Source organism: Aotus nancymaae, unplaced genomic scaffold (assembly GCF_030222135.1).
Source record: "Aotus nancymaae isolate 86718 unplaced genomic scaffold, 86718_ANA_hifiasm-v0.15.2.pri h1tg000072l, whole genome shotgun sequence".
NCBI lineage: Eukaryota > Metazoa > Chordata > Mammalia > Primates > Aotidae > Aotus > Aotus nancymaae.
In genome coordinates this window covers 17,153,285-17,392,945 of record NW_026988487.1, presented here as the reverse complement: position 1 = coordinate 17,392,945, position 239,661 = coordinate 17,153,285, and the positions used below count along the sequence as shown (strand labels likewise).

The following is a 239,661-nucleotide window of genomic DNA, read 5'->3' as shown; positions in this document are numbered from 1 at the left end:
GCAACCAATTTTTTTCTTTAATAAAAAAGGCTGGGTGCAGTGACTTACACCTGTAATCCCAGCACTTTGGGAGGCCGAGATGGGCAGATCACGAGGTCAAGAGTTCAAGACTAGCCTGGCCAACATGGTGAAACCCCATCTCTACTAAAAATATAAAAAATTGGCAGGGCGCGGTGGCTCACACCTATAATCCCAGCACTTTGGGAGGCCGAGGCGGGTGGATCATGAGGTCAAGAGATCGAGACCATACTGGTCAACATGGTGAAACCCTGTCTCTATTAAAAACACAAAAATTAGCTGGGCATGGTGGCACACACCTGTAGTCCCAGCTACTCGGGAGGCTGAGGCAGAAGAATGGCTTGAACCCAGGAGGCGGAGGTTGCGGTGAGCCAAGATCGCACCATTGCACTCCAGCCTAGGTAACAAGAGCGAAACTCCGTCTCAAAAAAAAAAAATATATATATATATATATATACACACACACACACACACACACACGTATATATGTATACACGTATATACATATATATACGTATATATACGTGTATACATATATATACGTGTATATATGTGTGTGTGTGTGTGTGTGTGTGTGTATAAAATTGGCCGGACGCAGTGGCTCACACCTGTGATCCCAGCACTTTGGGAGGCCAAGGTGGGCGGATCACAAGGGCAAGAGATCGAGACCATCCTGGCCAACATGGTGAAATCCCGTCTCTACTAAAATGCAAAAATTAGCTGGGCATGGTGGCACGTGCCTGTAGTCCCAGCCACTTTGGGAGGCTGAGGCAGGAGAATAGCTTGAACCTGGGAGGCAGAGGTTGCAGTGAGCCAAGATAACGCCACTGCACTCCAGCCTGGCGCCTGCGACACAGCAAGAGTGTCTCAAAAAAAAATAAAAAATAAAAAATATATATATATATACACACACACACACATATATATAAAATTAGCTTGGTGTGGTGGTGGGCACCTGTAATCCCAGCTACTCAGGAGGCTGAGGCAGGCGAATCGCTTGAAACCAGAAGGCAGAGGTTGCAGTGAGCCAAGATCGCGCCACTGCACTCCAGCCTGGGCAACAAGAGCGAAATCTATCTCAAAGAATAAAAAAAACACTTTTGATTTGGAATTTGTGATGTGAAAGGACTAACAGTTAATATTTAGACTTGTAAAGAAAAATAAGCACAGTAATTATAGCTACAAAGCAGAATGTAAATATGTTACAATTCATAAAGCCACAATAAACTTTCATACAACATTAATGTAATATTATTTAATATTTCAACAAAAAAGTAACCATAAATAAAATAAAAAGACACCCTACTATTTAACTCACCAGAAAATGGGGGGAAATACTAATGATGCATAGAGAAATGTGTGCAAGAACTCACGTCAATGGCTGGGTACGGTGTTTCAGGCCTGTAGTCCCAGCACTTTGGGAGGCTGAGGAGGGTGGATCATGAGGTAAGGAGTTCGAGACTAGCCTGGCCATCATGGTGAAACCCCAGCTCTACTAAAAATACAAAAATTAGCTGGGTGTGGTGGCACATGCCTGTAATCCCAGCTACTTGGGAGGCTGAGGCAGGATTGCTTGAACCCAGGAGGTGGAGGTTGCAGTGAGCTCAATCATACCACTGCACTCCAGCCTGGGCAACAGAGCAAGACCCCCATCTTGGAAACAACAACAACAACAAACTCGCATCAAAATGTTAACTTGGTTATCTCTGGATGGTTGGATCAAGGGTGAGTTCTGCTTTCTATTATATATATATTTTTTCCTCTGAGATGGGATCTTGCTATGTTGCCCAGACTGGTCTTGACTCCTGGGCTTAAGTGATCCTCCCACCTTGGCCTCCCAAGTAACTGGGATTACAGGCATGCTCCACTGCCTTGCTTTCTTCTTATTCCTTAATTTTCACCAGAGTATGTTCCCCACCTCATGAAATTTAGAATTCCTGCTCCTACTGACTAAATAAAACACTTGTCCCTTGCCTCCTTCACATGGCTGGCTACTTCTTTTTTTCTTTTTTTTTTTTTTTTTTTGAGACGGAGTTTCGCTCTTGTTACCCAAGCTGGAGTGCAATGGTGCGATCTCGGCTCACCACAACATCCGCCTACTGGGTTCAAGCAATTCTCCTGCCTCAGCCTCCCGAGTAGCTGGGACTATAGGCACACGCCACCATGCCCAGCTAATTTTTGTATTTTTAGTAGAGACGGGGTTTCACCTTGTTGACCAGGATGGTCTCGATCTCTTGACCTCGTGATCCACCCGTCTTGGCCTCCCAAAGTGCTGGGATTATAGGCGTGAGCCTTGGCTGGCTACTTCTGATCACTTAGATACAGCTCACACACAATTCAATTCCTCAGAAAGACCTTCCTTGATCATCTAACCTAAAGGAGCCCCAACTCCACTAATTACTAATATTTCACCCTGTTTTATTGTCTTCATGGCACTTTATCAGTATCTGAAATTAAAAGTTATCTTCTTTAATGTTGAATCTTGAATCTCCCAAACTAGAATGGAAGCTCTATGAGGGGAAGGTCATTTTGTTTACCTAATGAATTTCCCTAGGACCTTAAAACATGTTATACCTCATGATATTGGTTGAAAATGAATATATTTGTGCTAATTTTGTAATCAGAACAACCAAAAAAACTACTTTTTTCTTGAGACAGGGTCTGGATGTGTTGCTCAGGCTGGAGTGCAGTGGTACGATCTTGGCTCACAGCAACCCTGACCTTTTGGACTGAAGCCATCCTCCCACCTTAGTCTCCCCCATAGCTAGGACTACAGGCATGAACTACCATGCTCGGCTTTTTTTGTATTTTTTAATAGAGATGGGTTTTCCCCATGTTGCCCTGGCTGGTCTTGAACTTTTGAGCTAAAGTGATCCGCCCATCTGAGTCTCCCAAAGTGCTAAGATTACAGGCGTGACCACCACACCCAGCCCAAATTCTTTTCTTTTTTCTTTTTCATTTCATCTATCTAAGTCTAAATCTAAACCAAATTATTTTCAATAAAGAAAGCAAGCAGAAAGGCTTAGAAAAAAAAAAAGAGAAAGATTAAACCATATGATACATTTTACTGGCAAATAAATGTAAAAATGTGAGAAACCTAAATGTTGAAGAAGGTATGGATCAATGAGAACTCTCTATACATTGCTGGTGGGGTATACATTGATTCAACTACTTTGGAAAACAATTTGACACCTTCTTGTTTATCATTTACATATTATCCAGCAATTCAACTCCTAGAAAAACCCTTTCACACATGCATCAGGAGACACAGACAATAATGTTTACAGCAAGCAGCACTTTTCTTTCTTTTCTTTTTTTTTTTTTTGAGACAGTTTCGCTCTTGTTGCCCAGGCTGGAGCCGGAGTGCAGTGGCGCTTGGCTCACTGCAACCTCCGCCTCCTGGGTTCAAGCAATTCTTCTGCCTCAGCCTCCAGAGTAGCTGGGACTACAGGTGAGTGCCACCACGCCCAGCTAATTTTTGTATTTTTAGTAGAGACAGGGTTTCACCATGTTGGTCAAGATGTTCTCAATCTCCTGACCTTGTGATCCTCCCGCCTCGGCCTCCCAGAGTGCTGGGATTACAGGCGTGAGCCACCACGCCTAGCCAGCAGCACTTTTCATAAAGCAAAAGACTACAAATCCAAATGTCCATCAAAGAGAGTGGGTAAATTCTGGTGCATCAGACAATGAAATATTATACAGTGGAAATAAATGCACTGCAGTCACAAAAAATAACATGAATGAATCTTAGTATGATTTTGCATTATTCTGTTTTGTTTTGTTTTTTTCTTCAGACAGTCTCACTCTGTCCCCCAGGCTGAAGTGCAGTGGTGTGATCCTGGCTTACTGAAACCTCGGTCCAGCAATTCTCCTGCCTCAGCCTCCAGAGTAGCTGGGATTACATGGGCCCACAACCACACCCAGCTAATTTTTTTATTTTTAGTAAAGACAACATGGGGTATCACCATGTTAGCTAGGCTGGTCCCAAACTCCTGACCTCAGGTAATCCATCAGCCTCTGCCTCCCAAAGTGTTGGGATTACAGGCGTCAGCCACCTCACCTGGCCGCAATGCAGCTGCAATTTTTTTTTTTTTTTTTTTTTTTTTTTTTGAGATAGAATCTTGCTCTGTCACCCAGGCTTGGAGTACAGTGGCATGATCTCGGCTCACTGCAAGCTCTGCCTCCCAGGTTCAAGCAATTCTCAGGCTCCCGAATAGCTGGGATTACAAGTGTGCACCACCACACCCAGCTATTTTTTTTTTTTTTAGTAGAGGCGGGGTTTTGCCACAGTGTTGGCCAGGCTGGCCTTGAACTCCTGACCTTAGGTGATCTGCCCCCTCAGCCTCCCAAAGTGCTGGGATTACAGGTGTTCCACTGGAACAATTAAACTTATATGAACACAATCTTCAATACAATTTAAACTTTTGAAGTTATGTGTATCATTTTTTTCTTCCACATATTTAGTCTGTCAATAAAATTAAGGCAAATATATCAGCTGGGTTCACTTAAATTTTTTAAATGGTATCTCTTAATTAACTAATGAAGGAAACATGTAAAAAGTACACTAGTTGTGCTAGAGAGAAGGAAATTACAAGCAAGAAATTGGGTTAAACCAAACAACTTATTAGTAAATGAATTGAAGATATAAAGTATAATATATAGGCAAATAAGAGTTTTCAGGAGGACAGTACATTCTTGAGAAAACCCTAATGCACAAAAATATAAGCAAAATTTCTAAGATGAAATGGGATTAATAATTGTCTTTGATGATTAAAATATTTAGAAATCTGAATTACAAATCCCCAGTATAAAGATGAAAAATGTCCCTTCAGTAAAAAGAAATAAAAGTTGATTTATGTACTGGAGTAAAAAATAAATAAAAAGAAAAGAAAAATGTCCTAACACCTTAGGAAGCCTCTCTCCTACCCACCATTTTTTTCCTGTTTTGGCTGTCTCACTCTTCATCCAGGCTGAAGTTCAGTGGTGTGATCTCAGCTCACTGCAGCCTCGATTTCCTAGGCTCAAGTGATCCTCTCATCCCAGCCTCCCAAGTAGCTGGAACTACAGGTGCACGCCATCATGCCCAGCTAATTTTTTTTTTTTTTTTTTTTTTTGTAGAGACAGGGTTTCACCAGGTTGCCCAGGCTGGTTTCAAACTCCTGAACTTAAGCAATCCATCCGCCTCCGCCTCCCAATCTCCTCAACTTCTAAAAAGATTTTGAAGTAAACCAGACCAAAAAGTGAGAAACATATATATCTAAGTTTACAAATCAAGGAGAAAAGAAAAAGTCCTATTGTTAAAGAAATAGTAGCCTGGGTCAGGCATGGTGATCGGGCACTTTGGGAGGCCGAGGCAGGTGATCACCTAAGGTCAGGAGTTCGAGACCAGCCTGGCCAACATGGTGAAACCCCGCCTCCACTAAAAATACAAAAATCAGCTGGGCATGGTGGCAGGTGCCTGTAATCCCAGCTACTTGGGAGGCTGAGGCAGGAGAATTGCTTGAACCTGGGAGTTGGAGGTTGCAGTGAGCCAAGACTGTACCATTGCACTCTAGCCTGGGCAACAGAGCAAGACTCTGTCTAAAACAAACAAACAAAAACCAAAAACCAAAAAACAGTAGCCTAAAATGTTATATTTACAAAGAACTAAGCATTTTGCTACTTTGAGTTACATATTTTTGTTTGAGACAGAGTCTTACTCTGATGCCCAGGCTGGAGTGCAGTGGTCTGAACAAAGGTCACTGTAGCCTCTATCTCCTTGGGGTTAAGATGATCCTCCCAACTCAGCCTCTCAAGTACCTGGGACTACAGGTGCATATACCATGCCTGGCTAAGTTTTAAATTTTTTTTCAGAGATCGGATTTTGCCACATCGGCCAGGGTGGTCTCAAACTGTCTTGGCCTCCCAAAGTGCTGGGATCACAGGCATAGCCACTGTGGCCAGGGTTACATGTTCTAATCTGCTATATCCTGCAGATATTTCAAGCAAATAATCTGTCTACAAAACGAGATTAGACTGACTAGACCTTAATTTAAGACAACTTCTCGTACTAATTTCTTACAGTTTTACAAAGACAGTAATTTTAAGTCTTAAAAAAATAGACTCTTAGGCCCAGGTGCATGGCTCACACCTGTAATCCCAACACTCTAGGAGGCTGAGGGAGGAGGACTGCTTGATTCCAGGAGGTCGAGGCTACAGTGAGTATGATCTCATCACTGCACTCCAGCCTGGGTGAGAGAGCAAGACCCTGCCTAAAAATAAAATTTCAGTCTTCAAACCAGAGGCAATCATTATGATCCTAATGTAAAACTTGTGTTTTTTGTTTTTGGACAAGCTATTGTAGAACGGATGAGTCTACCTAATGTAAAACTTTCAACCCATAAACCAAAATACAAGCTAAAAGTGTCTCCCTGTCTTGAGAGGGAGTTGGGAAGAACCAACTCAGGTGTCTCAGGTTTCCAGGACTAGGATCTTTTCACTACTAGGGTAGGGAACAGGGATGTTTCTTACCAGTACCTCATTCGAGAGAGAGAATATAACAAAGTGAGTCAGAGAAAGTCTCGTGCAAAGAGGCATTGCAAAATCAGCAATCTGGATAAAGATAGAACTAAACTTCCTGTAATCCCAGCTGCTCAGGAGGCTGAGGCAGGAGAATCACTTGAACCTCGGAGGCAGAGGTTAGTCAGCCAAGATCAAGCCACTGCACTCCAGCCTGGGCAACAGAGGGAGACTCCATCTCAAAACACAAACAAAACAAAACAAAACCAAGGCTGCCTAGATGAGGTCAAGAAAAAAGTGTCTGTACAGTAGTTCTCCTTTATCTGAGATTTTGCTTTCCATGATTTCAGTTACCATGGTCAGCTGTGGTCTGAAAATAGATGAGTACAGTACCATATTTTGAGAGAGGAAGAGAGACCACATTCACATAACTTTTATTAGAGTATGTTGTTATAACTGTTCTATTAATTATTAGTTGTTGGCATAAATTACATTTTATCAGGCCAGGTGCAGTGGTTCATACCTGTAGTCCCAGCACTTTGGGAGGCCGAGGGAGGTGGATTGGCTTGAGCCCAGGAGTTTGAAACCAGCCTGGGCAACATGGCAAAGCACCCTCTCTACAAAAAATACAAAAATTAGCTGAGCATGGTGGTATGTACCTGTAGTCCCAGCTCCACATGAGGTTGAGTCAGGAGAATTGCTTGAGCCCAGGAGGTCGAGGTTGCAGTGAGCTGTGATTGAGCCACTGCACTCCAGCCTGGGTGACAGAGCCAGACTCTATCTCAAAATAATAATAATAATAATAATAGGCAGACAACCAAATAAAAATAAAAGTGGGATTCCAGAAGTCTTAACACTGTACTTGAAAAATTGGAATAACTAAAATACATAATAAAAGTAGCCAAAGTGCAGTGGGTGCGGTGGCTCATGTCTGTTAACTCAGGCAATTTAGGGGGCTGAGGCAGGAGTTCAAGACTAACCTGGCCGACATGTCAAAGCCCCCGTCTCTACTAAAAATACAAAAATTAGCCGGGTATGGTGGTGTGCACATTTAGTCCCAGCTACTCGGGAGGCTGAGGCTGCCATGAGCCAACATCATGCCACTTCACTCCTGCCTGGGTGACAGAGCAAGACCCTGTCCCAAAAAGAAAAAGAAGTAGTCAAAGTGTGAGAGAGAGAGAGAGAGACAGAGTGAGAGCCAGAGAGACACCAAGACAGACACTGACTGACTCCAAGAAAAACAAGGAGCTTTCCTAGAAATAAAATGTTTTCACCTTACACTTCCTGGCCTTTTGAATAATACTTACAATCATAAGAAGTCTCTGTTGATTTCCAATTTTACAAATCCATTTAAACATATAATTACATTTACAGGAAAAAATGTAACTGTGCCAGCCTCGACACTGCAAAAAGTATAAATGTTCAAGTAGGAAGTGAATAGTGAAAAAGAGCAAAATGGTTAAGGGACAATATCAAAGTCGAGATACTTTAATTAATGGAACAAGGAATAAAGATTTAACTCACAGAGGAAACAGGAAAATAAAAGTAAGATAAAGAGGAATGGTGTGGTTGAGATAAAATAAGCAAGCTAAATGTGTACCAAAGATGGTGGAAGTTAGTAGATGCTAATATAAGTCAATAACAAAAGTGTGTTATTTAAATATACCAAGGTAAAGCCAAAACTAATAGTTAAAAGTACAGGCCGGGCGCGGTGGCTCATGCTGTAATCCCAACACTTAGGGAGGCCAAGGCAGGCGGATCACGAGGTCAAGAGATCAAGACCATCCAGGCCAACACAATGAAACCTTGTCACTACTAAAAATACAAAAAAATAGCTGGGTGTGGCAGCGTGTGAGTAGTCCCTGCTACTCTGGACGCTGAGGCAGGAGAATCCCTTGAGCCTGGGGGGCAAAGGTTGCAGTGAGCCTAGATCATGCCACTGCACTCCAGTCTGGCAACAGAGCGAGACTCCGTCTCAAAAAAAAAATGTAGTGGACCCTCCATATCCATCCATGGGTTCTACATCCGGGATTCAACCAACCACGACTGAAAATATTTGAAAAAATCGCACTTAGCCTGATAATGACATGCACAGACACTGTCATTATTCCCCAAATAATACAGTGTAACTATTTTCATTGTATTTTATTTATATTTATTTTTTTGAGACGGAGTTTTGCTCTTGTTACCCAGGCTGGAGTGCAATGGCGCGATCTCGGCTCACCGCAACCTCTGCCTCCTGGGTTCAGGCAATTCTCCTGCCTCAGCTTCCTGAGTAGCTGGGACTACAGGCGCGCGCCACCATGCTCAGCTAATTTTTGTATTTTTAGTAGAGACGGGGTTTCACCTTGTTGACCAGGATGGTCTTGATCTCTTGACCTCGTGATCCACCCGCCTCGGCCTCCCAAAGTGCTGGGATTATAGGCGTGAGCCACCGCACCCGGCCTAATTTTTTTTTTTTTTTTTTGAGATGAAGTCTCGCTCTTTTCTCCCAAGCTGGAGTGCAATGGTGCAATCTTGGCTCACTGCAACCTCCGCCTCTGGGTTCAAGCGGTTCTCCTGCCTCAGCCTCCCGAGTAGCTGAGATTATGGGTGCTTGCCACCATGCTTGACTAATTTTTGTATTGTTAGTAGAAATGGGGTTTCACCATGTTGGCCAGGCTGGTCTTGAACTCTTGACCTCAGGCACCCGCCTGCCTCAGCTTCCCAAAGTGCTGGGATTACAGGCGTGAGCCACCACAGCCTATATATTGTATTATTATTATTATTATTTTTAAAGATGGGGTTTCACTATGTTGGTGAGGCTGGTCTTGAACTCTCGACCTCAGGTGATCCGCCCACCTTGGCCTCCAAAGTGCTTGGATTACGGCATGAGCTACCGCGCCCGGCCATATTGTATTATTTATTTATTTATTTTTGAGATGGAGTCTCACTCTGTTGCTCAGGCGGACTGCAGTGGCGCGATCTCAGCTCACTGCAACCTCTGCCTCCCAGGTTCAAGCGATTCCCCTGACTCAGCCTCCCAAGTAGGTAGGACTACAGACGCGTGCCACCATACCCAGCTAAATTTTTTTTTTGTATTTTAGTAAAGACGGGTTTCACCATCTTGGCCAGGCTGGTCTTGAACTGCTGACCTCGTGATCCACCGTCCTCGGCCTCCCAGAGTGCTAGGATTACAGGCGTGAGCCACTGCACCCGGCCTACATTGTATTATTTTTCAAAAAGTATTATAGGGCTGGATGTGGTGGCTCACGCCTGTAATCCCATCACTTTGGGAGGCCGAGGCCAGTAGATCACTTAAGCCCAGGAGTTCAAGACCAGTGTGGGGACCATGGTGAAATCTCATCTTTACTAAAAATACAAAATATTAGCCAGGCATGGTGGTGTGTTCCTGTAATCTCAGCTTCTCAGGAGGTGGATCATCTGAGCCAGGGAAGTCAAGGCTGCAGTGAATTGTGAATAGGCCACTGCACTCTAGCCTGAGCCTGGATGGTGGGAGTTGAGACCCTGTTTCAAAAAAAAAAAAAAAATTTAGATAATCTAGAGACGATTTAAAGTATATGAGAGGATGTGCATAGGTAATATGCACATACTACATCATTTTCCTATCAGGGACTTGAGAATCTGCAGATTTTAGTATCCAAGGGAAGTCCTGGATCCAGTCTTCAGATACCAAGGGACAAATATAGTTCTACAATTTCTTTTGTTTAATCCACATTAGATTTTTATTTATTTACTTATTTGTTTTGAGACAGAGTCTCACTCTGTCGCCCAGGCTAGAGGGTAATGGTGCAATCTCAGCTCAAAGCAATTCTCCCACCTCAGCCTCCCCAGTAGCTGGGACAACAGGCACGTGCCACCATGCCCGGCTAATTTTTGTATTTTTTTTTGTAAAGACGGGGTTTCACCATGTTGGTCAGGCTGGTCTCAGACTCCTGATCTCAAGTCATCTGCCCACCTTGGCCTCCCAAAGTGCTGGGATTACAGGAATGAGCCACCATGCCTGGCCTTAGATTTTTTAAAGTAACACGCAATACTTTAAAGAAAATGTACTTTTTAGAAAAGGAACAGTATGAACTTTGTACAAATTTCCAGGAAACAGGCAAAAGATTATATACTTTTGCTAATTATGAATTTCTGGAGTTAAATATTTTGCCTTTTTGTCTCACCACTATTTACTGAGAAACTGAGCACTCTGACAGCTATCATAGCTTTCTTTGAGGATGGAATCACAGAGATGAACCTACTCAATGTAACAAACACTTACTGCCCACTAGGTGCCAAGCACTATGAATCAGAGGTAGAATAACCTCTTCCAAACCCCACAGTAATAAACTTAGTCACCTATTATAACTATATCCAAGATAGGTCCCTCCCCATCCAAAAATGTTGATTGTTCTGAAACTTTACTTTTGTGATCTCAGTCCCCTTTGGATACGGCATTTCCCAAAAGCCCATCTGGGAACTAAAATATTGATGCTGAACACTAATTCCTTTATTTACACCTACAACCTGCAACTTGATCACAGTAGCCTATTACTGGTTCAACTGCACCAGTCTATTCAGTGGCTTATTCTCCAACATCATACTCCATCATCTACCTCTTGTCCATCATTATACCTTCCTCTCTGGGATTAACTGGCTTTCTTCCTGTTGATATAAATTTACACAAACATCAGCTTTCATCAAAGAAATCCCACACTGGTGATCTACAAAAAACCTGTCCTGCAGGTGTGGTTAGCCCATAGCGTTTAGTCTTAATTCTCTTTATGAGATCTAACTTTTTTTTTTTTTTTTTTTGAGACGGAGTTTCGCTGTTGTTACCCAGGCTGGAGTGCAATGGTGCGATCTCGGCTCACTGCAACCTCCGCCTCCTGGGTTCAAGCAATTCTCCTGCCTCAGCCTCCCGAGTGGCTGGGATTACAGGCACTCGCCACCATGCTCAGCTAATTTTTTAATATTTTTAGTAGAGACGGGGTTTCACCTTGCTGACCAGGATGGTCTCGATCTCTTGACCTCGTGATCCACCCGCCTCGGCCTCCCAAAGTGCTGGGATTATAGGCGTTAGCCACCGCGCCCGGCGAGATCTAACTTCTCTAGAAAAAAACTGAAAGCTGGCAACCGTGGCCAAGCAATGCACACAGCATAAGCCTCATTTGTAAGGGTCATGAGTTCCCCACTCCCAATTGGCTTGTTTTACTCGTTTCTATTACCTATCTGGTTCTAGTAGGTGTTTCAGTTTGCAATCATTGGTGTAGCCTACCTGTATTCCAAATTAAAGCTATTCTTTCACCATAAATAAAATGAAAACCTTTTATTCTGGCAGACAAGCTACAGGAAGAGTTCCTTTTCAAAAATCCTTCTAATCTTCAACAAACACAGATTTCACTGTTTTGTCACAACAGCTCTCTGTCCAAGAGACCTTTGCTACTGTCGGGTTATTCTTTAGCCAATCACTAAATGCCTGTTCTAAAGATCCTGCTCAAAAGGACAGCATGATAGGTTTAAATTGCACAATATTCAAATAAAGGCACATCTCTCTAAACCTCTAGTCTGTTTTAATGAAACAAATCAACCTATTACCTGCAACTGTTTAACCCGGTAATTATTAAGGGCCTTAATATATTACTTAATATTATGATTTTTTTTGAGATGGAGTTTCGCTCTTGTTGCCCAGGGTGGAGTGCAACGGCTTGATCTCAGCTCACTGCAATCTCTGACTCCCAGGTTCAAGCGATTCTCCCACCTCAGCCTCCTGAGTAGCTGGGATTACCGGCGCCCACCATCACACCTGGCTAACTTTTGTATTTTTAATAGAGACAGAGTTTCACCACGTTGGCCAGGCTGGTCTCCAACTCCTGACCTCGTGATCCACCTGCATCGGCCTCCAAAAATGCTAGGATTACAAGGGTGAGCCACCACACCAGGCCTTAAGTGCCTCTTTTTAAGTGTCGTGCAGTGTGCTAGGTTTTAGGAATGCAATGAACAAAACACAGTCCTGCCTTCGAGGTTGCAGTCCAATATAAACACGCAACATTGACGGTAACTACATAATGCAATGAAAGCACATACGAAAGTCATCACAGAGGCTCAGGGATTTGTAAGAGGGAATTAACTCTAAATTAGAATTTGGCAGATGTGGAAATTACCCAAGTCAAAGTACTAAGGGGTAGAGGAGGTGTTGAGACCTTAAGCCAAGTACCAAGGGAGAATGGCAATAAATTATGTTGCAAAGATAAGCAGGAGCCAGACTGTGAAAGGTCTTTGAGCCAAGAGTTTTTAGAGGTAAAACCTGAGTCTCATTCTCGACTCCTTTGTCTTATGTCACTTCTAATCCAAATTGTATCCTAGGAAAAAGGAGTCATTAAAACAATGAGAAGCAGGATAGGAAGCTGAAGAAACACAAAAGGGGACAAAGAGATCATCACTAAGATGCAGAAGTTGATGGGATTCCAGAGCATAGTAAAAGAGGAAAGCTGTAAATAGATACCTAGTCCAATGTGACAAAAAGGATACAAATACAGATTTCATAGATATGGTAGGTATCTTCAAGTTCAGGGCCTTGGCTTTTACCATCTTTGTGAATAAGAAAAACCATGAAATATGTTTATCAAATCAAGGGATAAATTGGAAAAGCAGAGATGTGAAATGGCCAGTGGATAAGTGAAAATGGTGACTATCAATTGCTTCACAGCATCATAAGCCTAGCAAATATTGAAATATATGATTATACACTGCACACTTCCATTAGTACATGGTTATAAATATATCCACAATGTATGACTATACACTGGTAGACACTAATTTGCAGGACTGTGATCGACTTTAGTACAGCACTATCACTATTCTTCCGAGAAATAATTCATTCACTCAAAACATTCATTGAACACCTACTAGATGATTCTAAAATTTCAATGAAGGGGAAATTTCAGTAATCCGAAAAGCAGTGAGGTGGGGTCAGGAAGGCAAATAGGGTATGTTTATGTATTTATAAATAATCACCCATTGTGAGGGAAGGCAGGGCAGATCACCTGAGGTCAAGGAGTTCAAGACCAGCCTGGCCAACATGGTGAAACCCCACCTCTACTAAAAATACAAAACAGCTGGGTGTGATGGCAGATGCCTGTAATCCCAGCTACTCTGGAGGCTGAGGTGGTAGAATCGCTTGATGAGAGGCGGAGGTTGTAATGAGCCGAGATATTGCACCACTGCACTCCAACCTAAGGGACAGCCCAAGACTGTCTCAAAAATAATTGCCCAATTTGTCTTAGGTAATGAGCTTACTGGTCCTAACTCCATGAACAAATAATCCAGAATGAGTAACACACTCAATTCATACAACTGTTACAAACTATACCCTCTGTGGAGAATCAGCTTTCAGGAAAGTTCCACGAAGAATTCAGAGGAGTGTTCAGTTACTACAAAATACAAGTTATGTGGTGACTACAAAGGTTTTTGAATAGAATAGCAATGTCCTACAATTGCGAGAAACAGGAGTTTGGAAAGTGACCAAGAAAAATAATGGCCTCAGGTCTACAAGGCTTTCAAGCATTTTAAGCTGGCTTTAATGAACCTAAGAGATAGTTCTAGTTTCAATTCACCAAGTCAATAGCTGTCAGGCCCAATTACGGTTTCTAAATTTTATTATTCTGTCACCCAGATGGTAGTGATACAGAAATATCCTGGTAGTGCCAGGTAGTGGCAGCCTCTGGTGATACACTCTGGGTGCTTCTGAAGAGACATAAGGTCCAAAACCACAGCCACTGCTCTAGTCAGTTATTTTTATGCCAAGAATCCCAACACCCCAACTTTTAGAGGAAATATATATCCCTTATCTGGTATTCAAGGACCTTTACACTTTAAGACTCAAATGACTTTATCTCATTTATAACTTTCCTTCACATGGGTTTCCCCGTTTTTTTTTTCTCAATTTGTCCAAATCCTAACAATCCAAGACCTACTTCACCACCATTCCTGAGATCACAGAGATGAAATACGCTTTCTCCAAATTTTACTTCGAGGGCATTTTCACTTTCTTGTTACCAATTTATCCTCTTTAGACTCTTGAAGAGACTTATTTTTTGCCTCTCAGTGTCTTACTTGATCTCCAACAAACATTTCCTAAATAAGTCTTCACAGATTAGGTGGAGACTAAATGATGTCCAAAAAGAAAAAAAAAAAAAAACCTAACCCACTGTATTTCCAATCTTTTCCTTGAGTTGGGGGTCTCACTGTTGCCCAGGCTGGATGGAGTGCAGTGGCACCATCACGGTTCACTGTAGCTTTGAACTCCTGGCCTGAAGCAATCCTCCCACCTCAGCGTCAGTTGCTGGGTTTACAGGTATGAGCCACTGCACCCGGCCATCACTTTTTTTTTGCTTTTTGCCTTTTCCTGTGTTTCTCACATTCAAGAGGGCTAGCATCTTCTAACTTCTCCAATGATTGTCAAGTCACAGTAAGTCACTACGTCAGTTATTCTTGAGATGTCTGGTGCCAGGTTCTTCTTGCCTTCTAACTGATCCTCATACTGCCCACCATCCCACCCTGCCCCACTGCCAAACAACTTAGGATAACCTGTTAATCAGAAACCACATATTACTCACCAGCTCCAAGTTCTTCAGGCTTCATTAGAATGACACTCAAACCACGGTCCATTGTGTGACTTGCCATCTTTCTCTACAATCCCCACTCACCTTACATAAACACACACCCATCCCATACACCATTCAGGCCTCATTTTTTGTTCAAGATGTTATGCTTTCTGCACATCTACTGCCTGAAATACTGTTACCCAATGAGACTTTGTGCCAAGGCTGGCTTCTTAAATCCTTAGTTCCAAAGTCTTTATTCAGATGTATTTCTTCTCTACTATATGCAAAGGATAATATCCAGGCACACTGTGGGCATTCATATGTATTTGCTAAATAAAATTTTTTGGTTCTCAGTAACTGCCTGCTCCCACCATTTCCCATGGTCTGACAAGGTTAGCCCAAATGTATAGTGTGTTAGTTGTTTCAAGTAAACATACAGAAAATACTGAACACTTACAAAGTGCCAGGCCAAATTCTTCTCATATATTAACTTGTTTCTCACAAACCTAGGAAACTTATGACTACCACTGGAGCAGTAACTTGTTCCAAGACATGTAACTAATAAATGATAGAAAAGCAAAGATTTGGTTGCAAGCTCTAGTCTTATGCTTACTCTAAACCAGTTTCTTCTGGCTCATCTACCTATCCAACCTCAACACTATATCACATACAAAATGTCCACACTAAGTGTGTTCTTTTACCCCTTACTTTTCCCCCTAGACATTCTGTATTTAATAAAAATAATTCTTCCTTACAGTTCCCAGGATACAAAGAAAACTTCTCGGGACAACTGATACATATCATTATTCCTTCTCAATATAAATTGTTCTGGATAAAAATTTAAAAAATGGGCTCAGACAAGTATCATAAATAATAAATTAAAGATTTTATTCATCTTTGTAGATAACAAGCACTCAAAGGTTTGTTAATGAGTCAAGGAGGTAACTAACCATCTCCTCCAAACAAAGAGGCTCTTAACACAGAAGCAAAAATCTATCCACTTTTAGATGAAGACAAACTAAAAAATAAGACTTCAGATATGGAAATAAAGCACCATTTTTCAAATGGTAGACCTGGCTTACTTAAAGTAAACAACCCCAGACCATCTGAAAAAGAAAAACATTTCAAGGCCCCTTGTGAGTTCTAATACAATTACATGGCTACATATAAGGAACATGTCTCTCTCTGAACCACTAATAGATAAAAATTATACAGATATACATGTAAATGTAGTCTTCCATTTCATTTTTCATTTGCACAAGCTTCCAGCTATTTAACCAGATGACAGATCAAAGTGACAGAAGGCACTAGTATTATTCGTGTAAGAACTTTAGTGAGCTCATTTACTTACATTAAAAATTATGCAGGCTGGGTGCAGTGGCTCACACCTGTAATCCCAGCATTTAGGAGGCCAAGATGGGCAGATCACAAGGTCAAGAGTTCGAGACCAGCCTGGCCAAAATGGTGAAACTCCGTCTCTACTAAAAATACAAAAATTAGTGGGCCTGGTGGTGGATGCCTGTAATCCCAGCTATTCAAGAGGCTGAGGCAGGAGAATCGTTTGAACCCAGGAGGCGGAGGTTGCAGTGAGCCAAGATTGTGTCACTGCAGTCCAGCCTGGGCGATGGCGAGACTCTGTCTCAAAAAAAAAAAAAGTTTTTAAAATGCTATCAGTCATGATTTTTCTTTAGCTAAATCATTTAATGATATATATAAAATAACATTTATTATGCCTTGTTCAGGACCGCCTTACAATCATATATCCCTCCTCTGACTTATTCTTCACATAATCCCTTGTCAGTAAAAGTGAAGCCTAGAGATTGACCTGAGAGGTCTCTTTACTAACGTTTGGGATCTTGTACTACTTCATAAAATAATGCTTACTCTAAACCACTATAGACTATTTTGGAAATAAATGGGCTTTTTCCTCATAAATAATCAATTACTTCCTGGGGTAGCAATTAAACACTTCACTTTAACCTTCATTTATTATCACTTTATTATTAATATAACATCCCAGGGAGCAGACTCCCAAATTTCATCACCTCTTCTCTCTTAATTTAAAAACTGCTTCCATGCAAATCAAGCATTGGCTTAAAATCACTTTATTATTATTAACTGATTCCTCTAATATTCCAGAAAGAGCACAAGATTTTTTCCATTTTTGATAGCGGCCTATTGTCAGTTTTAACTGGAGCTGAAAAACAGAAGACTTAAGTAAACTGAAAGCCATCGTCAAGTTTTAAAAAGGGACATTAAAATAATTCTTCTTGAAGATATTTTCTTTAACAGCCATTTATTTCTACCCTGCAAAAAGCTTGAAATATAAAATTAGTATTTAAAGCATCATACCAAAAAAAAAAAACCCAACCCAAACGAGTAAGGTACGTTCCAATTTAATCTTTATGCACACAAGTTTGTAAAAAATGTTAGACACATATACATTAAGTCGCAAAAATAATTATTGCTCACTTTTAAACATTATCTTAACACTATGGAAATTTGGCTACTTACTCTCATCGCTATTACATGCACTTAAAGTTACATACTTACCAAATTTTCACTGTCTGTTTATTCCTGCTAGGAAAGGACACAGTTCCTTAGAAATTTACTTCATTTTAAATCTTAAAGACACAAATTGAGGGTCCATACGTTGTTTAGTGCTTATCTAGAAGAATGCATTGCCACATCACATACTCAGATATCAATTTTCAGATTTTAGAAAACTATCATTGTTCATACTAAAAAGCATTTAGTTGAGTTTATTAGTTTACAAGGATCACAGCAAGAAATAAAATGTAAAAACACTCTTAGCATATGCTGATTTTATCTAGGATGTAGCTAAAAACTAGAAGGAAAAAAATAACCCATGTGTTACATATACCAAGGCTAAATAAACCAGGGCATAAAGTAGTTAGAAATAGAAGCTAATTTTCACTGGTATATGTGGTCTCGGAAATCAGTATTTCTAACTCCAATTTTTCATGCAGGGTTAGAGTGGCTTAAAAACTTTTGAAATTTTTAAGCCTCTCAAAGAAACCCTGTAAGTAACTGGTCTGCAGGAAGAATTTTGGTAAACTCTTTTCCCACCCGAACTCCAGCTGTTCATGAATCACTGCAACAGCTTCAACAAGAACAGAATGAAGTTTTGGTATTTTAATTTTACACCAATGCAATGTCTCCAAAGCACTGAGAAAAATCCTTTGGCTGCCAACTAAAAAGAAAATGTTTAAGAACTTTCTTGAGGCCGGGCGCGGTGGCTCACGCCTGTAATCCCAGCACTTTGGGAGGCCGAGGCGGTGGATCACGAGGTCAAGAGATCGAGACCATCCTGGTCAACATGGTGAAACCCCGTCTCTACTAAAAATACAGAAAATTAGCTGGGCGTGGTGGCACGTGCCTGTAATCCCAGCTACTCAGGAGGCTGAGGCAGGAGAATTGCCTGAACCCAGGAGGCGGAGGTTGCAGTGAGCAGAGATCGCGCCATTGCACTCCAGCCTGGGTAACGAGCAAAACTCCCTATCAAAAAAAAAAGAACTTTCTTAAATACTAGTTTTAAATAAAAACATTTATTCCTTCTCACCAAAATGAAGTAATTTATGTGTTACAAGTTTTTGTATTTAGAGTCTGTTAAGTGAAGATCAGAAAAAAGTGAACTAGGATTAATAGGGAAATGCCAGGTGGTAAAATAATCATTTTCTAATATTCTTGATTCAAGCAATATCCAAAGACATGTACAAATTCAGATTGCTCACCTCTTTAATCAAAGTGTTCTGTTTCAGTTAATTTTAGTAGGTAAACTTATGATACATAAAAGTATAAAACAGTACTCACCAGAAAGGCAGCTTTAAAGAGATGGTTTTAAGGAAAACCATTTCCACTGTTATCTACGCCATTTCATATACAGATTAAACTGTGAAAGGCAATGAAACTTAAACCCTTGTGCAATTTTACATTAAAAAACAAGTGGATATCTTGTAAGATATATTTTATTATCAGTTGATAAATCCACGTTTTAAAATTTCAACAATATGCACAATTTCCATATAAAGATTATCTGTTTTCACAATGGCTAATCACCATCTAGCTCAAGAGGAGTGCAAGATGGACTAGTTTTATGGCTAGATCGTCTCAAATCAGACATCACACAAGGTGAAAAGGAAGAAGCCATATATCCTACTATCGGATTAGGATGGTTCAAGCTTACAAAAATTAGAAATTAACTTGTATGCTTTATACCTCCCTCCTCAGTGCTTTACGTTTGTGTCAACCTAAAAGCACAATATTTAAAGATTAAAGGAAATCTTTCAAGGATGGTTCAAACAATGAACTTGGGTAGAATAAAAAACTAAAAATGTTGAAAATACCTTCCACAACCCATTGTGTTACCAATGCCCCTCAAAAGTGTTACATGAAGAATCTAGCTACGTTTCTTGATGGATAGTCAGCTTTCATTTGAATATTAAAAAGGTATCTTATTCTTAGTTCAAAGTAAAATGAACTCACACAGGTACACCAACAGGATACGTTATAATTTACCAAAAAAAAGAACAAAAAAATGAGTACTTGTATTTACAAGTGTTGCTAAAAGTATTTAAGAACAAAGCATTATAAAAACATATTCTAGCTTATGATTGTACACCACTTATCATTTCTAGATGTGAGGAAACTTGCCTTTTTTCTTAGGTTGATTCATACGGTAAAAAGTTAAAAGGTGAATGAGAGAACTCCATGAAATAGCTTAAGTAAAAGACCCCGGATTCAAAGCCCTGAACTCCATATCATTCATCAACAAGGGCATAGCCAACTTTAACTCACTGTCTTTTCCTTTTATGGACAATGTGTCTACTTAGGTTGAACCACAAAGAGACAACAAAGGAGCAGTATTACACCTTTATTACAACTGGGGTTAGCAAACCTAGATCTACTTTGGCCCAATATTGAGTGTTGTTAAGTGTCCAATGGATCTATTATTAGTTATACTCACATTTAAGTAACTGCACAGCTTTCTTCCTTGTGTGAGTTATATGGATATGTTTGAAAAAAATAGGAACATCAGGTACTTACAGATTAAACTAACCTGTACTGGCAGGGCTGTGGGATTTTTCTTCTCTACCAGTAAGTAGCAAATGCTGAAATTCTGCTGCTAGTTAACAAAAACACAAATTGTATTAAACTGAGGAGTTCAATCCATAGTTTAAAAAGTCAATGTGCATTAAATTTCCTCAGAGCCTGCTATACATTTAAAACTTTTCCCTAATTTTTTTTTTTTTGTACAAAAGTTACCTTACATTGGTTATTTAGAATGAGCTAATGACACTGAAAATCTCTTGGACACATCTCAATCTTATAAACTATGTTTTCCAGTATGTGAATTGTGACGGAAATTTTGATTACTCCAAAAAGGGGATGAGCATGTATCTTAAACATGTAATAGTTTCTAAATTTAAATGACTATGTAGACACATCCCCAAAGACAAGCAATTTTTAAAAGCTTGTAATTCAACTTTCACAAAAATTGTCACATCAGAAACTATCAATTTTTAAAACATGTACCGAGAAGCAAATCCTATTGTTTCTCCTTGAAGTACCTAATAAGCTAATAGGTAAAAGGGGGCTTTGCTCAATAACTAGATGTTCCATATCTTTTCTAACTCAGACTTACAGTAACTGTAATTACTCTTCCCTTGCTCCACTTGGTTAAGCAGCCTCATTTTATTGGTAAAGACTGGGAGATGATGTTGCAAATCTTTTTTTTGACCTCTGTGATTGCTGAACTATTTATGAATAAAATTTTAATTAGAAGCTACATTAATATAAATGATATGGTGAGACCTCAGTAACAAATGCAAACCATGATCAAGAATGCTGTTACTTTTCAATACATTTAAGGTTCTTAAGTCAAACAACACCTCCCAAATAATCACTATTGACCTATGTGTAGTATACTGGGATAACATTCTTCATTTTTATCCAAGTTGTCCATCAATGAACTTCACTGTCAGTTCCTCAGACTTAACCAGTCGTGAAGGAATACAGATTCAACCATAATGGTAAAATGCAAACCAACCAACCCAGACACTAAGAATGTCAGAGGGCTTAGAAAATGCCAATGAAGGACTTAACCTTTTTACAAACAGCACACATTACTGAGGCTGTGCCGTATCACTACCTTACAGAATAGGTGGGGTCCAAGTAATCAACCATTAAGACACAGTTTACTCACACATACCTCCTCTAAGGTTATTTTGATCAAAATTAAAACATATACACAAACATTTTCATAACCGATTGTATGCCTCCTAAAGAACCTAACCATCAAAGTTTCCATCTAATGAGCCAGTCTGGATTTATAATAGTGTCCAATTTGCTTCATATAGGAATAATTCAAATTGGCTTCAGTGAAGACCTATCTCCTTCAGACTACAAATTTCTGCCTTAATATGACTACTACATTCTGCTTAGTAAAATAAAGACATTTTCTCCTGAGAATACATGAGACTAATTGAAAAGATTTTTAAAGAGAGATGATTCAGATTTTTCAAACTAATTTAGGTCCAAACTATTACTTTCCAGAGTTAGGAAGAAAATGAAAAGCTCTTCCTTTTGAGATTAAAATATCCAAAAATGTACAGAGCCAAAAGCAAGAAAAAAAATAGTACTTGTTTAAAGCAATTATTTTCTGAGCCTTACTGAAGAAATGTTTTTTCAAATGTTCCTTTAAAAGTTCATCTATTTTTTAACAAAAAATGCCAGGTAAAAAAAATAAAAAAGATAAATGTTTTTTTGAGATAAACATTTGGAAAAGTTGGATATATTTAGTTACTGGGAAGCTCAAACTGAAGTTCTACTTTCTCCATTTCCTACATATTGGTTTGAATTAGATCCATAACAGGGTGTCTAAGAACTTAAGATATTAGTTTTGAAAATTCAGCACTAATCACAAAATTATGAATACCCATTGTGTACATGACCCTATATACAACATCATTAAGTGCTTCTTATTTTGTCAAGAAACATCACACAGAAAAGTCAGATGATTTCTTTGAAATAAAAACAAAAGGTTATTATTTAAACAATTCAATGAAATTAAAATACTGAGAAAGGGTTAAAAAAAGAAGTAAACTTCACTGTCATGAGATAGTTAGCAGAAGTGGGGGAATGTTTACTTATAAAACTCTGCCCTATAGCCAGTAGCCTTACAACTAAATCCCCTTTTCAAAGGACTTTTCCATAAAAGTTACAATGAAGAGCAAGTAAATTTCATTTTGGAGTAACACAGAAAGATTACTCAGTATTAGGTCAATAACTACAGCATTTAAGAAAAGACATACATGTCTGTATAAATTTTAGGATATCTACTTCTAGGGTGCATGTCAACTTTCATCAGCTTACTCAAACAAAATTTTGGCTCAGTTAAAGCAGTGACTTCAATATTTTCTTTTGTTTGCCAAGTTTTACCAGTGGATGTTACAGATACCTAAAAACTACGTAATTATCAAAATCTTATTTGTCTGAGTCACAGAAGTACCACACACACACACACAAAAAAAATCAAAGGAACTCTCTCTTATTTATCTATATATATTACCTTCAACTAATTATGCCATTGCTAAATTCCTCCCACCCCCAGTACTCAAGCAGATAAATCGAGCCTGTTATTTCCAGCACATTTTTTCATTGTCACCATCAGAATTAAGACAAACAACTTCTAAAGATTTCAGCATATTAGGGGATGGTAGGTATGAGAGAAAACAGATCTCTAATTAAGGGCTCTTACATGTTGATTGCTGAAGTTATAAAATAGTCCAATGGAATATTTTGTAATGGAAGCAACAAAATTCTTTCTTTAAATATTAAAATCCTTTTATATCATTTAGTTACAGTGAAAAACATGTTATTATTAAGCAGGTCAAAATCTGAAATTCATTTAATGTATATTTTTTCTTTAGGCTTCCAAGAATGAAAACCATGTATAAACAATTCCAGGTTTGCTAAATGTTATACTGTTTGTTCACTGTTACTGCTCAGAGTAAACTGCTATCTGGATGGAATGGTGGCTCAAACAAAAGAAACAAAAATAATTCAGGTTTGCTTTTGGCCTCTCTTCCAGTTCTGTAATTATCTCCTACAACACACACACACACACACACACACACACACACACACACACACACAACTTTTCTCACCAAATAAAAGCAAATTTTAGTTGGAAACTAATGTGGATACTTTTCACATGTGCATAAAACACAGTTCAGTAAGGCTGAAAATGAACCTCAAAATAATCACTCCAAAACCATAGTTTAACATACTTTACCACATCATCAGGTATCAAATTTCAGTTTGGAGACCTGAAAATCAGTAATCTATCCATACTAAAAGGTCTATAACACCCAAATTCTCTTGTTGTATCAACTGTATGGTCTATACCCCCACATACACAAGCACACACATAGACACCACCTTCCCACCTTTACAGGGCTCTACATTAACATTTGCTCTAATGTGGTGAGGCTTGAAAATATCTTTAAAAATCAAGCATTTCCAGATGACCTTTAGCCTTAACATTCAATGCTAAGTCTGTGATTAAGAATGCAGATTTTGAATAGGCGAGGTGGCTCACGCCGATAATCCCATCACTTTGGGAGGCCGAGACAGGCAGATCACCTGAGGTCAGGAGTTCGAGACCAGCCTGGCCAACAGGGCGAAACCCCGTCTCTACTAAAAAATACAATAACATTAGCCAAGTGTGGCTGTAAGCGCCTGTAATCCCAGCTGCTTGGGAGGCTGAGGCAAGAGAATCACTTAAACCCAGGAGGCGGAGGTTGCAGTGAGCCAAGATCACTGCACTCCAGCTGTGGCATTTCCAATGATTAAACTTATCCTTGAGGTTAAATTTAATAGTTTACAGAGAAAATAAAACCAGTAAGATTTTCCTAGACGTGTAAGCAGAAAATCTGAAACATTTCATGCCTCCAAATCAAAAATATCAAATTTCATCAATTTACTAAAGTTCAATATAGTAACCCAAGCTTTACTGAAGCTGTTTATTATGTAACACAAAGCAAATTACATAAAATTGCATATGAAATACTTAATGTTTATTAACACCACAGTCAAACGTGAATATTAATATAGAGCCTTCTCTGCCAAAAGAGTATAAAAATCCTAAGTTTAATTAAATTTAGGGGCCTTCACCAAACTTGCTGCAAGTTTGGGGACATAAATATCCAACAGCCATAAAGCTGTGAAAGCCCCTATAAGGAATAAAATAAATCCCACTTGCCTCAGACTGAACAGGGCAACACTGAGACTCAGCCTCAGCCTGTCCTATGGCAGGGCTATAGGAAGAAGAAAATTTTAATTTTAGAAAAACAGTTCCCAATTAATTTAAAAGACATGCATTAATTTTATTTTTTTAAATCCCAATGATCAAGCAAGCAAAAGGAGCAGCTTTGTTTTTAACTACTGTTCACTACAATTCCATTCTGAGTCCGTACTTATTTTTGTTGGGGAATCCCCCTCCCCAATTAACTAAGTTTAATTAAGGTGAGTCTAAGTTGAAAATATATAACTTAGTGGAACAAAGTACAGTAGGAATATTTTATTCATACCTAATGGCAAATATGTGAGAGACTACTAAAATACTGAGTATTCAAATCAAATAATTCCAGCAGCCACTCAGTTAATCCTCACCTGCTGTGGTCTTGTTACTGCTACACAGTATGAAAATTTATACAATAGAAACTAGTGCCAGACAAAATGTTCTCTTGTTTTTCTAAAAGGGGTGGATGTAAGTAAGGTAGAGCCAAAGCTGCCAGCCCTACTAACCTTACAACTTCCTTAATTATGGCAATCACAATGCCTGCCTGAATTATCAAGTCCCAAAAGTCGTCTTCAGTGAGGGCAGTTGGCATTCACTTTGACTCAACTTCATCTATTACTAAAGGAAGGTTGAGTTAGAGTTAATTATATGAATGTAATTTGCTCTACTCATGATTCAACCACACTATGGACCCCAGAAGCATTGAGATAAAAGCTTTCTAGAAGCTTAATTATGCTTGGATGCATGCAAAAATTACACCTCAAATATATTAAATGGGTACACCACCTATGAGTCTATAGCTACAAACGCAGGAACTCATGAGCTTAAGTTTTATGTGCTAAAGCCTAACACTTTCGATTAATTTTTAATTAGAATTCTATCCCATATTTAAAAGTTCTATTTTTGCCCATCAGACCTATACAGAGAGCAAAAAACATTGCTATAAAGTTATCAGCCTTCTTTGCATAAAATGCAAATAAAGCTTCACATAATTTCTGAAACAGCTCTACTAACCCTTTTGCAGTTTGTCCACAACCCTGTACATGAAATTCTTGAGAATTTGGGAGAGCATCCCTTACTTAATCACACCATTTTTATCTTAAAGATTTTCAACAGAATTTTTCTTTGGCAGTATATTAAGTGTGCTGCCAAATAAAGAAGTGTGTACTAACTTTGAAACCATTTAGGTAGGCAGAGGTTCAGAAGGGAAAGTGGTTTAGGACTTGGCAACTGGCAGAAGGAAGAAATAGATTCTTGGTGAAACATGGACATTTTATTTTAAAGCTATGAAAAATTTTGTACTGCTATGGTACCACAAAGCACAGGAGCTGTAAAATCATTGAAGCCAAATAATCAGATATTTTATTTTTTGACAGAGTCTCGCTCTGTTGCCCAGGCTGGAGTAAACACAGCTCACTGCAGCCTCGACCTCCTGTGCTCAAGTGATGCTCGCCTCCCTCAGCCTTTCAACTAGCCAGGACCACAGACCCACAGTAACATGCCTGGCTAATTTTTAAATGTTTTGTAGAGTTTTGCCATGTTGATCAGGCTGTACTTGCAATCCTCCTACCTCAGCCTTCCAGAGGGCTGGGATTAGAGGTATGAGCCACCACTCCCAGCCAATATGAGGTAAAACAGCATTAGCTTTATAATATTTGCAATGTCTCGCTTAAATGTATGACTTTTACCTGTCACATAAATATGAACTCTTCTGTGATGGCTAAATCACTTTTCAATATATTTTCCTTCAAAGCTAAAGCCCTTTTTTCTTACAACTTCAGAGTTCATGTCTTTTATCTATACCTTCACAGGAAAGTTACAAAGAAATGTTACCATTTTCTTAGCAACCTTAGCTTTATAATGAGAAAAACTCAACTTGAGTTCATTATATTAATATTTTGCATAGGTTATTTGATACCTAAATAGTCATAAAACTACCCTGCAAAAGTAAAGATCAGAAAAACAGATCCCAAAAAGGTCAACAAGAGCTAGTTCCAACACCAAACATTGAAAAGTAGTCATCTCTACAGAAAAGCTCTCTGTAAGAACACAACATTCAAAATTTCCAAGGATAAAAAGTTGCACTTATAAGGCCATCTAGGCTTAATAACAGAAGGTACTCGAACGAATAATGTAATCTTCCAGGATCATAATAAAGTTAAAAACTGCCAATCCATCTGTTAACCATCCCAACAGAGACACATTCAGATTCTTAGCATTATACTTAGAATAATTTATACCAACCCATTAGCAGCACAAGAAGCTATTACTGCATGCACCTAAGCTTCTAGAATTTTGCACCTGAAAAGCTTCTGAGGTCCATGCAGTATTGAAGTCTCAAAAATAATCAAAAGAAAATGAATGGGTCTGGCACTAGGCTCTAAATATCTTAGCAGGAAGGAAAAAGTGTTAACATTTACATTTTAAGTATCTATCACACCTGATGTGTACTGACACCAAAGAGGGTGGAAAGGTGATTAAAGATTTTCATATCCATTATGTAATGACTCATATATCTGAGTTTTTCTGTTAACTGAAGCATTAACATACAACTCTACATACACTATTCAGTTTAAACATGCAGCTAAGAAATAACCTACAACTCAAAGACAGAATCCAATGATATATCAAAACTGCATTGGTAACTATGTATTTTATTATGTGGACATCTACTGTGGCATGCATCTGTACAAACCTTTCAGGCAGTGGTCCACAGCTGGGTTATGAATAAAAAGGCATAAATTTTTCTCTCATTTTATTACAATGAAGTTTAACAATACAGAAAAGTCACATGACCTTGGTGGGTCAGATTTCTTAAACCCTGCAACATGAGGAACTCTAAATACATTAAATATTGTTACACATTCAGACTTCCAATGTACAAGTACTTGGAAACAGTTACAGCCCTCACCAAGCTAGGTTGGGGACATGAAGTCCAACAGCATCTGAAATGCTGTGAAGGCATAACTTTACAAATAGCAATGTAAGCTTACAGAACTTGCCTTTAATAAGGTGGTATGTTCATGTAATTCCAGCGCCTTCACAATTTAACGAACCAAATTTACTATACTTCACTTCTAAAAACCTAGATGAAACATGAAAAAGAAGCCATACAGTATAAATTGCAACTTCAGGAAAAGTTCCTGCTTTATTATTCCAAATAATTTTTCCCATGTAAAATAAATGTCCAATAGTTCCTGGTATGTGGTAAGATAATGTTTGTTAAAGTCACAATGAAGCCTTATTGACGGAAGCTTGGCTATATAAACAGCACAAGTTGGGAAAACGTTTAATCTCCAAACCTATTAGACTGGATGAAGTAAGATCAGTAACGGCCACCTTGCGACATTACAGGAGGTCTCATTCCCATCGGAGGTCGAGGAGGCCCACCCTGGTAAGGGGGCACCATCGGCGGTCCCTGCCCATATGGGGGCATAGCACCAGGAAGGTATCCTGGCATGCCTTGATGATGACCACCATACTGACCTAAAAAACAACAATTTCAAACAAAAAAATTGATTGTTATGCGCTGTACTTTTTAAATGCAATGTATATTACAAATGAATTTAATATTTTATGCATTAACTGAGAAAATCTACTAAATATGATAAACATAAAAAGAGGAATACCATGAGGTGGCATTGGGGGTCTCATTCCTTGTTGCTGTGGGATGCCTGGCTGTGGTGGCATCATACCTCCAATTGGTCCAACTGGTGGATTACCGATGGGGGCCTGTCCTGGCCGAGGAAGATTACGTTGATATTTAGGTAACTGTGCCCTTCTCTCTTCCTGGGAATAAAAATAAGCACAAGGTTCAATACCTGAATGCAGAGTTGCATCAAACTTAAAGGAATGCATCTAAAATCTTGTAACGTTAAGAGTAATTTTCAAACATTTACCCTTACTCCCCAACTATTTAGTTTTCCCAAACCAACCAATCCAACTGCTTAAACTCTATATACCTTAAAACTTCACCTATTTGTAAACTTGAAGCCTGACTAACAACTTTCCAGGAATTACAAATTGCTTCAACAAGAAACTATCTAATGAAGTATTGTTATTAACATTCCTTTTTTTTCTCCCCCGAGACAGTCTTGCTCTGTTGTTCATTCTAGAGCGCAACGGTGCAATCCTGGCTCACTGTAACCTCCGCCTCCCAGGTTCAAGTGATTTTCCTGCCTCAGCCTCCCTAGTAGCTGGGATTACAGGCGCCTGCCACCATACCTGGCTAATTTTTGTATTTTTAGTAGAGATGGGGTTTTACCATGTTGGCCAGACTGGTCTTGAACTCCTGACCTCAAGTGATCCACCTGTCTTGGCCTCCCCAAAGTGCTAAGATTATACGTATGAGCCACTGTGCCTGGCCATTATCAACATTCTAAATATTGACTTTATATTAAAATTAATTCCTTTATATGGGACTTAGGAGATCTACAGATTCTACTTCACACTTAACAGTTCTTCAATTAATATATGCAAATTTGTGTTTAACTAAAATAATTTTTAAGAGAGTTAAGAACCTGACTTACTGTCTTCTTTTAGGAACAGTCTGGAGGAAGGGGAGAGAAAACATCTAAGACCAAAACGTGCAATATCCATCCACTTTAAGTACTTTGTGATTTCTTAAGAATTAGAATGGCAAAAACCACTTAGTAAGCATTAAACCAGATCACAGACCATGTGAGTACAAAGTAACACTTTTCAAAGGGACAAATTGCTATAATGGCTTTAAATCAAATGCTGCTAGTAGAAAACTGAAAAGAACTTACCAGGGATATATCCTCATCTGGATGGATCAACTTACTGGTTGCACTGGTTGTTGTAAGTGTAGCAGGCTTACTTGTTATTGAAGCTGCTGGTTTAGCTGCAGTACTATTTGTTGTACTAGTGGTTGAAGCTGTAGACTGTGTATAAGCAGGGAATGTAGGCTTTGGGGGTTCTGTAGTTGTTGCAGGGGTACTATTTAAGGGTTTGAAATCTGTACCAACAGGTCCCTGGACAGCTGCCTGAGCCTGTAAAATACAATACTTCATCAACAAAACTTCACAACCCAAAATTAAGTATATCTACAAACAGTTTAACTTAAGGCATCAACATTAAATAAAGGACCAAACTTTAAATGAAATTAAAACAAAGTTAACATGTGACAAACACTCCACAAAATTCAAGATAACCCATTAACAGTATCAAAAGATGCTGTGTTAAAGTCACATCCAGAACACAGCAGTGGAAATAAAACTGTATATTTAACTTGTTAGATGTCTTCTACCTCCTCACCAAAAATTAAATTTACAATGCTTTGTATTTATTCCAGACTACTGAAATACAGTATAACAGAATAACATGTGTTCTATTTTTACTGTTCTATTAATAGCTTAGTTGTTAATCTATCAAACAGCTAAAAAAAACCAAAACACTACAGAATATGAATTTAAACTCCAGTTACTAAGTATAACATGAATGACTATAAATGGTGACACATTAAAGATATGTCCTTTAGCAGTATTCTTTATATATTTATATAATCCCCTCCAAATTAACAATGGCTGGATAATTACCATAGACAAAAGGGTTAATTCAGTAGGATCTTTTAAAGTAACAAGTTATCAGTAACAAATGTGTTACTTTTCATAATACCACACATCTAAAACATGTAGACTAGGCCAACTTTTAGGATCAAAGCAGAGTATTAAATTTTCTTACATTAAATATGATGCATTAAACAGCATAAATCAAAATAGCTTAATCATGCATCAGGCTAACCATTGGCCACTATAATGCATTTACTGCTTACATGCTTTTAACCCTTTAGAACCACAAGAGTTTGGGGTACTTTTTTTAAGTACGAATTCAAATTTTCAAATACCATTTGACTTATATAGCATTAATTTTACTTTAAAAAATTAAACACAGTATATTTTTGGAAAAATATTCAGTTTTTAAGTAGGTCCAAAGGGTTAACTTATAAAGCCATTTTAACAATTTTAAACTGCAACTTCCTGCGTACTTGTGCTGTGCTAGGAAACAGAGCTTTAGAAGATGCAGACAGACTTTCTGAATTGGATGAAGCTGTACTTGAGCTTGTGACAGGTGTCCCCATCTGTAGCATAAAAGAAAGGAAACAATGAAAAGTCTCCAAACAAATGGGTCAAAATAAGCCATGTGGTAGACTTTTTAGATTGCATTTTTGTAAATGCAAAATTGAATGCAATCAAATGTCACTTATTTCAAAAGGCAGGAAGTTAATGCATTTACAATAAACAATATTAAAATATGAGCTTCAAAAAATTTTAATTCTATACCAATAAAACCTAGTTAACTAGTTTATTTTCTAAAACTACTGTGTTTTGCATTATTTCAAGAATACCTGAAACTGAGAATAGTGATGTATAAATACTGACACTTCAATCCAATTCTGTATCAATGATTCTCTACAAAAGACTTTTGTCCAAAGTTTTACATCTCTCAATACATAAAATTCCCACCCACCATAAAAGCTAGATTAATGTGCTTAATAAAAGGCACTTAAAGAAAATGCTTTTAATTTAGCACTCACAAACAGAAAACAATTTTTTAAAAATCTAACGGATAATCTAAAAAATAAAATGAGTAAACATACATCCTGATCTAAACTCTAAATAAATTAAATCTGAATCTGCTTATTTCTCAATGAAACAAGGAAAAAAGCCAAGGTTTTCACCATTATGTGCACACCATAGTAACAGAAGCGTCTTTCACTTATGCTTTGGAAAAAGTTTTAAAAGCTTTGAAAAAAGACCAATAAGAAATACAAGTGTGACTAGGTCAAAAGCCATTAAATGACACCATTTTAGCACAAGTGTAGCACTGTAGCTCATCACTGTTCCATACTAGAGGCAGAGCCTGACATGATTTGCTATAGTCTTAATTAAGGATGTTCATCTTTGGCTTTGATCTCATTCCATTCATCATTCAGTCAGTAAAGGAAGACCTCTAAACACCCCAGATATTAAACTTTCATTAGTTTAAAAAAAAACAAAAAAAGCTAAGAATATATACGGTTCACAAATACGAAAAAGTAACATACTAACTTTGGCTTCATTCATCCTTTTATGAGTAGAGGAAATCAGTGTATAAACATGGAAGTGGATAAGCTACCTTTTAGTATATTTAGTAAATTATATTAAAAATATTATAGCCAAAAAAAAATTGACCTTTGAGAATTTCAAAGCATTCTGTAAACAACTGCACTTTATCTTTAAAATATAAGTGCACTCCTTTTTAGGATTTTCACCTTACCTGTCCAGCACTGGGGAAAAGAGGCTTAGTAACTGGAGGCTGTGGAGCAGGTACAGTTGCTGTTGGTGCAGGTGGTCTATTAAGAATACCTGGAGCTGAAACAGCCTGCGCTTGGGTCATTGGAGGAATTCCAGGACGTGGAACAGGCGGGGGCATACCTGCAGAGAAGAAATGTTTGGGGAGACTAAGTCACTGAAAAATTTAGTGTAGGAAAAAACACTTAATTCTACACTACAAAGTTATTAATAATTAACTGCTCAACACCTCAATTAAGTCCAAGGAACTTAGGCATTTGCCCCATGCAACATTCTTGCCTCAAATTTTCCCTCTGTACTGCTTCAGAATTTTACAAAGTGGAAGATAACACTAGACCCTAATGCATGGGCAAAACATTTGGCAATTATGCTTACTGGTCCTACTGATTTAGCCAACTTCTTGTAATATATAAAATAATGATTTCAATCAACTACCAGGTCAGGAGTTCAAGACCAGCCTGGACAACATGGTGAAATCTCATCTCTACTAAAAATACAAAAATTAGCTGGGGGTGGTGGTGGGCATCTGTACTCCCAGCTACTCAGGAGGTTGAGGCAGGAGAATCACTTGATCCCAGGAGGCAGATTGGATGAGCTGAGATTGTGCCACTGTGCTCCAGCCTGGGCAACAGAGCGAGACTCCATATCAAAAAAAAAAAAAAAAAAAAAAAAAAAAAAGTGCAAGGCCAGGCACAGTGGCTCATGCCTATAATCTAAGCACTTTGGGAGGCCGAGGCAGGTGAATTAAGAGCTCAAGAAATCAAGACCATCCTGGCCATGGTGAAACCCCGTCTCTACCAAAAATACAAAAATTAGCTGGGCGTAGTGGCACGCGCCTGTGGTCCCAGCTACTCAGGAGACTGAGGTGGAAGAACTGCTTGAACCCAGGAGGCAGAGGTTGCAGTGAGCCGCGATGGCGCCACTGCACTCCAGCATGGCAACAGAGCAAAAAAAAAACAAAAAAAAAAAACAAGTGTGTGTGTGTGTGTACATATATATAAATATTATAATTTTTGTTTGTTTCTTTTCATTGACTGAGACAATAAATGGCTACACTATTTAATATAGTTTGTTTGGGGCAGGGCGCAGTGTCTCATGGCTGAAATCCTGTAGCACCGTGGGAGGCTGAGGCAGGTGGATCACCTAAGGTTGGAAGTTCGAGACCAGCCTGACCAACATCAAAAAACCCCGTCTCCACTAAAAATACAAAAATTGAGCCAGGCATGGTGGCACATGCCTGCAAACTCAGCTACTGAGGAGGCTGAGGTAGAATTGCTTGAACCCAGGAGGCAGAGGTTGCAGTGAGTAGAGATTGTGCCATTGTACTCTAGCCTGGACAAGAGTAAAACTCCTTAAAAAAAAAAAATCTTAACAAATACTAGTGTTCTTAAGTATATGAGATTCAGCATATAGGCCATGACTCACTTTGGCTGCTTTGAAACCTATCATCTATTTCAAACTTCAAAAAAGGGCCATGGTCGGGCTGGGCGCGGTGGCTCACGCCTGTAATCCCAGCATTTTGGGAGGCCAAGGCGGGTGGATCACGAAGTCAAGAGATCGAGACCATCCTGGTCAACACGGTGAAACCTCGTCTCTACTAAAAATACAAAAAATTAGCTGAGCATGGTGGCATGTGCCTGTAATCCCAGCTACTCAGGAAGCTGAGGCAGGAGAATTGCCTGAACCCAGGAGGCGGAGGTTGCGGTGAGCCGAGATCGCGCCATTGCACTCCAGCCTGGGTAACAAGAGCGAAACTCTGTCTCGGGGGAAAAAAAAAAGGTCCATATAACACTTAACACTTTGCAACTTAGGGAAATTTTTAAATTTCATTATACCAATGCCCACAAATGTCTAAAAAACTTAGAAGTAAAGTTTATATAAAACCTGTAAGAGGAAACTATCTAACATATCGTACCTGGTGGCATTCCAGGCATCAGAGGTGGTATTCCTGGTCCAGGTGGCATCATTCCACCCATTGGCATCATTCTATTAGAAAGCAAATTTCAAGAAATACTAAGTTAATGAACAGCATAAAGCATTAAAAAATATTCTGGCTAAAAGATTTGAATTTGACCGCTAATATTGAAATGAATCAAGCTGAAAGAACACAATACACTATAACAATCCTATCAAAATAAATACTCTAAAACCCAGCAAACTCTTTGGTTTACCAATAAAAGGAAAAAAAAAGTTGATAAAACATTTAAAGTCATTGAGAACAAATACACTCTCAATACGTACAAGAGGCCTCATCTAAAGTATGTGTAATTGGAAAGCAAAATCATGATTTTTTTCCACTTGGAAAATATCAACAGAGTATTAAATAAAAAGAAGAAATCTCTATTTTAGAGTTGTGTTGCATTTTGCAAAGATTGAATGTACCGTGTGAAATGAGAGTTTTTATTTGGCTAGGTGTGGCAACTCATGCCTGGAATTCCAGCACTTTGAGAGGCCAAGGCTCAAGGACTGCTTGAACCCAGGAGTTCAAGACCAGCCCGGGCAAAAAGTGAGACCTTATCTAGTAAAAAAAAAAAAAAAAAAAGTAAAAATTTTAAACACTAGCTGGGTGTAGTAGTGTGCACCTGTAGTCCCAGATACTCAGGGGGCTGACGTGGGAGGATCACTTGAGCCCAGAAGTCGAGGCTGCAGCAAGCTGTGATTGTGCCACTGCAATGTAGCCTGGGCGACAAGAGTGAGAGACCCTGTCTTTATACATATATATACATATATTTTAAGAGAAAGGAAATACAACTACCAAATTTAGAGACACTCAAAAGTAAATCCAGATGGCCTACTATTTACCATAGCTACCTAACACTAAACCATGACTTAAAAACACGACCCATTTATTTTTTTCCCCTAAAAGAGCTCACCTTCAAATCAGTGTCCAATTCACTTAAAAAAATGACAAAGGGGTCGATTTTCTTTTTAAATTTTTGTGAGTAAATTCAATTCCTGATTTAGAATTTTTATTAGAAGATTAGTTTCTATTGATAGATTTTATTAGGAAATTCCATTACAGGCCAGGCAAGGTGGCTCATGCCTGTAATCCCTGCACTTTGGGAAGCCGAGGCAGGTGGATCACCTGAGGTCAGGAGTTCAAGACCAGGCTGGCCAACATGATGAAACCCCATCTCTACTAAAAATATAAAAAATTAGCTGGGCGTGGTGGCGCATGCCTGTAATCCCAGCTACCCAGGAAGCTGAGGCAGGAGCATCGCTTGAACCGAGGCGGCAGAGGTTGCAGTGAGCTGAAATTGCACCACTACACTCCAGCCTGGGCAACAAGAGCAAGTCTTCGTCTCAAAAAACAAAAAACAAAAAGAAAAGAAAAGAAAAGAAAATTCCATTACATCCTATAATAATAAAGTATGTGATTTCACGAACATCTAGTCTTTCTTTCTTAAATACTAACCCTTATTATCAGGTCCCACTACTTTCAATACTTTAGAGAAAATCGCTACCCATTTGAAGTATGTTTAAATGGGTCTATTACTATTTCCTAAAAAGATGTTTTATTTTCCTCCTTTAAGAGACCTGTGCTAATCAGCTTGCAAGTTTTAGTGAGGAAGGTTAGAAAAGTTCTGAAGTCAACTGAATAGATACCATTAAACACACACATTAAAAAATGACATTATGATTATACCTCCTGAATTACATTATGAATGAGATGCTTACATGTTTTCACCGCAAAATGACTGGGTGTATTTTCTCTGATGATGCAATCTGTGAAAATGTATGACAAAATCAAAATCTAACTGTGATTTTCAAAATACAGTGGGAAAGTGTATTGTATACCTCTCACATCCAACAATATTTAAGTAAAAGTGATGGGCACAAGCACCTCATACTCATTTTTAGTTTTGATGCTTTGACAAATAAATCATTTACAGAGTTTGTCTGCTTCTTGTCGCAACTACAAAGTGTCACAGGTAGTTCTGAATCTAAGAAACTCAAATCTATACATAACCAACTACTTTAATCACAGCAAATGCAGTTGAAGTAGATGGTTGCTTACATATACCCTAAAACCCAAAAATCTATTCTTCAGAAGCAAATTCATATTCCTTAAATTTACTGGTTGATCCCTTTATTAGACAAGATTTATAGAGCCCATACCTTCTAGAAACAAAAAACCGAAAATAACATTTCATTCATATAACACCCAAACTGAAAAAGATCATTACTAGGCACAAGCCCACAAGACAATTAAAAGAATTTTCTTACCCAGGTGGCATCCCTGGCATAACTGGTGGCATTCCTGGCATCAGAGGAGGAACACCTGGCATTAATGGAGGTATGCCTACAAGCAAGAATTTCAATCAAAATAACAACAAATGTTAAAGAGTCAGAGTGAAGAAGGTATACTCTGATACAGTATAAATAAAGTCCTAAGAATGTCAGATTTTAAGCAATCTTATGTGCTACCTGGAGGCATTCCTGGTGCTCCTGGTACTGGTGGCAGTCCTGGCTGTGCCATGGGGGGAATATAACCTTGTTGAGGTTGAACAGGTTGTGGTTGAAATGAAGTTGAGGCTGCAGAGTCATCATCATCATATTCATCAGAATCATCTTGTTGCTTCTTTTTTTGACTTTCTGTTAAAAAAAAATTAATTCTTTCCATAGAGTAAAAACTAAAGTTGATTTACAACATTCAATATTTTAAAAATATGTATTTCGGTACAATTAGTTCATGAGATTTTTCTTCCCCCAAAATTCAATTAGTACTGTTCTATGTTCTTCAAATGTGTTTTGACCTTATGTTAAACAAGGTTAACATTCTTTCTGTCCCATAAAAGGTAAAATGATTATCCTAAATCAGTATTTTTTCTTTTAAATTTTTAGTAGACAGGGTCTTGCTCTGTGAACCAGGTTGGAGTGCAGTAGCACGAATGCAGCTCACTATACTCTCAAACTCCTAGGCTGAAGTGATCCTCCTGCCTCAATCTCCCAAGTAGCTAGGACTGCAGGTACATGCCAACCAGCCCTGTTTTGTTTTGGGTAAAGATGGGATCTCAAACTTTTGGCCCCAAGTAATCCTCCAGTCTCAGCAACCCAAAGCACTGAAATTATAGGGGTCTAGCATTTTCATATGCCTTAACACTTGCTAATTCTATGTGGAATTCAATTGTGAATAATAATATAACAGAATGATCCAAATGGTACAACTTAAGTACATATCTTCAAAAACAACTCAAATTTAAAATTCCGAATAAATCTATCATCTACCATTAAATTTTATCTATCTTATAACAAGCAATCAATCGATTCATCTAGACAGGGTCTCAATTTTGTTGCCCAGGCTGCAACTGGAGCATTCACAGCTCACTGAAGCCTCAACGCCCTGGGCTCAAGAGATCTTCCCACCTCAGCTGACACTACAGGCATGTGCCACCACGCCTGGCTAATTTTTCTATTTTTTTTTGTAAAGAGAGGGTGTCACTCTATGTTGCCTAGGTGGGTCTCCAATTTCTGGGCTCAAGCAATCTTCTTGTACTGCCCGCCCACAGTGCTGAGATTACAGGTGTGAGGCACTGCAACTACCTTACCACTAAATTTATAATTGAAAACAGTAACTCTGGGCTAAAGTGAGGCTGAAAAAAGAATATTATCACAAGGGGAGAGGCATGGTGGCTCACACCTACAATCCCAGCACTTTGGGAGGCCTTGGCAGATGGATTGCTTGAGGTCAAGAGTTTGAGACCAGCCTGATCAACATGGTGAAACCCCATTTCTACTAAAAACTAGGCCAGCTGTGATGACTCACATCTGTAATCCCAGCACTTTGGGAGGCTGAAGCAAGTGGATCACTTGAGGCCAGGAGATTGAGACCAGCCTAGGCAACATGGTAAAACGCCGTTTCTACTAAAAATACAACAAAAAAAATAGCTGGGCATAGTGGTGCACGCCCGAAATCCCAGCTGAGTAGCGGAGGCATGAGAATTGCTTAAGCCTGGGAAGCAGAGGTTGCAGTGAACAGAAATTGTGTCACTGCACTCCAGCCTGGCCGACAGAGCTGACCTCTGTCTCAAAAGAAATACAAAAATAAATAAAAACAAAATACAAAAATTAGCTGGGTGTGGTGGCACACACCTGTAGTCCCAGCTAGTCAGATGGCTGAAGCACAAGAATCACTTAAGGCTGGGCATGACAGCTCACGCCTGTAATCCCAGCACTTTGGGAGGCGGAGGCAGGTAGATCACCACTTGAAGTCTGCAGATCGAGACCAGCCTGGCCAACATGGTGAAACCCTGTGCCTACTAAAAACACAAAAATTAGCCAGGTATGGTGGTGCATGCCTGTAGCCCAACTCAGGAAGCCGAGGCAGGAATTGCTTGAACCTGGAAGGCAGAGGTTGCAGTGCACTGAGCCAAGATCATGCCCCTGGGTGACAGAGCGAGACAGACTCCATTTCAGAACAAACAAAAAAAACAAGGATCACTTTAAACCCCGGAGCCAGAAGATACAGAGAGCCAGGATCCCACAACTGTACTCCACCCAAGTAAGGTTCTGTCTCAAATGAAAAAAAAAAAAATGAAAAAAACCAATTTATTTCAATATTTACCTTGTGTTTTCTGTTCAAGAAGTCGTCGTCTTTCATCCATATCTTTTTCTGGAATACCCTCCATACCATATATTTCCAATTCTATGTCTGTTCTCCCAGGTATTGCATTTGGTACGGCATCTATTGTTTCTTTATGTACCTAACAACAACAATTTCCATTAGATAGAAGTCTTTTTTAAGAGTAATTCCAAATTAATCAAAGACCACTTGGTATGTTAAAAAAAAAAATCAATGTTCAGCTAGGTGTGGTGGCTCACGTCTGTAATCCTAGCACTTTGGGAGGCCAAGGCAGGGGATCACAAGATCAGGAGTTCGAGACCGGCCTGGCCAACATGATGAAACTGCGTCTCTACTAAAAATACAAAAATTAGCCAGGCATGGTGGTGCACCCCTGTAATCCCAGGTACTCTGGATGCTGATGCAGGGGAATCACTTGAACCTGTAAGGAGGAGGCTGCAGTGAGCCGAGATGGCACCACTGCACTCCAGCCTGGGCAACAGTGAAGTCTCCATCTCAAAAAAAAAAAAAAAAAACACACTTGGCTAGATGTCTAACATACAGTAAGCATTGAATAAACATTTCTTCAAGTTTACCAAATAATCTTGATTACTTGAATTATTAGCAATAACTAGTAGTCCTATCCAAATCAGAAATGTTTCAAGCGTGAATTAAGTAAAGATTAGGAAACAGCCTCACAATAAGAATTAGAATATAGCCAGGTTTGGTGGCACACGCCTATAGTCCCAGTTACTCAGAGGCTGAGGCAGGAGGAATGACTTGAACCCAGGAGGCAAAGGTTGCAGTAAGCTGAGATCACACCACTACACTCCAGCCTAGGAGACAGAGCAAGACTCCATCTCAAAAAAAAAAAAAAAAAAATTAGCTGGGGCCAAGCACAGTGGCTCGCTCATAGCTATAATCCCAGCACTTGGGAGGCCGAGGTGGGCGGATTACCTGAGGTCAGGAGTTTGACACCAGCCTGGCCAACATGGCGTAACTGTCTCTACTAAAAATACAAAAATTAGCCAGGCATGGTGGCGGGTGCCTGTAATCCCAGCTACTCCGGAGGCTGAAGAGGGAGAATCGCTTGAACCCGGGAGGGGGAGGCTGCAGTGGGCAGAGATCACACCACTTCATTCCAGCCTGGTCAACAGAGGGAGACTTTATTTAAAAAAAAAAGAGGCCAGGCTCAGTGGCTCAGGCCTGTAATCCCAGCACTTCGGGAGGGCAAGGCGGGCGATCACCTGAGGTCAGGAGTTCAAGACCAGCCTGACCAACATGGAGAAATGCCATCTCTACTAAACATACAAAATTATCCAGGCATGGTGGCACATTAGCTACTCAGGAGGCTGACGGAGAAGAATTGCTTGACCCTGGGAGGCGGAGGTTATGGTAAGCTGACATCGAGCCACTGCACTACAGCCTGGGCAACAAGAGCAAAACTCCATCGCCCCCCCCACCCCCACCAAAAAAAAAATTAGCTGGGTATGGTAATGCACACTTGTAATCTCAGCCACTTGGTAGGCTGAGGCATGAGAATCACTTTAACCTGGGAGGCAAGGTTGCAATGAGCACTCCAGCTGGGTGACAACGAGACTTTCTCAAAAAAAAAAAAAAAAAAAAAGATTTAGGGCTTGGCGAAGTATCTCACACCTGTAATCCCAGCACGCACTTTGGGAGGCCAAGGCAGGTGGATCACCTGAAGTCAGGAGTTCGAGACCAGCCTGGCCAATGAAGCAAAACCGTCTCTACTAAAAAGACGAAAATTAGCCAGATGTGGTGGTGCGCGCCTGTACTCCCAGCTACTAAGAAGGCTGAGGCAGGAGAACTGCTCGAACCTGGGAGATGGAGGTTGCGCTGAGCCAAGATCGTACCATTGCACTCCAGCCTGGGCAACAAGAGCAAAACTCTGTCTCAAAAAAAAAAGAAGATTTGAAACTGGGGCAAGCAAATCAAACTCAGAAATCATCTTCATGTCTGTTAAAAGCTATTCCTTATATTGCAATTAAAATACTTATGGATAAAGCTACTCAACAAGTGACTTAATCATCCTGTTTCCTAAGGTTTTTTGGAGTATTTTGCTATTCTTGATAAACAGATGAAGCTACAAGCATTCTATGAACAATTACATTCACATACACATTAATCTTCACTACATTTATGAGAAGGGCAACAATTTATTAATTTAAAGGTGTATCTATTATGGTATAGCCAGAAATTAGATTTCTTGGGACCCTGCCAAACAAAGTCATAGGATTTTGGTTGAAAGACAGGAGCAAGTATTGATGAGAAACTGCAAGGAAACACCTAACTTAACTAATAATGTCTTAGGGTTTATCATCTATAAAATTAGCATGATTTAACTGCCAGGCCTATCTCACAGGTTGCTGTGAAAATAAAACTACATAAATAAAAACACTTACAATTAATAATGTTACTGTTTCTCAACTAACCTCCTTGCAGCTTCCACTCCACTTCTCTGCTCTTCGTATAGTGCAACTCCCTAAGTGCCTCCGCTTCCTCTCCCTTTGTCTCTTCAAAGCACCAAAATTACACTTCAACACCTTCACCACTCTTGGCAATCGCTCTTTGTCAAGTCACCAATGACCTTATTAACCCAATCTCAGTCATCTTACTAAACCACCCACAAGCATTTGACTCAGTTAAATAATTCACTCCTTGAAACATGTCATTGACTTCCAGGACACTACTCTTAGTTTTCCTACCTTTCAGTTTCCCTGTATGATTCCTTAATCTCCTGACCTTTAAATGTTGGAAGTGGCCGAGAGCACAGAGTACCTAATTTCCAGCCACACTATACTCCCTTGAAAGGGTATCTAGTAGCACGGCTTAAACTAGCCACCCTTACATAGTATCCTTCCAAATTTCTATCTCCAATTTTAACTTCTATGAACTCCAGACTTCTACATCAAATCACTTAGGTAACCATTCCATCTGTATAATAGTAGACCTCAAACATACCCTCACTCAAAAAATTAACACAGGACTCCCTTACTCTCATTCTTTTTTTTTTTTTTTTTTGAGACGGAGTACTGGAGTGCAATGGTGCGATCTTAGCTCACTGCAACCTCCGCCTCCCGGGTTCAAGCGATTCTCCTGTCTCAGCCTTCTAAGTAGCTGGGATTACAGGTATGCACCACCATGCCCGGCTAATTTTGTATTTTTAGTAGAGACAGGGTTTCACCACATTGGCCAGGCTGGTGTCGAACTCCTGACCTCAGGTGATCCACCTGCCTCTGCCTCCCAAAGTGCTGGGATTACAGGTCTAAGCCACCTCACCCGGCCCCTTATTCTCATTCTTAAGCCGTAGCTTTCCACATCTTCAGTATATGCTAACTCATTTTCACAATGCTCAGATATAACTTTTTTGAGAAGGGTCTCTTGTAACCCAGGTTGGAGTTCAGTAGTGCTAACATGGCTCATTGCAGCCTCGACCTCCCTAGTTCAAGTCATTCTCCTGCTTCAGCCTCATGAGTAGCTGGGACACAGGCACATGCTACCATGCCCAGCTAATTTTTGTGTTTTTCGTAGAGACAAGGTCATGTTATATTGCCCAGGCTGGTCTCAAACTATTAGGCTCAAGTGATTAGTCCATCTCAGCCTCCCAAAGTGCCAATTACAAGCGTGAGCCACTGAACCTAGCCAGACCAAACATCTTGAGATCATCCTCAACTCCTTTTTCTCATACCCCATACCTAACCTATCAAACTCTCGTCTCTGTCACCATCTCCTCTACTCTGGAATATTCCAAGTCTTCTAAACTGGTCTCGCTGTACTCTGCAGTCTATTTTCAACCCTACAGTCAGAAAAATCCTTTCAAAAAGTCTAACAGGGCTGGGCACCGTGGCCCACTTAAGGTCAGGAGATCAAGACCAGCCTGGCCAACATGGTAAAACCCCGTCTCAGCAGGACAGCGGGCCATGGAAGTCAGAATCCACTAAGGAATGTGTAACAACTCACCAGCCGAAATAAATTTTTAAAAATAAAATAAAGTAATAGAAAAAAAATAAAATCCCATCTCTACTAAAAATACAAAAATTAGCCAGGCATGGTGGTAAGCTACTCAGGAGGTAGAGATAGGAGAATCCCTTCAACCCAGAAGGTGGAGGCTGTAGTGAGCCAGGATCGTACTACCATACTCTAGCCTGGGAGACGAGCAAAACTGCCTCTTCCCCCAGAAAAATAAAAGTCTAACAGATGCCAGATGCAGTGATAATCCTGTAATCCCATACTTTGGGAGGCCAAAACAGCTGGATCACTTGAGGCTAGGAGTGAGTCTGAGATCAGCCCAGCCAATGTGGCAAAACCCCATCTCTACTAAAAATACAAAAAAAAACTCAGGTGGGTGCAGTGGTGCATGCCTGTAATCCTAGCTACTCCAGAGGCTGAAGCACGAGAATCACTTGAACCCAGGAGGCAAAGGTTGCAGTGAGCCGAGATCGCACCACTGCACTCCAGCCTGCCCAAAACTCTGTCTCGAAAAAAAAAAGAAATAAAGGTAACAGCATACACCTCTATTTAAACCCCCATTTAATTCAGAATTAAAGAAAACGGCGAGGTGTGGTGGCTTACACTTGTAATCCCAGCACTTTGGGATCCCAGGCTGGCAGATCACAAGGTCAGGAGATCAAGACCATCCTGGCCAACATGGTAAAACCCCGTCTCTACTAAAAAAAAAAAAAATTAGCTGGGCATGGTGGCACACGCCTATAGTCCCAGCTACTCAGGAGGCTGAGGTAGGAGAACTGCTTAAACCCAGGAGGCAGAGGTTGCAGTGAGCTGAGATCACACCACAGTATACCATCCTGGCAACAGAGCAAGATTCTGTCCCCCCCCAAAAAAAACCCCAGAAAATGGCTGGGCACAGTGGCTCACAACTGTAATCCCAGAACTTTGGGAGGCTAAGGTGGGAGAATTGCTTGATCCCAGGAGTTGGGAGACCAGCCTGGGCCACATAGTGAGACCCTGTCTCTATAAAAATAAAATTATTTTAAAAGCCAGGTATGGTGGCACACACCTGTGGTCCCAGGTACTCGGGAGGCTGAGGTAGGAGATCATATGAGTAAGGGAGTTCAAAGTCGCAGTGAGCTATGATCTGTACTCCAGCCTGGGCAATAGATGAGACCCTGTCAATCAATCAAAAGAAAATGTTCTTATCTGTATTATCCAATATAATAATTATCCACCCAGCCACATGTGGTTACAGAGCACTGGAAAGGTAGCTAAGTAACAGAGAAACTGAGTAATTTTTTTATGATTTTAATTTTAAATAGCCACATGTAACAAGTGGCTACAACAGTGAACAGCTGTGGGTCTAGCATGTAGCAGGTTCTCTAACCTTTTTTTAAAAGAAGGAGCCTCACTGTGTCACCCAGGCTGGACTGTAGTGGCACAATCTCAGCTCACTGCAACCTCTACTTCCCAGGTTTTCAAGCAATTCTCCTGTTCAGCCCCCCAAGTATCCAGGACTACAGGTGTCCGCCACTATGCCCAGATAGTTTTTGTATTTTTGGTAGAGGCATGATTTCACCATGTTGGCCAGGATAGTCTCCATCTCTTGACCTTGTGATCTGCCCACCTTGGCCTTCCAAAGTGCTGGGATTACAGGCGTGAGCCACCGCACCTGGTCAACATTTTAAAATGAATATTAAATTGTTGTTAAAGTATCTGGAGTGAAAAGGATCTAAATAAATTTAACTTTAGGGCCGGGCGCGGTGGCTCACGCCTGTAATCCCAGCACTTTGGGAGGCCGAGGCGGGTGGATCACGAGGTCAAGAGATCGAGACCATCCTGGTCAACATGGTGAAACCCCGTCTCTACTAAAAATACAAAAAATTAGCTGGGCATGGTGGCGCGTGCCTGTAATCCCAGCTACTCAGGAAGCTGAGGCAGGAGAATTGCCTGAACCCAGGAGGTGGAGGTTGCGGTGAGCCGAGATCGCGCCATTGCACTCCAGCCTGGGTAACGAGAGCGAAACTCCGTCTCCAAAAAAAAAAATAATAAATAAATAAATAAATTTAACTTTAAACCTGGAGAAACCATGTCTCCCTACCTCCCACCAATAGTAGTTTCCAATGATTGGGTATTTGCTCAACTCATATTTCTCCATGGTCTAATTAAGCAAAACTATAGACAGCTCTAAGACTCACAAAAGTAGAATAATATTGAATCAAGACATGAAGGTACTTACTAGATCTTAAAAATATAAATTACAACACTCTCACTATTTACTGGTGAAAGAACTCAAGAAACCTAGAAATTATTAAATGAAATACAATGCTGGGCTGGCACAGTGGCTCATGCCTGTAACCTCAGAGCTTTGGGAGAATGAGGCAGGAAGATGGCTAGAGCGCAGGAGTTTGAGGCTGCAGTGGGCCACAATCATGTCACTGCAAACCAACCTGGGCCACAGAGCAAGGCCATCTCTTAAAAATAAAAGCAAAAGGCTGGGTATGGTGGCTCACTCCTGTAATCCCAGCACTTTGGGAGGCCAAGGTGGGCAGATCACAAGGTCAAGAGATGGAGACTATCCTGGCCAACATAGTGAAACCCCATCTCTACTAAAAATATAAAAATTAGCTGGGTGTGATGGCACATGCCTGTAATCCCAGCTACTCGGGAGGCTGAGGCAGGAGAATCGCTTGAACCAGGGAGTTGGGAGGTTGCAGTGAGCTTTGATCGCGCCACTGCACTCCAGCCGGGCAACGGAGTAAGACTCTGTCTCAAAAAAAAAAAAAGGCAAAAAATACAATGCTACCATTCCAAAAGAAGTCCAATAAATAAACTGTTGAAATAAACCCAGCCCCAAGCTACAGATAGTAACAAATCCTCCAATGGTAGTGAGTAATGACAGCTGATTAAGTATTAATTCTTATGGCCAGACAACCAACAAAAATAAAATTGCTGATCCCTGTTCTCTGCCAAGTACTCCGGAAATACTCTGTGATCCCAATCTGTTACCACTCTAACCTAGAAAAGTACTATCAGGCTAAATACAAATATAAAGTCTCTTTAAACATAAAAAGCCAGTTTTGTTTATCTTCTTGATGGCTACTGAACAAATCTGTTTTTAAGGCTGACTGGCTACCTTATCTTTTACAGTAGGTAAATGAACAAAAAAAAATTAGTCATCGGCCAGGTGCGGTGGCTCACACCTGTAATCCCAGCACTTTGGGAGGCCAAGGTGGATGGATCACCTGAGGTCAGGAGTTCAAGACCAACCTGGCCAATATGGAGAAACCCGGTCTTTCCTAAAAATACAAAAATTAGGCCAGGCAAGGTGGCTCATGCCTGTAATCCCAGCACTTTGGGAGGCAGAGGCGGTTGGTTCACCTGAGGTCGGGAGTTCAAGACCAGCCTGACCAACACTAAGAAACTCCATCTCTACTAAAAAAATACAAAATTAACCAGGCGTGGTAGCGCATGCCTGTAATCCTGGAGGCTGAGGCAGGAGAATCGCTTGAACCTGGGAGGTGGAAGTTGCGGTGAGCCGAGATCATGCCACTGCACTCCAACCTGGGCAATAAGAGGGAAATTCTGTCTCAGGAGTTGGAGCGGGGGTCTAGCCAGGCATGGTGGTGGTGGGTTCCTGCAATCCCAGCTACTCGGGAAGCTAAGGAGAAGTGCTTGAAGCTGGGAGACGGAGGTTGCAGTAAGCCCAGATTGTGCCACTGCACTCCAGCCTGGGTGACAGAGCGAGACTCGGTCTCCAAAAAAAAAAAAAATTACATTTGTCAGAGAAATAAAAGATTATTCTTTCAAGTTGTTTCCAAATCACAAGGGGACAATAAATCCTTACCTGCATGCAATGAATAGCTAAGCCAGGTCCTGTATACAATTTCTTGTGACATATATGGCATTTAAAATGCTTTGCTTTTTGGTGCTGTATAAGGATCTTCTCATCATCAAAATCTCTATTACAATACCTAATCAATACTGTTAAGGCACAAAAACAGCATAATGATGACACTGCCTATAATAAAATGAGAATTTTATTACAGGGAACAGCTAAATTACAATATGGGAACATTACAATATGGGAACAGCTAAAACCAAAATGGTACTGTATAGAAACTTTGCTTTTGATATTTATTACACAATTAGGGACAACATTTGGCATGTAATTTCAGTATTTTCAATTTCCTGGAAGGCCATCTCTCTTCACTACCACAATAAACACATCTCAGTAATCAGCAATATACTTTATCAAATTCCTGTTTAACAGAGATCTTTGTGACATTAACTTTTGTTATAAATATTTCAACATTTACAAATGCACACTGAGGACAAGAAAGAGTTTAGAAATCTCCAAGTTTCTATCAGAACAATTACTTCACTAGCTATGTAAACGATAACAATAACCAGAATAGGAATTAGGCAATATTTAGAATCTAAGATTAACTATACGATTAACAATAATCACATAATTTCCAATGAACAATCCATAAAGTTGTTTCCAATTCCGTATAAATTTATGTTGCCAAGAACTGTATTTAAACTAACAGATACCCCAAATCAATAAAACAGAATTCTTACCTCACAACTCAGATTTTCCCAAAATCACATTACAAAATTCGTAACCGTATTTAAGCTATTTTTTAAACTGTTACATAAACGCAGAACTGGCGGGGCCCGGTGGCTCACACCTGTAATCCCAGCACTTTGGGAGGCCGAGGTGGGTAGATCACGAGGTCAAGAGATCGAGACCATCCTGGCCAACATGGTGAAACCCTGTCTCTACTAAAAATACAAAAATTAGCTGGGCGTGATGGCAGGCACCTGTAGTCACAGCTACTCGGGAGACTGAGGCAGGAGAATTGCTTGAATACGTGAGGCGGAGGTTGCAGTGAGCCGAGATGGCGCCAGTGCACTCCAGCCTGGCGCCTGGCGACTGAGCAAGACTCTGTCTCAGAAACTAAACGAAAATAAAAAATAAACGCAGAACTGTAAAAGGTCGCCCTTACGTACAAGACAGTAAACAAAATCATTTTTTTTTTTTTTTAGGCGACAGAGTCTTGCTCTGTCGCCCAGTCTGGAATGCAGTGGCACAATCTCAGCTCACTGCAACCTCCCTCTCTGGTTCAAGCGATTCTCCTGCCTCAGCCTCCCAAGTGGCTAGGACTACAGGCACGCACCACCACGCCCAGCCAATTTTTGTATTTTTAGTAGAGACGGGGTTTCACCATGTTGGCCAGGATGGTCTCGATCTCTTGACCTAGTGATCCGCCCGCCTCGGCCTTGCAAAGTGCTGGGATTACAGGAGTGGGCCTGGTCAACATCAATTTTAACGTAAAGAATATCAACGACTCCGGAAATGGCATTAAATAACGTCACACTTAAGAGTTTTCCTTTCTAATAAGAGGCATTTTTCGTCCTACAAAGTTGGGTAACAGAAACTCCACCCTGTGAGAACGCTTCCTGAAGATTAAGGCGCCTCTGGGTGAGAGACGGAAGCTAGTTCTCCCTTATTCCCGAAAAGAAAAAAAGGGTGAACTAACTTGAGCCTTTACTAAATCGCCAATTCGAAGATACAAACACAAAAAAACACACACATAAAATAAATAAATAAAAACAGAAAAAGTGGGTGACAGACTGGAAAGCTCTTCTCCAACCCTCCCTGGAATTAATAAGCCTTTCGAAGAAAAAGTCCCTTTGTTGAATCGTCACCAAAACAACAGTGTGTGTCTGAATGTCCCTAGGGGTCACGGTCCTTGGCGGAGGGGTCCAGGCCGCCTCCCACTGAGTCCAAAATTCGCACCAAACAAGATCCTCCTGAGTCACATAGTCACACGACACACAACTGCAAGAACCCTCTCGACCTCGGAACTCCATTTTCCCAGAAGCCTTCCCAGCCACCAGGCCGCCCACGCCGAGGCCTAGATACAAACCCTCCACGGCATAGGCCAAACCCAGGCCTCCCAGTCCCAGGCCCCACCAACCGGCACCCCAGCGCGACCTCGACTTCAAACCGACAAAGGATACCAGCACCACGGCTTCAGCTGCTTCTTTTTCTTGCGACCCATAACTGCGCTCCACCGATAAAGTAAAACGGAGGAAAAAAGAAATAGGAGAAACAAGGCGAAATATCGCCCACTTTCCCGACCCAACGGCTACCACGGCGTCCCACAGGAAGCAGACACAAAATGGCCGACGGCCTCGTTCGCCGCTCCGCCTCCCGTCAGGCACTGCGGTGGAAGGCGGACCCAGGAAGGGGAAGGTCACATGACTCAGACCTCCTCCCTGAGTGGGTGGGACTAAGAGGCGCGAGAGGTGGCCGCCATCTTGTCCGTTTGAGAGTGTTTCGCACTCGCTGAGTGTGCTTGCGTTCTTCGGGTTTCTTTTGTAAAGGAGCGGGAGAGCTAGGTACGCATGCGAATGGAAAACAAAAAACGGGAAAGACTGCCAGTGCAATTAGGGCCGATTACAAATAAAGATTGAGACAGCGCCCAGTTTTAGTTTTGTTTCAATTAAACAGTAAATGTTGATTATGTGCCTATACGTGCTAAACCTAAGAAGTTGGTCTCTGCCTTGTAACTCGCAGATTGATGACAGACTAGTACACAACGCAGAGTCCTCAGTGAGGCGCTAGGGGAAATGCGAAGTGCTGCAGGACCTCAGAGAGCGGGAGCCTAAGGCGGCCTTAGGGGCAGTGGTCACTGGGTTGTCAAGAAAGGTTTTGTTTTTGTTTGTTTTCAGAGACGAAGTCTCACTCTGTCGCCGAGGCTGGAGTGCAGCGGCGCGATCTCGGCCCACAGCAGTCTGCGCCTCCCCGGTTCAGCGCCGCTCACTGCTACCTCCGCTTCCTGGCTTCAAGCAAGTCTCCTGCCTCAGCCTCCCCAGTAGCTGGAATTACAGTAGCGCGCCACCAAGCCCGGCTGATTTTTGTATTTTTAGTACAGATAGGGTTTCACCGTGTTGGCCAGGCTGGTCTCGAACTCTGGGTTCAAGTCATCCGCCCGCGTCGGCCTCCCAAAGTGTTGGAATTGCAGGCATGAGCCACTGCGCCCCACCCAAGAAGGGTTGCTTGAAGAGTCAACGGGAGCAAGCAAGGTGAAAGAAAGCGTGTCTCAGTAAGGGAGAAAAGAGTTTGTCTTTGAGGCTGGGCACCTGAAAAAACTAGTCGTTGTAAGACTGGAGCTGAAGCCGGGCGCGGTGGCTAACGCCTGGAATCCCAGCACTGGAGGCCGAGTCGGGCAGATCACGAGGTCAAGAGATCGGGGCCAATCTGGCCGACATGGTGAAACCCCGTCTCTACTAAAATATAAAAACTAGCCAGCCGCGGTTACTTACATCTATAATCCCAGCACTTTAGGAGGTCGAGGCAGGCAGATCACGAGGTCAGGGGATCAAGACCATCCTGGCTAACATGGTGAAACCCCACCTCTACTAAAAATACAAAAAATTAGCAGGGTGTGGTAGCAAGCACCTGTAATCCCAGCTACTCGGGAGGCTGAGGCAGGAGAATCGCTTGAACCCAGGATGCAGAGGTTGCAGTGAGCCGAGATTGCACCACTGCACTCCAGCCTGGCCACCAGAGCGAGACTCAGTCTGAAAAAATAGCTATTTCGGCCGAGTGCAGTGGCTCATTCCTGTAATCCCAGCACTTTGGGAGGCTGAGGTGGGAGAATCACTTGAAGCCAGAAGTTTAAGGCCAGCCTGGGCAACAAAGCAATATCCTGTCTCTATGAAAAAATTAAAAATTAGCTGGATTTCTGTGGCCCAGGCTAGTAGAGTGCAGTGGTGCAATCGTAGCACACTACAGCCTCAATCTCCTGGGCTCAAAGGATCCCCCCACCTCAGGCCGCCCAGTAGCAGGGACTACAGGGCCATGCCACAATGCTTGCTAATTTTTTTTTTTTTTTTGTAGAGATGAGGTCTCACTTCGTTGCCCAGGCTGGTCTTGAACTCCTGGGCTCAAGTGATCCTCCTGCTTTGGCTTCTCAAAATGTTGAGATTACAGGCGTGAGCCTCTCACTGTTCTAGTGGGTTTATAGATAAGCAAGGGGAGGAGGCTAGAATGATCCATCTGGCCATAGATTAGCGTTGGAAACACCAGTATGAACTCTTGTTTATTTTTAAATAGATACATAGATAAATATTATGGATCTGTCTATATACTTGTTAGTATAAATACATAAATTTAATTGTCTTATCAGCTGAGAGGGCCTAGAAGCAGTAATACCCCATACCAAGCATACTTTGCACCCAGATCTTGTTTTGTAATACCATTCTCCAGTAAAATCAACCTAGGCTCCTTGGAGAAATGGCTGATTCTAGGACTGGGGCAGAAAATACACAAAATGAGCCTAGAGAATGGTGTAGTGTCAGAAAGAGGAAGTGCTCAAAAAACAAACACCTACATTGATGAGTGTATACCAGAGGGACCCAGAAGCCAACTGAAAGAGCTCTTAATGGTCAAGGCTGGGACAATTTGAGCAATAAATAAGTTGTATTATAACCCAAGATAGCCTGGTATAACCCAATATAATCAGTGTAACCCTGATAAAAATAATTGATTAAATAAATAAAAGGAAGAGAAGAGACAATTGTCCCTTGCAGAAAGTCCACATCATTATGTAAATACTCTTGGGGTGGGGTGCACAAATCCTACTCCTTAACTGTGGTTATACACACAATCAACAGAATAGTGAATTCTTTCCAAAGAGAACAGTATGGAAAGGGAGAGGAAAATAACTTTACAGTAAAGAAACCTAGCAAATACTACCTCAGCCAGGTGAGCAAGGTCAGTATCAACAGGAATAAATCATACTTAGTGGTGCATGCCTGTAGTGCCAGCTACTCTAGATCCTGATGAGGGAAGATTGCTTGAGCCCAGCAGTTAGAGGTTGCAGTGAGCTGTGATCATGCCACTGCACTCCAGCCTGGGTGACAGAATTAGATTCTGTGGCTAAAAAAAGAATTTAAAAGCTGGGTGCGGTGGCTCACCCCTGTAATCCCAGCACTTTGGGAGGCCAAAGTGGGTGGATCACCTGAAGTTAGGAGTTCAAGACCAGTCTGACCAACATGGAGAAACCTCATCTCTACTAAAAATATAAAATTAGCCAGGCATGGTGGTGCGTGCCTGTAATCCCAGCTACTCAGGAGGCTGAGGCAGAAGAATTGCTTGAACCCAGGAGGTGGAGGTTATGGTCAGCCAAGATCGCGCCATTGCACTCCAGCCTGGGCAACAAGAGCAAAACTTGGTCTCAAAATAAATAAATAAATAAAATAAAAATTAAATTAAATTTAAAAAGTAAAATAATAATGTATTAATAATAGTTCATTAATTATAACAAATGAAATGTAATGTGAGATGCTGATAATAGGGGAAACTGGGTAGATGATATACAGGAATTCTTTTTACTCTTAATTTTTCTGTAACTGAAACTGCTGTAAAAATTAAAGTCAATCTTTTTTTTAAAAAAAGAGTGTTCTAGGCAGAGGAAAACTCTTCAAAATCTTCGGGGAATTCTTTTCTTTTTTTTTTTTTTTGAGTCGGAGTTTCGCTCTTGTTACCTAGGCTGGAGTGCAATGGCGCAATCTCAGCTCACCGCAACCTCCGCCTCTTGGGTTCAGGCAATTCTCCTGCCTCAGCCTCCTGAGTAGCTGGGATTACAGGCACGTGCCATCATGCCCAGCTAATTTTTTGTATTTTTAGTAGAGATGGGGTTTCACCATGTTGACCAGGATGGTCTTGATCTCTTGCCCTCGTGATCCACCCACCTCTGCCTCCCAAAGTGCTGGGATTACAGGCGTGAGGCACCGCACCCGGCGGGGAATTCTTTTCAACCTAGAATTCAATGTCCAATAATTTCAACCTAAAATTCAATTTCTTTTTTTTTTTTTTCAAGAGATGGAGTCTCACTCTGTTGCCCAGGCTGGAGATCAGTGGTACGATCTTGGCTCACTGCAATTCTCCTGCCTCAGCCTCTTGAGTAGCTGGGATTACAGGCATGAACCACTATGCCTGGCTAAATTTTGTATTTTTTGTAGAGATGGCGTTTCACCATGTTGGCCAGGCTGGTCTTAAACTCCTGACCTTGTGATCTGCCTGCCTAGGCCTCCCAAAGTGCTGGGATTACAGGCATGAGCCACTGTGCCCAGCCCTATATATACACTTTCTTGGATAATATTGGAGGCAGTACTTGAGCAAATCAAGAGAATAAACCGTAATCTAGAAAAGATATGGGCTCAACAGGGAACAATGTGAAGAAATCCAGATTGAAATAGAAGAAAGGGTTGTTGGGGGGACTCCATATTAGTTTCTTTCTTTTTTTTTTTTTTTAAGACGGGGTTTCACCATGTTCGTCAGGCTGGCCTTGAACCCCCAACCTCAGGTGATCCGCCCGCCTTGGCCTCCAAAGTGCTTGGATTACAGGCGTGAGTCACCATGCCTGGCATCTTTCTTTCTTTTTTTTGAGACGGAGTTTCACTCTTGTTGCCCAGGCTTCAGTGCAATGGCGTGATCTCGGCTCACCCGGCTCACTGCAACCTCCGCCTCCCAAGTTCAAGTGATTCTTCTGCCTCAGCCTCCCGAGTAGCTGAGATTATAGGCATGCACCACCATGCCCAGCTAATTTTGTATTTTTAATGGAGTCGAGGTTTCTCCATGTTGGTCAGGCTGGTCTCGAGCTCCTGACCTCAGGTGATCCACCTGCCCTGGGCTCCCAGGGTGCTGGGATTACAGGTTTGAGCCACTGCACCGGGCTCTGTATTAGTTTCTTATGGCTGCTATAACACATACCGGCTGGGCGCAGTGGCTCACCTGTAATCCCAGCACTTTGGGAGGATGAGGCAGAAGGATCACTTGAGCCCAGGAGTTCAAGACCAGCCTAGGTAACAAAGTGATACCCTGTCTCTATAAAAATAAAAATATACACAAAACACACACACACACACACACACACACACACACACACAGTAGCTTAAAACAGTGGAAATGTATTTCACAGTTCTGGAGGTTAGAAGTTGACATGGAGGTGCTGGTGGGACATACCTCTTGAAGCCTCTAGGGGAGAATCTGTTCCATGTTCTCTCTTAGCTTCTGGTGATGGCCATCAAACCTTGACATTCCTCAGTTTGTAGACACATCACTCCAGTTTGCCTCCTCCTTCACATGGTGCTATGATTCCAGTGTTTGTCCCCTCCCAAATTCATGTTGAAATTTAATTGCCATTGTAACACTGTTAAGAAGTGGGACCTTTAAGAGGTGATTATAAATTGCCCAGTCTTTGGTATCCTTTTATAAAGGATGAAATGGACTGAGTCAGAAAACTGGTACCAGAGAATGGGGTGTTGCAGAAAGAAACACCTGAAAATGTGAATTGGTGTTAGAACTGGTAATGGGCAGAGACTGCAAGGGTAGCTGGGACTATAGGTGTAAACCACCACGCCTGGCTAATTTTTTTGTAGTTTTGGTAGAGATGGAGTTTCACCATGTTTTCCAGGCTGGTATCGAACACCTGACCTCAAGTGATCCACCTGCCTCGGTCTCCCAAAGCACAGGGATTGCAGGCATGAGCCACTGTGCCTGGCCTTTTAGTTTTTATATAGTTAGAGTTTAAAAATGTTTTCCTGTTTGACTTCTAAGTGTTTTGTTATGTTTAGAAAGATCTTCTTAACTTCAAGAATTAACAAAATTATCCCATATTTTCACTTAAAAATTTATTTTAAATTCTTAACTTTTTGATCAAACAGGTGTGTGTAGTGCTGGCACGTGCGCAAGGAGGCAAACGAGTAGCCTTATTCTTTTCCCTGTGGCTAGGTAGTCGTGCCACCTTTATCACATGGTAAGTTTCCCAGACGTCTCAAACGAAAATAAGTTAAAAGGAAATGGTAAAAGCTTTTCAGTGAAGGCGAACTCAGTGCGCCCGTCAGTCCCTGCGGGGAGAAGAGCCTCCCTTTCCAGGCCTGAGAACCCGGGGAAACCAGCGGAACGCAGGTGTGCGAGGGCCGGGAGCCGGACGAGCCCAGATACCGACGGCCGCACGGCAGCGGGGAGCGGTTTGGTGGAGACACAGGGCTGCTCTGAGGCTGCCGCGATGCTCCCTTCCTTGCAGGAATCGCTGGATGGGGATGAAAAAGAGCTAGAGAGCAGCGAAGAGGGCGGGTCAGCCGAGGAGCGGAGACTCGAGCCGCCGTCCAGTAGCCACTACTGTCTCTACAGCTACCGCGGAAGCAGGTGCCGGCGCCCGGCTCGGCCTGCCCGTCCGCCTACCCCTGCGGCCCCGCCCCTGCCCGCCGCCCGGCCTTGCACCGCACCCCCGGCCCTGCGGCCCGGCCGCTCCTAAAGGCCATCTTCTCCTCTCCCAACCAATGTCTCTGGTGTGAAGGGCCCTCCCCGCCTCACGCGGCTCTTCCCGCCCCGATTCTGGACTTGTATGCGTGGCCCGACCATGCCTCTGCCCTTCATCTGCCCCATATCATCCCAGCCCCTTACTCTCGCGGCTGCCCTTTGTTTAGCGCAATGCCCTGCACGCTCAATAATTTCAGTTCCTGTCCCCTGTCCTTTCTGTCACTACCTCCCCACTTTCTCCCATTTCCGTCACACACACCCCTGCTTCCTCTTTTCCCTCCTCCTGACTGACTTTCCTGGGGCCTTCTTGGCCCTGTCAGGTTTGTTTTTTAAAGGAGTTTCCTTGAATCTTTTAGGTAGCCTTTCCTCCACCCTTTAGGTGGACTAGAGAGAGAAGGGGCTCTTGTCAGTACTGCTGTAGGGTTTTCGTTGTCATGAGGATAGGCAGTGCACTTCCGCCTTGCAGCATTTTTAGTTGACTCCTTGCCTTACCCTGCTTGCAAGGCCGCCATACTCCTCTTGGTTTAGAGCCCATAACTGATAGCACTATTGCTTTTGTGGCTTGCAGATTGGCACAGCAACGAGGGGACAGTGATGATGGAAGCCCAAGTGGCACAAATGCAGAAACTCCCTCTGGTGATGATTTCAGGTAAAAAGAGCTTCACCATAATTCATGCATGTGCTTTTATCTTCCCTGCATCTCTGGCCTGTACATGTCAGTGGGTACTCCATTTCCACTGAGTCTTCCCTGAGTCAAACCATCAATTCCTCCTATCCCCTAGGAACCTCATCCTGATTTCCTCATTGCCTGGTTCATTCAAGGCTGGGGCAAACAAATCCACATACTGATAATGTGCTTGGTGATTAGCCAGAAATAAATCCTTTTTTTCTCTTTTTAATTGAGACAGGGTCTTGCTCTGTCACCCAGGCTGGAGTGCAGTGGCATGATCTTGACTTGCTGTAGCGTCAACCTCCCCGGCCTCAGGTGATCCTCTCACCTCAGCCTCCCCAGTAGCTGGGACTACTGACCACCATGCTTGGCTAATTTTTGTATTTCTGGTAGAGATGGGGTTTCGCCATGTTGCCCAGGCTGGTCTTGAACTCCAGAACCCAAGTGATCTGCCCACCTCTGCCTCCCAAAGTGTTGGGATTACAGGCATGAGCCACCTTGCCCAGCCTTGAAGTTTTTAAATAATCAATTATACCTCAATAAAGTTGAAAGAAAGATAAAAAAAGAGTGTGTGCAGGGGTGTGATTATTATGACTGATCATGGAATTAAGGCTGAATAAGGAGGGAGGTGAGATGAGAAACTTGAGAGGCTGAAAAAGAGGTAGTCAGTGGATTGGGGATTCCTGTGGAGTCACAATACTGGAGAGAATGAGCTGGAAAGATAGGAATATTTTAAGCTATTTGATGAAGTAGATCATACTTAGTGATATACATTCCTAGAAACCTCACCAATAGGGGTCATAAAGACAGCTTTCCCCAGTCCTTAAAAGAGCCCCTGGCATTGGTACCATTCCGTCTGACTTAATGGGTGTGAATACACTGGTCCACTGGTAAAGAATGTATGTCTTTCATTTGTCAAGCCTCTCCTTGGTGGATAGTAATCTACCATCCGAAGTGGAGCCAGAGCTGCGCAGTTTCATTGCTAAGCGTCTTTCAAAAGGTGCAGTCTTTGAAGGGCTGGGTAATGTTGCATCTGTGGAGCTGAGGTAAGTGCAAAATGTGCTGTGTCCTGAGTTTTTATTTCTGAACTAAATATGAGAAGTGATAGAAACTCCAAAAGATCAGCTCCTACTAGACCTACAGAATTTCATTGTTCTCTGGCAGCCCAAGCACTGGGCCTCACACATAAACATTTGTGGAATGAAATTAATTGAATGGCAGAGACCCTGGCAACCAAATGTACTTTACTGAATTAGTTTTATTTTTTTGAGACAGGGTCTTGCTTTGTTGCCCAGGCTAGCGTGCAGTGGTATGATTACAGCTCACTGCAGCCTTGACCTCCAGGGCTTAAGCAGTCCTCTCAACTCAGCCTCCCAAGTAGCTGGAACTGCAGGCAGCTAACACCATGCCCAGCTAATTTTTAAAATTTTTGTTTGTTTGTTTGTAGAATTGGGGTCCCACCATATTGCCCAGGCTAATACGTTTTGTACTTAGAAGAAGAAAAGAGTTGATTATTAAAACTGAAAGTGTATATAATTTGTAAAGTGTTTTCACAAACTTTGATGCAGTTCTCCTTACAAAGGGGAAATACAGCAGATACTCTTATTTCCATTTTCAGATGAGGAAATAAACTCAGAGAAGTTTATGTAAATTTTCTGGTCAAATTGATGGAATTCAGGCTTAAACGTGAGCATTCTCAGTCCAATTCCAACTGTCTTTCCATTACACCTCTTTATTATAGTTCAATTCAGACGGTGAAGTTAGCATACAGGTCCCCTCAGGAGTATGAGGCCACGTCCCAAGGATGAGGCCACCTGGCACATCTGCCTGAAGCATTAATTTGTGAAGGTTTGGGAGAGGGGAGAACATGCTTTTATTAATATAAACATGGGTATGAACTAGAGTGAAATTTGTGTGACTTTTTCACATAAGACAGGATAATTCAAAGAAATTTCATGTATGTTAGGGGCTGCTTTAACTAAAGCCCACCAGGGTATACATTTGTTTTTCTTTGCTGCTACAAGTAAACCAACGAGAAGTCTGGGAAGCTCTGAATTAGTGGGCAGTTTAATGATGTTGCCAGATCAAGATGACTGGAATTCAGAGCAGTCCACAAAATTATAGATGCATGAGTAACCACAATAATACATTTTACCTTTTTCTTTCTTTTCTAGAATTCCAGGTTACCGAGTTGGTTGTTATTACTGCCTTTTCCAAAATGAAAAACTGCTTCCTGAAACAGTAACAATGGACTCTGAACATAACCCTTCAGAATATGTGGTCTGTTTTTTAGGAGGTTCTGAAAAAGGACTTGAGCTATATCCTTTCTTTGGTTTTTCAGGACATCAAGAAGAAAAACATGGGAAGGCAGGTGGAAGAATATTACTACCAACCTCCAGAAAGCTCCTCGTGTGTTTAATTGAATTTCATACCTTCATATGGCCATTTTGCCTTGGCTTGTTTTCATTTACAGCTTACATTATTTGAGAGCTTTTATATTTCTCATTGAGAGACAAAATACTATCTTCATTATTCATCCTTTATTTTTGCTTCCTTAAGAACATACTTTCAGGCTTGAATTGGACAAGTACATTCAAGGCCTGAAAAATAACATGAACTGTGAGGTAAGGTGACAGTGGTTTTTAAAGACTGAAATGATTAACATATTGTGATTGCTATACTTGTCAAATCATATAGGTAGACACAAAGACATCTATATTCTAGAAACTTGTCACCTTGAGAGCTAGTAGAGAGGTGACTTTTTTTTTTTAAATGACAAGGTCTTGCTTTGTTGCCCAGGCTGGAGGGCAGCGGTGTGATCAGGCTCACTGCAGCCTCAGCCTCGGGCTCAAGCGATCTTTTCACCTCAGCCTCCCAAGTAGCTGGGACTACAGGCACATACCACCACGCCTGCCTAACTTTTGGTATTTTTTATCAAGATGGGGTCTCATTTTGTTGCCCAGACTGATCTAGGATTCCTGGCCTCAAGCAATCCTCCTGCCTCAGCCACCCAAAGTGCTGGGATTACAGGTGTGAGCCATTGTGCCCGGCTTACAGGTGGTTTCTTTTTTTTCTTTTTCTTTTATTTTTTGAGACAGGGTCTCACTCTGTCACCCAGGCTGGAGTGCAGTGGTGCAATCATGGCTCAACTGCAGCTTTTCTGGGCTCCAGTGATCCTCCCACCTCAGCCTCCCAAGTAGCTGGTACCACAGGCATGCACCACCATGCCCTCCTAATTTTTGTATTTTTGGTAGAGATGGGGTTTTGCCATATTGCCCAGGCTTGTCTTGAACTCCTGAGCTCAAGTAATCCACCCACCTCGGCCTCCCAAAGTGCTGGGATTACAGGTGTGAGCCACCACGCCAAGCCTACAGGTGATTTTAAAGGGATATAGGGTAGTCCCATAAGTGCTGAAAGTTTCATAGGACTACTTCTGATGTTTTGTATCTGTGGAAAATTCTATCTATTCAATGGCATGTAGTAACATGCCTGGTGAGGAAGAGGATGTCCTTTACCTGATTTCTAGGCATATAAGATTTATATTATGGTCAGAAGTAGTGGTCCATGCAGCCTGTGGCACCAAAGACATGCTATGCTATGCAATAGTATGATTGTTCTTGAACTCAACATAGAAGATTCTTAGAAACACTCTATTTTCATTAATTGATCTTTTATGAATTAGGCATATCCATATTAACTAATTTATTCAATCCTTTTAAAAATTGGCTGTGTGTGGTGGCTCACACCTGCAATCTCAGCACTTTGAGAGGCTGAAGCAGGCAGATCACTTGAGCCCAGGAGTTCAAGACCAGCCTGGGCAACAAGATGAAACCCCATCTCTACAAAAAATGCAAAAATTATCCAGGGATGGTGGCACCCACCTGTAGTCCCAGCTACTTGGGAGGCTTGAGGTGGGAGGATCGCTCGAGCCTGTAAAGTTGAGACTGCAGTGAGCTGTGATTGCACCACTGAACTCCAGCCTGGATGACAGAGCGAGACCCTGTCTCAAAAAAGCAAACAAAAACAATACTTTCAGCTTGCAGCAGTTGTTAGTCATGACTCTCACAAATTTACTACCCATTACCTATATAGTAGTAGTTTTACTTTTCACATACTTAGAAGATACTACAGGAGAGAGGAAAGGATAGTACAGGAGTGAGCAAGGGATGCAAGTCTAGGGGAGCTGTTCTCCGAGACTAGAGCTCTTGTTGTGTGACACTAGTCTTCAGAGAGCAGCATAGCCTAGAAAGCTAGATGTGCTTATGGCAGCCTGTCTGACATCTGGAGTGGGCTGGAGTGCTTTCATGAGTTACTTATATCAGTCCCTATTCACATTCTGAATACGAATGAATTCTCTATCTACATTCGTTTAGTCATTCAATAGATACTTAATAAGCTCATACTAGGCATGTTTTAGATACTGTACCACAGGTGCCAGGGAAATGAGGCTTATTCAATGAGTATCTCCATTGAGTGCATGGTATAGTGGGAGGAGAGGGACACATAAAGGCCCAGCTCTTCCCGGTGAAGAAATAATATAGAACCCTATTAATTCAGTCTCTTCATTTTATACATTCAGTACAGAATTAATCCTTACCCTACCCAAGAAGCCAGGAAAAGTATATCGCAATTTTTGTTTTGAATTGGTGGTTTTAGCTTTAAAAAAGGAAGTGTCTATCCTGGTCTTTTTCACCACCAAGGATATGATGAAGAAAATATTAAGTCCACTAAATGGAAGGCTTATATTAAAGCAAATGACATTCTTTCTTGATTTAGGAAAGGGGCCGGGAGAGTCCTATAAAGTCCTATCTGAGCAGCTGGTATGAGGATGTTGTATGCCCAATCCAAAGGGTAGTTCTTCTGTTTCAGGAAAAGCTTACCTTTCTGCTACATGCTGTAAGTACTACCCAAATGACAACATTTCCTTAACTGAGATCACTTTAGCTCATTTAGAAAAATACTCATTTTCTCTGAACATGACTCCACATGCCTTCCCAAAATACTCACTTAAACTATGCTTGCTATCCAGATAGACCACACTTTATTTTCTGAGATCTAGAAAGTTATATTACTAAGGTAGAGTTGAATTGCAAATGCTGACTGAGTCTTCCTAATAGGATAAAACATTTTAAAATAATTCCTTTTCAAAGTGATCTGGGAAAGGTATAGTTTCCAAAACAATTTGAAAAGGAAAACAAAAGTCCAAAGCAATTCTGATTCTATAAAAATGTTAATGAGCAGTGGCTGAACAAGACTGGAGAGCTTATGACTAGTGCCCATCAATTGTCAAGTATGGTGAGGACTTTTGGAGACATTTAGTTATGAGTAGCTGCTCAAGAAAAACTGGAATATATGTATTGATCAGGCTTTATTTTTCTCTCATAGGCTTTGAGTTATACTCCTGTTGAAGTTAAAGAATCAGATGAAAAAACAAAGAGAGACATTAACAGGTAAAGAACACAGTTTTTTCACAGAGAAAAGCTTTTCTACAGCAAGAATGACATCTGTTTGTAAGCCGGCCCCACATCCCTTCCCCACCAGCCCAGTGTAAAATAAATTTGTTTTCACCCTTCTGTCCTGCAATATTGTTTGTGGAAATTGGCTTGTGTGTGTGGCAGGTTTCTGAGTGTGGCCAGTCTTCAAGGACTTATTCATGAAGGCACCGTGACTTCTTTGTGCATGGCCATGACAGAGGAGCAGCATAAGTCTGTGGTCATCGATTGCAGTGGCTCCCAGCCTCAGTTCCACAATGCAGGTGAGCTGCAACCTCTGAGCAATCTTCCTAGATCTCTTGTGAGTCGCCATCTTTGCAGTGAGAGCATATGATACTTTCTTCTTCCTGCCTTGTGCAGTTTTACATGGTTATCTTAAACCATGAGAAACCACTTGCTGAAAACAATATAATTCTAGAAACATGGAAATCATGCCATGCCTAGCAATTCCACGCCTAGGTACATAAAGAAATTCTTGTATGTGTACACAAGGAGACGAATTTTTTTTTTTTTTTTTTTTGAGATGGAGTTTTGCTCATTACTCAGGCTGGAGTGCAATGGTGCGATCTCAGCTCACCACAACCTTGCCTCCTGGGTTCAAGCAATTCTCCTGCCTCAGCCTCCTGAGTCGCTGGAACTACAGGCGCGCGCCACCATGCCCAGCTAATTTTTGTATTTTTAGTAGAGACGGGGTTTCACCATGTTGAGCAGGATGGTCTCAATCTCTTGACCTCATGATCCACCTGCCTCGGCCTCCCAAAGTGCTGGGATTATAGGCGTGAGCCACCGCACCCGGCCAAAGAGACAAATTTTAAAATGTCCATAAAGGCTTTATTTGAAAAAACAAGGAATTGGAAGCAACTTAAGTGTTTATCAAGAAAACTGATAAACTGCTATATTCATGCAATGGAATATAACAGAGCAGTGAAAATGAATGAACTAGAGCTACATGTGTCAATATAGCTCTCAAACATACTGTTTAGTGAAATAGCCATAAAAGAAACAATACATAAAAGTTTTAACATATGCAGAATAATGCAGATAAGGCTTACAGATGCAAAGGTATATGGCAGAAGTTTAAAAACGTCTGTCGGAATGATCATCCTTTCTGATGGGAAAGGAAGGGGGATGTGATTGGGAAGGGGCATATAGAGGGCTTCAGCCATTTTGGTATTCCTCAGCCATGTGGTGAGCACACTGTTTTTTTAGGCCATTATACAAGTCTTAAATAATTAATTATAGATGTTTTTATAAAAAAATATATGAATCATGCTTTGTAAAATTTCATTTTATTTAGTCTCTCTGAAATATTTTATAGGAAGTAACCGGTTTTGTGAGGATTGGATGCAAGCTTTTTTAAATGGTGCTGAAGGAGGTAACCCTTTTCTTTTCCGACAAGTACTGGAGAACTTTAAATTAAAGGTAATTAATTGGCTGTGTGCCAATCACTACATGAAATTTTTGTCTGCATTTTAATTAGTACCAGTGACAAAGTAACAAATCTGCTTTATAGCTGTGATGTCTGTTAATTAGGATGTTCTCAACACTGGAATTATCAGAAGGCATTTACTTATTTTAATTTTTTGGTAGCTTCTGTATACATATCATTTCTAATAAATTGGGTTGAATGCTTGCTTTCAACCCAATTTATTTAAGGAACATCAGTCTTAGAATTTGTGACTTATCTTAGTTGCAAAGCACAAAAAAAGTAGTTCAGTGCCTAAGTTTTCAAAATTCTAGTGGGGGCTAGGCGCAGTGGCTCGCACCTCTAATCCCAGCACTTTGGGAGACCATGGCAAGTGGATTGCTTGAGGCCAGGAGTTCAAGACCAGCCTGGCCAACATGGCGAAACCCTGTCTCTACTAAAATTAGAAAAATTAGCTGGGCATGGTGGTGCATGCCTGTAATCCCAGCTATGTTGGGAGGCTGGGGCACAAAAATTGCTTGAACCCAGGAGACAGAGGTTGCAATGAGGCCAGATTGTGCCACTGCACTCCAGCCTGGGTGACAGAGTGAGACTCTAAAAAAAAATTCTGGTGGGGACAGAATTTCTGATATCACCTTATTTAGGAGTTGTTTTTTTTGTTTGTTTTTATAACCTATTCTTTTTTCGAGGTAAATTTTACTTTATTTTATTATTTATTTATGAGACAGAGTTCCCTCTGTCACCCAGGCTGGAGTGCAATGGCATGATCTCGGCTCACTGCAACATCCCCACCTCCCGGGTTCAAGTGATTCTCCTGCCTCAGTCCCCCTGGTACCTGGGATTACAGGCGTGGGCCACCATGCCCAGCTAATTTTTATATTTTCAGTAGAACGGGGTTTCACCATGTTGGCTAGACTGGTCTTGAACTCCTGTCCTCAGGTGATCTGCCCGCCTTTGCCTCCCAAAGTGCTGGGATTACAGGCGTGAGCCACTGTGCCTGGCCCATTTGTTTTAAAAGACAGAATCTTACTCTGTCACTCAGGCTAGAGTGCAATGGTGCAATCATGGCTCATTGTAGCCTTAACCTGCTGGGTTCAGGCCATCTTCCTGAGTAGCTGGAACTACAGGTATGTACCACACTTGGCTAATTATTTTTATTTTTTGTAGAGATGGGGTCTTGCTACATTGACCTAGTCTCAAACTACCAGCCCATAAGCAGTCCTTTTGCCTGGGGCTCCCAAAGTGTTGGGATTACAGACGTGAGCCACCATGCTGGGCAGGAGATTTTTAAAGTATTTTTATTTTGTATAAGAGATTTTCAGCCAGGCCCAGTGGTTCAGGCCTGTAATCCCAGCACTTTGGGAGGCCAAGGCGGGTGGATCACTTGAGGTCAGGAGTTGGAGACCTGCCTGACCAACATGGTGAAACCTCATCTCTACTGAAAATACGAAATTAGCTGGGTGTGGTGGCGCACACCTGTAGTCCCAGCTACTTGAGAGGCTGAGGCAGGAAAATCACTTGAACCCGGGAAATAGAGGTTGCAGTGAGCTGAGATTGTGCCATTGCACTCCAGCCTGGGCAATAAGAGTGAAACTCTGTCTCAAAAAAAAAGAGAGATTTTCTTCTACCAAGGGCAAAGCATACTACAATTTAAATTTTGGAAATATTTAATATGAAAAGCAAACAATTCAGCAACATATGTTGAGTTCTTACTGAACGGGAGGTATTTTTTGAGCTTCATTAGTATTTCACTTAACGCATTTTTAACTGGGTAATCGTTTTATCTGTTTCTAGGCCATACAAGACACAAACAATTTGAAGAGATTTATCCGACAGGCAGAAATGAATCATTATGCTTTGTTTAAATGTTACATGTTCCTTAAGAACTGTGGTAGTGGAGATATACTTTTGAAGATTGTTAAAGTAGAACATGAAGAAATGCCTGAAGCCAAAAATGTGGTAGCTGTCCTTGAAGAATTCATGAAAGAAGCCCTTGACCAAAGTTTTTGATCTTATGTTTTGAGATAATTGTATGATCAAGTTTATATATTTGAGCCTTAGTGTTTGAGATTGCAGTTATAATTGTTCGAAGCCAAAAATGTGGTAGCTGTCCTTGAAGAATTCATGAAAGAAGCCCTTGACCAAAGTTTTTGATCTTATGTTTTGAGATAATTGTATGATCAAGTTTATATATTTGAGCCTTAGTGTTTGAGATTGCAGTTATAATTGTTCATAGGATTGCTTAAGATTATTTGAAACTCAAATCCAGATTGTTTTTCTTTTTGTATTTTAACAATTTAACTTAAAAATCTGAGGAGCATCTTCGCTGAGTCTTAGATAGATATGTGTGTGAGAGTTGTGGAATTTTAGTGTCTCCCTGGCCTTGTAAATTCCAGGCCTCAGGAAGTTGTTGCTTAAAAAATTTCAGAGGGGGCCGGGTGCAGTGGCTCATTCCTGTAATCCCAGCACTTTGGGAGGCCGAGGCAGGTGGATCACAAGGTCAAGAGATCGAGACCATCCTGGTCAACATGGTGAAACCCCGTCTCTACTAAAAATACAAAAAATTAGCTGGGCATGGTGGCGCGTGCCTGTAATCCCAGCTACTCAGGAGGCTGAGGCAGGAGAATTGCCTGAACCCAGGAGGCGGAGGTTGCGGTGAGCCGAGATCGCGCCATTGCACTCCAGCCTGGGTAACAAGAGCGAAACTCCGTCTCAAAAAAAAAAAAATTTTTTTTCAGAGATGATTTTGTTTGTAGCTTTTCTCAGGAGTTTGCTGCAGGATTTAGCAGCTTTTCTTCTCAGAAAAATCATAATACTTCTTTCTCAATGGAGTATAGCTTCTTAAAAAAAATGTAATCTTAGTCTTAGAACAGATTAATACCACCACACCATTGCAAAGACAGGTCTGTGCATCCTGTGGCTGTTTGATGCATTTTTTTTGTCTAGTTGATAATGGCATGGATGATAAAGTCAGATTTAAGTCGATATGCAAATCCTGAGTATATAAGAAATTAAATGAGCTTTAAAAATAGATATACTAGCTTTAGGATAAAACATTATCTTTGAGAGAAAGCTACTGCAGAAGTCGCCCCCAGTCACCACTTTTTTCATTCATTTGTTCACAGGCATTTATCAAGAGCCTATGTTTTCTTTTAGGTGAAAATGCTGGCGTTTTAAAACAGTGTTGAGAAAAGAAAGTACATACAGTTTATAAGCAAACTGTAACATAAGGAATGCAAACAGAGGTTCTTCATATGCGAGTTAAACTCATTGATTGTAGGGTTGTTTTTTTTTTTTTTTTTAAGCTAGAGTCTTGGTCTGTTGCCCAGGTTGGAGAATAGTGGCATGATCTCGGCTCACTGCAACCTCCACCACCCAAGTTCAAGCAGTTCTTTCCCTCGGCCTCCAAGTAGCTGGGATTACAGGCACCCACTACCATGCCCGGCTAATTTATTTTTATTTTTGTTTTTAAGTAGAGATGGAGTTTCACCATCTTGGCCAGGCTGGTCTTGAACTCTTGACCTCGTGATTCACCTGCCTTGGCCTCCAAAGTACTGGGATTACATGCGTGAGCCACTGTGCCTGGCCTAATTTTAGTTTTTTGTACATTTGTTACAAGCCTCAGATTGTTGTACTCTGAATCAATTGAAAGTGCCCTCAGCTAGCCATTTACAATTGCCATGGAAGCCTATGTAGCTACACACATATGATTGCAATTGCTTGGCATAGCGCTTTAATAAATTCATTTGATAATGATTTTTGCATAGAAGAGCAGAAGCCTTGTGTTCTCACTTCCCTCAGGATGCTCAGAGAAGCACAAACCCATAAAACTGAGGAATCCTTTCTTAAATGGATCTAAATTCACATTAAGTGCTGAGTTTTAACTTTCAAAATGACTGACAATGGCCTTCTGCCTTCTCTACATAAGCCTTGGGACATGACTCACCAAGCATTTCTTTTCCTTTAATGAGAAATACAATTCAGGATCTTCATAAATGCTTTCATATGGTTTTAAACTTTAATAACTTGGATTGTAGGTGGTATAGAAAAAAATCTAAGTAGCATTTTTCATAGTATTAAAGTCAAGGTGGCTGGGGAGGTGGTGCACACTGAATCTCAGCACTTTGGGAGGGTGAGGTGGGTGGATCACCTGAGGTCAGGAGTTTGAGACCAGCCTGACCAATATGGTAAAACCTCATCTCTACTAAAGTTAAAGAAATTAGCCGGGCATGGTGGCGTGTGCCTGTAGTCCCAGCTATTCAGGAAGCTGAGGCAGGAGAATAGCTTGAAGAACAGGTCTTGTGTTCTCACTTCACTTCCCTCAGAGAAGCATAAACCCATAAAACTGAAGCTGCAATGAGCTGAGATTGTGCCACTGCACTCTAGCCTGGGCGACAGAGTGGGACTCCAACTCAAAATAAATAAATACAGTCAGAGTGACTAAGGAAAACCAGCAATTATTTTATGACACTATCATTGAATCTGACTCTCTTTTCCCAATGTAGTTGGTTGCCCACTTGGAAATCATTTTTTTTTTTTTTTTTTTTGAGACAGAGTTTCGCTCGTTACCCAGACTGGAGTGCAATGGCGCGATCTCGGCTCACCGCAACCTCTGCCTCCCGGATTCAGGCAATTCTCCTGCCTCAGCCTCCTGAGTAGCTGGGATTACAGGCACACGCCACCATGCCCAGCTAATTTTTTTGTATTTTTAGTAGAGACGGGGTTTCACCATGTTGACCAGGATGGTCTCGATCTCTTGACCTCGTGATCCACCCGCCCCAGCCTCCCAAAGTGCTGGGATTACAGGCGTGAGCCACCGCACCTGGCTGAAAATCATTTTTTTAAGTAAGCAACATTAACACATCACCATTTTAAGTCTGAAAAAATACTTCATTTTCAAATTCATGTCATTCAAGAGTCTGTGTTGTAAATGTCATTTAAAAGCGAAAGTGTTATCTGCTTCAAATCATTTATGGACATATGCAAGGTGTACTTATATATTCTCTGTGTGTTCGTACATGTTTTTGTAATGTAGGCTTACTACATTACACAGCTCTATATGATAGTTTTATTTTATATATATACTTTTTTTTTTTGAGACAGAGTTCTGTTGCCCAGGCTGGAGTGCCGTAGCGTCATCTCAGCTCACTGCAACCTCTGCCTCCTGGGTTCAAGGGATTCTCCTGCCTCAGCCTCCAGAGTACCTGGGACTACAGGTGCGTGCCACCATGCCCAGCTAATTTTTGTATTTTTAGTAGAGACAGGGTTTCACCATGTTGGCCAGGATGTTCTCAATCTCTTGACCCCGTGATCCACCCGCCTTGGCCTCCAAAGTGCTGGGATTACAGGCATGAGCCACTGCACTTGGCTACATTTTTTTTAAAATGAAATGAGGTCTCACTATGTTGCTCAGACTGGTCTTAAACTCGGGCTCAGGGCCGGGCGCGGTGGCTCACGCCTATAATCCCAGCACTTTGGGAGGGCGAGGCGGGTGGATCACGAGGTCAAGAGATTGAGACCATCCTGGTCAACATGGTGAAACCCCATCTCTACTAAAAATACAAAAATTAGCTGGGCATGGTGGTGAGTGCCTGTAGTCCCAGCTACTCAGGAGGCTGAGGCAGGAGAATTGCCTGAACCCAGGAGGCAGAGGTTGTGGTAAGCCAAGATCGTGCCATTGCACTCCAGCCTGGGTAACAAGAGCGAAACTCCATCTCAGAAAAAGAAAAAAAAAAAAAAAAAACTCATGGGCTCAAGCAGTCTTCCCACCTCAGCCTCCCAAAGTGAGCCACTGTGCCCAGCCTCTGGTAGTCTTATTTAAAAAAAAAATAATAAGTGTGACAAATTTTTTTCTTGAAGTATGTCACTACTAAAGATAAGGAAAATGGGGTCATGGAACTGAATATCTTGGTCATGAGAAGAAACCACAGAGGTCATGACTAGAAACATGTACTGTATTCAAATTTTAATAAGCTATCTTGGCTTTGAAAGTTTTCTTGTTTTTCTTTTTGAGATGGAGTTTTGCTCTTGTTGCCCAGCCTGGAGTGCAATTGTGTGATCTCAGTTCACCACAACCTCCACCTCCCAGGTTCAAGCGATTCTCCTGCCTCAGCCTCCTGAGTAACTGGGATTACAGGCATGTGCCACCATGCCTGGCTAATTTTTTGTATTTTTAGAAGAGACAGGGTTTCTCCATGTTGGTCAGGCTAGTCTTGAACTCCCAACCTAAGGTGATCCACCTGCCTTGGCCTCCCAAAGTGCTGGGATTAATAGGCATGAGCCACTGTGCCTGGCCATGGCTTTTAAAGTTTTAAAAAGGATTTGTTCAGACATGGAATACATTTATGTATATTACTTGTGAGCCATACACACAGAGGAAATGTATGTTTGTCATGTATGAAAAATGGCTTCAGTTCATCTGTAATTAATTTGTAATTATAATAATAAAACTTAGCTTCTCACCAAGACAGTTATTTTTATGTAATGAGCTCAATCCTCAGGCCTGACATTTGTATTCCCAACAAGTTTGTGAGGAAATTATACTTGTTATACTAAAGCATTTGTTGAAGAAAATCAAATCACTTGCTGGGATATACCCTTCTGCTTCTTGCAGGAGGAGGCATCAGGCAGAATCTAAGAGCAATTTTCCTCACAATGTTTTTTTCATTGTCTAGTACAGTTATACCTGTAGAACTTAATAACCCAAGTCACTTTCTTTCACTCTCATTCATTATTCACCATGACAGAATGCCTGTCCTCTACCAGAGGATCCCTCCGACTAGGTGCCCGGAAAGCCTGTGGGCTTCTTGGAAATAAGAGGCAGTTACTAGGACCACACTTTCTAACCGTGTGTCTTCTCAGTTAATGGAAACCCTGCTGGCTTCAATGAAGTTTTTCCACTTGGAGGTCTGAGACAGCAACCCAGTTCTCTTAAATGCTAAAGTTCTTAAATGTGGCTGGGTATGGTGGCTCAGGCCTGTCATCCCAGCACTTTGAGAGGCCAAGGCAGGAGGATTGCATGAGCCTAGGAGTTCGAGACCAGCCTGGGCACCACAGTTAAACCCCATCTCTACAAAAAATAAAATTAGGAGGATCTGGTGGTATGTGTTTTCCCAGCTACTCAGGAGGCTCAGGCTGGAAGATCGCTTGAGCCCAGGAGCTCAAAGTAACTGAGCTATGATTATATCACTGCACTCCAACCTGGGCAACAGAGTGAAACTCTGTCTCAAATATAAAGAAATAGGCCAGGTGTGGTGGCTCACGCCTTTAATCCCAGCACTTTGGAGGATTGAGGAGGGTTGATAACCTGAGGTCAGGAGCTCAAGACCAGCCTGACCAACATGGAGAAATCCTGTCTCTATTAAAAATATAAAATTAGCTGGGTGTGGTGGCACATGCCTGTAATCTCAGCTACTCAGGAGGCTGAGGCAGGAGAGTTGCTTGAACCCAGGAGGCGGAGGTGGTGGTGAGCTGAGATCACGCCATTGCACTCCAGCCTGGGTAATGAGCAAAACTACATCTCACACACACACAAATTACGTATATATATATGTAAAAACAAAGTGCCTAAATGTGTTTTTTGTTGTTTTGAGACAGGAGGCTTACTCTGTTGCCAGACTGGAGTGTAGTGGCACGATTTCAGCTCACTGCAACCTCCACCTCTCAGGTTCAAGTGATTCTCCTGCCTCAGCCTCCCAAGCAGCTGGGACTATAGGCATGCACCATCATGCTTGGCTAATTTTGTATTCTTAGTAGAGATGGGGTTTCTCCATGTTGGCAAAGCTGGTCTCGAACTCCTGACCTAAGGTGATCCACCGCCTTGGCCTCCGAAAGTGCTGGTATTACAGGTGTGAACCACTGCATCCGGCCCTTCATTTCTTAATTACCTTATTATTGGGAAGTGCCTTATTAATTTATTGAAGAATGAGAATCTAGTATTAACAGAAGGGAAGAACCAGGAAAGTAAAAAAGGAAGTGAGAGGAGGCAAAGGCAAAGAGAATTCAACAGCTTCTGGCTCTCCAAGGAGCTTGCCTTTATTATTATTTTTTTATTTTTATTATTTATTTTTTGAGACAGGATCTCATTCTGTCACCCAGAGTGGGGTGCAGTGGCAGGATCTCAGCTCACTGCAACCTCTGCCTCCCAGGCTCAAGCAATTCTCCTGCCTTAGCCTCCCGAGTAGCTGGGACAACAGGCATGCACCACTACCGCCTGGCTAATTTTTGTATTTTTAGTGGAGACAGCATTTCACCATGTTGGCCAGGCTGGTCTCGAACTCCTGACCTCAAGTGATCCACCTGCCTCGGCCTTCCAAAGTGCTGGGATTACAGGTAATAGCCACCATACTGGGCCCATACATACACTTTTTTTTTTTTTTTTTTTGAGACAGAGTCTTACTCTGTCACCAGGCCAGTGTACAGTGGCGTGATCTCGGCATTGCCTCCTGGGTTCAATCAATTCTCCTGCCTCAGCCTTTTTTTTTTTTTTTTGAGACGGGGATTCGCTCTTGTTACCCAGGCTGGAGTGCAATGGCGCGATCTCGGCTCACTGCAACCTCCGCCTCCTGGGTTCAGGCAATTCTCTTGCCTCAGCCTCCTGAGTAGCTGGGATTACAGGCACGTGCCACCATGCCTAGCTAATTTTTTGTATCTTTAGTAGAGATGGGGTTTCACGATGTTGACAAGGATGGTCTCCATCTCTTGATCCACCCGCCTCGGCCTCCCAAAGTGCTGGTATTACAGGTGTGAGACACCGTGCCCAGCCCTTTGCCTCAGCCTTTTGAGTAACTAAGACTACAGGCATGCGCCACCACACCTAGCTCAGTTTTGTATTTTTAGTAGAGGCGGGGATTTCACCATGATGGCCAGGATGGTCTTGATCTCTTGACCTCATGATCTGCCCTCCTCAGCATCCCAAAGTGCTGAGATTAGAGGCGTGAGCCACTGCACCCAGTCAGTACATATGCGTTTTTATGGGAAGAGAAATCATAGCTTTTATCAACCACCCAAAATAGTTCAGTGATTTGGGAAAAGTAAGACTCACAGAGCTACAGACTGGTGCCAAGCACTGATACCCCAATCTGTATTTTATAGAAATCCTACATCCACCACTGCTGCTGTTCATCCTCTCCCACCCACCCTGACCCAGACCCAGATGAAACAGGCCCTAATACCAGCCCTTCAGGTCACTTCCTGAATAACCAATGGCTTGGAAAAAAAAATCTTTAATGGAATCTGTGCTCAAATAATAGGTTACAACAAAAATATACACAATGTACACAATACAAAAATACTTAGAAACAAACATTGCAGTTTGTGTTTTGTTTTTTCCACTTACTCAAGTCCTCGGAGGGGCAGTTCACTGAGGGGCACCGTTTTTAAGGCAGAGGAGAACGGTGCTTTCCAGCCAGCACCGGAAGCAACGTGAGTGATGCCAGGAAAGGGCTTTCAGGGCGCGCAGGGAATCTGCATTACATATTTGCAAATTAAATTGGACACTGGGGGAAGTCATCGGCTTGGTGAGCAATGGCTCCCCTAATCCTCTGGGCAAGAATGGTTCTCATCGAAATCGAGATCCTATTAGCTGGCAAACGAGCCTCATTAGGGAGCTTTTCCTAATTAAAAAATGAATGATGAATGGTGTCATTAAAGCAAAATTTCTCCTTTGAAGGTTTGTTTTCCCTTCCCCAGTTTCCGTGATTCCTCTCCCGTTTAATGAGCGAGCCAGTGAGTCTACGGCTGCTGTTTGGGGATTCCCCAGCTTTTAGTTTCTGTATGCTGTGGATCAAAGGCCGACCTACCTCTACCAGCCTGAAAATATATACACCACCCTCCAGGCAGCAGCCACCTGGGATAAGGAAGGAGGCAGGGAGGACATAGCCAGCCTTGGCCAGGGGAAGTGCTGCAGGGAGGGTGGTGGGACCTGCTGAGGAGAAAGCCAGATGCCACCAAGTGAACCCCTCTGACCAGACAGCTGCCTCCTGACCTGGGGAGAGGCCTGGGTCCAGTGAAGTGACCCTATGACTCCAGACTGTGGCTCTGCTTAGAAGTCATGGTTGGAAGAGGTAGTGGAGGTGGGTGCGCTGACAGGAACGGCTGGGCTGCTGGTCTAAGGTGTAGATGAGGGTCCCTGGTAGCAGAGGACACACTTAACGTGGTGGGAGACACGATTCTGCCTCCGCTGTCCTTCTGGTAACAAGTTTTCCTGGGAGGTCCCGAGGGAACTCAGTGCTTCTTTGAGGGCTTTCTAGAGTCTTCTAGTTCATTGCCTTCTTGCCCCTGAGAAAGGAAGCCCCCTCTTCAGGTCATACCAGACAGAGGTGGCACTCTGCTCATTCCACCGACACCCCAGAAGCCCCAGAGGCCAGGACAGGAATCTGGAGGGGATTCTCCACCCTCCAGGAAGGGGCCACATGGCTCTTAGGCTTACTGTGGCTGCCGCCCAGGGCAGAGGCAGCAACGTCCTGGCTCCTTCTGCATCCTCCCCTGATCTTCCCTGAGCCCAGCTCCACAGCCTCAGAGCCTCCTTCTCTGAAGTGCTGACTCTTCCATCTACACCTTTCTATCACTAGGGCAAAGAAGAGCAGGCAGGGCACACACGAGACAGCCCAGGCTGACGGCACTCCACCCAAGACATGACCCCATAGTGTCTCAGACTGCCACCCGCAGCACCACACTGGCCGGGGAAGCTATACATGAGGCCAGGGCGAGCTAGTTAGCGTTGGGCCAAGATGGGGAAAGGCTGGGCCTAGCCTGCCAGTGCATGAGTGAGCCCTTTTACATGTACTCACTGGGATAGGAAGCCACCATTCCCCAAGACCCCAAATGTCTGGCCCGAGTAACCCTGGACCCCGCAACCCTCAAGGGCTGGGATGGGCATGAGGCTGGGGGAAGACAGTCCCCATGCTCCTGACCCTGTTTCTGGATGCGCCCAGCCCCTCTGCCTCCTCCCAGGCCTGGTGTTCTTTGTTCTTTTGGGTTGTCGGTGGTTGAGAATTCCAAGAGCCCAATAAAGGGTGTATCATTTTTTTGTCAAAGATCATCCTCATGCCCTCCATTCGGGGCCTGCACCAGCTCCTTTTAGGAGGGTCATTCCTGCAATCTCGTTTTCTCACCTGTGAAATGGGGTGGGGTGGATGTGATAACCGCCATGTTCTCTCCTGCAGCCAAGTCTCTGAGCTTACCGGCTGCCCTCCCACTCAGGCTCAACCACGCACCCAGCAATTCTCCCGAGGCAAAGTTTTCCACCTAAATTGGAATTCCTCTTCCTATAGCCTCCTGTCCCAACTCAAATGGACACATGGCCTCAACAGTCCTACCCCAGCCTCTCTTGAGCCCCCAAAGCTCTTTCTCTCCTAAGGGAGACAGGATGGAAACCTTTTGGATACAAAGGCCATCCCAGAGGGAAACAAGAGCTGAACCTGGCAAACTCAGCATCTGGGGATCCCAGAGGGGCTGGGCTCTCCCTCCAGCAGGGCTGTTCTGCTGCCGGTCAGTGATGCTCAGGGGCAGGTGTGGAAGGGACAGGAGATGGGAAAGAAGGGGACAGGCTTTGTCAGGCAAGGGCAGTCAGCAACCACAGCACACCATGGTCTCCCGCCTCGCACCAACGCCCACATGGCCCCCCTGCATCTGCTGTGCCTTCTCTGCAGGCGCTGACTTGCCTCAATTGCCTTTCCCATCATTCATGCATGCACGCATGCACGCACACACATATCAAAACACTGTCTCCATAACCAAAGAGAGGCACAAAGTAGGGTCAGGGCAGCAAAAGGAAAGAAAAAGACCCTAAAACAAGGCTGGGCACAGAGGATGGGGCACCAGTGTGAGATGCCAACATTCTGGAAGAAAGGGAGGGAGAAGTCTAAAGCTGGTCCTGGGTCTGTCTTCTCCAGGGTGGAACTTGTGATAACGTTTATTCTCCCTGCTTGGGTCCCTCTCACTGGGTACCCCCAGGGCAAGAGGGGGCCTGGAGCCTACAGCCTCCCTGCTCTGCCCAGTCCTGGCACAATAGACCATGCCCCAGTGCCCACTGACCAGCCCAGGAGGGCACCCTGGTTTCAGCTAGGTCACAGCTGACATGTCCAGTAGGTCCTCTTTTTATCAGAGCTCCAGACCCAGCAGCTGTGGAGGGCACACCACATGGCCTGCAATTATCTCTGAGCTAGAGAGAGGCCATGCCTGGCCACAACAACCCTCGGGTCTTCCCACGTCTCTCAGCGTCTCTGAGGGTGGAGGATGAGGAAGACGCTGCTGCACTGAGGGGCACCCCTGGCCCTGTGGAACAAGCCCAGCCCAGGGGAGGGAGGGCCAGTCTCCTCCCACCCCAGACCTTCACCCTGGCCCCATGTCATTAGAGCAGCCTAGAAAAACGACAGTAGCCACATCACCTCCTCCACCAGGTGCCTTTCAGAAAAAGGTCTCCACTGTCCAAATCTAAACACAAACAATTCAGTGGCCCAGAGTCTTCTGTCCTCGCCTGCCCGGCCTCGCTGAGCTGGTAATGAGAAAAAAACTCGCAGGCGCTCCCTGTGGGTGCTGCTTTTCCCTCCCCTCCCCTACCTCGGGCCTCCAGCCCTCAGGGAGGAGGCGGCAGCTTCAGGTCCAGCAGGGTGTAGGCAAAGATGTTCCAGAAGATGGCGAACAGCACGAAGACAGTGTACATGGCCACAAAAATCCACCACAGTGACTGGTCCTGCAGCCTCTGCTCGTAGTTCCTCAGGACCACCACGCCCAGGGTGATGCCCACAGCCACGCCACCCAAGTGCGCCACAAAGCTTGGGTGAGGGCAGGGGGGATAGGCCGATGGGTGGAAGCGGAGCCACACGGCCCGCCCAAACTCCATGCTCACTGAAAGGGGAGGAGGCAAAGAGAGGTCACTGGAGGGCCATGAGCCGGGGGCTGAGGGAGGGGCCTTCACGTCATCACCTGCCCATGAATTCATTCCCTATTAGGCCAAGCACCATTCTCTGCACTGGGGACACAGTTAATGACAGAGACAGGCAAACCTCTGTTCTCCCAGAGCTTACAGGGTCTGGCAATAAACCAGTAAGCAATGACGTACATAAGATAATTTCAGGAAGAGACACATCTATCGGGGGAAACAGGTGATGTAAAAGCAATGCCTGGCTTAAGGAGGGGAATTCTTCAGCTTGGGGAGTTATACAAGACCTCTCTAAAGAGGTGACATTTGGCCAGGCACGGTGGCTCACGCCTGTAATTCCAGCACTTTGGGAGGCCGAGGCAGGTGGATCACCTGAGGTAAGGAGTTTGAGACCAGCCTGGCCAACATGGAGAAACCCTGTCTCTACTAAAAATACAAAAATTAGCTGGGTATTGTGGTGGGCTCCTGTAATCCCAGCTACTTGGGAGGCTAAGGCAGGAGAATTGCTTGAACCCAGGAGGTGGAGGTTGCAGTGAGCTGAGATTGTGCCACTGCACTCCAGCCTGGGCAACAGAGCAAGACTCTGTCTTAAAAAAAAAAAAGAAAAGAAAACCCAGACCCAAACAAATTGCAGAATTCATCCCTTAACAGATTCTTTTTGTTGTTCTTGTTGACACAGGTCTCACTCTAGGCTGGAGTACAGTGGCACCATCATAGTTCACTGTAGCCTCAACCTCCTGGGCTCAGGTGATCCTCCCACCTCAGCCTCCCAAGTAGCTGGGACTACAGGCACCCACCACCACATCTGGGTAATTTGAAAAAAATTTTCTGTAGAGGTGAAGTCTTACTATGTTGCCCAGGCCTGAACTCCTGGACTCAAGTGAGTCTCCTGCCTCAACCTCCCAAATTGCTAGTATTACAGGCATGGGCCACCACACCCAGACCCTTAACAGATTCTAAGATGCCTTCATCCTGATCTCCAATCCATGCTTCTTGCGTGAACTTCTTGGGTCAGCCAGTCAAGTGGGGATGAGACTCTTGAAAGGAAGGGCACAAGGAAACTGCCATCCCATTATCAACTACCAAAAGAACAATGAGGGTAGGTATTCTTATTCCCATTTTACAGATCAGAAAACCAAAGCAAATCTGACATTGAAAAAAAGCCCTTTGAGGGAAATTTTGTACCTGTTTAGCTACCAGTTTATCAGCCAGGCCACTTCTCCCCACCCTAACCACTGCAGGGGTGCCAGAACCTCCAGGGAGCTTCATTCCCCTTGGGGTTGCCCAGCCTTCTGGGCTGAGCTCTGCAACTCCAAGGTTGGCCAATAGATGGCAGAAAAGGTGCGTCCAGGGATGGACTCTCCGCCCTCCTCTCTCCCATCCCTGTCCTGGGACAGCCTTCCAGCCTTGGCTCCCCAGGTCCAGGATTTGATAAAGGAGGTTTGAAAGATGATGGTTTCCAACTCTGAAACAGCATTTTAGTTTTTATGATGCTTACAGTGGATTTTTAAAAAACCAAAAACAAACAAACAAACAAGACTCATGCTTCTCTTTTCTTCCTCAAAAATGAACAAACTCAGGCCGGGTGCAGTGGCTCATGCCTGTAATCCCAGCACTTTGGGAGGCCAAGGTGGGTGGATCACAAGGTCAGGGGTTCAAGACCGGCCTGGCCAAGATGGTGAAACCCCATCTCTACTAAAAATACAAAAATTAGCTGGGTGTGGTGGCACACGCCTGTAATCCCGGCTACTTGGGAGGCTGAGGCAGAGAATTGCTTGAACCCAGGAGGTGGAGGTTGCAATGAGCCAAGATCCTGCCATTGCACTCCAGCCTAAGTGACAGAGTGAGACTCCATCTCAAAAAAAAAAAAAAAGAACAAACTCAGAGCCCAAGCAGATGCGGAAGCTATGCCACGCCCATTGCCACCCCACTGCACCCTACTGCCCCAACTCAAGGAGTCCTTGGGTTTTAAGGCTGGAAGGTCCTTGCTGGAATGAGAAATCCTCCAGCCCCATCCAGGAAACTGAGATCCAGAGGGCCTCACAGAGGATCAGGGGCAGACCCGATTTCCTGAAAGCCCTGGGGTAAGAGGCAAGAAAGGTGGATGTGAATCGAAGTGGAGCCCTCACAAGCCTGACCCTCTGCTCCAGGTTTGTTCGGACTCAGTCTTCCTCTTACCTACATAGCAGGTGGCTGACCCAGGTGGGGAAAGCCCAGGTGCTCACTGCCCAGCTTGGCTAACACGTGGGGCATTTGAAATGGCACAGGCTGGCTCTGAATTGTGGCTTTATCACTTCTTAGCTGGGTGACCATGGGCAAGGAACCTAATTCTCAGAGCCTTGAGTTTCTATGTATAAATTAAGCTAATAATAATACCCGTTTTAGGTGGGTCTGGAGGACTGGATGAAAATGTGTTCACTCCCTCTTCTACCCTCATTGCTGCTTTTTTTTTTTTTTTTTTTGAGACAGAGTCTCACTCTGTCACCCAGGCTGGAGTGCAGTGGCACAATGTTGGCTCACTGCAACCTCCACCTCCCAGGTTTAAGCAATTCTCCTGCCCCAGCTTCCCGAGTAGCTGGGAACACAGGTGTGCGCAACCACACCTAGCTAAATTTTTGTACTTTTTGTAGAAATGGGGTTTCACCATATTGGCCAGGAGGTCTTGAACTCCTGATCTCATGATCTGCCCGCCTCGGCCTCCCAAAGTGCTGGGATTACAGGCATGAGCCACCATGCCAGGTCTTTTTTTTTTTTTAAGGCAGGGTCTCGCTCTGTCACTCAGGCTGAAGTGCAGTCGCATGATCATAGCTCACTGCTGCCTCAAGCTCCTGGGCTAGGCCTATAGGCACAAGCCACCATGCCTGGCTGGTTTTTAATTTCTTTCCTTTTTTTTTTTTTTTTTTTTCGTAGAGACAGGGTCTTGCTATGTTGCCAAGACTGGTCTTGAACTCCTGGGCTCAAGAGATCATCTCACCTCAGCCTCCCAAAGTGCTGGGATTACAGGCGTGAGCCACAGTGCATGGCTCCTACCTTTATTGCTTCTGCTCAGACTCATCTCTTTTGATCTCAGAAAGAGCCCTTTGGCCTCTGGTCTTATCCCTCTTGTTCCCACAATCTATTTTCCACACTGCAGCCTGACTGGTTTTTCTAAAATTCTGGTTATCCATCAATAACTCTCTTGTTGAAAGCCCTCCATGGCCACCCAGGGCATGCAGGGTGAAGTGCTTTTTCTTTTCTTAGCATTTAAAGCTCTTAATAATCAGACTCCTACTATTTCACTAACTTCATCTCTGATCAAAATCATACACAGTCCCAAAACCAATTCCTTGGTTTCACGAACCCTTCACTCATCTATGTGTTAGTTCAGGCTGCAGCTTTGCCTGAAATGTCCTCTTGCACCGTGTTTATTTGGTGAACACCTGTCTGCCTAACACTCAGAATGACCTCTGCAGGTAGAACTCAGCTCTCCCAACTAGGGCCCTGAAGACATCCTGTTCCTAGAGGTTCTTGGACTAGTTACAGTTTGTGAACCTGCTAAAACTGCAGATTTTGATATGCGTGTGTGTGCACATGAGTACACATATATTTATTTTTCTGATGATGGGGTCTTGGACTTTCAACAAGGGATCTCAAAGGATCAGTTCCATGACCAAAAAGGTTAGGATGTTATTTGTCTTGATCTGAATACTCGTCCTTAAGCACTTTTCTGTTTGCATATTATATGTCAATAAAAAGAGGAAAAAATAGGTTGGACCCAGGCACGGTGGCTCGCGCCTGTAATCTCAGCACTTTGGGAGGCCGAAGCGGGCAGATCACCTGAGGTCAGGAGTTTGAGACCAGCCTGGCCAACATGGTGAAACCCCATCTCTACAAAAAATACAAAAAGGTAGATGGGCACGGTGGCATGCACCTGTAATCCCAGCTGCTTGGGGGGTTGAGACACGAGAATCACTTGAACCCGGGAGGCGGAGGTTGTGGTGAGACGAAATCGTGCCACTGCACTCCAGCCAGGGCAACAGAGTGAGACTCTGTCTCAAAAAAATAGGCTGGGCATGGTGACTCCCATCTGTAATCTCAGCAACTTGAGAGGCCAAGGCAGGAGGATTGCTTGAGTCCAGGAGTGCAACACCAGCCTGGGCAACATGGCAAGACCCCTATCTCTGCAAAAAATTTTAAATAGCCAGGCATGGTGCCACACATGTATAGTCCTGGCTACTTGGGAGTCTGAGGAGGGAGGATCACTTGAGCCTAGGCAGGAGTTTAATGCTGCAGTCAGCTATTATTGTGCCACTGCATTACAGCCTGGATGATAGAGGGAGACACCCTGTTTCAAAAAAATATATATATTTATATATTTTTCTTTTTTGTTTTTTCTAAGATGGAGTTTCACCATGATGGCCAGGCTGATCTTGAACTCCTGACCTCAGGTGATCCACTCACCTCAGCCTCCCAAAGTGCTAGGATTACAGGCGTGAGCCACCGCGCCCAGCCATATATATATAAATTTTTTAAAAATAGATAAATAAGGCCAGGCAAGGTGGCTCATGCCTGTAATCCCAGCACTTTGGGAGGCTGAGGTGGGCAGATCACGAAGTCAAGAGATCGAGACCACCCTGGCCAACATGGTGAAACTCCGTCTCTACTAAAAAAATATAAAAAATTAGCTAGGCATGGTGGTGAGCACCTGTAGTCCCAGCTGCTCGGGAGGCTGAGGCAGGAGAACTGCTTGAACCCAGGAGGCAGAGGTTGCAGTGAGCCAAGATCGCACCACTGTACTCCAGCCTTGCGATAGAGCAAGACTCCGTCTCAAAAAAAAAAAAAAAGATAAATAAATAAAAGATGAATGTTATGAAGCAGCACAGCAGGACAGACAGCTCTCACAACAGCCTTATTATTATTATTATTATTTGCATATTATTGACATGTCCCACTTTTTTTTTCTTGACCACAAGCCCATGAAGGGCAGGGACTGTGCCATCTTTGAACCCCACAGCCTAGCGCCAGGCTTTCATCTCCTAGCTGCCCCATCAGTACTTACTACAGATCAGGGCCACAGCCATCCGCAGCAGCTTGAACTGACACTTCATGCCTGACCAGTTCTAGGGAAAAAGGAGAGAGTTCAGTCAGTTCCAGATTAGACCACTCCTCTGCCAGTGTGTCCTGCTTAAGAAAATCTGACATTAAAATAATGGTGTCTATGAGGTCCTGAATGAGAGGGTTGTGGCTTAGTAGCAGAACACACCACATGGCTGAGATTTTAGGCACCAGCAAGTTTACTCCAGTCATAAAAGCTCCCGAGCTGGACTAACAGAGGAAAGGACTCCAGATCTAGGAAGAGGAGAGGCCGTCTAATCCAAATGGACAAAGAACATCTGAGAGCTGCATTCATTGCTGGGCTCCATGGTTGCAAAGGAAGCAGGACAGCCAACCAAGCAAAGTCAAAGCAGAACCACCAGGATGATAAAAGAGCCCCAAATCCCACAAATGAGGAATGAATGGGGAAGCCAGGATCTTTTAGCTCAAAGAAGAAAAGACTCAGGGGTCAAGTTCATTGTTGTTAAATATCAAATGAGTCAACACAAGGAAAGGGCACATTCGATTCAGGGTAACCTGCAAGCAGAAGACACAATGCATGAAAACTTCAGAGAGAGACTTTTTAGCTCAGAGTAAGTTTCCATTTCTAATAAGCAGAGCTCTCCAGAGATAGAATCTTGCAGGGGTTGTGAGTTTCCCACCATCGGGGATTTCACATCACTGGAGAGGATGCTCCAGAGAACTGGGTGCTACAGAGGGAGTGGGCCAGGTGGCCTTCAAACAACTCCCTCTCTCCCCTAAGAATCTCAGAGAACTCAGAACCTCCAAAGCAGATAAACAGTACAATTATTCACCTTACAAAAGGACTTTTCACTTTACAAAAGACTTCGCCACAGGGTTCCTTTGAGAGGCACTCCTGCAGTGCATTCAAAGCACTATTCCGTTTATACAAAGGTGTCCATGCACAGAAATGAGCCCAGAATCTTCCTGGAACACATCAGCCCCAGGGAAGGAGGGCACAGCCAGGGGACTTTGGTTCCCTCCCACCCACCCAATCTGCCTTTGCTGCCTGGCCCAGGCCCAGCTCAGGGGGCACGTCTGGCACTTCTTTGAGGTTGCAGGAACGTCTGTGAAACTTTACAGAGGCCCTGAACGCTGGCACAGACAATAACATCTATGAAAGCTTCAGTCAGGCAAGCAGGACACAGAGCAGATGACAAAGAGGGGGAAATTCTCACAGCCTTCAGTTCTTGCCCACCTCCCCGCTTTTCCCCATCCTTCCTCACTGACCAGCAACCCCTTCATCACAGAAAGTGAGGTGTGGGCCACCCGCAGCCCTGCTTTAGGTGGAAAGTCCATCTTCTCTTGCTGACATGTTCTGTGCTAGGAAGCAGATAATAGGATGTTTTTGTCATCTGCTGGTGTCTGCCCACAGAGGAGCCTTGCCAGGAGACAAGGAACAAAACAGGAGTCGGTGCCCTCCCCTGGACCTAGTGACCCAGTCCGAGCTGGCTCAGTTAGCTGATGGTGGGCACCACAGCCCCTCTCCAAGTTGAAACCCTAGGATGGGCAGAAACTTGGGAATCACCCAATGGGACATCTCTTCCCAAAGGCGGACACCCGCTGCCAAAGAGCCAACAAGATGGCCCTCCAGCCCCCAAGACAGGGTACTTCCTGCCTCCTGAGGAGCCCTGGGAAGGGCTCTCACCCCTGAACAGTTCTTCCTGCTGTTGTTTGCCAGGTTTTCCTTCCCTATAACGTCCCCTCCATGGGTTTCAATTCTCCCTTAAAAGTGATACACGGCTGGGCATGGTGGCTCACACCTATAACCCCACCACTTTGGGAGGCCGACGTGGGTGGATCACTTGAGCCAGACTCAGTCTCAAAAAAAAAAAAAAAAGTGATACCTATGTTCACAGCAGCATTATTCATCATAGGCAAGAGGTGGAAGCCACCCCAGTGTCCATGGATGGATGGATGGATGGCTAAATGAAATATACATATATATGTCTGTATATTTGGTTTCTTGTCCACCTCCTCTCTTCCTCCAACTCTTCCTCACTGACCAGCAACCCCTTCTTCACAGAAGGTGAGGTGAGCCACCGCCTTCCCTTTGCAGGTGGAAAGCCTAATTTCACTTGCTGATATATTCCAAGCTAAGAAGCAGATGGCAGGATAATGTCACCTGCTGATACATACATACAATGGAATACAATTCAGCCTTAAAAAGGGAGGGAATTCTGACCCATGTTACAACATGAATAAACCTGGAGGACCTTATGCTAAGTGAAATAAGGCAATCACAAAAAGCTAAATATTGTGTGATCCCACTTACATGAGGTACCTAGAGTAATTAAACTCATGGAGACAGAAAGTAGAATCGTGGTTGCTAGGGGCTGGAGGGAGGAGGGGGTGGGGAGTCATTATTTAGTGGGTACAGAGTTTCAGTTTTGCAAGATGAAAAGAGTTCTGGAGACAGATGGCTATGGTTGTACAACAATATGAATGTATGAATGTGCTTAATGCCATTGAACTGTACATTTAAAATGTAACTGTATACTTTAAGATGCTACATTTTATGTTATGTACATTTATCACAATTAAAAGCAAAGTACAGAAGACTTTTTTTTCTTTTTAAGAGACAGGGCTTCAGAATGCAACATGCAATCATAGCTCACTGCAGCCTCAAACTCCTGGGCTCAAGTTATCCTCCTGCCCCAGCTTCCCAAGGAGCTAGGATTATGGGCATGTGCTACCACATCTGGCTAAATTTTTTATTTTTTAGATATGGAACTTCACTATGTTGCCCAGGCTGGTCTCGAACTCCTGGCTTCAAGTGGTCCTCCAGCCTTGGCCTCCCAAAGTGCTGGAATTACAAGCCAGGTGCTCGTGCCTGTAATCCCAGCACTTTGAGAGGCCAAGGTAGGAGGATTGCTTGAGCCTGGGAGCTCGAGACCAGCCTGGGCAACATGGTGAAACCCTGCATCTATAAAAAGGCCGGCACAGTCGTGTGCACCTGTAGTCTCAGCTACTTGAGAGGCTGAGGTAGGATGATTGCTTGAGCCCAGGAGGTAGAGGTTGCAGTGAGCTGAGATTGCATCAGTGCACTCCAGCCTGGGCAACAGAGTGAGACCCTTTCTCAAAAACAGTAATAGGCCGGGAGTGGTGGCTCTGGCCTATAATCCCAGCACTTTTGGAGGCCGAGGCGGGTGGATCACGAGGTCAACATTGAGACAATCCCGGCCAACATAGTGAAACCATGTCTCTACTAAAACTACAAAAATTGGCTGGGCGTGGGGGTGCACATCTATAGTCCTGGCTACTCGGGAGGCTGAGGCAATAAAATAGCTTGAACTCAGGAGGCGAAGGTTGCAGTGAGCCAAGATCACACCACTGCCTTCCAGCCTGGGCGACAGAGTGAGACTCCACCTCAAAAAAACAAAAACAAAACACAAAGTGCTGGGATTACAGGCATGAGCCATTGTGTTCGGCCCCCTCTGAGTAAATATCCTATTTTTATTTTTATTTTTTGAGACAGGGTCTCACTCTATTGCCCACCCTGAAGTGAAGTGGCATGATCACAGCTCACTGCAGCCTTCACCTTCTGGGTGGTCCTCCCAACTAGCTGGGACTATAGGCGCACTCTAACACACCTAGCTAATTTAAAATTTTTTTGTAGAGATGGGGTCTCCCTATGTTGCCCAGCCTGGTCCAGAACTCCTGGACTCAAGCAATTCACCTGCCTCGGCCTCCCAAAGTGCTGGGATCGTAGGCATGAATGACTGAGGTTGGCCTGAGTGAATACCTTATCTGAGGACAGTGTCTCTTTCACTGTGTCCTGAGTGGTAATACCAGGCAAAGTAAGTTAGAATGTGTGGATGGCTCTCTCCTTTAGCTGAGGTCTCTTGCCTCCATGTCCCTCCTGGGCCTTATCTAGGATAAATATTAAACGCACCATCTTTAATCGTGGCCTGGTCGGCCATCCGTGGGGTGGCTCAGAATTCCTTTTTCTCTATTGTTCTCATTTGTGAATTTGAGATAACACCACCACCTTCTCTCAGTTACCCACCTCACCAGGTGGCTGTGAGAATAAAATGAATTAATACATGTAAAGCACTAAGACCACTGCCTGGCACACAGTAGGCATCATCTAGGTGTGTGACAGTATCTTGACCTGAGACAAAGATGCTGAGTTTGCCCTGCAGAGGGGCTTGAAAAAGTCTGAATCTGGGCCGGGCACGGTGGCTCATGCCTATAATGCCAGCACTTTGGGAGGCCGGGGCAGGTGGATCACTTGAGGTCAGGAGTTTGAGACCAGCCTGACTAACATGGTGAAACCCTGCCTCTACTAAAAAAATCCAAAATTAGCCAGGCGTGATCGTGCACACCTATAATCCCAGCTACTTGGGAGGCTGAGGCAGGAGAATGACTTGAACCCGGGAGGTGGAGCTTGCAGTGAGCCAAGATCGCACCATTGCACTCCAGTCTGAGCAACAAGAGTGAAACTCTGTCTCGAAAAGAAAAAAAAAAGAAAGAAAAGAAAAATTCTGAATCCAAATGACTCCAGTTCTGCCACAGCACCTCCCAGGCCCGTTTCATGGGTTTACAACATCTGCCTTGGTCTGAAAGCCCTGGAGCTTGCCAGGCTGATCCTGTCCATCCCTTTGCCCATACTTTAGGGAAGAAGAAACTGAGGATTAAGGTGGGCTGGTTCAAGGTCACAGTGAGTGAATGGCAAGCTGACTGGGCTCCCGGTCCAGGGCTCTGTCCACCCACACTTCTGAGGTCACATTCCATGTGCCTGTGCCGTCTGTCCCAGCTGCCCACAAACGGAGTGAAGGAACACCAGTAAATATGACCTGCCTCCCTCCCAGCAGCCGAGGGGTTAAACTAGAGAGTCCCCTTCCAACCAGCTGCCTTACTTTCCCAATCCAGTATTCCCGCCAGTAAAATTAGTGCACCGAAACAACAGCAGAGAAGAAAAAAATCTCAAGCAGCCAGCACTGCTGCTGTAAATGTTGAAAAGCCCGCAGATCCTTGGGGAATACAAACCTTCTGCAGGCCCTTTAATTTCATTCTCTCCCAGAGCCTCTAAGAGTGAGATAGTAACTCACCCACAGCGAACAAGCTGGTAACCAGTCCCTCAGCGTCTTGCTCACCCAACCGGGTAAGAGTGCAGAGGCTGAAAGCCAGGCAGGGAGCTTCCACTCCAATACAGCTTTCTGCATCTATCCCTGGTTCAAACGGTTTCTTGTGAAATGACTTCAAGAAAACCCAACACAGGGAATGTGAAAGCATGACACAGATAAATTAGGGAGTGATTCTTTGTCCTACAAAAGGATTTTTCCTTAACAAAGTAAACCTTGTAACAAAAATCTTTAGTGTCTTTTAGACAACCGTCTTTCCTTGTGCTTTGACAATATGGTTCAGTTTGTGAAAATTCAGATCTCAAACATTTTGGGAAAACATCGATCATACAGAGCAAAGTGTAAGTAAATATCTTGTAGATTAAAAAATGGAACTCTGGCCAGCAGGAGGCAATTAATAAATTATTCAATTAGGTGTACCTGTATATCTCTAGTGTTTAAAATAAAAAGTTGGCCAGCCGTGGAGCTCACGCCTATAATCCCAGCACTTTGGGAGGCCGAGGTGGGCAGATCTAGAGGTCAGGAGATCGAGACCATCCTGGCCAACGTGGTGAAACTCATCTCTACTAAAAATACAAACATTAGCTGGGTGTGGAGACATGCACCTGCAGTCCCAGCTACTCGGGAGGCTGAGGCACGAGAATCACTTGAACCCGGGAGGTGGGTTTTGCAGTGAGCCGAGATTGTGCCACTGCACTCCAGCCCAGCAACAGAGCGAGACTCCATCTTAAAATAAGAAGTCTTGGCAGGGTGAAGTGGCTCACGCCTGTAATCCCAGCACTTTGGGAGGCTGAGACGGGTGGATCACTTGAATTCAGGAGTTTGAGACCAGCCTGGGCAACATGGTGAAACCCCACCTCTACAAAAAAAATAATAATAATACAAAAAATTAGCCAGGCATGGTGGCATAAGCCCATGGTCCCAGCTACTCAGGGGGCTGAGGCAGGAGGATCGCTTGAGCCCAGGAGGTTGTGGTTGCAGTGAGTCAAGATAGTGCCACTGCACTCTAGCCTGGGTGACAGAGCAAAACCCTGTCTCAAAAAAAAAAAAATTATTAATTATAGGGCTTTTTGCATTCCAGATCTTTTGTTGAAATATTTTGTCCATTTTCTCATCTCCCAAACAACTCCTCTATGAAGATAGGATTACAGATGAGACAACTGAGTCTCCGATAAGCTGAGTGATAGACTCATAGCTATTAAGATGCTGACAATGGTACTCAAGTGCGGATTTTCTGTTAAGTCCATGCTTTTTCTGCATTTTGTTCTGATGAGGTAGTTTACTGTGTATAACACACACTCCAAATCTTCATTTTGAAGCTGAAAACAATAGTGTATCTATAAGGTGGAACCATATGAAATTGCCAATATTCTAATGCTGATGGCCCATGGAAAGGGCAGTTTCATACGGTTGACCCAACGCATCTCTGTTTTTTTCTGAGACGGAGTCTTGCTCTGTTGCCCAGGCTGGAGTGCAGTGGCATGATCTAGGCTCATTGCAACCTCCACCTCCCAGGTTTAGGCAATCTTCTGCCTCAGCCTCTGGAGTAGCTGGAATTACAGATGCGTGCCATCACGCCTGGCTAATTTTTCTTTTTTTCTTTTTTTTTTTTTTTTTTAGTAGAGATGGGGTTTCACCATCTTGGCCAGGCTGGTCTTCAATTCCTGACTTCGTGATCCACCCGCCTTGGCCTCCCAAAGTGCTGGGATTACCGGCGTGAGTCACTGCACCCAGCCTAGAAACCAACCTTTTAAATGAGACAATGAGTTTTCTTTCACCATCAATAGACAGCACATAACTTTCTTTTTCTTTCTTTTGAGACAGGGTTTCACTCTGTTGCCCTGGGTGGGATGCAGTGACGCAATCTTAGCTCACTCACTCACTGCCTTTCTGGCTCAGGTGATCCTCTCACCTCAGCCTCCAGAGTAGCTGGAACCACAGGTGCATGACACCACACACCAGGATAATTTTTTGTGTATTTGGTAGAGATGGGTAGAGATGTTGCCCAGGCTGGTCTTGAACTCCTAGGCTCAAGGCATCTGCCTGTGTGGGCCTCCCAAAGTGCTGGGATTACAGGTGTGAGCCACTGCGCCCGGCCTACACAACTTTCTAGAGAAGGGCTCCCCACGTGTCATACTCTGGAGACTGCACAGCTCCCATTTGGCCAGAAAAAGCCGTTTGCTTCTGGAAGGCACTGGTCTCAGATGGGGCTGCTCATCTCCACAGCTGCAGGCCATGAGCTACTCGCCAGAGAGAAGCGTCAACTGGAACAAAACTGCTCTCACACCTCTGTCAACCCCCATGCCCTACCCCATGGTCCTTGGGTGGTCTGCCTTCACCGTGGGAACTTCTGGGCCATCAGGGCTGTTCCCCATGAGGTGGGGAAGAAGGTGGGAACAGGGCGTTGTTATGAACTCCAGCCTGTTTCTTCCTCCCCATGTTCTCTTTCAGTTGAGCTTGTTCATCACCCCTACACACATACAAGTCTTGGGCGGAATGGGAGGGAGGAGGTTAGCATTTCCTTCCCCTACTGAAAGGAATTGGGGCAGGGGGAGGGGGGAGTGGAGGAGGCAGATTTCAGAGGAAAAGCTGTGTCTGGGGAAAGATGTGGCACTGATACAGAATGACCCATTTAAAAGGGCCATGGGAGGCAGCCCATGCACTAGGGTTTTCAACAAACTGAGCTGTGTGCGTGAGCAAACACACCTACACACACACACTGAGACGCTCACTGCTCCACGTTTCCCAGCACCCGCAGCCTCTCTCAGAGCACTCACCTGAAGGTGTCAAAATTCGGGCCAGTAGCAAGTGTAGGCAGGCACTCAGTGTCTGTCTGTCTCTCCTCCTCTTTTCCTTTCCTTCCCCCCGCCTCTTGTGATCTCTCTTTGCTCACTCAATGTACAAAGGGCATTTTGGTGAGAACAAAAGGGACGAGGTTGGGAGCAGGGTGGGTGACAGTGAGATTGATAAGGAAGAAAAACATGGGAGAATTCAGGAACTCCAAGCCCTGCGCACTGCAATCACTGAGCATTCAAACATCTGCCATGTGGGCGAAGACACTGATGGGGGAGTGGGTGAGAACAGGAGGACCCCAAAGAGAAGCTATGCCTTTTTCTGGACATTGTTCATTTCCATCTTCATTCACTAAAATCGAGCAGGCACCATCTACCACGCACCCAGCTGTATGCCAGGTACTGGGGAAACAGACAAGTAAGACCTGAAGGCTCGCTGGCCAGAGAAGGATCGGGCAGGGTTAGCCACTGACTCCTCCATCACCTTCAGACTTCAGACTGCCTCCAAAAAAAAGGACTTTGACATCCTCCAAGACCATAAGATGCATCCCAATTTCTGGCCTTCAAGGCTTTGTCTAGTCTGAGCCCATCCTGGCCTCTTTGGTCAGGAGAACGGAATTAAGTTTATATGGGTGGTTATTTGCACTTTATCTCATTTACTGCATGTCATTCCATTTCTTTTCTTCTTTTTTTTTTTTTTTTTTTTTTTTGAGACAGAGTCTCTTTCTGTCACCCAGGCCAGAGTGCGGTGGTGTAATCTCGGCTCACTGCAACCTCTGCCTCCCAGGTTCAAGCGATTCTCCTGCCTCAGTCTCCCAAGTAGCTGGGACTACAGGCATATGCTGCCATGCCTGGCTAATTTTTGTATTTTTAGTAGAGACGGGCTTTCACCATGTTGGCCAGGCTGGTCTCAAATTCCTGATCCTGTGATCCACCCACCTCGGCCTCCCAAAGTGCTGGGATCACAGGCGTGAGCCACTGTGCCCCGACTTCTTTTTTTTTTAATTGAGACAGGGCCTCACTCTGTTGCCCAGGCTGGTGTGCAGTGGTTCAATCTCCGCTTACTGTAACTTCTGCTTCTCTGGCTCAAGTGATTCTCCAGCCACAGCCTCTGGAGTAGCTGGGACTATAGGCACATGCCACTTTGCCATGCTAATTTTTTTTTTTTTTTGAGAGAGAGTCTCGCTGTCACCCAGGCTAGAGTGCAGTGGTGTGATCTCAGCTCACCACAGCCTCTACCTCCACGGTTCAAGCGATTCTCCTGCCTCAGCCTCCCTAGTAGCTGGGATTACAGGCACCTACCAGCATGCTCGGCTAATATTTGTATTTTTAGTAGAGACACGGTTTCACAGTGTTGGCCAGTCTGGTCTTGAACCCCTGAACTCATGATCTCCTTGCCTTAGCCTACCAAAGTGCTGTGATTATAAGCATGAGCCACCGAGCCTGGCCAATTTTTGTATTTTTAATAGAGATGTTGCCTAGGCTGGTCTTCAACTCCTGAGCTCAAGGCGATCTGTCTACCTAAGGCTCTCAAGGTGCTGGGATTATAGGCCTGGGCCACCATGACCAGCTCCCATTCCATTTCACAGATGATGAAAGTGAGGTGCAAAGCAGTTAAGCAATTTGCCCAGGTTGTAGCAGGGATTTAGACCTAGGCTGACTGGCTCCATAGCCCATGCTCTTCGCCATCACACTGTATTGCCTTTCAGGAAAATGCAGAGGGTGAGAAATGGAGTGGGTCCTGCTCCGATGACAGGCTGGGATGGGGAACAACTCTTGAATGGTTGTCAGGAGATACGGGTTCAAGACTTCACTTTGCCACAAACTTGACTGTGACTTTGGATAAGTCACTTCAACTCTCACAGCCTCCTTTCCTATTTGAGAATTTTGATGAGATAACCTCTAAGCTCTTTTACTTTTAACAATCTATGATAAATAAGCAATTCCAATGGCTATGAATGCTAGCAGTCAAATGTTAACTCTTTAACATCAGTGAATGGGAAAAAGGCAGAAGAGGGAGATGGGCATGGTCCCAGGCCAAGCCACAACTGGAAAAAATAAGAATTGCATCTGGAAGGCACCCATTTGAAATGGGCCTGCAGGGGGTGAGGAGTGCTCGAGAACTCTGCTCCAGGTTAGGTCTACCTGGCGTTTGTTGGGCCTGGGCTGAGTCAGCTCCAGTGGATTAATACTCAGTCCCAGTGATGGCAGAGAACAGGGCCAGAAAGACACGCTGAGAACGGGAGGTGCTCACCATGACGATGTTGGCCAGATGAGCAGAGACGAGAGCATACACCCCTCCAGAAGAGCCCACGACTGGGGCGGTCATGTCAGCCACAGACACTGCCAAGGACCCTAGTACAGAAAGACAGCGAGAATTTTCAGGAATGCGGTACTCGGCTTGCCCACCACAGCCCCAGGCCTTGGATTCTGCTGGCTCGGAGCTAAGACTCCAGAGCAAGAGGCTCCATCTCTTCCTCCTGTGAGTCCATGTTGCCTGAGAGCTTCCTACGCATTTCTGTTTGTTGTTGATTTTTTTTTCTTTTTTTTTTTTGAGACGGGGTCTAACTGTCACCCAGGCTGGAATGCAGTGGCATGATCGGCTGACTACAGCCTTCACCTCCGGGCTCAAGTGATCCTCCTGCCTCAGCTTCCCAAGTACCTGGAACTACAGGCGTGCACCACCATGCCCAGCTAATTTTTGTATTTTTCTTTGTGGAGACAGAGTCTCCCTATGTTGCCTAAGCTGGTCTCAAATTCCTGGACTCAAGCAATCCTCTTGTCTCAGCCTCCCAAAGTTCTGGTATTATAGGTGTGAGCCACAGCGCCCTGCCTCCTAGGCATTTCTTAGAGGATTAATTTCTGGCTGAAAGAACCATTTGATTCTTTGACTCAAAGAGGGAAGTATCTTGCCCAAAGTAAAACTCAGACTCCTACTTGGATTATCTGCCTCTCAGACAAGGGGCTACGTCAGGGTTCTGGAACCATAACAAAAACAGTAGCAGTAGTTATCGCAGAAACAGCTGCCACTTAGGTGGCATGGATACCAGGCAAATATTTTACAGACTTTCTTCCCTTCAGCCCTCAAGACAGCCCTCTGAGGCAGGCAGCAGTAGCCTCATTGCAGAGAGGAGGAGACTGAGCCCAGAGTCTCCTGGTAGGAAGTGCTGGAACCAGGATTTGCTTCTGGGTCTGCCTGATGCAAAACCTGTGTTCTTGACCAAAACTGTGCTCTTGGCCTCTCTAGCAGCCATGCCCCAACCTGGCCCAGAGGTTGTTCACCTCCACCCTCTACCATTGCTCCCTCTGATCAACAGCATCTAGAAAACTGCTTAGGGTTACTTCCACCCTTCCTCCAGACTGGCTAAATCGCAAAAGGCCAATGGCATCTCTTGAGTGGGGCTCCTTTGGAGGAAACATGTCCTTGAAGAGTCACAGGGAAGAGAAGAGATGATGTCATACCCTTTGGGGGAAAGGAAGGGTATGCGAGGCTTGGTCTGGTGGATGACAAACTTTTGCCCTGCGAGGGAAGCTGGGCAAAGAGAAGATGGGAAATTTATTGTTCTGGTCTCATTTAAGTGTGATCAATGCTTTGGCTTCCAGGGAAGGACATGGGAGACTAAAAATAACTAGGAGGTAGAGCCCAGGGCTCAGAGGATGAGAGGTGGCTGGCCTGGGTGAGTGTGCAGAAATTACCACTGGAAAATGCCCGAGGGCTCAAGAGCCAATTAGCTGCTGGAGAGAGGAGGGACAGGCAGAAAGCCAAATTCTGCAGACTCTATGGGGTGCAAGATCCACGACTTAGGAGAAGGCTGGGCCCAGCCCCACAACCAGAGCACCAAGCACCAGGCAGCAGAGAGGCCCTGATAAACTCCTCCACCTCCCCTGCTCCCACCTCTATCAAGGCCTCCCCACTCACTGGGATCCTTCAAGAAAGAGATTCCCCACAACCAATTCTTGGTCTCAAGGGGGATATAATCTCTCAGGGGAAAAAAAAAAAAAAAAAACCTGTCATGAACTGAGGACTCCCAAGTCCTCCTCCCCTCCCAGGACAACTATAAATCTTTCATGCCTTCCCTCTGGCTTTAATTAGGTATTGATCTATTGTCAGATAACTTTCTTTTGCTTTTGCTTTTTTTACTGCCTAGCCACAGGGTCAGCCATATATAACAGGAAAGAAAAATCCCAGGGTGGCAAACAAACAGGCAGCAGGATCTGCATGACAAAGGTTTCCCACGCTCTCCTGGCGGGGCAGTCTGCGGAGGCTGCATTGCGGGGCTGCGAGGAGGGCTGGCTGCCCAAGCTGTTCCTCATTAATTACCCTTTGGACAGAGGAAGCCCTGGCCTCCCTAGGCTGGCCTCTCATCTCAGAGCAGATCTGTACAAACCGGCCCAGAGTCTACTCCCTCACCCTTGCCCCAGCACAGTCCACCAAGGCAGAGCGGCCTTAGGGCAGCCCCTGGGCAGGGAAGGGCCCCTGCCAGAGTCAAGCCAGCACACACTGACCTTTCCCTCACCCTATCCACAGCTCAGAGTCCTGACCCTAGGGGGAGGGGTCAGCTTGGGATTGTGGCAGGAGTATGGAAAGGGCCTGGCCGGCTAGCTGTGTGACCTTGGGCACAGTCCCTGAATTCTTTGGGCTTCAGTTTTCTTTCATGTCTGTAAAATGAGCTCTAAGGCTTTCCAACTTTTGAGCAGCAAAACTCTTTTCTTTTTTTTTTTTTTTCGAGATGGAGTCTCACTCTGTCGCCAGGCTGAAGTGCAATGGCGTGATCTCGGCTCACCGCAACCTCCGCCTCCCATGTTCAAGCAATTCTCCTGCCTCATCCTCTTGAGTAGCTGAGATTACAAGCATGTGCCACTACACCCAGCTAATTTTTGTATTTTTAGTAGAGACAGGGTTTCACCATATTAGTCAGGCTGGTCTCGAACTCCTGACCTCAGGTGATCTGCCCACCTCGGCCTCCCAAAGTGCTGGCATTACAGGCGTGAGCCACCGTGCCCGGCCCAAAACTTTCTTTTCAAAGGAAACTTTTCCAGGACGCCCTAACCCATGGAGCAGAACACAAGCAGCAGCTCTGACTAAGCAGGGATGGTGCCTGGGGAATGGTTTGCCACCGCTGGAGGGGATCTCCCTGGTTCCTTCCAGATCATAAATTCAGTGACCTGAGTCTTGGCTTGAGACCCAGGGTCTGAGGCTTGGATCTCGGTTCTGGAACCTTGAAGGTAACAGCCTGAACCCATCTGTCCTCCATTGGTGATATAAAGACTTTCAGGCCACGTGTGGTGGCTCACCCCTGTAATCCCAGCACTTTGGGAGGCTGAGGGAGGTGAATCACCTGAGGTCAGGAGTTTGAGACCAACCTGGCCAACATGGTGAAACCCCATCTCTACTAAAAAAATACAAAAATTAGTTGGATATGGTGGTGCACGCATGTAGCCCCAGCTACTGGAAAGGATGAAGCACGAGAATCCCTTGAACCTGGGAGGTGGAGGTTGCAGTAAGCCAAGATCATGCCACTGCACTCTAACCTGGGTGACAGAGTGAGACTTTGTCTCAAAAAAACCCTAAAACCCAAAAAAGAGCAAAGACTTTCTTCAAGTGATTGCAGGTGATCCCTGGACTAGAGCAACTGAGAGAGACCATAGACAAACTTGGGGCTGTGTACACACAAGCACGGTAACAAAGGCCCTCCCTGGGCAGGAAGTGTGGGCCAGGGGGAATCCTCTCACAAGCTCTTAACTATCCTAACAGGTACAGGCAGATAAAGCCAGTATGAATTCCACAGAGGTCACTGGGGGCAAAGGACCAGGAGAGAATGGCAAACTGGAGTGACACATCATACCTCTGCACAGAGGCAAATCATGGGACTTAGTTCTCATCAGGATAATGAATTCTGTATCCACCACCACAAAATTTCAAGTCCATGCCAGCACACAGATAAATTGGCAACTTTGCCATAATGCACGGCTATGATAATTTTAGCCCAGAATTTTTTTTTTTTTTTTGAGACAGTCTTGCTCTATCACCCAGGCTACAGTACAGTGATGTGATCTCAGCTCACTGCAACTTCCACCTCCCAGGTTCAAGCGATTCTCCTGCCTCAGCCTCCTGAGCAGCTGGAACTACCGGCGTGCGCCACCACACCCTGCTAATTTTTGTATTTTTGGTAGATATAAGGTTTCACCATATTGGCCAGGCTGGTCTTGAGCTCCTGACCTTGTGATTGCCCGCCTCAGCCTCCCAAAGTGCTGAGATTAAAGGCGTGAGCTACTGCGCCTGGCCATTTTTTTTTTTTAGTAGAGATGAGGTTTCACCACGTTGGCCAGGCTGGTCTCAAACTCCTGACCTCAGGTGATCCACCCACCTCAGCCTCCCAAAGTGCTGGGATTATAGGCATGAGCCACCGTGCCCGGCTATAGCCCAGAAAATTTTAAAGCAGGTGTTCTTCAATATCTCCTTTGGCCTTAAAAAGAAATCCAAATAAAAATTGGCAGAACATTTATCTTTAAGCAATGTGACTTTATTTACATATTCCTTCCTTTATTCTTTATTTATTTATTTTAATTCATTATCCAGTAATGGCTATAAGCAACTTTCTCTATTTTTTTTGATCTGGGGTTTCGCTCTTGTTGCCCAGGCTGGACTGCAATAATGCAATCTCAGCTCACTGCAACGTCACCTCCTGGGTTCAAGCAATTCTCCTGGCTCAGCTTCCCGAGTAGCTGGGATTACAAGCATCCACCACCACGTCTGGCTAATTTTTGTATTTTTAGTAGAGACAGGGTTTCACCATGTTGGCCAGGCTGGTCTCAAACTCCTGACCTCACATGATCTGCCCACCTTGGCCTCCCAAAGTGCTGGGATTATAGGTGTGAGCCACCGCGCCCGGCCGCTTTCCTTTTTTCTATAAATATTTATTGCCTAACATGTGCTAAGCCCTGAGCTAGGCTCTGGGGGATACATACATGGTTAATAATCTATATAATCTTTATTTAATTTTTTTTGAGACAGAGTCTCTCTCTGACACCAGGCCGGAGTGCAGTGGCACAGTCTCTGCTCACTGCAACCTCCACCTCCCAGTTCAAGTGATTCTTCCATCTCAGCCTCCTGAGTAGCTGGGACCACAGGCACATGCCACCACACCTGGCTAATTTTTTGTATTTATTTTTTGTAGAGACAGGATTTCACCATGTTGGCCAGGATGGTCTTGATCTCTTGACCTCGTGATCTGTCCACCTCGGCCTACCAAAGTGCTGGGATTACAGGCGTGAGCCACTTTGCCCAGCCCAAGATACTGGTTTTTAAAATACCTACATTGTGTGCCATACAATTGCTAGCCATAAGTGATTTGCACATTGGCCTCAAGCATTGGTTAGAAGCCCAGGGCTTGGGAAGGGCTCCACCCCAGTCCTAGTACTTCTCAGGTGAGCAAATCTGCAAGTCATTTCACCTCTCTGAGCTGCCTGTAAAATGGGGATGACAGTACCCACCACATAGGACAGTTGTGATGAGTATAGCATCCACAAACATCCACAAACCCTTTATCATATGCCTGGAGCATGTATATGCTCCATAAAAGTTAGCTATCCTGGTTACAAAGTTTGGGTTTGGAATGCTTTCATTGGGCAGGAATTAGAGAGTAAGGCTGCCAGACATCTATTAAGGTCTCCTTTGGCTTTTTGTTTTTTTTTTTTTTGAGACAGGGTCTTGCTTTGTCACCCAGGCTGGAGTGCAGTGGTGTTATCACAGCTCACTGCAGCCTTGAATTTCTGGGCTCAAGCGATCCTCCTGCATCAGCCTCCCAAGTAGCTGGGACTACAGGCCCATGCCAACATGCCTGGCTAATTTAAAAAAAATTTTTTTGTAGCGACAGAGTCTCCCTATGTTGCCCAGGCTGATCTCGAACTCCTGGGCTCAAGCAATCCTCCTGCCTTGACCTCCCAAAGTGTTAGAATTACAGGTATGAGCCACTGCACCTGGTCTGCCTTAGTTTCTGACAGTAAATTATCGGCAAAAAGGACAAGGCCCACCTTTTGGTTCTCATCACACTATTGTAGTGGCTGAGAGTACAGCCTTGGGGGTCAAACAGCCTGGGTGTGCGCACAGCTCTACCACTTTCTAGCTGTGTCTTCTTGGGCGAGTCACTTAGCCCTCTAAGCCTTGGTTTCCGTATTTGTGCTGGGGGACAGCAACAGTGCCCACCTTGTGGCGGTGCTGTGTGGATAAAATATGGCCTGCATATGGCAGGCACTGATAACTGCCACCGGTCCAGTCCAGGGCGGGCTGGCTGTAAACCGGCACTTCTCTCAGAGGAGAGCTTGGGAGGGGAGGAAAGGGCAAACAGCAGAGGTAGATCAATCAACTCAGTCATGGAGATCAATGACATATGTGGTGACCAGAGTGCCCTCTGGTCTTAATCAATGACTCAGAGAGAACAGTGCATGCCATGTGCTCAATGACACAGCTCTACATGCTCACATTCAGCAGATGAGCTCTGCTTCTGTCTGAATCTTCCCACTCTGCACTGGTGTCACTGGGGAGTTGACACCTACACTGTCTCCCCACTGTATGTCACCTGGTTTGGGTGAGGTCCGAGTCCTTTTGAATCTCATTTTTGTCTTCTAGGTTATTGGCACTCCCATCTAATTGAATACTAACTGCAAATGTTATGAGTGTCTTCCCTGCTCCTCATCATTTAACATCTGGGTCTCTGGGTATTGAGGTATGGAAAATGGGGCTATAAATCCCCAGATGTCAGGATTAGGGGGTGTGTGGGTGGCTGAACAAGTCTGGCACTTAGAGATGCTCATTAGCCCTTTGTTCAAGGACATGGTGAGCATTGGATTCTGGGAGGGGCTTGCATGGGCGCTGTCCAAGGTGGCCAATGTTTTTAACCTCAGCGCATACAGGAGGGAAGGAGATGGTGCTGGGTGAGTCTACCAGGCCAAGGGTTCATGAACTAGCAGACCAGCCTCATGTGGGTGGGGTGCGAGCCTTCCTCTTTGATTTCTGAAACCACTTCAGTTACTCCCAGCGTCCCCGCCTGCCTGTTGTTTACAAGGCTGACGCTGCCCAGCTCTCCTGATGACAACTTTAATGCCACTCAGAAAGGATTAAGATCTTACTTAAACATACACACAAAGCTCCCTTGGGCACAGCTGTCAAGTTGAAGAGATGAGGCGGCAAACCTTGTTAAAAAAAAAAAAAAAAACTGCTGGCAATAAAGTTGGAGACATCACGAGGGAGATCCTCATGTTCAGAGGCCTGGCTGGCAGACTCTTCCTGCAGAAATCCAGGCTCTCCCCAGCTCACTTCACCCGCCTCACCTCCCACTAGGGAGAGGGCAGAAGGTGGAAAGCTCACTCTGGCCACTATCCATGAGGGATGATCACCTGCCACATCCACATGTATGCCGAGTCAGCTAGAGGCCCAGATGCCTTCAGATGGAGTGAGGGCTCACTGTCTCTTAGGCCAGACTCCCAGTCAGCAGTGGGTCAGGCAAGGGGACTGGGGTTGGTCTGGGTAGCAGCCAGCTCTCCTTTTGGGGATAGGTGCTATGTGGCCAGGGCAGTGCCTGGCTCCACTCACCCCTTTGGTTCCCCTGTGGGGATCTCACTGTGTCCTTCCAGTTTTTGGAGCACTGTTGTTCATTTGTTGCCTCACTCACTCCACCCTCCCAGCAACCCTACAGGCAGATCTCATTAGTTCCCTCTTAAAGCTTAACATGGCCAAAAGAGATTAGGAAATTTCCCCAAGCTCACAGAGCTACTGCATGGTGGTGTGAGACTGACAGTCGGTTGGCCAGCCTGTCCCAAATCCAGTGCTCTCCTCCTCCGTCCTGCTACACACCTCCCTCTCTGGGTAACAGTCCCCTCTTCAGCCTCCTGGGGAGGTGGGTGTGCCTGGAGGACAGCCCGGTAAGTCAGGAGCCTTGGAGATGAGGATCTTCTGTGTGTCCTGGAAGCCTGGGGCTTGCCCTGCCCCACAGGGTCTCCCAGCCCACCCTGGGGTAGTGTGCCTCTGTGGACACGGGGCCTACCTGCCACAACGCCAGCCACATAGACAAGCCCAATTCGGGTGGCTCCATGCACCATCTCCAGGGGCACCCCCACGAGCAGCTGCAGCACCACATTGAGTCCCAGGTGTTCTATCCTGTGACAGAAAGACCACACTCATTCATCTATCCATTTATTCATTCATTCAACAAACACCTGCATCCCCCAAGATGCCAGGGATCCAGCAGTGAGCAAGACCATCTCTGCCTCTGAGGAGCTCATGGTCTGGGGGAAGGAATGACAATTTAGACAGACCATCTTGGAAAGAGCATTCCTTCCAGCTGGGACAGAAACACATGTGCAGGGCCTGGGCGGTGACTGGCAGCATTTCACTTGGCACTGTGAGAGACTAATCATAGTCAAGATCCAGCAACTAGGCTAGGCACAGTGGCCCATGCCTGTAAGTCCAACACTTTGAGAGGTGGGAGGATCGCTTGAACCCAGGAGTTCAAGATCAGCCTGGGCAACACAGTGAGACCCCCTCTCTTAAAAAAAAAAAAAAAAAAAAAAGATCCAGCAACTCCATCAGTTAACACATGAAAAACTAAGGCTCACAGATAGCCAGTGACCAGCCACAGTTAGTGGCTATGCTGGGACCACAGCCCAGGTCTCTAATCCGACTGATCTGCTCCATTCACTGGGCCATGTGGTCATTCTAGCTCTGTTTGTTTTTTTGTCTTTTTGTTTTTGAGACGGAGTCTTCCTCTGTCAATCAGGCTGAAATGCAGTGGGGAGTGATATCGGCTCACTGCAACCTCCACCTCCCGGGTTCAAGCAATTCTCCTGTCTCAGCCTCCCAAGTAGTTGGGATTACAGGCATGGGCCACCACACTGAGCTAATTTTTGTATATTTAGTAGAGATGGGGTTTCACCATGTTGGCCAGGCTGGTCTTGAACTCCTGACCTCAAGTGATACACCTGCCTCAGATTACAGGATTACAGTTGGGATTACAGGTGTGAGCCATTGCACCCGGCCATATTCTGGCTCTATTTGTAAGAGCTATGGATGTTTAAAGAAAAATATGTTCTTGGCTGGGCGTGGTGGCTCACGCCTGTAATCCAAGCACTTTGGAGGCCAAGGCAGGCAGATCACCTGAAGTTGGGAGTTCAAGACCAGCCTGACCAACATGATGAAATCCCAACTTAAAAAAACAAAAAAAAAAAAAGAAAAATATGTTCTTAAAACAAGTGCAGGAATTAAAGATACATCTTGTAACTTAATAATTCAATGTTTTCCCTTTAAGTCTCATAAGGGAGGTTTCTCTTTCTTGCTGTAAGAAGAGACCTTGGCTGGGCATGGTGGTTCACGCCTGTAATCCCAGCACTTTGGGAGGCCGAGGTGGGCAGATCACAAGGTCAGGAGTTCAACACCAGCCTGGCCTTGAACTACTAAAATTACAAAATACAAAAATTAGCCGGGCATCTACTAAAAATACAAAAATTGCTGGGCACGGTGGCTCACGCCTGTAATCCCAGCACTTTGGGAGGCTGAGGCGGATGGATCACGAGGTCAAGAGATCGAGACCATCCTGGTCAACATGGTGAAACCCCGTCTCTACTAAAAATACAAAAAATTAGCTGGGCATGGTGGTGTGTGCCTGTAATCCCAGCTACTCAGGAGGCTGAGGCAGGAGAATTGCCTGAACCCAGGAGGCGGAGGTTGCGGTGAGCCGAGATCGTGCCATTGCACTCCAGCCTGGGTAACAAGAGCGAAACTCTGTCTCAAAAAAAAAAAAAAATTAGCCGGGCATTGTGGTGTGCGCCTGTAGTCCCAGCCACTTGGGAGGTTGATGCAGGAGAAACGCTTGAACCTGGGAGGCGGAGGCTGCAGTGAGCCGAGATTGCACAACTGCACTCCAGCCTGGATGACAGAGTGAGATTCTATCTCAAAGAAAAGAAAAAAGAAGAGAAGGACCTATTCTGCTCCAAAACCCTCAGGACTGGGACATGGGACCCCAGGTTTTCTGACACTGTGAATGCCTTTTTCCCTATACTACCTGTGACTAGATCTTGCTGCTAAAATTGTGGGGTGTCTAGCTGTGTGCATGTTACCAGAAAAGATTGTAACATGACTATTAGTAAGTCAATCTGGTGCTTTCAACTTTACAAAGCACTTTAACACCCACTGTCTCATTTACATTGAGCTGACAGCCCCTGGGCAGCTCTTGGGGGATGCTGTCTGTCAGGAAGTAACACAGCCTGTACCAGAGAGGCTGGGCCCTGCCTGGGTCTCCGTCTTGCTGCTTGGTCAGCAGAGCCCTGCCTGGAGGCCCAGCTGTGCTGCACAGAGAAACCATGGGCACCTGCTTACTCAGGAGTGTGCCTGCAAGGTAGTGCAGACATGTTAGGCTGTGTCCTGGATTCTACTATGCTAGAATCTTCTACCCACCACTGATTGCCAGCTAAAGGATTTTAGGGAGATTAGAGGTGTCAGGAAAAGTCACTGGAAAGGGAGCTGGTGACAACATCAGATTCACAGGCGGAGGGGCCTTACAGGTTTTTCCAGCACCATGCCCTGTTTTACAGTCTCAGAGGGAGGAACTCAAGGCTCCTGCCTCCTTCTGAGCTCTTCTTTACCACACTGGCTTCTGGATTCCCAGGCCTACAGTATGTCTCTGAGTAACAGGTCACTTTTTTTTCAGGTCTTTTTTTTTTTGAGACAGGGTTTCACTCTGTTTCCCAGGCTGGAGTGCAGCAGCGCAATCTTGGCTCACTGTAGCCTTGACCTCCTGGGCTCAAGTGATCCTCCCACCTCAGCCCCCAGAGTAGCTGAGACTACAGCCAAGCACCACCCGACTTGGCTAATTTTTTATTTTTTGTAGAGAGAGGATCTCACTATGTTGCCCATGCAGATCTCAAACTCTTGGCCTCAAGTGATCCTCCTACCTTGGCCTCCCAAAATGCTGGGATTACAGGTGTGAGCCAATACGCCCGGCCAACAGGTCACTTTGCTGCAACCTCCCTAGACACTGGCCAGCTTTCCCTGTCTCCTGTCTACTGCTGTGTCTATCTCTGTTGCACCAGGCAAGAGCCCCCTGCTCAAAATCCACAGACCTGGAGACTCCTCCGAGGACTCTTCCTGGAAGGCGTTGCCCCATCAAAGCAACTACTGGAGAAAGGCCCAGGCCAGCCCTCTAGGCCTCAGCTGAGGGCATCTGAGCCCTGTCCACTGTGAGCACACTGCTTTCGGCTCCAGGAGGCAGAGGATGGAGCAAGGAGGCTTTGGTTATTCTCCTTCCTCACCCTGAGGCACCAAGAGAGGTCAGGGGGCAGTCCTGGAAAGAAGGCAGACAGTCCGAACCCATGTGCAGCCACTGGCTTGGGCTGCCTGGGCAGGGCAGCCCCGTGTCTGTTGTCACCCCTGGCTCGAGTGGATGTGAGTGAAGCACGACAACCCTCCCGATGCTCGTTAGCCCTGTGAGATCGAAACCTGGGGCAAACCAGACAAGGGAAGCAGCCTGTACCAACGATCCTCTTCAGCCTGAGCAGAGGTGTCCATTCAGGTCTCTTCACCTGAAAGCACCCTCCCCGACAGGTGCAGCCAATTCGGGATTAGCTCTTGAACCTGCTTTAGAGGCTCAGGGGAAGGGAGGCTCATGGGACAACTCCCTCTTGGCCATTGTGGGTCTTTCTGCTGAGCAATGGGAATGATGGTGTCACTGGGGCCAGAGTAACCCCCTTCCCAGTTCCCCACCCCCAGGGCCAGGCACCCCCAGGGTTTTTTCCCAGGCTAACAGTGAGCTCCTTCACTTCTCTGGAGAGGCTGCAGAAGACACCACAGAGGCCTGGTGTCTGGGGTCTCTCCTCTCCCATCACAGTGCTTCCACGACATAAAAGCCTCCAGACTGCTGTTTTTCAGAGGATGTGGACCTGGGTGGTCACCTGGCCAGCTGGTAGTTCCTTATCATGAAGTGGGAGGCACCAATGAGAACTGACTGTGCTCCAGCCCCCAAAGAGGCTACAGGGCTCTATAAATGGAAACTCTAATAATCACCAGAGTTCCTCAAAAAGACCCTCCATATATATGGAGACCACACTGGGAGGAATTCACACACAATTATGGACAATGAATCTGGTGGCTTGATGTCTCTTTTTGCTTTGGCCACTAGGAAGCTGAGAACAAATTTTCAAGACACCTCTAGCAAATACATAGAATCACACGCTGTGTATGTGTGTGCTCTCTCACTGCTGGCTTTTAGCATTTTCCTTCTTATATATTTTTCCCTTTCTCATTCACTCTCAATAATGTACCTGTATATTTTGGTATTAAATGAGTCTCAAGCAGCCATCTCAAATCCTGTGTCCAAGCAGATAAAAATAATCCAAAAACTGTATTTCAATCCAGGCTATCTTTTTTTTTTTTTTTTTTTTGAGACGGAGTTTCGCTGTTGTTACCCAAGCTGGAGTGCAATGGCGCGATCTCGGCTCACCGCAACCTCCGCCTCCTGGGTTCTGGCAATTCTCCTGCCTCAGCCTCCTGAGTAGCTGGGATTACAGGCACGCACCACCGTGCCCAGCTAACTTTTTGTATTTTTAGTAGAGACGGGGTTTCACCATGTTGACCGGGATGGTCTCGATCTCTTGACCTCGTAATCCACCCGCCTCGGCCTCCCAAAGTGCTGGGATTACAGGCGTGAGCCACCGCGCCTGGCCCAAGGCTATCTTGACCACTTATTTTTCTGTAGGGTCTTTTGACAGAGCAAAAGACGACAAGTACTCACCCTGCATGCATGAAGATGTATGTCAGGTAGCGCCAAGCCTGTGCTCGCAGCTGTGGGTGGTAAACCAGCGAGTTCTTCAAGTAACGTGGATGAGTTACCTGCAGTACAAACTGACCTAGCGACACCCCATTGTAGAGGAAAAAGGCAACCTGGATGACAGCACAGAATGGAGAGAGCCTGTTACTAGGTGCCCACCACCCAGGAAACTTCCTGTTGCTCTGACTAGCACGGGGACCCCCTACAGGAAGTTATCATCTTTCTTTCTCAGAGAAAGAGGGATGCCCCATAGCCAGTGCCCAACAGAGCTTTTAGCCACCCCTCACCCACTTCTGTTTGCTTATTTTGTGTTAAATGGCCACAACATGGTCCCGGGGTCTCTTCGTCCACACTTCCTCAGTGCTAAGCAGGAAGGATTTGGAGGATTTGGAACTTTAATTCCAGTAATAACTCATTCACCCACTTAGGAGATGACAAATTCCACACAGCTTGATTTTTTAAAAAACTGTAGTGAAATACACATAAAATTTACCATCTTTTTATTTATTTTTTATTTACTGTTTTTTTTGAGACAGAGTCTCACTCTGTTGCCCAGGCTGGAGTGCAGTGGCATAATCTTGGCTCACTGCAATCTCTGCCACCCGGGTTCAAGGAATTCTCCTGCCTCAGCCTCCCAAGTAGCTGGGATTACAGGTGCCTGCCACCACACCCGGCTAACTTTTGTATTTTTAGTAGAGATAGGGTTTCACCATCTTAGCTAGGCTGGTCTTGAACACTCGACCTCATGATCCACCTGCGTTGGACTCCCAAAGTGCTGGGATTGCAGGCATGAGCCACCACACCCAGCCAAAATTTACCATCTTAATCAGTTTTTTGGGTTTTTATTTTTGAGGTAGGGTCTCACTCTGTCACCCAGGCTGAAGTGCAATGATGCGATCTTGGCTCACTGCAACCTCTGCCTCCTGGGTTCAGTGATTCTCCTGCCTCAGCCTTCCAAACATCTGGGATTACTGGAATGAACCACCACAGCCGGCTGATTTTTGTATCTTTAGTAAAGGTGGGGTTTCACCACGTTGGCCAGGCTGGTCTAGAACTCCTGACCTCAAGTGACCTGCCCACCTCAACCTCCCAAAGTGCTGGGATTATAGGCGTGAGCCACTGTGCCTGGCCTTAATCAGTTCAGTGGCACTAAATGACATTCATGTTGCTGTGCTACCATCACTATCTATCCATAGAACTCCTAATTCGCAAAACTGAAGCTCTGTACCCACTGAACAATGACTCCCCATTCCCTGCTCCCTGCAGACCCTGGCAACCATCATTCTACTTTCCGTCTCCATGAATTTGACTACTCTAAGTACCTCATATAAGTGGAACCATACAGAATTTGTCTTTTTGTGTCTGGCTTATTTCACTTGGTATAATATGGTCAAGATTTATCCATGTTGTAGCATGTGTCAGAATGCTCCCCCTCCTTTTTTTTTTGAGACAGGATCTCACTCTGTTGCCCAGGCTGTAGTGCAGTGGGGCAATCTCAGCTTGCAACTTCTACCTCCCAGGCTCAAATGATTCCACCTCAGTCTCCTGAGTAGCTAGGACTACAGGCACGTGCCACCATGCTTGGCTAATTTTTGTACTTTTTGTGGAGATGGAGTCTCCCTATATTACCCAGGCTGGTCTTGAACTCCTGGGCTCAAGTGATCCTCCTACCTCCCCAAGTGCTGAAATTATAGGTGTGAGCCACTGCACCCAGCCTTCCCTTCCTTTGTTTTTTTCCTTTGAGATGGAGTCTCGCTCCTTCACTCAGGCTGGAGTGCAGTGGCACGCTCTCACCTCACTGCAACCTCCACCCTTGCCTCAGCCTCTCGAGTAGCTGGGATTACAGATGCACATCACTACACCCAGCTAATTTTTGTATTTTCAGTAGAGACAGGGTTTCAACATGTTGGCCAGGCTGGTCTCAAACTCCCAACCTCAGGTGATCTACCCGCCTTGGCCTCCCAAAGTGCTGGGATTACAGGCGTGAGCCACCACGCCCGGCCTCCACTATAACATAGACCACATCATGTTTATTCATTCATCTACTGATGGACACTTGGGTTGCTTCTACCTTTTGACTATTGTGAATAGTATTATGAATATGAGTGTATCAATATCTCTTCCAGTCCCTTTCAATTCTTTTGGGATATATTCAGAAGTGGAATTGCTGGATCATATGGCAGTTCTATGTTTAATCTTTTGAGGCAATGGCAGACTATTTTCCATAGCAGCTGCACCATTTCACTTTCCCACCAACAGTGTACAAGGGTTCCAATTTCTCTACATATCAGCGACATTCCATAGTTGACTTTGCACAGGTGACAGAAGCATACTTGTTTAATCTCTAAAAGGATATTTATCTTCACTCTTTTTTTTCTGGGACTCCTTCTAAAATGTATCATTTACGTCCCTGTGTTCTTAATCAGGGCATATGCATAACTGTTTAAGAACATCTCAGGTATTGATCTGGGCTATAAGAGTGATATTTTCTCCAGCAATCCCAGGAGGATAGCATTTTTTGTTTGTTTTTGTTTTGTTTTGAGACAGAGTCTTGCTCTGTCACCCAGAGTGGAATGCAGTGGCATGATCTCGGCTCACCACAACCTCTGCCTCCCAGGTTCAAGGAAGTCTCATACCTCAGCCTTCCGAGTCGCATGGATTACAGGCACCTGCCACCACCCATGGCTAATTTTTGTATTTTTAGTAGAGACGGGGTTTCTACTAAATTCATGTTGGCCAGGCTGCTCTTGAACTCTTAACCTCAATGATTCGCCTGCCTCAGCCTCCCAAAGTGCTGGAATTACAAGCGTGACCCACTGCGCCCGGTCAGGATAATGTTTTTGCTTGTACACTCAAGGCCCCAAACTCTTTTTTTTTTCTTTTTTGAGACAGAGTCTTGCTCTGTGGCCCAGGATGGAGTACAGTGGCACGACCTTGGTTCACTGCAACCTCCTCCTCCCAGGTTCAAGCGATTCTCCTGCCTCAGCCTCCTGAGTAGCTGGGATTACAGGTGTCCACCACCACACCCAGCTACTTTTTGTATTTTTAGTAGAGATGGGGCTTCAGCATCTTGGCCAGGCTGGTCTTCAACTCCTGACCTCAAGTGATGCGCCCACCTTCGCCTCCCAAAGTGCTGGGATTACAGGCATGAGCCACCGCGTCTGGCCAAGGCCCCAAATTCTTGTATTCCTTTTTCTTTTCTCTTCTTTTTTTTTTTCCTTTTTGGCAGGGTCTTGCTCTGTCACTCAGGCTGGAGTGCTATGGCACGGACACAGCTCACTGCAGCCTCAACCTCCTGGGCTGAAGCGACCCTCCGGCCTCAACCTCCCATGTAGTTGGGACCACAGGCATGCACCACCATACCTGGCTAATTTTTTGATTTTTTTGTAGAGACAGAGTCTCACTTTGTTGTCCAGACTCTTGGGCTCAAGAGATCCTCCCGCCTTGACCTCTCAAAGTGCTGGCATTACAGGTGTGAGCCACCACGCTCAGCCAATTCTTGTATTTCTTTAAGATTCAGGTCTGCTTTAAACTTTTCTTTCATCGCTTCCTTCACTGCCAGGCTGCCGGCTACTACTTCTTATTGCTTGCTGGTAGTGGACCCCTTCATTGCTTCCTACCATGTCCCTCCTATTTTCCATTCATTATGGAATCCGAAAGCCAGGTTACCAGAACTGCATAGAAGACAAAAGCCTTGGGTTTTATAGCACAAGGATTTTGAGGCAGTTACTTCAGCTATTTGAGCACTTCCCAGTTTCTTCTAGATTGGTGGTTTGAGTTTACATAGCTGAGGTTCACCTGAACCAGTCTGGACACAAAATCCACTCCTTTTGATCAACTTGGGCAAACTGAATTCTCTGGCCCTCAGTTTCTTTATCTGGAAAGGGTACCAATGCCTAGACTTTCAGAGTGGCATGAGGTTTAAAAGTGATAAACTACACAAAAAGCTAGTTCCCTGCCCGGCACACACTTAGAGAAGGAAACTAGCATTAGTGGACTCAGCCTGGGAATGGCTTAGGCCCCTGGCAACTGTATTCTCCTGGGCTCTCTGAAGAGCTGTTCTGTCCACCTAGCACCATGCAGGTGGCCTGGCAGCAAATCCTGCTTCCAAGGCATCTCGTTATTATGGGGCCTCAAATAGAAGTTAATAAATAGACCAACACAGTTAGTGCTTGAAGAACGAGTCCAAGAATATCTCAGAAAAATCGCAACTTCAACATGTGCTTGGATGAAGCCATAACAACAGACAGGGAACGCTGGCCTGCAGACCAGATATTCTGATTTAGAAAAAAAGAAGGATGCCGCCAAGCTTAACGATCCTGCCGTTTGATTAGGCAAGAACTTTGCAAGAACATATGCAGAGGCGGTAATTAGGCCCGTGGCTTTGGAAGGGAAACAGCGGAGATCATAAAATCCCAAAGTGAAGCCAAGCATCGTTCAGGAGCTGGAGGTGGGGTGGGCTGCACAGGGTCCTGAGAGGAGGAGCCAAAAGAATTGAGTTTCATCATACATGGGCACTAACACAGCAAGTGGTACCTTTGGATGATGCTGCATAAGCAGTGGAATTTAGCACAACAATAGGCACAGAGGATTCCCTAAGGGGAGAATGTTTTTTAAAGATGTTAAGCCCGGCCGGCCGGGGCACGGTGGCTCACGCCTATAATCCAAGCACTTTGGGAGGCCGAGGCGGGTGGATTACGAGGTCAAGAGATCGAGACCATCCTGGTCAACATGGTGAAACCCCGTCTCTACTAAAAATACAAGAATTAGCTGGGCATGGGGGCGCATGCCTGTAGTCCCAGCTACTTGGGAGGCTGAGGCAGGAGAATTGCCTGAACCCAGGAGGCGGAGGTTGCGGTGAGCCGAGATCGCGCCATTGCACTCCAGCCTGGGTAACAAGAGCGAAACTCCGTCTCAAAAAAAAAAAAAAAAATTTTAAGCCCATATTTACCTGTCCCTCCCAGATGTGTGTGCCTGATGCTTTTGTGTTCAGAAAGCACCAACAGCCATTCTCTCACTTTAAATAGAGGTGTCCCGGGAGAGGGAGGGCAGGTCTGCTTATTTCCAGTTTTCAGGTGGGAAAATGGAGCAAATGCCTGGTCCACATTACCCACCTGAGGAGGAACTAAATAAACTGGCTTTAATGACTCAGCCCGGCTAAAGCCCCCAAGTCAATGGAATTATGACATTGTTTTCGTTGCTGTTGTTCTGGGGCGGGTGGGGGGCAGTGGTCCTATGGGGATTTGGCTGCAATCAGTATTGTTTGAGGTAATAAACTTTGGAACATCTCTTTGCAGTCCAGGGTTATAACACTGGCATCTACTGCAACCAAGTCTGTCTTGCAATACAACTCTTATTTTTATTTATTTATTTATTTATTTATTTTGAGATGGAGTTTCGCTCATTGCCCAGGCTGCAGTGCGATGGTGTGATCTTGGCTCACTGCAACCTCTGCCTCCTGGGATCAAGCAATTCTCCTGCCTCAGCCTCCCCTGTAGCTGAGATTACAGGCATGAGCCACCACACCCGGCTAATTTTGTATTTTTAGTAGAGATGGGTTTCTTCATGTTGGTCAGCCTGGTCTTGAACTCCCAACCTCATGTGTTCCGCCTGCCTCAGCCTCCCAAAGTGCTGGGATTACAGGCATGAGCCACCTACCATGCCCGGCCTACAACTGTTATTTGATCCTTCATCCATTCTTCAATGGAGAAGAATGTCCCTCTTCCCCCATGATCTGTGTCATCCTCTCGGCTCTTCTCCCCATACCCGCCACTCCCCAAGGCAGAGCAACCCCCTCCCCAACCTCGTGCTTGCCTCCAGCAGTGTGACTGTGATCATGAACCAGGGTGGGGGGCAGCAGGTGTAGCTGTCATAGTACCACTTGCGGTCAATCTCCCGGGGCAGGGTCTCATAGGCCACATGGCGGATGAGTCGCTGCGAGAGGCTCAGCCCCTTCTCCTCCAGCAGGGCCTTGCTGCTTAGCCTGCGGTTGCCCTGCAGGATGGCTTGGCGGAAGCTGTTGGAACGTTTGTTGCTCATCTGTGCAGGAAAGGAGTTGGGAGAGGGTCAGAGCTGGGACCCAGCAGAGCCCCCATCCCCTTCCCAGCCAGCATGTTCCTCACACCAGGCCTGACCCCGCATTTCCCTTTCTCCCATAATAGTTAATAAGAAGCAACATTCACCAAGCTCTTGTTAGGTGTCAGGGGTTAGTCTCAGCCCTTCATGTCTTTTGGCTTATTTGATGATCACCAGTCTTCCCATTAGATAAGGACTATAAACATCCCCATTCTACTGGATTAGTAAACCGAGGCACAGAGAGCTTTAGAATCCATCAAGTTCACACTCAGTAAGGCACCAGAGCCCGTATTTGTGTTCACAATACTTTCCTTCATCCATTCATTCATCACCCGTCCATCACAATTTACTGAGCAACTACTAAGTGTCAGGCTCATTACCAGACACAGGGAGGGACATGGTGGTGCTCAAGACAGATAAGTAACCAGCAACCACAGTTCAGAGTGATAGCCGCTGTGGGAGTACACAAGAGGGAGCCCAATCCAGTCCCAAGGGGGGTCAAGGAAGGCTTCCTGGAGGAGGTGAAGTCTGAGTGAGAATCAATGGATGAGCAGGAGGTAGCACCCTCAGACATACTATCTTGGAAAGAGGCAGGCAGCCCTTGGTTAGATGGGTTTGCAGAAAGGCCCCCAGAGCCAAAACCCAAGCTGTGCCTGGGGAAGGTCACCACTCCTGAGGGCCTTCACAAGACCTGTAGTGCCCAGCAAGCCCAAGGACTGGTTGCAAAGCTCCGCCTGGGGACCGGCTCTACCCTCAGTGGCCTGAGGCTGCCCTGACACATCCTGGGTAGAGCTGTGGCAGCCTTGCTCAGCAGTCAGCCTGACTCCGAGACTGGAGGTAGCCCTGCTGACTCCTGGCCTCCTAAGGCCTCTGCTACCTCCTACCTGCCCTCCACGGCCAACTCTAGACCCTTCTTATGGAGAGAAATCCTAGAGACATGGCTCTCCCCACCCCACATCTCAGCTGTCCCATAGTTGCTGGTGTGGGGATTATCAATGTATTTCTGGGACTCCGGGCCCAGCAGTGGACATCAGGCTAACCCTGAAGGCAGGAACCCAATGGGCTGGTGAGGTGAACCAGGCCAGACCATGGCACAGGGGTTGGAGGCCCTGTCAGAGGGCAGGTGGCTGGGGAGGATCTAGGTTCAGACCAGGCCAGGTAGTATGAACATCCATCGGCATGGTTCCCAACCCTTGCATTCCTGAGCTCTGCTGTCTCTCACTGTCAAAATCTAGCTGAAAGCTCGCCCCCTCCAGCAGGCCTTCCCAGATGAACCCTTTCCAACCATTCCCTATCCCCATCCTCTCCATGCTTACAAAGCTTGGATCTGGTTCTTCTCAAAGGCCCAGGAGCTCTGTAAATGTAAGCCAGGGTTAGGGTCCTTGTGCACATTGTGAGCCCAAGACAGAATCACGTTGTCAGATTATTTTGTGGCCACTCTTACCTGTCCCTCTCCCAGTCCCTGAGGATGCACATGCACAGGGGCGTGCAGAGCACACAACTCACACTCACACACACACAGGGCCCAGAAGCCCTGAAGACCTGTGGTGGGAGCTGGTTTAGCAGGAGTACACACTCACCATCCACCTGCATCCTTCACATGCCCAGCGCTGTGCTGGGCACAGTCGTGACCACGCTCTCGGTCTCATGGAGCTTACGAGGGGAGACAGAAGTGTAAACACAGCAAGAGAGGGTGCCATCGTGGTTATTTGGCGCCCCATACTATTCCGACATTACAAATATGGGAACTGAAGCTTGGAGAGGGTGAGTAATTTCCCCGAGGACTCCTACTTAGTAAACCACAAAGTCAGGACTCAAATCCAGACTGCCTGACTCCAGAGTCCATGCTAGCCCATGTGGAGCTGTTGTGCCAATTAGATAAAGGAGTCTCTTCTGGATGGGTGCACCCATGCCAGGCCTTGGTGGGCAAAGTCCAGGCCAGATTTCAGTCTCCATCATCCCTCAGCCAGGCACCCTCGTTCGGTATACAACCTGCACACCCATACAGGACTACCTGGGCTGCTCAGCTGTAACGCAGTGTGGTGGTCTGTACTGCGAGAGAAGCCTGGGCAAGGCACTGCGGGGGCTCTGCCTGGATTGGCAGGTAAAGGTTCATAAAGGATGCAGAGGAGTTTACCTGGTGGAAGACCATTAAGAGACATCAAAAACATTCAAATACTTTATTTGATCCTTGCAACAGCCCTAAAGAGGGGATCCTTTGGCTTCATTTTACAAATGGGAAAAGCCAGGTTCAGAGGCTCTTTCCCAGTGAGTGGCAAAGGCAGAGCCAGACCAGGACCCGGGTTTGCTAGACTCCAGGTCCTCAGCTCTCTGCCCTACTGAGAGCTTCCCCTGGTGAGTTCCTTCTTCTTTGTCTGCTCTCCACGGCAGTCCTGCTCATACAGATCCAGTGCAGAATTTGAATACAGAAATCCCAGCAGTAACAAGTAACTTGCTGTCCTGAGCTCAGAGAGGCTCCACTGACCCCTGGCTGGAGAGAAGCCACTCAGGGGCGCTGCATGCCCTACTGTGCCCTATGACCAAGCAGAGCCTCTTGCAGCAAACACACAGGCGCTGGGGCTATGGATGGGCCTGGGCAGGCTCAAACCCTTGGTCTGGCCTTTGGTGGTCGTACTGGGCTCCAAGTCACAGGACTCACCCCCACCGCCCATCCTATGAATCCTGACTGTGCCCCTCCCTGCTCAGCTCACTTCTGTCCCTTGCCCTCCATGAGGTCTACTCCCTGGCACCACTCTGAACAGCAGCAGATTCCTCCACTCCCAAAAGCCCCACAGCAGCTCCCTATAATTACATGCCAATCCCCGGGCCAAGGCTGGCCCTCAGCTAAGAGGCTGTTGACACCTCTCTCCTGCCTGAGCATCCACATCAGAGAATTCGTGAGGCCCAATGACAGGCTTGAGTGATGGCAGCTCCCCCATCACTGGTGCCTTTGAATTCCAGGAACCTGGGGCGCTTCCCACAAGTCATTTCACTCTTGCTCCCTCCATGGGTGGTGACATGAAGAGAGGTAACCAGCTCCATCTCACCAATAGGGAAACCCAGTGAAAAACTATGGGTTTTGTATTCATCCTGCTTGTTCACACAGCTTCTACTGATGTCATCTGCATCTCATGGTGGGTAAAATACTGTCTGTTTAACCCCACTGAACCCCAGTCCACAGTAGACACTGAAATAGCACAGCATTAACCCTCAGTGAGGGGGGAGTCTCTGCTCTGAGATAACCAGGCCGCTGGACAGGATTCATGGCCTCCCTTCTCCAGCCCCTTTGGCAGCCCAGGGCATCTGCTGAGCAGATCTGCTGAGCTCTGGCTCTACCACGTGCTGCACTGACCCTCCTGGCCCCCACTCCCCAGCCCCTTCTTCTGCCACCAAGACCCTATCTACTCCCAGCCCTTCATTTTGGTGGAATTGACCCTACTCTCAGCTCCAGGGTTGGGGCAATGATTGGTTTAAGTCAATCTACCCATCCTACTGCCCAATCCAGGCCAACTGGGGGGAGAAAAATCCCAGGTCTTGTGCAAGAGCTACCACAAGAAGAATCCATTTCAATCAGTCTCTGTCTCTCTCTCTCGTGTGTGTGTGTGTGTGTGTATTTGTGTGTGTGTGTCCCCTTTCCTCTGCAAGGTGCAGCCTGAGGGTATGAGAGCTGCAACAGCTGCAGACACTTTGCTGCCACAATGGGAGGGTCTGAAATTGCCAGGCGCTGCTTTGAGGATGGGCTGGCACTGCAGAGGGCAGAGCCTAGAGACAAAGAGAAAACGAGTCCTGGGTGGTGTCCTTTCACCTGCAGAAGCCTGCACATTTTCAATGCTGCAGGCCAACAGATCCTTTTAATTGCCTAAATCCTTTAAATACGTGGAAGCCACAACCTTCGAATAGGTCCCTTCCAGTAGCGAGGGCCCCAGAGTACTCACCAAGTTGACAAAATCCTGGTAGCAGATCTGCCCGTCCGCATGGCTGTCAGCAAGGGCCAGGAGCACCTCCCTTTTGTGCGGGTCCAGCTTGGAGCTGTGGCTCTCCAGAAGGCTCCGGAACTTGCCCGTGCTGATGTAGCCCGTGTTCTCAGGGTCACACTGAGGGAAAAGCAGACAGCAGCGGGGTCAGCAGGGCACCAACTCCTCTTCACACTGATGTAGGTGCCCCGATCTCCACCACCATTCACACTGGCCTCAGTCCCCATCCCCTGGCCAACAGAGGCCCAGGCAGTGTCTGGGAGGTTTCCAAGGACCCCCCACCCCAACCCCGGAAACATCTACATAGGCATGACAATCACTTAGAATCCTAGAGGACCTGCAGACCTTCAGGATCACCCAATGCAACCATCTCGTGTGGATGAGAAAACTGAGGCTCAGAGAGTCAAACTGCCTCCTCTCACCATGGAGAGGGAAGTGCGAACGAAGAGCCAGGAAGATGAGAAACTTCTGGGGCCTCGGCAGAGGAGAGGACAGCAGGAGGAGGACGTTTCAGCTGTGACTGGCAAAGGGAAAGGGGACAGGGCCAAAGGGAGTCCCGGGGGATGCCAGAGGGCCCTGGGGAGCAAGAAGACCTGCCTTGCAAGTCCTTCTGCCCCTGGCCGCCCTCTCACGGCCCCTCCCACACACGCAGGCAGGCAGGACTGGCCGGGCTCCCCGAGACACTCTGCTCTGGTTTTCATATTGTTTTGGAGGGTGTCTGAGCACACACCTGAGTATGAGTTGTGCATCTGTGTGTTTTACACCGTGCTTTTATTGTTTGCAGTTTTGCACATGTGGGTCCCTCTGCCTGGGATTTCCTTTCTTCCTTTATCTCCCTGGGACACTCCCGACTCACTCTTCCTGACTACTCAGATGTCCCCGTCTCTTGGAAGCTCCCCCAGGTGTGGCCTGTTCTCACTGCGCCTCCTGCTCTGTCCAGACCTTTGGGCCTCCAGCCCACACTGGTGTCTCTCTGCTTTTGCCTCCTCCTTGGATCGCGGCACCTCACAGGCCGGCATCACAGCTTACCCGGTGCTTAGCACAGAGCCTGGCATTATCAGCACTCAATCAAGATTTGTTGGATGAATAAATAGTGGGTGTTCAGATGAACAGACAGGCACTCATTTTCCACGAAAAGCCTCATCGGTTCACTTAGAAAAGGCAGGATCTTAGTCACCTCTCCCAGAGACCTTATCATTTCTGTCCCTCTTTCCTCATGGAACCCACCCAAGGCCCACAGCAACACTTTTAACACCAAGCATCTCCTGGGTGCCAGGAGCTTTCCTGTTCACCAGATGCCTCCCTACATAAGACTCCCCTGAATCCTGGAGATGTGGCTGTGAGTTGTTTAAAAAGCAAACAGACAGTGGGGTGCGTGTGTGTGTGAGACAAGGGAGTCTGGAATACCAAACCACTGTTTCCCCCTTTTCTAGATGGCCAGTGAAGGCTAGATTTTAGGAAAGTGGACTCTGTGTGCAGCATTTCTAAGACACTCCAAGAGCCAGTCAAGAGTCCCAGTCATGGGCCATTTCAATTCTCCCCAGAATTCAACAAGGATAGACGTCTCCAATGAGGTCTATTGTTTTGTTCTGTTTTAGGCAGGATCTCGCTCCATCACCCAGGCTGGAGTGAAGTGGTGCCATGACAGCTCACTGTAGCCTCGACCTCCCGGGCTCAAGCAATCCTCCCAACTCAGCCTCTCGAGTAGCTGGGATCACAGTTGTGTGCCACCACAACCAGCTAACTTTTAAATTTTTAAAAATTTTGTGTAGCAATGGGTTCTGTGTTGCCCAGGCTGATCTCGATCACTCAAGCAATCCGCCTGCCTCAGCCTCCCAAAGTACTATTACAGGCGTGAGCCCCTGCACCTGACCCCGAGGTATATTTTAAAATCTGTACATCTTCCACCTTCAAGCCAAAATACCAGGATTCAGGGATGACATCTCTCTGGTTCACAACATCAAGTATTTCAGGAAACTTCCCTACTCGTTGCTCAGTAACCATCTTGAAGAATAAAAACACTTAATATTTGCTGAATGTTTTCCCGGAGCCAAATACCGTTCTAAGCACTTTACGGATATGTCTTTGAACCCCTACAACAACCTTGTGTAGCAGATCCCATCGATGTCCCTGTTTACAGATGAGGAAATAGAAGCACAGAAAAGTTGCCCAGAGAGGTGAAGTGATTTGCCTGGCAAGCAGCAGAGCCAGGATTCCACGTCCAGGCGGCTGGGCACTCCTCTAAGCCATGGACAGGTGCCACTGACCTCCAAGCTCCAGGGCTGGCTCTGCTGCCCAGAAACAAAATTTAAGGACCAAAAAGGTGAGTGTGGGCCCAAGAGAGGAAGGGGCTTTCGGAGTCTCACAGCCCTAGCGTAGGCAGAGATCTTTAAAGCAGGAAAGAGCCCTGGACAGCAACAGCTCTGACCTCCTTCATTGCTCAGCTAAGGAAATGGAGCTTGGAGGGGGTGGTGTGGCAATGGCAGCCAGGGAGGGGCCATTTCCTTGGTGCCTGGGACCCCTCTCATCTCTGCAAGCCACCTGGGCCAACCCCTACTTCATCACAGAGTCTCAGTAGCCTGGCCCTCCTGTGCTGGGTGGGCAGATGAGGGGGGTGCGGGCCGAGAAGAGCAGGTGGAGTCCTGGGAAGCCCCAAGTGGGCGCTGCAGGGGGCCACAGTCAGCGGCACAGCTTGTGCAGTCTCTCCTGACTCGGCCTGGGGGAAGGAGCCCAGTGGCTTTGCCTGCCCCAGGAGCAGGCACCAATCCCCTCCCAGGGTCTGCCTTCCAGGCTGGGGAGGGCTGTGGGGTGGGGGTGTGGTGGGGGGGAACTGGGATCAGGCTCCAGACAAAGAACCACCTGCTCTTCCCCTCGTCTTCCCCTCCAAGGCTCCCTGCTGTTGTCCTAGTGACAGGGGCTGCCCTGTGGCTCCTCAAGCCCCCACCCCCGACCAGGGCCTGCCTGCCCTGCCCCGAGCATAGTAACAGGCTCCAGACAGTAGAGAACAAGCTGGAATCAGGCCGAGCCTCGGTTCTCTGCCAAAACTCTACCTTTCATGGCAGGGCCAGACAGGCCAATGGGGGGTCACCGCTACCCTAATAATGAGGCCTCGGGGATGCCTGGAGGATGGCTGGGGGAGGGAGAGGCAGCAATGGGCCGGCTGCCTGGGCTCCGTGAATGCACAGGACACCTTTCGACCCCCACTCCTGGGAAGATGAGAGCAAGGGCAGGTGCTGACAGTGGGCGTGGGGCGTGGGGGAGAGAGAAAGGGAGGCAAAGGGAGAAAGAACCAGGGAGAGAGCCAGAGAGAGCGTGAGTGCCCAGAAAGCAGGAGAGAAGTGAGTCCCATTGCCCCAGAAGGAAGCTGGGCACTTCTAACAGAGGTTGCACCCCTCACTCAGGGGCAGCAAGGGACAAGGCAAACCTCATGCTTGTGTCCGCCACTAACCAGGGTTTGTGTAATTTACAGGAAACTCCTGAGCCACAGTTTCCTCATCTATAAAGTGGGTACCTTCCTCTCGCAGGGCAGCAGCTCCCCAGGGTCTGGGCTCGGAGACCAGACCAGGTTCACTTGCTGCAAACCTGGGAGCACCCCACTGTGATGGAGGTGTGGCCGACCCTCTCTGGGCACACATCCTCCCCTTCCATCTCCTTCACAGCCTGCTTAAGGCGGATAGGATCATTAGGGAGATTAAAGTGTGGAAGCTTCCTAAAGTTTGGAGCTTTCAGGAAAACAAGCCCTATCAACGCAATTTCCTTGTTAATACCGTGCCACTGGTCGTGAAGCTCCCCTCCTCCAGGCACTCTGTGCCCCAGATTCACCCACGTTAGTAGTGAGGTGCTTGGGATGGGGTCTGGGCGGCCTGACCCGGGCTGCTCTGGGGCTGGTCAGGGCAGCTGTTAGAATGTGGGCTATGAATGGGCTGCAGGGGCCCATCAGGGAGCTAGGAGCCTGGGAGCGTCCTGGAAGCTGCCTCCTGAATAGGGCTCAGCGTCCTGGAGGGAGGGGCGGCCACGTTCACATTCAGCCTGAGCAGGAGGACACAGACGCGCACGAAGGAGCTGGCCCGCCCACCTGCCTCGGCCTCTAATCGCACCAGCACCCAGCATCCGACCCTAATCCTCTAGGTCACAGCTTGCCCCAGCCTGAGGCCTCACACACACTCTGCCATCTCCTGCTCTCCATGCTGGACCCCTTCCTAGGGTGCTCAGCCCACCTAGGTGGGGGAGCTGACCCACCAGATTCTCTCTGTATTGTCATCTGGGGCAAGGGGAGGAAGAGAGTTCCAGGAGGAGGCTCCACTCACAGCTGCTGTGCCATCTTGGGTAGTTCATTCAACCACCCTGACTCAGTTTCTCCATCAATCAAGCAGAAACTCTTCTCAGGGAGATGTAAAGAGGCCACCCACCCTGTGCACATAAGTGTGCCATATGGAAATGGGGGGTAGGAAATGAGAAATCCACAACTCAGGCAGCCCATGGGGGCAGCCGATCTTCTATCAGAATCTTTGCACAGTTAAGGGGCTACGGGACATTTGGGATAAGAGCAGGCAATTCCACATGGGAGTGAGGAAGGGCTGGGGCCATTCACATCTGTGCTGTCCAAGGGGCCTGGCAACACTGGGGAGAGGGGCAAATTGCAGTGCAGGAGAGCCAGGAGGAAACTCAGTAGTTTTCAAACTGCGCTGCAGAGTTCTAGGGACTGTGGGGCCTCTCAGGCCCAGAGGTGCTGAGGAGGGACTGGAGCAGTCCCCAGCCCACCTCAGACAGGGCAGCTCCACTCAGAGCTAGTTCATGTGCTGGCTTTCTGCATACGATCCCAGAGAACAGCAACATGGTAAGGGGTGTGTATCGGGCACCCCCGATACTGAAACCTCAGTCCACCACCCATCCTGGTTTTTCTGTGACAGTCCTGGCATATACCTGCTGCCCAAGCAAAATTATTATTGTTGTTGTTAAACAACAGGATCTTGCTCTGTTGCCCAGGCTGGGGTGCAGTGGTGTGACTGTAGCTCACCGTAGCCTTGAATTCCTGGGCTATCTTTCTGCTTTGGCTTCCTGAGTAGCTGGGACCACAGGTATGTGCTACTATACCTGGCAAATTTAAAAAAATTTTTTGGGGTCCGGCCCGGTGGCTCACGCCTGTAATCGCAGAACTTTGGGAGGCCGAGGCGGGCAGATCACGAGGTCAAGAGATCGAGACCATCCTGGTCAACATGGTGAAACCCCGTCTCTACTAAAAATACAAAAATTAGTCAGGTGTGGTGGCACATGCCTGTAGTTCCAGCTACTCGGGAGACTGAGGCAGGAGAATTGCTTGAACCCAGGAGGCAGAGGTTGCAGTGAGCCGAGATCACGCCATTTCACTCCAGCCTGGGCAACAAGAGCGAAACTCTGTTTCAAAAAAAAAAAAAATTTTTTTTTTTTTTTAAGAGATAGGGTCTTGCTATGTTGCCCAGGCTGGTCTTGAACTCCTGGCCTCAAGCAATCCTCCCACTTTGGCCTCCTCAAGTGCTGGGATTATAGGTATGAGCCACCATGCCTGGCCTTGAGTGCGATTTACAGTGGCTCCTTCTCTCTCAAAGTGTCCTAACTTGGTCACTTTGAGTGGTCCCCTCAATTTAAACCACACAGCAACCCTAATAGGTAGATACCACTGTGAGCTCCATTTTACAGGAGAGGAAACTGAGGCACCAAGAGCTGGGTTGCCCAAGTGTGAACAGCCGGTCATTGGTGCAGATGTATTCATACCCAGGCAGAGGGGTGAGAGCCTGCACTCTTTCCCATCACTAGAGTACTGTGGCTAAAGAGAGTGTGAGAGATCCTCATCCAATCCTCTTACGTGTCCACCTAACACATATTCACTAAGGATCAACTGTGGCCCAGGCATCACACTCGTTTGATGAGGAAACAGGTGCAGAGGGCAAAAGGAGCAAAATAAACTGGTCCAGGTCAGAGAGTCAGTTTGCGGTCAAGACAGAAATAGTTTAGGATTCCTCCACTGTGCTGGCTGGTCCCACCTTGCCCTCCCTTGTTTTTCTCCGTCTTGTTCAGTTGAATGAAACATAGCCCCTTAGTTTATTTTTATTTTTTTGAGATGGAGTCTCAAGCTGTCGCCCAGGCTAGAGTGCTGTGGTGCAATCTTGGCTCACTGCAATCTCCACCTCACAGGTTCAAGCGATTTTCCTGCCTTAGCCTCACGAGTAGCTGGGACTATAGCACCCACGACCACGCCCGGCTAATGTTTGTATTTTTGGTAGAGATGTGGTCTCAACATGCTGACCAGGCAGGGCTCAAACTCCCGACCTCAAGTGATCCACCTGCCTCAGCCTCCCAAAGTGCTGGGATTCCAGATGTGAGCCACCATGCCCAGCTGATTGTTAAGGGTTTCCCCATGTGTGTTCTGTGGAATACCAGGCTCAAGATGGTACCTGAAATAGGGTTCTGTGGTCCTACAACGGGGAAACGCTCTTGGAGGGTCATTATGCAAAGTCTTACACTGGAGAAACATGTCTGATTTTGTTCAGTCCAGCATTTTTCAAACCTATTTGACCTCTGGTCGTAGTATTTTTTCACAGTAATGCCCCATGAAACACTCTTTGGGAACAAGGCATGAGTCCATAGCAGAGTCACATTTCCCTTTGCTGCTGGTTCAGAACCAGCCTTTCACTTTCGTCCCATGAGTAGCACAGGCTCTCCAAGCAGCTGACACTGTGCTGGAGTCTTCCAGCAATGCTAGAAGTCTGTGGGCAACAGGCTCAGCCTGAGAGTTGACTGGGGACACCAGGCCCCAGGAGAGGCTGAGGAGTCCGTGACTGGCCTAATGGGGCCGCTGAGCTGAGCTCTCAGGGAGCAAACTCCGCTGGAGCTGGGATTTGCCTGCTCAGCACCCAGGACAGCAGCACTGTGTCTTCTCCTCCCCGCTGCCAGCCCGCGAGCCAGGTCAAGGCTTCAGAATTTGCCCAGTAGCAGGGAAGCATGAGAGAAAGAAGGGAATACCTCTATCTTCTTGTGTCTATAACGTATGTCTAATTTTCACCAGCTGCATTTCCAGGACAAATACATGTCTGGTCCCTGCCTCCAAGGCTTGAATTCTCTCTCCCAGGAGGACCCCCTCCCTGTCCACAATCTAGACAGGCCCAGAACCTCAGGGAGGGGTGTGAGTACTTTCAAGGACCTCAAAGGCAGCACCTGGGGCCAACAAACCAGCTGCCACCAGGGTGAAGACCTCTTGGGTAAGGAAGGTGGAGATCTGGGATGTAGAGCGGGTTCCCGCCCGGGTCCCCACTGTCTTCTCCTAGTTCACCAAGGCAGAACGAGCCCTGGGAAATGAGCACAGGCGCGTGTGCTAGGGCTGGAGTAGGTGCAGGTGGCTGTCCCTCCCCTCTGGTGGATGGTGGTGGGGGTTACCGTGGCTCATCTGCAGGCCCCCTGCCTCATTACCCGGCTGCTGAGCAGAGCAGAATTAACGAGGCTGCCCAGGGGGTTTATGGTTCAGCGGAGCTCTCCCCACCCAACGGCCAGAGCCCCAGGGAACTCTGGCCCATTCATGGATATTTACAGCCCGGCAAATTAGGTCCAGGCTGCAGCTGCTGAGGTCAGGGGGTGGTTAGGGAAGTAGCAGCTTTCTCTTCCAACTTCTGCTTTCTTGCAAATGAGGATGCTAATTTACCCATAGAGAAAACCACCTCACACCCTTTCCCTGACTCTTTAAAATACTGATTTTCACAATTTTTTTGTTGTTGTTGTTTTGTTCTCATGCCAACCCTGGAGTAAGTCTGGTTCGTCCCATTTAACAGATACAGAAATTGAGGTACTCAGAGACGTGCCCCTTGTCCAGGGAACTCCGGAAGGGGTGGACCGGGGCAGTCTGGCCTGCTTCTAGCTGGGGCTGGGAGAGGGTTTTCAGAGACCTCAAGCCTCTGTGGGAAGGAGAGAGACCAGCTCCTAAAACCAGGTTCTGACCCCTCCTTCTTCCAGTCTCCCCAGATGGAGGCATGAGGGGCCCTTGAGACCCCCATTCCCCTGGGATCTGGCCAGGCCAGGCCCCTGACAGCTGGAGAAGTCTCTAGATTCTGGGATCCCCAGTTGTATTATTTCTGCTCCCTCAGCTGCCACCACAGAGAGGTGGGGAAAGCAGCTCAGCCCTCTCATGGAGCTTCTCCCAAAAGCCCCAGGCAGGCTCCTGAGCATCCCTCTTGCCCCAAGTCAAACAGCTGAATCCTAGGATGGGGGTGGGCAGGATGATTAGGGAGAGACAGGCATCCTGGCCTGAACTCAGGCCAAGCCCTCGACAATTGGCATGCTTCCAGAAAACCACCCAGCTCCCCAACACCTGGACAGTGAGGGGAAGAAGTGACCTCACCCCTTCCTTCTCCACTGGGCCTATTACTTCCCACCATGACAGCTGCCCCTGGGGGACTCCTGCAGGCCCCTTCTCCTTCTGACCTCCTCACAAGGCCTCCCAGGCACACAGACGGCTCTCTCCCCATTCCAGAACGGCCCCTGCCTTTCCTAGGCCACTGAAGGGGCTGCGGGGGGGGCGGGGCAGGGGGCTGTGACTCAGAGGCCCTTGGGTACCCGGGAGGAGCAGATGTAACATCCATGATGACTCATCTGACCCAGCCTGACAGCCGACTGCGGACTGAAGCCTGGGGACTGAAGCCGCCTGGGGACTGAAGCAGAGTCATGGCCATGAAGCCCAGGAGTCTCCAGGGAGCCGCAGGCAGGGAGCCGAGGGTGGATGTGAGCAGGAGGAGTCTGGCATCCACTCCATCCTCCACTTCAGCCTAAACTGCTGGCTGCTGCTGCTGCTTCTCCTGGCACGCACCAAAGGGTCCCTCTGGTCCCCCAGAGGAGAGAGAGCTGACAGATCCAGGGAGAAGGAGGGGAGCAAGTGTAGAGGGGTGCATGGCAGGCAGGATAAGGGCTGGAAGGATAAAGGTGCTTAACTGCTCCTGTGTCTCCTGCCCCATTTCAGAAGCCACCCAGAAGCCTTGTGGGGGCACACACACACACTTACATGCACACACACGTGCACATTCACGCACGAACAGGCACTCACATACGCGCACACATACACACACGTGACTGCTGCAGAGGGTTCTCACTGCTGTCTTTGGGCAAGCTCTGCCCCCTCAAGCCTCACTTTTCTCTTTTATTTTAAAGAGAAGGGGTTTTGTCATGTTGACCAGGCTGGTCTCAAACTCCTGGCCTCAAGCAATCCATCCTCCCATCTCAACCTCCCAAAGTGCTGGGATTACAGGTGTGAGCTACCGCACCCAGCCCGTTTCCTCTTTTGAGGTGCAGCAGCACGCACCTCACAGGGCTGCTGAGAGATCAAAACGAGACAACAAATTTATATGCACGCAGTTAGACATTCAATGTTTGCTCCCTCAAAGAATATTTACTGACTCAAATATACTGACTTCAACCTGTACCCTGCTTCACAAAAGCCTGGGGAATGGAGACAGGGGCTACCTCTAGTTGTCTGCAGATTGAGACACACATGGACTCACTTCCCCAGCAAAGACAGTGGCCCCAGTGTCTCATGATAGACCACTAAGTAAAGTTCCAGCATGAAGTGCCAAATCAGAACACCAGACAGAGGAGCGCTAGCCCTGTCTACTTGGTGGCCAGACGCTTCATCTCGCCCTTCACCCTCTGCCATGCACAACATTCCCCGGGCAGCCTTTGTCCAAAATCTTCTCTCCTTTCTCTCTGGAAAGTTCAGGGGGAATATGATTTTTCAGCTTCTTCCCTAAAGCAGGCAGCCTGATATGGTGGAAGGAACCCCACCTGTGCTCTGAACACTGTGATTCAAGACCTAGGTCTGGCCAGGTATGTTGGCTTATGCCTGTAATCCCAGCACTTTGGGAGGCTGAGGCAGGCAGATCACTTGAGGCCAGGAGTTCGAGACCAGCCTGGCCAATATGGTGAAACCCCATCTCTACTAAAAATACAAAATTAGCCAGGTGTGGTGGCATGCACCTGTAATCCCAGCTACTTGGGAGGCTGAGGCAGGAGAATCACTTGAACCGGAGAGGCAGAGGTTGCAGTGAGCCAAGACTGCACCACTGCACTCCAGCCTGGACCACAGAGTGAGACTCTGTCTCAAAAAAACAAAAAGACCTACTCTATCTTACTCTATTATATGTGAGTGTCTTTCTATTAAATTCCTGTAACACACAACAGTATTTATGAGGTGCTCACTACACACCGTGCCAAGCACTATATACACAGCATCTCATCTTCACAACAATGCGGAGGGGAGGGTTATTAGTCTGGGCACTTTACAGATGAGAAAACTGAGGCCTGAAGAGGTCACCTGGCTTGCCCATTGGCACATACCTAGTAGGAGCAGAACTGGGACTTGACCCGATATGTCTTCTCCACCTGCCTTGGTTACTCAAGGCACCAAGTAAGTGAATGGCCTGGTGGCAGGAACACAGTCAGATAGAAAGCAGGGTTGGGATCTAGTCTCAGCTCTGACTCTATTGCACCAAGTGACCTCAGTAGGCCACTAACTGCTGTTTCCTCATTTGCAAATTCCAGCACTTTGGGAGGCCAAGGCGGGTGAATCACCTGAGACCGGGAGTTTGAGACCAGCCTGGCCAACACAGTGAAACCCTGTCTCTACTAAAACTACAAAAAAATTAGCCAGATGAGAGGCCGGACGTGGTGGCTCACGTCTGTAATCCTAGCACTTTGGGAGGCCGAAGTGGGTGGATCACCTGAGGTCAGGAGTTCAAGACCAGCCTGGCCATCATGGAGAAACCCCATCTTTAAAAAATAAATAAATAAAATAAAATAAAATAAAATTAGCCAGATGTGATAACAGGCACCTGTAATCCCAGCGACTCGGGAAGTTGAGACAGAATCGCTTGAACCCGGGAGACAGAGGTTGCAGTGAGCCAAGGCCACACCACTGTACTCCTGCTTGGGTAACAAGAGTGAAACTACATCTCAAAACAAACAACAAACAAAAACAAAATGAGCAGACTGGACAAGATGCCTCCATCAACCCTCTAATAACCTACAATCCTTGAGGTGGCAGCAGCCATGAGGTAGCAGAAGGGCTGCCACGGGTGTGCTCACCACACAGTCAGGGCCTGCCACTGGAGAGGATATCTTAACCCAAAACAATGCATGCAGGGCTGCAGTTCAACCTGTCATTCGCTCAAACGTGTGTATCTATTATGTGTCAGGCAGGCAGCCAGGAGTTGTACAATCTTGGATCCCTCAGCCCTGTTTGCCCAAAGCAATCAAATGCATTTCTGTGAGTGGTCAGTAATAAAAGGGTTAATGTCAGTATAGCTGATGGGGTCACGGGGCAGGAGCAAGGTAAGGAAGCAGGCTGTGGTGGTGAACAGTCCACAGCCTCAAGGGTCCTGCAAGCTACTTGGTAAGGAGTTAGGGGTACAGAGCCCAAGGGCTCCAGTTAAGTCCATGGCTTTGTTCCTCTCTGGGAACCCTGCTCTGCTGGCTAATTGTGAGTTCTGGGGGTGGCCAACACCCTGTCTCTAGGGCAGGAGTTTTCTCTGCGGCTCCTTGTTAATCCCTTCAGGGGTCTTATCTGAACCTCTTTTCGGCTCCCAGAACACCCCTTAAGCCAGCTTGCAGGGGGGACTACAAATGAAGTCAGGCCAAGGGAAGACCCCCCAGGCTGGAGGGCAGGGGCTGAGAAGGGGAGGCCCTGGAAGACAGAAAGCAGAAAAATCCTCTGGGCTCAGAAGTGTCTCTTGAGGAGCTGCCTTCCCCATAGGGGCCTGGATCTCAGAAGTGGTCCTTGTCTTCTCCAAGCAAATTCTGATTCTCAATAATGAAGATACATTTGTTGAATGTCCACTGGGAATCAGATATTGCTAAAGGAGTTCCCACTTCTATTTAATTCTCAAAGTTACCCTGGAGTTAAAGATTACTGTCCCCATTTCACAGAGGAGGAAACTGAGGCTCTGACAGCTAATGTAATTACCTCCAATCACAAAGTGAGTAAGACCTGAACCCAGGTCTGTTTGACTCCAAATCCAAGGTTCTGCCCCAAGCAGCCCACCGAAGTGGCCCCATGCCTTCTGTTCATGATAGCACACATTTATAATTTTGGTGGGATAGTCAATACTTGTCTGCTTTCCTTCTGGGAGATTAGCAAGGTTGGGGTCTCTTTCGGGGGCCTAGGAAATACAGGCTCCCCAGTGAGAAGGGAAAAGGAAGACAGTCAAGTTACTTTCAAATCTGCCTTTTCCCTCTTGTTCTTTTGAGCTTGAAAGCAATTGTGCTTTGTTGACTTAACAGAACTCTGCTCCAAACCCTTTTGTTCATTAAACATTTGGAGATCTTGGAGGCATTTTTAAGGGTAAACCTGGAAATGACTTTTCCAACCCAAGAAACCCTTTGTGGGTTAACCGGGCTCCGGTCCCAGCTCTGCCACTGCCCCCTACTTGGCCTTTGACTAAATATTTGACCTCGGATCAAAGCTACCTGGGATTCAGGAAGGGACTGAGAATAAGACTATCAAAGCATAACCCGAAAAAGGGAAGCTTGTCAGAAACCCATGGAACAGATAGAAAGCGATAACTAAAGGGGACATTACCTGGGCAAAATTATACATCTCAGTGGCATAGATCAGAAATAAAAAATAAACCCAACCACACACAAAAATTTACCAAATGATAACATTTCTCAAACCATGTATACAGAGGCTTGCTTAATAAGTGATGCTAGCATAGCTGGATAGGAATCAGATGCAGATGGAGTGCAGGGTTATATGATTTTTTAATCATAGAAAAAGAAGTAGGAAATAGAAGGGCATGCTTATGAGATCTGGGGAGGGATGAAAACTATCTCAGATCTGAGGCAACAGAAGGAATCATGAAGGAGAAGCTCAACAGATTCCACAGCAAATAAGACCTTTTTTCTTTAAAAAATTTCTTTTTTAACTTTTAAGAAATAGATATGGGGTCTCACTATGTCGCCTAGGCTGGTCTTGAACTCCTGAGCTCAAGCGATCTGCCCACCTTGGCTTCCCAAAGTGTTGGGATTACAGGTGTGAGCCCCTGGTCAGAAAAATAAGACACCTTTACTATGATATTATACTATAACAACAGACTAATATTTATGATTTTTCTTTTTTTGAGACAGAGTTTTTTCGCTCTTGTCGCCCAGGCTGGAGTGCAATGGCCTGGTCTAGGCTCACCGCAACCTCCGCCTCCCAGGTTCAAGTGATTCTCCTGCCTCAGACTCCCGAATAGCTGGGATTACAGGCATGCGCCACCACACCTAGCTAATTTTGTATATTTAGTAGAGATGAGGTGTCCCCATGTTGGTCAGGCTGGTCTCGAACTCCCAACCTCAGGTGATCCACCCGCCTCGGCCTCCCAAAGTGCTGGGATTACAGGAGTGAGCCATCACATCCAGCGGTAAATTTTAAATCTATTGAAATATTTAGGAAAACCAACAAGATCCCCAAAATATGAAAAGACGATTCCCTCAAGAAGTTCAAATAGGAAATGAACACATGGAACAGAGTGGGTTGAACTGATGACCTTCAGGTCTCTCGCCTGCTTTAACTTCTGGGACCCATGGGGAAGAAGTGGGGGGAGTGAGGAAGCATGGCATAGACTAGCCCCACTACACCCCTCCTTGAGCAGGCCAAACGCCAGAATGCCAGGGAGAGGGATGTGGAAGCGTCCATGGGACTGGGGTCACCTGCTTTCTTCACCTCCAATTCCCACAAAAGGCATCCTGGCCATTTAGTTGAAGGGTGACCACACAGAATCAACAAGACCAACATCATGGCTTCTAGCCCTTGGGGTCCAGTTGGCGTCATGCTAGATCAAGGCTACTCCACATGCTGAAGAACCAGACAGTATGGAGGGACTGGTCCAGTCCATCCCTAACTCCTGGAAAACAGATCCTAGCAGATGCCAGTTTGAAACTGGGTGACCACTGGTGTCTGATTGACCCAAGAAGGAAGGGAGGAGATGCCTGACTGGTTCCAGCCTCCCTCTCTCCCACTTCAACTTCCAATTTCTGGAAGGTGAACTCCAGAGCCACATGTGCTCACAGGGATTCTGATGGGTGTCATGTCCCAACCATGACTGCAGTTTGACCTATCAGGGTTGCTTACTTTTTTTTTTTTCTGAGACAGGGTCTCACTTTTTGGGAGGCCATCCTCCTGTCTCAGCCTCCCAAAATGCTGGGATTATAGGCATTAGCCACTGTGCCTGGCCTAATTTCTTTCCTAGAATGAATTTTCTTTGTCCAGAATGATTTCTAGGCAGGCCTCCCAGAAGCAGGGGCATGCTCTCTGTGACACCCAGGACCTACCTTCAGTTGAAAAAACTGGATTTCATAGACCAGTAGCTAATATTAGGTGCTACACATTCTTTCTGCTCCCTTGAGTTCCAAATTCTTCCTACTAAAAGCTCTCTTTCTTTCACCCAAATGGTTTGTTTCAAAATGTACACATACACACAGGGACTGGCAAAGGAAATTAATCAAATGAGAAAGACAGACACAGACAGAGAAAAAAAAAGAATGATACACTTTGTTCTAGGTTCTGATTCTAAATCTGGCAGGAGGTGTGAAGGGCTGGCAGCTTGGTGGTAGTGGTGGCAGTGGCGCAGCGGGCTCCCTCCTGCCTCGGGGCGTCAGGCCAGCAGCTGCTGTACTCTTAGGAGCTAGAGGGAGAGATGCTCTACCCGTCAGGACAGGAGCTGGTGCATGCTTTGAACTTCAAACCATAGCCAGGCCTCGTGGTTGATATGGATCATAACCCCAAATCCTCGCCCCAGGCCTTTCACACTGCAATTCCCAGTCTCCACTCCCACTGGGGCATCTGGAACCGGCTGGCTCCTCTAACTGAACTTGTCTCGAACCAAAGTTATCGTTCTTGCCAACCTCTCTCCCACTTCAACTTGTTTTTTTTGTTTGTTTTGAGACAGGGTCCCACTCTATCACCCGAGTTGGAGTGCAGTAGCACAGTCATGGCTCACTGCAGCCTCTACTTCCTGGGCTCAAGCGATCCTCCTGTCTCAGTCTTCCATGTAGCTGGAACCACAGGAGGGTACTGCCATGCCTGGCTAGTTTTTTTTATTTTTTGTAGAGATGAGGTCTCACTTTGTTGCCCAGGCTGGTCTTGAACTACTGGGCTGAAGTGATCGAAGTGATCTTCTCACCTCAGCCTCCTAAAATATTGGGATTACAGGTGTGAGTCACCGAACCTGGCCCCACTCTGATTTTTTCTTTTCCTCCTAGGTTCAGAAACTCGAAGTTCCATATGTGGTTCCCCGTATCTATGTAGGTCTATTAAGATCTTCCAATTCTTCCATCAGCATGTCCCTCTTCCTGTCCATCCTCACTGTCACCTTCTCGCCTCTGTTCAGTGCCGCAGCTCCTCGGTAGCTTCCCTCATCCCTGCCACCCACTCACCCCTCACCCCTAAGACAATGGAGCTTTCCGAAGCCTGGCTTGGATCACATAACAACTCTGCCAAAAAACTTTCTAAGGCTTCCCCTGCCTACAATGAAGACCTGGTTCAAGCTAATTTTCAGCTTTATCTCCTTCTCCAATTCAGCACATTCCCTCTGGCCCACTCACACCAATTTCTTAAAGTTGCACAAACTTCATGGTGCAATCAATCTCACCCAAAGGCCACAACACTCACTATCCCCCAACACCGGGCAAACAGGGAGAAGAAAGCACCCAACAGTACCCACTTCGAATGCTAAGCAAAGAGGAGAGAGCCATTTCCTTGCTGAAGGTAAAACGTCCATCTCCAGATCCAATAAGTCAATACTTGGCACCCCCAACTCCATTCCCTACACCTAGACTCCAGGCATTGCAAAGAATCAATACAATTTCCCCTCTGGGACCTCCCAGCACTCCCCCATCCCTATGACAGAATTAGAGAAATTGAGTCAGGCTTCAAAAGGGTCCATATTGTGTCAGCCCCCAAGGATGGCAGAGATTTGACTTCAGTGGTGGTCATGGACCCTCGACAGTGGAGGTAGAAAGGGAGAGGGATTGTCAGTCCAAGCCCTTCCCCCACCTCTCCAGCCACCTACTGCAATCCTCAGGGATACGGAGGATTTCCCAGGTATCCAGTGTATAACGTCCAATTTTTATATGGTGTGAACCCGGCTCTGGTGCAGCAGAATAGGGAGGAGGCAGGAGGGAGATCCTCTCAGGGGAGCCCATCTCTTCCTCCTGATACCTGGAGAGCAGTGTCGTTCAGCCCCAGAGATGCACGAAGCCACACCCCCACCCCACGTCACCATCTCAGGAGCACAGAGCTAGGGAAGCCCACGCAAGCAGGGAGACTGAGACCGATTTCAGAGAGGGCTGGAAGGAAGTGGGGGGTTAACTACTCACATACCTGATCAAACAGGACTTTCCAGTGCTGGCAGAGAGGGAGGCCATGCAGGAGAGGAGGAAGAGGAGAGAAAGAAAGAAAGACACACTTATCACCAAGGTCTCTGCAGTCCTCGAATGTTTCTGACATAGCCTCCCAGCGGCTGCCCAGGAGTCATGACCAAGCTCAGGGACTGGCCACAGGAGAGCAGGGGAACCCTGGGAGGAACTCCCCAATGAGTCCACACCGAGCAGAGGCAGGAAACTCACAGTAAGGGATGGGGTGGGGGTGGGGGCGGAGGCAGCAAGGTGGGTGTTGCTGGTTCTGGAACTGGCAGAACAAGTGATTCTCAACAATTACTAAATAAAGCCGTCCAACTATGTCCAAGCGCCTCTAATAATTTCTGCTGCCTAAAGCTTATGTCCACAGCTACTCCCAAGCCTGGAAGAGCATGGCCAAGTGCCATTCCATCAGACCCTGCCGCAGTGGGTTTCACCTGCTGGGGCCAGAGACCCCTACAGGAGAACTCACCTCTGCATAAACACTAACATTTTGCCTGCAGGTTTTTGGGGTTTTTTGTTTTTTGTTGCGGGGGGTTGCCGAATGCACTGAAGCCCACCCATTCTCTTCCGAGGCTGAGTCTAAGTGGTGACTACATCAGATTCTACCAGGGCTGTTTAGGGCCAGAGGGAAGTGATAGATTTAACCGCAGACGCCAAAGAGAGAAGATCGTAAACTCCCCCCAGCCCCATTCAGACTTTCCCGCTTTGGTTGTGTGGGTTGGGGGCCTGGTTTCACTACCATCTCCCCACCTTGAAGGAGGGGTGGGCAGGGCAGGGTGTCTGCCTGGATTTTCACCCCTATTTGTAGGTTAGCCCCGGGAGGTTAACCCAAGAAACTCCAGTTCCCAGGGTCGGCCCGCAGGACCGGAGGGATGGAGACCCGAGCAGCAGACGGCGGGGAAGCCCTCAGGGAAGCCCCTCTCTCGCGCGCGCAGGGGACCGTCCCCTGGCACAACCGCGGTCTGGGACTCCCGGACCCCGCTCTGGGAGCAAAGCCGCTCCCAGCACTCTTTCCCTCCCAGCTCCCGCGGGGTCAGAGACGCGGGCCGGCTTGAATTTCAATCAGTGACAAGGCAGGTGCGGGGCGGGAGCTAATCCCAGAGCGGAGGAGGGGGTCGCCAAACCGGCCTGCACTGCCAGGGATCGGGACTCTGCGGCGTCCGCTCCTTCCCCAGCTCCCGAGCCCGCAGGTCGCGGGCGTGAGGGGAGGGGGAGTCACTGCTGTGACGCGGCCGCCTCTGCGGGAAAACGCCGTGTCCCGGGCACTGCACCAGCGGCGGGGAGGGGGCTCCGGCGGCGACAGGTCCGCGGCGCAGCGGCGGGGCCGCGTCCCGCAGGGAAGCCGCGGGAGCCCGAGCGGGGGAGGCGGTGCGCGCGCGTTTCGGGGGACCGGTCCCTCCGCCCCCTCCTGCCCGCCGGGACTCGGCCAATCCGGGGCGCTCCCGCGTCACCTTGAAACCTCCAAGTTGCCCGGCGGAGGGCGAGACGGGGGTGGCTTTCCCCCCGGGTTCCCCCAGAAAGTTTGCCGGGCGGGGAGGGGGCACTCACGTCCTCCGGCGCCGCGGGCAGCCGCTCCTCGGCCTCAGGTTCCAGCTCCTCGATGCGCTCCGCCTCGGCGCAAGCGGCCACCGCGGGGCCCGGGCTGGGGTGTTCGCCCATGGCCGAGACGGGGTCCGGGGCCGCCGGCGGCTGCGAGGCTCGTCCTGGGGCGCTGGGCTAACTTTGCGCCGCGGCTGCCGCTCCGCTCCGGGGGTTCCGTGCGCGCCGCGCAGCCTCCGCGCCCGCCCCGCCGCCCGGGCCCGCCCCCGCCCCCGCCCCCGCCCCCATGGCCCGGGTCCCCGCGCCGCAGCCGCTTCCTCGCGACCCCGGGACGCCCGGCCCCTCCGCCGCCAAACTTCTCCGCGCTTGCAGCACCGCTGGCCTCCGCCTCCGCCCCGGCCCCCGCGCTGGGCTCCGAGGCGAGGGCGCCCTTGGGCCGGCCGCGGCCCCGCCGCTCCCCGCGTTCCCTTCCCGCTTCTCTCGGCCCCCGCTCTGCGCCCGAGTCTCCTCCTCCCCGCGGAGTCCTCGGGGGCGGTGCGCGGGCGGGGGCGGGGCTGCTCGCGGGGAATGCCGGCCCCCGCCCCGCACCCCACCCCGGGCGCCGCCACCCGGGCCCAGTCGGTCAGAGCGGCGCGGCCCGAGAGGGGGAGGGCTGCGGCGCAGCTGGCGAGGAAGTGGCGGCGCTGCCCGGGGCGGGGAGGGGGACTGCGCGGTCTCCGACCCCGTCACCACGGGTCTGCACTCCGGGCCCGGGCTCGTCTCTCCCATCGGCTTAACCATCTCTTGGAGGTGGCAGATGTGTGATGGAGACAGAAGCGAGGTTCTCACTAAGTTGGCGACGTCAGGGTTAACTAGGAGTGAATTGGGGGCGCCGTTCCGTAAGGACGGGATCCCCCCGACCATCCTTACGTCCTATTCACTGCGGTCTCGGATTCTGGGAGGTCCCGGGAGGCCTAGAAATGGGAGAAGTCAGATTGGGGGATCCTGGGCCCCAAAGCCTAAATCTTGCCCTCCCTACCCCAGAGCTAAGTGACCATGCCCAGGCTTCATTTGACCACGTGGACAAAGGTAAGCCCAGGGAAGTGCCCCATCTGGGGAGAGGGACGGTAAAGAAACTAAAACAATCAGAAAGGAAGCCAAAACGGAGTAGGGGATCTTTTAAAGAAAAAAATCGATGCTGTTTCCCTGCAGGAAAGCGCCCCCAAAAGAGACCATCTCCAGAAGCAGAGGCTCTGGCTGTAAACGGTGCCAGTGGCTGGCCTGGCAGGGGCCAGCTCTTCCTAGAGGCTCAGGGGCTCCTCCAGGAGGCATCTCACAGTCAGTCCGCAGCCTACACCAAGGCTGTGCCCTTCCACTCCTCTTCCTTTCCTCTTCCCACCACCCACTCACTCACTAGTCTTTGCCCTTCTTCCTTCCTCTCCGAAACAGGCTCCTTTCCATTAGTGAGAGCTGCAATTAATGCAGTCATCTTCATAAAGCAAACACATAACCCCGTGCCCAGGATCCGACCTGCGACCATCTCACCAGCAATGACTGCTCCCCTGAAACACTGAGAAGGGAATTAACTTGGTTCTAATTAGGTGAGCTTGCTACAGACACAAATTTTCATCTCTGTTTCAGAAAGTGTGATCATTTCAACTATTTTTGTTTCTCACCACCCTCCTCCCCATCCCTACTCTACTAACAAGTCAAGATCCTGCCAAGATTTCCTTGTAAATAAAACTGTCTGCATGGGGTGTGATTTTGAAAACAGGCTTCAGGGGACAGAAGAGAGGCTAATTCCTTTGTGGAGAGAAACTCAGAAGGACAAGTGACTCCTGGGGCCCTGGGGTGGGTGTCGTGTTGCTGCCTCCTGTACCCCTTACTGTCATTTACACGACCTGCATGGGTGTTGGCTCTGTTTTACTTTGATCTCTGGGACTAGAGAAGTGGGCCAGGAAGCCTGGTTCCCGGGGAACTGGAAGGAGAAGGGCATAGAAAAGGGTTGGCCACTCTGCTGGGGGGCGCAGCTGCCCCGGACAGTGCTCTGACACCAGCTGCCCGTGGAAGCTGCCTCTTCTTCAGCCCAGGGACAGCTCTTATCGATATATCTGACTCTAGCATCCTTTCATGGGGAAGGGAGCTTAGCAGGCTCAGTTCTGTTCCTGAACATGTATTAAGCTCCAACTATGTACCAATGATACAGCTTTGGGAATATAGAGGTGGATAAGACCCAAACTCTGCTCTCCAGAAATATAATTGGGGTGACAGTTACATTGAACACAAGGATAAGTCCTGGATTCAAGGGAAGCCCAGAGAGTGTAGAACTCCAAAGGAGGGGGTCCCTGTGGGGCCAGCAAGGCTTCCCAAAGGATAACAAAACCAGACAACGTGGAAAAGGTGAAGGAGGTGTTCCAGGTAGAGGGAACAGCACAGCCAGGCATGGGGAGCAGCATCATATGGGAGGCAAATGGCAAGCAGTTTGGCATGGCTGGAAACTGGAGCACGATGCCCAATCGAAAGAGGCCCCCAGCCTGGATGGGGAGGTTGTGAGGGGCTGTGAGTTTCATGGGAAAAGAGCTTGGACTTTACCTAAGGGCAATGGGGAGCCACTGAAGAATTGAGAGCAGGAGAGTCATACTGAAAAGATCCCTCTGGCTGTAGTGTAGGATCTAGACAGGAGGGAGATTGGTCTGAGCAGAGGGACATGAGAGGTGCTGTCCAAGGAAGGGGTCACGAGGCCAGCAGCGGTTAGAATAAAAGGGAAAGGGAAGATCAGAAGCATATCCAGAAGGCTATCTTGTTCCTCCTTCTACCCCTAGGAGCATTTACCCCGCCTTAGCAGACTGTGTTCCCAAAAGTCTCCTAAGAAGGAATTCCTGATCTGTCACCAGGATTCTTGCTTCAGAAGGTGGCTTCCCTCGCCTTGGCCCTTGCTGGGAGGTGATGGGTGTCTGGACTTGGAGACTGTTAGGACAAGTTGTTACATCCAACCTCCTCCATGAGCCTGGGGTCGCCCTTCACCTGCTGTCCTCAATGTCACCTAAGCCTAGCCGGTCAGAACACTGTGCCCCTCAGCCCCAGGTGAATCTGCAACCCACTCCCCAGCAGGCAGTAGGACACGGGGCCTGAGGCCCAGGCCTAGAAAGCTCCGGGGGATAGGAGTGGCCGGGCATCCTGACAACCTTTTGTTCTGCTCCCACCTGAGAGAGCCTAACGCTGGCATATTCTGCAGCATTTTGGGGGCAGAGGAGGGAATGGGCGTGGTGTCACTTTCACTGACCAGCCACAGTGGGTAGGTACTCATGAATGCCTGGAGGCAGGCTGCGCACAGGCCCTACCCTGGGAGAACCTTTGGCGTCTAATGAGAAGTGACAGTGAACTGGGCCTGTTGGCACCTCTACCCTGCTCTTCATTTTCTAAGGGCCTCTTTTAAGGTTCCTAACAAGACACTCGAAGTCAACTCAGAGCAGGATAAAGAGCTGTGAAAGGGTGGATCAAACTCAGTTTAGAAGGGCGGGAGCATGATATTGAGATGAGCCTTGCAAGACGGGGCAAGCTTGCAGTAGAGAGCGTGGAAGGGTTTCTAGGTGGAGGGAACCGCTGTGGCAAAGACACAGAGATGGGAAAGCCGTCGACTGTGTTGGGAACCATGAAGTGGCTGAGCATGAAGAGAGGACACCAGGCGGGCGGCGGGCAAGGAGCACTGTGTCGCCAGAGTCCCCGAGTGCTGGTCTCAGGAGGTTGGACCTTGCCCAAAGGGAGATAGAAAAGCACTGACGGCTTCTAACTGGAGCAGCGTTTTAGGAAGATTAAGTTGGCGACAGCTCAGCAGTGCCATTCAGCTCACACGTGGTGAGTGTCCATTATGTGCCAGACCCTGGCCGAGGTGCTGAGAATACAAAGGGAATGAGACCCAGGCCCTGGACTCCTGGGAGAAAATGAGGTTATCGCTAATGGCAGTCCAGTGGGATAAAGGGGAAGGGAGAGGGAAGAGCCTTTTGGGAGTTGAGTTTCTCAAATGTGCCCTCCAAGAGAGTAAGGAGTTTTGATTTTTTTTTTTTTGTAAGATGGAGTCTCGCTCTTTCTCTAGGCTGGGGTGCAGTGGCGCGATCTCGGCTCACTTCAACCTCCGCCTTCTGGGTTCAAGCAATTCTCCTGCCTCAGCCTCCTGAGTAGCTGGGACTGCAGGCGCACGCCACCACACCCAGCTAATTTTTGTATTTTTAGTAGAGGCAGGTTTTCACCATGTTGGCCAGGATGGTCTCGATCTCCTGACTTCATGATCTGCCCATCTTGACCTCCCAAAGTGCTGGGATTACAGGCATGAGCCACTGTGCCCAGAGCTTTTTTAAGGACCTGATGTTCTGGTCCTGGGAGCTGGGACAGTTGGCTGCCGTGGAAAAGCCGGGAGTAGCTGCTGGAAGTGGGGAGAGGAGGGCAAAGGGGCTGAGCAGTTTGTCTGTGGACACCTTGAGCTAATGAGAAACTGGGGAAGAAACATGAAGGGCTGTAATTATTGCTCAAAGCAATGGCAGTGCCTAGAAGGGGGGCAAACGGGGCTTTTTCTCCAGACGTTCTTTCACTTGGGGTTCATTCTGGCATCTCCCTAGGCCAGGCCCACACCCTCTGAGGCCCTTCTCTCTCTGCAGTCCACTTCAGCCTAAACTGACCTTTGTGGCACCCTGTCCCCACCTGTAGCTCCAATCTTCTGAGAAACCAGCCCTGAGCTGCCGCTGTTTGCCTGCCTGAGATGAAGACGTTAAGTTATTTTTGACTGAGATCCAAGCCCTGGCCCTGAATTCTTTTGTCTTCCAGGAATCCCCCAGCTGTGTTTGAAGTCTGCAAGTCCAAACAGCAGATGTGGCTGAGGATGGCGGAATCCAACCACCCTCCATCTCCATCTCCAGCACTCTTCCATTATTGCCCGCTGTCTGCCACATCAAACAGAACAAGACTGCTACATGGATTTCTTTCCCTTTCGTCTCTTCCTTTCACTCCAGGGCCCCCAGTTTTCTGAGTAACTTAAATCATTACTGAAAGATGTCTAGGTTCACAGACCAAACCCTTTCAAAGCAAGGCGTGGGCTCCCAAAAGTTGAGCTCAGAAAAGCACAGAAAAAAACTTTCCCAGTCCCAAGATTTAGCCAATTACGCATTCAGGGAAGCAATCCGCTACTTTGCGAGGTCTTACCTTCCTTCCCTGCCACCTCCTTGGGGCCTGGCTGGCCCAGGATCCCATTTCTGAATTTTCTTTGGGCCCCAAGACTTCAGTATGACCTTCACTGTGCTATAGGCAGGTCTCGTCTCCTCAGTAAACCATCTGTTCTATCTTACCCATCAGGCCGGTCACAGTGGCTCACACCTATAATCCCAGCACTTTGGGAGACCAAGGCAGGAGGATCTCTTGAGGCCAGGAGTTCAAAACCAGCCTGGGCAACATAGCAAGGTCCCGCCTCTACAAAAAAATGAAAAACCTAGCCAGGTGTGGTGGCATGGGACCTACAGTCCTAGCTGCTTGGGAGGCTAAGGTGGGAGGATCCCTTGAGCCCAGGAATTCTAGGCTGCAGTGAGCTGGAATGTCATAGCTAGAAGACTAAAATAAACAAATAAATATAAATGAAGAAAATCTCGCCCATCTCTCTGATGAATGCTCTCTTCTCCACAAGCCTTTCCTCAACTCTCCAACCCAAACGAACCACTCCTTCCTCAGAATCCCTTTTTCCTTTTGTTTTTTTTTCCAGTCTTTCTAAGGTTCAATTCAGGTAATCCGTTTTTCCTTTTGACCTTGAATTACATCTTCTAAGTTTTCTCTTCCTGATACTAGAGCGTACATTCCTTGAAGGGGAGGGTTATGGCTTACTCAATTTCACATCCATTGCAATGCACAACATTGCACACCGTAGAAACAGAACAAATGTCTGTTTAATGAAAAACAGAGGATGCCTCTCTTGATATGACACAAAGTCTAATTATATAGTTATTACTCTCAGCCTGCAACAAGAGACAACTTTTATGTTATGAAGAAAGAATTCTTCTGAATAATAATAATACGCCTGTATGCCTGCTGCCTTTATTTCAGAACACTTCCGCATTTGCCATTGCATTCCATCCTCAAAAAGCCAGCCTTTCAGAGGTGAGCAGAACAGATGTAATTGCCTCCATTTTACAAATGGGGACACTAAAATTCCTGGGCCCAGGGGAGGTTTGATTCTCTATGCCTCTCACCAAAGTTTTTATTTAAAAGAGTGAAATACAAAAGCCCCTGATGGTAGTGAGTGCCCTTGGCCCCAGCCGCTGACCACTGCCTACAGAGACTGCTTTCCCAGGGCAATCGGACAAGGCTAAATCCCAGCGCACAAATAGGGCTTGTCCAGCTGCAGGCTTGGATGAGTCAGAAACTTTGGGGGTTGTCTCTGGCTTTGTAGCTAAAGCTTCCATTGGTCTATTTATCTGCTTTGTTTCTCTCAACCTATGTGTGCAATCAGTCTTCCCAGAAAAAGAGGGAATGATCTGATATTCTTCCCCACTGCACAGAACCAGGCACCAGCATGTCCAACAGACTCTGTGGAGGGAAAGAAATGGTGCGAGTCTGGCAGAGCCAAGGGCAATTAGCTGCAAGGCCTGTGGTAAACCTTGACATTAGAACTCACCATCTAAGAGGGCAAGGATTTGTTAGTTTGCAGTGTTATTATTACTATATATATTTTTGAGACAGAGTCTCGCTCTGTCACCCAGGCTGGAGTGTAGTGGCATGATCTCAGCTCACTGCAACCTCTGCCTCCCTGGTTCAAGTGATTCTCTGGCCTCAGCCTCCCAAGTAGCTGGGATTACAGGTGCCCGCCACCACACCCAGCTAATTTTTGTATTTTTAGTAGAGACAGGTTGTCACCATGTTGGTCAGGCTGGTCTCAAACTCCTGACCTCAAGTGATCCGCCTGCCTCAGACTCCCAGAGTGCTGGGATTACAGGCGTGAGCCACCGTGCCCGGCCTGCAGTAGGATCTTTGACTCCTAGAATGATTCTTGGCACATAGAAGGTTCACAAAAAGTATTTGCTCCATGAATGAACCTGTCCTATTTATACTTCTCCAGGCCTGGAGAAGGCCTCCCAGAGGCCAGAATCCCTGGGAAGTCTGCCCGGTGTCTGGTCTCGTAGGACTTCGTTGGCCTCCTTTGGGGAAGGTCAATTCAGCCCAGCACCTGCTCCAGTGAGGCGCTGCTGCAAAGAATGGCGTGAGGTCCGTGAGGCAGGCTTTCTGATGATGAGGCAGCAGCAGCAGCAGTAAGGCATGCTGGAGCTCCATGTTCAGTGTGGCAAGAGGCGGCGGGAGCTGGGGAAGCAGTCCTGAACATAAACGCTGGAGCTGCGGGAACAGCAGCAGCCGCCGCCTGGGAACATCAGGCAGGGGAGTGAGACAGTGGGCACTCAAATCCACTTCCTCCATCTCTCAGCCACACAGCCCAAGTGAGGCTGTGTGAGAACTTCTCAGTGCACATTGTAAATACCATCTGTCACACTGCCTGCCCAGACGCGGCCTTCCTCCCTGCAAAGGAAGCATTCTTTATTATTTATGCAGAATGCACCCTACTTAAGTGTTGCACCACCAGAAGAGAGAAGAAAAAGCCTGCAAGAGTCAAGGACTCCAGGGATCTGTCCCTCGGATAGCAGCTGGTTGGGAGGGCTTGGTCATCCATCTTTCTGGGGTGGGAGGTTAATTCAGTCGGGCAACAGCACAGCCCTAGGAATTAGGAGGCCTGCGTTCTCAGCTTAGTTCTCTCACCAGCTTGCTATGTGACCTTGGGCAGGCACCTCACCCCATGGGCCTCCATTTTTTTTCATCTGTAAATGCAGGGTCAGACTGCATGATCCATGACACCCCTTCCAGCTCTCAATTCAATTGGTGTCCCTCTCACCCTTCTCTGTCCTGAGTGGGCCCAGAACCCTGTTCATTACGGTCAGCTCTCCTTCGCCAGCTAGCAGGGGAAATACAGTTCAGGATCTGATTTCTTAGCACCTGACAGCAGGTCCAGGGACCAGCTGACCTAGGCTCTTGTCAAAGCTCTGTTGCCTTGCACCCCTGGGAAAGGCAGTTTCCTCCTCTCTGTTTTGTCTTTTGTGAAACAAATGGGAGGGACTAAGAGATTTCTGCAGGAGAATCCACCTCCAAACTCCATAAGCCCTGATTTTTCCTTCCAAAACGTGGCTGAGAAACCAGCCCGAGTCTCTAGACATGGAGATTAGTGAGACATAGTTCTCTGCCTCCAGTGAGCTCCATGTCGGCTGGAAAAGGCATGCTAAAAACAACTGCAGGAGCCACGTGACAGGGACCAAGTAGAGATGGATGCGAAGGATGTGGTGGCATGAAGGGGTCCAAGTAGGAGATGCTGGGGCTGAATCTTACAAGACTGAGTAGGAGTCCGCCAGGTGGATGAGGCCTGAGGTGTTCAGGACGGAAGAAACTGCATGTACTAAGGCAGGAAGGTGTGAATCTGCCTAGGAACTGCTCACTTGTTCACCGCTAGGGTGACAGTGACATTCTGAAATTCTTTGCATTGGCTGCTTCCTCTCCCGCCCCTTAGAACAATTTGGTCCTTCCTGGGTTAGGGGTGAGGGGACTTATGGTTGATGGCTCCGTATGGCCTCCCTGCCCATCAAGTGCATCACCAAGGAGATGAGTGACTTGATCAAGTCTCCCCTTCCACCTGCCTGTCTCTGTTCTCTGAATGAAAATAAGTGAAGCAGACTGAAATTGGGGGGCTGGCCCAAGGGGTACAAAGGTGACCCAAAACTCTCCAACCTTGCCCACCATCAGGCCTGGTCAGAGGAGGAACATGGCACTGTGCAAAATGGGGCCCAGCGGCTGACGTGTGCCGTCTCGGTTTGTTGGGCATCCTTCCCTGTGCAGCCAGAGCACGTGGTCTGTCTTACAGCTGGGGTGGCTTATTGTGGCTCCTTGGGGAGCTGTCCAAGTCCTCTGCAGAGAGATGGAGTTAACCTGTCCCTTCTCCGTGAAGGACATACTGCAACAGAAATGCACTTTCCCCCACCCCAGCTTCTCCATGTGGTCACTGCAGCTCTGGGCTGCAGCTCACACGCCTGGCTCTGCATACTCCAAAATCTACAAGAACGGCAGAGGGGGACACATGCATCCAAGACATCGTTAGCTGTGAGCAGCCTCAGAGGCTGTGAGCCGTGGGTTAACCAGGCTCAGAGAAAGCCTGTGAAACATCAGTAAACATTCTCCTAGCTTGGCTTGCTGCAACAATTTATATCCCAGAGAAAAAGGGGCCACAAGTCAGGGAAATACCAGAAATGCTGAAGGAACTGGCACATTTGCCAGATGGTTCCTGGGGCACAATTGTATTTGCAGAGGGACAGTCTGCAGGGAGGTCCTTTCATCGGAGAGCAAAGACGCTGGCTGACCACTCATTCATTATCTCAGGGCTCGTTGGGAGGAGGTTGGTGGTTGGCGCACACCTGCGCTTGTCCTTCCTTCCCGGAACCTTGAAGCTGTGGTTGCCTGAAGCCGAAGTGGCATTCGGGATCGGGCTTCTCCGAACACCCCCAGCTCTGCTCCTTTAGATACCTGCCACCTGTGTCGCTTTTTCCCAACTTACACCAGCCAATCCATTCTCCCAACTGCCAGCTGTCATTTTCTCCTTAGTGCAACTGGACAGATTTTAGTAAATAACACAGCTTGGGCTCCAGCAATATGAGTTCAGTTGTGCTGCCAGGGCTGACCTATGAGGCAGTAGGGACAAGGTTGGGACAGGCTAAGTGGGCTCAAAAATACTAATAACTGGGCCGGGTGCAGTGGCTCACGCCTATAATCCCAGCGCATTGGGAGGGCAAGCGGGGTAGATCACAAGGTCAGGAGTTCGAGACAAGCCTGGCCAATATGGTGAAACCCCATCTCTACTAAAAATACAAAATAGCCAGGCGTGGAGGCATGTACCTGTAATCCCAGCTACTCGGGAGGCTGAGGCAGGAGAATCGCTTGAACCTGGGAGTCAGAGTTTGCAGTGAGCAAAGATTGTGCCACTGCACTCCAGCCTGGGTGACAGAGTGAGACTCCTTCTCAAAAAACAAAAAAAAAAAAGGAAAAGAAAGAAAACATGAATAACTGACAACTGGAAGGGCATTTAAAATTATTTCCTGCATAAGCACAGAATTTTTTTTTTTTTTTTTTTTTTTTTTTTTTTTTTTTTTTTTTTTTTTTAGATGGAGTTTCGCTCTTGTTACCCAGGCTGGAGTGCAGTGGCGCGATCTCGGCTCACCGCAACCTCCACCTCCTGGGTTCAGGCAATTCTCCTGCCTCAGCCTCCTGAGTAGCTGGGATTACAGGCACGCGCCACCATGCCCAGCTAATTTTTTGTATTTTTAGTAGAGATGGGGTTTCACCATGTTGACCAGGATGGTCTCGATCTCTTGACCTCGTGATCCACCCGCCTCGGCCTCCCAAAGTGCTGGGATTACAGGCATGAGCCACCACGCCTGGCCCAAGCACAGAATTTTTAAGAATTCATTGCTTTGGTCCTGGTATTGCATATGTCTGCCTTTGTCTTCCTCCACTAAACTAGAGATTTTTTTTTTTTTTTTTTTGAGACAGAGTCTTACTCTGTCACCCAAGCAGGAATGCAGTGAAGTGCAGTGGCACAATCTCAGCTCCCTGAAACCTCCACCTCCCAGGTTCAAGCGATTCTCCTGCCTCAACCTCCTGAGTAGCTGGGACTACAGGAGCACGCTACCATGCCTGGCTAATTTTTTTTTTTTTTTTTTTTTTTTTGTATTTTTAGTAGAGACAGGGATTCACCATGTTGGCCAGGCTGATCTCGAGCTCCTGGTCTCAATTGATCCACCTGCCTCAGCCTCCCAAAGCTGGAATTACAGGTGTGAGCCACTGCACCTGGCTTAAACTAGAGATTTTGAGCAGTAGGGACGATGTTTGTCTTGGCTTTGCTACATTCTCCAGGTGGATTGGTGGTTAGAGCCTGAATTGTGCTGATGCCCCCACAAACCTTGGTTATGGGGGTGATGGGGTGAGGGTGAGTGGACAGGCAACACAAAGGCATTGCTACAAGCAGAGGCCCTACTCTTGGTGGTCAGCGCCTGCCTCTGCATAAGGACAGTATGACAGCAGCAGAGGGAGGCTGTGGGTGGTCAGCTATGTATTGAGAGGGTGCCCGCCTATTAGAAGTTCTATAATTGTCCATTTATTGTAACTTCTGTGCTATAGCATGACCTCCTTAAGGACAGGATGTCTCTGTAATCATCTTACTTTCTCTGCATCCTAGTACCATGCTTGCCAGTGTGGCATTGAGGGGTTTAGTGGAAAATGTACATATTCATCCATTCAGACTTCCATTTGCATCTGGCAGGATAACCTTCAGCAGGCTGGTTAACCTCAATGAGCCTCTGTTTCCTTGGATTTAAATGAGACTAATATTACCCATCTTGTGAGATGTGGGTGACAAGGATGGGACAGTAGCTGGCACACAGTAGCTCTCAGTAAGCATCCGTTCCCCACTCCTTTCTCCCTAGGATACTCAAACATGGAGTTGAATAAATGAATAAATTATTTCAGAGATGAATACACTTTGGGATCTTTCTTGGATACATTCACACTCTCCAAAGCCCATATATTACAGTTAAAAAAAAAAAAAATCCCATGGAGGGGCGTGGTGGCTCATGCCTGTAATCCCAACACTTTGGGAGGCTGAGCTGGGTAGATCATTTGAGGTCAGGAGTTTGAGAGCAGCCTGGCCAACATGGTGAAACCCCATCTCTACTAAAAATACAAAAATTAGCCAGGCGTTGTGGTGCACACCTGTGATCCCAGCTACTGGGGAGGCTGAGGCAGAAGAATCGCTTGAACCTGGGAGGCAGAGGTTGCAGTGAGCTGAGATTGCACAGCTGCACTCCAGTCTGTGCGACAGAATGAGACCCTGTCTCAAAAAAAAAAAAAAATCCAACTAGGTAACCACATTTGCAGTTTATAGCAGGAGGCAGCCATCCTTTAGCAGAGGCTAAAGTGGTTTCCAGCAGGTGGAGAAGCACCTCTGTTGTTTTCTAAAGGAAAATACACACCTGTAATCCCAGCACTTTGAGAGGCTGAGGTGGGAGGATCATTTGAGCCCAGGAGTTTGAGACCAGTCTAGGCAACATAGTAAGACTCCATCCTGACAAAAAAATTAAAAAATCTAGGCACAGTGGCAGGCACCTGTAGTCCCAGCTCCTTGGGAGGCTGAGATGGGAGGATTGCTTGAGCCCAGGAGTTCAAGGCTGCAGTGAGCTGTGTTTGCACCATGGCACTCCAGCCTAGGTAACACAGTGAGACCTTGTCTCAAAAAATAAATACAGAAAATAAAACAATGCAAAGAAGTCTGTCAGGAAACAATGCCATAGGACCTTGTATTTGACCTCTTTTGTCTCCCTGATACAGGAAACACCCAGTTGGTGCCTAATAAATGCACACTAAAGGCTTTGCCTCTTTAGAGGTGCTGAAGTAGTGAGACTGGCAGGAAGCCACATGAAGTCCTGGAGCCACAGTGTCCTCTAGTGGGGAAATGAAGCCATAGCAACCCCCGTCCCCCGCCTCCCCCGCCCACACACACAGAGCTGACTGAGACAGTGCAGTGCCAGAGCAGGGCAGTTTCCCTAAAGTGACCTGGATTAGTCTCATAGTGCAGCCGCCAGGACAGACTTCCAGGGCTGTTTTCATTCCTGGAAAATAAACAAACAAACAAACAATACACTTTACAGGATATGTTTTTCTCCACGTATTACTCAGAAAGCCATTGCAGCCACGTTTGTTCCTTAAAATGTATTGTCAGTCAATTTACGGGTCTAGGCGATGATTATAGGCTAACATCACGGAAAGAAACCGGAAGTATACAGCACCCACTATGTATTTTTGCTACAGAATTGAACTGGAATCTGTTCACATGTCTAGATCCAATCCACAGGAAATCCACTGGTCATTAATGAATAAATACATTGAGAGCAGTATGTTGAATGACGCATGATCAGGAAAATCCATATCATAGGAAACTACAGGACAAATCACCCGATTTCTTCAGTAATATATTGCAAAGGAGGAGGGAAAAAGGTGGACTTTTTTTTTTGGATCCTGAGTTTAAAAAACCAAGTGAAAAAATAAAAATAAAAAACTTGTTTAAAGAGTTGGAGAGATCCAAACACTGTATATTTGATCTTAAGGAAGTGTGGTTTTTTTGAGACAGGGTCTTGTTCTGTCGTCAAGGTTGGAGTGCAATGGTGCGGTCATGTCGAACTGCAGCCTCGACATCCCAGGCTCAATCAGTCCTCCTACCTCAGGTTCTGAGTATCTGGCACTACAGGCCTGCACCACCATGCCTGGCTTAGTTTTGTACTTCTTTGTCAACATGTGGTCTTGCCATGTTGCCCAGGCTGGTCTTGAACTCCTGAGCTTAAGTGATCTGTCCCCCTGGACCTCTCAAAGTGCTAGGATTACAGGCATGAGCCAACATGCCCAGCCAACAGGTTTTTTTTGTTGTTTTTTGGGTTTTTTTTTTAGATAGAGTTTTGCTCTTGTTGCCCAGGCTGGAGTGCAGTGGCACAATCTCGGATCACCACAACCTCTGCCTCCCAGGTTCAAGTGATTCTCCTGTCTCAGCCTCCCAAGTAGCTGGGACTACAGGCATGCGCCACTATGCCCGGCTAATTTTTTATATTTAGTAGGGACGGTGAGCCACCTTGCCTGGCAGCCAATCGTTCATTTTTAAAGTGTGAAGATGGGGCCAAGTGCAGTGGCTCACACCTGTAATCCCAGCACTTTGGGAGGCTGAGGGAGGTGGATCACCTGAGTTTGGGAGTTTGAGACCAGCCTGACCAACATGGAGAAACCCCGTCTCCACTAAAAATCCAAAAATTAGCCAGGCGTGGTAGCAGATGCTGTAGTCCCAGCTACTCGGGAGGCTGAGGCAGGAGAATCGCTTGAACCTGGGAGGCAGAGGTTGCGGTGAGCTGAGGTGGCGCCATTGCACTCTACCCTGGGCAACAAAAACAAAACTCTGTCTCAAAAAAAAAAAAAAGTATGAAGATGGCATTGTGGTTTTGTTTTGTTTCGCTTTCAAAGATTCCTTATACTTTAGAGGTACACACTGAAGTATTTTCAGATGAAATAATGGGTTATCTGGGATTTGTTCAGCATAATTGCAAAATGGGTGGGGGAACAATGAAACAGATTGTCTGTGTTGTTAAGTGTTAAAGTTTGGTGGTAGGTACATGAGAGATCATCATACTAAAGTTTTTATTTGAACATTTTTATAACTAAATGTAAAAAATAAAATCCTTACTAAGGTAAGTTTTACTTTAATTCTCTTTGAGAGCCCATAGGTGACTTCTTTAAAAGACTTATTCTGCTGCCTCTGTGAGAAAACTATTTGACAACTTCTGTAGGATGGGGTGTTATAGACTGCTTTCCCCAAGCACACCTGAGAAGTATGGTCAGAATCAGATGAACTGCTATGCTTTAAAACTGCACCACTTGGCCAGGCATGGTGGCTCACGCCTGTAATCCCAGCACTTTGGGAGGCCAAGACGGGCAGATCGCGAGGTCAAGAGATTGAGGCCATCCTGGCCAACATTGTGAAATCCCGTCTCTCCTAAAAATACAAAAATTAGCTGAGTGTGGTGGTGGGTGCCTGTAATCCCAGCTACTCAGGAGACTGAAGTAGGAGAATCGCTTGATCCCAGGAGGCAGAGGTTGCAGTGAGCCAAGATCACACCACTGCACTCCAGCCTGGCAACAAAGCAAGACTCTGCTTCAAAAAAAAAACAAAAAAAAAAACTGCACTACTTGAGGGTCAGGCGCTGTGGCTCACGCCTATAATCCCAGGGCTTTGGGAGGCAGAGGTAGGAGGATCGCCTGAGCTTAGGATGTTCAAGATCAGCCTGGGCAATATAAGGAGACCTCGTCTCTACAAAAAAAAAAAATTTTTAATTAGGGTAGCGGAGGCTGTGGGGCAGGGGGCCTGGGCCTCTGGTCCCAGCTACTCAGGAGGCTGAGGCAGGAAGATTGCTTGAGCCCAGGAGGTGGAGGCTGCAGTGAGCCATGATGCTGCCACTGAGCTCCAGCTTGGGCAGCAGAGACCCTGTCTCAAAAAATAAGTAAGTAAATAAAACGGCACCATTTGAAAGAGCTTCTGTTCTTTTATTTACTCCTGGATAATAGGGTGGGAAGAGGCCAAGAACCAGTGGACAGGTCGTTTAAGGGCAGCTTTGACAAACGCTCTGACTCGAAGCCAGTCGCACCCATGCTCTCTGCAATCTCCAAACTCTGTGCACAACCGTCTCTCCTAAGCAGTAACTCCTGACCAGAACTTCCCAAGAAAACCTCAGCAAGTGTATAGGTGGATTAGGCACCTACTGCCTCCTTTGCAACCCTCATCCTCCCCTCTGTACCAGCTTATATAAACACAGCTGTATCAGCAGCCCGCCAGCTGCCAACTCTCCTAGAAGAGATTTGGCATTTTCCTATTCTGACTAAAAATAAGTCTCAGGCTCTCCTGGGCATCTGCAGGTGGAGTGCTCATTTTGCCATGCTGGAGTTTTCTTAAGATGCTGTAAGTAAGAAACATGGAATTACTTGTATCATGTTCATGGTGGAAGCTCTGCTCCTTCCCTGAGGAAATGACCACAAGCATTATCAAAGCTGAAAGAAGCCCTTCCGCCTGTCCCTACAGGTCTTCACTAACTCAGTACTAACTTCGAACATGGCATCTGCAGACAGAGGACATGGGTTCAAGTCCCATCCTGCTACTTAGCCAGGACTGGGACAGGTTCCCTAAACTCCTTTTGTCTTAGTTCTCTTATATTATAACAGGCATGATGGTAATACCTACAGCTCTTGGTGATGAGAATTAAATGATATGTGAAAAGGGCTTTGGAAACAGCTCTATAAATGTGCTATTTTTTTTCCTTCATATTGCACTCTCCCATCCACCCCCTTGGAGCAACATGCTCTCATTTATACACTCAAACACGTGAGACGTTTTAAGAAAACTACAGACCAATTAGACCAATATTTCTCATGAACATAGGTTCAGACATTCTTTTTTTTTTTTTTTGAGACGAATTTTCGCTCTTGTTACCCAGGCTGGAGTGCAATGGCGCTATCTCGGCTCACCACAACCTCCGCCTCCTGGGTTCAGGCAATTCTCCTGCTTCAGCCTCCTGAGTAGCTGGGATTACAGGCATGTGCCACTATGCCCAGCTAATTTTTTGTATTTTTAGTAGAGACAAGGTTTCACCATGTTGACCAGGATGGTCTCGATCTCTTGACCTCGTGATCCACCCGCCTCGGCCTCCCAAAGTGCTGGGATTACAGGCGTGAGCCACCGCGCCCGGCAGTCAGACATTCTTAAAATGTTGGCAAGTCAGCTCTAACATATATGAATAGGATAATACATCGTGACCAAATGGGGTTAATCCCAGGACAGCAAAGTTGGTTTAACATTTGCAAATCAATGTTGGCTGGGCATGGTGGCTCCATGCCTGTAATCCCAGCACTTTGGGAGGCTGAGGCAGGAGGATTGCTTGAGCTCAGGAATTTGAGACCAGCCTGGGTAACATTGTGAGACCTCATAATGAGACCTTGTTTCTATTAAAAACTTAAAATATCAGCTGGGTGTGGTGGCACACACTCGTAGTGTCAGCTACTTGGGAGGTTGAGGTGGGAGGATTGCTTTAGCCTGGGTGATCGAGGCTGCAGTGAGCCATGATTGCACCACTGCACTCCAGCCTGGGAGGCAGAGTGAGAGCCCACCTAAAACAAAGCAAAACCCAAAACGATGTTATTTACCATATTAACAGACTGAAGAAGAAAAGCCATATGATAATCTTAGTAGATGTGGAAAATTACCTGATGAAATTCAACAACTATTTATGGTAGGAACTCGGGTGGTTGCTGTCCCGGGAACAACCTGAAGGTGGGCAAAGGTGGGAGGAGGGAGACCAGTTAGAAGCTACTCCATCAATCCCGGCTAGAGGAAGATGAGGGAGACAATCTAATCATGATGGTACCGAGAGGGGCTCACTCTCTGGTTATCTTGAAGATTGGTCCAACAGGATTCGGTAATAGAATGGCTGTCGGGAGTGAGGGCAAAACAGTATCCGATAAGGATGACTCAGATATTTTTGGACTGATCAACTGAAAAGGTCAAGTTGTGGTTAATAACGATGGGGAAGATGGTGGGCATGGCAGATTTTGGTGGAATAGATCAAAATTTAATTTTGGACATGTTAAGTTTGAGATATACATTCAGCTTCCAGGGTAAGATGTCTGATAGGCAGAGGACATATAAATCCAAAGATAAAGAGAGAGACCATCTTTGGGCTCTAAACTGGGAGGCTTTAGCATATAGTTGCTGTTTAAATTCAGGAGAGAAGTAAAATTACCAAAAATCTGAGAAAAGACAGAAAAAAGGTGTCAAGGACTCAGCCCTGTGTCTCTTCACCATCAAGAGATCCGACAGAGGAAGAGAATCTAGCAAAGAAGCCCGGAAAATAGTGGCCAGTGAGGCAGAAGGAAAACCAGGAGATTGCAGAGGCCAGGAGCAGACAGTGCTCCGAGAAGCAGGGAAATGTGTCAGATGCTGCTGCTGAGGGTAAGACAATGGCTGAGATCAGATGCTGATGCTGAGGGTAACACGGTGGCTGAGAGCTGACTGTTGAATTTGGCAAGGTAGACATTGGAGACCCTTAAAAGAGCAATTTCGGTATGGTAGGGGAAGCAAAAAGCTGGTTGGAATGGCTGAAGACAGAATAGGAACATCAATCTCTTCAAAAACTCTTTCCAAAAATAGAAAAGGAGAGAACACTTCCCAACTCATTCTATGAGGCCAGTATTACCACGAAAAGTATTACTTGGATAACAAAACTAGACAGAGACATCACAAGCAAACTACACGATATGCCCCTTATGCTATAGATGCAAACGTCTTCAACAAAATGCTAACAAACTGAATCCAACAATATATAAAAAGGAGTATAGCCGGGCGCGGTGGCTCACGCCTGTAATCCCAGCACTTTGGGAGGCCAAGGCGGGTGGATCACGAGGTCAAGAGATCGAGACCATCCTGGTCAACATGGTGAAACCCCGTCTCTACTAAAAATACAAAAATTAGCTCGACATGGTGGTGCGCACCTGTAATCCCAGCTACTCAGGAGGCTGAGGCAGGAGAATTGCCTGAACCCAGGAGGTGGAGGTTGCGGTGAGCTGAGATCACGCCATTGCACTCCAGCCTGGGTAACAAGCGAAACTCCGTCTCAAAAAAAAAAAAGGAGTATATACCATAACCAAACGGGATTTCCCCAGAAATGCAAGGTTGGCTTGTCATACAAAAATCAATATAATACACACTGTATGAATGGAATAAAGGACAAAAAACAAATGGTCATTTCAGTAAACAACAAAAAACACTTGATAAAATCCAACGTTGCTTTATTATAAAAATACTCAACTAAAAATACACTACTAAAAATACACAAATTAGCGTGATGGCGTACGCCTGTAATCTCAGCTACTAAGGAGGCTGAGGCAGGAGAATCGCTTGAACCCAGGAGGCGGAGGTTTCAGTGAGCCGGGATCATGCCACTGCACTCCAGCCTGGGTGACACAGTGAGACTCTGTCTCAAAAGAAAAACAAAAACAAACCAACAAAAAAACAAAACACTCAACAAACTAGGAAGAGAATTGGTTTAATCTGATAAATGACATCTACAAAAAACCCACAGCTCAGCCTGGGCAACATGGCAAAACCCCATCTCTACTAAAAGATACAAACATTAGCCTGAGGCAGGGCATGGTGGCTCACCCCTTGTAATCCCAGCACTTTGGGAGGTCGAGGTGAGCGGATTGCTTGAGGTCAGGAGTTCAAGACCAGCCTAGCCAACATAGCAAAACCCCATCTCTACTCAAAATACAAAAATTAGCTGGTCATGGTGGCACATGCCTGTAATCCCAGTTACTCAGGAGGCTAAGGCAAGAGAATTGCTTGAATCTGGGAGGTGGAGGTTGCAGTGAGCCAAGATTGCACCACTGCACTCCAGCCTGAGGGACAGAGCGAGACTCCACCTCAAAAAAAAAAAAAAAAAAGAGAGAATTTCAGCCAGATACACAGTGGCTTATACCTGTAATCTCAGCACTTTGGGAAGCCAAGGCAGAAAGACTGCCTTAGCTCAGGAGTTTGAGACCAGCCTGGGCAATATAGCAAGACCTCACCTCTACTAAAAAATTTTTTAAATTAGTCAGGTGTGGTGGCAAGTGCTTGTAGTCCCAGCTACTTGGGAGGCGGAGGTGGGAGGATTGCTTGGGCCCAGAGATCCTGGCTACTGTGAGCTATGATCGTGTCACTGTACTCCCCACTGGGCAAGAGTGAAACTCCATCTCAAAAAATAATAATAATAATAATTCTACACCAAACTGGTCATTCTGAGTTCTTTCAACAACGTTATTTATTTCTGTTAATCTATTTTTTAAATTAACTTTTATTATCGAAGAGTAATACTTGCTCAAATAAAATTCAAAAGGTACAGAAAACAAATCTCTCTCCTACCTGTCCCCGGCCTCCTCCTTGAGGACAGTTTATTGTATATCCTCTGAGAGGCAGCAGTCAATGTCTAATTGCATATTTATCCCTCCTCCCTTTTTAAACTCACAAATAGTATCCAGACTTACCTAGCATTCGGCATCATGCTGTTTTCACTGAAGATACATCTTGGAGACTGCTTCATATCAGTACATACAGCACTGACACCTTCGTTTTCATAACTACCATGACCTGATGGTTCTAAAACATGGAAGTACTTGATACTTCTCCTTTCAAGAGGTGGTTTGATTCCCCTTCCCTTACATGTGTGCTGGACTTAGTGACATGCTTCTGTAGAACAGAATATGGCAGAAGTAATAATGTGTGCCCTCTGAGACTTGGTCATAAAAGACAATGCAGCTTCCTCCTGTTTTCTATCTCTTGGGTCACTTGCTCTGGGGTCAGCCAACTGCCACGTCATTCAAGCAGCCCTGTGAAGAGATGCCCACATGGTGAGGAGCTGAGGCCTCCTACCAATAGCCATGTGAATGCGCCATCTTGGAAAGGGATCCCCCAGCCCCAGTCAACCCTTCAGGCAGCCCTGGCTGACAGTTTGAATACAATCTAATTAGTGACCTGCAGCCAGAATCACACAGCTAAATTGCTCCCAAATTCCTGACCCACAGAGACTGTGAGATAACACGTTTATTTTAAGATGCCAAGTTTTGGGATAATTTGTTATGCAGCTATACACACACACACACACACACACACACACACACACACACACTTTTTTTTTTTTGAGACAGGGTCTTGCTCTGTCCCTCAGGCTAGAGTACAGCGCCACAATCTCAACTCATGGCAACCTCTTCCTCCTGGGCTCATGAGATCCTCTCACCTCAGCCTCCTGAGTAGCTGGGACTACAGGTATGCAGTCCCACACCCAGCTAATTTTTAAATTTTTTGTAGAGACGGGGTTTCACCATGTTGCTCAGGCTGGTCTCAAACTCCTGGGCTCAAGCAATCCACTGGCCTGGGCCTCCCAAAGTGCTAGGATTCCAGGTGTCAGTCACCACACCTTGCCAATGATAGACAATTAATACACATGGTTAAGACAAGTGTATCCTATCTCCCCCATTATCGCATTTTAATATGAAAAGCCCTCGGCCGGCCATAAAGTGTGTCATGAATATGGGGTAAAATGCTTCCTATCCCGTTTTCTCTCCCCAGCTCGCTGATGGCGACTAGCACATACATACCTCTGAGTTTGTTCAAACCTGTTGCTCTCCAGTAAGACAGTGTGGCTTGTGGGTCTTTGAGCTAAGTCTGTGCTGGTCCATCTCACGTGCTCTCAGTGGATGATTTTCCCCCAGAGAAGTTGGTGTTTTCATTAGCTCTTCCACCAGCAAGTCTGGGTCGGTGTCAAAACCATGTAATACTAAGTTTTTGAAATGTTCAAGAAGTGAAGACAGCTAAGAATCAAATCTGGCTTTCTGAGCCCTTTCCCATCTTTGCTGATCTCGGCAGGCCTCCCTGCAGTGTGGAGAGGACCTGTCAACTGTACTCTGAGAATAAAGACTTCTTTTTTTAAAAAAATCTCATCTTTTCCCTGGAGTGGAAAGGCAGCTAATAGCATTCAGATATTTTGAGATGAAACTGTTACCATGGGAATGTTTCCATGTCTCTCCCTTAATAATGATGGGTAGAAACAATGAGCAGTATAGCTCTTAGAATTCTAGAAATAAAGGAAACAAGGGGAGAAAAACGAAAGCTGGAAAAACAGGTCCCCCAAAAAGCACTGATTATCTCAGTCAAAACTCTGCTCTGGCTGCATTCCAGGTGAATGTGGGGAGTTTGTAGGCAGCAGTTTTTCTCCAAGGGTCAGAGTTCTCATATTATAGGAGGGAGATCAGTGATCCTGAGGGGGTCGGGGGGTGGTGTGATTCTTCAGTATTGCTGGTAAGGGGGTGAAGCTGGTCTCTCCTTCTGAGGCTCTGTGTGTGGGGTGGGGACTGGAGGAGGAAAACTGAAGAGTTAACAAATCCAGATGCTTCTAAGCACTTCATCTTTGTCCTGGCAATAGGTCAAAGCACTTAAGGAACTCTTCCTCCCTAGGGCCTCAGGCTGTACCCTGAAAGTAGAAGCATGCTGGCACACATTTTCACCTTGCAGTTCCAGAATTTCCTATGCTGGACTGTCCTCTACAAGTGTTCAGGGATAAATTCTTAACTAGGAAGGCACCTCCTCCGCCATGCACTGTTTGAAGCACTGGAGGGGTCCCCTCAGGTCATTGTCAGATGAGCTCCTGTTTCCCTGGGACTCTGAGAAATCAAAGCACAGATGACTCATTAAAGAGCAAAATAATTTATCTCCTGTGACGGGTGTTTCACCTTGGCTGCCATAACCCCATTCTCTCTCTCGGAAGGATTTGGCGCCTTTGTTGTTTCTCCTTTTTGAGAAGGGGTCATCCAAATAGAATCATCCTGCTTACAAAATGAATGGGAATCCAACCCATTAGCTGGGAATTGAAGAACTCATGTTGAATGTGTCAAGATAGGCAGATTGGGTATCCCCTTATTGTAAGCAACCCTTAAATATCTCAAAATGAAAGAAATGGATACCATCCCACCAAGCACTCCTGCACTGTGAACTGACCTAAGGTGAGAACTGCCTGCTCACTGAAATCCTTACCTGTCAATTCCCCACCTCTACCCCTAGACCTAAGTTTACTTGGAGTGTCAGCATCTAGGGATATCTTTTTTGTTCTTGAGATCTTTAGTTAAAATACAATGTAAGCAGCATTTGAACTGTTTCTTGGAGGTAGCAGCTGAAAGCTAATCTTTATAGGAATGGAGCTTAAGGAGCAGAAACTGTACTGGGTTGGGTGAACAACTACAGAACTAAGTGTCTTCTTTCTCTGAAGCATCTACTGAAGCAACACATATGGTTGTCCCTGTCTTTCACACCCCCCAGAACCCACATTTTCTGTTCTAAAATTTATGATCCACAAAGAGAAAAGCAGTTTAAACATTTGATCTAGCATAAATATAAGCTCAGCAGAGGGAGTGCAGCAAGGGGTTCTAAACGTAGGTGGCTCCACAGCACAGAGAAACCAGCCAGGAGACACCCAGGCAAGCGTCCTTGGCTGACTTCCCAGGTCCCTTGGCTTTGGGGTCTCCGTGGTCCTGGGCACATAAAGAAGGCTCTCTCTATAGGTGACAGGCATCTCCTAATTCTTTCTCGCCAACTGCTGTGCTGGTAGGGCTTCTTCATTTGGACTTGGGAGGTCATTTTTGGCAAACAGTAACCCTCACTCCCAAAATGTGGGTCCTGAGATGTGGCAGAATCCTGACAGCAATGTAAGATGCTACGGCTGCACCTGGCTGGTGGCAGAGTTATAATCTGGTACGTGTTTCAGCTGCCATTTATACATAACAGGTGAGCACAGTGTTTGTACTGCTTGAAATGAACACCTATTCTGTTCCAAGCACATTATTACACAGCATATATTTTCAAATTCAGCTGCTGCTTTGACATTTTTAATAGAAAGTATGTGTCTCAATTTTTAGATACCAAACTGGAGGAAATTTACCCAGTGAGGTGATTACTGATCTCCAGCCCCAGAAGCGTGAGGTGCACGGGCACCTGAACTCTTTCAGGCCAAATGAAACTAACTAAATACTCTTTATGTATGAATTATTATGGTGCAAGGTGAACACTATCTTCTCCATAAAAGCTTTCTGGAAGCTCTTCAACAGGAGAAAATCTCCCCTCTGCTCAAATTCCCATTGCATTTAATTTTTTTTTTTTGAGACTGAGTCTTGCTCTTTTGCCCAGGCTGGAATGCTATGGTGTGATCTTGGCTTACTACAATCTCCACTGCCCTCCCAAGTAGCTGGGATTACAGGCATTTGCCATCACAATTGACTAATTTCTGTATTTTTGTAGAGACAGGGTTTCACCATCTTGGTCAGGCTGGTCTTGAACTCTTGATTTCAGGTGATCCACTCGCCTCAGCGTCCCAAGATGCTAGGATTGCAGGCGTGAGCCACCATGCCCAGCCTGCACTTGATTTAATCTCTTATAGCTCTTATTTTTCTACCTATAGTAGATACTTATTTACATAGTACCTCTCCCTACTGTATTGGAAGATCTTTGAATCAGGCACCTCCCCCGTAACTATTTCATCTCTATTTCTTACAACATACAGCCCAGCACTTTATACAAAGGAGGCTCCAAGTACACGTTTCTGAAGGAAAGAATGACCAAGCAGAACAGAATCCCTCATGCTTAAGTGTAGCAGTAGGAGAGAGATCACTAAGTCCAGGCCAAGAGGCTTGGTTGACCAGATGACTTGAAGAAAGGCTCAGACCCAAGTCTGAGGTCTATGACCACTGGCTCTGAACTGTGAGAGTCACTGACATTCTGTCGTTGATTTTGTTGTGGCCCTTCCCACAGCTCAGCTGTTGGAGCCATCTCTGCAGAAAATATTTTGGTTATCCTTTAGCTTTATTTCCTCACTCAGTCCAATAAGCTGCTTTTTTTTTTTCTTTTTTTTTGAGATGGAGTCTTGCTCTGTCGCCCAGGCTGCAGTGCAATGGTGCGATCTTGGTTCACCGCAACCTCCACGTCCCGGTTTCAAGCAATTCTCTGACTCAGCCTCTCAAGTAGCTGAGATTACAGGACCCTGCAACCACGCCTGGCTAATTTTTTTGTATTATTAGTAGAGATGGGGTTTCACTATCTTGGCCAGGTTGGTCTTGAACTCCTGACCTCATGATCCACCTGCCTCCGCCTCCCAAAGTGCTGGGATTATAGGCATGAGCCACTGCGCCCAGTGCTGCATTGACTTTCAGAGTTTTAAGGCAAATGGCTTGAAGTTCATTTATTTGTCCATCTACTCATTGATTCAAAACATATTTATTGAGCATTGACTATGTACCAAGTGTTGTTCTAGGCCCTGAATATAAAGTGGTGATTGAGACAAAGCCCTACTCTAATAGAGCTTACATTGAAGCAGGAGGGAGACCCTGACAAATGAAGGAACACATGTGGAAAAGGAAGAAAGGGAGGGAGAGAGGGAACAAGAGAGGGAGGGAGGAAGAATGGAAGGGAGAGAGGGAAGCTGGCTGGCAGTGAGATGCTGACCATCGGGTGATAAAAAATTTTTTTCTTTTTTTTTTTTTTGAGAAAGAGTCTTGCTTTGTGGCCCAGGCTGGAGTTCAGTGGTATTATCTTGGCTCACTGCAACCTCTGTCACCCAGGTCCAAGTGATTCTCCTGCCTCAGCCTCCCGAGTAGCTGGGACTACAGGCACGCGCCACCACACCCAGCTAATTTTGTATTTTTAGTAGAGATGGGGTGTCACCATGTTGGCCAGGATGGTCTTGATCTCCTGACCTCATGATCCACCCGCCTCGGCTTCCCAAAGTGTTGGGATTACAGGTGTGAGCCACCATGCCTGGCTCAGAATCTTTGTTTCTAAATAACCATTCTCTAATTAAAGGAACCAGAGTTCCTTGGAGAAATGGTTGATGTCAGGACAAGGGCAGGTAAAGTACAGGATGAGGCTGGGAAGGACACAAGGACACAAGTTGCTTGGAACATCTGTGGTGCCTAGAAGTAAGGAAGTGCTCAGAAACAATGGAGCACATGTAGGCAGGTGCAGGAGCCAGCTTGAAGCAGCTCCTGATGGCCCAATCTGGGATAACAACAGGAAGAGCAAAACTGAACAACAAAATAAATAATGATAGTAATGTGTTATGACCCACAGCATAAAGTAAATATCCATGATGTAAATAAATATCAAATAAATAAATGGGGAAGGACATTCTTTTACAGTACAACTCTAATTAATAAATAGAGGAAATAATTGAAGTAGAAAATTTGGCAAATACTGCAGTAATAAATGTTCTGGGCAAGATCAGCAATTGTCAAAACCACAGGGATGCCATTTCACACTCACTAGAGTATTAAATAGTTACAAAAACAAAGACAGGTAAGTGTTGGTGAGGACGTGAAGAAACTAGAACCCTCACATAGTTCTGGTGAAAATGTAAAATGGTGCAGCCACTTTGGAAAACAGTTTGGCTGTTCCTCAAAATATTAAACACAGAGTTACCAAATGACCCAGCCATTCCATTCCCAGTTATATACCCCAGGGAAATGAAAGTATACATCCACACCAAAACTTGTACACAGAAAAGCAAAATACAAAATGAAAATGAAAAAAACCAACTTATGCAGAAATGTTCATAGCAGCAGCATTATTCCTAACAGTCAAAAATCAGAAATGATCCAAATGTCCATCAACTGAAGAATGGATAAACGAAATGTGACATATCCATATAATGGAATACTATTCAGCAGTAAAAAGAGCAAAGTACTGGTACATGCTGCAAAATGGACGAGGCTTGAAAACTTTATGCTAAGTGAAAGAAGTCAGTCACAAAAGACCACATGCGGCATGATTCCATTTACAGGAAGTACCCCAAAGGAGCAAGTCCTATGATTACTTTGGTAATTTTGTTTTTAATGTTTCAAATTATTTCAACATAAGAAGTTAAAAAATCAGGGCCAGGCGAGATGGCTCACGCCTGTAATCCCAGAACTTTTGATGGCCGAGGTGGGCTGATTGCTCAAGCTCAGGAGTTCAAGACCAGCCAGGGAAACATGGTGAAACCCTGTCTCTACAAAAAAATACAAAAAATTAACCCAGTGTGGTGGCACACACCTGTAGTCCCAGCTACTCAGGAGGTGGAGTGGGAGAATGGTCTGAACTCAGGAGGCGGAGGTTGCAGTGAGCTAAGATCGCACCACTGCACTCCAGCCTAGGCGACAGAGCTAAACCCTGTCTTAAGAAAACAGAAAGTTAAAAAAACAAAATCAAGGTGCTGAATGAGATCACCTAGAGACAAAGCCTAGATAGGAAAGATAAGGAAACTCGGGACACAACCTTGGGGTACTTGAATATCCTACAGGTTGAGCAGAGGTCAGAAAGCAGAGGCTTTCTCTAGCCTGAAAGCCAGAGAAAGGAGCTAGTGAGATAAAGAAACTCAACTGTTTGTGCTGCCTGCCAAGACAATCGTGGTGAGGGACATTTCGTTGGCCCCTGCTATGGTCTGAATACGTCTCCCCTACCCTAATTTCATGTGTTGAAATCCTGACCCCCAAGGCAATGGTATTAGGTGAAGCCTTTGGGGAGGAGATTAGGCTAGGAGGATAGAGCCCTCATAAATGAGATTAGTTGCCCTTATAAAATAGGCCCGGGGAACTTCTTTGCCCTTCCTACCATATAAGGACACAGGGAGAGGGTGACATCTATGAATAAGGAATCTTGCCCTCACGAGACACGGAATCCGCTGGTGCCTTAATCTTGGACCTCCCAGCCTCCAGAGCTGTAAGAAATAAATGAGTGTTGTTTATAACCCGCCGAGTTTACAGTATTTTGTTATATTGTAACTGCAGCCTGAATGGGCTAGGACAGCTCCAATACTCAAGAGAATCCAGACATTTCTTAGATACATGTAGAAAAACAAACTAGCTGCCACCCATGCCTCTCCCGCTCCCCCAGATGCAGTGGTGCAGCTCTGCTCAAATGCAGGAAGAAGGCCAGAGGGTTGCCATCCTGGGGGGCTTGTTGTGGGAAGCAGACCTCCTATTCTCCTGAGAAGGGGAAACAGCACCCCCAGGAACAGACCTCAGTCAAGGCGCACAGTCCTAATCTTCATTTTTTAGGAGGGAAACAGAAAGTTCAAGTAACTTGCACATGGAATGTGGCAAGGTTGGGATTTAAACTCAAATCTTAGCTCTTAACTCAGTGCTTTATTACCCCCCACCCCCAACAACCTGGTGAATTTCCACTAAGAGATAATTTAGTTTCCGGGGCTACTAGTCAGTTACTTCCATATGGGCTCAGTGACTGAGTAAAGCTGCTTCTCAAGAAACGGTTGTTTAAATGAAGAAAATGGAATTAGAAATGCGTGGATTGATAAACATCTCCTTGGGTACTCTTAAGAGTAGGCAGGTGCATGACAGGCAGGCAAAGGCCCAGTACTTAGTTCAGGGCCAGTCAGGCATGCTGGGTCAGGATGGAAACAGGTCAGCTTCGCCAGGGTCAGGGAAAAGGACATTTGCTGAGCCCTGACTAGTATATCCCTCCCCTGCTTCACACTCTTAAATGGAATCTCTAGAGAGGGCAAGAGAGGACCTTTGGACGAACCACAGGTGAGGGTAGGGGTGCCATATTGTGCACAGGGGGTGAAGTGGACAGATGAGCACTAAGTGCCAAGACTCAGCTCCTGGACGCTGGCAGCCAGGCCTTGGCCCTCCTTGAGATCTAAAGGATGAAGGGCTGAGAGGACAGGGTTCTAGAGAGAGAGCATCTGCAAAGGGCTCAAGAGAATGAGCAAGGTGCATTCTTAGAACTGAAGGAAGTTCTCTGTGGCTAGACTGTAGTAGGATAGGGAGAGTGCAGATCTGGCTGCAGAGGTCTGGGGCAGGGTCTGCAGAGCCTTGAGATTTGAATTTGAATTTTCCTAGGGGAAAGGAGAAGACATGGAAGGGATTGTTCTATTGTGTTATCAAAATTATACATATGTACAATTTATCTTAAACAATTTAACCACTGTACTGCTAGCAACTTTATAACTTTGTTGCCCCAAAAGACTGTAACCTCTTTGACTTCTTCAACTTCTACTGCAGCAGTTCTCAAATCTTCACATGCATCCGAATCATGGGGCAGGGTGGGGAGGTGGGTAGTGGTGAAGGTTGTTAACACAGATTTTGCTGGGTCCCATCCTTCAAGTTTCTGAGGACTCAGAATCTGGGAGGCCTGGTGCGGGGGCGGGTAGGGGAAGGGCTGTTGAAAATCGTATTTCTTACAAATTCCCAGGTGATGTGATGACACTTTTGAGAATCTGGGGAAAAGTAAGATATGTAAGAGGGGCTGAGCGTGGTGGCTCACGCCTGTAATCCCAGCACTTTGGGAGGCCGAGGTGGGCAGATCACCTGAGGTCAGGAGTTTGAGACCAGCCTGGCCAACATGGTGAAACTCCATCTCTACTAAAAATACAAATTAGCCAGCCATGGTGGCAGACACCTGTAATCCCAGCTACTCGGGAGGCTGAGGCAGGAGAATTGCTTGAACCTGGAAGGCAGAGGTCGCAGTGAGCAGAGATCGCGCCATTGCACTCTGGCCTGGGCAACAAGAGCAAAACTCCATCTCAGAAAAAAAAAAAAAATTAGCCAGGCATGGTGGTGGCCACCTGTAATCCCAGCTACTTGGGAGGCTGAAGCAGGAGAAGTGCTTGAACCCAGGAGGCAGAGATTGCAGTGAGCCAAGATTGCACCATTGCACTCCGGCCTGGGCAACAAAAGTGAGACTCCGTCAAAAAAAAAAAAAAAAGAGCTATAAGAGGAAGACAGTAAAAAGTGTAGTGAATGGGTAAAGACATATTCAGCCACTTATTCTCTAGATGGTATATAGAGGTGACTGGATGGCACTGGAATTATAGAAATTCCAGAGGCAGATTACAGAAGCAGAGATGAAAAATGTTAGAGACAAAACTTTACTCTAGGAGTTCCCCTCCATTAAAGCCCCTGACACAAGTACTTTTTCCATTTATAAAATATGAATAAATTTTGAGTATTTTTTCAAAATTAACAAGAACAATTAAAAATCATAAAGAGTGCTTTTCAAAGAGTAGTTATATCCTTATTTCCCCTCAGTTATCTGTACCTGAAATAAACCTACCCACATGTCTGCACTCCTCTCAATAGACACATCAATTACCTAGTGACAGCTAGCAGAAATGAAGGCAGAATGCCTCGGAGGAAATGAAAGGCTTCCAGAAAATCTGCTTTGCCAACTTTAACCCTTTTTAGTTATAGAGATGTCAAAACTATTTAGTGGGGTTTTTCTTTTTCTTTTTCCCCTTAGGCCTGTTTTTTTGTTTTTTTTTTTTTTTTTAAGCATAATATATTACAAATTTACCAAAGGTAGGAACAAGAGCCCAGCTGTTAGGCTGGTTCCTACAGTGGAAGGAGTACCGAACTGGGAATCAAAATACCTGGGTTCCAGTCCTAGCTCCAGGACAAACTAATATTGTGGCTCTGAATAAGTCACTTCTTGCTTTTTTTTTTTTTGAGATGGAGTCTTGCTCTGTCACCCAGGCTGGAGTTCAGTGGCGCAATCTCAGCTCACTGCAACCTCCACCTCCTGGGTTCAGGCAATTCTCCTGCCTCAGCCTCCTGAGTAGCTGGGATTACAGGCACGCACCACCATGCCCTGCGGATTTTTTGTATTTTTAGTAGAGACGGGGTTTCACCATGTTGACCAGGATGGTCTTGATCTCTTGACCTTGTGATCCACCTGCCTCGGCCTCCCAAAGTGCTGGGATTACAGGCGTGAGCCACAACGCCCAGCCTTGCATATGTATTTTAAAGGCATCTTTGTATTGACTTTTACTAGTTCAATTCAGACAAAAGGGGCATAGAAGCTAACCCAACAGCCAATGATGGGCCAGAAAGAAAAAGTCAACCCAAGTTGCGTTCTTAGGGCCTGTTTAGGAAAGATTTATGCTCTGCCACAGAGGTTGGGCACTTACCTCTGTTTTCCTCTCTTTATTCATTATTTAACTGCCTTCACAGATGGGGAAAGTTCTCATTTCATTCAAGACTGGCTCATCAGTACACACACACACACACACACACACACACACACACACATATATATATATATATTTTTTTTTTTTTTTTTTTTTTTTTGAGACAGGGTCTCGCTCTGTCTGTTGCCCAGGCTGAAATGCAGTGGAGCAATCTCAGCTTACTGCAACCTCCACCTCCCAAGTTCAAGCCATTATCCTGCCTCAGCCTCCTGAGTAGCTGAGATTACAGGCATGCGCCACCATGCCTGTCTAATGGTTTTTTTTTTTTTTTTTGGTATTTTTAGTAGAGATGGTGTTTCACCATGTTGGTCAGGCTGGTCTCGAACTCTTGACCTGAAATGATCCGCCTGCCTTGGCCTCCCAAAGTGCTGGGATTACAGGCTTGAGCCACTGCATTTGGCCTCATCAGTATATTTCTTATTTGGTGCCTTCCCCTGGCAGGTGATGTGCAGATATTCACTGATATCCAAAGTCTTCCTACCTCTTTCATAGGCCATTTCAGAATGGTCATACCATAGCATCATCAGTGCCAACAATGTGGGAAATTACTCATTTTTTGGTCAAATGTGAAAGAGAAAGACATTAATAGCAAGAAACAACAGACCCCTGATGTTTAAGTAAGGCTAAGCTACTACATTATGCTAGGACTATGAACCTTCAAACTGCCTTATTATTCATTAAGGCACTACAGCAAGCAGCCTCAGAATTGTCCATTTAAAAGACAATGCTTTCGGGAGACAGGGGAATCACCTGAGGCCACGAGTTTGAGATCAGCTTGGCCAACATGGTGAAACCCTCTCTCTACTAAAAATAATAATAAAAAATTAGCCGGGCATGGCGGCGGGTGCCTATAGTCCCAGCTACTTGGGAGGCTGAGGTTGCAGTGAGTCGCAATCATGCCACAGCACTCTAGCCTGGGCGACAGAGCAAGACTCTGTCTCAAAAAAAAAAAAAAAAAAAAAAAAAAAAGTCAATGCAACTGGTGTAAAGTGAAAGCTCTCCTTTTGACTCTCAAATTTCCATTTTCTTCATTTCTCCTTTGTACTCTTTTTTTTTTTTTTTTTTTGAGACGGAGTTTCGCTCTTGTTACCCAGGCTGAAGTGCAATGGCACGATCTCGGCTCACCGCAACCTCTGCCTCCTGGGTTCAGGCAATTCTCCTGCCTCAGCCTCCTGAGTAGCTGGGATTACAGGCACGTGCCACCATGCCCAGCTAATTTTTTGTATTTTTAGTAGAGATGGTGTTTCACCATGTTGACCAGGATGGTCTCGATCTCTTGACCTCGGGATCCACCCGCCTAGGCCTCCCAAAGTGCTGGGATTACAGGCTTGAGCCACCGCGCCCGGCCTCCTTTGTACTCTTAAAGCTTGTATCTCCTGAGCAAATTGTAAAAGCCAGAAAAAGCCTTTCCTTGTGTTCACACATCTTCTCACATTCACTAGTCTGTAAAGAGGATGCAAAATAAAGAAAAATAGGCCAGGCCCAGTGGCTCATACCTATAATCCCAGCACTTTGGGAGGCTGAGGTGGGAGGATCACTTGAGCTCTGGAGTTCGAGACCAGCCTGTGCAACATAGTGAGACTTCATCTCTACTAAAACCATTTTTTAAAAAAATTAGTCAGGTGTGGTGGCACATGCCTGTAGTCCCCAGCTACTTGGAGGCTGAGGAGGGAGGATCGCTTGAGCGCACAAGGTCAAGGTTGTAGTCAACTGTGATTATACCCCTGCACTCCAGCCCTGGCAACACATCAAAACTCCGTCTCGAAAAGAAAGAAAAAATCCATTTGTGCCTGTAGGTTAAAGAAGAGAAAACAGTGAGCATTCCCACTACTAATCCACCCCGCCTGGAGTGATTCACAGGCAAGGAAAGGGGCTAGCTTAGCAAGGGAGTGTGCCCCGAGCAAGATAGGGCAGCTGCCTCCTGCCTTCTGAACCAAAGAAATGAAAGCTCCAAATGAAAAGATGGAATATCTAAATATATCTAAATATACAAACACACCACTCATTAACTCTTGGCAAGCTAGCTTCTTTCCTCTGTTTCTCACAAATACAACAATCTATAAAGCATGTTCATTTAAAGCAGTATTTCAGACAAACTAGAAAAGAACATGGAAAACATTAACTGTCATTGCAAGCTATACAACTGACATAAATTTGGTAACTGAGAAATTCTCAGAAAATAATAAAAATGAAGAGTCAGGCCAGGTGTGGTGCCTCACACCTATAATTCCAGTACTTTGGGAGGCTGAGGTGGGATGATCACTTGAGCCCAGGAGTTCAAGGATACAGTGAGCTATGATTGTGCCACTGCACTCCTGCCTGAACAAAGGAGTGAGACCTTGTCTTATTAAAAAAAAAAAAAAATGAAATGTCACCAGCATTTTGCTTAATCTTCCTTTCTTTCAAGTTTAGAATGGAAATGTGGGGAAGGAGAGACTGGGAAGTATGCAAGTAAATACAGTATATGTTATTTTGCAAGCTTATAGCTCATAAGTTATATTGTTACTAGTTGCTCAGGAAATGTGATCTTGTAAGAAAATGTCCCTCAGGGTCAGGTGTGGTGGCTCACGCCTGTAATCCCAACACTTTGGGAGGCTGAGGCGGGCAGATCACGAGGTCAGGAGTTCAAGATCAGCCTGGTCAAGATGGTAAAACCCCGTCTCTACTAAAAACACAAAAAAGTTTGCTGGGCGGGGTGGCAGGTGCCGGTAATCCCAGTTACTCGGGAGGCTGAGGCAGAAAAATTGCTTGAACCCAGGAGGTGGCGGTTGCAATGAGCCGAGATGGTGCCACTGAACTCCAGTCTGGGTGACAGAGTGAGCCTCTGTCTATTAAAAAAAAAAAAAAAAAAAATCCCTCAGAATGACAATGAGGAAAAATCATGTTAAAGGAGAAAATAAACATGCAAACAATAGCCGGAACACATTAATCAGGCATGTGTAGGGGAAAACAATTGGTCTTTTACCAGAATAGATTCCTCTACAACTTTTAAATAAATTTCCTCTTACACATATAAATCACACTTGACTTTTTCCTTTTTTTTTTTTTTTTAAGATGGAGTCTTGCTCTGTTGCCCAGGTGGAGTGGTGGTACAATCTTGGCTCACTGCAACCTCTGCCTCCTGGGTTCAAGGGATTCTTCTGCCTCAGCCTCCTGAGTAGCTGAGATTACAGGCGTGCGCCAACACGCCTGGCTAACTTCTTTTATTTTTATTGGAGATGGGGTTTGCCATGTTGGCCAGGCTGGTCTTGAACTCTTGACCTCAAGTGATTGGCCCGATTCAGCCTCCCAAAGTTTTGAGATTAAAGGCGTGAGGCACCATGCCCGGCTAAGTATTCTTTTTTTTTTTTTTTTTTTTTTTTAATTTTGAGACAGAGTTTCACTCTTGTTGCCCAGGCTAGAGTGCAATGGTGCAACCTCAGCTCACTGCAAGCTCTGTCTCCCGGGTTCAAGCAATTTTCCTGCCTCAGCTTCCCAAGTAGCTGGGTTTACAAGCATGTGCCACCATGACCAGCTAATTTTTTGTATTAGTAGAAATGGGGTTTCACCATGTTGGTCAGGCTAGTCTTGAACTCCTAACCTCAAATGATCTGCCTACCTTGGCCTCCTAAAGTTCTGAGATTGCAGTTGTGAGCCACCATGCCCAGCCGAGGATTCTTTTTACATACAATAATTTTCAATATGAGAGACAGAAACCAGAGGACTTCACTCACATCTGTACAGAAATATTTACTTTAGAAGACAAAAAAACTCAAGATCACAGTACATAGCAGTTATTTATTTAAATACTTGAAAAGGTTGATGATGGAAAAAATAGGTTTATCATGAGAGTTTATATTCATTAGATTTATTTTATCATTAAAAAAATTACTGCCTCTAGGTTATCCTATCCTGATATAGAACACTTTGTGACACATGCAGTTACTGTAATATACTATAATAGACACAGCCATTATAGAATGATTTACACTTGGGAGGAAAATTCAACAGTAGTAAGGGTGACTCTTTATTTAAACTAAAAACATTGGTAATATACAAATTGTTTTTTCTCATTTCATTGAAAGGGCTATAAAATTCAACATACTGACAAAAGAAGCAACATAATCACATAGATAACGTCTCTGCGAATTGCTTTTGCCTCACTTCATCCTTAAAGGTGAGCTGCACACTCAGCTATACAATTTTCTAGACTGTGCAATGGCTTCAAGGCTGGCCTACCACAAGTGACTGAAAAAAAGTCATGTTGGTAAGCTGACACTGGCTTGTATGTTTTTAAAAACGGAGAGAGAATGGCAAATTGTGTCTTATGTCCTTACAGAACCCAAAGGATCTCTCTGAGTAAATGTGAAATAAATAAAGTGATCCATGAGTAAATACAGTCTCTGGGCTAACTTAAACCTAGGAGGGTGAGCCAAGTGAGCACTAACAATACCATTTAGAAATGTCTAGAAACATCATTTCTAGAACTCAGCTTGGGAGACCATATCTTGCCTGAATATGTACATATATTTACAAAATATTCCCTTTTGGCCTCTGGAATTTAGCCATTTTAGTTTGGCTGTTAGCTGTTTTCTTTCCATATGCTAGCCAATACTGCAGTTATAACTATCATTAAAATACTCTTATGCATGAATTACAAATATTAATAAAGTAACTCTGCATGTATAAATATCTCAATATTTCTAGCAGAACTTAAAGCATTCAGAATGTACATAAAAGTATTTGTTTTTGGTAGGGCCACTATTTCTTTTTATATCATCGCTGTTTCAATAATGCTTTGTACATTGCAAAGCCCAAAACTGCAAAAACAGTAGCACCAAAACTTGCTCGAAGCCAAAACGTGGAGCTCTTGAGGTCAGCTTGTGTCACGTGCCTGTAGTCAGAAAATATAATTATTATTTAAAACATGATTAGTATGAAAACCCTAAACCAGTTATTTAGCAGTCTACTTTTAGGGAAGTATTAGCACACTTGTCAAGATAATTGCATACAGTAATGCTTATCAAAAACACTGATCAATATAGCCATGTATATAATTGCTTAGATAATCATTACTTTAAGAAAATGACATAATGTAGACACCAATAAAGACAAATAGGTACTATGTGGAGTAGACGTCTAAATTTGTAAACGTTTTCTTCACACAGGAAATAAAGAAATTAGACAAATCAATCTAGCGCTTTGTAGTACCATCACGGTCCTTCAAAATGAGAATTAAGGCAGTGTTTCCACAATTTTGAGGGTCATATTCATGTTTAAATAATGTGTAATCTCCTATCCCCAAGATCTGAAAGCTATTTTGTAAGCAGTTAAGTGACAAGTGATAATACTTTTGTAAGAGAAATGATTAAAGTCAACTTTGGAAACACTAAGCCTCATAAAAATTTACAATAAAATAAAATAAAGGTAGGAGGAGGGGAAAATTTACCAGTTTGCATTAATTTGGTTACTACTAATTAAAGAGAAAAAAAAAACCAATCCCTGGTGTTAGTTAGACAGGCAGTGATAATGGTACCAACTAAAGGACATAATGTAACGTGATGGATTGAAAGGCAATGACATAAAAGAAGCCATAGTATGCATGACAAGAACAGGGACAGCCTGTACCACAAACTGAGTTGTGAGCATGCTCAGTTAATAACACTGCTAAGCACCCTCAAGAGTCTCAAGTATGACAGCTTACCATGAAGAGGATAAAGCTCTAAAGCAAAGGTTGGAACATTTTATTTAAATGTCACTGAAGTCTTAATTAAGTGAACACAATTGAGATGATGCAGAAAACATACAAAAATGGCCGGGCGAGGTGGCTCACACCTGTAATCCCAGCACTTTGGGAGGCCGAGGCAGGTGGATCACCTGAGGTCAGGAGTTCAAGACCAGCCTGGCCAACACAGTAAAACCCCATGTCTACTATAAAAATTAGCCTGGTGTGGTAGTGGGCACCTGTAATCCCAGCTACTCGGGAAGCTGAGGTAGGACATTTGCTTGACCCCAGGAGGCGGAGGTTGCAGTGAGCTTACATGGTGCCACTGCACTCAAGCATGGGCAACAGAAACTCTGTCTCAAAAAAAAAAAAAAAAGAAAAAAGAAAAGAAAATTTAAAAAATTAAGAGCTTAAAGAGACTGTCTAGTCTAGTTTAGGTTCTTTTATAACTAAGTTAAACAAACAGATTTGAAGCAAAAGTCAGGTATCATTAAAAGACCAAGGCACTGACATATGCAAAAGAGTTAAGAACCACGAATTCAAATTGCACAAAACTACTTTGCCTCAGTAACAGTCAAAGTGAACAGATTAGTTATCACAAAATAGAGTCTGTACATCCCTAGAAACAAAAGTCTACAACACAAGCCAGAGTGCTCCATGCTTAACACCACAACAAAGACGCAATACTCCAATTCTCATCCTCATCAGTTTCTATTAAAAAAAAAAAAAACACTCCTCACATAATTATTTCTTACAAAGCAAAGTGATATTGCAAGTTCATTCCAGCTTGCAAGTTAGTTTTTTCCAACAGGCAGTGTTTTATTTTTTTAAAAAAAAAGGGTTGGGGGAAGAGAATGCTTAGGTTTTCCAAGCTACAAAAACTCCAACGAGGCCAACCCATTGGAAATGTTACCTGGCTTCAAGAAAAAGTGGACCATGAGATGACTCCATGTAGATGGAATCTTCTACAGAGCGGACAGCGTGCACCTGGTGAGTAATACTGCCTTCGTCGTCTGCTAACAGCATGGCACCCCATTCAGCTACCCGGGCTCTTAACCTTTTACACACATGCACACAGTTTGCAGTTCACAGCAGAGCTCACAAAAAAAGGGAACTCAAAAATAACATCTCTCAATTATGCATCCCACACATAAATTGAGTTGCCACCCTATATGATGGATCTCATGTTTTCTATATTTAAAATAAATGTATTCTATAGCAAATTGCCAAACTTCAAAAAAATCTATCTGTATGTACTCTTTTCTCACACACACACACACACACACACACACACACACACACACACACAAAAGGAAACCTAAAGCTGTTATAGACACTCTCTAAACATCTCTCTGAGGCTGATCTTGGTATATCTGAAACACTAAGTCCTTCAAACCAATACCATAAGCAGTACTTGACAACATGTAGTAACCATAAGTATTCATCAGAAATGAAGTTAACAACTAATTAGTCATGAAGTTTACAGATTATTACTTTGGATTATCAAAAACTGCAAATATATGCCTGTGAAAGAATTGAATCCAACATCCCAAACTCATAGACCACCGTGGACCTATGATGAGAGTAACAGAAGTACAACTCCAGGCCAATGCAGATGTATAGAATGTAAATTGAGAGCATAGGCTAAAGGTGCATTAGAGGTTTCTCTTCAGCTTTGGTCTCCCTGTGATTATCATGCATCTTCAATGATGGAGATTTTTTTTTTAAATTGTAATTAATTTATTTTTTGAGACGGAGTTTCACTCTTGTTGCCCAGGCTGGAGTGCAATGATGGACCTTGGCTTACTGCAACCTCCGCTTTCTGGGTTCAAGTGATTCTCCTGCCTCAGCCTCCCGAGTGCCTGGGATTACAGGAGCCCACAATGATGCCCGGCTAATTTTGTATTTTTAGTAGACATGGGGTTTCCTCCATGTTGGTCAGGCTAGTCTCGAACTCCCAACCTCAGGTGATCTGCCCGCCTTGGCCTCCCAAAGTTCTGGGATTACAGATATGAGCTACTGCACCTGGCCTGAGAGATTTGTTATTTTATTTTTAAATTTTTACATTAATTTTTTAACTTAGGAGGAAAAAAGGATTAGGCCCTAAGCGAGCCATAAGTGCATTAAAATGAATCAAAATGATTTCTCATAAATAGTCTTAAAATATGGATATCTGTTTCACATAGCTCCCTTATGGTTTTTTGTTTGTTTATAGAGATGAAGTCTCACTATGTTGTCTAGGCTGGTCTTGAACTCCTGAGCTCGAGCAATCATTCCACCTTGGCCTCTCTAACTGCTGGAACTACAGGCTGGTCTCCCTTGTGTTTTAAGAAAGTATTATTCATGAAATAATATATTCTGACTGACTTTATTGCTTAGTTCTCTTTTGCATTTCAAGATCAATATAGATACATGTTCAAGATACAGCTAGTTTACAACTTAAGGTAATCATTAAGTCATAAAATATATTTCAATGGCTCCATCAATGTTACAGTAGCTGTTTAAGACACTTTTAGACATGGAAAGTTACTTACAGAACTATTTTACACCTTTACCACCTACCGGCCAGGCGCGGTGGCTCACGCCTATAACCCCAGCACTTTGGGAGGTCAAGGCAGCAGATCACCAGAGGTCAGTTCAAGACTATCCTGGCCAACATGGTGAAACCCCATCTGTACTAAAAATACAAAATTAGGCCAGGCACGGTGGCTCGCACTTGTAATCCCAGCACTTTGGGAAGCTGAGGCGGGTAGATCAGTAGGTCAAGAGATCGAGATTATCCTGGCCAACATGGTGAAACTCCATCTCTACTAAAAAGAAATACAATAATTAGCTGGGCATGGTGGTGTGCACCTGTAGTCCCAGTACCTGGGAGGCTGAGGCAGGAGAATCACTTGAACCCAGGAGGTGGAGGTCGCAGTGAACCGAGATCGTGCCACTGCACTCCAGCCTGGCGACAGAGCAAGACTCCATCTCCAAAAAAAAAAAAAAAATTCAAAATTAGCTGGGTGTGGTGGCAGGTGCCTGTAATCCCAGCTACTTGGGAGACTGAGGCAGGAGAATTACTTGAACCCAGGAGGTGGAGGTTGCAGTGAGCCGAGATCGCACCACTGCACTCCAGCCTGGGTGACAAAGCAAGACTGTCTATTAAAACAAAACAAAACAAAAAGCTGCACTACCAAGCTCTATTTATAAGAGAGAAAGCATTTATAATGGAGGGCACACTTATCACTGCTTAACTGACACCACCTGAATAGAGAATAGTGTGGTCTCACATGTATTCTGTAAGTCTCAAAAATTGATTCATGTTTGTCGTTTCAGTTCTCAAATAGAGGCAAGTAACAGTTTCATAAAGATTCTGGCTTTTTTTCTTCTTTTCTTTTTCTTTTTTTTTTTTTTGGGAGTCTCACTCTGTCACCAGGCTGGAGTGCAGTGGCTCGATCTTGGCTCACTGCAACCTCCACCTCCCTGGTTCAAGCGATTCTCGCCTCAGCCTCCCAAGTAGCCTGGGACTACAGGTGTGTGCCACCACGTCCAGCTAATTTTTGTATTTTTAGTAGAGAAGGGGTTTCATCATGTTGGCCAGGATGGTCTCGCAATCTCCTGACCTCCAGTGATCCACCCGCCTCAGTCTCCCAAAGTGCTGGGATTACAGGCGTGAGCCACCATGCCCATCTTGCTTCTGGCTTATCTCTAAACTTAAGCAGAAATAATTCTTCTAAAATTCAAAAGCATCATTCTTTTAAAATGACTTACAGAAAATATCATCTTAGAATAACTTGCAGTATCTTATTGCATAGCTTTTCTTTCTAAAGTTTACTTTCTTTTCAAACATGAAAAATATACACTCATTAGAAAATAAAGTAAGAAAAAAATTAATGCCACCCAAGGCAACCAATTAAAATGTCAGGTATTTTCTTTTAGACTTTTTTCTTTGTAGTCAGTCTCATGATCTTGGCTCACTGCAACCTCCGCCTCCCGGCTTCAAGTCATTCTCGTGCCTCAGCACCCTGAGCAGCTGGGATTACAGAGGTGTGCACCATGACCAGCTAATTTTTAGTATTTTTAGTAGAGATGGGGTTTCACCATGTTGACCAAGCTGGTCTCAGACTCCTGAGCTCAAGAGATCCACCCACCTCAGCCTCCCAAAGTGGTGGGATTACAGGCATGAGCCACTGTGCTTGGCCCCTTTTAGACTTTTTCTATGTATTTTTTACGCAGCTGCAAATACAACGTGTGTATAATTCTACATAGTTTTTACACTTGTTATAATGTATGAACTTTTTCATCAATTATGGAAACATTCTAAATAGCTGGATCATATTCTATTCTCTGATTGCTGGCTATCTTCTTTTATTATTTTATTTTTCAGAAACAGCATCTTGCTCTGTCACCTAGGCTGGAGTGCAGTGGTGCAGTCCTAGCTCACTGCAGCCTTGAACTCCTAAGCTCAAGTGATCTTCCTGCCTCGGCCACGTTAAGTAGCTGCGACCACAGGTATGTGCCAACACCCCTGGCTAATTTTCATTTTTCTTGTAGAGATGGGGTCTTGCTATGTTGCACAGGCTAGTCTTGAACTCTGGCCTTAAGTGATCCTCCTGGCTCAGCATTCCAAAGTGCTAGGATTATAAGCGTGAGCCACCATGCTCAACCTGGCTATCTCCATTTATTTGTGGCTACAAAAAAAAGACTAACTTTCTATATAACATTTTTCTCCATATTTAGGATGTTTTCCTTAAGACAGACTTCCAGAATTAAATGTTACAAGGTCAAAAAATGTATATGTATGTCTGTGTATAAAGGGTTTTTTCTAACCTAGTGATATATCAAAATCACCAAAATTTCCTACTCTATGTGGAGTAAGACCATTTAGTTAAGCAGTATCTCTTTTTAGAACATTAGAAATAATGACTAAGTGCTGAATATAACCTTATGACTAAGTGCTGAATATAACCTTAACTAACCATTCACAATTTTTAGAGCTTTCAAGTTCTTAGGTGAAAATTCCTGTGTCTGGGATGTTGGCTTTCTGGCTTAGAAGTGCTGAAGGTCCATAAATGTATCAGACATCAAGTTCTCCTTGACACAGGTGTAGAAGCCAACCAACACGTCTGGACTTGAGTTTTATTAAGGCTGCTACTTAATAATGCAGAGAGAAAAAAAGTTGCAAAATTCAGGTAATAAAGGGTTAAATGAATAACTGTGTGAACAGTCACACAAAGCATATGCAGACTGGCCAAAATTCCAGCGTACCTGTGCACTGAATATCTTTAGTGCAAAGGCAAACAAAATGCTTTTAATTAATTCTGCACTTATGGTGAATATGAAAACCAATCTGGCTGGGCACAGGGGCTAACACTGTAATCCCAGATCTTTGAGGGGCTGAAGCTGGAGAACTGCTTGAGGCCGGGAGTTCAAGACCAGCCTGAGCAACACAGATCTTGTTTCTACAATTTTTTTTTTTTAATTAGCCAGACAAGGTGGTGCGTGCCTGTCTTAGCTATTTGGGAGGCTGAGGTGGGAGGAATGCTCAAGCCCAGGACTTCCAGTCTGCAGTGAGCTATGATTATGCCACTGCACTATAGCGTGGGTGATAGAGACTCTGTCTCAAAACAAAAACAAAAACACAAAAAACCCAAGTCTTTATTGGCCCAATGTATATAACCAACAATAAATAAAGGAAATGTTGTCAATTGCAATATTTAGCAATATAAGCTATAAAATTCTAAAGGGTTTAAGGGAATTCAATCCATTCTAGTTATTCCCAAATAAGGTATTTTAAAATATTCCAGTTGAAATTTTTTTTATAATCTGTTCATATCTGAGATATAAAAACTATGCAGAGATCTAAAAGTCTGCAACAGCCTGGGCAAAAGCTTTCTTTACAAAATAAATTTAAAAATTACCTGGGCACAGTGGTGTGTGCCTGTAGTCCCATCTACTAGGGAGGCTAAGGAAGGAGCCCATGAACTGAGTTCATGGAGGCAGTTGAGTTGATCACACCACTGCACTCCAGCCTGGGCAAAAAAGCAAGACCCCATCTCTAAAATAAATAAATTAATTAAAGTCTGCCAAAACTGGCCATGCGCAGTGACTCAAGCCTGTAATCCCAGCACTTTGGGAGATCGAGGTGGGTGGATCACCTGAAGTCAGAACTACTAGACCAGGCTTGCCAACATGGTGAAACACCGTCTCTACTAAAAATACAAAAAAAAAGAAAAAAAAAAAAGATCGGGTGCGGTAGCTCACAAGGTCAGAGACCAGCCTGATAAACAGAGTGAAATCCCATTTCTACTAAAAACACAAAAATTAAGCTGGGTGCAGTGGCTCACGCCTGTAATCTCAGCACTTTGGGAGGCCAAGGCGGGCAGATCACAAGGTCAGGAGTTCAAGACCAGCCTGGCCAACATGATGAAACCCTGTCTTTACTAAAAATATACAAATTAGCTGGACATGGTGGCACATGCCTGTAGTCCCAGCTACTTGGGAGGCTGAGGCAGGAGAATTGCTTGAACCTAGGAGGCGGAGGTTGCAGTGAGCCGAGATCGCACCACTGCACTCCAGCCTGGGTGACAGCATAAGACTCCGTCTCAAAACACACACACCCACACACACACCCACACACACACATGCACCACTGCACTCCAGCCTGGGTGACAGCGTGAGACTCCGTCTCAGAACACACACACACACACACACACACACACACACACACACACACACACATGCACCACTGCACTCCAGCCTGGGCAACAGAGTGAGACTCTGTTTCAAAAAAAAAAAAAATTTAGCCAGGCATGGTGGTGGGCATCTGTAATTCCAGCTACTTGGGAGGTCGAGGCAGAAGAATTGCCTAAACCCGGGAGGTGGAGGTTGCAGTGAGCTGACATTGCGCCATTGCACTCCAGCCTGGGCAACAGAGGAAAAAATTAACAGTCTGCAAAAATTAAAATTTGATGAAAGGTTAGAATTGAGAATTTGTTACTCAGATATCAACTAATCTTGTCTTAGACTGTAAGCTATTATGCAGAGGCAAAGATAAGTTCAGAAGAATATACTCAGAAGAAGCAAAACTGAGAGACTTTACTCAGAGAGTCATTTTTATCAGTCTTCCCACACAATTTCTCAGAAATGTATTTGAATTTCCTATTTTCACTCCTCTCATCTCACCATCTTATTCTTTCAAAAATACAACTAAGAGATGTACAAATGCATGAATGTGAATGGTCTTCTACTTTTACAACTCAATCCATAGCTATATCTCAGGTATAGATTTTTAAGATAATACTCTGAAACAACCCATATAACTGTAATGCACATGTATCTAAAGTTATCAGGGCACAGAGATATCCTATTAGCTTTTTCTTATTTGTAATTATGTATCTCAAGTTGAAATCTATACTGAGGTCACCAAACTACAGTAAACTTTTCTGTATTTATTTATTTAGAGACAGGGTGGCTCTGTCACCCAGGCTGGAATGCAGTGGCACAAATGCTCATTGCTCAACCTGCTGGACTCAGATGAACCTCCTGCTTCAGCCTCCCATGTAGCTGGGACCCCAAGTGTGTGCCACCACACCTGGCTAATTTTTTATTTTTTTGTAGAGACAAGGATCTTACTTTGTTGCCCAGGCTCATCTTGAACTCCTGGGCTCAAGTAATCCTAGTGCCTTGATCTCCAAAAGTGCTGAAACTATAGGCATGAAACACTGTGCCCAGCTCTATTTTATTTTATTTTTTTCAGACAGGATCTCACTGTGTCACCCAAGCTAGAGTACAATGGCACAAACATAGCTCACTACAGCCTTGACCTCCTGGGCTCAAGCAAACCTCTCACCTCAACCTCCTATGCAGCTGGAACCACAGATGTGAGCCATCACACCCAGCTAATTTTTTTTTTTTTTTACTTTTTGTAGAGATAGGATCTCACTTTGTAACTCAGACTGGTCCCGATCTCCTGAGCTCAAGTGATCCTCCCACCTTGGCCTTCCAAAGTGCTGGGATTAGAAGCATGAGCCACTGAGCTTGGCCCTTTTCTATTTTCAAATATTCTACTTAAAATAGGAGCCAGGCACGGTGGACCATGCCTGTAATCCCAGCATTTTGGGAGGCCAAGGCAGGCGGATCACCTGAGGTCAGGAGTTCGAGATCAGCCTGGCCAACATGGTGAAACTTGTCTCTACTAAAAATACAAAAAATAATACCTATAATCTCAGCTACTGAGGAGGCTGAGGCAGGAGAATCGATTGAACCTGGGAGGTGGGAGTTGCAGTGAGCTGAGATAGGGCCACTGCATCCTAGCCTAGGCAACAGAGACTCTATCTCAAAAAAAAAAAAAAAAAAAAAAAAACCCAATAAAATAAAGTATTAACAATTTTAAAAAGTCTTCTGGACTCTCTACTTTTATTTCTCTAAATGCTTCAATCTAGTAAAGTGTTTTCTATATTTACTTCTAATAATAATGCCATTACTGCTAACAACAATTTTAATAAGGATAATTCTAACTGAAAAAATGGGCATAAAATATTTTAATAGCATATTTATCAAAATAGGTTAAGGACTCAATATACAGTGTTTCAACACAAACCATAAGCAAGCTGTTAACTGAGCATGCCTAAATAGGATCATACTTTGGGAAAGGACCACAGGTTTGCACCAATGTCAAGAAATGCTTCACCAAGCATTAGAAGAATCTGAATTTACAGATGATCATGAATACAAAGGAAATGCTCCAATATCTATATCTTAACTAGTGATACTTAAAGATCAGATAAGGTGAACTTCACCTTGTCATGTCCTTTAATATATTAACCAAATGGCAAAAAATTTAAAAATTATAAGCCGCAGCAGTTAAGCTTATAGGCTTAATGAAAATATGTAATACAAACTCTTGTATAACTTTAAATTTATGACTATGTATACAAATTCACAAGCAGTCTTATAAGGACCTTCATACAAGGGACAAGTAAGTTTCATAAGAAACTAAAGCAGGACTTCCTTAGATACAGTATTTTACTATAACGTAATATCCCAAGGACTCCTGGATTTCCAACATTTAACAACATTAAGATTTTTAGGAACCCATCCTCTTCATAAGGCAATCCTATGAAAAAGCAGTTCATTTTATTCTGACAATAAAATTCTTCCTTCAACAAAGGGCTCCTCTATTAAGTAATTAATTCTAACTACACAAAGGAAGAACTTGGGCAATTATTAAAGCAATATGGGTAAATGAAGTAAGTCATTAATGAGTGGCTTAAAATAAAAGTCACATATATTTAATCTAAAAAGACATAAATAGGGTAAAAATACAACAGGTATGACGTCTATCCATCATACTTTTGGGTCTCTGTAAATATTCAGTGTGAATTAAGCACTTGGTTGTCAAAATAAAATGCTGCTACTGAACTTAAGAAGTAACATGAACCAACAACTAATATGGCTAATGCAAATAATAGAATGAAAGAAATCTTAGAACCAAATATGCACAAAGGAAATCACACCCAAATAATAAACTATAAAATAAGTAATCTTTGATTAAATAATAGGTTAGAAGAAGTGGTGGGATTATACACAAAAACCTAGCTGGGAAGGAGATTGAGAGTATTAAAAAATGACTAAGTGACACGGACAAACAAAGGAAAACAAACACCTAAAAAAAAGGACAAATTAAAGTTCACGGGACACTACCATCTAGTAACATTCTCATGCAAAGTAGGAGTGTTCTCAAGTCGGAGTAATAAATACTTAATAAATAAAAATCCTGGGTAGTTCAAACCAACAATCAAGCTCATCTATATATAATCACTTTCAAATTGAAAAGATATTTAAAATTTAAAATATATTCAAAAGGTCTTTTTCTCCAGTAACGGAATTTACACCACTTAAAATGAAAGCAGTCCCAAAGACTAAAATCATCTGACCACATGTTAATCATCCTCCAAATGTATTTAAGTTCAAATAATTCCAGTTATTCATAAATTAGTCTAAAGAAAAACATAAACCTATCCAGATCTAAGAGTGAGATCATAATTACCAAAGAGTAAGGTTACATGTGAGATAGATGTGTGTTTAATACTACTGTCACATGTCAAAGTCAATATACATTCAATTAAATTGGAAATAAAAAATTTTGCATTAATGCTTTCTATATTTAAAATATATAACATTAGTAAATAAGTTCAAGAAAAAACACAATTTTTTCTTGTAAAAGGAAAAACAACCACAGAAATTAACCTCTTGAAACTGCCTAAATTCATTATCAGGTTATATAGCACTTTCCTTTTTAGCATGAAGGACTAACATCACTGAAAATATAACCAAAGTTAAAAAAGGTTTTTCTTAAAAAAAAAAAAAAAAAAAAGGTTTTTCTTAGAGACATAATATTTAGAAATATGCTTAAAGGCAGGTTCCATATCTTCTTCAGTTTCAAATTTTGCCCCAGCTCACAGCAGGTCCCTATCCAAAGCAGGTATTTAAATTAAGTATTCTGAATGAATAAATCAAATCAGGTGGGGTTAGGAGAGAGTAGGGTAGTAAGAAAATGTGGCCTCAAACATGTATCGTTATCTGGTAGTAATTTCTATTTCAGTGACCAAAATTTTTACAAGTACACTAAAACAATGTGCTGATTTGAGACCAATACTTGTCTACTAATTTAATTCTTTGCAGACATTCAGTGAAACATTTTACCTAAGTAAAAATGACTGGGCAAGGTGGCTCACACCTATAATCCCAGCACTCTGGGAGGCTGAGGTAGGCAGATTACCTGAGGTCAGGAGTTCAAGACATGGCGAAACCCCATCTCTACTAAAAATACAAAAATTAGCTGGGCAAGGTGGCATGTGCCTGTGGTGCTAGCTACTCAGGAGGCTTAGGCACGAGAATCACTTGAACCTGGGAGGCAGAGGTTGCAGTGAGCTGAGATGACGCCACTGCACTCCAGCCTGGGTGACAGAGTGAGACTCTATCTCAAAAAAAAAAAAAAAAAAAAAATGACAAGCCTTTTAGAACTGCTCTTTTATTATTCTAAATCAAACACTAAGTATGGTAGTTCTGATTTCTAAAACCAAGACTTAGGACTTAGTGTTAGTTGGGAACCCTCCCTATGAACAAAATACAGTAAAAATTTTATATGACTTTTACTTAATGAGTCAATCAATCTTTTCTGTGCTTAACATTAGGATATCTCTAACACAGGAAACCAACAGTGACCAACTAGTAATGGCTGCATTTAAACCTGAGAAGTAACAGGAAAAGGTGGTTCCATTCTCATCCCACCACCCAGTAACTTTTTCAAATTTTTCATGGGAAAGGAGTAAAATGGTGGTGGTGATGGGAACAGAGACATTTTCGTTCTATAGGTGTCCTTTTTCTTGGCCCCCATTTTCACAACTAGGCCGTAACTTAAGACTGAGGTTGCAAACTGGTGGACTATAAACATGCTTTGTTCTGATCAGTACTTTAAAAATTTGTTAATTAATTGCTAATCTTTAAATATCGGGAAATTTCACACAAAAGCCTTGATTTCCAGTCTCTTATAATACCAGAAAATCTGGCAACACCAGGCCTGTACAACAACAAACGGCCAGAGCTGAGTGGTGGCTGCCTCTTTTAGACAGTGCCTGCTGCAGTCTCAACCTTTCCTTGTTTCTTATACTTGGCCACCTTTATTCTTTTACATTATTCACCCAGGACCTGTGGGCACTGGGTTTTTGGACCCTACCTACCTATCTTACTTACCTTTCATAAACTAGAAGAAACTCCAGTACAGACCCCCTAAATTTCCACTGTGCTTCTCTTAAATAAATGATTAAAATACAAACAGGGAAAAGGAAGGAGTTGTTTGAAAAGTACACTGGTTCCTCTACCTGTCATTTTCATTCTTTCCATTCATGATTACCAGATGTCAGGATGTGTGCTGACATTACCATTAAATTACTTCCAGTTTATAAACAGATATGACCAAAACTTACTGATTTCTCTTTGAGGACCACTGTATAATTTACTATGCACAACAGCATTCATTTAATGCACATCCATCCTATTTCATTTGAAAGCTGACTAAACCAACCTATGAATAAAATTGTCACCAGAGACACAGACAATAAATCAATCTGTAATTACGGACAATCAAGAGTTTCTAGAATAGTTTCTAGAATAGGTGGTTTGTGATCAGCAATTACGGGGAGCCAAGGTGAGTTCACCAAAATAAGACATCGAATAGATGTTGCTTGCTAATTAGATAAAATTATGATATTGGTAGATCAGAGGAAAGTGGAAGAAATTATATGCTGATTTTAGAAAAATCTTTCATGAAATCTCCGATAAGACAGGAAGATAAAATATGGGCTGGATAATAACATATTTTTCATTAAATGAAAAATCCTTCCCTAAGAATTTTGAACCTATCATTGAGAAAAATAGTTCTCTGGTAGAATACTATAGGGCTTGCTCAATTTAGCACTCTCTTTCTCCAACCTCTGGGTATTCAACATTATTTTTTTATCAGTAACTTGAAAGACAGTACATATCTACCAAATTTGCAAATAACACAATGCTGAGAGAGATATATACCATGGGACAAATGACAGAAAGAATGTTTAAAATGACTGAGCTAGAACAAATGGATCAAAAGAAGAATATGACATTTAATAGATATATGTATCTGCATTTAGATTTAAAGCATCACCTAAAAAATGTCAAATACACAATTAGAAAGGAAGGGACATCTGTCTCTTCATACGAAAAACATCCGATTTTAATTAACCCCAAGATAATATATGTCAACAGTGGGATGGGACTGCCAAAAAGTTAATTCATGCCCTAGACAGATGCTGTCCTGATTGTGGAACACAGCTGCCCACTGTTCTGGACTAGTCACACTACAACTGCAACATTGTTTTCTATTCTTGGTGGTACCTTTTAAGAGGTACTGTGAAAACCTAAGGGGCTTTCAGATGAAGACAACCAGGATTAATGAGTTCACTAAACCATCTAATTTAAGAAAAGGCTGAAAGAAATGGGGATGTTCTACCTGGAGAAGAGAAAATTAGGGGAGACATGATGGCCGTCTTCAAATGCCTGAAGGATTGCTATGTTGAAGAGGGAGTAGAATAGTCGTATGTTGTTCTAAAGGGCACAACTAAAACTAAAGAGAGAAAATTATAGGGAAAACATTTAGTTAAAAAAAAAATAAAAGCAAAAGCAAAAACCCTTTCCAATGAGGCAAGCCATCAGCAGATAAACAGCACTCTCTCAGGAAGGCTTGCAGGAAGGCATTCTAACAGGAGGCTACGCCACATGAATTCTAGAATCTCTTCCAACTCAACAATTCCCAACACTGGAGCGCCTGAGTGTTGTTTGGTTTGAACTAGCCTTGCATTTTCCATCAGTCATCGTGAGAGAATCTGTCTATGTTACTACTTTACAAGGTGCTAAAGCACAGAAGCAGAACTTCACCACCAAATGAGTGTGGTGGTCCCTTCAAAGCAGTTACCTGAGATGGCTGCATTCTTATTCCAGAGCTGATTGATAGTGCTCAAAACATCACTGAAACTCTTAGAATGCCTTCAAAATCACTGTTTCTGACTCACAGAAGAAATAAACTCACTGCTTCATAGACACATCTACTATACTGCTGGTGGATAAAAACTATGATCATTTGATACAGTTAAAGTCTAGCCCTCAGTGAGAGTCCAATGGTGAGCCAAATAACTGACCCATTTCTAACCAAAATTGAACACTTAGCTTGATCATCCATCTTAATCAAGCCCAGCTCCTAATGACTTTTAAATGATTTCAAAAACCTAATTCATCCTTAGACACATACAAATATGACATCAGGTACAAATTAGTATTGAGCTCTTAAATGCTCAAAAAATGCAAAACTAATTTGAACAAAGGTAGCATGATCAGAATAAGAATACAACCTTCCAAGACTATTGCTTTGAGGGAATATATGCATCCTTTTTTTTCTCTTTCTTAAAAGCATATTACTTTATAAGATTACTTCATATTTTTGGTTCAATTATAAAGACCTAAAAAACCAGTACTACATATCTTTTCCTCTTTTCCATATTCCTTTGAGTTTTTAAAGCTGGTTATTATCCTCATGTCTAGAATCCATGTTCTTTCAAATAAACACCCCAGGTACTTAAAAGTAGATTATCATTATCTTGAGATGGTCTCAAGAATAGAATATTTTTTCAAACCCAAAATACTGTTCGCATTACTATGGTTTTAATGAGATATATTATTTCAATGTAAGCTGAGTACAGTATAATATAATATCTTTCATCTGGGATCAGTGTGTCTTTTCCTTACTATAAAAGTCCTAATCTAGTTCTATAACTCACAGCCAAAAGATTTTTATTTCCCTATACATATTATCTTTTAATAGGAAAGATATTTTATCTTCCTTATGAAAAAATTATCCAAAATCTTATTTTATAGTCCTCTAAATATACCTATTAATTTTAAAACATTATTAAGGATGCTTCCAAAACTAAACATTGTCATCACAGTGAGAATTTTAGTGGAAGTTAGTTAGGCATCAGTCAGCTTGTCTTTGTAGTGAGTATCTATATCATAAATAGTTATCTGCTTTTTTCTTTCGTATTTTAACAGAATGCCTGGTACCCAGTAAATAAAGTTAAGAACCTGTTAAGAACTGCAGTGAAGATTTTGTTCTTTACAGATTGCAGCAAGTCTGAGTTGAGGAAGTTCTGACAGATGCAAAATGTACACCTGTTGCAGGTGCACATACAGCGTAACCGGGCATGGCTGCGAAAACACACAGAAGGACAGGAGTTGAGTTCTTACAAATATGGCACAAGTCAGGGTGTGCCAACTTAAAAAAAAAGACTTAGGCATAAGCAACACTCTTTGTAGAAAGGAAAAGGACAGTGTGGGGCATGCTAAAGTTGTGCAGAATTCCACATTTACCAAAAACATAACAAACAGTAATAGCTTCCTCCTCCCTCCCTATAGAAAATCTAGAGAAAAATTAGCTAATACTTTTGCTTTTTTGGAGGGGGGATGGAATTATTATTATATGAACTTTTGTGGAACAAATATGCACAGCGATAGATGGCACCCTCATCTAAATTAATAAAAAGAAAAACTGAGTAAGCCATAAGCACCCACCAAAAGGACAAAGTTTGCTAGCATTTAAATAACTATTCCCTCCTCCTCCTCCCTCAGCATACACACATGCCTGAAAACCAGGAAGGAGAAGAATGGTAAATCATTTGATTCAAAAGACGAGTATATTCAACTCTGAGATGTGAACAACAATGTATTTTAATCATCAAGCACCCTGGTGCTCAAACGAACTAAATCAAGGTGCTTTATAAATTTCTACTCAAATAAAATAGGGGGTTGATTTCATCTGCTACCCAAACACAGCAGCTAAGTATGACAGTATGAAACTCTGGGTAAGGATGTAAAAATAACAAAGGATCCAATTGAAATTAGATGTGAAATTTAGGGAAACTTTCTGACTCCTTTCTGGTTGAGCAGAGTTGCACTAGTTGGTGGAGGCACAAGGAGCAACCCATTTCACCTCGGCTCTAACTATCCAAGTAAGGGGTCTCCAATGACTGTTGAGTGGTCAGAGCCACTCATTCATACAAAGCCATCACACCACCCATGAAGAGGCAGTGGTGCAGAACCCACTCAGAAGAGCGCCACCTGAAGAATCAATGACATCACTTCCTGTAACACCTGAAAACTTTTTTATAGGCTTCTCAGTCAAAAGACTGGCCCAATCTGACTTGGCTTAGCTTGTGAGATCTGATGAGACCACAGCACATGGTGGCATGGTTGTGGCAATTAGCAGCATCCCAATAATGCCTAATTCCCAACATGAAGAAAAACAAGAATTAATTAAAAAAAAAAACTTGTATAGGCTCAAGACATTTCTTTTTCATTTTTTTGACTTGTGATGATGAACAAATCACTGCTACTAAGTCACTGCCAGCTGTCATACTGGAATCCATCTGTTATTTTATAAATCAAATCTGATTCTTCAACATACACAAGGCTCTACCCACTAAAAAGGAGAGATGCAAAGTATGCTTAGCAACAGGGAGATGCTTCATGAGAAGTAGTTTGGGATTAACCATATAAACGAGTGTCCATGTATGTACATTTATCATATAACACACGCACACACACACGAAAGAATTACAGTAAAATGTTTTAAAGATGCAGATGTAAAAACATAGTTGCAGTTACTGTAATTACAAGATTAAAGAAGTACATTTATATAGTAAAGGAAGACAACATAATATACAGTTAGGCAGGAAGCCTGACCAAGCAGTGCGTTTCTACATAATTATTAAATGTTAATTATGGCAAGAAAGGAGATTTGGTCATCCTCTAAGAAAATATCAACAAAATCCCACAGAAGTCATAAAGAAAAAGTAACTTACAAAGCAGTTTTTAGAAAGACCCAGATTTTTCTCAAATTCTCTATTCTATCAGTGTGGCCCATGTCTCGGGAGAGTCTGTCTCTGTAATGATCCTCTCTGTAGATAACATACATGAGAGTTTTAAAGCAAAGGTAAAACATAAATAAGGTTTTTCTTATTCTCTAATAATAGGAATGACTTGTTTTCAAATACAAATAGAAATTCAAGGATTTGTTGCATCTAAAAAAAGTATTAGGTAATAGAATAGCAGTAAAGTTAACTCTGACTTTAAAAATATGTATAAATTAACACCTTTTTGAAAAATGTCAGTCTTGGTTCATAGCAATGTTTGATTATTACTCTATTTTACACTGTAGTTTTCATAAGAAAAATAATTTAGAGACTAACATAAGAATAAGTAGAATAAGCTATGAAGTCCTGAGAAACGCACTGCCTGAAAAACTATTTTGTTACAAAACAGAATTTATACATACACACTACTTGAGGCGAATGCCATTAAGAACCATGCAATTTCAAGGCAGTTAGTAAACTACAGAGATGACCACAGTTATGTGCTTGTGCATATGCATGTATAGATATATAATAAATGTACATGAAATTTGTGGCTCATAACACTTAATGCAAAACATTTTTACAATAGAAATTCCAATTACAAATACTCTTTACAGCACTTAAAAAAGACATCTGAACTCAAACATACCCATAATTTCAACATAAATTAATAAAAGATTTTAGAAAACTTCATATACCTAAGGTCATTAACAGAAAAATATAAAAATGAACTTTCTGTTCATATGGAAATGCCTTATAAGCATAAAAGTACATAATGCCAACCCCATTTTATTCCAGTAAAACTATTTTTCAATGCTGGGTGGGGGGTTTGTGTTTTATTGTACTATCCTATTAAGATAGTTACAGCCTGCTAAAACATATACAAATATTGCCAGAAGCCTGTTTGTATCATTTTATTATGGCATTCAAACCAAACCTGCATTTACTCAAATTTGTACCTTCTCATTACAAAGTATCTTTCTGTTGCTGAACAATTTCTATGTGACAAAGATAATCGCTTCATGGCTAATAATGGCATGCAATGTCATGAACCATGCAACATGAAAATGAAGACAGAGCAAGTACTTACGGATACATGGCCATTGTTGTCAATTTAACAAAGATATCCTTACTGGGGGCATCAGCAGTATTGCAAGTGAAGGCTTGTGGTGGAGGCATTTTGTGTTTCCTGCAGAAATCAGTAGGTGAAATACTATACTCTTGTTGAACTTCATGCAGGTCTGACTTTGCAGCTATGATTAAGCAGGGTATTCTGCTGTCCATAAAGTGTTGCTATGAAATAAAAAATGAAATCAAAATCTGATAACAAGTTCAAAAATTACTATTTAAATGTGAACCAAACATTTTCTCTAGATAGGCAAAGCAACAATAGTTTCAAAGCAAAAAAAATGAACCAAAAGGCAAAGATTGGCAGTAGTCTAGGTGAATCACATATAATAAATAAGATCCAGACCACTTTTCCAATGTTGATGACAAAATAGACCTACACTGATTCTTTAGATGCACTACAATTTTAAATAAATATATTTAATTAAAAACACACATTAAACATTTTGAAATATAAAGAAATTCACCTAAATTATCACAAAAACTACCTTCATTTTTTCATACCACCTCTAGGATTTAAGCACATACATTTATATGTGTGTTTGTACAGTTGCAGTCATGCTGGACATAACCAATTAAAAATGTAATACTGTTTCCTCCATATGCTTCAGAATTCAAAACTATTATGTATGAAGTTACATTTAGTCATAGTCTGTAGGAGCAACAAACCTTAAAAATCCTGGCACAGTATTCAAAGGTTTTGGGGTTACTGACATCATATACCAGGCACACAACGTCACAAATGATCTCAGCTTCAGTTAGAAATTCCGATTCTGAGATATCATGCAACTTGTAAAAGAAAAAGATAATGAAAAGTGTAAGTATCATAATACTGATATATTAAGTCATGATAGCTTATTACTTCCTCCCCTGGACTTTCTAACTTTAAAAGTACTGGTTAAAGGCCGGGTGTGGTGGCTCACACTTGTAATCCAAGCACTTTGGAGGCCAAGGCGGGCAGATCACCTGAGGTTGGGAGTTCAAGACCAGCCTGACCAACATGGTGAAACCCCGTCTTTAAAAAAAAAAAAAAGTACTGGTTAAGCATAACTTTTCAGGCCATTTTTATAAGTGTAGACAAACAAGCATCTTCTGATTCTGTAGATTAAAAATGGTGATTAAGATTCTATGGAAGCTTAGCCAAGTGCAGTGACATGTGCCTGTAGTCCCAGATACTGGGCAAGCTGAGGTAGAAGAATTGCATGAGCCTGGGAAGCAGAGGTTGCAGTGAGCCGAGATCACGCCACTGTACTCTAGCCTGGGTGACAGCAGTGAAACCCTGTTTCAAAGAAACAAAACAAAAGATTCTATGGAAGCTAGTATTAGTGAGTGACTAATGTCTGGGGGCAGGCCCACCACATGCATTGTTTACATTCTACAGATAAGGAGACAGGCTAGAAAGATTAAGTCAGTTGCCCAAGGTACACATCTAAGAAGTCATCAAACCAAAATTTGAACCCAGATATGATTCTCAAGTCTATTTTCTTTCTACCATTCTACCATGCCATCTTTTCTCCCCACTAATCAAAAACAAAAAGCAAATGACTCTTTACAGGAAGGTCATTTTGTTGTTTCACTGCCACTCTTCAGTGTTTATTATAAAATTTCTTAAATATCCCATCTATGATATGATAATGATCTCCAACAAAAGTAAATTCAGGGGTGGGCACTATGGCTCACATCTGTAATCTCAGCACTTTGGGAGACTGAGGTGGGCAGATCGCTTGAGCCCAGGAGTTTGAGATCAGCCTGGGCAACACAGTGAAACCCCCGTCTCTACAAAAAATACAAAAATTAGCCAGGTTTGGTGGCACATGCCTGTAGTCCCAGCTACTCAGAGCCTGGGGTAGGATTATCGCTTGAGCCCAGGAGGTGGAGGCTACAGTGAGCTGAGATCACGCTGTGGCACTGCAGCCTGGGCAACAAAGTGAGACACTGTCTCAAAAAAAAGAGTAAAAGTCAGTACTGAGTTATATAAGAGAATACATCTTTGTTGAGAGACGAAAGGCAAGTGTAGAGTCAGATGTGACCAATACATTCCAAATAAAACAGTTACAGCATGCATAGTCAGAGACATAAAAAAATATGAATTTGCAAACAATAGTGTAAGGTTAAGAAAACAGGAAAATAAACAGTAAACTATATTGACTGATATGTAGAGCTCTACTTATAGGAGAAGAGGCAACAAACAAGGTTTAATATGAAACTAAGAAGCTTTTATCATAAAGAGTAAAACATATATGAGGCTGGGCACGGTGGCTCATGCCTGTAATCCCAGCACTTTGGGAAGTAGAGGTGGGCGAATCACCCGAGGCCGGGAGTTTGAGACCAGCATAGCCAACATAGCGAAACCTGTCTCCCCAAAAAATACAAAATTTAGCCACAGGTCGTGGCACACGCCTGTAATCCCAGCTACTGGGGAGGCTGAGTGAGGAGAATCACTTGAACCCAGGAGATGGAGGTTGCAGTGAGCCAGTATCGTCCCACGGCACTCCAGTCTGGGCAACAGAGAGAGAGTCTATCTCAAAAAAAAAAAAAAAGTAAAATATATATGAAATTCAATGAGATTATCTGGCAAAATAAACTATTTCTTCTGAAAAGAAAAGAGAATGAATTTTTTCCAGTACCTATTACTGGTTAGGAGCATCTCATATTAGCTGACAATAAGAAATTCAGGCTAGAGAAAGTAAGCCACTTGTCTGAGTTTATGTAACTAACCAATGGTGGGCCAGGATTGAAAGTGAAATTTGACTGGCTCCATAGAGAGCATATAACCTCTTTCTACTGTATTTCATAGTGTCTTTTCAGCCCTTCTTTCATACTTTTTTATTGTTTGTTTTTATTGCTACTTGCTAACCCATGGGCAGTGTGCCTTGAGTAGCCCACACATTTTTCGGGCTAACATATTTGTTAAATATTCCCTTCCCTGCTAAATAAACTTGATTCAGATTATAGATAAACTACCGAGCACTAGTATGGTTTTCATATTAATTTCTAGTCAATAGTACAGAAAAAATATATTTTTAAAATAGAAATATACAGTCATAAAAAAGAATGAGTTCGTGTCCTTTGCAGGGACATGGATGAAGCTGAAAGCCATCATTCTCAGCAAACTAACACAGGAACAGAAAAGCAAATACTGCATGTTCTCACTCATAAGTGGGAGTTGAACAATGATGGACACAGGGAGGGGAACATCATATACAAGGGCCTGTCAGGGCTGGGGAGCAAGGGGAAGGAGAGCATTAGAACAAATACCTAATGCATATGGAGCTTAAAACCTAGATGATGGGTTGACTGGTGCAGCAAACCACCATAGCATACGCATATATATGCAACAAACCTGCACATGTATCCCAGAACTTAAAGTAAAACTAAAAAAAAAAAAAAAAGTAAAAGGGGAGTTCATTTTTCTTTCTTTCTTTCTTTGTTTTTTTTTTTTTTTTTTTTGAGATGGAGTCTTGCTCTGTTGCCAGGCTGGAGTGCAGTGGTGCCATCTCAGCTCACTCAACCTCTGCCTCCCAGGATCAAGCGATTCTTCTGCCTCAGCCTCCCGGGTAGCTGGGACTACAGGTGCATGCCAGCATGCCCAGCTAATTTTTGTATTTTTAGTAGAGACAGGGTTTCACTATGTTAGCCAGGCTGGTCTCGAACTCCTGACCTCATGATCCACCTGCCTCAGCCTTCCAAAGTGCTGGGATTGTATGTGTGAGCCACTGTGTCCAGCCTTTTTTTTTTTTTGAGATGGAGTCTTGCTTTGACGCCCAGGCTGAAGTGCAGTGGCGCGATCTCGGCTCATTGCAATGTCCGCCTCGTGGGTTCAAGCGATTCTCCTGCCTCAGCCTCCCAAGTACTTGGGTTACAGGCACATGCCACCACACCGGGCTAATTTTTGTATTTTTAGTAGAGATGGGGTTTCACTATATTGGCCAAGCTGGTCTTGAACTCTTGACCTCAGGTGATCCACCTGCCTCAGCCTCCCAAAGTGCTGGGATTACAGGCATAAGCCACCAGGCCAGGCTCATTTTTTTCAACTTTCTTATTGTGGTGTAGCTAATATACAATTAAGTGCACCAACAGATGAATTTTTACTTATATCTATACCTGTGTAATCATCACATAAATCAAAAGACTTAAAAATTTTAATGAATAAACCAGGCGAAAAAAATAAAATCAAGCTTGGCATGGTAGCACATGCCTGTAGTCCCAGCTACTTGGGAAGCTGAGGTGGGAGGATCCCTTGAGCCCAGGAGCTAGCCAGGGCAACATAGTGAGACCACATCTCTAAAAAACATTAAATTAAAAAAAAAAAAATCATGTGCAAGTTCTACATAGAGTCATTCAACTGGAGCCAATTTGTTTTTAAAGAAAAAGGTACCCAATAATTAATAATTTTTGTATGCCACAGAATTTCTTACCAACAAGTATTTCTCTTGTCCATATACATAAACAGTGTTAATCGCATAGTAGGATTTATGATCTTCACGAATTTTCTTCTGCCTCTGAAAACAGAACCAAAAATCTCAGTATCTATAGTAACTAGTTTTCAACAATACACATACACACCTCTGTGTATATGTGTGTGTTATAAATAAATAAAAGGGCATTCTTCCCTACACTGTGTACTATTTATCAGTACAGAGGAGATACTGATTTTGTTTCCTAGTTCTTAGGACCTAAAATAAAAGATGGTGTATTTGTTCTGCATAAAGTACAAGCAATAGCTAAAAAGGAAGGAAACTATCCATATTATTCAAAGTATATTCTAGAGTCACCTGCTGGCAATCCTCCTTATACTATAATTTGGTCTGATCTAGAATAATACTCATCTAGAAATATGTTGGGAGGGTGTGGTGGCACATGCCTGTAATCCCAGCACTTTGGGAGGGGGCAAGGTGGGAGGATCACTTGAGCTCAGGAGTTAGAGACCTGCCTGGGCAACATGGCGAAACCCCATCTCTACTAAACATACAAAAATTAGCCAGTCCTGGTGGTTCACACCTGCAGTCCCAGCTACTCAGGGGGCTGAGGTGGGAGGATCACTTTAGCCCAGGTAGTCAAGGCTGCAGTGAGCCATGATCACATCACTGCACTCCAGGCTAGGCAACAGAGCAAGACTTTGCCTCAAAAAAAAAAAAAAAAAGAAGAAGAAAAAGAAGAAGAAAGGAAACATGACATGTCAGCCTTCTTCTTCTTACTCAAGGGAGTAGTAAGAACGAGATATCAATATTCTTTTTTTGAGACGTAGTCTGGCTTCTTTGCCCAGGCTGGAGTGCAATGGTGCAATCTCGGCTCACTGAAACCTCCACCTCCTGGGTTCAAGCAATTCTCTGCCTCAGCCTCCCAAGTAGCTAGGATTATAGGCACCCACCACCACGTCTGACTAATTTTTGTATTTTAGTAGAGATGGGGTTTCACCATCTTGGCCGGGCTGGTCTTGAACTCCCGACCTCGTGATCCACCTGCCTTGGCCTCCCAAAGTGCTAGGATTACAGGTGTGAGCCACCAGGCCCAGGATCAATATTCAATTCAAAATATTTACTGTGCGTTTACTTCATGCCAAGGACTGTGTTAGGTGCCTTCATATCCACAGTCGTTTAATGCCCATTTAAACAGTGGTTAAAAAAAGACAAATAATAGCTAATACCAATAAAACAAAGATATAGACAGTTCAACAGGATTATTGTTACATTTAGACTGTACTTGACTAATATATGTAGGCCACTGAGTTCTAATAATTATCTAAAAAGGTCAATGGCTATGAAAACATTATGTAAACTTGTAACTATAAAAATTTGTTGGATAAAATTGAATTTTATGAGAACTCTCACCATTAAGTTTCTTCCAAGAAGAGCCTGAAGAACTCCACTTTTCCCACAGTTTTTCATTCCAATTACATTACATCTGAACACATTTCTTTGAGTTTGTTTTTTCTGCAGGTCTATCTTTTTATCTCTTGTTACTAAAAGGAAAAAAGAACCCCACTAAATATGTACTACTTAGATTCACTGAGCCTCCATTTCACCTTTTGCAAAATAGGGCATTGCTGCTTCTCACATTTTTTTTTTTTTTTGAGACAGAGTCTCGCTCTGTCACCCAGGCTGGAGTGCAATAGCACAATCTTGGCTAACTGCAACCTCCGCCTCCTGGATTCAAGCAATTCTCCTGCCTCAGTTTCCTAAGTAGCTGGGATTACAGATGCACACCATCACGCCCGGCTAATTTTTGTATTTTTAGTAGAGACGGGGTTTCACCATGTTGGTCAGGCTGGTCTCAAACTCCTGACCTCATGATACGCCACCTCAGCCTCCCAAAGTGCTGGGATTACAGGCATGAGCCACTGCCCCTGGTCGCTTATCACTTTTATGAAGTATCTGATCTATAAACAAACACATGGTACAAGAGTCAAGCTGTATATGAATGAAGTGCACAGAATGCAGAAGGGCCCCACTTAGTGGAAAAAATGCATTTCTAAAAGTTGACTGGAATGTGAATTTCTAGTAACCAAACATTTATTTCATCATAAAATTAGTATATTTTCATAAGGAAAATGTCCTCCAAAGGAATGAAAATTACTAAGAATACAGCCAAGATTATATTCCATCTAATTTTTTCTGTGATAAACTGTCACATATTATAAACTAAAAGACGCTATTTCAAATCTGCACTCTCTTGGAGATAGATCCATAAAAGGGAAAGGGACACACACTTTGGGGTTAGCCAGCCTTTCTAACGTAAACTGTAAAAGAGGCAGGCCAGAAAAAATACTATGTCATCAGGAGAGCAGGCATCCCTTCCTGAGGGAAAGAGACCTCCTTAGGCTATACCCAAAGACTGAACTACAACAGACCTCACCAGAGATACTAGTGCTAATAGAAAAAAACTGAAAATAATAAAAATACATATTATGGGATAGTTAAATAAGTTATAGAACATCCATATTGTAACACATTATTGAACATTAAGATATACAGAAGTACCAATTGGGGTATAAGAAACTCTTGAAATGATCAGTTCCTTAACTTGCTATTTCCATACCTATGGTTTACTTCAAGTGGTGCACATTGCTTGGCAAGAATGCCTGGCTTACATTACAAGATCTGTGAAAGATGTATTAATACAGAAAGCAGTTAACGGGCATTGTTTTTAATGTTTAAAGAAAATTAAAATGCAAGATCGACTAGTAATAGCTCTTCCTCATTTTCATCAGTGGAGTATCCCCAGGGAGTAGACAAAAAGCAGTCTCTACTCTTTCTTTTTCATAAACAATAAAATCAAGCACCTCAACACAGAAGAAAATACCAGATCACAAGGAAAACTAATAGAGTGTAGATGGAAGACTAATGAAGATGAGTTTATTTTTACTCTTTGTTACATTTGAAAGTGGAGTCTTTAAAAATATCTCTAATCATGAGCTGAATATATCTAGATACTTACCTGTAATAGCTGAAGCTTGAGACTCTTGCTCAGTCAATATCGAATAGCCTAGATAGCCCAAATACTCCAGGCACCGCTGTACATCTAAATAAGTCGTTAGCCTATGAAAGAGAAGAGTTTAAAATGTGAAAAGTTCCTAAAAAAGAATATTTACGGGAAAAAAAAAAGCCAACAGATAAAAAAACTTTATGCACCAGACCCAGTCAATTTTTGTCCAGACTACTTTAATTTCCTACGTGCCCAACCATAGTTTTTCCTATACTGCCATTCTTTTTTTTTTTTTTTTTTTTTCAAAAAAGATAAGATCTCGCTTTGTCATCCAGGCTAGAGTGCAATGGTGCAAACATGGCTCATTGTAGCCTCAACTCCCTGGGTACAAGTGATCTTCCTGCATCTTCCCCTGCAAGTAGCTGGGACTACAGGACGTATGCCCCCAAGCCTGGCTAATTTTTTGTATTTTTTTAGTAGAGACGAGGTTTCGCCATGTTGCCTAGGCTGGTCTCGAACTCCTGAGCTCAAGTGATCCACCCACCTTGGCCTCCCAAAGTGCTAGGATTATAGGTATGAGCCACATTGCCTGGCCTACACTGCCATTCTTAAGGCAGAGAAGAAAGGGAGAAGAATGCAAGATGGTGAGTAATTCCTCTCTCTACTCCATCTACCCAGAAACAGCAAGACCACAAAGATAAGTGGTGAGTGCTTGATAAAATCTAGGTAAGAGTGGAGATACTTTGTGTGATATACTTTGTAAGTTAATATAAAGTTAACATATCTTCAAATATTAGCTAGTGAAGACTTAATAAAACACTTATGAAAAAGTGACAAAGGTGCAAAAATTGTTGAAAGGTATCTGAAATTAGCCTTTCTTACATATTTGAAAAAAGAGAAGATCCTAATGTAAGTTAAGGCTAAAGCAATTACGTCACCATGCAAGATCGGAAGATTCCCTTAATACCCTAGGCATAAGATCAACCATGCTATAACTAGGTTGTAGACAAATCCTCACAAAATCTTACTAAGAGTTCACTAAAAGGCCAGGCATGGTAGCTCATGCCTGTAATCCTAGCACTTTGGGAGGCTGAGGCGGGCAGATCACTTGAGGCCAGGAGTTCGAGACCAGCCTGGCCAACACGGTGAAACCCTGTCTCTATTAAAAATACAAAAAATTAGCTGGGCGTGGTGGCACTTGCCTGTAATCCCAGCTACTCAGGAGGCTGAGGCAGGAGAATGGCTTGAACGCAGGCAGCGGAGTTGCAGTAAGCTGAGACCGTGCCACTGCACTCCAGCCTGGGCAACAAAGTGAGACTCCATCTCAAAAAAAAAGAGTTCATTAAAAACAAACAATAACAACAAAACAACAGTCTTCAGTGTCAAGTAAAATATTCTTCTCCTCATATTCTGAAAGAATAAGAATTGTGCAGTAGCAATGACATTTCCAAATCCCTCAATCAAACAAAAAAGTACTAAAATTCAGTTGGTTTTCACATAAGACTTACTACTTTTTCCCTGTATATCATCCAAAAGAAAACAATCCCTTCCTGATCAATTTACAGAACATTTATAGTTGATCTTAGAGATATCAGCAGCTAATCTTGCTTAGAGGCAATTATGATTGAAGCATTTTCTAAGATCTCACAAGCTTATAAAGTGACAAATGTAATACGCCATAATTTTAGACTATTTGTAACTCTAGAGGAAAGAGGTGAGCTCTATACTCACGTCCACTGGGAAAGGAATCCCTGGTAGGTGATCCAGCCCCTTTCATTGGTACAAACTGTGTTATTCACATCTGGCCCCCAAGGTATGTAAGGGAAAACTTTAAATAAATCTTTAAGCTCATCAGGTGACAAAGCACAGTCTCTATCCTGAAGATACACAAAGATACACAATGTTTGGATATCTAAGAGAATAATTCCCAACACAAAAGCCCCCTAATGTAGTAAAGCTATGCTTTTAAAAACTACTTAACAAATGAAAAGAAATTTTACATTTTATCAAGAAAACTCCTCACATGTATATAAGAAAACCTGTAAGCGAGTCTATTAGAAATTAGACATTTTCATCTTGAGAAAACAACAAAGGTAAACAGCAGAAAACATTTTTGCAAATTTAACTTAGGTTAAGCAGTTTTTGGTATGTGACGTACACATCTCATAGCTCAGGGAACAGAGTTACATAATTCACAGAAAAATATTTTGCTATGCATTATGGAAAATTACAGCTAAAAGCTTACCAAATCATGCTTGTCAAAGGTGCTTTGGAGAAACAAATATGCATGATGATTTAATTCAGTAGTGCAATCAGGAGGTATTTTTAGCCTGTTGAAAAAATTCAACAGTAAAATAAATCATTAATCAAATTTTAAAATTTAAGAAATGAATGTAAAATCACAACAAGTCTTTTGTGAAGTAACACCATTTTACAAGAATATTTTCACTTGATATCATTTAGACTTTCCCAAGGAAACTCTCTGGAGTGATTTTGGCACTCTTCAGAAAAGTCACAATAATGCTCATTCCAAAATAAAAACATTTTCTTTTTTTCTCTTGTTAAAATTCAGACAGGGTCTCACTGTCACCCAGGCTACAGTGCAGTGGCATGATCATAGCTCACTGCCATCTCAACCTCCCGGGCTCAATCGATCTGCCCATCTCAGCTTCTTGAGTAGCTGGGACACTACCGTGTCTGGCTAATTTTTGTATTTTTTGTAGAGATGGGGTCTCACCATGTTGCCCGGGCTGGCTCGAACTCCTGGGCTCAAGCAATCCACCCACCCTGGCCTCCCAAAGTGTTGGGATTACAGAAATGAGCCACTGCACAGGGCCCATTTTCTTAAATATCAGAAGGACAAGTTAATATAAAAAATTTACAAATAATATTGATTTACCTGTCATGGGTTTGTTCTTTCTACAAACAAATTTTAAGTCATACTTATGAGCTTCATATTAATTCCAATACTGTAATGATTTGAAAATTATGTAAAGATAAGTTATTTCTACCTGATTTGACCTTTTTTACTCAACCCAAATTCAGTTTAATAAACATTAACCCCTTCCCTTTCTCTCGCCCTTCCCTTTCCCTCCCTTTCGCTCCTAAAAAAAATAAAATAAACATTAACCAAATGCATTGAGTGCTGGGCATGGTGACTCACGCCAGTAATCTCAGCACTTTGGGAGGCTGAGGCAGGAGGATCACTTGAGCTCAAGAATTCAAGACCAGCCTCGGTAACAAAGCGAAATCCATCTCTACAAAAAAAAAAAAAATTTTTTTTTTTTTTGAGACAGTCTTGCACTGGCACCCAGGCTGTAGTGCAATGGCACAATCTTGGCTCACTGCAATCTCCACCTCCTAGGTTCAAGTAATTCTCCTGCCTCAGCCTCCTGAAGTAGCTGAGACTACAGGCATGTGCCACCATGCCCATCTAATATTTTTGTATTTTTAGTAGAGACAGGGTTTCACCATGTTGGCCAGGATGGTCTCGATCTCCTGACCTCATGATCAGCCCGCCTCGGCCTCCCAAAGTGCTGGGATCACAGGTGTGAGCCACTGTGCCCGGCCCTACAAAAAAATTTAAAAATTAGCCAGGCATGGTGGCACACACCTGTAGTCCCAGCTACTGGGGAGGCTGAGGCAGAGGATAGGTTAAGCCCAGGAGGTTAAGGATGCAGTGAGCTGTGTTTGCGCCACTGTACTCCAGCCTGGGTGAACACAGTAAGACCCTGTCTCAAACAAACAAGCAAAAAACAAATGTACTGGCCAGGCGTGGTGGCTCATGCCTGTAATCCCAGCACTTTGGGAGGCCGTGGTGGGTGGATCATTTGAGATCAGGAGTTCAAGACCAGTCTGGCCAACATGGTGAAACCCTATCTCTACTTAAAATACAAAAATTAGCTGGGGATGTGGTGGCATGCACCTGTAATCCCAGCTACTTGGGAGTCTGAGGCAGGAGAACTGCTTGAACCCAGGAGATGGAGGTTGCAGTGAGCCAAGATCACGTCACTGCACTCCAGCCTGGGTGACAGAGTGACACTCCATTAAAAAAAAAAAATGTACTGAGCTAGGTACTAGGGAGGCAAAAACAAGCCAGGCTCCCCACTTCTAAGGAACCACAAACAAGTGGGAGGTGGATCACAAAGACAATTCAACAGAATGAGGCAGGCGCTAAGTATGTATAAGCCAAGGATGCTAGGGAGTCACATAAAAGGGAACATCTCTGTCCTGGGGACTGGAAAAACCTCAACGATGCTGCTGAGAAATACTGTCACCTGAATTAAGACTTGAAGGATGAGGCATTAATTAGGTTGGGGCAAGAGGGAAAGAGGTGAAAATAGCATGGGCAAAAGCCTGGTGTAGAAAACAACATTTGCTTGGTGGACTACAAATACTTTGGTACTGACTTCCAGAATGAAGGCAGGAAGTGTACATGAACAGAACAGATCATGAATGACCCTAAACCATGTTAAGAAGCTTGGCTTTTACACCGGGTGTGATGGCTAACACTTGTAATCCCAGCATTTTAGGAGGTCGAGGCAGGAGGATTTCTTGAGCCTGGGAGTTAGAAACCAGCCTGGGCAACACAGGGAGCCTCCCTCTCTACAAAAAATTTAAAAATTATCTGAATGGTGGCCATATGCCTGTAGTCCCAGCTACTTGGCAGGCTGAAGTGGAATAGTTGCTTGAGCCCAGGAGGCTGAGGGTGCAGTAAGCTGCGATCATGTCACATCATTGCATTCTAGCCTGAATGACAGACAAGGCAAGATCTTGTCTCAAAAAAAGAAAAAAAAAAAAAAAAAGGCCGGGCATGGTGGCTCACACCTGTAATCCCAGCACTTTGGGAGGTTGAGGCGGGCGAATCACCTGAAGTCAGGAGTTCAAGACCAGCCTGGCCAACATGGTGAAACCCCATCTCTACTAAAAATACAAAAATTAGCCAGGCGTGGTGGCAGGTGCCTGTAATCCCAGCTATTCAGGAGGCTGAGGCAGGAGAATCGCTTGAACCCGGGAAGTTGCAGTGAGCCGAGATCACGCCACTGCACTCCAGCCTGGTGGGCAAGTGCAAGACTGAGTCTTAAAAATAAAAAAAACGCAGCAGCTTGGGTTTTATCCTGTCTTGAAGGGAAGTGACAGAGCCAAATTTTTATTTATTTATCCACTAATCTAGTAGCAATGTGAAGGATAGAGGCAGAGGGTTTCATAAGGATAGAGAGATTCATGTAGTAGCTCCAGGGAACTATTTTGCAGAATATTAAAGGCAAAGAGGATTTAAAAAAAAACTGAAAGAGATGATTAGTGTAAGCCACAATGCCATAAGACATGGAATTTCCTAACTGTGATACTTAAGAAAGCAATAAGCAACCTCCCATAGAATTTATCTATTCACGTAAATGACACAGAAAACTTAATGAGAGAGTCCTAAAACAAATTCATTCATCAGTATGTATTTATTGAAAAATCTAGGAAATTAACTTGAGTCAAGATTTAGTAACTTAGTCAAAGGAAGTTTCAATTTAGAACTGATTAATGGACTAGGAATTTAATTAGAAAAAACTTCGCTTCCTCAATAATGGAGAAGTAAAAAACAACAGTCTTTCTGAATCATTACATAGCTAGCTGGAGGTGCTATGCTAAAATAAAAGAGCACCATAAAGATAATGTGCCAAAGAAAAAGTGAAGAAGAATGATTAAAGACTCTGAGGCCAGATCCCAGGAAGTCACCATCCCTGAGCAGCTCGCTTCCCTGGGGTATAGAAGAGGGATCCTACAACAAGGCAGTCTTGTTTGGAGATGGCACTGGGTCCATCTGTAAACAAATAGAATGTAAACACAGAATTATCAAAGGAAAATAACCAGCCAGGTGTGGTGGCTCATGCCTGTAATCCCAGCACCTTGGGAGACTGAGGCAAGAGGATCATTTAAGGCCAGAGTTCAAGATCAGCCTAGGAAACATAGTGAGACCCCCTTTTCTACCAAAAAAAAGGAAGGAAGGAAGGGAGGGAGGGAGGAAGGGAGGGAGTGAGGGAGGAAGGGAGGGAGGAAAGAGAGTGAGAAAGAAAATAAACAAACAAACAAACAAATAAATAAAAGCCAGGCACGGTGGTGCACACCTATAGTCCCAGATATTTGGGAAGCTCAGGTGGGAGGATTGCTTGAACCATAGATTCGAGGTTTTAGTGAGCTAGCCAAAGTGAGACCTTGTCTCTAAATAAAAAAAAACCACAAATAGACCAGTCATTTAAGAAAATACCTACTTCAACTTAAGCTAAGAACAGGCTATAAAACTAAGGGAGAAGAACATTTTAAGAAAAACGTTAACCAACATATTTCTGAGATGCCTTGACTCCCAAAACAAATTTATCTAGCATCTTATTTTTCCCTTCCTCAGCAAAATGAACCAAAAAAGGTACTTGTAGTCTTCCAAGAAGAGGAAAAGTTTGAGCCATGAGGGAATCAGTGGTTCTCAACTGGGGATGATTTTGCTTCAGAGGGCACATTTGGCAATTTCTGAACAGTTTTGGTTGTCACAACTGGAGGTGTCACTGACATCAACTGATGTGGTAAACATCCTATACTGCATAGGACACCCACAATAAAAAGCTGTCTGGTCCAAAATGTCAATAGTGCAGAGGTTGAGGAATCCTGCTATAAGTCTCTACTATAATTCCAAAATATCCCCAAGCAGCCTGAGGCCCACCTCCCCATGTGCTGAATAAGCCTTAAAAATATTTGGCAAGTAAAATCAATTAAAAGACCAAAGGTGACTGGGCATGGCTCAATGTCTGTAATCACAGCAATTTGGGAGGCTGAGGTGGGAGGATTGCTTGAACCCAAGAGTTCAAGACCAGCCTGGGCAACATCGTGAGACCGTGTCTCAATAAAAAATTTAAAAAAAGAAAAAACCAAAGGTACATACAGGGGGAACAAATATTCAGGTGTCAAATCCAGATCATCATCATAACCAAATCGTCGAAGCACAGTCCAAGTAGTTTCGTGTCTCCCTCTCTGGATAAAAAGTGTGTGTAAAAAGAGAAAACCTGAAATAAAGTAAATTAGTAAATAAAGGATACAGAGTCACATAGGAGAAAAGCATGTAATATAATGGCAAGAACTTGATTCATGAACATATGGATGCTAGTTTTGTGTAGTAAAGCTCAAAGCAAAACAAAATTCACAAGTATCTCAATGAAACAGAGATGATTTCTGAGTAGTTTCACATATACACCCAGCTCAGTAAGAGAGAGCACTGGAGGAAATGACTAACATTACATCTCAAGAAATATACTGACATGCACAAAGTTATACGAGACTAGTGTTTTACAGATCTTTGAGCTTATTTTTGTAATGGAAAATTCTGGTTTTGAATTTCATTAACTTCACTGTGCCTCTATAATATATTCTCCAAGGAACATTCTAGCTGGTTAATTTGACTCATAGATAAAATTCCCTAAAAATAATGACTATTTAAAGGTTGCTTATGAGTAGGAAGAATTTTAAGATATATTTGTTTGTTCCAGATATCTCTTTCCCTCAGGTGGACCTCTGTATCCTTGAGATCTAACCAATTTCCCTATCTCTAATTTACACCGGCAGTCAAGATGATAATCCCCAACAATGGCCTGTCCCTTCCAACTCTTAAATACCCAAATCAGACTTTAGGCATACTATTAAATAGTAACATTTCCTTAAAGTATAAATAATGCAATAAAAACCTTTAACTTTTGCCAAATTTTGAAAATATTAGGTTTCAAAAGGGGGAAAAATACCATCCACCCACCTTTCAGAGTCAACCCACTGTCAGCTACACCATCGCTTATATGTTTTCTGACTACATTCTTGACATCTTCCAGAGCTTGAGGAGCTAACGGAGTGTTGAAACAAATCCTCTAGCAAAAAACATAAAAATATATTTTAAAACAAACCAGCATTAAAACCACGAATAATATAAAATGATAATCTACAAAGCAATCAAGAGTTGCAACCAAAGAAACATTCTACATTAGGAATGGTCTCCACTTTGTATTATTTAAGTAAAACATGTCATACTTAGAGACAAAGAAACATTCCCAATTCCTTCCATCCTGTTTCTAAAACACAGGGCTCTTTGTGTAGCTTTGTTATTCAAAACAAAGAAAGCAAAATGATTCAGAGTTCAGACTTCAAGTCATCCTTAACACATCCACTTTATATCATGAAATGAGGTTATCAAAATCCCCTCAATTCCTGGGCATAAGAGAGTTTTACAGCCTAAATAAAGGCTTATATAGGTAGATGTGAAAGATAGTTTTATGTGAAAGAGACTTATGTTTATAACACATTATTCTCATTGTTTAAGCTAATATATTTTTATAGCTTTTATCAGCAAAAATAAAAGATATGCAAATGTCTGAAATAAAGGACCATTACCTGAAAGAAGTTGAGTTCAGCATCATTGAGAGTACCATCATTATCTTGATCAGATATTTTAAATATACGAGTAAGGGCTTTTATACAGGCTGGTTTCATCTGTAAACCATGGAAAAAAGAAATAATTGTTTTAATTAAAATAGGATTTAAACCATGATTTTCATAAACAATGCTGAGAATAATTCTGACTGTTTCTACATAATATCAAATACAACCAACATGAAAAAATGAACTAAAGCAAAGCCATTTACTTTTATATGCAAGCCTTTTTAAGTAAATGAGGCAATATTTGCTGAGACTGATATCTGGAATGGTTAAGCTCTCCCCTTATTACAATAAATCCTCTAACAAGAGGCAGAAGAGAAGTTATTCTTTAGGAGGGATTCATTCTAGTCACATTAAAAAAAAAAATTGTTTTTTCAACTAAAACTCAAGTACTAGAATTCAGAAAAAGCCATTTTTTTATGTATATCTTCCCTCATTCCACAGAGAATCTGAAAACTACTAAGGACATTCCCCCCAACTTATGATTTCTGATCATCAGCCATCTGGTAGCAGAATGAGATCTGTTGTATGTTAAAGCTGGGAAATATAGTTATTCATAAACAAGTGGCAAAATATCACTGGTTAATAAGTGTAAAAAAAATTTACTAACTTCCTAGTATAAGAATTATTCATACTTTAAAAATATTTTGTTGTACGATTGAAGAAAAAGAAAAGAAAAAAAGAACTTTGCCTTTTGTGACTCTAAAACTTTTATGACTAATGCTGCTGGAAATATATTTTGACAATTTCCTTAATTTTTGTTTTATGATTCATCATGGATAGAATATGTGACTATTTTAAAATAAGGCCCACATACTTCTACACTGTATAAACACTATAGGGTAATCACTGCACAATTTTGATAATAAAACTTCAAGGAGATCTTTAAACTTTGTCTAAGCTTGGAGATAGATCTCTTACAGTTCTACCTAGATGAGAGAGATGAGATGTCAAGGTGAGGAAATATAAACATATTAACTTACAAAATGGTAATGATGACAGCTTTGATCATGCTACTAAACTCAAATGCAGAAAAGAAATTCTTTAAAAAATAGGAAAGAAAATAACTATCTTCCGAACATACACAGATAACCTCTTCTTTTCTTGATTTAAATGAGGTCTCTGGAAGAGTAATCTGATATAGTGAGAAAACGATCAAACTTAAGATACAAAGAGATTAGAAAGAAATGAGAGAAAGAAGTCAAACATTTAGAAAGCATTTGAGGCTGGGCATGGTGGCTCACACCTGTAATCCCAGCAATGGGAGGCTGAGGAGTGCAGATCACCTGAGGTCAGGAGTTCGAGACCAGCCTGGCCAACATGGGGAAACTGTCTTTACTAAAAATACAAAAACTAGCCAGGTGTGGTGGAAAATCCATTTTTTTTCTTTTCATGTTTTGGCATGATGGGTATGTGGTGAATATAAATAAAAGGTCATGGTACGGTGATATACATAGTACTTGAAATGCTGTCAAGTGTGTCAGTGCGATTATTAGTGCACTCAGTAGTAGTGAAAAGAGAGGAGAGTAGTACATATAAGCTCTATTGAAATTTTACCTCTCATGCGGGTCCACCTAAGAACTGAGTAACAGATAGTGGTAGATATTTTATTCTTGTGGGATGGGGGAAGGGATGAGGGATTAACAGATTAGCAGAACTAATAATAGGCCTAAGAACAAAGTAGCTATTAAAAAATTGAGAACAAACTAATAGAGGGGATTTCATACACTGCTAGGCTAAGGCCTCAGAGGTAAACCCCTATAACAGTTCCCATAGTATTAAGACTGTTTCCCAAATTTCCTTGATCATAAAATACAACAGCTAGCTAAATCAGCATAGAATCTATATTTTTAACCAGTAACACCCAGTGACAATTATAATGAGGCAAGTTTGGGAAACAGTGGATTAAGAGTAAATTAGAAAGAAGAATCCTAACTAAGGAAAAGTAAACCAGCAATAAGAGTAAACTAGTATCAGAGTAAGGGATAACTCAAATTAATTATTTATACCAGGAGTTGGCATTTTTTCTGCAAAGGGCCACATTGCAAATATTTTAGGCTTTGGGGCCAACAGGCAAAATCAAGCATGTCATGTAGGTACTTACAGGTAAGAAAGAAATCAAACTTCCACAAAGCTTTTATTGACAAAACTCAAGATATAGCTGAGTACAGTTTTGCAATACAGATTTGTTAATAAGAAGAAGGAAATTCCTTTTGGAAGGAAAAGGAATTTCCTTCGTCTTATTAACAAATCTGTATTGCAAAACTGTACTCAGCAAAGGAAATTTGCTTTGTTGGGGTTCAAAGTTAGTGTTGTCCACCAGGAAAATTGCAAATGTTTTTATGTTAATGCTGTAATTAATTGCAAATGTTTATATTCTGATCCGTAATGAGATTTTACACATCCCATCCTTGAAAGTGTCTTTTTGTGCAAATATATACTGCCAATACTGGTACATATCCACAAACCTATGATTTTAATAGAGCACAAGGTATTTATAAAATTATATTTGATTCTTTTCTTGATGTTTGCCTTTTAGCATGTCATTACACTGCGGATTAATCAATTCCAATTGAAGGTTAATGGAAACACAACTCCATAGTTAAATGGATTATGAAATATGGAAATTTCCTTTGCATTTGCATCAACGTCTAAAAAAATGATGCTGGAGCTGTAATTTGAGCCTGGAAAATTTATCTGCTTTCCTAGCTAAAAATCCACTTTTTTCTTTTCATGTTTTGGCATGATGGGTATGCAGTGAATATAAATAAAAGGTCATGGTAAGGTGATATACATAGTATTTGAAATGCTGTCAAGTGTGTCAGTGAATTAGTAGTACACTCAGCATCCTTGAAAGAGATGAGAGTAGCACATATAAGCTCTAGTGAAACTACTAAACTCTGCCTTTGTAGCATGCCAACAGCCAACAGGTAACATAAAAGAATGAGCATGGTGGCTGGGTGCGGTGGCTCACGCCTGTAATCCCAGCACTTTGGGAGGCCAAGGCAGGCAGATCACCTGAGGTTGGGAGTTTAAGACCAGCCTAACGAACATGGAGAAACTTCATCTCTACTAAAAATACAAAAAACTTAGCCAGGCATGGTGGTGCATGACTGTAATTCCAGCTACTCAGGAGGCTGAGGCAGGAGAAGCGCTTGAACCTGGGAGATGGAGGTTGTGGTAAGCTGAGATAGTGTCTTTGTATTCCAGCCTGGGCAACAAGAGCGAAACTCCGTCTCCAAAAAAAAAAAAAAAAAGAATGAGTATGGCTATGTTACAATAAAACTTTATCTTTATGAAATGATAAGATTTGAATGTAATATAATTTTCACCTATCACAAAATATTATTTTTTATTTTTTTCAATCATTTAAAAACACATGGCCAGGCATGATGGCTCACACCTGTAATCCCAGCACTTTGGGAGGCCAAGGCAGGCAGATCACCTGAGATCAGGAGTTCAAGACTAGCCTGGCCAACATGATGAAACTCCATCTCTACCAAAAGTACAAAAATCAGCCGGACGTAGTGGCACATGCCTGTAGTTCCAGCTACTTCAGATGCTGAGGCAGGAGAATCGGTTGAACCCAATGAGCTGAGATTGCACCACTGCACTCCAACCTGGGCAACAGGAATGAATGAATGATTAAAAATATAAAATGTTTCCTTAGCATACAGACTGTGTGAAAACAGGTGGTAGGCCAAATATGGCCTATGAGTCAGTTTGCTCACCACTCACTTATACTATAAGCTTTTCCTGAAAGATATCTGCCAACTCTTTATTCTTAAAAACAATACCTCTCCTGATAAACCAAAACAACCGCCTCAAGCTGTGTGTGGTGGCTCACATTTGTTATCCCAGACTCCTGTAACTCAGGAGACTGAGGCAGGAGGATCACTTGAGGCCAGGAGTTCGAGACCAGCCTGGGCAATATAGCAAGGACCTGTTTCTTTTTCTTTTTTTTTTTTTTTTTTGAGACAGAGTCTCAATCCATAGCCCAGGCTGGAGTGTGGTGGTGAAATCTCAGGTCACTGCAACCTCCACTTTTCAGATTCAAGTGATTCTCGTGCCTCAGCCCTCCAAGTAGCTGGGATTACAGGTGTGTGCCACTATGCCCAGCTAATTTTTGTATTTTTAGTGGAGACAGGGTTTTGCCATGTTGGCCAGGCTGGTCTTGAACTCCTGGCCTTAAGTGATCCCCCTACCTCAGCCTCCCAAAGTGCTGGGATTATAGGCATGAGCCACTGTACTCGGCCTCCGCTTCTTAAAGGAAAAATCTAATGAAAAAAAAAAAAAGACAACCAAACTGAAAAATGGGCAAAGGCAGCTACTCAGGAAGCTGGGACAGGAGGACTGCTTGAGGCTAGAAGTTCAAGAACACCTTGGGCAACTCAGTGAGACCTCATCTCTACAAAAAAATTAAAAATTTAGCTGCAATGTGGTGGCATGCACCTGTAGTCCCAGCTACTCAGGATGCTGAGTGGGAAGACTGCTTGGGTCTAGGAGATTGAGGCTATAGTGAGCCATGATAATGCCACTGTACTTCAACCTGGATGACAGTGAGACCTTGTCTCTTTAAAACAAAAATGGGAAAGAACTTTGAAAAGGCGAAAGACATTTCTCCAAAGAAGATGGTCAATTAGCACATGAAAAATTATACAACATCATTAGCCATCAGGGAAATGCAAATCAAAACAATGAGATACCAACCACATCTACTAGGATGGCTATAATAAACTTAAAAAAAGGTAAAATAACAAATGTGGCAAAGATGTGGAGAAACTGGAACCTTCATACACTGCTGGTGGGAACATAAAGTGGTCCAATCATTGTGTAAAATAGCTGCTGTTACCTCCTTCTCCTCTGGGCAGTACAGGGGCCCTGTAGGATGAAGAACAGCTTTCTGTGCATAATAAAAGAGCTCTGATATATTCTTCAGGTTCTTCGCTGAACACTGAAAAAAAAAATTAACATTTTACACTATGAAATCAATTATGAGAGTTAAAAACAATTTTTAAACTATTAACATAAGGCAAAAGTAGGATTCCTTGAAAAAAATGAAAAATGCATCTTTCATTGAGGACCTAACAATATGAATGTCTAGAAAGAGCTCAGAGGCCAACTCCAAGTTCTCTGTTTTATTTGGTTACATGACTTCACAAAGAGCAGGAAATTTATTCCATCCCATGTTGTCCCCCCTCCTATTCAGAACCTCAATTTAGTAAGAATTCATCAAAAATAAATTTTTAAATCAAATTATGAGGCATACCTCCACACAGGTTTCTATTTCTGTATACTGGTTCATAATAGGAAGGATGGTCTCCATACTACTATATTCCACCAGATCAGATTTGTTCCCAACCAATATTAAAGGCAGCCTAAAATTAACAGGGTACATTGTAATAAGGAAGGCAAAAGACATTAGATTTATATTTTAATTTACGTCATAACCCATTCTAACCAAAAAGCTTTTATTTACTCTCTTCAACATGAACTTTCCTCTACAGTCACACCAAGCCCTCTAGATAGCATGTATTTATTCAACATGTTATCTATTGAGCACATATTATAAGCCACATACAGCTCCAAGTATTAAGGACACGAGACAGAAGGCCTCTTCCCATTCTGTTTTGTTTTTTGTTTTCTTGAGACAGGGTCTAGCTCTGCTGTCCAGGCTGGGGTGCAGTGGCAGGATCACAGCTCACTGCAACCTCAAACTCCTGTGCTCAAGTGATCCACTTGCCCTAGCCTTGGTAGTAGCTAGGATTCTAGGCACGAGCCACCACATCCAGCTCATTTTTTTAAAAAAATTTTTTTGTAGAGAAGGGTCTAGCTATATTGTCTAGGCTACTCTTAAACTTCTGGCCTCCCAAAGTGTTGGGATTACAGGCATGAGCTACCATGCCTGGGCAGAACTATAAACCTGACCATTTCAATGGTGAAAAACAGAAAATGAGCAATAAGCAAATAAAATAATTTCCAATTCAATAAGTACTCTGCAGGAAATAAATAGGGGGACAGAGTAATGAGAAGGAGCTACTTATGTATAATAATTAAGGAAAACCCCCTCTATGAAGGTGACATTTGAGCCAAGGGGTGAAGGATAAGACGAAATCTGCCATGTAGAGTCAGGGAAGAGCGACCCAGGACGAAGGAACAGCATGTGCAAAGGCCAAAAACTGAAAACACATCCTGATGGCGCCAAACAACAGGAAAATGCCAGAGTGGATACAGAGTACTGAGTAAAGAGAAAAAGGTATAAAATGGGGTTAGAAAGAGGATCAAAGGTCAGACACATAAGGACTTACAAGCTGCAGTAAGGAATGTAGGTTTTATTGTTAGCGTAAAATGGGAAGCCATTGAATGGTTCTAAGTAGGGGGGTGACATTTTTAAATGCAGTGATTTTTAGAACTAAATAATGACATATTTACAGCACGATATAATGTCTCCATTTGCTTCAAAATGATCTCAGTGGGAGGGGTAACAGATGAAACAAGACTGGCCATGAGTTAATTGTTGATGCTGGATAACAGGTATGTATCTTAGTATATGTTAGATTTTTCACTAACTTCTTTTTTTTGAGACGGAGTCTCGCTCTGTTGCCCAGGCTGGAGTGCAGTGGCGTGATCTCGGCTGACTGAAACCTCCGCCTCCCGAGTTCAAGCAATTCTCTGCCTCAGCCTCCTGAGTAACTGGGATTATAGGCACCTGTCACCACACCCGGCTAATTTTTGTATCTTTAGTAGAGACGGGGTTTCAACATCTTGGCCTGGCTGGTCTTGAACTCCTGACCTCGTGATCCGCCCACCTTGGCCTCTCACAGTGCTGGGATTACAGGTGTGAGTCACTGTGCCTGGCCTAAATTTTTAAAAATATAATAGTAACTTGGATTAGAGCAGTGACAGTGAAGATGAAAAGGAAATATTCAAATTTCAGATATATTTTATAAGTACAACTGACAGAAACAGCTGATAGTTTAGATGTGGAAAAATAAGTAAGGTCAGGAGCAGTGGCTCATGCCTGTAATCCCAGCACTCTGGGAGGCCAAGGCAGGCAGAATGCTTGAGCTCAGATATTTGAGACCGGCCTAGGCAACGTGGCGAAACCTCATCTCTACAAAAAGTACAAAAATTAGGGAAAAGCAGAAATCAAGAAAAATACATAGATTTTGGCTGGGGGGGAAAAAAAAAGTCGATCTCAGAAGATAGAGAAGATTGAGAAGGATTTTTTGTTTCTGTTTTTAGCAGGAAGTAGGCAGGGAATTAAAGATTTTGCTTTAGACAGATTAAATCTGAGAAGTCTATGGGGAAAAATCTTAATGGGGATATCAAGTAGGACCAACCTAGTGGTAAACTGTTGTGAATCCTGTGGGAGAGCTTGGAGGAAAAGCAAATCATCCTGCTGGAACTCTAGACTGCAACAGAAACACTTGAAAGCATTTAGCTTATCTAAACTTTCATGTGCCATTATGCTTGAAAAAACTGACCCACCATATAGACCAAATATAAATTCCTAACAGAACCAGGAGGGTTTCCAAAAATATAGTGGTTTGTAACCAAAGGTGTGCACAGAGTAATCTATGGAGCACAGATACATATATCTATATCTATATCTATATATATATCTGCCCGGTACAGTGGCTCACTCCTGTAATTTCAGCACTTTGGGAGGCCAAGGCGGAAGGATCGTTTGAGGCCAGGAGCTCAAGACTATCCTAGAAAACATAGTGAGATCCTGTCTCTACAAAAGTTTTTTCAAAATTAGGCAGGTGTGGTGGCACACACATGTAGTCCCAGCTACTTAGGAGGCTGAGGCAAGAGGATCACTTTAGCCCAGGAGTTGGGAGTTGGAGGCTGCATACACACACACATGCACACACCCCTAAGCCCGACTCCAAACATACTGATTCTAAAATTCCAGGGGTAAGACAAAGGCATCTATATTGTTTTGAAAGTGCCTCAGGTGACAGTGATGAGCATTCCTGATTAAGAACCACTGTGAAAATGGTCCAACAAAGTCCTAAGGAAGAATATAGTTGTAACAAATATGAACTGAAGGTATGAGGCCCAGTGAGAAGGTACTGGAAAGTGTAATGTTCAGATAATAAAAAATATATCACCCTGGGAAAAGTCAGTAACAAGAAAAATAAGTAAGGCTGGAAGCGGTGGCTCATGCCTGTAATCCCAGCACTCTAAGAGGTTGAGGCAGGCAGATTGCTTGAGCGCAGAAATTTGAGACCAGCCTGGGCAACATGGCGAAACCTCATCTCTACAAAAAGTACAAAAATTAGGCCAGGGGCGGTGGCTCACATCTGTAACCCCAGCACTTTGGGAGGCTGAGGCAGGCAGATCGTTTGAGGTTAAGAGTTCGAGACCAGCCTGGCCAACATGGTGAAACACTGTCTCTACTTAAAATACAAAAAAATCAGCCAGGTGTGGTGGCATGCATCTATAGTCCCAGCTACTTGGGAGGTTGAGGCAGGAGAATTACTTGAACCCAGGAGGTAGAGGTTGCAGTGAGCTGAGATCACACCACTGAACTCCAGCCTGAGCAACGCAGTGAGACTCCAACTCAAAAGGTAAAAAAAATTAGTTGGGCATGGTGGTACACACCTGTAGTCCCAGCTACTCAGGAGGTTGAAGCAGGAGGATGGCTTTAGCCAGGGAGGCAGAGGTTGCAATGAGCCAAGACTGCACTCCAGCATGGGTGACAGAGCCACACCCTGTCTCAAAAAAGAAATGAAAAAAAAGGAAAGAAAAAAGAAAAATACACAGACTCCTGTCATTCAGGAAGGGAAAAATAAAAGTCCAGGGATAGGCTCACATATGACTGGATCACAGTCACACCTGAGAACCCTAAATCAGATCTTCAGTGTCAAAAGACACTTCCAAATGGTACAAAAAGGCCACCAAAGAGGCACAGCATTTTAGGAAGCTGTCATGGTAAAGCCAAAATTTTTAAATTCAGTGGTCCAAGCTGGTGCTTGACAGATCTTAGCAAAACTGCCCTCTCTTAAAGATTACCTCCTAGAAATGGCTCAAGCAAGAGCAAGAAAAGCAGATATTAGGAGCATATGGGTATTAGATCCTCTAAGGCAACCCTGTCCAATACAACATTCTATGATGATGAAAATGCTCTTTATCTCTACTCTCCATGACTGTAGCCACTAGTCACATGTGGCTACTGAGCAGCTGAAATGTGGCTAAGTGAATTCGAGGAACAAGCTTTAGTTTTATTAATTTTCATTAATTTAGTTAAATCACCAAACTGATGAGAGGCTACTGCATTGGACAGCATAGCTCTAAAGGGACACTCTTTTCTTTCCAACTTGTCAAGTCATCAGAGAGTTAAAACCATGATAAGAGAGAAGCCATACAATGCCACAGCACTGCTCACAGTACATATAATGCCATCTCAGTCTCCCTTCCAAAATATGTAAGACACAGGGTTAATGATCATAATCATATGTTTAGGACCAGATCTTAAGAGTTTCAAGGTGAAACTCTAATTAATGTCCACCTAAAAGAGAATGTCCAACTAAAAAATTGGGTAAAGAACCAAATGTGTACACTACATAGGTATTAGTCTGATTTTCCTATTTAAAAAGATTCAGGCTGTGGACAGTAGCTCATGCCTGTAATCCCAGCACTTTGGGAGGCCCAGGTGAGCGGATCACTTGAGGTCAGGAGTTCGAGACCAGACTGACTAACATGTGAAACCCTCTCTACTAAAAAATACAAAAATTAGTCAGGCGTGATGTTATGTGCCTTTAGTCCCAGCTACTCAGGAGGCTGAGGCATGAGAATTGCTTAATCCAGGAGGCAGAGGCTGCAAGGAGCCAAGATTGTGCCACTACACTCCAGCCTGGGTGACAGAGCAAGACTCTGTCTCAAAAAAAAAGAATAAAAAAATAAATAAATAAAACATTTTTCAAGCAGCAGTTTGAGAAAGTGAAATGTAAAATTTATGACCAAAATAATCTGTCTGAAGTTGTGAATCATTATGATATCAGAGTTCTGTTTCCTGCTTTGCTCTCAAGTATTTCTGCTCCCTCAAGTGAGTCCCCCCAAAAAAGGTATCTGGGTATGTGTATGAACAGACAGAAAAACTGATAGATAAAGCAAATGTGGCAAATTGTTAACTAGTGGATTTAAGTGAAGGATTTAGGGAGGTTCAATGTACTATTTCTTGAACCTTTTCTGCAAGCTTTAAACTTTCAATATAAAAAGTTTGAGAGAGGAAAAAATACCTGCTGTCTTTGTCTGTTCTTTCATTTATGAGAGGAATCCATCGACTTGTTACCTAAAATGAAAATTAACAAGTGCTTAGCCATGATGAGGATCTTTACAAAACACTCTTCCTTAGACCTTAAAATTCTAAACTGAGGATCAGCTTTGAAAGTGCTCCACTGAAACCAACTATAGTGGAAAAAAGGTCACACCTACCTTATCAATAGAATGCTTGTTGTTAACGGCATACACTATACAGATGACATTAGCCTAGAAGAAAAAGTAACAAATTAATGGTATCTAAAAATAATAAAATGTAGACAGTTAATATATTTGGGTAAAAGGAAGAAAAAATTTAAAAGCTAAGACAAAAAAAAAAACAAACAATTAGCTTGCCTGTAAGAGAAAATGTTCCTAAGGACTTAAAGCAAAAACACATACTCAGTAACAGCCATAACAACAAAGAACTGAAAAAGAACTCTTGGTAATTAAGAGAATGAAAAAGGGTTGGGGTAGATCACTTGAGGCCAGGAGTTTGAGACCAGCCTGGTTAACATGGTGAAATCCCATCTCTACCTCATCTCTAAATATAAAAATTAGCTGGGCATGGTGGTGCACGCCTGTAATTCCAGCTACTTGGGAGGCTGAGGCACGAGAATTGCTTGAGCCTGCGAGGTGGAGGTTGCAGTGAGGCGAAATTGCGCTACTGCACTCCGGCCTGGGTGACAGAGCAAGGCACGGTCTCAAAAAAACAAAACCAAACAACAAAAAGAGAATGATAAAGGCAAAAACCTACACCTCTGTTTTTTTAAAACTCACCTGTGATATTTCTTGATGAAGTTGTTCATCACTCTGTTCTGCTTCTACAAATAACAAAAAGTCAATGTTTCATATTGCAGACACTTTCATAAAAACTAATGGCCAAACTAAATTCTATGCAAAACCTAGCTAACATCCCTCAAAATGACATGGTATAGCAAACACAAGGGCAAGCCAGGGGAAGGAAAAGGCTGAACTATGATAAGGCAGCTGGCACTGAAAGACAAGTCCATAAGAGGATAACTCAGGCATGGAACAGCAGAAGCACTGTGTAATAAATCTAGGCCAGCATCTGATCCAGAGTTGAAAAGGGTCAGGCAAAGGACCTCAGAAATCCAGGCTAGAAGACTGGGTGCTGAAGAGTCAGAAGCTCGGACAAACAGTCTATACACACAGGACCAAAAGGCCAGGTGAGATTCTGGGTAATACAAGCTTAAGATCTAGATAGCAGGTGGGAGTAATAACAACTAGGCCGAAAGGCAAAACCGTAGCTTGATAATGAAGACAGGAGAATTCCCTCAGCTAAAACTAGGTTTTTGCAAAGAAAAAAGAAAAAAAAAAAAGAGAGAATTCCCTCTCTAGCATGTATCTTTAGCTAGAACTGTCTCAATGGGTGGGTGTGCCTGCAATTCCATGGGTACAGGGATATGAATGATACCTAGGATAGAAAGCACATAATTGAAGAGCAAAGCAATTACTGGCATATTAATTTACACCACCTTAGGTTATATATATCTTCCCCTAAAAATGCCTGTTACTTCTGACATATAAACTAATATATATGAATTCATATTTTATACTATGCTAAATAACAGGCCATATTTTTAATATCTTTCCATATGTTAAGTAATCAATGGATTAAGGCTTCAATTCTAATACTGAAGTGAATCTAATTTTATGGCTACACATACTGAAGAATAATTCTGTAAATAAATCTAGTTATGAGACTGGTTGTAGCAGAAGGCATTCACCTCCCTCAGCTTCTAGTACAGTGCTGTCCAACATACAATGCAAGCCACATATAGTTTTCAATTTTTTAGTAGCAACCTTTAAAAGATAAATAAAAAAAGGTAAAATTAAATTTTCATTTAACTCAAAATATCAAAAATATTTAAATTTCAACATGTACTCAATAGGAAAATGAGATATTTTATATCCTTTTTTCATACTAAGTCTTCAAAATCCAGTTATATTTTACACTTAACAGCACATTTTAATTTAGAACAGTCACATTTCAAGTGTTCAACAGCCACAGGTATTATAGAACCCAACTTAGTAATCTGGGGACGAAGAACTGTCAGATGGAGGCACTGGGTGGGGTATGGGGTCGAGGTTGACAGACATAAATGAGATAAGAAACATAAAGAATCATTTACTGCTACAGAGACAAGACCACCTCTCTGAACACCTTTTAAAGCTCAGTAAATATATTTTTTCAAGTCTATTAAATTAACCCTACAGCTTCACCTATAAGAGAATATTCATTACCTGAGTAATCTACAATGTGCGTTGGAACTCTCTCTGGGGTGACATCAGCTGGAATGGTGATTTCTTCTGCCCGGGGAGGAACCTTCATTTACAAACAAATATGGAAAAAAAAAAAGCCCTTGAATATTATCACTCAAACATGTAACAGATGATATAAATTTATCTACACAGGTTGAGTATTTCTAAACTCAAAATCTGAAATCTGCAATGTTCTAAAATTCGACATTTTTTAGTACTGATGTTATACTCAAAGGAAATGCTCATTGGAGCATTTCTGATTTTCGGATCAGAGAAATGCTCAACTGGTAAGTATAATGCAAATATTCCAAAATCTGAACAAATCTGAAATCTGAAACACTTCTGGTCCCAAGTATTTTTGGATAAGGGATGCTCAACCTGTATTAGCCCCTCTCACCAATACCCATTTGTTGTACATATAAGTGTTTATTTTTGTGCTTTACCACTGATGCAAATATATATTAAAATTGTATGATAAAAACATTTTTTAAATGCATATTTATATCTACGTAGGAATAACACATTAAGAATACTTCAGATCTGACACAAACTCAAAGAATTCTTGAATTAATTTGGTGTTTCAAGTGTTAGATTTTTTTAATATGTTGTTTTCATTCTATTTTGTTGAAGGCTGAAGAGACTCTGCAAATGAGGAGATATTTTAATCCAAAACAATTTGCAAATAAACCAACAGGTTATCAACATTCATTTCCTCTAGAAAATAACTGACTAGCTAAATACACCTCATGTTTGTTTGTTTGTTTGTGTATTTATTTATTTTTTGAGACGGAGTTTCACTCTTGTTGCCCAGGCTGGAGTGCAATGGCACAATCTCAGCTCACTGCAACCTCTGCCTCTGGGTTCAAGCTATTCTTCTGCCTCAGCCTCCCAAGTAGCTAGGATTACAGGCATGCGCCACCATGCCTGGCTAATTTTGTTTTTACTAGAGACAGGGTTTCACCATGTTGGCCAGGCTGTTCTTGAACTCTTAACCTCATTGGCCAGGCTGTTCTTGAACTCCTGACCCCAAATGATCCACCTACCTCGGCCTCCCAAAGTGCTGGGATTACAGGCGTGAGCCACTGTGCCCAGACAAGCCTTATTATGTTTAATGATTCCATTTTTCAGAAGGACTGATTTTTTTAAATTAATTAAAAACCCTTCTGGAATACTTATAATCCCTAAAAAAGTGAAAAAATAAAAAAATTTTTAAAAACCAAAAACAAAGGCAGGGTGCAGCGGCTCATGCCTGTAATCCCAGAACTTTGGGAGGTCAAGGCAGGTGGATCATGAGGTCAGGCGTTTGAGAACAGCCTGGCCAACATAGTGAAAACCCATCTCTCTAAAAATATAAAAATCAGCCAGGCATGGTGGCGCACACCTATAATCCCAGCTACTCAGGAGGCTGAGGCAGAAGAATCACTTGAATCTAGGAGGCGGAGACTGTAGTGAGCCGAGATCACAACACTGCACTCCAGCCTGGGCGACAGAGCAAGACTCTGTCTCAAAAAAAAAAAAAACCAAAAAACAAACATAAAACCCTTATTCACAATCAAGAGGACTATGCTGAAACAATTCTAAACTAAATCTTACACAGAAAACTTTAAGGTGTTATACCCAGAGTAATTATAAATTAATGTTACTTACTGATTCTACAAATAATATATGAAAATATACTTCATTTCTTAAATTAAGTAATTACTTATTTAACCATCTTGTCTAAAAGAAAAAAAAGCAAAAAAAAACAACCAAAATCAAATAGTCTTTTGGCAGCTGTAAATTTGAAAGCACTACTACATGATACATCAAATTCCTGTCTGAACAATGAAATTATACAGATATTCCTCTCTAAACTAGAGTAAAAGAAGGGTAAATGTAAACTGTGACACTAATGATACCTACTATGCAAGAAAGAGAGTAATCTGAAATCATTTTCATCCTATTCCACAAATCTCATTCCCTATAGCTATATCCTAACTTCATGTAAGGTTTACCCAACAGCTCCTCACTCTGGAACTTCCAAAATGTAAATTTATTGCCAGTAATAATAAAACCACCTTACTACTTTTGGCGGCACTTCCCTGCTATTAAGTTTATGTCATTTGAGAACCATAACAATCCTTTGAGGTAGGCAAAGGTGGAATGAGTTCATTTCATCATTTGTAAAATGAAGCAGGTATATTAAAGGTTTTCAAATATATGTATCATAATTCCAGTGGGTTCTGACAAAAACACCTCACAGACCAGGGAGTGTCAGACAGAAAGCAATTAGGGATTCATACCTTTCCCCTGAACTTTAACTCATGGACTGCTCATTGCCTTCTTCATATTTTGGGTTTATGAACAACATTTTATTTTTAAGAGAGGGCTACAGAGCTTATATGATACCTATATCCCTTTCAGCTCCCATTTATCTATAGATGAGACAACTGAGACACAGAGAGTACAAAGGTCCTAGACAAGGTCAAAGGCAGAAAATACGAAAGATTTAGGTGAACTTAGATATAGGTTAGTTATTTCTCCTATACCATATTTCATAGATATAATTGATAAACGAGTATTAGCTTTTTAAAAAGTCCCAACTGGCAGGGCACAGTGGCACATGCCTGTAATCCCAGCACTTGGGAGGCCAAGACAGGAGAATTGCTTGAGTTGAGGAGTTAAGAGGTTGCAGTGGGCTATGATGGCACTGCTGTACCACTCTGGACAGCAGAGTGAGACCCTGTCTCTAAAAAAGGAAAGAAAAAAAAGTCCCAACTGTCCAAAAGGAAACACAAACCACATGCCAAAAGAGGCAGAGTTCATTTCTATTAATTTGATTTCAATAAATTTTTTAAAATTTAAATATGGAAATCAAAATGTTTACCTCTTCTGGAAATTCTTCACTGACCAGAGACATAATCAGTGATGTCTTCCCAACTCTAGCTGTGAAAAGAAAAATCATTACTTTAATAAAGTGTCTAGGTTAAGCTCAAATTCAGCAAACACATTATGAAGTCTGTCACTCAGCTAAAATCTAAGGCATCCAAATTATCAAGTTTTAGTATAATACTTAAAAGTAGATCTTTGTTTATGCTTAGAAAAGTCACACTTACTCATTGTTTTTAAAAACCTGCCAAAATATATTCTATAAAAGTACAAATCCCTCCTAACATCTTCTACCAACACTTTAATATTCCCCCAGATTTTTCCTATACTTACATTAACTTGCAATATTTTACCACAGTGGAAACATAGTTCTCATACTACTTTGCAACTTTCCTTTATCACTTAACTATGCATTTGGACAGTATTTCATGTCAGTACATAAAAACTCTTAGAAGAGAAGAGTTGAGTTACTGGTTAATGGGTACATAGTTTTTGTTGAGGATAATAAAATAGTTTTAAGTACAGATAGTGGTGATGGTTACCCAACATTATGAATAAATTTAATGCTACTGAATTGTAATTTTGAACAGTTAAAATGATAATTATGTAATACATATTTTGACCAATTTTTAAAAATAGCAATAGTAAACTCATTTCATATTAATATTTTTTAAAACCTCCTGCTTTTTTTGTTTTCTGTGAGATGGAGTCTCACTCTGTTGCCTAGGCTGGAGTGCAGTGGTGCAATCTTGGCTCACTGCAACCTCCACCTCCTGGGTTCAAGTGATTCTTGTGCCTTAGCCTCCCAAGTAGTTGGGATTACAAGCATGCATCACCACGCCCAGCTAATCTTTGCATTTTTAGTAGAGACAGGGTTTCCCCATGTTGGCCAGGCTGGTCTCAAACTCTTGACCTCAGGTGCAGCCTGCCTCAGCCTCCCAAAGTGCTGAGATTACAGGCATGAGCCACCACACCCAGCCATCCTGCATTATTTTTGATAGCTGTATTAGAATCCACTGTGATGTATTATAATTTATTAACATAAACTCCTAACAAAAAACAATGGAAAGGTTTCCAAGTTTTCCCCCTTTTTTTTTTGATTCAGGGTCTCACTCTGATTGCCCAAGCTGAAGTGCAGTGGTGTGATTTTTTTTTCTGGCTCACTGAAGCCTTGACCTCCCCAGGCTCAGGTGATTCTCCCACCTCAGCCTCCTGAGCAGCTGGGACTACAGGCGCATGCCGCTACACCCAGCTAATTTTTTTCTTTTGAGACGGAGTTTCGCTCTTTTTGCCCAGGCTGGAGTGCAATGGCACAATCTCAGCTCATCGCAACCACTGCCTCCCGAGTAGCTGGGATTACAGGCATGTGCCACCATTCCCGGCTGATTTTGTATTTTTAGTAGAGATGGGGTTCCTCCATGTTGGTCAGGCTGGTTTCAAACTCCTGACCTCAGGTGATCTGCATGACTTGGCCTCCCAAAGAGCTAGGGTTACAGACATGAGCCACATGCCCGGCTTTGGTTAACATCCTTTTTACACATCAGGATAAAAAGAAAAATTTTTTAAATGTACCATCTCTGATTCATCATTATTCTGTATTTAGCAGTCAAGGTCTGTCAAATTTTCCTTTGAAATTTTTAATATTCATTCCTTCCTCGCTGTTCCCGTTTCCCTAATTACGGTACTTTTATTGAAAAATCTCCCAGTCCCCTATTTTCTATTCCTTTCTCCAGTTTCCTCATTAATCCACCAACAATAAAAATGCCAGTCCACTTTTCTTACATACTCTTTTCATTTTCTAACTCACCGGATCAAATGCCTTCTTTGAATTATCTACCACCTACCACATCAAAGGGAAATCATTCTACTGGCCTTTGAATATCATACATAATCTATCCCTAGCTCTCCTATCTAATCTCATTTCCCACTATTCCCCACTGGATTTGCTCAAATAAGGCCATTCTGCATTGTATAAGTCCAAATAAGCCACAATAAATCCTGCCCACCTCACAGTTTCCCTCATCTAAACATCATTCCCGCTCTCCCTCTACTTTTCCAAATGTTGTTAATAATTGTCTTTCAAGGACAGTTCAAATGCTACCTCAACTCTACTGACATTCTAGAGATACTGTAGCTCTTATTTCCTCTACTTCCTCCTTTGAACTACTACTGTACCACATAATTTCTATTAAATTATAACTTAAATTTATGCCCAATATACATACTTAATATGTATGAGTCTACATTGACACAATAATCAAATATTTGGAAACACTTTGATAGTGAACAAAATTTTCCAATTCTATATGAATGGGAAAAGGGCCTCTAGCACATCAACCAGACTGAATCATCTGATTTTGATTTCACCTGGTCCAAGCACAACAGTGCTGCTGTATTTTCAGCATTACCACTAGAGAAATTAGTCCCACCTCCTGGAGATTCTGGAACTACCATTCAAAGATTTTCTTAACAGTAACTGGAGAGCTGGGAATAACAAATAACTGCTGAGGCAGTTAAAACATAAATGCAGCCAGGTGCGGCGGCTCGTGCCTGTAATACCAGCACTTTGGGAAGCCAAGGCAAGTGGATCATGTCAGGAGTTTGAGACCAGCCTGGCCAACATGGTGAAACCCCATCTCTACTAAAAATACAAAAATTAGCCGGGCGTGGTGGTGAGTGCCTGTACTCCCAGCTACTTGGGAAGCTGACAATTGCTTTAACCCGAGAGGCAGAGGTTGCAGTGAGCCAAGATTGCACCATTGCACTCCAGCGTGGGCGACAGAGTGAGACTCTCTCTCAAAAAAAAAAAATATATATACACACACACACACACACACACACACACACACACATTAAAGGAAGGTGTGATATAACATAGAATACATTTGGTCTTTGTCCCCAGTTCCTGGCACAGAGCATCAGAATCCCTTGGAATTTCCTGAATGATGGGAGTGTCTTTTATTATTAATAATGAGTCCCTTTCGACCATACTTGAGTTCATCCTAATGAGGTGATTCGAGGGGAGGAGTGGGCAACAGAACAAGCTAGCAGGGTGGGTGGGAGATGGTCATCAGAAAAACCAACTACATGATTAGAGGATCAGAACTCTCAGCCCCACCCCAAAACCTCCAACGGGGAAAAAGCTGGAGTCAAGCACGTGGCCAATGGCTTAATCAGGTCTACCTACTGAAAACCCATATAAAAACTCTGAACATCAAAGTTCAGGAGAGCTTCCTGGTTTGTGAATGTATCAATGCACCAGGAAGGTGGTACACCCTGACCCTGCAGGGAAAGAAACTCCTGAGCTCGGGACCCTTCTAGACCTTGTACCTCTTCAATCTGGTTGTTCATATGTATAATGGTGAATATAGCACTTTCCTGAGTTTTGTGACTCACTCTAGTCTAGGGGTAGTAGGAAACCCTGAATTTGTAGTTGGCCAGGCCGAAGTGCTGTTGAAGTGACGGCAATGGTATTGGGAACAACTGAGAAACGTTATAACAGATTTTCTATCCAAGAGCACTAGTTCCACCCAGACACATGTGCACCGTGCCTGTAACAAACTAGGGAAAACACTAGAACATGCAGAGTATTGACTTATGCTTCTACATGACCCATCTTTTTTGTCTAGACTTCTACCATTAGTTCATTTTATGATTATTGACCTGATTGCCTTCTAAGAACAAAGTTTTGTCTTAGCTACTATGTGCGGATAATATGGAAAATGTATTAAATAAGACAAGGCTGAGCACAGAGTGGCTCATGCCTGTAATCCTAGCACTTTGGGAGGCTGAGGCAGGTGGATTGCTTGCCAGAAGTTTGAGACCAGCCTGAGCAATGTGGCAAGATTCCATATCTACAAGAAATACAAAACTAGCTGGGCCTGAAGTCCTAGATACTCAAGAGGCTGAGGTGGAATGATCACTTGAGCTCAGGAAGTTGAGGCTGCAGTGAGTCATGAAAGAGCAAGACCCTGTCTGAAAACAAAACTTAACACCCAATGTATAATTTGGTCTCTAGTAGGAAAAAATAGTCAGTGATCCAGTTAAGACATACGTATTCTTTTCTTTTTTGGGCAGGAGTGCGGGGAGGAACAGTCTCGCTATATCACCCAGGCTGGAGTGCAATGGCGCAATCTCAGCTCACTGCAACCTCCGCCTCCCGGACTCAAGTGATTCTCTTGCCTCAGCCTCCTGAGTAGCTGGGATTACAGGTGTGTACCACCACATCTGGCTAATTTTTGCATTTTTAGTAGAGACAGGCTTTCGCCATGTTGGCCAGGCTGGTCTCCAACTCCTGAACTCATGACACACCCACCTCGGCCTCCCAAAGTGCTGGGATTACATGTGTGAGCCACCATGCCTGGCTGACACATGTATTCTTAACTGCTTCACTTGTGTAGTATCTAGGCAACCTTCCAACATATCACCAGTGATCTCCTGAAGGACTTCTTAGACCTCCTTGACAAAAACGTGACATTTCTTACCAGCTACTGAGCATCTCCAGAAAGATTAAGAAACAAGTATTTCATTATCACCCACAGGAAACTCTTCAAGGGCAGAAAACATGTCTTTCATGTTTACTGTTGAATAACAGTAGCTCCAACTCCCAGTTCACATGGCACTTAATAAATGCAGCTGTATAGCTTGGTGGTTAGGAGCACAAATTTGAAACTCAGGAAAGTGGATGATTACTTCTGAGGGAAAGAGGGCAATGTAATGAGAAGGGAGCTTCGAATGACTGGTAATCTTTTACCAATCATTGGGTTGGGTATTTGTCATATTATTCTTTATTACCTTTTACATAAATATTTCATCAAAAAAGAAAAGAAGAAAAATGAACATAGGCTTTGGAACTAGACAGAATTGGGTTGAAATCCTAGTTCCAGCACTTACTAGCTGTGCTTCCTCAGGCCATCAAGCCTGTTTATTCATCTCTAAAATAAAGCATTGACCAGCCTCACAGACTTGTTAAGAGGATTAATCAAGATGAGAGCTATATAATGCTTAGCACAACACCTGACACACATTAAGTATACAAATGGTAAAAGTTTGATGATGATGATCAGTTTGTTAAATGAGCACTGGCCTGGGTCAGAAAATCTAGATTCAGGAACCAGCTTTTGCCATTAACAGTATGACCCTGAGTTGTCAACAACTCTCTCTGGGCCTCGATTTTTCTCACCAGTTAAATCAGTTAAAAAAAAAAAAAAAAAGGTGGGGATGGGTGGACTAGATGTTATCTAAACATGTACAGTACATGCTTAAACTACCAAGGAGCACACCTAGAAAACAGGTCTGTAACACTAGAAAAAACTGCACATTAACATTAAAGGTGGCCAGGCACGGTGGCTCATGCCTGTAATCCCAGCACTTTGGAAGGCTGAGGCGGGTGGATCACAAAATCAGGAGTTCGAGACCAGCCTGGCCAACATGGTGAAACCCCATCTCTACTAAAGATGCAAAAAAATTAGTCAGGTGTGGTGGCATGCGCCTGTAATCCCAGCTACTTGGGAGGCTAACACAGGAGAATCGCTTAAACCCAGGAGGCGGAGGTTGTAGTGAGCCAAAATCATGCCATTGCACTCTAGCCTAGGTGACAGGGTGAGACTCTGTCTCAAAAAAAAAAAAATTAATTAATTAATTAATTAAAGAGCTGGGCATGACAGCTCATGCCCATAATCCCAGCACTTTGGGAGTCTGAGGTGAAGGGATGACTTGAGCCCAGGAGTTCAAATCCAGCCTGGGCAACACAGTGAGACCCTGTCTCTACCAAAAATAATTTTTAAAGTAGCCAGGAATGATGGTGTGTGCTTGTAGTCCCAGCTACTTGGGAGGCTGGGATGGGAGGATCACCTGAGCCCAGGAGGTGGAGGCTGCAGTGAGCTGTGATCGAACCATTGGCTGGTCCAGGCTGGGTGACACAGCGAGGCCCTGTCTCAAAACACACATACACACCCCATTAGGTAAACTTTTAGTACCCTCGAAATGGCAGAGAGATCTGCAAACTGTTAACTGTATAGGGGAAAGTGATTTGGCAGAAACATTTGTCTAGCTACAAGAACAAAGTAGGACTCACCAAGCTAAATGCTGGGTCTTAGAATTTTCAGATCTTGCCAACTTACGTGCAATACTTCATAACCCTTTTTCCTAAATATCTCCTTTGTTATGGCCTTAAGGTTCCAGCAACCCCAAATCTTCAGCTAGCTCAAGGTAGTGTTCCTCTCAACATTCATAGTTCATCCTGATTCCAGATGACTATGCACAATGGAAACAGAATACAGATGCTCCTTCACTTTTGATGGGATTACTTCCCCATAAACCCATCATAAGTTGAAAATATAAGTTTAAAATATACTTAGGCCAGATGCAGTGGCTCATGTCTGTAATCTCAGCAGTTTAGGAGGCTGAGGTGGGAGAATCACTGAGCCCAAGAGTTTGAGATCAGCCTGGGCAACAAAGTGAGATCCTATGGCTATAGAAAATAAAAAATTAGCCAGGCATGGTGGTGCATACCCACAGTCTCAGGTTATTTATTCGGGAGGCTAAGGGAGGATCCCTTGAGCCTGGGAAGTCAAAGCTGCAGTGACCCATGATCAAGCCACTGCACTCCAGCTTGGGCAACAGAATGAGACCTTGTCTCAAAAAATGTTTTTAAATGTGTTGGGATCCTCCCTGGCAACCAATACTTAAAAAAAAAAGAAAAAAGAAAATGCACTAATGCTAGCAACACAGCAAGACAGTCCATGACTTACCATAGTTCTTCTCTTCTTTCCTTTTTTCTTTCTTTTTCTCTTTCCTTCTTTCCCTCCCTCCCTCTCTTTCTCTTTCTTTTCTCTCTTTTCTTTTTCTTCCCCTCTCTTTCTCTCTTTCTTTTCTTTTTTTGAGACAGGATTTTGTTCTGTTGTCCAGGCTGCAGTGTAGTAGTGCAATCACAGCTCACTGCAACCTCAATTTCCTGGGCCCAGGTGATCCTCCTGACTCAGCCTCTCAAGCAGGTGGGACCACAGGCACACACCACTCCAGCATTCAGCTAAATTTTTTTTTTTAATTTCTTGTAGAGACAGGGTCTCCCTAAGTTGTCCAGGCTGGCCTCAAACCCCTGGACTCAAGTGAGTCTCTTGCCTTGACCTTTCAAACGCTGGGAGTACAGGCATGAGCCATTATGCCTGGCCCTTTTTCTTGTTGTTGCTGTTTTTTTTTGTAGAGACAAAGTCTCACTATGTTGCCCAGACTGCTCTTGAACTTCTGGGCTCAAGCAATCCTCCCACCCTGGCCTCCCAAAGCTCTGGGACTACAGGTATGAGCCACCATGCCTGTCCCCTGATTTTTCAACTTTACAACTGGTTTATATGAATAATACACAGCAGACAGAGCTCTCTGTGGATCACAGACAGAATGCCTCTGTTATGAAGTCCCATTAAGTCGACTAAGCCCTGTACTTCAGGTAATTTATTTTAGTAGTAGTATAACTCCCAGGTACTCAAAACAGCAAGGCCTTTTAAAGGATACAATGCCTGTATAATTTCTGTGACCTTTGCACTTCTGGGCCTGACTATTCCCAGTAGAGATGTCTGCTTTTCCTGGAGTGTCTCCATAATCACAACTACCACCAGCATGGATATGCCCAGGAACTTTTCCATTTCTAAAGAGCTATCCTGGATATTTTATGCATTTTTTTTTTTTTTTTTTTTTTTTTGAGACAGAGTCTCACTGTTTTGCACAGGCAGGAGTACAGTGGCACGATCACAGCTCACTGAGGCTTCGAACTCTGGGCTCAAGTGATCCTCCTGCCTCAGCTTCCCAAGTAGCTTAGACTATAGGTGCATACCACCATATTCAGTTACTTTTAAAAAATTATTTGTACAGATAGGATCTCATTATGTTTCCCAGGCTGGCCTCAAACTTCTAGCCTCAAGCTTTCCTCCTGCACTGGCCTCCCAAAGTGCTGGTGTTATAGGCATGAGTCACCATGCCCAGCCACCTGCATATTTTAAACACCTCTATATTCTCATCCTTCATCTACTATATTAAGAATGGCAAAAATGAAGCTGACACTCAAGGATTCAGTCCCATTCTTGGTCCTTAAAAAATGTGCCTACCTTAATACCCTTAAGATCCTGATTCTTCTCATATTCCCCTTTTCAGAATTATCTTTTTAAAATTTTGCTCGTTCCACCACTCTAAGGCCCTCCCTAGTTTCAGGGAAAAAAAAATCGACCTAACTTTTAGTTTTTTAGTACCTTAGGGCCTGTCTACCTATCCCTATGTGAGACTATCAAAGAAATAATAAAGCAGCAAGTGTAAAAGCCACTTTTAAGCTATTTTTAAAAGGCCAAGTAACATGGCTCACACCTGTAATCCCAGCACATCACTTGAGCCCAGGAGTTCTAGACCAGCCTGCACAACATGGTGAAACTCCATCTCTACAAAAAATTAAAAAATTAGCAGGGCATGGTGATGCATGCCTACATTCAAGTATTTGGGAGGCTGAGACAGGAGAATCACCTGAGCCCGGGAAGTTGAAGCTACAGTGAGCCATCATCATGCCACTACACTCCAGCCTGGGCAACAGAGTGAGATCCTGTCTCAAAAAAAAAAAAAAAAAAAAAAAAGATAAACAAAGTGATCAAAATTAAGCCAATCCCTGACACTGAAAGGCTACTGGTTAACAAGAAAGCACTTGTTCTTTCATCCCAATCACACAGGATCCCTTAGAAAATTCAGCTTTTGCCAGGTGTGGTGGCGGATGCCTGTAGTCCTAGCTATCCGGGAGGCTGAGACTGGAGGATCTCTTGAGTCCAGGAGTTCTGGGCTGTAGTGCACTATGCCGACTGGGTGTCCACACTAAGTTTGGCATCAATATGGTGACCTCCTGGAAGCAAGGGACCAGCAGGTTGCCTAAGGAGGGGTGAATCGGCCCAGATCGGAAACGGAGGTCAAAACTCCAGTGCTGATCAGTAGTGGGATGGTGCCTGTGAATAGCCACTGCACTCCAGCCTGGGCAACACAGCGAGACCCCATCTCTTAAAAAAAAAAAAAAAAGAAAAGAAAAGAAAATTCAGCTTTCAAGAGATGTTCTGTTACCTTTGAAGTTCCCTCCCTCACTATGGCCCTTAAAACCCCTCCATTCTTCCTCAACTCTCTTTTTTTTTTTAAGAGCAGAAGTGGAAGTTTATTTTAAAAGGCTTTATAAGAGGAAATAAATGAAAAGTTGCTTGGTAGAGACCCAAGTGGGTGCCTGAAGGTCCAAGAGAGAAAAGACCCTCATCTCTCTTCTTAAAACTCATTAGAACAACCTTTTTCCGAGTCACAGTCCCCTTCTGCTTTTCCCATGGACCTCCTATGTCTGCAGTGATATTTTCAGAACAGAGAACCAACATTATGAGGAAATTCAGATTTCTTCACAGCTCTGCTCATTAGTTGGATGGGCAGTTATGGCTGGCTGTGTAGCAGCAGGCTCCTGCCGAAGTACAAACCTGCCACCAGGTCTACTCCAGTAGGGCAGGCCTCAGAGATAGAAAAGAAAACACCCTGGCAGGGGAGGAGGCGTCGTAAACGACAACAGTCAAGTAGCTTTACTCACACTTGAACATACAGGCATTCAACACAGTAGTACCAGAGCGGGAACAATTCCATTTAACTTATTTATATCAGTCACTACTTTTTAAAGCGTGATTTTAAAAAATTTACTCATACCCTGCCTCATCTGGAAAAGAATGTGAGGTAATTTAGTACTCACTACATTATAAAAAATACCATCTAGTTTGTGAAATAATTGTACACTAAAAATAAAAGAACACAAATCTCTTCCACATTAAAATTCAAGACGGATTTCCATTTTTTTTTTTTTTTTGAGTCAGAGTCTCAAATTGTTGCCCAGGCTGGCGTGCAATGGGGCAATCTCAGTTCACTGCAACCTACACCTCCCAGGTTCAAGCAATTCTCCTGCCTCAGCCTCCCGAATAGCTGGGATTACAGGTGCCTGCCACAACGCCTAGCTAATTTTTTGTATTTTTAGTAGAGACAGGGTTTCACAATGTTGGCCAGACTGGTCTTGAACTCCTGACCTCATGATCTGCATGACTCGGTCTCCCAAAGAGCTGGATTACAGGTGTGAGCCACCTGCCTGCTGTCATTTCCTTTTTTAAAAAAGTTCATTTGCAGCAAAAGTTCAAAATTGGAGCAAGAGAGATGGATTACAGTGAATTTAGGGGAAAAAACAGCACATTTTTATCAGTATCATTTTTGTGTTTCCTTTTGGAAGGACAGTGAAATAATAGCTACTTTAATAAAGGATCAGACAAATGTGACTTAGTCAAGAAATGCTTCAGTGAATCTAAACTAGGGCTTTTTGCTCTCCTTAGCGCTTGCATACCTATCCCTATGTGAGACTATCAAAGAAAGAATAAAGCAGCAAGTATAAAAGCCACTTATAAACTATTTTTTAAAAATTAGTATTTTGGCCAGGTGCAGTGGCTCACACATGTAATACCAGCACTTTCAGAGGCTGAGGCAGATGGATCAATTGATGCCAGGAGTTTGAGACCAGCCTGGCTAACATGGCAAAACCTGTCTCTACTAAAAAAAATAAAAAAAATTAGCCAGGCATTGTGGCACACACCTGTAATCCCAGCTACTCAGGAGGCTGAGTCAAAAGAATCACTTGAACACAGGAGGCAGAGGTTGCAGTGAGCCAAGATCACACCACAGCACTTCAGCCTGGGCAACAGAGCAAGACTCTGTCACATAGACACACACACACACACACATAAATATATATTTTTTTTTTGAAGAGACAAGATCTCGCTCTGTTGCCCAGGCTGATCTGGAACGCCTGAGTTCAAGAGATTTCACCTGCCTCAGCCTCCCAAAGTGCTGGGATTATAGGCATGAGCCGACATGCCCAGCTTAAACTAATTTTAATTGAGAAATAAATAAGAGTGTCTTAAAGACAATGAAAACATTTTAGAATAAAAAATTATAAAAACTATTTAAATACGCTGACAATCAAAAAGGTATCTTAATATGATATAAAGACTACATATTTTTAGCTGCTTCAGAAAATAAAAATTGTTTATGAGGGAACAAAAATTCCAAGCGCTTCTTTTTTTTTTTTTGAGACAGAGTTTCGCTCTTGTTACCCAGGCTGGAGTGCAATGGCGCAATCTCGGCTACCGCAACCTCCACCTCCTGGGTTCAGGCAATTCTCCTGCCTCAGCCTCCTGAGTAGCTGGGATTACAGGCACGCGCCACCATGCCCAGCTAATTTTTTGTATTTTTAGTAGAGACAGTGTTTCACCATGTTGACCAGGATGGTCTCGATCTCTTGACCTCGTGATCCACCCGCCTTGGCCTCCCAAAGTGCTGGGATTACAGGCGTGAGCCACCGCGCCCGGCCTCCAAGCTCTTCTTATACTAATTAAACTTTATATTTACTATAAAAATTATAATACAAATGCATATAAAACATTATATTTGTTCTTTTTTTTTTTTTTTAAGAGACGGGGTTTCACTATGTTGGCCAGGATGGTCTCAATCTCTTGACCTCTCGACCTTGTGATCTGCCTGCCTCAGTCTCCCAAAGTGCTGGGATTACAGGTGTGAGCCACCGCACCAGGCCTAAAACATTATATTCTACAATAAAATTTATAAATAATTTATTACAAATAAAATATATAATAAAATGTATAAAATATAATATAAATACATTTGATAATTTAATATGTTATTAACATGGAGGACAAAAAAATTATCCTTTATTAGCCAGCCGACTAGTGGTCTCTAGTTCTTCCACTTTGCCTGAGAAATGTTGAAGTAATCTATAAAAACTAAAAGCAAGACCACAATTATCTGCAAGGACAGAAGACCTTCTGATCCAGTTCAATAGAATATGCCACAGTTCTGAGACTCCATGCTTCTAAGTAGGTCATCCATGGAAAACATAATTCATCACTATAGAACAAATTATCTAGATTTATTCAGGCTATAAATTTTCCTTTTCATCACATCTTTTGAACATCTAGTTCCAAATGACAGCAAATTCCTAATATTCATAAAGCAGAAATAACGTTCTCTGGTTCCAATTACCACTCTACCAGCCATACTGGCTATTTTTCTTGGTAACAAACACCCCCTGCTTCAAGTGGCAAAGAGACCTACTCCTCATTTTTTTGTTTCTTTAGTAAGAATCCTTGTTGGCTCTACCTAAGTTATTGTATTTAGTATACACTGGGGGGAGGAGGGTGACTATAGAGTTATATTTTTAACTGGAAAACTTCAGCATTTGGTGAAATAGCTAAACATTGTTCCAGAGGACAATTTCATTGCCCATATGCAGATGATGTAGGCTGCAGAACAAAAGCTGTTGCCCAGCTATCCCTCTCCTTCAAACTAGATCAACACTAATAACAAACTAGCAGCAAAAAAAGACAATGGAGAATACATTTCAATACATATGTGAGGATGATATAGAAAAGACTGCATGAACAGAATAGACTCTTTATGCAGAACGGACTCTATGGCCAGGGATGTTTGGATTTTGGCTTTCTCTGCATTTAAAACAGCCTAACTTATTTTATCTAAGCACTAAATACTCATTAAGCAATTTGCATTAAAGCCTGTATGCTTCAGAAGTGGGCCAAGAAAAGATCCATTTCACATCAATGGGTGTTTGAACATCCTTGTCCACAGAATATTATCCAGGTAGTAAACAGAGTATAATTGAAACTTGAACAGTTTAATTTTTTTTTTTTTTTTGAGACAGAGTCTCACCGTGTTGCTCAAGCTGGAGTGCAGTGACGCAATCTCGGCCCACTGCGACCTCCACCTCCTGGGTTCAAGTGATTCCCCTGCCTCAGCCTCCTGAGTAGCTGGGATTACGGGGGCACACCACCATGCCCAGCTACTTTTTGTATTTTTAGTAGAGACAGGGTTTCACCATGTTAGTCAGGCTAGTCTTGAACTCCTGACCTTGTGATCCGACTGCATCAGCCTCCCAAAGTGCTGGGATTACAGGCGTGAGGCACCATGCCTGGCCAGTTTAATCTTTAAGTATCATTCCAACAAAGACCAGAATGAAAAGCAATATGGCTTTTTTCTCTTTTTTTAGTTAAATAAAAGTAGAAGCAGGGTCTTACTATGTTGCCTACGCCAATCTCAAACTCCTGGGCTCAAACGAGTCTCTTGCCTCGACCTTCCAAAACACTGGGATTAGCAATATGGCTTTAAAATGATCTTAGGTCAGGCACGGTGGTGCATGTCTGTGATCCCAGCACTTTGGGAGGCCAAGGTGGGTGGATCACTTAAGGTCAGGAGTCAAGGCCAGCCTGGCCAACATGACGTAAACCTGTCTTTACTAAAAACACAAAAATTAGCCAGGCGTGGTGGTGTGCACCTGTAATCCCAGTACTTGGGAGGCTGAGACAGGAAAATTGCTTGAACCCAAGAGGCTGATGCTGCAGTGAGCCAAGATTGTACCACTGCACTGCAGCCTGGGTGACAGAATGAGACTCTGTCTCAAAAAAAAATTAAAAAGAGAACAGGCCAGGCATGGTGGTTCACACCTATAATCCCAGCATTTGGGAGGCCGAACTGGGCAGATAACTTAGGGTCAGGAGTTTCAGACCAGCCTGGCCAATACAGTGAAACCCTGTCTCTACTAAAAAACAAACAAACAGACAAAAAAATTAGCCAGATGTAGTAGCACATGCCTGTCATCCCAGCTACTCGCAAAGCTGAGATTACAGTGAGCCGAAATGACACCACTGGACTCCAGCTTGGGCGACAGAGTAAGACTCTGTCTAAAAAAATAATAAGAAAGAAAGAAAGGAAAATTATCACATTTTTATGACAGAGAGGAGTGGTTTGGAAAACAAGGAGTCTAAACAAACTGAACTAGCTTGAACCCATTCATTCTTTCAAGAAATACCTGAGTGCCTCTTTTTTGCCAGGCCTGTTCTAGCCACAGGTAGAACAGGGCTATAGCACAAAGGAAGACAAATCCCCTTCCTTCATGACAATTCCTTTGTAGCCCAAGAGATGGGAAAACAAACGTATAAATATATGTGGTTATGAGGATAATGCCTAGGTCAGAGCCTTCTCATAGAGAAAGCAATGAAGGAGAGAGTAGTTTAAGAGGGAAGTAAGGCCCTTCCAGATTGTGGAGGACCTTATAGGCCTGCATTAAAAAGTTTGGATTTCATTCTAAGTGAAAGTAGAAATCATTGGATGTTATATATTTTTTGAGACAGATTCTTACCCTGTCACACAGACTGGAGTGCAGTGGTGCAGTCACAGCTCATTGCAGCCTTGAACTCCTGGGCTCAAGTGATTCTCCCACCTCGGCCTCTCAAGTAGCTGGAACGGCAGGTGCACACCACCACACCTAGCTAATTTTTTGTATTTTTTGTAGAGATGAGGTTTCATCGTGTTGCCCAGGCTGGTCTCAAAATGCTGGGCTCAAGTGATCCTCCTGCCTTAGCCTCCCAAAGTGATGAGACTATAGGCATGAGCCACCACACCTGGCCCATTAGATGATTTTTAAGGTGCATAACAGAATCTGAGATATTTTCTAAAGATGAATCTGGGAGTATATATTCAGAACAGCTTGAATCTATACTCCTGGGTAAAAAAAAATTAAAAATAAAAAAACAAAGATGAATCTGCCTGTTCCATGGAAAATGAAGGAAAGCAGAAGCAGAAAGACTGGTTAAGGCCGGGCATGGTGGCTCACGCCTGTAATCCAAGCACTTTGGAGGCCAAGGCGGGCAGATCACCTGAGGTCGGGAGTTCAAGACCAGCCTGACCAACATGGTGAAACCCTGTCTTAAAAAAAAAAAAAAAAAAAGAAAGACTGGTTAAGGGAGATATTCCAAAAATCTAGTCCAAAGCCAATGGAAGTCTGAACTAGTTTGGCAGAGGTTGTAATGATAATCAGAGTTAAACAAACCAGTTTAGCTCTGAGCTGCCAGATTCATTTTAAAAGAGGATAACAGCTGGGCGTGATGGCTCAGGCTTGTAATCCCAGCACTTTGGGAGGCCAAGGCAGGAGGATCACATGAGATAGGGAATTCAAGACCAGCCTGACCAACATAGAGAAACCCCATCTCTACTAAAAATAAAAAATTTGCTGAGCATAGTGGCTTATGCCTGTAATCCCAGCTACTCAGGAGGCTGAGGCAGGAGAACTGCTTGAGGTGGAGGTTGCAGTGAGCCAAGATTGCGCCACTGCACTCCAGCCTCAGCAACAAGAGCAAAACTCCGTCTCAAAAAAATAAAAAATAAAAGAGAATAACAGTTCCATTTTCTTAATGAACTTGACTAGGAAAAAACAAATATCTCAATTTAATTTAAAAAGAAGACTTCATTAAAATGAAAACTATCCTGTTTACTATTATTTATTTATTTATTGAGACAGAGGCGTGATCTGTTCCCCAGGCAGGAGTGCAGAGGCGTGATCTCAGTTCACTCCAACAGCTATTTCCTGGGTTCCAGTGATTCTCATGTCTCAGCCTCCTGAGCAGCTGGGACTACAAGCGCACGCCACCACATCTGGCTATTTTTTTTATTTTTAGTAGAGAGGGGGTGTCACCATGTTAGCCATGCTGGTCTCGAACTCCTGACCTCAAATGAGCCACCTGCCTCGGCCTCCCAAAGTGCTGGGACTATATAGGCATAAGCCACCGCACCTAGCCTATCCTGTTTACTTTTAATACAGCTACATGACTTAGATAAAAGGATAGTAAGGCTCTTTCTAATTTTAAAAGGACATTTCTTAAGCATAATAAAGCAAATCTAGTTAAATATAAATTCAGGCCAATGAATTTAACCATGAAAAATTATGACCTGAAGAACTAAGTTTTGTGTGGGTGCATTTTTTTCTTTTTTTAAAAAAAAAATCTGTTCATTTCAATTTTTTTAATTTTTAAAAGATTTTTATATATTTAAGGGGCATAAGTAAAGATTTCTTATATGCATATATTGCATAGTGCTGATGTCTGGGCTTTTCTTGTGCCTATCACCCAAATAGAAAACATTGTACCCAGGGCCAGGCTCAGTGGCTCACGCCTGTAATCCTAGCACTTTGGGAGGCCGAGGCGGGCGGATCATGAGCTCAAGAGATCGAAATCATCCTGACCAACATGGTGAAACCTCGTCTCTACTAAAAAATACAAAAATTAGCTGGGTGTGGTGGCACACACCTGTAGTCCCAGCTACTCGGGAGGCTGAGGCAGGAGAATTGCTTCAACCCGGGAGGTGGAGGTTGCAGTGAGCCAAGATCACGCCACTGCACTCCAGCCTGGCACCTAGTGACAGAGCGAGACTCTCAAAAGAAAACATTGTACCCAATAGGTAATTTCTCACCCCTCAGTGCCCTTTCACCCTCCCACCTTTGTGATCTCCAGTGTCTATTATTCCACTCTATAGCTCCATGTGTACCTGTCATTCAGCTCCCACGTGTAAGTGAAAACATGCAGTATTTGGTTTCCTGTTTCTGAGTTATTTTACTTAGGATAATGGTCTCCAGTTCTATCTATGTTTTTGCAAAAAACACAATTTCATTCTTTTTTATGGCTGAGTAGTATTTCATGGAAGATATGTCACATTTTTTTTTTTTTTGCAGATAGAGTCTCACTCTGTTGCCCAGGTTGGAGTACAGTGGCATGATCTCAGCTCACTGTGACCTCTACCTCTTGGATGCAACCCATTCTTCCACCTTAGCCTCCTGAGTAGCTGCGATTACAGGTGCATGCCACCACAGCTGACCAATTATTGTATTTTTAGTGGAGACCAGGTTTCACGATGTTGGCCAGGCTGGTCTCAAACTCCTGATCCTCAGGTGATCCGCCCACCTTGGCCTCCCAAAGTGTCGGGATTACAGGCGTGAGCCACTGCACCTAGCCATTAAAAATTAATTAATTTTTATTTTTTTAAGAGACAGAATCTTGCTTTGTCACCCAGGATGAAGTGCAGTGGTGTAATAATGGCTCACTGCAAGCTCGACCTTCTGGGTTCAGGCAATCTCTCACCTCAGCCTCCTCAGTAGCTAGGACTATAGGTGCACACCACCATGCCTAGCTAATATTGTTTTTGGTTTTTTTTTTTTGAGGCAGGGGTCTCACTATGTTTTCCAGGCTGGTCTCAAACTCCTGCTTTCAAGCAATCCTCCTGTCCAGACTGGTCTCAAACTCCTGATCTCAGGTGATCCACCCACCTTGGCCTCCCAAAGTGGTGGGATTACAGGCGTGAGCCACCGCACCTGGCCAAGACTTAGCATTTCAAAGTGCTACACCTAGGCTAACAGCTGCCAAATATTTACATTAAATCTCACAAAGTAAAGCCTCTAACATTTCCCCCCAAAATATCAGCCTTTAAAATAAATAAAATCATATATTCCAATTAAGAGTATTTACGATATTTTTCAATGTGATAAATAACATATACGGTTGATGGCCTAAGGCTCACGCCTGTAATCCTAGCACTTTGGGAGGCTGAAGCGGGAGGATCACCTGAGGTCAGGAGTTCGAAACTAGCCTGGGCAAAATGGTGAAACCTCGTCTTTAAAAAAAAAAAAAAAAGAAAAGTGTCTTCCTGTGGCTGACATGGTGGCTGGCGCCTGTAGTCTCAGCTACTCTGGAGGCTGAGGCAGGAATCGCTTGAGCCCAAGAGGTCGAGGCTGTGGTACACTATGATCATGCCTGTGAACAGCTAGTGTACTCCAGCCTGGGCAACACAGCGAGAACCCATCTCTTAAAAAAAGAAAAAAGAAAGAAAAGTTTATTTCTCAAAAACTAAGGCTTTCTCTGTGTCAAGTTGCTCACTATAATCAGAAAACTGTACCACATAGATACATAGTTTTACCAATTGTCTTACTGCTTTCTGCAAAACATGGATTGTAAGCTTTCTAACAAATTTTGAATCCTTTCATATATTCCTAAATAAGTAATACTGTTATTTTTTATTTACTTATTCATTTTACTTTGACACAGAGTCTTGCTCTGTCACCAGGCAGGAGTGCAGTGGGGCAATCACAGCTCACTGCAACCTCTACCTCCTGGGTTCAAGTGATTCTCCTGCCTCAGCCTCCCTAGTAGCTAGGACTATAAGCGCACGCCACCATACCCAGTTAATTTTTGTATTTTTAGTAGAGATGAGGTTTCACCATGTTGGCCAGGATGGTCTCAATCTTTTGACTTTGTGATCTGCCTGCCTCAGCCTCCCAAAGTGCTGGGACTAGAGGCATGAGCCACCAAGCCTGGCCCAAGTAATACTGTTAATGTTTTAACTTACATGTCCTAAGAATGACATTGTTTATATGTGTAACACTTTTATTTAGATGTCTTTTTTTTTTTTTGAGACAGTCTCATTCTATGACCCAGGCTAGAGCCAGGTGTGGTGGCATATGCCTGTAGTCCCAGCTACTCAGGAGGCTGAGGTGGGAGAATCGCTTGAACCTGGAAGGCAGAGGTTGCAGTGAGCCAAGATCACGCCACTGCAGTCCAGCCTGGGTGACAGAGTGAGACTCTGTCTCAAAATAACAACAACAAACTATTTCATGATATATAAGGATCAGTTTTTTAAGCAAGTAACCTACTCACTTTCCCTACCTTGCTCCAAAAGCATAAGCATGAATCATATGTTAAATAACACCTTTCTGAACTTTGTCAAAGAAGTCCATGAAAAATACAGATTAAGATATAATTATAAATAAAAACTAAAATTTACAACTGCAAACCAAAAAGTAAACTATGACTGGCTAAGGTTACTCCTAAATTCTAATTCTAAAGGAAGATTTTTCTAAACAGCAGGTGGATGAAATTTCAATGAAGATCAAAAAACACTACAGAAGAGGGCAAAAATGTGAGTCCTTGGGAGTCCATCATCGCGACCCTGAGGGGTTACCAAGAATGAAATATGGTTTAGAATAGAATGTTTCGAAACAGCTTATGGCAGAACATTAACGAATGTATTAACATTTTAAAACAAACAATCTAGTTCTCCTGGGCCCACTTTCTTATTTTAGTCCTAGCAACTGAGTCACATAACTTGCACTGTGATAGAGAAGTCCCCGCTGTTCTGTCCTCATGGCGGTGAACAGAGGCAACTATCCTTTAATACATGTTAAAAAGACGAAACGTATGAAATTTCTGGGTGGGGGGAGGTATCAAATGTCTGTGCATGTTGTCATTAATAAATTACCAAGTACCTATGGAATAGTGCTTAAAAAGAGGGCAAAGATTAGGCTTTGGGGTAACAATAATTGGACTCTCCCCATATAATTCTAATTCACTGAGCACTTGCATAACTTGAAGCTGGAAAAAAATGTTTGAGGAAATATCTCGAGTACCAAGAATTATTCCGATGCAAAGCACAAGTATTGCTAAAAAGGATCCGGCCCTTTCCGCTACTCATATCTTAATACCAATGCCTAGAGGGAGTGAAGACTTCGAGTGCCAAAAAAATACAGAAACCTGACCTTGCCCCCAAGTCGAATAGTTCTGCGCCCCTCCCCCAGCTTCCCCGGGAGCCGGTTCACGCAATCCCAATTGGTCAGTTTGCTTATTCCAGCACCTGCCTGGCAGTGACAAGGGAATCTCCAGGGGAAGACAAGAAGGTCTGAAAGGAGGCGGCGTGGGAAACTGTAAGGCCCAGGAGGACAAGGTTCGAAGAGGAAAAGGAGAGAACCTTCGGAGGGATGAGGTCGGGCAGTTAGGGGATAACGGGGACATGGCTTGGGAGGAAGGCTAGGGAACAGGGAAAGGAGATCTTAGGAGGGCCCAGGTGAGGCGACAGGATGAGGGCCGCCGGCGGGCAGTCACAAGGGAAGAGTAAAGGGGCTGGAAGGCCTAGGAGTGCGGAGAGAGGAGAGCGGAGCTGTGAGGCGCGAGAAAGGCCGGAGCTGCAAGGGTTGGGGATGCAAGGGCGACAGGGGCTGCAGGGGCGACAGGGGCTGCAGGGGCGACAGGGGCAAAGAGGGCAGGGGCTCCGGGGCCGGCCCGAGGGTGCGGACTCACGTTCTCCCACCAGCAGGATCCGCACGTCTTTCTTCATGTCGGCGGCTCTCGGGGGCCGGCCTCCGCCCGTACGCATGGAGTGGACTCCTCTCGCCGGGAGCGCCCACCCCACGGCGCCACCTGCCAGCCTCTTCGGCCGCTGGGGCTCGCCGCGCCGCCCCCAAAACTGCTTCCCCGCACGGGAGCCGGGACGGCACCAGCTCCGCCTCCTCCGGCCCAGCGGGCGGCGGCGGCGGCGCCGGGAACGACGGCACGCAGCGAGGGACACGCACTTTCAGAACGCGAACGCTCTCCGCGCAGGAACAGCGTTCCCGCGGTCAGGCCTTCGCAGCGCAGGCTCAGGGAGCCTCGCCCACCCTCTTCTGGGCACCAAGGCCCCAGAGATGTTTTGGGCCCGGAATTTGACTGATGGATTCCCTGGTTTAAACACATTTATTTTACAAATAGGGACAGAAATTCCTTGTTCAAAGTCACATAACTAGAGCTTGGCAGTGACTCAGGGCAGGGCTCTTCTCACCAGACTGTAAACTCCAGGAGGGCGGCGACCTCCTTCCTGGTTTTCTGCTGCGTCCCCACGTTATTGGACAGAGCCCTAAGAAAATGCTTGATCGAATAGGGCGACTGGCTCCCAGGATCAGGCGCTTTCCACTCCCCAAAGCCTGTCACCCTAGTTGTTTTTGCGTGTGATGCTTATAAAATACGATAAAATTCGTCTTTATGCTGTGTGAACAGACTTGTTTCTTTATAACCAAACTAAGTGCCTTTTTTCTGTCTATGTAGTTTATTTTATGGCAGGGTTTTAGGATACTTTTCTTTCTTTTTTTGGGACGGAGTCTCCCTCTGTCGCCAGGCTGGAATGCAGTGACGCGATCTCGGCTCACTGCAACCTCCGCCTCTCAGGTTCAAGCGATTCTCCTGCCTCAGCCTCCTGAGTAGCTTGAACTACAGGCGTGCACCACCACGCCCGGCTACTTTTTGTATTTTTAGTAGAGACGGGGTTTCACCTTGTTGGCCAGGATGGTCTCGATCTCTTGAGACTTCGTGATCCGCTCGCCTCGACTTCCCCAAGTGCTGGGTTTACAGGCATGACTGCGCCCGGCCTCGGATACTTTTCTCAGGCTCATCTAGCATAATACTAGACAAGGAGGTGGCACTGGATAATAAACTCTAACTGATTTTTCTAACATTGCCTTTATTTTCTCCTGACCCTCTCCATCTGAAGGAATTTGTTGCTATGTGCTTAATGTTTGGTACACGGTGGGAAATATGTATATATACACACATATATACATATATACACATATGTATAAAATATATGCACACATACACATGCACGTGAGAATATATATATCACATCCCTAATACTTGGCACACAGTGGGAAATATAAAATACATAAATTAATGAGGAAGCACTATCTGTACATAATGTACCTTTTTTCTATCTTAAATATTACATAATAAACATTTAAAGGGAATGAAATGTGCGTAATACCAATCTCCCTTTCTCCTAGGAGAAGTCACGTGGTCTCTTGCAGCAGTTAAGAGTTGCTGGCAAACTTCCTAGGTTTGAATCTAGGCTCCACATAACAGCTCTGTGATCCCGAGTAAGTGCTTTTATTTTGACTTCTCTCAGCCACTGTTTCTTCTTCTGTAGCATGGAAATAATGATAATAATACCTTCCTCTTGAGGTGGTTGTGAGTAATAAATACAATAATACTTGTCCAGCATTTGATACAGTGCCAAACCCAGAGTGTGTGCGCTCCTGATCTCAGCTATCATTATTATCATATTAAAAGGTCACTAAAAAGTTGTAATCCACAGGTTTTGAGGCAAATATGTTGTGTTTCCTGCAGAATTTCACCATCTTAGTTATTTGATGTCCCTAAGGAGCATAGGGGAGAAAGTTTCCAAAACAACTCTATCCCTGTCCGTGTCAGGAAAGACACACTCCTTGTTCACTGGGAGATAATGTAGTCACGTTCCTGGGTAGATGTAAGTAAGGTGCTTTCATCTCCCTCCTCCCCATGACCTCAGTGAGTGGAAATCTGAAATTCAGGAGGCTTGGTTACCTGATCTTTCAGGGAAAAGTAGCCCTCAGAACTTTTGTGTTACAAAATGTTTGAGTTGGAGGAACCCTTATAGAGCTCCTATTCCAATCCCATTACTCTGTAGATAATAAAAGCAAGGCCGACTGAGACACTGTGACCTGGCACAGGCGGCATGGCTGAGACTGAGCTTCGCTCTGCCATTTCTAGTGTGTGGCTCTAGGCAACTCATGTCACCTCGTTGTGCCTCAGTTTCCTCTCTACCACACGAAGGCTATGATCTCTTCCTTATGAAGTTGTTTGGAGGAGCTCATAAAATAATGTATTTTATGTGAATAATGTAATGAATTGTAAAACATTTTCTTGAAAAAAAAAAAAGTTTCACAAATATCAGAGCACAAGGGACAAAAGCCTTTTACAGATGGGCAAATTCTTTAGGGCACTGCTTGTTCCAAGCAGCTTTGTAAAGAATCTCGATCCCCAGGAGCTCTCAATCAGCGTTGCCAGTTAATGACAATGTTGATTCTTTGGGGCTTCTCCAGGAGGGTGAGAGTGACAAGATCTTCATGGTGTTGTAGCTGTGTACTGGGTAATGTCTAGTAGGCAGGGGCTAGAAAAAAGTGTTTTTTCTTTTTAAGGGGGGCCATCATAGAGATAATATTGCAAAGAACTCCTTTATATATAAAACCTACTTAAAAATCCGTATCTAGCCAGGTATGGTGGTTCACACCTATAATCCCAAAGCTTGGAGTAGCTGAAGTGGGAGGATCTCTTGAGGCCAGGAGTTCAAGACCAGCCTGAGAAACATCAAAACTCCATCTCTACAAAAAATAAACAAATTAACTGGGCATGGTGGCATGCACCTGTAGTCCCAGTTGGGAGGCTGAGGTGGGAGGATCACTAAAGACCAGGAGTTGGAGATTGCCGTGAGTTATGATCGCACCATTGCACTCAAGTCTGGGTGACAGAGCCAGACCCTGTCTCTAAAAATAAAAATCTAACTAGGCTGGGCACGATGGCTCATGCCTGTATTCCTAGCACTTTGGGAGGTCAAGGCGGGTGGATCACTTGAGGTGAGGAGTTCAAGACCAGCCTGGCCAACATGGCAAAACCCCATGTCTACTAAAAATACAAAAATTAGCCAGGCATGGTGGTGCATGCCTGTAATCCCAGCTACTCAGGAGGCTGAGGCAGGAGAATTGCTTGAACCCAGGAGGCAGAGGTGGTAGTGAGCTGAGACTGCGCAACTGCACTCCAGCCTGGGCAACAGAGTGAGACTCCATCTCAAACAACAACAACAACAACAAAAACAAAAACAAAACAAAACAAAATCTGACTCAAGGGCTGCAGGAAGGAGGCAAGCAACATCAAGCATTTTCAGCGGGCAATGGATATAGTTTGGTACAAACTGAGGCTAGCACTTGCTAAAGTTGGAGAGTGGGAGTCTGATATGCCAGAGCTTGCCTCCCTGTAATGTAAGTTTCTTTCTACAGTCCACAGCCATCTCCTGATCATCTATACTTCTGCCATTCTGGCTCCCTGGCTTGTCTTGAACCTTATGCCCTCCTTACAATGTTAACAAACGTCCAGCAGGGGTCACTCTGATGTTCTCCTGGAGACAGCACAGGTCAGTGGCTAAAGCAGGGTAGCTTGGCTGGGTGCGCAGGCTCAAATCCCAGCACTTTGGGAGGCTGAGGTGAGAGGATTCCTTGAGTAAAGGAGTTCAAGGCCTGTCTGACCCCATCTCTACAAAAAATTTAAAAAATTAAGCCGGGCACAGTGGCTCACACCTGCAATCTCAACACTTTGGAAGGCCGAGGTGGACAGGTCACCTGAGGTCAGGAGTTCAAGACCAGCCTGGGCAACATGGCGAAA

General features: G+C 44.1%; 4 protein-coding genes and 1 long non-coding RNA gene across 24 annotated transcripts; 2 read left to right on the top strand and 3 right to left on the bottom strand.

Annotated features, from left to right (window-relative positions):
• Positions 1-15,974: 15,974 nt before the first annotated feature.
• ZNF207 (zinc finger protein 207) lies at positions 15,975-48,524 on the bottom strand. 8 transcript variants are annotated; one of them, XR_002478368.2, is made up of 15 exons: positions 48,313-48,524; positions 46,130-46,256; positions 38,311-38,449; positions 36,174-36,341; positions 35,973-36,048; positions 35,424-35,471; positions 33,661-33,731; positions 31,711-31,868; positions 30,440-30,532; positions 29,202-29,444; positions 28,062-28,221; positions 27,735-27,918; positions 27,435-27,517; positions 24,394-24,448; positions 15,975-20,253 (listed from the first exon to the last, which is right to left on the bottom strand). XR_002478368.2 is itself a non-coding variant. In XM_012449256.3 (12 exons), the coding sequence occupies exons 1-12, from the start codon at positions 48,351-48,353 to the stop codon at positions 27,758-27,760; spliced, it is 1,485 nt and encodes a 494-aa protein (XP_012304679.1). In that variant the 5' UTR covers positions 48,354-48,524; the 3' UTR covers positions 27,067-27,757. The 8 variants fall into 8 exon arrangements, 1 of the variants encoding a protein (XP_012304679.1); XR_010339138.1 differs by having other exon boundaries at positions 27,772-27,918; XR_010339136.1 differs by having other exon boundaries at positions 27,435-27,918.
• A 5,790-nt stretch (positions 48,525-54,314) lies between these two features.
• CUNH17orf75 (chromosome unknown C17orf75 homolog) lies at positions 54,315-64,295 on the top strand. Its single transcript, XM_064367691.1, has 10 exons — positions 54,315-54,511; positions 55,194-55,274; positions 56,216-56,341; positions 57,470-57,613; positions 57,862-57,919; positions 60,072-60,191; positions 60,681-60,745; positions 60,914-61,050; positions 62,106-62,209; positions 64,008-64,295. Exons 1-10 carry the CDS (start codon positions 54,372-54,374, stop codon positions 64,221-64,223), a joined length of 1,191 nt encoding a protein of 396 aa, XP_064223761.1. The 5' UTR covers positions 54,315-54,371; the 3' UTR covers positions 64,224-64,295.
• A 3,561-nt stretch (positions 64,296-67,856) lies between these two features.
• On the bottom strand, positions 67,857-131,382 carry RHBDL3 (rhomboid like 3). Of its 7 annotated transcripts, XM_064367684.1 has the most exons (10): positions 130,896-131,006; positions 129,310-129,333; positions 112,896-113,054; positions 108,700-108,924; positions 102,850-102,998; positions 98,113-98,225; positions 90,324-90,424; positions 80,135-80,195; positions 74,775-75,062; positions 67,857-72,491 (listed from the first exon to the last, which is right to left on the bottom strand). In XM_064367684.1, exons 1-9 carry the CDS (start codon positions 131,004-131,006, stop codon positions 74,791-74,793), a joined length of 1,215 nt encoding a protein of 404 aa, XP_064223754.1. In that variant the 3' UTR covers positions 67,857-72,491; positions 74,775-74,790. The 7 variants fall into 7 exon arrangements, with proteins under 7 accessions (XP_064223754.1, XP_064223753.1, XP_064223755.1 ...); XM_064367683.1 differs by having other exon boundaries at positions 67,857-75,062; positions 130,896-131,382; XM_064367685.1 differs by lacking the exon at positions 129,310-129,333 and having other exon boundaries at positions 67,857-75,062; positions 130,896-131,382.
• Positions 131,383-131,601: 219 nt separating this feature from the next.
• LOC105715066 (uncharacterized) lies at positions 131,602-136,472 on the top strand. The gene is made up of 3 exons (XR_001106963.3): positions 131,602-131,954; positions 132,315-132,466; positions 135,684-136,472. It is a non-coding gene; the product is annotated as an uncharacterized LOC105715066 (long non-coding RNA).
• Positions 136,473-165,086: 28,614 nt separating this feature from the next.
• RHOT1 (ras homolog family member T1) lies at positions 165,087-235,965 on the bottom strand. 7 transcript variants are annotated; one of them, XM_012449262.2, is made up of 22 exons: positions 235,741-235,850; positions 215,727-215,785; positions 212,843-212,924; positions 211,355-211,398; positions 210,752-210,805; positions 210,556-210,608; positions 205,575-205,683; positions 205,158-205,259; positions 200,261-200,359; positions 199,632-199,740; positions 198,771-198,891; positions 194,094-194,178; positions 193,580-193,725; positions 191,861-191,961; positions 190,255-190,385; positions 188,842-188,925; positions 185,093-185,212; positions 184,386-184,588; positions 183,245-183,340; positions 181,470-181,592; positions 167,722-167,865; positions 165,087-165,977 (listed from the first exon to the last, which is right to left on the bottom strand). In XM_012449262.2, exons 1-22 carry the CDS (start codon positions 235,814-235,816, stop codon positions 165,860-165,862), a joined length of 2,259 nt encoding a protein of 752 aa, XP_012304685.1. In that variant the 5' UTR covers positions 235,817-235,850; the 3' UTR covers positions 165,087-165,859. The 7 variants fall into 7 exon arrangements, 6 of the variants coding, with proteins under 6 accessions (XP_012304685.1, XP_012304687.1, XP_012304686.1 ...); XR_001106964.3 differs by lacking the exon at positions 167,722-167,865 and adding an exon at positions 179,845-179,958 and having other exon boundaries at positions 165,899-165,977; positions 235,741-235,849; XM_012449264.2 differs by lacking the exon at positions 167,722-167,865 and having other exon boundaries at positions 235,741-235,965.
• Between the last annotated feature and the right edge of the window lie 3,696 nt (positions 235,966-239,661).

Excerpts from the sequence above, each read along its gene's own strand:
- RHBDL3 (XM_064367683.1), bottom strand. The coding sequence starts at position 131,006 with ATGGGCGAACACCCCAGCCCGGGCCCCGCGGTGGCCGCTTGCGCCGAG. Across the intron at positions 108,925-112,895 it reads ACCAGGATTTTGTCAACTTG|ATGAGCAACAAACGTTCCAA; the intron begins GTGAGTACTCTG and ends TTTCCTGCACAG. Across the intron at positions 102,999-108,699 it reads TCACAGTCACACTGCTGGAG|GTTGCCTTTTTCCTCTACAA; the intron begins GCAAGCACGAGG and ends GCTGTCATCCAG.
- RHOT1 (XM_012449262.2), bottom strand. The coding sequence starts at position 235,816 with ATGCGTACGGGCGGAGGCCGGCCCCCGAGAGCCGCCGACATGAAGAAA. Across the intron at positions 215,786-235,740 it reads GATCCTGCTGGTGGGAGAAC|CTAGAGTTGGGAAGACATCA; the intron begins GTGAGTCCGCAC and ends TTCTTTTCACAG. Across the intron at positions 193,726-194,093 it reads CCTTTGACAAGCATGATTTG|GATAGAGACTGTGCTTTGTC; the intron begins GTAAGCTTTTAG and ends GTGTATCTTCAG.
- CUNH17orf75 (XM_064367691.1), top strand. The coding sequence starts at position 54,372 with ATGCTCCCTTCCTTGCAGGAATCGCTGGATGGGGATGAAAAAGAGCTA. Across the intron at positions 56,342-57,469 it reads GTTGCATCTGTGGAGCTGAG|AATTCCAGGTTACCGAGTTG; the intron begins GTAAGTGCAAAA and ends TTTCTTTTCTAG. Across the intron at positions 61,051-62,105 it reads GCCTCAGTTCCACAATGCAG|GAAGTAACCGGTTTTGTGAG; the intron begins GTGAGCTGCAAC and ends AATATTTTATAG.
- ZNF207 (XM_012449256.3), bottom strand. The coding sequence starts at position 48,353 with ATGGGTCGCAAGAAAAAGAAGCAGCTGAAGCCGTGGTGCTG. Across the intron at positions 31,869-33,660 it reads GATGCCTGGAATGCCACCAG|GTATGCCCCCGCCTGTTCCA; the intron begins GTACGATATGTT and ends TCTTCTCTGCAG. Across the intron at positions 28,222-29,201 it reads CAGATGAGGATATATCCCTG|GAAGAGAGAAGGGCACAGTT; the intron begins GTAAGTTCTTTT and ends TTTTATTCCCAG.